Source organism: Notolabrus celidotus, chromosome 22 (assembly GCF_009762535.1).
Source record: "Notolabrus celidotus isolate fNotCel1 chromosome 22, fNotCel1.pri, whole genome shotgun sequence".
Taxonomy (NCBI): domain Eukaryota; kingdom Metazoa; phylum Chordata; class Actinopteri; order Labriformes; family Labridae; genus Notolabrus; species Notolabrus celidotus.
In genome coordinates this window covers 8,716,213-9,004,570 of record NC_048293.1, presented here as the reverse complement: position 1 = coordinate 9,004,570, position 288,358 = coordinate 8,716,213, and the positions used below count along the sequence as shown (strand labels likewise).

General features: G+C 41.8%; 2 protein-coding genes across 8 annotated transcripts; both read right to left on the bottom strand.

Annotated features, from left to right (window-relative positions):
- Window positions 1-29,272: 29,272 nt before the first annotated feature.
- Window positions 29,273-104,730, bottom strand: qkia (QKI, KH domain containing, RNA binding a). Of its 7 annotated transcripts, none has more exons than XM_034674530.1 (8): window positions 104,255-104,729; window positions 78,380-78,522; window positions 66,744-66,860; window positions 59,257-59,400; window positions 41,245-41,332; window positions 39,385-39,801; window positions 37,334-37,408; window positions 29,273-36,067 (listed from the first exon to the last, which is right to left on the bottom strand). In XM_034674530.1, the coding sequence occupies exons 1-8, from the start codon at window positions 104,397-104,399 to the stop codon at window positions 36,051-36,053; spliced, it is 1,146 nt and encodes a 381-aa protein (XP_034530421.1). In that variant the 5' UTR covers window positions 104,400-104,729; the 3' UTR covers window positions 29,273-36,050. The 7 variants fall into 7 exon arrangements, with proteins under 7 accessions (XP_034530421.1, XP_034530419.1, XP_034530423.1 ...); XM_034674528.1 differs by having other exon boundaries at window positions 39,385-39,825; window positions 104,255-104,728; XM_034674532.1 differs by having other exon boundaries at window positions 39,526-39,825; window positions 104,255-104,727.
- A 12,159-nt stretch (window positions 104,731-116,889) lies between these two features.
- Window positions 116,890-273,471, bottom strand: pacrg (PARK2 co-regulated). Its single transcript, XM_034674309.1, has 5 exons — window positions 273,265-273,471; window positions 249,133-249,267; window positions 198,377-198,548; window positions 186,748-186,897; window positions 116,890-117,292 (listed from the first exon to the last, which is right to left on the bottom strand). The coding sequence occupies exons 1-5, from the start codon at window positions 273,331-273,333 to the stop codon at window positions 117,132-117,134; spliced, it is 687 nt and encodes a 228-aa protein (XP_034530200.1). The 5' UTR covers window positions 273,334-273,471; the 3' UTR covers window positions 116,890-117,131.
- Between the last annotated feature and the right edge of the window lie 14,887 nt (window positions 273,472-288,358).

The following is a 288,358-nucleotide window of genomic DNA, read 5'->3' as shown; positions in this document are numbered from 1 at the left end:
CAAAATCACAGAGAGAAAATTGGCCTCTTGAATAAAGGATACTTAATAGCTAGTTAGTTCAGCCTTGTAAAGGCTATTTATTCTTACCCCAGGAATCTGTGAGTGTCTTTAAACAAAGCGGCAACCTCCAGTCTTAAACGATGAAGCCCATGCGGAAGTGTTATAAACTGCAATACATCGAGAATCCGCTTGAGGCTGACTGCAGAAACACCGGAAACCACATAGACATGAATGGGAAAAAGACGATATTTGCAGCATTAAAAAACATGTTTACAGCCTGGTTCAAAAAAGGCTTGGCCCTACATAGCTAATCTCTCTATCAGCACACACTGTAGGGGGGATGAATTTTTTTCTAACGTAATAGTTCAGAAGATATTAAGAATACAAGTTTTTGCCCAAATAAGGACATGACTGACGTGACTCTGAATCAGGAACACATAGCTGTTGGCTAGGAGGCTCACACTACGTCACACTCTGCACTCACACTCAGTTCCGCATTTCCAATATGGCTGCCGCCGGCAATTGGCTTCTTAACAGCTCTCAGGAACAGATGGGTGACGTCACGGATACTACTTCCATATTTCATACAGTCTATGCTTTAAACATCATCTAAAATCATACCAAGCTTTATTTAATCAACCTACATATTACAATGAATGGAGATTGAAGCGTATTATCCATACACAGCATAACCAGACAATGGTGTGTACTATTTCTTAAAATTTTGCAATTTTTCACTGCAGCCATTCTACCATTTATGTTTATTTTTCTGTACCTTTTGTCCATGTAAAGCAGACGTAGAATGAAAAGAGACAAAGTATGTAGTGCTTTCAAATGACTCTCAAGGATAGTGGAATGTGTCTATCTATGAATGTGCCCTTTGAGATTGTATATGTCGTGCTAAAAAAAGGAATAAATCAGACTCTCTAAACCCGTACTCCAAACAAAGCAACTGTATAAGAAGTTTGACCTCTTCTACCTGAACAACACATGGGTGCACTTACTGATGTAATACCACTATTGACGGGATAGAAATGCACACAGAAGTATTCTTGTAGAAGACCTTTCATTGTGATGTTTAAATTTCCATGAAGGGCATAGAGGAAGTATCAAAGCGACATAATTCACTTTTTTTTTTTAATCCTTGCTTCATGGTTATTTTCACTCGTATACAAAGAAGATGTAGAACAGTATGTTTGAAGTACGTCAAAGAATAAGGTATGAAATCATACCTTGGTTGATTTCTGCTTCTGTTGGTCTGATTATAATCACTGATTGAAAGTTATACTTTGTGTGAATGGTACGCTGCTCATCTCTAATTTGAAACACAGTTGTTCATGTTTGTTTCTAGAGAGTGGATACAGCCAATCAGCTGAATGATTTTCCAAATTATGGAGGTGAAAAAAGAAGGAGATATTTGTTCAGTTACCCGTGGGCAGAGATATGAAAAAGAAGCACTAATCAACGGGTGAAGAGGGCAACTGAGTGTAGCCGCAGTTAATCCTGGCCTTACCAAACACTCTGATTAACACTTTGCTCAGGTCTCTGTGTTTGGAGCTAAGAAATAGTGTTATAGTTTGTTACGGCAGTGTGGATAAAGTAAGTAGCGTTTGATTAACATTTGACAATTTAAATCTTGGGCTGCACCTTCATTTTGGTTCCATATGAATTCATGACCAAGTTTTAGCTGCTTCTCAGCATGCATTTCCATAACTGATTCCTGAGAAGTGGAGAGGGAGTTGTCCGGCTCGTATTCCTAAACGGGAGGCGTACAGTCCTGTAATTTCACAGCTGTAATGTGGCATCAAATTAGCCTTTCAGATCAATGCCTAATCTAACCTCAGCCCAGAAAAAGATCTGAGCGATCCACTCTGGAAGAGCTGCCAAATCCCCCAGCATCCTTAGCGGTGGTGCCGTGACGACACTTTAATAAGCTGTAAGCTCCTCTTCTGATTTAAGACAACCTGAAATATAACACTAATTCCCTTGATGAAAGGAGTGTTATTTCTATAAATGTGACACGTGTAACACAAGCTGAGGGAAGAGTTGGAGAGAAGGAGAGCGAATGGGGGGGATGAGGATGAGGATTTGCTTTCTGTCTAATGCACATATTTGCTGAAGAGACTTCAGCCAATGTCTTTGGAGCTGACCTCCTCTCACTAGGAAAAAAAAAGAGTGATATTCCTTCCCACTTTTCCACAAGATGTTTGATCTCAGAGCTTAGAAGAGGGTATTAGACTTCACAAAGGCGAGCTGTTGATACCCCAGGGATCAATACACCCCGGCTGGTCAATTCATTAGAGCTGTACAGTGATTAATTAAGTTGTCCTAACCATCGGAAGTCAGGAACGACAGCGGATGTTAAAAGGGGGCGAGAAGAGAGGAAAACGAGCCGGCTTGGCTCGACGCGGGTGGTGTGAAGCCCCGAAATGTGATGTGCGCTTTCGAATTTTTCATCCGTCTTCACCCCTGTCTGCTCTGTCCTTGGAGCTGAGGCTGTTCATTAGAGGAGGAGGAGGAGGAGGAGGAGGAAGCTGGATACCACAGTGTGAAATAGGGAGAGATGCTAATCCTGACAGGTTAGTCATTAAGAAGCCCTTAGAGAGTAAGAAGAGAAAGAGAAGAAGGGAAGGGGTGAGAGGAAGGGCGAGCGAAAGAGCAGAGTGTAAGAGAGGAGACATATTAGCTTTTTTATTAACCTCGGTATGACATAGTGTGAAGCAATGTGACCTTTGACCCCATCAGCCTGTTTCTTTCTCTTTTACATTTGGCTGTTTTCTTTCAGGTTTGTATAGTATTCATTAAATAGCTTTTAGATGTCACTGACTGGTCAATACTGACCTTTGACCTCTAGAAACCTTAACCAAAAGGTTCATAACTTTTGCTACCTTGAAAACCTGCTAATAGAGCATGTTGAATGAAAGGCATGAGCACGCTGCAGAGGAGCAGAGGTTATATAGAATTGACATCCTGTATGTACTAGTACAATGAAAGCTATCAAAGCTACCTCCATCTCTTTTTGTTCATGCCTTATCTTTCTATTCTTGGTAAAGTAAACCTCTATTTGGCCTGTTGGGGAAGCTGTCAGTCAAACTCTGTTGTGGGTGAAACAAGTGGACCAAGACCTTTAAAAAAGGATCTTTTTTTACCTCAAAGTGAGCTCTGGTGAGGTCTGCTTGAATGTTCAAGACTGAACCATCCTGTACAGTACATGAATGTTGAACATTAGTGTAGAAGCTTAGCATCTTAATACATTTATCTGGTGACTGTGAAATGTTAGAAAATCAATCTTTCAATACGTCTAAAACATGTAGAGCCTTTATTATTAAAAAAAATCTTTGTATTTTGTAACCAAGTTGTAACATCTGTGCTTCAGGATATGTGCTGGATATTTCCTCATTAATCAGACAGGGAGCTCAAGGGACTTTTTGCTGTGTTTTATGCCACACTCAGCTCTGAATGTAAATGTAATTTATAAGAGCAAATCATTTCTTAGTACGGGCTTCACTTGCTGAAAAAAAAAAAACAGTTCTCCTGCTGAAGGAGCCATACCTGCAGAGGACTTAAAAGACTTTTCCTCGAGGGAAAATTTGCACCATATATTTTGAAAGTTGCAATTGTGTTACCCTCCTCAGAAACAGTGAAAAATGTTCACACTGGTGACGTAAATTTTACTCTCTTATCAGCTTGTTGCAGCTGCTCTTCGTCTTCTCTACGTGTAATTGCGGCTCACATTGCCACCTACTGTGACAGGATTCGTAGGCTTGTTAATAAGTGAAAGAAAGCCGCTGTTTTTATCAGATAGAATTGTATTGTCTAAATAATAATACATTATTTTTATTGACCAATAATTAATTTAACTGATTAGTATTGAATATCCCTATTAGATATCCTCTTGTTCTGTTCTTGTTACATCAGAGGTGTGTGTTTTGTGGTTTCTTAATAAAAGGAGTGATAGTAATTGCAGCAATCTCACAGTCCCCTGACTTTCCTCACATACTGAGGGAAATCTTTGACTTTTTTGTCCTGTTCCTGTCTGTCAGTATATATGATTTATGTGGTCCATTTACAGTCTTGATTAATATTGCTCACAAACATTTTTCTTTCTAAGCTTGTGAAAGTGCAGCCTGACCTGCTGTCAGTCACCAGAATTCGATTCCTCCCCATGGGTCCATGTTCTGCCGACAGTCACCAAAAACTGTTTAATTAATGAGTTACTTGTCAGTCAGTATGGCTGCGTGTTTACAGCTCAGCGTCCATTTAGAAAATTTCACTGTAAACATGAACCGCACCAAAGCTGAGAGCCAACAATGTGTCTGCTTTCTCTCACTTTGGACAGACTTTACTAAACTCCAGGTGTGCAAAAGCTGTCAATCTCTACGTATTTGCAGGCTCTTCCCTAAAATCAAAACAAAACAAGAAAAAAACCTTCCTGCTCATCTTTCAATGCATTTGGTGGTGTGCACAAAGTTGGGACAGTCAGAGCTAACACATTAGCATAAAGCTGAAGGGATTCAAATTATAGGCCCTTTTGAAGCCTTCGAACGTAAATTGGGTGAAATTATAAGTAGCGTGGGTGGCTGTCGTAGAGGCTGATGCCGACATAATTACAGTGTGCTGGGTGTCTTGGCAGGAAGAGTAGGCTCTGATGAATCTGCCCTGATTGCCAGTATTTAGCACCACCGTCCTGATTGCACTCATACAGTACATGTGACAGGTATCTGTTAATCCTTGGCTTCTTTTTCTTTACAGTATATTTCTGTCTTTGTCTATATCTAAGTGCTAATTTCATGTTCATCTCTTTTTCCAGGGAACCCAGAGACCTTGACGTCTTTTTAAATATCCTCATCCTCATGCAGCAAGCTGATCCTGTGTGACGATGAGGCCGTCAGCTCCAGGGCTGAGTAATTCATGAAGTTCTGATTGAATCATATCTTCTAAAAGAAGTCATGGAGAAGAAGAAGGATTCTTAAAACATCAGGTAATGGCTGCATAGTGGTGCCTCACAGTGAGAAGTTTCCTTGTGTACTTCTGAGTGGAGCGTCAATGTATTCCCAGTGCACCTCAGTACACAGGAGGTTTTCCTCCCACAGTCCACAGACATGCTTGTTAGGTTCAGTGGTGACTCTTAATTACCAGTGGGTGTGTGCGTGTTTTTGAATGGTTGTTTGTCTCTGTATCTCAGCCCTCAGATCTATCCAGGGTGCTGCTTATCCCATTATGAAACAGATTATGGATGGATTAGAAACCGTAAGATGGATCAAACCTCCAGTCTGAAGATTTTTTCGCCTTATAGAATAATACACAAAAATTAAAAATGTCAACAGAGATTATGACTAACTTTTTTTGATGCAAAATTTAACAAACCAAAAATCCCAGACTACAACCATTAGCTAGCAGCTAGCTAAGCGTAACAGTACAAGTAGCTTTGGCAGCTTTCTTACTTTTCAAGGTGCATCCAAAACAGATATATTAAAGTTTGAGGTTGTCCCCCTCTTCTCCTCAGTGGTTATTTTACATATTGAACATGCTGCACTGCTGTAGCTTGTATTTGTTGTAAAATCCCAATTCATGGTGCCTCTTTGGACATCTTGGAAGACAGCACGTGAATGTGCTGCGTGTGAATACACATGCCAGCCTTTGCTCAAAACTGAATTATCAGGGCCTTAAACAGTAAGAGTCTTTATCAATAAATTAGGTGAATTAATTAAGTGATGAAGTCTGAGTCCTCCTTTCCATCTTCTGAATCTGAATGTAGTAAATCCTGGAGTTCAAGTTCAGTCAGGTGTAATGAAAATCAGGACTTGAGTTGACTTTGGTCCGAGTACTAGACTCAAGTACTACAACACTGACTACAGTTATATGTAATCATATAAAGAAGACTGTTCACTTTGATTTTGTAATCTCCAATGGTCTGTATCTGAAACGAGGTGATCCCCACATGATACTCTGAAAAAATGGCACAGAAGTAAAATGGGTTAACTGATCCTGTATGCAAAATAAGATGGATATCTGAATCCACATAATTTAGATCCTGATCACATTTTTTCTTTTGCAGATGGGTCCATGGTTGCCAAAGTGGAAAGTCAAACTATCACATCTCCATAATGGCTGTTCAATTAGTCTGGGATTTTACATGATTTGATTGCTGCAACAATAAGCCTGCGTGTCACAGTACATGAGACGAGGGGCCCATTTAACAAACAAACAGACAGGTAAGACAATGTGATGTGTTACAAATGAGCAGGAAAAACACGCGCACACATGCACACACACAGAGTAATACACATCTGCATCATCTACAAGTCCTCCCACACAAAGCTAATTACTGGCATCCTTTTTGCGTTTTCCCCCTCTAGCTGTCAACACAGCACATTTCCTGCATGGTGACAAATAAGCAAATGTAGCAATTTTTTTCTTCAATTACACTGATGCATTGCAAGATTATTGTTTTTCGCACCAGAGATATTACCTCCATTTGGCCTTGAAAAACTTGTTAGATGAGCATAATTATGTATTTTCACACTGACAAGTGATGCATTACAGTCTGCGTTTTCTGACGGTTGGTATCCAAGGCTTGTGTAATGATATCAAGCAGAGTTAAGATGAGGAGAAGGAGAGCAAGGGAGAAAAAAACAGAGAAGCATAATCCACCAGTGGGACATGGAAGCCTGTGGAATCCCGTCTTCCTTCCAGGCCCTGTGGTCCCATTTGAGATAATCAGTCTTTCACAAATAGGACTATTTTTGCTTCTGTGGAAATAGCTCCTCAGATGATGGCTTCACAATGAGACAGGATGGAGCTCTCTGTGCAGGGAGAATGCTTTAAATAATAAAAGCACATGGGGCTTCATGAATAGAGTATTATGAAGCTGTGAATGGAAGCTTTTTCCCCTCTCTCTGCTTTTTGCCTTTTGCTTCCCATGCTGGCTCCAAAAAACACTCTGCCTACTGTCCGTTTTTTCCCTCAGGAAACGCACGGACTGACATAGAGAGATAGAGAGAAGGAGGGAGGGAGAGATGGGCACCCATTAAGAGCTTAAATTCAGAATCTGAACTCCATTACATGATTTGTGGAGTAAATATTGACTTTAATGACAAACAAGAGGATTTGTAATCTGAATATGCAGCAAATCCTGCAAATGTTCATTTAAATTTAAAGTATTTTTTTAAAGGTGCAGTGTGTCATTTATTAGTAGCATTTAGCAGCAAAGACTGAGTAGAAATGGAATATAATATTTGCAAGTATGTATAAGTTAGTTTTTTGTCAACTGAGTTGTTTTGTTAACTTTGAATGAGACGTTTATATTCACTATGTTTCTACCGTAGCACAGAACAGACTCTCTGAGTGGCTTCACAATTTGCACCAGTCTGAAGATGAAGAAGTAGAGGAAGAGAGTGATGATTGCAAATAATTTGTATTGATACATTTTTTTCTTAGTAAAAAAAAATGACAAATGGAGAATTGTACTTATCATGCATCACAGGAGCTTCTTGTCCTTGAAGGTAGTAGTAAGCACAAGAGAGTTTAAATATAGATACAAATCAATATTCCCATTTCTACACACTGTACGTTCTAGCAAAAGTGCTTTGTGTCTTTTTTTTGTGTCCTCTTATTAACAAAAACCTTTCACACACTACAGGCATCTATATGCTTCACAGTATGTGCATGTTTCATTGCAGATGTTTGAAACCAAAAGTTGTGGTTTGTCTACTGCAATCGTAAGCCTGCTGTGGCTTTTTGATTGTCAACATGTTGTTATGCTAGGGCCAGAAGTGACCATATTTGGACAAGAGAATGATGCTGGAAAGGAGGTTGGCAAAAATAAGTAATAAAAGCTATTATTGCTGTGCCTGTGGCTAACTCATTAGCTTGAACATGAGTCAGATAACCAGTGTTTCCAAGAAGTCTGACTTCCATTTACCACGGATGAATCAATGACTGACAAACATTGTATGAGCTAACCAGCCAGCTATGATAAGGTCAGATTTTTCTGTTTGTGTGTGTGTGTGTGTGTGTGTGTGTGTGTGTGTGTGTGTGTGTGTGTGTGTGTGTGTGTGTGTGTGTGTGTGTTTGTACTGATATATGTAACATGGCTAAAGGTTTTTGTCAGCAAGATGTGTCGTTTGTCCAATATTTGCATGAAGAATTCCACACAGGAACCAACAAATACAGCTGAGATGGTCAGTTTAGTGACTAATTTAGCATTGTTGATGTCTAGCACACAGCTAGTAGCACCCACCCCTCACTCAAAGTAAGCATACCCACAACTATACACACATTTAAGGCTTGTTATAACTGAAATGGCTGTTTTATAATATAAAAATAAAACATCTTAATTTGTCATGTGAAGAGAAATAAGCTGCTGGAACCTGGCTGTTTAACTAGGCTGCAAGTCTGTTTAACTTTTCTGTAAAGTCTGGCATTTTGACGTAGGGCTATTGTGAACCAACTCACTTTAAACTCAGCCTTGAGTGGCCACCAAAGGAGCATTTTTTTTGATCTTCATTGACTTAATTTCTCACCTCTGGACTTGGTCTGAATTTCTCTCAGAGTATGTCCACATTAAAGCCTCAGTGAGGCGTTTTTGTGGTGGTTTTGTAGCAGACTGAAATGAATACTGATGACTCTATATGGCCTACAGCCAAAGCAAACAGGACCATCAGAGGTGAGGCTGATTATTTTTATATTTACATTTTGATGCTTGTAACTGCTGCTGCAGGGGAGGTATCAGACAAGGTGATTTACAGTATGCTGAAGAAACAACCTTTTTAATATTTGTCACACAAAGAATTATGAAAGATACATTTCACTCTTCTAAGAAAGCAGGATCAGATTCTTGTCAGAAAACAGTACTCTCACATCTACAGGACAGCAAAGAGATAAGACCTACAGCTTTGTCCAAAGGAGGCGCCAAAATCCAGTCTAATGGAGAGTTCCTCACAGGAGCTGTAAGTCAAATTTGTTTGAAAAACCTTTTTTTAATCTCTTGGTTTCAGAGCTCCATCCTAACTGATACAGAAGTTTTCCCAGTTAAGTTATAGTTGCCTTTTTAAAATGATTAACTGGAGTGGATAATTCCTGAAAAGCTAGCTTTGTATTTATGCGCTGCCATTTTCATTTGGAAAGCCTTATCAGTGGTGATTATCACTAAATATGTGTCCTTATTATTCTCGTGACCTTCTAAATAGCCTGAAGTTGACTTTTCTGAATTACCCATAGTTTTCCCTCTGCTGCCTAACATCCTGCCTAATCACTTTTTACACCCACATCGAGGCTATCTTGTGTGTCTGCAATCATGCATGTGAATGTTTGTGAAAGGGGCCAAGACTCTGACAGGTGGACGGTGTGTTCAGGGTCCCCTCCCACCACCTCCACTCCTCTCCAGCAACCAGCAGAGGAATCCACCACGTCACATCTCCTCCCCTCCTTCCCCATCCAGATTCTCGCATCACCACCTGGCGCTCTGACAGCGGCTGCTGCCCGTCGTGGCCTCCTTGTCAAACCCTGTTGCCTTACCCCCTGACACCTTCCCCCATATCTCCGCTCAAAGTGCCAAAACCGCTGCCGCTGAATGTTTGATTTCTATTTATTCATGTGGTGTTTCTGCCCCCCCCCCCAACCCCCGAGCTCTTGAATAACTTTGAAAATATACAGTATATCTAAGACACAGAGCGGGCTGCCTGTGTACGGGAGCTGTCAGGAGGCTGTCATGTTAGTCTGCTCTGCTCTGCAAACACACTGTCTTATGAATTCATGAGCTTGAAGATGAAAAATCTCTGTAAATGTGTGTGTGTCTGTGTGAGTGAACATATGTTTGCCTTTGATTCAACATTTGCATGGAGGTGGCACAGCTTTATGACATGTTGCACAAAAGTAACAGCAAAAAATAATGAATACCAGCAATAATTAGAAGTCATATTCACAAGTTTGTTTAATTATGTGCAGGCCTCAGGCACATTAATAAGTGCATGTTATGACCTTCCCATTTGAAAAGAAGGCATTTTTCATGAAAAGACCTGCCTGATAGAATATTTTTCAGCCCCTTCGGTTTTTTTATGTAAAAGTTCTCGTCTAATCAACCTTCAGTCTGCGCTGACTTAACATTGGAGCCCATGTCTCCCTGTCCTTAATCAAGCGCTCATGATTTTTGCCGCGCTCCATGAATGATTCACTGTCAGTCAGAGCCGAGCACGTGGACAGCCTCTCAAGGTCTTGTTTTCTGTCTGCAACTTCTGAAACATCTTCCGGCCTTCTTAGATAAAACAGAATTATTCTGGCAGCTGGAGCGATGATGGAGGGGCATAATAGGGCCACAGAATACTTTTCTGTGATGAACCTTTAGCACTGTGCTGCTCTGCGGGTCAATGAAGCGCCAATATGAAGTCAAGGCTCTGCTGTAAACACTTTTACAGTTTAGGTTAGACTTCTTGTTTACCACTGATAAAGACATAGAAGTTGCTTTGTGTTAAAAACCTGCTTCACTCAGAAACATCCAGAGAAAACTGTTTTGCAACCATCAAAACGATGAAGAAAACATCTCTCAACTACAATGTTTCTTCTATCTTATCTTTGGTGCTTGATGCCTTTTACTTTTATGTAGATCAAATTGCACCTAGATCATGTGACAGTCTGTTTTTTGACTCTCATCTTGCCCTTATTTCTCTGTTTACTCAAAAATGCATGCTTTTGCAGCTCCCAGAGATGTTTGGTGGAACTCATACCATTCAGACATTTACAAAAATGCTCCCAGGTAACAGGGTGTTTAGAAATGGGGGGAAATGTAGAAAGCTTCCATAAAATGCATGGTTATAGTTCAATTTGCAACAGAGTGGTGGAAGATATTTGAAAGAGTCCTTCTGTAAAGTTGAAAACATTCATCTTTAAAGGCCTATATGCAGACATTTTGATGTAAGTGCAGCTCTAACAGCTGTAAATTTCCTTCCTCAGTTTGCCATCTCTGAAAGTGTTTTCCACTTTTACGTTACAATGTTATTAGAGTAAATGATGTCCACTTTAACCACTTCCACTGCAAGCTAACAAAAATTAAGGTGAGAAGTCAAACTGAACTTCCATCATCTCTGCTTTAGTTAGTTCAAGCTCGGTTTGTCTCAGAGTATTACTGATGCAGTCTTTCCATGAGGACAGAAGCACCTCCATTAGGTCCTCTTCTGTCTTCCCCTCTATGATGTCCTTCCACTTTAATCCCGTCCTTCCTCATACAGTACCCTGCCCCCCTCCCACTCCAACATTTGCTCAGATAATAAGCAGAGCATTTCAGCTGAAACCATTTTTTTCTCTTGATTCACTGCGCACCATGGCAGCTCTCCAAATGAGAATGTTTATTTATGGCCATCAATATTTAATTGAGTTTACTCTAATCTTGCGTTAGCGGGTTCAGAAGTCTCCGCATGGCTGTTTAAATATTAAAATTAATTGGAGCGGAGATACTGTAAAGAGGCTCGGCTTAATTGTTCTGGGAGAACAGGTAGTTTCTGGAGCCACAGGCACACACACACACATACATATATACACACATATACACTTTATGTGCTGTTACAAGATGAGCTCCTTCAGATTTCCTGCTGAACGCACAGACGAGTGTTCTCTGTCCGCAGCTGAGTCGTTGTGAGAAGTGTTTATGAAGCGTGTCCATTCAGCTGTAGCATAAGCTAACAAGGTTAGCATTAATAGAGCTGATAGTTGAAGTAAATACAGTTATCAATCCCCATGTGATACGTCTCAAGTCAAGCATGGATGAAGTTATCACTTATTGGGTGAAAGGCTAATCTTAAATGCATTAGTGCACAAAATACAACAAGTTAGAGATGTGTGAGCTTAGTCAACAACATTTTTAAAGGTTCAATAAATAGTTGGAAGGTGTTCTTTTTCCAACATTGTGTAATTTTTAGAGATAAACAACAGTTTGGAGTTGATTTTTGTTTCTTTTTGTTTTTCTGATAGTTTTCACCTCTTCTTGAGCGAGAGGATTACTTAACCTGGTTTTAAATCTGGAAAGGAGGCTGAAGGAAGTAGCATCCCACATTTTATATAGTTGAAGTTAAGTTAAGCTGTCTTGGATATATGTGCTGTATTGTAGCTTCTCTTAATTTGCATACATATCAATCTATACTCTCACCTCTTTAGGTTAACCTTCACACACAACCATTTTAAAATCTCTGGACACTTTCATGCCCTGAACGATTCAGGAAATTCATGTTTTGAACAACTCTTTCTTCATGAATGTATCTGATGATTCAGTACACTGGAAAAAAAAACACCATGCCGACCAAAAACAACAACATCATTAGAGTTTAACAAAATCTGTATAAAGGTGTCTTAAATATCTTTGACATAAATGGCTGCTGAAAAACTAGTTTCACTATCGGTAGAGTTCTGGTATCTGTTTGTCGTCTGTGTCCACTATCTTTTCATCAAGCAGTACGCAGAAAAACTTCTTGTAGAGCAAGGGGAATGAATGCAAAAACCCACCTGACAATGATCTAGCTTCTATGAGTCTCTACAAACAGATATCTGCATGCAAATTCAGCTAACAAACACAATATTGTCCCTATATGAAAACTCCATACTTGCTTCTTAAGTTGAACTGACAGGGAAAAGAATGTCATGGCCGGAAGTTCTTTATCTCTAGTGCTTACTATACATGAAGCACCAAAAAGTTGTCCGTTGCTACTGCAGGCATATTTGATCATCAAATGATAGCTGATTGGTTCTGAAATTGGCTTATGCAAAGAATTATGTGGCTCATGGTCACTGGGTTGGATCATTTTGTACTTATGTCTGGGTTGCTGCAACAACTGAATTTCCCCCCGGGATCAATAAAGTAATATCTTATCTTATCTTATCTTATCTTATCTTATCTTATCTTATCTTATCTTATCTTATCTTATCTTATCTTATCTTATCTTATGATGTTGCCAGGAAACCAGCAGCAACTCAAGGAAGTGAATGTTCCAGCCAACAGATAATCAGGCAAATACATAAGCTGTGTCACAATTTAAATGCTGTCCTCTGAAGGCCACACTTGAGGACCAAATGCGTCACAGCAGCTTATCCAAGGCTGTCCCATTTTGAAAGCCCCTCCAAATGCAGCACACATATGTGTCCTATTTTTTCCCAGGCCATGGAGGACATATTGAATGCATCCTTTGTAGGCTAAGGTATCCTATGATTTGTTGCGTACTTTTCGTACAAGATGTCAGACTCTCCAGTGGTCGAGTAATACACTGTTGAATAACAGTATTTGGTTTCAGGTCATTAGCTAGCTGAACAAATGTTCAAAAAGACGGATGCATTGAAACTTCAAATTATCTTTGTAATGTTGGTGATGGTGCTTCATTTACATGACGCTAGCTATGCTAGCTAGTTAGCCAGATAGCCAACCATTGATAGGCAACACAAAATCCTCCTTAGATCACACCATCTCGATCCAGTTCAGCCAGAGCGGTCTGCGCAGGCTTTAAAGGCTGGGTCCTTCAAAGGTTGGACCCTTTGACTGCGGTATAGATCAAAAGAATCATTGAACTCTCCGTGACCATGAGGGTCCGCTTCAAACCAACATGAGGATCTGTTGTGATGTTGACCCCACTGACCTGAGGAATACTGACGTTTTGTAGTTAAATCTTTTTATCGCATGTTTCAGTTAATGGAAAATGTGTGATGTCAGTCCTGTGTCTCCCGTTTCATCACTGTTTCACTCTGGGAGGAGATGGAGGCATACTGTCCACTTTATATTCAGTCAATGGACATACAACACCCTGAAAGCTGCATAACTTTTGTTGAAATTAAAGAGGCAACATGTATCTTTTTATCTATGAGCCTTAGCGTTTCTTTATCAAGTCGGTTTGTTACATTTTTCAGAAGCTCTGCTACTTATTTTCCCCTTTTTCCAGCTGTGCTACACTAAGCTAGCCATAGTTAGCATACAGATATATCAGTGGTGTTAAACGCCGCTTCTGTCTCTCTGTAAGAAGAACAGAGAGTAAGAGTTATTCTGCTAATGTCCTCTTTGTAAGGTAAATTTCATTAGTCTTTATTGGATTTGGTTCATTGTGGCACAGTATTTTACAGTTTAAATTGTGGTTTATCTACTCTAAATTGAATCGTTTAGATTTGATTTGATTGGCAGACTCAGAGTACGCTGATTCAATTCAGTGTGGTTGAGTTAGTCTCAGTGTGTTTCACTCTGGTTTCCCCTAGCTGAGAATACCTGGGTATGATTGTTTGGTTTGGTTGGCTGAGGTATGAAAACAGGTCTGAGAAACAGCAGCGAGCCCGTGTTAGGCCTCAGGTTACGCTGTTGAGGTGATTTAAATAACACTGTCTGTCTCTCATTTCATTAATACACTCTCCTTCTCTCACAGAGCCTCGGGGCACACAGCGCGAGCAGTGGCTGAATGAAATTCTGTTTTTCAAAATGAGCAGCATACTCGAAAGCGATGGTAATCTCAGATGTAGAAATTGGAAAAGTCAGCACAGCAAATGCATCAGCAGCTTTCCTCCAGACAAACATGCAATATTGATTCTCTTTCGGAACAGGTCATATTTTATGTATTTGTTTTAAAGATTTTGATATTGTGCACCAGTGCTCCTCAGGTTTGCGAGAGGGGACTCTAGCCTGTAAATTAACATTAATGATGACTGAAGCAGACGTGCACTCCCTGCCTGGTCACCTCAGGAACCAGCACACTTAATCAATCTTAACTGAATCAGTCTTTGTGTGTGCGTATGTGCTGTTCTGTTTCCCCAGATCCTGTTTGACCCTGCAATGTGTGTCTGTCTGTGTGCATTAACCTCCCATTGCACTGGCCATAAAACCCACTCTGCAACCGTCTATGCAAATAATACCTTTTGTTTACTCACATCTGCATCTTCCTCCTGTAGTTAAAATTGAAATCCAAACACATGCATCAATTTTACTGCGCCCAGACACTATGAAGCAGATTATTTACCATAATGATGTACGAGTAAATAACCAATAAACAAAGACAGAAGGAGAGTGAGTCAGACAAAGAATATCCTCTGATATTATTTCTGCAGAGCGCCGAGACCAGCAGTCACTCTTCCAACCAATTCAGCTGACAATGAATTGTCAAACGGCAGCGACATCAAGAAGACAGATATGTTCATAAAAGCTGCCTTCAGTGACACATAAACAACAGCAGGAAATGAACTAGGGTTTGAATTGCAGAGGGGTGCGATGCAGGGAGGTCTATGATCATTAAACCAGAAGGAAAAGGAGGAAGAGGAGGATGGATGGATGGATGGATGGATGCATCTCCCCAGACCCATTCCTACATTTATTTTCTGTGACTGTGAAAACATTTGCAGAGCTGCCAGTTTGGTGACTCTCTCTCCTGCTCTGTAGGTTAATCCACGCTGACTCTCATGACTTAATCTGCCACATCTAAATGCAGAGCAATTATCCTCCAGGGCTCCGCTTCCAACAAGCTCCAGATCATCAAAAATTGTTCAGTTTTGTTCTCGTGAAAAATTGTGATGGCTAACCTTAAAACATGACTGATTGCAAGACCTTTAAATTATAGCACTTTTTAAGCTTGAGTCATTTCTTGACAGAGTGAAAGAAAGTGTTCATATATGCAGGAGACTATATTTTTCAAGTGTTGAATACTTGAGTGTTGAATGAAGAAGTTCAGGTGCAGACGGATACGATTCCTCTTGGAAATTAACACTCCATTTGAATTCAGTGCACTTTTCTCCAGTGAATAGAAACCAATAAAAAGACTCTCCAGCTGCTCCTGAACCATAGAAATGATACATGGAAGAAATTATACTTTTATTTAAAATCTTATTTTGCTTTTCTGCTGCATGAATAGAATTTAACTGCTTAGCTTTGCTGTTAACCTCCATAAAAACATTAGTGTAAGACTTTGCATTGATTTCAGGAGCAAAGGGCAAACAAAAGTCATAAGGGAGGAGGTTGTCATATGCAGATCGTCAGTATGATAATAAATATGGCCCTGACTTACATTTCAATGTAGGTTTCAGTGAAAAAAGACGCAGAGATAGGAAGCGATGGAAGTGGAGATGAGAGTATATGTGCAGATTTTAGCAAGACGGAGAGGTGTGTTTGTGTGTGTGAGTGTTTAGAGGCCTGACTGCTTTAAATTAGACAACACATTGCTGAAACGGCTGAAGAATTTTATTAAGAGTCTTTATATCTTGTGCCTTAAGCTGGCCCGATCAGCATAATCCCTGTCCAAACAAGAGATAATGAATCTTCTCTTTTAGCGTCGGGTTAGACGGAGGGAAGCATGATGCCAGCAGAGAGAGAGGGAGCGAGTGAGAGAGGGAGGGAGAGAGGGAGGGAGAAGTGCACAAATTATTGGATTTAGATTAGGAGGGGCCTATTTTAATGGGTTTGAAGTAATACCACAACGTTAATGAAAAGTTGCCCTAGGCCTTCACGATTGTGTGTTTGTGTGTGTGCGTGTGTGTGTGTGTGTGAGATAGAGAAAGCAGATTGGGCGATAAGCTGTTCTTAACACAGCTCATTGAAGACGCCATTGTTCCAGCGGATGTTTTCCTCTTTTGTTTTCTTGTCTTGGTATGCAATCTTGTTCATATGTTGTGGTTTATTTTTAGCATTTAATTGTGATTTATACATGACTGCTGTGTGTGTTTGTGCGTGTGCATGTGTGTGCATGATTTCAAGGACTGCTCATATGCATGCTGATAACCCAACTGTTGTTTATGCCTGCTTATCTGTGAATGAATTTAATCTTTCATTTACATTTCCTCCTCCACTTTATTGAAAGAAACTTAAAGCAGGAGTGTAACATAAAAGTATTAATTAAATCCTTTTATGTTTATCTGCGCTGGCAGGGCTGCATCTCGTAAAGTTTCTAATGACCCTGGAAACACTTTTGATCTTGTTCAGCTCAGAAAAATGCAAATATGTCTCAAACTTGCCTCTCAGAAACGTGCATTGTTGGGTTGTTTGTGCGGCGGCTCTTTCTCTGCTTATAAAACTCTACATCGGCAGGCTTTTATTATTAAAAGTCGCCTTATTGCAGTGTCAGATAAAGCTAGAGAAGGAATCCCTGCAGGGTGCAGCTAATTTACTCATCTAAATATAGGATGGAGTGGGGGACATGGTGCAGAGCAACAAAAATGCATCAGGTTCATGTTGTTTTCTGTGTTTTTGCAGCACAATATTGGCTCTTTCCTCGGCTCTATTTTCAGGAGGTCAATGAACAAAATCATGGAGCTGTGCGCGTGCTTTAAAGGGTAACATAAAGTGTGAACAAGGTTGACTCATCCTTTCAACTCCTCAAGCCCTCCCCCGTCTTCATAGCATAAAAATCAGCCAACCTTGGTTTCTCTGAAGAGCGTTTTACTTGCACATGCACTCGCAGCCACTCTCTCAGGCAGAGCCGTGCTGATTAATCAACACAAAAAACACCTCAACCTCGGAACTATAAAGAATAGCCACAGAGAGCAGTGACACACTTAAAGAAGTTCATGTGGCTGTCCTTTTTTAACCTCTCTGTCCATCAGACTGAGAGATGTACAGAAGAGGAGAGGGAGAGAGGAGTGTCTGTACAGGAGTGCTGAAAAGAGCTGGATGGATAGGTATTGGCAAAATGTGAGACAGACACACAGAGAGGAGATGCAGACTGTGATAAGAGCAGACATGTACAAGGTCCTCTGCGGCTTCTGTTTCCACGAGCACAAAACGCAGGCTCACCTCCAACAATCATGATTCTTTGAGAGGAAACAGGTGCGTGAGTCTGCAGTTCTGTGCATCAGCTGGAGAACTTTCTCTTTTCTATCCAAAAACGGTAAAAGAGGGACACTTTCATCACCTTGAAGTTTCATACAATTATCAGTTTATCAACTAGTTGCAGCCTAAGGCATTTATGATAGCAATGAGATCTCTTTTCAAAGGAAACACCTCACATGAGGCCTTTTTCCCAGCAGACATCTGGACCTGTTAAAAGTACATTTAACTAATCCATCATTTATATCGTTACTTTAAACATCACTGTCAGAAGGGATTTGAAAATATCTTGCTCTTTCTTCTAGTTTTTCTGCCTTGCTGGAATTTTACTCTTGTATAACTTAATTGCACTTGTGCTTTTTTCAAACACAAACCAGACTGTCAGCTGGAAAACAACTGCACCTGCGAGGAGAGAGACAAGAGCAACAACTTAACCGAAAATAAATTCAAGAAACAAGATTGAATATTTAAAAATTCAACCAAAAATAGGGAACACAAGGCAAAAAGAGAACAAAATGGCTTAAAAGAAATTGCTGAATAAATCAGCAGGGATAACCTTTTTTTTACACTGATTTTAACAAAAATAGATTTAAATCTTTGAAAGCAATTTGCATGACTTGTAGTGCCTCTTTAGTCATCCTGTTGAGAAACAAAACATTGGGGCTGTATCTAAAAAACAGACTATTCACAGGACACCAGCTTAGTTGGGAGTGAAAGCAGACCAAAGTCTGACTCCTTTAGAGTGATGCAAAAAAATACTACAGCACTTTTGTGACATGGAAAAAAAAAACTGTATTGATTAAGGAGGAAACTGTTAAGTGTCTTTGGGGAATATTAACCGAATCAACAAAGTTTTCAAACACAGCCCAAAGCGTTCTCCTCCTCTTTCTCTTCTTTGCTTTCCTCAGCACTCAGTCCTTCACCTCTACATTTACATAATTTCTCACTTCCCCTTCTACCCCCATGCTTTCCAACTGATTCACTTTATCTGTACATCTGAACATCTTTATCTCCTTTATCTGAGACTATCCCAGATGTCACAGATGTAAAACAGTTGCTTGTGTTGAGGCATCATTAGTTAACAAAACATCAAATCTGAATCACACAGTACCTTCCTACACTGACACAGTGAGAGGCCAGGAGCTTCTCGTTCCCTCATTGAGCTAATTACTGAAAATTATCTCTGCCTCCTGTGCCAATTACAGCTGTATTGATGAGGACCCCAGATGTGCCATCCTAATTAATAATTGGGTAATATTATAGCTTTGCACGCACTCACTGGGTCGCTGTTCACCTGTAGAGCTGTGTGTCACAGCAACAGTCTGGAGCTGCATTACAAAAGGCGGTTAAATTGATATGGCTGTCAGCTTCAATTAGATATGTGATGTCTGGGATCAGAGGAGTGGGAGTGGACCAGACGAGGGAGCAAAGGAAGGATGGAGGTCAGAGGGAGGAGAGTGACCAAGGGTGAAAGGCAGCAGCTGAAGGGGGAGAGGAAATCAGACAGTTGTTGAGGCCCTTCAATCCTTCTTTCTTGCAGTTGAAATATCAAATCCTACAACTAAAAAGCAAAGTTATAAGTTTTAGAATACATTTTTATTAAAAAAAATGTTCTTTTTTTTGTTTTGTTTTTTACATGCTGCTTTTGCTTTTGACACCATCAGGCCAGATCTACTGGGTGAGTGGCTGACAACGATGCAGGTGGAGGCTCCTCTTGTGTCCTGGATTGTCGACTACCTGACGGGCAGACCTCAGTATGTATGCCTACAACATTGTGTCAGAAAGAGTCGTCAGCAACACCGGGGCTCCACAGGGGACAGTCCTGTCTCCTTTCACCTTCACCCTCTACACCACGGACTTCAACTACAACACAGAGTCCTGCCACCTTCAGAAGTTCTCTGATGACTCTGCTGTAGTTGGATGCATCAGGAAGGGGGAAGAGGCTGAGTACAGGGCTGTGGTGGGCAACTTTGTCACATGGTGCAAGCAGAACCACCTCCAGCTCAGTGTGACAAAGACCAAGGAGCTGATTGTGGATCTGAGGAGGAACAAGGCACCAGTGACCCCTGTTTCCATCCAAGGGGCCAGTGTGGACATTGTGGAGGACTACAAGTACCTGGGGGTGTACTTGGACAATAAACTGGACTGGAGCAGGAACATCGAAGCCGTCTACAAAAAGGGCCTGAGCCTACTCTACTTCCTGAGGAGGCTGAGGTCCTTCAACATCTGCAGGACGATGCTGAGGATGTTTTATGAGTCTGTGGTGGCCAGTGCTATCCTTTTTGCTGTTGTGTGCTGAGAGGAGGACTCTGTCAAAGCTCCATGCCATCATGGACAACATTCACCACCCCCTCTACAACGTTCCAGTTGAAACACAGGAGCACATTCAGTGCGAGACTGTTGTGGAAGTTTTTCCCGTTACTGGTTAATAATGAAATATAGACTTCTGCCGGCCAACAAGGTTTTATTTTCTTTGCAAAGAAAAGGTCAATCAACACCCGAGAGGTTAGACTGAAAAAAGACCCCGACCAAAGGCAAAGCCTAAACATTTATACCTGAGGAACGCCCCCTAAGGTATGTTTCAAACCCATTGTCTGCTGCAGGTACCTGCACCAGGGCAGGGTTGTGTATTCAGAAACAAGGTTTAGGAGGTCTAGACATCATAATTTAAAACACAAAAGGACCTGGTATCTTGGTGAGAAAACAGGAGATGGGATACTTCAAGCACTGCAGGTATCTCCACCAGGACAGGGTTGTGTATTCGGGGGGAGGTTTAGGAGGTCTAGACATTGCATTGTAAAATACAAAACCGAAATTTGCCATTACAAGACTCATTCCCCCTAAATGCACCACATAACGCCACAGTCATTCCTGCCTGTGGCCATCAGACTGTACAACTCCTCCCTCTGATGACTGAACTATATCCTGTACTCTGTGCAAAAACGTGCAATACACTGTGCAATATCCCTGACAATTCAACATCCTGTATGTAATACCTTCATTCCCAGTGCTTTTGTACATAGCAAACTCTAACTATTCTGCGCTTCTGTATATACAATTATTAATCCAATTTATATATATTATATATTTCTTCTTTCTATTAATATTTTGACTTTTTTCATACTATGTATAAGAGCATTCTGTAACAACTGAACCCCCCCCAGATAAATAAAGTATTTCTGATTCTGATTCCGATTCTCATTCTGAAAGCACCAAACAATTACATGAATGCTTTGATGTGATGCTTTAAAGCTAAGATTCAGGAGCAGGATCTCCCCATGCCTCTTCCAGCAGTCTCATTAATTCAAATCTCTCCCTCTCCTCCTCTTCATTGTTACATTGTTCCTATTTCTTCCTCCCCCCCGTCCTTCTATCTGTGGGGACCCTAAGGGGGTTTGTCATGCCTGGGAGCTAAAGCAGAGCACCTAATAAGCTTCCCCAAATCAATGGCAGCAGGAAGTTTAGTGTCAAATTCAGAATCATTATTCCAATATAATAATACAAAATATCATATTGCTTCCTGTTGATGGTGCGGTCCTTGCTAGTGAAGCAACAGATGTAACAAAACCCATGTATCCATACACTTTTTTTGAAATTTTGAAAACTTGACTGCGTGGAAAAGAAAAATGACCAATGCCCTGGCAGAGTGAAGACCAAGTTGACTGTTTCTTCCTTTGCTTTTCTTCTCTGTAAACAACATGTCTTTCATCCTGCCCTCATTGTTAAATACCTCCACCCAGAGGAGTATTCTACAAAGGAATGAGAAAAGCCCAGAATATGCCATGTTACATTTCACACTCTCTAACTACAGTCCCTTTTAATAAACCTGAATAAAAATGCATCTTTGATCAACCAATTTTAGGTGAAAAGCAACTTGCATGGTGCCATACTGGTACTTCATTAATTCTGTTATTTTCTCACATTCTTCCAAAGTATTTCCATAAAAGCAAATTGATAGGGAATCATACATTTATTTAAATTTACAGTGTGTTAACAGACTCAAGACTACTGATAAACAGAGGGAGAAAATGGAGATACACGTGTTAAAGCATGACAGCATCACAGTATATCTGTGTTTTATTGTCTCTGTGTGTGTGTGAAGGTACATTCATGAGTCCCCTGCCAGGCCAGCATGTGGAGATTTAGCAGGGATGCAGATCTGACAAGACAGATTAATGTGAGGAAAAAGAGAGGAGAGCAAAAAAAACTGTCCTTCCTAATGTTTACACCCGCCGTGTGCCGGGATTAATTACAGACACACACACAGGAAGAGCACACCCAGAGACAATGCAGTCATTTGTCTCTCTGAAAACACACACACACACACACACACACACACACACACACACACACACACACACACACACACACACACACACACACACATACACACACACACACACACATACAACAGAAGATAGCACCATGCTAATGTGAGATCTCTGTGTGTCTCGGGATGTGGATGAGATTATGTCAGTGTGTGTATGTGTGGAAGTCGAATGGCAGGAAGTTCATTACTGCCTCTCCGCTCAGTGTGAGGCCACCAGGCACAGGGGTTCTCACTGGGACCTGAACGGCATGCTGGGAGCTCAGCCTGAGGGGGAAACATGCCCATTTTGGAGGCACGTTCTTAACGGCATACATATATCACAAACATGAAAATGAAAATCTGAAAACAAATAATACAGGAATAATTCACACCTGCTGTTTGTGCTGTATTTTTATATGCATTATTGATTCTCTCTTAAATATTACATATCCTCTGTCTGCTCGGGCACACCTGCAGACAAATGGTTTTGTTTCAACAGTTGACTGCAAACAGCTTTATTTTATAATTATTAAAGCTGTAAATCTACCTGAGAATACGCACAAGCATCGGCACACTGACTCAACGGTAAAGGAAGAAAGGTGTAAGTCATAACAATCTCTTGACAGAGTTGTAACTCCATCTTCCTGTTGGAGTTAGAGTTATTTTCACACACACAGAAGCTGACACACACTAACAGAATTGTGCTATTTCATAGTGAAAGCTTACAAACACACCTGCACATGCCATGCTTCAGCATACACAAACATACACACGTACAGTATGTGCGAATGAACACATCTCTGCAGATATCTACTCTTCTGCATCTACAGGAAGATTTTCAGCTTGGAAGCAAAGATAAGTTTTTTTATGGCTCCTTTTGTGACTGTGTTTGTGTTTGTGTAGCTTTTGTGCTTGTTGAAATAATGTTTACATGGCTGCCGTGTCCGGGTTTAAACTGTAGGGGAGTCCAGTCAGAGGAAGGTAAACTCTCTTCAAAGAGTAGTGAGCTTCTGTAGAAAGAAAGCAAAGTTTGAAGTTTGTGTATTTGTGTGTGTGTCTGCTTTGGGGTGACCACCTTTCCTGATGTTTACAGTCTGCTCTGAAGTCTATTTTCTCATGAAACACACACTGTTACAACAATAGTAAAAAGCAGCATGAGTGTACAGTATGGGGAAGCTCAACAAAAGGACCAGAGGAAACAAAAAGTGACATAATGCACAAGAACAGCAGTAAAGTTAGCTTGTGTGGTTACAATGACAGGAAACTAACCTGTTTGCTAACTTTCATGCTAATGCTACTCATAGCAAACTAGCCTTGAGTTTGATGATTTATGACATAAAAATTGTAATGAAGAGTATTAGAAATAATGCTAAAACTACCACAAATGTAGCTAATTTAAGTTTCTTTCCCCTTTCCTCATCATGCAACATCCACATCAAACTATTGTAAACATTGTGCTAAAGTGTAATTAAGCTAGCAAACGGTTTGGTTTTGCTAGTTAGCTTAACATTAGTCAATCAATCAACAAACATAGCAGGTCTAGACCCTACCCTATGTTAAATTATTAACAAAGACCCAACATCAAGACAGGATAAGATCCAGTCCCCTCTTACTGACAGGACTTGATCTTTTCTCATCTTAATCCAAGAGCACTGCACCTCGCAGTATGTAGCTTGTTACAGCTACAAGGAAACATGTCCTTTAACAGGCAGACACCTCAAGCAGAACCAGACCCATGTTAAAGAGAGAGAGAGAGAGAGAGAGAGAGAGAGAGAGAGAGAGGGAGAGAGGGAGAGAGGGGGGGGGGGGGGGGGTGGGGGGGGGGGGAGGATAAATCCACAGATGATGCTAAATAATGATATTGTTATTATTTGTGCTGTATTCTTACCACTTGAGCTCATTTGAAAGGCTGTTTGGGAAGAGAAAAAAAAATCAGTGATCGTTAGCGTATTATTAGCCACACCTGTGCTCTTTTAAAGCTGCAACAGCTGTCACAATGTCTGCAGTGTATTTTAATTGAAAGCAGGTTATCTTGATAGGGGAATAAAAACAGTAATGGCCAAATGTTGAGGAACCTAAAAAATAAGTCCAACTTAAAGACTTGGGAGAAATTAGCACCAGGACACATTTTTCATTTACAAGACAGGGGAAGATAACTTATGCTGTAATGAATGCACTTGACTGGCATGAACTGATAACATAAAGAAGTGACTGTAAATATGATCAAATAATTCGGTAAAATACATTTGTATAATTTTTTATCAATGTAGATCAAGTGTCTTTCCCTAAATCTCCCCATCCAGCAGGGGCGATTCCAGGGATGGCCAGGGGTAGTCATGGCCCACCTTAATATCTGATTGGCCACCCAAATAGTCACCCCAAAATCGTAAACAATGATTGGGTATTTGCTTTGTCAGAGGCAGTATGATGAAAGAGAAGTGTTCTGAAGACATTTCACCTGCTGAAACTTAGATTGACCCTGAGGTTTATCTCCTCCGACTGTTGGTGTCAGTTGAATCACTATGTTGACACTTTCTACTCTTAGCACTTAAATTTGACTCCCACTAAAAATCCTTTCCATGTATTTCACCCAGTCAGGTATCTCCTGGTGCAAAACTACAACTAACATTTACTTTGAATGTAACCTAAGCTGACTGGAGCATGCAGTACTTAAACTTTTATAGTTTTTGCACAACTGCTGTGAGTAGGGGAATGTGCAGGCAAGTGGGTGCAGACAGACAGAGAGGCCTGACAGAGGACACTGCACACACACACCTGTTAGAAAGTCTCTTGTCAGCATTAGGTGACAAAGCAGGCCTGCAGTATTCACACCTGTCTAGATCACTCAACTGAACAACAGCAGAAAAACATCAGGACAGCCTGCTAGACTGGCGGGAAAGATTCCATGTTTTCTGCGAGCCAGTGTGATGACGCTTATCTGAGGACAATTTCACTTCTTATGGTGACAGTCAGGGACTCAGGGAGGACATGAAGGACAGTGGGAATTTCAGCCTACCTGATTGATCACACATGTATGTAGCCAAAGTACAATTAAGATGTTTTTAAAATAGAAAAAATATTTATGAGTCAGGAACCCTGACAGATTATTTCCAGCTGAAAAAGAGAAGCAGGGTGTGTTCTTAAGAGCCTTACTTGGAAAGAAAGATTTTTTTTAGAGGACACAATCACCTGTGCTTTACAATACAGAGTGATGGATTTCACAGAGAGACGCAAAATGACTGTTACTCATTCCTGAAGGAGAAATTCCCCTCTGTGGAAACAAAATAAATAAAACTGCTGTTCTTCTCTGTGCTGTCTGTCTCTCTGTCTAACTACTCACTGTCTCACTATTTCTAACACACACACACACACACACACACACACACACACACACACACACACACACACACACACACACACACACACACACAAAATCCAGCTGCTAGACTGTGTCACTCGGCACAGGTGCCCAAAGAACTACAGAGTTTCATTCATCAATCCAAGCCTAAAACGTGCAACAACTGTGCACGCTGAAACAACTCACTCACTCACACACACACACCACACACACACACACACACACACACACACACACACACAAACACACACACACACACACACACACACACACACACACACACACACACACACACACACACACACACACACACACACAGTAAGACAGAGAGAGAGAGAAACAGCTGCACTCTGATGAATGCCTTACATTCATTCCACAGGAAGCTGGTTCATCTGTCACTGCTGATGCAACCCTTCCACTCTTCCCCCGTCAAACACACATACACACTCGCTCACACACACACACATGCAAACCCAAGTTCTCTTTCTCTGATTAGACTCCCAGCTGCTCTCTGCGACAAATGCTCCTTTGATGCATCTTCCCGGGGGCCAAAGCTACCATCAGCAGCACCCTCCACCTCCTCCCTTCCACTTCTGCACTCTTCCTCACTCTCTTCGCTTCCTGCGCAGCTTTCAAGTCACTTCCAGCAGCCCCCCTGCCATGAACCGTTACTCCCCACTGCCCCATTCAGCAGCAGCTCGAGCTCTGTCCTCGAGCTAGAGGATGAGAGAACAAAGTAAAAAGATTTGCCCGTTTCGTTTGTTTCTTTTTTTTCCTGCTGGATTGTGGCGTAATGAGAAGTCCTCTTCAGAGTATTTTTGTTGTGATTAACACATGAGAAAAAAAATGGGACTCTGACTGCAAAAATATGCAACTGTGCATCTTCTCAATTTTGTGGCAACAGCTGGCTCAGTTCACCTCACAGAGTCATCAGGAACCCCACAGGAGTTGTTAGCTGATGTAAATGGGACTAAACTGCAGCCCTGACTCATCAGTTTGATGAGGAAGAAAGTGAAAACTACTCACTAAGGCAGGACTTTCACATGACTTTCAATACAGGTTGAAAAGTTTGATCAATTCCGTTTGTACTTTCACACGCATCTAACTCCTCCTGTGATCAGCCAATGAAATTACATGTTTAATAATCAGTCTAAGAGCATGCATGGTATCGCTTACATTCAACACTCAAGCAGACACACTAAAAAAAGAGGAAAAATAGAGTTTCTAAATGTGTCTGTCATGAGCTGAGTGTGCAGACTGCTTCCAGTTGGCTCATGTGCAGAATCAAAATGCAGAACAGAAACCAGATTAAGGTATAAGTATACCTTTAGTCATTCTGTTAATGGGATTACACTGCTGTTTTTATCCTTGATATAATGAGGGTGGTGTTAAAGTGTCAGCAGCAGCAGTGATGATTGTCTCCATGCATTAGATTCAGCATTTCTTGTTAGGTTATCACCAATGATGCTGAATATGTATCCTTTAACCCTTGTTTGCTGCACTGCTGTATGTCTGATTTAATAACAACTGCATTAGTATCCTTTATAGACATACTAAATGTATTATATAATTTTATTTGAGGTACTGAGTCTCGCTCTTACACTCTTATCAGTGACAAGATTGGTTATTTCTTTAAAGTGAACCTTAATGACCATGTTTGGGTCTGATTTTCCACGAAGAAAGCCGAGTCAGGAGTTTTTTCCCACCGTTTTTACATAAAGTTTTGTACCTGCGTGGATACTTGAGAGAGATTAACAAAAATATGTACATTTTCAGTTGAAGTATTCCTTCAGAGAGATAAACTATACGTTCAGGGCTATGCTAGGTAAAAGAGCAAATGGCTATGACCAGGATTCAATGTTTATGCTGGTATATGACTGCTTCAATGCTCTTTGAGGACTAAAGACTGAAATTATTGGCATATTGGTGTTATTCTGACATTAAGTGCGATACTGGAGCACATATATTTATGACATTGGGCTGCGATGGGTCATGCTAAGCTGGTACAACTGGTCACCTTTTGTAAGCTAACAGTGGTATATCAGAACTTACTAAGTTAGTCGTTTTCTCATTGAGGTCAATAATTTACGTAGCTACAAATTGGTACATTATCTCATCACTCTGTATCCTGTAAAAAGTCGCCTTGAACAAAGAGAAGTACTGTTAAAAACAAGATCTGTATTACATTAATTAGCTTCCACAACAAATGCATGCTTTTGCAGGAGCAACATCATTGTGACAGTGGGTGATGGGGCTCATGGGAAATGCAGTCTTCATCCAAGATAAACACTTCTAAATTCATCTTAAGGAGTCACCAGAATCAACAAAAGGAAAACTCCTTACAGTGCCTTTAAAACACAACATCTAAAAACAGTGTCAGACATTCACGTTTCATGAAGGTGAAAAGACTTGAGTGTCTCCTGGGATGAAACCGAATGTTTTTGTTGTTGTTTTTTTGACAGCACTCAATAGTACAAATGTGAATGATCAAAGGTTCCATAGATAATCATGTCTATGTCAAACATCTGATTAACAAACCTATATTTAAAGTCCAGCCATGAAACCCAGATTTTTCTATTTGTGTCTTAGTGTGTGTGCATGGAGGGCATTTCTGCCTTTCTTCAATCTACTGGGGAGAGAGAAAATGTGGGTAGAGTGGGTCAAACTGGGGACTACGGCCTCTGGTTTGGCTTGGCAGTTTAAGTGCACCCCATCTGCAGTGTCTCAGTAATGCTGCTCTTGAAGTAGATACCAATTACACAGAGGACACAAAATAACTTGTAATTTAATTCTAAGTGTAACTTATGTGTCATTTTCTATCTTTTTCTTAGTTAGTAGTGTTTATGACTAACTTCTGCACTTTATTTTATCAAATTGCTTGTATTTATATTTTAATGTTTGTTGTCGTTATCTGTCTGTTTTGTTTACTATGACGTATGTTGCTGCCTCTCTTGGCCAGGTCACACTTGTGAAAGAGGTCTCGATCTCAATGGGTCTTTTATCTGGTTAAATAAAGGTTAAATTAAAAAAATAATAAATGACCTGTTCTCATTAAAAACTGGGAAACGTCAGAACCCCAAACCGACTATCAGGCTTATATAGAGAACATCATTTTCTAAGATGAATCAATCATCTTAATTATGCTGGTAGAGGCCTGACACACCACAATTTAAGAAGCTCTTGGGAGCACATTTTGGAACTCTTTCTATAATAAAACTTCACTGCTTTGTAATTTAAAGATGACATCTTTCTTGTGAGCGTGTAAACACTGCAGCTCATTCGGTGGGATGTGCAGATTTTAGCGAGTGCTTGACCTCTGTGCTGAGTTCACCAAGCAGCACTGCCACTCTGACACATAACTGTGCATCGCCTCTATTAAAAGAGATCTGTCTCCTAATGGTGTCAGTGTTCTGTTGGCAGGAGAAGTGTGAACTTTTAACCAAATGCCACAGTACTTCATATCATCTGTTGTGTGCTAGGAATGCAGAGCGATTGACCTGATTGAAAAAGGGGGATTTGTGTGCCAGTTCAACTTGACTCCAGCCAGGAATAGATTTTAACAGTTTAATACCATCTCCAGAGAGAAAGCTTTGACTGTAACCCTCTCAGAGGGTTTACATTTCCAACATTCTGACACCACACTAAAATCCAAAAGAGAGGCCTCGATCACACTTTGAAGGTTTACGCAGATTTATTTAGCCAGTGTTGAACTTTCACGTTTTTATTTCCTGCAAATGTGCGACACACCTACCTTTTAACGGCCCACAGTCACAGCAAATCCACAGAAATGATGTCAGCCATAAAGAAGCAAAAGGACGAGTCCAGGTAGAGCAGTCAGAGGGAAGCTTGTAAATATGGTTCTTTATTGCACACATGACATTTGTTTTCCTTTCTTTTCTTTTCTTTTTTTTGGTGTGAGCAACAAAAACTGGCATTACATGTTTTACACCCTAATCAAAAATTCTCAGTCTAACCCTCTATAAAAACAAGGTAACACAAACAAAATAAAGGCTACTTCACATAAAATCTTACAACTCCACAACAAAAAAGAAAAATCTCACATATTTTAGTGCACCACTATACGGATGAGGAACTGACAGTTTATATCATACTAGTATGACTTTAGGAAAAAAAAGAGACTTCTGATGCACATTTATCACAGTCAAAAATAAAGAAAAATTCCAGTGGGGCTTTAATTTTTCTCGTTCTGTATTTTGGTAGCATTTGCCCTTTAACCACCTGAGTGCTACATCGCTGAGAGCAATACTGATTGGTTAACCTGCCGTTTAACTCATTGGAGGAATGTTTGTTAAACAGAACAGAAGAAAAAGAAACGACTGACAGGTGAAAAGGTAGTTAGTAGATAAATACACTGAATGCCCTGTGTTTGGAAAAGGCACTGAGAACATGGCAGCAGTATGCACACAGGCGTTAACAGCATACTGTGGTCCGATCAGGAAGAGTTCTCAGTCAATCAGATTCAGAACAGGAGCCATTAAACCGGAAGTTTAATGGTGGGAACAGTTGTGACCAAAATTCCAAAGATTTTCAGTCAAACATTCCCAGTTTGAGTATGTACAGAAAATAAAAAACGTGGGCATTTAGTTTTTTTTGTGCTTAACAAAAAAGCTTTCCGGCGAGATAAAGGGAGGCAGAAAATTGGCACTTGAATGATAAAGTACAAAAATATATTATTCCTCAATCTCGAGGGAAAAGGCACTTTTTTTTTTCATTCCCAGATGCATTGTTGTTAGGCAGTGTTTGTTGTGCTCTGGAAAATAACGTCCACGATTAATGTCTTTTTCATCTGCCTGCACTGACAAACAGAAAAACAAATCGCCTGCTAAATGGGCGGAAACTGGCTCAAACTGCTCATTATGGCGAAAAATAAGCCAATCAAAAAAAATGGAAATAGAAAAAGCTTTTACTCAATGTGGATAAAAAAATGTTTGCTGCTGTAATCCAATCTCTGCCTTGTCTTGCTGGTGTACAAGCAGGTGTGGGCGAAGAACGCCCGATTTTCAGATCAAAGACATGAGATGTTAATTCCAGAGAGGAAGAGAAGTGTTAAGTTTGATGTTAGACACTTTTAATCCTTGTTCTTCGCTTGCCGAGACATGAAGGAAATTGCAACAGTTAAGGCCGAGTTGTTTTGTTGTGCAGATTTAAAAAGAAAAGAGAGAAAAAAAATGTTGAGGCATCACTCAGTGGGTTAAAGTAATAATCAGGATTAATGAAGTTAATCTTTTTGCTTGTGTGTCAGTGTCAATACCTTAAATTAGAGGAGGAGGAAGGAAGCTGAATAGAAGAGAGGAGAAACCCGGGACGAGCACACTGACACAGCAGAAACAAAGAGAAAAAACTAACTCCCAAAAACAATAAATACTGGCTAGCTGAAAGCCATATCAGCGTTTTACACTGGAAGGAATAGGGAGGGTTGTTTTGATCCCAGAGTACTTCATATTGGCATGGTGTACTGGTGTGTGTCTAAGCATTATGGACGCTCCCAAATGGCCCAGTATTAGCGCTTATATCAATAAGCCAAATGGGGAGAAGTGTTCACCAAACAGACAACAGCTGGTGATAACTGTAATGCTGCTATCCAGGCATGACAAGCCATGGATGCAGTGGAGGAAAAAAAACTCACAATGAAAGACCGGGGACAGATTTAGACTATCACACAACTGTCATCTGTAAATTTAGCCCCGAGTTGTAATGTCCTGCTCTACATGATTCACAGTAAAATTAATCCTTTTGAGATGACTAATATGCAGTGTCTATGCACAGATTATCACTAGTCCTGCACGAACGAGGAGAAAGAGGACTTTTATCTTTAGGGATTATTTTTCCACTCTATGAGAGTAACCATTGTGTACAAAAAACCCTCCACTCTTTTAACCAGAGTGTGCAGCTCACCCAAAGGATACCCAGTGACCTCAAGTAACATGCAGCTTATTATATGACCACCCTTTCCCTCCCATTCAATCCCATCCACCCTTCGACACTTCCTGCTGTCTCTCGGGGTCAGACACAGAAGGACAGGACGACTAATAAAGAGCGTAGTGTCAGAAACGACGAGACACAGCAGCAGTATTGGAACTGAGCGAGGAGGGAGGGAGCGAGTATGAGAGTGTGAGCAGGTTTCTCCAGCATAGAGGTGAGAGTGCGTGAGCGGCAGTGAGGGGAGGAGGGGGGCACTTATCAACTCGTGCAGCTTCCAGTTAGGTTGTGTTGTGTGTGCCTGCAGGTGACTGGTCTGTGTGTGTTTCTGTAGTGTGCGTGTGAATCAGTCAGTGTAAGTGATGGCCAGACACCAGTTTTTAATCGTGTTAGTCCGTGAACCAGACCAAGGTAATACATTCATGAAACTGGTTAAAACACAAGACAAAATATCAGCAAAGTTAGTAAAATTCTTACTAAGAATGTTTTATTAAAATAAATGCCAAGAGGTTAATAAGAAAAATAACAGCATACACCATGAAAACTAAATGCAAGCATGTAAAAATACTTATGACAAGGAAACTAATAAAGTAGCTAATGAGTTAAACAAGCTGGGAATTGGCAAGAAAAAAACAGAACAAAATATAACAGGGAAAAAGGCAACACTCCCCACAAGAGACAGTTTCAAGATGTAAAAGAGAAAGAGGGGAGGAGGAGAGGGGAGGGAAAAAAGTAGCAGTGGGTTTCTTTAAAAAAAAAAAAAGAAAAAAGAAAAGCACTCAGAAACATGATTAATATACATATAAATGAGATTAGAAAAATACATTATAAACCTGTAACAATGGCTGTTAATTACATTATCATACATGTAGTAGGCAGGCCAGAGAGAATACGGTAGGTTTAGATTTCACCTTCACCTGATGGACTTATCCAGCCTTTCACAATGACACAGCAAGTTGTAACATTGCAGAGGGAATTTTCTTAATACTGTCAAATGCTGAATAGCCATCTCTTGATCTGCTTTAATATTGCATTTCAATTTTAAAATAATAACACTGAGAAGAAAAATTCATTGACCTTTCGGTGTAACAGCACGATGAAAGAGCTATGAGTAGAAAAACAAACTGCCAGGGTGATATTGGGATCCATTCCTCAATTTATCATGAGTTTATTTCACCTTCCAGCAATAAACTGAGCTTGTTTCAATAGCTGCAAACTGTTCGGCTGTGAAAAGAGTTGTTTGCTTTATTAATCAGTGTTTCATCCGTCCCATTATAAATCTCCTGACTGTATTGAAAGTCTGTTTGTCAGATGGAGACATGGACTGGATGCTTTCAGTTTGCAGCTGTTGAAACAAATGGGGGTGACCAGTCCCCCCTTTTTATATCCGTTCCCTTGACTGTTGTGTTATTCGTTTAGGTTTGTGATCCAAACATGCTCTGGCAGACTGCTGCATTGCTATTGGCAGTTCAATTTGTTCTAGGAAGTTTGTCACAGTTCACCAAAAAAAAAAAAGAAATAAATCAAGACAATATTTCATATGATCATTAAAATCCAAACGAAAAGAGAACAAAAAACCTGCACATACAGCAGAGTAAAGGGCCATCAAGTCAAGGAACAGAAAAACAAAAACTCAGTTTCAGGAAGACAAAACCATGGCACATATTTTAGCTGGTCAAAACGACTGCTATTCTTTTTGCATAGAATAACTCGAGTAACACCACGATAAAGGTGGGAGCTACCCTGCTCAACTATTCAGAGCGTGTAACACTAGCCATTCCTCTCTGCGCCGTTGCGGTGGGGTGCTGGATATTATTGAACACAACTGGAATACTCAGAAAACAGAAACCACTGTTGATAAGGCACTTTGATTTGATCATCCTTTTTTTTAAACTCTCCAGGCGTCTGTCTTGCTCTAACCTTTTCCAGGGTTATGACTGTTTTGGTCTTCGTCTTCCTTTTCAAATCATATCCAGGGTAACAGCACTTTTTTTTTCTCCTCACCCACTCAGCTTTTGTTTTCCCCCTATACTGTTTAAAACTTTTTTTTGTCTTTTTTTCTGATTTTGTAACTGCAAGTAAAGTATCAAAAGCTAAAATTGCCAAAAATAGAGTTCTCAATTTTTTTCACTTCTCCAGCACCCTGTAAAATTATCTATTTTTTGTTCTCTTCTGTATTTGTATATGCCAATGACAGATATCTACATTTTTATATATTTATATATATATATATATATTTATATATATATAATAACGTATGTATAAAGCCAATTTGAACAGGCAGGCATGGCTTTCACATCTATTTTTCTTGAGAGAGTTTCAACAAAGGTTCGTGGGCTCAGGATCTAGTCTACGATACAGGAGGTGTGACACATTGTGGATGCGCTTTTGGATGGTTTGTTATGTTTTAGAATAGAATGAATGTTTCATCAATTAAAAAAAAAAAAACGGGTTTATCTGCAGGAAGGCTCAGATTATGCCGACCTTTTATCCCAACTAGGGTTCATAAAGAAAAAAAAACGAGGAGGAAAAAAAAAGTCCAAATGTTAGATGCAAAAATAAAAACGAACAAATAAACACTGTTTGGCAATGTGGCTGATGAAACAACTCAAACTAGAAGCCAGGTATCATGACAAAAGCATTTATGTACAGAACTTCAAAGTGCCCTTCCCCCTAACAACAATAGCTTGTTGATTTAGTGTTAACTGCCTGCCTTCACCTCCTCAGAAAACAGAGCGTTTATTGTGTCAAAAGCTTATGACTCCAAATCAAATCAGAGAGAGGGTTTTGGTTTTATTTAGGCTTGGTTCAAACCTGATGAATACGCTACTTGAGACAAAATACCAAAAGTTCTGTAAAACACTGAGTGAATCTTTAGTTGCCCCATTTTTTTCCCCTGTTTGAATTATGTCACTCTTTGGTGAACTTCTGTATTGACTGCTACACAGTTAGAACCCCCAAATTATCATCCAGGAACTAGTATACTTGGTATGAGCCTCAGATCTTATTGGAATCACTGTCGTCAGATTAGCTTGTAGTGATTGTAATTAGCCACATGGACCCTTCTTTAATATGTTCATGGTCCTAGAATGCGCCTAGAAACATTCTCATATGGAGTTCTGAAGATGTTGGACCCTGACAAGCCTCTCTTTCCAAGACAACCAGCAGTGAAACAATGGCTAAAAATATCATGTGGGGAATCTATGCGCTTCTGAAAATTCAGCCAAGATATTTAACAGAAGTGACTTTATTTGTGTCAACAGCATAAAGGAGGGGTGTGTCAAAAAGCTTAGAGGTGAAATAAAAAACCCTGCATCTGATTTGACTTGTAGTGACTCAGCAGTCTGTGTCAGCTGAAGGCAGGCACCACGAATTCACACCTTTCCAACTCTAAATCACAAAGAGCCCTCTGTGAGACAGATGGCATAATCGCAGATATTAATTCATTGGAAAACCCTTTGGCTAAATATGCACACTTAATACTTTTTTTGTCTTTTCAATCACAGCTCAGCTAACTCATTGAGATATTTTTTCTAAATACATCAGGCACTGTATAATGGATGTAGTGTGGATGGGGGTGTAACAATGGTCAGTAGTCTAATAAGCACTGTTCCAATGTCCCCAAAGCCTCAGCACACCCTACTTTCATTGTAGTATTAATTAAAAAACACGCACACACACAGACCCCTCATCCCAAATAATGACCTTCCCATCGTGCCCTTCATCTTTCCTTATTTTTTGCAGCCTGCATCAAACTCAGATTGCGGTTTTTAGTTTTCCAGAGATAAACACCTGCCATATTTCAGCTAGTCCAATTTAAGCAAAGCTAATTAGTCAACATGAACAACAGAGAAAACCAAAAATCAGGTGTAGAAAATGACTCAAAGTAAAGCAAACAAAAGACAGGAGAAAAAAAAACACACACACATAATCATAAAAGCTCCATTGCAATCATTTCAGCCATGCTTTTTAAAAAAACAGACAGAAAGCTGTTGAGAGATGCACCACCCAGAATGTGTCAGCTTGTAATTACATCTTAGAGCTCAACAATTGCACTACATGTGAAAAATGACTAGAAATTAAACAAGTTAATGTGAGTGTATGTTCTCTTTCCTTCTGTTTCTTTTTCTCTCTCCCAAAAAGTTGGGTGTTGGAAGCGGGGAGGGGGAAGGAGGAGGGCTTTTGCATTTGAGGGGGGGTGGCGTCATTTCTCTGAAACCAAAGGGTTTGCGTCAAATGGGTATTATTGAACTTTGACTCATACAAGTGAGGTCACCAAATTAGAGTACTGAAAGGAGGGTGGGTGGGCAGGTTGGGTGGGGTTCTTTATTGCTATATATTCAGTGCAGATTTATGAGTAAAATAACACATCCACCCGGTGTGTGATTCATGAAGAAAAAGAAAGAGAAAGAATGGGAATTAAAACTCAATGAACAGAGGGAAAAAATGAATATTACACAACTTTGTTGGTTGCGTTGTGTTTCTGTGAAGATTCTGCGTTGGTTTCTATTTTTTATTTTTTTGTCAGAACGTGTTAGGGTAACTGTACGGGCAGGCGCCTCTCTCTCTCACTTGCGTCCGAGAGGCTAGCAAAAGGCAATTACCAGTTAACTGATCAGCAGGCAGGCTTGGGGCGGCTCGTCATTGGGTGAAGAGTTCAGAGGTCAGAAGGTCATGTGTTAGTTGCCGGTGGCGGCTAGGTGGTTAGAAACAAAAACAAAACAACAGAAAAAAAAGATAGAAAGGATATTAGTGTCAGCAAGAAGAGACTGGAATGACATCATTTTAACAATAAAATGAATGCAATCTCTTATGTCGCCACCCTGCTCCTAATTCCCATAATGCCAATGTGAGATGGACCCAGCTAACTTATTATTATCATCATGACGTTTCTGCATCATGATCCCAACTACTCAGCCCCCACCCTGAACCAGGTAGCTGTGTGGTTTAATTTAAGCGCACATTGCCCCATAACCAAAAAAAACTGAAGCAGACAGGTCGGACAGACAAACAAAATCAGAAAAACAAAAATCTAGTGTTTTAGTGTCTGTCAAGTTGGAGTGCAAGTTACAGACAGTGTGATTAGTCATACGGAGGACTTACGATATCTAATGTTATGTGAGGGGGGCTGTGACTAGTGGCAAATGTGCAATGAATAGATGAATCGATGTTTTCCGATTCTTTCTCTTTATTTAGCAGTATATTTTTTATAATATAAATATACACAAGAACCATAAATACATTTGATATAAAATGATCAAATATAAAATGACAGTACCTCATGTACAACTGAAATATTAAAAAATGTATTTTAGCTTTGTTTCAATTTCTTTGCAAAAAACACTGGAGAGAATGCAAGCTACTTCAGCTTCTGTCTGTGCGTGTCTATCGTCCATAGAAAAATAAAATGCGAAATAAATTTAAATTTCAAGGTGAAATGGTGCCTGGTAGCAGCGTGGCTACGTGTCTTCTGCTTACTAGGTCTCTCAGTTACAGTATAGAAATGCTTCTCCTTTTTTTCTTCGCTCCTTATGAGCGGAGGAGATAAATCATGTATGGGAACAAGCCTGCCCCATTTTACGCTCTAATCTCACATCAGAGGAATGTCATTATACACCTTCAACACTGCCTGCTAAGTACTACCTGTCCTGGCTTCACAGCTGCATGAACCAAAAGCTGTTCAGATCACTTTTGCCTGAGCTTTGACATATACACAGTCTACATACACTGCATATGTACTAAGTACTAATGTAAACAAAATGTGCATACCACAAGCAACCATTTAGGCTGGTGTGTGGATGTATGGGGTAGGAGAGGTGGTGGCGGGGAAAAGGAGAACAAAAAAATAATACAATACAGACAATATAGAATTCCCAACTAAGGCATCGAGGCATAATAGGCATAATAATCATTGAAATTCATCAGTCAATAGCAGAGTGTAGCTATAGGAGACTAAACTGACCTCTGTCAGCGGTCACAATCCTTTGGTAAGGATGGACCCGCGTGTCATGCCGTCTCACTTTAGTAGCCATTGCACCTAGATTGTAACAGGTCCACAAGGTTAGAAACCATTCACTTTGAGCAGGGGAAAAACAGTCATCTTTACAGTAATACATTCACATTTTAACCGTTATCATTATAATGCTTGGATAATACATAATACACAGAATAGCAACATAATACACATTATAATACATATACACACATCACACATATCTTTTTTACGTGTAGAAAATATAGTAGAAAACAATAATTCGCCTTTTTGGAGTTTAACTTGGTATTTAAAAAATGCATAACTTAAGTAATAAATTCCACAGTGCTCAGAGTTATACGGAGGACTCTTTTAAAGGGGGGGCAGGTAAAGGTAAAGGCTCCTGGGCTGTCTGGAAAAATAATGTGATTTCTTCCTCTGGGATCCAGGGGGGGATTGAGAGAAATTTGTCTCTTTATTTTGAAAGGAGGGGAAATCCAATACAGCTCTGATGGTAATTGAATAGTGCAAGACACCACCTGCCTCTTCCTCTCCCTCGCTCTTTCATTTTCCTCTCTCCCTCTTTCACAATTTCTCTCCAGGTCAATCTGTTCTCCAGCGGCAGAGGCTGTCATTTTGCTCCTATATTTGTCACAACTGATTTCTTCCTACCGTGGCGCTCGACTCTGCCTTGAATACATGACACAAACTGTTGGTGTGTCGCTGTATCTTCAAGTGCTTCCAAAGTGAAGCGTTGAAGAATTAATAACAATGAATCAAGCTTCCCAGAGGAAGAGGGTAAAAGTGAAACAAGTCATAAAAGTCTACGAGGATTTGATTTTGGCGTTGTCAAATTAAGAGAAAGTTTTGGCTTGTGTCGACACAGCCACCTACACCACTCTGAAGGAGCAGATGGCCTGACATCTCCTTATTCTCAGCGGCTAGATTCAGCGACGCAGGCAGCTGAGCTGAGTGCAGTGTGTGTTTGTGAGTATGCGAGAGAGTGGTGTTCCACAGGGCCCAGTGTTGCTGAAGGCACCAATCGATAGTGTGAGTAAATAAAATGCACTAAGCTGGTGTAACCCTGCAAGTTAAAGAGAGAAAAGCCAGTCAGCTGCCCCTGTCTGTTCTACACATGACTCCCAGAGGCACCTAAAAAACACAGGTCAGCTAAAATCACACTGTGTCTGCTACTGCCAGATGATGCTGCAGACAGAAATAAAGAAGCACCGGGGCAAATGAAGCCGGTTGTATCTTAACGTGGGACAAAGCATTGCTTTTGTTAACCATGGCTTCCATTCAACATAAGAAGATAACGTAAGTCACTATTTCATCACAAGATGTTGAGTTGTCTCTTTGGTAGCAGAAGTGTTGAATGTAAAGCACCATTGAGAATGAGTAGAATATAAAGACCCTCATACTGAACTGTACTCCTGACACATACACCAAGAGGAACGTCAGGTATTAGCGCCGAGCTCCAGTTCAAGAGGGGTGAGGCTGAGACAATGGAGAGAGGGGAAGGAGGAGAAAAAAGGGAAGACTGGAGGAATTTAATGAACATCCCCAGTGGGAGTGAGAGAGGGACTATCTACAGGCATCAAGGCCTGCCTGCAGAGAACAGTGCAGAGAAATGATTTCAAAAGCTGCAGAAATCCGAGGGGATCTGCCGCCAGACTGAATATGCCTCCAGGCCAGTGCATGAAAGGGTTAGAGAGCAGGCTGCGTGAATGCGAGTGCCTTTCTGCCAGCGTGCCTCGTTTCACACTGAGCCAAGTCCTCCTATATGAATCTTGCAGAAAAGAGGCAATGTAAACCTGAGAGCAGAACTGTTTGACGAGAGCGGGACTAAAACAGTGAAGTCTAAATCATAAAGGGAACCAAGAGCCTAGCCCTCACAAGGTAACCCCTGTCCCCCTTTGCCATCTTAAAACAGTGTCCATATGAGCCACATAGCTGGTCATCCCATTACCAAGAGCTTCCCCAGCACATCCACTCTTTGAGTTTGTCTGTTTTTGATCCTCAGGTGGACACGACATATTTACCTTTCAACAAGTCCTGACTGTGGCTCATGGAAGCCGCGTCCAGCACCCCAGCTCCAGGGTAAAACAAGGCCCCCTCCTGTCCAGGCTGGCCAAAGTTGGCCATTGTACCTGCCGCACCCATGCTCCCCCAGGCTCTCTTACCTAGAACCCCACTGTGCTCGATGGGGTACTCCAGCAGGGAGGTGGGTGCCAGGGCGTATGGGTAATCGTAAGGGGTGGTGTAGATGAGCCCGCCATCCGGTGTGGGAGGCACCAGGGTGGGGGTGCCATTGGGCAGCATGGCAGCCATCTGAGTGGGACGGATGAGGTTCATGATGGGAGTCCCGGCTGGTGTCTGAGGCCGGAGTGCCTGGGGAGGCAACACCTGACCATTGGGGGCCGCTATTAGGCGGGGGCCCTGAGCGGCTGCTGCCGCTGCTGCAAGAGAGAATGCAAGGGTAGCTGCCATAAGCAAGAGAGCAAAGGACAGGAGAAGAAAGAAAGAAAGAGGACAAAAGACAAAGTGTGGTATGGATGATCAAAATCACAGATGAACAGTGAGGAAAGAAAATACAAAGCAGGACAAGAGGAGGGAAGAGGAAGTGGCAGGTAGAGAGGAAGAGAGAAGGGGGGCAAAAGGGAAAATTAGTCCATGCAATGATCATGGTGTTGAACCACAAAAGCCACAATCTGTTGCAAAGGAAAAGTCAACATAGCCAAACAAAATAAAAACCCCTGACACCCAAACACAGGAAGCACAAAATGCTGCTGTCATCCCAATGCATTCAAAGCATACAAATCACCATGGCAGCTACACATTCATCTACTGGAGATGGCACAGGTGAGGTAAACAACACACATGCCAACAGAAATGGAGCTGATGACTACGTGTAGAGAAGAGACACTCGATGAAGGGCAGATCTCACACACACTGATCTACACCACGATGGTGCAATGCTACAAAAGTTTTTAGCAAGTGTTGATCCCACACACAGTCAGCACTCAATTTCAGTTGGAAAATGTACAATTTAACAGACAAAAATCATTGTTCAAGTGGTTCTGCATTAGCATGTGCTGCGAGCCGTGCCACACAAGCTTCCCCCCCAAAGGCAGGTCAATTACATCAAGCGCTATTGAAACTTCAGTTAGATGGTGGGCCGGTTAATCATGGCTCCCATTTTGAACAGATGTTATACAGGGAAAGTTAATTACTTTGATTAATTTATTCGTCATTCATTTCATAAATCTGAGCCCAAGTATATGAACACGTTTAAATTCAATTCTGAATCATAATAAAGTGTAGAACCAAGGGTCAAGAAAGTAAAGATCTAGGCTGTACAGGAAAAAATGGGCTTTATATGATTCAATGTATCCAATTTTGATTATGATGCATTTATAATTTACATTAAAGCATTTGCTTGAGTATGGATCAAACACTGGAGATGTTTGCGCTTGTGACTAACATGCAGAGTTGAGCAGGTGGAGTATTGCGATGTGCTGAAAGTTTGCAAAGAGCAGGTGATACGGAGAGATTGCGTCTGTACTGCAGGGAGGAGGATGAATGGAGGTATGGATGAAGGACAGAAATACATGACAGGACAGAATGGAAGTCGTCCTACTCATGGTTGGGTAGGTGAACATAAATTGTCTGGAGAGATCCAGAAATAAGAGGAATCTGAAAGTGGTCAGGTATAAAACAATGGTATGACTATGCATTAATTCAATGACAGTTCACAGTATTAGTTCATGAGATAATACAGTCATGAGGTGTCTTTTAATAACATATGGTGTATGGAGTTAAAGTTAGTTGTGTGTGGCTCCTGATAAGTGGACTGCATACGTTCTAAGTGTGTGTGTGTGGGATCATAGCAGCTCACTTACGGGTTTTGATGTTGTTGTCTCTGTACGTCCCATTGAGTATCGCTAGCTCCATCAGCTGCATCTTCTTCAAATTGTCTTCACCCTCCGCCTGCATTTGGAAAACAAGAACTTTAATGTTCATTCACAATAACACATTCATTTCACACAAGCTGAGGCCCCTTTATAGACCAATTCAAACAACCCACATAGCGACCGTTTCACCTAACAACATGCCTGGGTGTTGTAAAAAAAAAAAAAAAAAAAAAAAAGCTACACTGGGGCAGCTTAATCATTTGGACACTACATGTCATCTGTTCTCCACAAGCAGCACTTGGATGGGGTTTAGAGGAACAGAGATGGTGATAAGCTAAAGTGCTGTTGTCATGGCAGAGTGCCTTGTTGCTCCTAAAATGCTGACAGAGACATTAAGTGTGGGAATGCATATTCATAATCCATATCAGAATGATAATTACTGTAATTTTCTTTGCTCCCTTGTGCACAATCAAATGCGCAATAACCGCCCTGGCTAATGTCAGTCCTGTCAATTAATGTTTGGATAAATAAATACAAAAGCCGCAGCCACTGTCATTATCGCCAAATTAGGGGACTGAAATTATTCACGGAAAGCAATTAAGATAGCACCCCCTCCTCCCACACACACCCATCCATTCTCTCCCCCCTTTTCCATTCCTCCCCCAAACTCCATTTCCCCTGAAGCTAAGGAACACTCAATAACCATAACAACACAAAAGCCCCTGTGATTTTCCTGGTTGTACATCATCATTTAAGCAGGGCCTTGTGTGAATTCCTCTCCACACTGAAAGGTGTACAGACATGCATGTGAAGCCTGCTGACCTCTGAACCTCTCTAAGTGAACTATTGGTTTTATGCCATGTGTTGCTAAAACAGTAGAACAGATGAGTGTTTGCTCTGCACTGACACACGAAATAAGGCAAAGGTGGCTTGTGTACCTTCACTCTGCATGTAAACACATCATGTGCACACAGAGAAGGGCAGGCCAGACGCTTTGTGGTTGCAGTAATAAAAGCAAGAAGGCAGAAACTGAACCTTCTCCATTTCTCTTTTCTATCTGTGCACAGACTGTGTCTCCTGGACTAAGTCTAACAACAGTCTGCTGCTCTATTCAGAGGACGATAAGGAAAGAAAGACGTGGTGAGGGAGAGAGAAAGAAAGGGAAGAAAAAAGAAAGAACGAGGGCTCAGAGTTAAGCCCTCCCTTGAGACTCCTCTTCAACACAGCCACAGAGAGAAGAAGAGAAAGAGCGAGGTTAAGCAAGAGAAAAAGTGACAGAGGCTGGTCTCCCTTGACTAAATATAAGGCAGTGGCTTCAGAGCAGTCACAGTATTCACTTGTGTGTGTGTGTGTGTGTGTGTGTGTGTGTGTGTGTGTGTGTGTGTGTGTGTGTGTGTGTGTGTGCGTGTGTGTGTGCAAGCGTGCGTGCGCAATGTTTATTGTACCACAGAGCTGCCAATTAACGAAGCAAAGGAAATTTTCTCTAGTGCTTTTTCTCCTCCACTACCTCCACCGCGCTCAGTCTCTCTTTTCTTCTAATGGGGAAGGCAGGAAGCACCAAAAATGACACCATTTTTTTTTCTTGTCGAGACAGACAACAGGCCACAAGAGAGCAGTGCAACATGCATGATTTAAATATTTCTTTCACACTGTTTTAGATATCTTGATGATGAGTGTCAAAGAACTTGAGAAAAGATAAAACTTTATGATTAGCTTCACGGTATAAACAACAGAGATGTTCATTCAAGATCCATTCTGTTCAAAAGTGCATGATACTTTGAAGCTTAATGTCTAAAATAGAGACAAATTAGTACATTATACAGAAAAAAAGTGCATCCTCAATAATAAGAAGTCAATTGCGCTATAACACACAGTCTCTTCTCTCTTTTGTTCCCTCTCTAACAGCTTTGGATGTGAGGAAAGGGCCACTTGACATACAGTGTCAACAATAATAACCAGACTAGGCTAATTGAACATGGCCCAGGTCAAAAGGCAGCATTACTAATATGGGCAAGTTAACCCTCCTCAATGGAGAGACAAAATCACAACTAATTAGATGCTGCAAGGACTGTGTAAACAATGGTACACACGAATGAGCAAAACATGAAACAGCTGCCTATCACACCTTAAAAGGTGCAAAGTAAACATTATGATTTCTCATTGTGTTTTATCTTAGTCATTTACAGCCGTAATGCAGTTAGACCCTGACCTCTACAAGCCTAATGAAGAAAAAAAAAAGAGCAAAAACAAGTCTACCACTATTTTTTTTTTTCAATGACTCCCACAAATCATAACAGCTGTTTCTGTTCCCTCTTTGTGCGGTAGAGTATGTGTGTGTGTGTTCGTCTCCTCTGAAACTCTGTCAGCGGTTCTTCGAAAGTGGGCCAAGCAGACTTGCGAAACAAAGAAAAACGAGAAATGAGGGAAGGAAAAGACTAGACTAAACTTCACCAGAGTCAAATCACGGATGGGGCTCGATGTGTTTTGCTTTCAGAGCTGCACATTTGTGACAACAATAAATCAAACATTTGTCTTTGCCTTTGTCAGTTTATGGAGAGCTGTTTAAACACTGCTCACCCTGCTGAAATCACACTTGTCACAAGCTTTTCTCTTCCACACGAGGCTGCTGCTGCTGCCTCCTATCCTAATTTAAGCAGCTCCTTATTTTTCTAAAATCAATCGTCCCTGTGAGGAAGGTACATCCCTGCAGAATGAGAGCAAACTGGAGACACATATTTCTTTGTGTCTTATTGGTTATGCTAAAAATACACAAAGACAAGACTAACCTTTAAAATCAGACAAAATAATGAGTACGTTTAGAGGTGGGTTGGTCTCTATGTATAAGAGAGAGAGAGCACAAGTGGGGTTGCTTCACAGCAGGCTACATTGCAGGACAACTGCATGCTGGGAAATAATGTTCAGGCTGCTTATGTGTGTTTGTGTGAGTTGTATGATGATGGATCTGCTGGGTTGCGGGGGTTAAATGTGTGCAGGGCAAGAGGGGTGCCACCATCCATCCAACTCTGCATAGGTGGCACGCTGCCTGCTGAGAGGAGGGAGACAGAAATAGAGGGCAGTGAGAGGGGAAGAGCACAGATGCTGCTGCTAGGATGAGGTGTGCGCCGCTGCGTGTGAAATGTGTGTATCCCCAGTGGAGGGGTGCTGATATAGCTCCATCTTCTCTCTAACACAGTTTGTTAGCTAAAGCACTCAAACCCCGGCAGATTATTTCTGTTTTACATCTGAAATAAGCCAATTTTCCTGCATCAAGATACAAACTCTCTGCCGCAGCACTCCACTACATTTTCTGTAGACGTTTGGGAAATGTTGGCAGTGTTTCAGCTACACAAAAAGCAAGATGGCAGATCCAAAATGGCTGCAGACAGGAGCTGTGAGATCAGAAGAAAACAAAACATACTGCTTGGGACACCGCTGGAGTGGAGTTGTGTGCACTGGGCCAGCTTTCTGCCACAGCCCAGATGAATCTTTGATGAACAGTGCCGGTGAGAGCAGTTAACACTTTAATGTTGCCTTGCTTAAGGTGTTGCTGCATTAACAGACTCCTCTGTCAGCATGCAGCGCCCATAACAGAACATTTACTCAGATGCAGCTGCTGCTAGGCTCCTGTGTGTAAGCAAGCTGCATGTGTGTGTCTGTAATGATCCAGCTGAGGGGGGAATTCCCAGGAGAGGAATAGCTGCTGGATTATAGAACGAGAGAGGGATGAGGAAAGGAAGTTTTTCGTTATCATCGCTAACATGCAAGCATTGCGTGCGCGCAACAAACACACAACCCCCTCGTGCACTCCTGTCCATCAGCGGAAAAGCCACTCAATAAAGCTGCTCTATCCAGAAGAATCAGATTCAATCAATGAGGCCTATTTGTGAAATCAGCAGAGCGGGAAAAGCTATCAGGGAGGAGCAAGACGGAGGGGATGAGGGAAGGAAGGGAGGAGGGAGGGGTGCAGTGAGCTAAAATAGGTGAGCCGTGTCCCACTGCCTCTACCTGACAACCCTGCGATGAGGTCACCAGATGCATACTAAATCACTGTCATGCTTCACTCTCATCTGCCTCTCTCTCCTGATTGAAGCTTCTGTTCTTAAGTTGATAAATACAAACTGTAGCTAATGCCGATTGCTACACACAATAGCGCCAATGCTAAATGCTACTTACAGTCCGTGCATGTGTGCAACAGATGAGGGGCTGTTGGAGAGTGTTTACTTTTACTCACTCCCCACCCTGACACCTCAGCTCCAGACCCTTTCATATGCATCTCACCCAGAGATAAACACAACAGGCGCCTGGATTAGCTTGGATGAATTCGCTCATGTCTTTGGCTGCAACTGAGGGGGAGTTTTTGCTCATATCTGGCAGGAGTTACCGTCTATGCTGCTCATATCTGCTGGGAGAGATGAAATGATGAGCAGTGAGAGATAGATGGAAAGAGAGGTGGAACAAAAGGAAGGGGAAAAGAGCGCTGCAGAGCAACAACAAGAGAAAGCGTGAATGATTGTCTTTGAGTTGGTGGAGAGATGGAGAGATATGCAGGAAGAAGAAAGGGATAGCCGGAGAATATGAGACAAGAAAAGACAGACAGCGTAGTGAAAACCAATTTGTCTGTTCCCCAGTGGGCTGACACCGGCTACGGCCTGCTTTCCTTCCCTGGCCTCACTGCCAGTCATCACAAACAGACGTATGCACCGAGACTGTACACACAAACACACACGCACACACACACGCACACATATATCCGAGGCCGTAGCAGGGCCGGGGTCAGGATCTCTCTAAACTGCTCCAATTACCTCAGCAGTAAACACAGCCTGCCCCGGCTGCCTCCTGGGATACAGAAAGAGGTAGAATGTGTAGAACTGAGATGGAGGGAGGAGGGGGAATTTAGCAGAGTTTATAGGAGGCGTTGGTTCGGGGAGCCTCGGGGAGGGAGGAGTAGATGACTTCATGTAGAGGGGTGGATCTGGCAGTGGCGGCAGCTGGTTTCTCTCTCGTTCCCCTCCTTCTCCCACCTCCCTTTTGGTTCCTTCCCAAACTCTAACATCTGGAGGAAAATGATTACTCTCGCCACGCTGCCAAGACGACTTATCAACAATTCCACACTCTCCAGAAGCGGACGGTTAGAGGAGAGGAAGGAATGAGTACTTGTAGCGAGCTTGAAAACATCTCCACACTAAATAAATAAGTGACAAGAAAGTTTAATCAATTCAAGGCAACTAAAGCAAACTTGGAAGTTGGATTGGGCTGAGAAATGAAAACATGCTGTACTCTCAGCAAACCTGATTCCCATGTTTTCAGAGACCAGACTGCAAATCAAACAACGACTCCAGCTAAAGTTAAAGACACAAAAACCAAACACACCTCTTTCCAATGGAAAAACATGCTTTTATATCAAGCAATGAAAAGGAAATGCATATACAGTTCAATGCATAAAAACACACGGAACCATTTCAATGGTAGCAGCAAGTATCCATTAACTACAGAGGAGAAATAATAACAGGTTTCACAAACGCATAACCTTTCCCCTTCTCTTTCACATAAAGCTCCTTTAAAGAGCGAGCAGGAGTAAGTGCTTCATGTCCTTTCTCAAATTCACTAGTGCATTTTCAAAGGCAATTTTCTTTCCTCTGCCTTGCTCCTCAGCTTTTGTAAACATATCTGCCAAGGGAATCAGGCCTCAACTGTATTTTCCTTTTCCCCCAAAGACTAACAACGCAATCTCCGGCAACTCTCCTCTCTGACTGTCTTATACCTTCACAACACTCCAAGTAAAGCCTCTTTATTTCTCCTTTACTCTTTTGCTCCCCTTCAGAGCTCCCAGACAGCTCTGTTAGCGATGTGCGCCATTAGTCATGCTAAACCACCAACACACTAGCTCATTAGCATAGAAGTGAACCTGACTCCAGTCAGATTATTACAAACACATCACGGGTGCTCCGCCCCATTACTGTCAATCACGCAGCTTACCGGGGTACAGTTGAAAATGGCACATTACAAAGTCAGGAACTAACTCTTCTGTTAATTCTTTACTTTCTGCATCACGCCAGAGCTCATAAGTGCCAAGGCCTCTAAGGAAAAGTTCTGCCTCTCATCCCTGGTGTTATCCACAACATGCTACGTTAATATGGGTGGTCGACACAGTCTGTGCGCTGGCATTGGAACTGACTCCAGGATCTATGGGGATTAAAAGAGCCTTTCATTGTCCTGAAGAAGAAGGAAGTGGGCAGCCTTGGTTCTCTGTGTTTGTGTCAGCTGATTTTGATGCAAGCATGGAGTCAGCGCCAACGACAGGAGAAAGAAGATGAAAAGAAAATGGGGAAGAGACTGTTTTCCTACAAGCTCACTGCACTTTCTAAAATTGAAAGAGAAGAAAAACTCTTGATCTCCCATTAAAATCATTTCCAATAGCACAGGGGGGAAAAAGCTGTGCGGAAATTCTGAGCGATCTTGTTTATCCTCAGAAACTGGGCTGGTATTCAACGTAACATAACAGCATTAAGAGCGGATTAAACTTCATATAAATAACCTAGAAAAATATATATACAGGTTTAACAACAAGATTTAGATATGTTATTAAAGCTGGCTGGGCCGCAACAGCTTTGACAAACAGATGATGTTGGAGGCTAAGAGCAGAAGGGATCATGCGGTGCCACAATGTTCTACAACCAGAAAAACAGCTGTCCATTCTCTCCTGCCTCTCATCATCATCTCCTCCCTGACCACCAATAAAATTCCCTCTCTTTTCCCTGTGTCCTCCAAGCCTGTACTCCCAATCTGCGCTATCAACCCCCACCTTACACATCCACTTTTATTCTATTTCTCCTTCTTTCGCCCTCACCACCCGTCTCTTTATCCCTCATTCCACCGGGCTGCCAGACGCGGTATTGTTCTGTCCCTGCGATCCTTTAATGCCATCCAATCGAGCAGGGAATATCTTGAAGGGATTTGGCCGGGGATGATTTGGGAGCTTTAAATACTGCTGGGGGATTTGCATCATTCAGAGATCCTGACTCAAGGCTGATCGCTGGAACCTTCTCATAAAACAGGGATCTAAGAACCTCCTGTGAGATTCAAATGTGGAAAACTTTGGATGGAACTACCTGGACATATGTGGGCCGCTTAGGGACATGAGTTTTAACTAGCTCCTATTGTTTCTATCTCCAGAAATTCAAGCCTTGATTTAGTTGACAAGCCTTCAAACAACCTTCATGTTCACATTATTCATAAACATGCAAAGGGTGGTTATAGGAAAGATCTGAGAGTGTAGTTCATGGAACTGACTCTTCTCTACACAGCGAAAATGTTACCAGATCACTAAAAGACAACTTTTACTAAGATACTTTGAATGATCTGGATCACTGAGTAGCTTACAGAGCCAAATCAGGTCTGTGTTAAGCCCACACAATGCATTTCTACAAATGATATTCAGTTTTCTTTGTATTATACTGACGTGCGTGCCTTCTCTGCCAAGAAAAAAAGAAAAACATTAGGATTTTAACAAAGCTTTTGCAACTGAAAAAAAGAAACGTTTGGGTTTTAGTCTTGCCGTGCCCTACTAAACACAACCAAAGTTCCACCGTGGGAAGAACCAGTCAGTGGGGAAGACAGAAAGCAATGTGTTGCAAACAACAGTGTGAAAGAGAGGAGAAGCGGACTGATAAGCAAAGCAAAAGAACCCAAGTGAGATAAATTCAACACTCAATACACATTGAGGAGAGACAAAGAAAGCTATCAGTCGAGGGTTGGCTGGTGGGACTGAGAGAATGGAGTCTGAAATGACTTGAGCGACGGCTGGCAAAGCGAGTCATCACAGGCTGTAGGAGCTGAATTTGATGGGCGGGCCTTTGGGCTCTCTAAACGCTGAGCTCCACACAATCCTATTTTCCCTTCCTAAACACAGGGACGCGCGGTCACTGGGGAGGCAGAGATGAAAGCAGTGTGTATTCTTGTGTGAATGTGTGTTCCCACTTTGCAGATGTTAAAGCTTGGCCCTGGTAAGACCCCTGAGGAAGTTCAGCAACCACTGGAAATGGACAGTATATACAGTGGAGTGTATATGAGAGTGAGGCAGCGGGCTCAAGTCTCAATCAGCATCAGACCTATGGATATACAGGGTCCAACAAATGTCCCCTCAGGCATATGCACCCATGAAAGCATCCACACACGTGTACATGTCTGCATTTCCCCGCCCCTATGTGAGGGGATTAAGGGGACCTTCAAAGAGAGGCAGAGAGATTGGCTTGGGGCTCGCATGGTCCCTCTCCTCTCCCACTGGAGGGACCCGGGCAGATTAAAACTGCCCGGGCCTCTCAGCCCGCCTTGTTACCGCCCCCTCTTTCTGCGCTCTGTGTTACAACGGCCCTCCCCGAGAGGAGCCAAGTGCAACCAGGTGGATTAGGAAGGAGGTTATTCTACAATGATGTGAGAGACCTGGGTGGTTTGGGACCCGGGTGCATGTGGATGTGTGTGAAGTGAAATTAAAAGGACAGTACAAGTGGGTAAGGCAATTTCGTAAGTGGTGCAGAGGGCTTGTGTACATAGAATGCACCTTCACTGGGGATCTCAGCTGATTTAAAAATCTAAATGAAGGAGACAAGAGAAGAAACAGGAACATGTCATCCTCAGAGGGAAGAAGTAAAAGAGATGGATTAGCAACAGGGTGTTGTTTCAAGGAGAAACAAGGAAAGGAAAAACTCGAGAGAGGGTGCAAAGGAGAAAGTGCTAATGGTTGCATGATGAAGCTGAGGTTTGGTTCAGGAAACTCGTGTAAAATTTAGGCCTTGTTAAACTACTTAGCGCTGTATTGCTTGTACACATTTTTAACCTTCTCGACTAACACTTCCAGTTAATGTTTTTCTCTCTTTCTTCTACAGTTGTCTACACCTGTGATTGGGTGAAAGACTGGGCCACAAAACAATCAGAGAGGTGAGGAAGGAGATGTTTGAAGCCATAAAGCACAAATGTTATTGCGATCTGAATATTTCCCCCCGCTTTGGAGTTGATATCATTTCCGGTAGCTCGCTCTGCGACCAGACTGGAATGATAATGGGAACAGGGAGCAGAATGGAAGAATTCAAAGTCATACGGTCTCTTTCTTTGTCTATATATGTATGTGGAATAACATATTTCTGAAACATACACTTCACAACAACTAATGAGCTTAGTATAGATCTACCCCAGGGGGGGGTGCACAAACAAAGCTCCTCTCTTCATATAAACTAAACATCACATTCATGATTGAAGAGGCGCTTCAGGTTCTTTGTGAGGGCAGTCTTAATTGTTAGAAGCTATTTGATTATAATGAACATGTATTTAAACAGCTTTTCCTTTACTGATTTCAGTAACATATATAAAGCACAGGGATGATTTTTTCCCACCAGACTGAGATTGGCTGAAGAAGTCTGCCTGCTTCTCTGTAAGAGGACCAGGAAATTAAAAACAGGAGGAGGACAAGACCAGGGAATGTGGCCAGGCTCGGGCAGGTTGTTCCCTGCAGGGGTACCGTTTCTTCAGGGCTACAACCACCTGTCTGCCCCTCAGGAGAGCTGTAGAGCTGGAGATGAGGAGGGATGGGCAGATGGAGATTCAGGTGGGAGTGATGGCAGGGGAGGAACCTTTGGGCCAAGACCAGAGCAAGTCCTTCCTGTTGGCTTTAAGCTGACAGGATGGACTTGGCACACATGGGGAGAGGCTCGATAGTTACCTTATGTAGTACGGCAATAAAAAAGCTTACACAAAGAATGCGAGTGACTTTGGAAGCAGCAAAACTGAGTCAAGACAAATGACCATCATAGTATTGTTCTAGCTTACACTCTACAAAATATATAGAAGAATTTAGTGTATGAAAGAACCAAGGACTGTGTTGTGATTTTTGTGTTTGTGACTGGCACAGTGGAGACGGACAGCTCGAGTGTATTGCGTTGTTTGTAATCTGTGTGGTGTTAACAGGATGTGGTGGCCTTCGGGTAACTGCAGACAAAATAATGGAGGAGAGTGGTGAATGGCTTGTGTCCTCAATCACCCAGAGAGGGAGGGAGAGAGAGAGAGAGAGGGAAAAAAAGAGAGAGAGAGAAATCAGGGAAAAATAAGGGACATTGAGGAAAAACAGAGGCAGGGGAACAGCAATCTAAAGAATAAGAGATGTCTCTAACTATGTATAATGAAGTGATGTTTAAGTGATGTTAAGCTACTGCAACTATACACATAATAGCAGACCTTCAACATGTTTTTTCATTGTGATATCAGTACTATCTCTTCAAAGCTATTCAAGACATGACCAGAAAAACCCTAGTTTGGTGGTTTCCCTTCCTTCCCATCTCTGACCTGGTAAATACAAAAATAGCCTCCTTTTCCTCTCTTCCTCTCTCAGAGGTACAGAGGGAGGGCCCAGGTAAAAAATAGCTCCCAGCTTCCCCTGCCAATAATCGTTTATTTCCATGTGTGGATCTTCAGTGTGATGAGACTGCATGCATGTGTGTTTATTTTCAACTCAGGTCGCGCAGGAATGGCAGTCTGTGTCTTGTCTGAGCTTGTTTTCAGGTGTTTGAAGTGAATGCCAGCATTTTGGCTAGAGGGCTTAAGCTTGTCATTGTTGTTTTGGTGTCTGGAGTGCAGTATATGGGCGGCTACTGGGAGTGAAATTGGCAATTGTTTGCGTCATTGAGATGATCAGAGAAAAGGAAAAAGAAGGGGATGGATGAATGTCTGTGTGCCTGCATGGATAACTCATGGTCACTTCTCTTATGCAAACCAATCAAATGACACGCAGTGGTAATTATTATTGGCACAAGTGTCAGAACAGCCATGTCTGTTTGCTGTGGTAAAACGGTTTAAGGGGTCAATTCCAATTACCCACTTATCACCTCCAGATCATTAATCAGAGGTGATTTATACATCACACAGATTCAGTGTTTGCTCTCCCGGTTACAAGGTTTCAATAGGCGTCTCTGAAGTACCCGTCTCAGGCGTATTGGGGGGGCATATGAAGAGCAAAAGGTTGCATGAACGAGTACAAAGAGTGTGAGGATGAGAAGATGGATAATGATGAAAGTGGTGGACGAGAGGATGGCGGGGAGTCAAAGGTCACGCTATTTCCAGGACAATCTCTACCGTGTGAGAGTGAATGGACGTTAAGAAGACTCAAAGAGATTAACACACTAACACACGGCAAAGTACGGAAACAGCTTAACAGCAATGAGGAAGGAGCACAGTGAAGCAGTCTCATGCAGAGGTCACCAGGTCAAGGAAGCCAATTAAAAAGATGATTAACATTCATGTGGGAGATGCAGTGTCTACGTGCAGGTGGGATGGTCTCACATACACATATATAATGAGAGCAGTGAACAGTGCAGTCCAGCCTGTTGTAGCTGGAGTGTCCTGGGAGGTGGAGATCAGGAGGTTAATATGATCCAATCCAGCTCCTTCATTAGCCTGATGAAGGTAATAACAGCCTACAGGGACAAAGAGGCTGCCAGGTTGACTAAAAGTGTCTACCTACTGCCAGCCTCAAACTCCTCCAGCCTACTTGAGCCTGCTGGCAGAGTGAGATAATCTCCACTTCAGACGTTCATTGCATCTACATGGGCACATATGTATGGAATGTGGGACGAGGACCAAGACTGAAGCCTTATTTGCAGTTCGCCAGGATTGAAAAACAGGAAGTGAAAAGGAAAGGCTGATAGCTGGGAATATATTTTCTTGTTATTGAATTTGGTTGACTTTTGGTATATAAAATAACGCTGATTGTCCATTAAGTAGGGCTGGGCAATAATTCGATAACAATAACGGTTGTGATATATTTTTACTCAATATAAATATAACAAATGTTCGATAAAAATTCAATATATTTAAACCTGTCATTACACCCCCCAACCACGGTAAAGGAAGGGGGCCCTAAGGTGTCTTAAACGCACCCAACATTAGACAGAAGAAGAAGACTAAGTTGAACAGCCAATCATGTCCCAGGGTAAGAGGTAGGCGGGCTTAAAGACGTTTGGAGCAGAATGTAAACACAGCTGAAATGAGTGAGCAGAGTCATGACTCTAACACTGTGCTGACTCTGCGTTAACTATTAACTTATTACATTTAATTAAATATACTTTCAGGATGTGGGTAAATAAATGAGATTATGCAAATTATCTCAACCGTAGCAAAATAAGAATCTACAAACTAAAGCTTCACAAAATTCTCATCGTACACAAAAGACCTGCTTCCTGTTAGCACTGTCAAAATGAGGGATTCAAGAAGCTTATCAGAGAACCTCATCCAGATACAAGCTAATCAACCATCATGTTTCTTCAACTTTCACTCAGGAGCACTCAGAAATCTATCTTTAAATTTATAACGATGATTTTTATTGTGATAATTATTGATATGGACTGATTTTTTTTTAATATCACCCATTAAGTGTACATACAGAATAGTTGAAGAACAGGGTAGGACTACACTTATATAATTTAGATCTGCTTATATTAGTTTACATGTTAAGAGGTGAGATATAAATCAACATTGGTAATGTAATCTGCATTTAGCATAGTCAAAAGTCATCATCCAAGCTAATCGATGAGGCTAAATGAGAAATATGAATATCTGATCTGATGGATATGGCTGGAAATCATGCATGACGTGATTTTGGTGGTGATGGTGGTGCAGATTAAGAGTAAATAAGGGGAGAATAGTAGTGATAGGTAGAACTAACAGAGAATAAACATCATTAATTGGAGAGGCACACATGGATGGATGCGGCCAGATGGTGTTTTGTACTCATTTGTCAGACGCTAGTGACAGAGAGGGAAAGAGGGAGAGAGGGAGGGAGAGAGGGAGAGAGGGAGAGAGGGAGAGAGGGAGAGAGAGAGAGAGAGAGAGAGAGAGAGAGAGAGAGAGAGAGAGAGAGAGAGAGAGAGAGAGAGAAACGAAAAGAGGTGTTTAATGATTGCATAGTCAGTACACTGCAGCCTAGAAAGACTTGCACTGTTTAAATGTAGCTCTGCTTGTTCTGCATCATCTACTCTGTGTGCCTTTCCTGTCTGAGTGGCTCTGATGGTGCTGCCATTGTAGCACTCTGCCAAGCCGGATGCATACTGGTGAGTACAGACAAAACACCCCGCCGATCGCCTAACTTGGCGTCCATTAGGGTCCATCTGTCTGGCTTTTACAAAAACACCATTTACTGTATGTTCTTCCTAAAAGGAGGCTCGAAGCAGAGGGAGAAAGAGGAGAGAAAATGAGAGAGATGAGGAGAAACAGAAGGCTCAAGAGAGCAAAAGACAGGAATGCGAACAAAGGGGTTGGCTTGCAGGTTTGCCCAAAAGAGAAACTTACTGTTAGCCCAGGAGAACTACAATGAGTCTGGTGTGCCAAACAGAATAACTGATGGAGAGCTTTCACTGCACTATCCACTGCCAAGGTAGTTTATTAAAATGAAAAAGTGGAGCAATTAAATCATCTCATACTTTCCATAACAAGGAGTAAAGCTACAGAAGTGTAAAAGATACCAAAAATAGAACTTTGTGAAAGGGGCATGAAAGGATGAAGGGGGGGATGGAGCACAAGAGGGAGCAGTAAGCCAGAGCGAGAGAGCAGGACTGGGTTCTCAGAGTGTGCAAATGGAGAGAAGTGCTTGAGGCCGCTGGTCTGCTCCGGCTGCTACCATCCTCACTTTGTTCTCGGCAATGACGGTTTCATTCGAGGAGACGTGCACTCGGTTCTCCAGGGCCAAAGTGCCACTGTGCCAGCCAGCTCTTTCTTTCTCTGTGTCTAGTGTGCTCCATTCTTACCTAACCTTTTCTGCTTCTGGAGTTTCTTTATCAGTGTGTGTGTGTGTGTGTGTGTGTGTGTGTGTGTGTGTGTGTGTGTGTGTGTGCGTGTGTGTGTGTGTGTGTGTGTGTGTGTGTGTGTGTGTGCACGCTACACGATTCAAGGCTAGCCTGCCACCTGCCTTAATGTACTGTAGGTACCTCGAGGCGAGTGTCTGCCGTCAGCACACTGAATCAAATATAGAGCAGTTAAGATAACATTGTTGAAAGTCCCTTTTGTCAGACAATCGCACAGCGCAAATAGCATGGTGCTACTTCAGATCCTGCAATAACATGTGGAGGATTGTGCTAGATAATAAGTCAATGATTTGCTTTATACTGCATCAGTCCCTGCAGGTCAAATAATATTCACATGAGACAGGAAACAGCAGACTCTGCACAGTGGCCTACAAATCCTGTACAAGGCTGACTCATAACTACAGAGCATATATTTTGATTTGTAAGAGAACGTGAGGTGCTGCACTGGGGTTTGTTTCCAGGGTAACATGTTAACATTTAAAGCTGCAGTCTGCCTATGTACTGCTCTTACAATAGAATTTGCAGATGAATGCCACAAGCTGGGAACTGTTAAAGGTATCCAACCAGAAAAATGTCAGAGTGGCTCTCCCAAAGAAGAGTAGCACTGCATGTAAAACTCTAATAAAAACATGATCAATATTGCACCCTGGCTGTAATAAAGAGCTTCATACAAATCAAACAGATAAGCACATGTCAGTAATAGCATGTGAAGGTATTTCTGATTGATTGAAATAAAAGGAAAGACGTATGTCTTTCATTTGAAGCAAGAGACTGGACAGTATCAGCCTGCTGAGTCAATCACCATTACTCTCTTCCAGGGGCAGGAGAGGTGAGGCAGAACTGACCAGTCAGGGTTTATGCATACAGCTCTGTGAGTATCTGTGTGGAGGTTACCTCAAGTGCAGTGGGGCTCTGCTGCAGGCTCTGTTTGAGGGCCTTAACCCAGGACTCAAGGGATGAGCGGAGCATTTTTTCGTCAGTGTGTGTATGTGTGTGGATGCATGTGGAAGTATTTTTCTGGGCATGCGTATCCATGCGTGTGTGCTAGTGTAAGTGTGTACCAGGGCAGGATCAGTGGAGTAAATCCACACTTGAAAGAGTAGCTCAATCAAGCTCTCCCACCCATCTCTCCCTCTGTCTCTCTCATCTCGCCGATGTTTCCCTTGCTCCCAGTTCATGGAGAGTTGAAGGGTTCACAGAAATAGGGAGCAAAAGAGCGCTACGGAGGGCAGAGAGGAACAAATGTGAACCTTTGGCACAACCCACGAGTACCCCCTTACAACTGTCAATCAGTTTTTGGGTAAGTAGCAGCTGTTGACAGGAGTGTTACAAAAACAGTCAAAACTTGCTTTGCTGACTGACGTGTTGACGGATTTAGACGTGGAAAAATCTACAACTTGTGTACAGAGTGCAGGATAAAACACACTGTTGACTTTACAGTGTTTTAAAAATGTCTGGTGTTTGAGTGCTTGTTAAATGCAGATGTTTAGAGCAGATGACATTGAAAACATATGTCAAACAACATCCTGCAAATGTCACAATACCCTCGTCACATAATAAACACTATGATCATTACGTCACTGTGTGTTCGGCTTAGCTGGTTAAGTAAAGGTGTTTTCAACACCAGACATCCTGGCTCCTAATCCACAGTGAGGCAGTTATGAGATTATTCAAAAGCAAAACTATCATTATCCTGCCTTAATCTTCAATTTAACACCAGGTTTGCAGACAAAACAACCCTTTGGTTACCGCTCTATCCTGTCTTTTTGTCTCAGTGCTGCAGCAGGGTCTCCACAATGACGGGTAAAGCCTGTTCCTTGAAAGGGAATAAAAAGCATGACCTCATTTTGTTTCCAGTGTGATTTAATAAAGGAGATTTTACGCTGCCAAATGTGGAGAAGATGCCCTTCATTAGAACATTGCATAACCACCGTGTCCACACTTTAATCCAATCTAGTTTAGCATGATAAAGGCCATAACTGCCAGCCAACGCCACTGCCCACCCACTTGTGGCATGTGCATATCCACATTCACTCAATGACAAGAGAGATAATACAGCGCCTAAAGGAGCTCATGGGTAGATAATGCACCGACCCAACATTCAAGATGAGACATCGGCTACTTGTGCCTTACTTAAGCTACGTCACTTCTATTGACATTTAAATTTGTCATCCTCCAGGCCGGTGTCAGGCCGCTGAGGTGAAGTGCATTAAGAGTTCGTCATCTAATGGAGGCAGAATGAAAGGGTAGAATGACTTAATGAGTTATTGATGAAAGACGCAAAATATGTCTTAAAATAAACGATGATGGAAAATACTTTGGTGAAATAAGATTTATACGGAGAAACAAGACAGGGAGATTTTGCTTCAATAATTTAAGCATTCAAACACAGCAAATACACGTCTATCTGATGGAGGGATCTTTTCATTACGTTTAAATGAACAAAGATGCCTTGCTTGAAGGAAAAATGGCCTCTGGTGTGCAGCAATGGGTCATTAATTAGCTCTATAAAACTCCTATTTGAATTAAGGGAAGAGAGAAACTTTTTATGAGCAAGATTTCATTAGTGTCTCAAAAGAGCTCATAAGTGCTTTCTTCTGTTTGAGTAATAAAGGAGCTTCTCCTTAACCCCATAAATGGTTCAGGTACTGATTCACCAGACAGACCATCTTTAATGCACTTGTCAGGCTGAAAAGCATTGAGATTTCTCGCAAAGTAATGAAGCTATTTTTGTGTTACTCCATTCAGATGAGAGCTGGACGCCGAGAGCTGTCATTGACTTAAAAGCATGCCAGAAAGGGGTTTATAGCTGTGTGTGTCTGCACGTGTGTGTTAACAGTGACTCACTCTGCAGCGCTCTTCAAAACACTGGTGTTTTCAGAGACAGCTTTTTTCCTCATGTTTGTGTGTATGTGTGTGTGTGTCAGTGTGTATGCATGTATAAGTGTGTCAACATCCTCTGTGTGTACATACAGGCTGTGGAGATCCGAAACACTCGGAAACAAAACAAGTGCCTGAAGAAGTGACAGGCGGGCTGAATTAAGGAGAGCCATTTTCAAGAGGAGGACATGAATTGAAGTGTTTCCACATTGGTCCGCTGAGCTGAGGCCAGTCGGAGACAGACAAGGGAGGACAGATCGTACTAGACGGTAGGCCCTGACATGGAATCACCTCTTGTGTGTGATCTTCCATCAACAATTGGTAAAGCTCAGATAAGCTTGACAAAATAGCGCAGTTCAAAAGACAGCTGTACAGAGTTAGAATGTCCAAGGTGTCAAATACAGCCTCTACTTTTTAGATTAAGAGATGGTCTTGACATACACTTTGTCATTCCAGATTTTTCTGTGGAGTCTTCCGGCTCTCCTCTAGTTTTAGTTTATGAGCATTGGGCGTTGTCTTCCTGGTGTTACTTGCCCTTAGCATGCAGAAACCCTGCTACTGAAAGAGGAAACTAGCCATTAGGACCAACATATTCCTGAGTGCGTTTGTTTTTCCTGATGTAAAGGACAAATATATAAACTTAACTCTGCAATGACAGAATAAAGTGCATTATGGAGAGCAGATTAACAACATAACTATTCAAGCGACCCTGCATCCCTTGTTTTGCCTGCATGTCCGACATTAGCTGGCCCCATTTCCGCAAACCACCATGCCCTGTGTGCTCCCACCTGATGGCAAACCAGGACCCTCAGCTGCCGTGTCCACCTGGTTACCACCGTAAACAGTGAAAAATGAACAAGGCATGCCAAACTACCAGCCAGACATCACCAGAGGCTCAGCGTGTGAGGAAGTTTAGGCAGAGGGGAGGCGGAGATGAAATGTGGCAGTCACAGGAGGTGTTGAGCTGCTGGCTATGTTTTTTCCACTCTGCTGGGGGCATGGCCAACCTGTTCCCCTGGTCTATATATGGAAGTAAACAGGATGCTAACAGTAGGGAAGAGGTGATGTGCCATATGTAGCCCCATCATCCTGTTGTTTGGACTGAGGTTGGAAAGGCTTCTCTCAGCATTAAATCAGAGCAAAATGCACCATGTCCTTTGTGTCAACTTCCTTGAAAGCTCAAAGTACTGTAGAGAGCATTAAATATCGGGCCACAGGCACTCCCCACTGTGTGTGTGCGTGATGAGTGTATATGAGCTCATGTCATGTTTGTACTCACAGCAGGTACGAGGAGCTTCTTCACCTCCTCCACCGCTCTGCTCATCTTGATCTCCGCTCTGGCCTGCGAGTCCTCCACTGTGATCAGGACATGAAGGTCTTCGTTTAGGTGTTCCCAGTTTGGCTTCCCTCTGTTCTGCTCCTCCTGGACACGGGAAAAGAAGAGAGAGAGAGGGAGAGGGAGAGAGAGAGAGACGGTGAGTGAATTTGACAGTGTGGGTGTGTTGGAGTACTGGTGAAGCAGCGCAGCGTATCAGAGGAAGCGGAGGCGAGAAGCAGGCATACACAGAGGACGAAGGAGGCCCTGTGAAGAGAAGCGGGATGACAGGAGCGGCCCTTTAGTCAGCTATTTAGCTTTAACTTTGAAAGGACACCTTCTTTAATAGATCCCTAGCTTCAGAGAGACAAAGACGACAGCTAGCCCTGCAGCAATTAATATCACTGAAAGATGGATGGGTGGAGGGATCAGAGAGATGGATGGGGATTTTTAGCGAGTAGGAGCGCAATGATGATACATGGATAAAGTTCCAGTGTGTGAAGGTGTACATGTGCCTGTATCTCTGACTTGTGTTTGTATGGACAATACAGTTAGCGCAACAATAGCTCTTAGAGAGAGTCCCTGAAAAGGCAGTGCAAAAACTCTCAGAGGGCGCTAAATTGTAGCACTAGCTGTACCTGAAAAGCAAAATGGTCTGTATTCAAAACCAACATCACTGCTTGATATCTTTTCAAAAAGCTCAAATAGGAGGCAGTTTCAGTTTTTGAATTGGGAAGGCAGAGGTTTGGATATTTTGCACATTTTACATTTTTCAGGTGCTTCTGTGAAAAGCCCAGCAACACTTGAGTCTTTTGTTAAAAGGGAAAATGGGATATGTAGGGACAATGAGAAAGTAGCCTCATATTTGCAGATCTTTTTAAATATGCTTTTCAGTCTGGCATAGCTACTTCTCTCCCTCTTCTGCTCGCCCTGCTGACAGTAAACGCAGCGAGCAGACACTGAGAGCGCTCTAAAAGGCTTTTGAGGTTGTATCACATGTCACTGTACGACCATGAAAGCCAGCGGTTTGAAAGCTGACTACTTCCCCCTGAGGTGAGGAGCTGAGGTCTAGGTTGTCGGAAAAAGACAACCTCGGTTTTTGTGAGTGACACCACAAAAAAGGGATTATAAAGTTACGGCGGTAACATCTGACTGGGTTGATAAAGACAAAACGGAAAAATCAAAAGGAATGAGAGTGAAAAATATTACAAAACAGATTTTTTATTTAGTTTCAAATAGAGGTCTCTCAGTTCTCTGCCCTCCTGCTGCTGGCTTGTTCAGCTTGTTGATGATCAATGTGCCATTTAACCCCGCCCACACCAACCACCTCAACTTCAGACCCCTGCTCATTTGGGAGTAGTGATCCACTGTGATTGTGTCTTGATTACAAACAATGCATTGCTGTGCTCTGCAGGGGGGTCACCTGACATGATTTCAATAGGATCAACAAGCACGCACACACACACAGCTTGAGCGGAGTGCCACCCACCTCCTTTATACTCCATAGAGACCTGTTGCCATGGCACTGCTCTTTACAACACACACATACACACACACACGCACAGAGAGGAAAAAGTTCAATATTCCACTCTCGTTTTCCCCTTTTCTACACAGGGGGGAGGGCCTAGTTTCAGCAGTCAGGCCATTATATCACCATGGCTGTTTGCTCATGGCCTATTAGGGGGCATGGGGACTGGAAGATGACTCAGCATTTTTCGAGAGGGGGCACCGACTGACGGGCCATGAGGGCTGCTGCATTCAGTGCACTGCATGAAAGCACATGGTGGACATAAATGCACATTTATTGACAGAATGTAGCAGCTTGTCAATAAATGTCAGTGGATCAGTGCTTGGCGTGAGCGTGCCAGCGACTCTGCATATTCAGATTTGGTATGGACAGTGTTCAAAGTGCAACAGAGGAGTGCACATACACACTTGTGTCCGCGCAGAGACATGTACACGCCTCACACCGGCATGACTGCCTGTGAACAAGGTCACTGTGCCCCCTCTGAGGGAAAGTGACAGCATGACAAACATGAAGACGGGTGGAGTGGGGAGGCATGGTGGGAGGGTGAGAAAAAGAGAAGGGAGGTGAGCTCAAGGGAAGGGGAATACTGGGAAGGCCTCTGTCAAGAATGTCCGCTCTCGCCGACATCAAATGCCACGGCAGTAACCACATCGCAGAGGGTAATCGCTTTTGGCTAAATATGTGGCATGAATAAATAGCACGGACTGTGCATGTAGAAATAACATCTAAGAATAGGATGAGAAGGAAAGACTGCTTGTCAGTTATGTAGCCTGACGTCCATCGTCTGTCTGTGCAGCACCTGTTTGCCTGCCGGCTTTCACACCCCTCAGCTTGAGCCCGGGCGACTTCAAGGCTTCAAATCTCCACATGGGTGACACCACATGCAAAAAGGTTATGAAAATAAAAGCCTGTCTTTTTCTCCTCTACCTTTTGGAGGTTGTGTTCACAATAAAATAGACAGTTGCAGTTCGAGCTGGTTGTTCACATTTTACTTTATTGATCCTCAATAGCAACACTTTTCCTGAACCCCTGAAGCTGGAAGCAATTTATTGCAATACTCAAGAACACAGAATAGGTCCCATATTTGCCGACACAAAGCTTTCAATCCTTAGAGCGGTCGCTGAAGGTCGGTCTGAATTTACGAACCACACTGCTGCCTCAACAAGAATTTGGACTATGAGGTGCCAGCATTTTGTCCTTGCAACTTTGCACTTAACTCTCATAAAGAGAAATCTTGACCCTGTTTTAACTCTGCCTCTCTTGCTATGAACAGTTCACTCTCCTTTGATTCTAAAGGATGTACCCTGCTGGGGTCGAGGCTAAATGCCAGCAGGCCAAACAGGTGCAGAGGGGAGCGTCAGGGGCAAGAAAGGATGAGAGAGGGCTGTATGTAGTGATACTGATACAAATATATGTATTGAATGTTCAATATCAAATCCAATCCATGTTTTAATTCTCATGATTAAATGCAAATACGTCAGATTGTCTATAAACATCAAAAGATTGACAATAAATGCTCCAGGATTTAAATAAAGCAAGACTTAATCTTTCCTAATTTTGGTCTACTGCACTTTGAATTACTTTTGTTTTACACAAAGTGTCTAAATCTCACCAACTTAAGGCTGTATTAATAATTCTGCGTCGCCGCTATGCAGCGGAGGCTGACGTGAACATAACCGCGACATACTTCTGCGTCAATGTGTCTGGGACGCGCAGCAATTCTACACTGAAACACTTGAGGGCAGTGTAGTCTCTGCGATAGCGGGTCGCCTGTTTACGGCCCTGCTATGATCTCCTTTTTCACAGCGATGCTGAGCGTGTTATGTTAATTCACAGCTGATATATGTTGCTGTTTATCATACAGTAAAGATTACAGGGAAGAATTGAGAGGACACAGAGAAGACGAAACACACAGCCAATGTGTGGCCGACGAGCAGGGATCCCGGAAGTGCTGTAAATGCGCGAAATACAATGCCATAAAGCGGACCAATCACAGGGCTTGGTCCACATTGATTGAAAGTGTAGTTACATTTTGGAGGAGGTGCACATCGACTACATGCGTAGGCCTCTGCATAGATATGGGAGCTATGCAGGCCTACATCGTAGGCTACACTGTCGACTCAATGCAGAAGTATAAATCAGGCTTTATGCTCAGGATAATAATAATAATAATAATAATAATAATAATAATAATAATAATAATAATAATAATAATAATAACACCACAGTGCACCTCAACAGACGAAACTGTAAAAACTGCGGCTTCAGTAAACTGACGCAGGGACTATGCTTTCTCATTCAATTCGTCCTCCTTGTGTCTTCAAATTTATTTCCACCTGTAAAAGAAACACTCTGCTTTTCTAAATGTAACTGAAACTAAAAATGTAAACTCTAAAGAAAGAAGAGGAAGCTTTGAGCTGAATCGGGTCAAGGCTTCAGAGACCAGGAGATGAAAACACAAAAAGAGCAAATCAGCAAGGACTTGCACTAAAACAAATACACTTTCAGTATCAGCGACAGGATGTCAGTGTTTCTTTCACTGATTGCAAATGAGACCAGTTAGTTCTTAGCTTAATAACATGGGAGTTTAACTGTGGCACTATCATTTGGCTGTCTGAAGTTAAAGGTGCAAGGCGGAGGCCTACTCTCACTACATTTTAACTGCTACTGACAAAGAGCAAAACAAATCATCAAATAAATAAGACCCAAAAGAACAAAACAGGGCATTCTTTCAACACAGAGTGTTTCTCTAAGTCGAGTTCTCCAAGGACACTCAATGTGGCTCAAATAAAGCAGCTGTGCAGGTGTCGTTTGTAATCTCTCTCTGTGCAGAAGAAAAACTGAATTAGGGAATTGTTTGTGATAAGGGAGAGAAAGTGTACCTGTAATTTAATTTCTGTTGTTCCAGATGTTATTTAGGAGGAGCCCTTTTCACTTAAATCTATTACAACAAAATCATCAAATAAGCTTCATCCCTCTGGCCATAAGAGAACAAAGAAATACAAGAAGCTGAGAGAGTGTAGCGGTGTGAAACTCTTAAATATAGTGCTCTCAGTGGTGTTAATGTGAGATCCATCTAAACTGATGTGTCCAAAAAAGGTGACCACGGTGTGAAATGAAGTGTTTAAACAGGTTATTATTGTGCTTCATATCTCCCGTCTCATTTAAACAAAACAAGTCTGGCCCAAACAAATACACAGGTGACCACATCATTTTAAACACTGACATTATGACTATGTCAATTTATCTCTAGAGATTGTATGACTGAGACACAGGACTACAGCTCACAAAATAAATGAATAAAGCAACTTCCATGGTAAGAAGTTACGCATTAGTCTAAATAAAGTCTATCAAATAAATCCTCCATGAGATAATGTTTGTCTGGCTGTGGCTGAAGAAGCAAAGGCTAGCTTAAAAGGGATCAGGGTATGCATAATCAGAGAATTTAAAAGGGATTAAGAGAGAAAAAAAAGTGATCAGGATATACCCAATTATCAGAATTATATTTGGTCTGTGTTGTAAAGAGTAAAGCACCACATTTATCTCTTCATCTCAGTCTTATTTTCTACTTGATCTGCTTTTCTTCCCTTTCCATTGTTCTTTATTTTACTCTGCTTTCCTCTTTCTCTCTCTCCCTCCCCTTCCCAACTCTCTCCCACCGCATAGCTCCAGTGAGCCGACTCCCCGCCAGGCAGTGCAGCCCAGGAGGGAGCAACCAGCTGAATTATTGAGAGCATAAAAACGCTGCCGCTAATGGATCCTGAATAAACACACTGGCAAAGCTGCTCCCGCGGCTTCCTCTGCTGCCACAGGGCATCAAGCTGAAAATACTGAGGTTGAGGATGCAGCGACTGGAGGCCACAGCTGAGGCTTTTGTCTGGGGCTGAGCCACAGCTATGACACAACCAGGGCAATGCATGGGATTCCTGAGTGCAGGGATTGAAGCTGATTAACTCAGACTGGAGGCAGCGAAGGATGGAAAGCAGCAGATCAATGAGGGGTGTTTTTCCTCTTTTTGATTAATAGTCTTTCCCTATTTGACCTTATATTATTGTAAACATCCAACCCAGACAGTACACTGAAACAAGCTAGCAAGCAGGTCTTTTTTGAGAGTTGGCATGATATAATATAATATAAGAGTTACAGCTTTCTTTAAAGCATCCATTATGAACCAATAGAGTGGATCCAGGACTATAAAAGATACTTGGTTATTCACTTCACCTCATACCAGAACACTGGGTGAAAAAGTGGTCCTGCTCATCTGTCTCTATGTATAAATGTTTAACTCTATGGGGCTTTGTCAGAGTGGTAATTGCACAGGGCCTTTGACGGGTGCTGTCCAAACAAAGTGGCACAGGTCATTAAGTTTTAAGATGGCGCTGAGATGATGAGGGTTATCATGGATTCATGTAATGAGCTAAGACCAAGTTCGCAGGTGTGTGTGTGAGAGAGCGTTTGTACATGCTTGAGCGTGTATGCTTCTGTTTAACGACTTTGGGATCTAATTCCAAAGAAAGAACTGGAGCAGAGTGTCTTCATCTTGTTCTATGATAATGAACACACTCCGAGGGAAATGGGAAGAAGAGACAGGAATTAAGATACGAAACAGAGACGACATAAAAAAAAGAAAAGAGGGAAGAAAACGTTTGGCCCTGCAGCAAACTGGAGCTTCTTAGATTATGACTCAGCTGAAAAATCTGTGTACATCTCAGTGTGTGAAGCCTGCTTCTGTTAGTATGCGTAGTGGACTTTGCGTGTGAGTGTGCTTGCGTAGAGAAGGTGATTCCCATGAAATACCCTTCTCCTGACTTATGTTAATGCATTAGAATGTGGCACTACTGCCTCGCAATTCAGAGCAACATGAGGGTTTCAACTGCAAGGAAAAGGGGAGAGATTTACAGACATGCAACTCCAAAAAGGTGTCACTCAAAGCTAGAGACATCAACAATGAAAAAAAAAACTGAAATAAAAAACCAAAAGCAGCTATTATGGCACAGCACAGGCCCATGGGCAAAACATGCACAGATGCTTGAAATATCACAATTTTCAAAACTGTCATTTTATCCTCACAGTAACTTCAAAGTACATCAGTAAATCTGATCTGACACACATTGCAATCCCTTAAGGGATGAATGTAAGTTATTATAGCATTTAAAGCTTTGATTTTCATTGTTTAATCATCTGCTGGGGCTCAATGGTGAGATGTATCTGGATTCAATATGTAGGCAGCTGAAATATGCTATGAGTCAGCTTTGGAGGCTCAAAAGACATACTATTACAAGGCTGACCTGACAGTGGTGCAATACAGGAGGACTAAACATAGCCTGGATTTCATCAACGTTCTCTTTCAATTGTCTTTCTCTTAGGATTTTCAAATGTGTGATGTGGTTGTTTAAGAAATTAAAAAGAGAAAACAGAATTGAAGGTGAAATAACAGAGAGGTTTTCTGGAGTCTCTGGATTCATAAACACACAACATACGCCTTTTATGTCTCCAACCTCAGCTCTGTGGGTCCAGAAATAGAGGCTGCCACTGGCCTCGTCTGCCTTCTTTACTACTGCCTCCTGTACTTTCCACTGCACAGCATTTCGCAAACAGCCCTATCAGATGTCAGAATGCAGCCACCAGCTATCCAGTGTGTGTGTGTGTTAGTGGGCTGTGTGTTTATGCAAGGCTGCTGGGATGTTTTCGTGTGACAGTGGTCCCAGCATCTCCCTTCTTTGTGTGTAATATCTGGAACGGAGGATAAATTCTTATGGAGGAATAAAGAGGTTTGTTTGTTTGCTCTAAATGGTTCGATAAAATAAACGTGGGATTGCTTTCTTTATTTGTGTGAGTTGAATCTAATCTAATGAGTTACATTGTTATCAGGAGATAAAACTCATTAAACACACTGGGCACATTGCCACGCTGATTAGCTTACCTTCTTCTTGTCTCTCATGGAGCTCTTGCCTCGCACCATGATTTTGCATCCTGTCTCTGCTTCCAACTGTTTGGCTGTGAGTCCCCGAGGGCCAAGGATTCTCCCCACAAAGTTATACTGCAGGTAGAGAGGGAGAGAGAGAGAGAGAGAAAAAAAAACCAGTTAATCTATGGGTGAATAGATATTTAAATCTGCTTTACGTTAGAACGCCAGAATATGAAATCAGAGCACAATGTAGGAGAGAGGTTTGAGAGGCTTACCCCTACTTTATCACCCCCACTAGATGTCAAAATAGTCCTGAATAGAAAATAAAAATTAACCAAGGGGAATAAGACTCGGTGTCGATGTTGGGAAGCAAACAAGAGGAAAATTGGGTTGAGAGGATGTCGAGGGGGAGGTGAGCTGTGAGGAAAGGTAGTGCACTTGACACAATTTTCTTATCAAGGTCCCCTTTCACTGGTGTGTGGCTTTGGAGCTTTGTACCAAAAGGAAACGTATTTAGCGACGTAATCCTCTCCACTTGAAACTGGCTTCCAACGGGATAAAGGGAAAATGTGTTGAAATAATCCAACACAATTTTCTGCCAAAATAAAAACAGAAGGGAAGGAGGAGAGAAGAGGGGAGGGGAGGGGAGGGTGGAGGGGAGGGGGAGCACGGTGATGCATAAAGAAGTAAACAAACCATCCATGTTTAAACACTGGTGGAGAGCATGATGGGTAAAAAAAGATCTTTGACACTATTAGAAGTGGATTTTTTTTTTACTGAAGCTAAAATATTCAAACGCTCGCTGACTCGGCTTTTCTTGATGATAAGAACACAACTCTTCCATCTCCTGAACTGTTACAACGAGCGCCGACACCGCTGCATTAAAATCTTAAACGCAGTCACATCTGCTTATGCACTCAACGACACCTATGACTCTGTGAAATCTAAAAGGCCATCAGAGAAGTCACATCTAATTACTGGGGGAATTACAAATATAACACGATCTTGGTGAGTTTCCCGTTTCAAGAAACATGAGCCAGAACAGACGAAACCTGAAGGCTGTTTCTTTTTGACTCTTTCCTCATCGCTGGGCTTGCTTGCAACTGTAGCCTGTCCGTCTGTGGCCGGAAAGACACACCCTGAGATGCTTAAGGTCCCTGCGGATGATCGTAGCATGCAGCTCTGCGCAGGCTTTATGCGTGTGTAGCTCTGTCACAAGGCAACTGTCTGTTTGGTTAACTCGAATCAAGGAAACTGGTGCAGGGGCTATTTGTGATAGTGTGTGCGCCTGCTGAGGGAGGCAGAGGCACCTGTCGTCCGAGGTCAGCCACCAACCACGCACGGTCGCCTGCTTCTGACTCGCATGTAAACACACACACACACACACACACACACACACACACACACACACACACACACACACACACACACACACACACACACACACACACACACACACACACACACACACACACACAGATATACGCACAAACACACGGCCTGAAGGAGCACAGGAGAGAGCTGTCTGTCTGCATCACAGCACTCGCTGCAGACAAGGGTGAACCCCGAGCTCTGGGCGTTATGCTGGTGCTCCCACACACACATAAACAGACCTCTAGCTTATTAAACAGAAACTTCAGTGTCCTACAATGTCCTCAGTGATGCTTTAAAGCTTACCCTGATAGCAAATACACATCTGAAAAAGGCTCAGTGTCAAGTGGCGGATACAAAGTGTACACAAACAAAGTTTTAAAGTTCTTCTTTGCCAGTTTTTGTGCTAAAACAGTTCCCTACAGCCTCAAAGGCTACATGAGGGGCTAATGCCTTGTTAGCTACACACCGTGTGTATATAAAATACAAAGAGGAGATGAATTATGGAGGAGAGAAGGTGTCAAATACACAAGGAGAAGGAGGAGAAATACACCTGATTGCTATAATAACACGGTCGCTAATTTTAAAAAAGTGCATTTAAAATTTTGTCGTCAATTGTCCTTTAATATTTTTTTAAATACCACCCTGGGCATAGAGAGGAGAGCGGTTGATGACGATTAGACTTGACAGTGACTACGGCCTGACTGAGGACAGCTGAGAGGAGTAAAGAGAGAAAAGGTTAGAGAAGATGTCAGAGGGGAAAAAGTTTGCGGGTGTCTCGTCTTTCAAGTACCAGAGGAGAGCAAGAAGGGCCAACGCCGCCGTCACATTCCTTCCACACTCTTTCCACACTCAACCCCATGTGATGGGGCACTCAGGGATAAAGGGTGAAGGCAGGCCAATGCATGCGAAGGGCTCAGGTTTAATGTGTCCTCCCCCGTTATGGAGTGAGGACTGCTGGGTGAAGGGCTGGTCAGATGACAGACTGGAGTCAGATGTGTTTTTATGGTGAGAGACAAACTCACAACAAGTGGTTTTGGGGGCGCGGCGCTGAGCAGGCGTCGTGTCTGGCTGAGCGGTAACCACAAGTTTCACACACACAGACTCACACACACATCGCACAAGGAAAAACCCAGTGAAAACACACATCAAACGGCTGTGCTTCTGATTAAGCATCTCACCACAGTCTGGCAAAGTTACAAGAAATAAATCCACACTCTTCAAAGTGGAACTCTACGTTAGATTCAAATAACGCCAAAATCATCATGTGATGGAACAGAGCACAGAGTAAAATGTAGCGGACGGCTCTCGCTGTTCGCTGGTTTCCTGCTCTCATGAAGGGTTTGACATTCTCCTCGTGGATGGCGATATGCTGTTAGAAAAGGCGACCTCCATTTTAAGCCACTGGAATGTAGAGACAATGGAGAGCCAAGCGGGTGAGTTATCAGAAGGGTGCAGGGCCATTTGAGCCTGCCAGGAACTCCACTCAGCACAGCCAGAGGAGTGGGATGGATACAGTGCCCTCACTGCCAGATACACTATTCGCTCTTCACCTCCTCTTGCTAAACTATCTCGCCTCCTCCGCAGCGACTAAAAAAGCAAGTTTTCATCTTCTTCTATTTTCTATTCCGGCTGGTACATCGACTTTACTAAAGTCAGGTCTGGGAAACACCACTACTTTCTGGCTGGATTTCAAAGCTCGGGGCCCTGCAGAAGCCCTTGAAGTCGTCACTAGTGGCAGGGATTTGTTTTAACACAAGTAAAAAAAGTTTGTAAGTGAAAGAGTGGTGACTGTAACATTTCCCAGAATCGCCTGTTCTCCAGATGACCAAAAAAAAAAAAGGATAGCAACGAGCCCATCTAGGGTTTAACAAAACAATGGCAACAAAAGTATTTATATATTTACTAGAAATGCAGTCTTAGCAGTTTTTTTTTCTCCTCATATTTCCATCATTAGAAGATTAAAGAACTGGGACCCTTAGTGGACTAACTCTTTTCCTCTCCTCTTTTTTTCCCTCACTTTATCTCAGTTCTGCCAAGTTTTGAAAACAAACACAGAAACTCGTACAGTATGCAGAAACTTAGCTCATGTACAAACAGAAAGACAGACAGACACAAACACACGTACACACACACGTACACGCACACGTACACGCACACACACACGCACGCACACACACACACACACAAACACACACAAAGCCCCCTTCAGGACAAGGGCTTACACTGACATTAAAGGGCCTTTGTTTAGCCCCAGTTATCTCTACTCCACAGGCGGGTTATGTTGTGAGCATATCTACGTCTTTGCCAGTGTGTGTTTATGAGCGCGAGTGTGTTTGCAGAACCACAATATATGGAGTGAACTCTTGTAGACACCCTCGATACCTTATGCTGATGGTCACGTGGGTCTATATATATGTGTGTGTGTGTGTGTGTGCGTGTGTGTGTGTGTGTGTGTGTGTGTGCATGTGTGTGTGTGTGCGTGTGCGTGTGCGCGCATTGGGATTTGTTTTTGTGGGAACAACTAAGAAGCAACAGCAGTTCCACCGACAATGCTCGGAGAATCGGAACAATTGAGCCATTGACGGCTGGTTTGTTTGTAGTGGTGCAGAGACAGGAAATGAGATCATGCTGAGGGCTCTGGGTGTGCGTGCGCAGGGCTTATGGAAGAGCAGGGCCAGGCCAGGAGGAGAATACCAATCTCTTATTAGGCGGCCTCGCCGGGCTTATGGAAATGAACAGTTCAGTCAGTGTAATGTATGAAAGCAAGGTGGGAATCTGCGGTTACACCAGGCACGGATGTCTCTTACTCTGTTTTTCTATCCCTCCCTGTGTTTTCACTCCTTTCTCTCCGGCCCACTCCCTTCATGTTACAACATCTTGTGAAACAGCCAATTCCAATGTAATGGCTAACTATTTATCTCAAAGTTCCCCTTCTCCTCATACTGAAAAAAATATCTCATTCCATCTAGAGCTGGGCGATATTGAAAATTATGTTATCACGATAAAATATTTCATATCAGTTGATATCAATACTTATCAGGATAAATAACAAATCATTACTTCATTTAAATTTAAAGGCAGATTTTTGGTCTTGAGTGAAAGTTAAAGAAACCAGACGGTTTGTTAGCTTGAATCTGGATTTAGTTCAATGATAAGTTTCTTGAATCCCTCATTTCTGATGGTGCTAACAGGATGCAGGTATTTTGTGGAAAATTAGATTCTTGTGAAGTTCTGCTTTGTAGATTCTTATTTTTCTCAGGATGAGGTTATTTACATAATTTGATTTAAATGTAGTTGGGTGGCAGCTAGCGTTTAAGGCTCATTAGCACCCCTCCCTTTCCAGTGGTTGGGGGATGTAATTACAGGTTTATTTATATCAAATTTTTATCGAATATTTGTTATATTTACAGATAAAAATAATATCACAATAATTGTTGTTATCGAATTATTGCCCAGCCCTACTTCCATCTGAAGCTACAGCATGTGGAGGCTTCACAGAAGAGCACAGGGTGGAAGACTCCATTTCCACATTTCCTCCTTTTTGTGTCCATTCTTAGCATCTGGAAACTACACAGGCACTCCTTTCATTCTTTGTCTTTACACACAGGATATCACCTTCTTCCTCAGCATATGTGTCACGGACCTTTCACTGCATGAAGCGATGTTTCTCTTCGACTACACGCAGCCTCTCTTGCCACCAGCTGCCTGCCTGCATTTCATCACTAACTCATCTTTCAGCTACATTGTTCCATCATTCCATTAATCCATCTTTCTGACCCTCAACTTTGTGGCCTGGTGCCCACACCTCTCATAAATAGAAATGCACACATGGCAGTAAAAGGAGAGGAAGGGTGGGTTGTGGTGATGTGGAGGAGACAGCGGTTTGCATGCTTGATCTACAGGAGGGACCGAAAAGGTGAGGCTGGGACGATGAAGGAGTAATATTTAAAGTTTGATACCGATGGTGACATTTTCGCCTCAAAGCCCTGTAGACTTCAAAGCTCCCTATTCAGCACATCCAGCATTTAGCGCTTAATCCATGACTCCTTTGATAATTCTGTTTGGGTTTATTTTGGGGTTGCAGGCAGAGTGGAAATACAGAGTAGAGATGGAAGGCGTGAAGATTGATGTCGGTTGGAAGTTTGGAAGATGTGAGTGAAGGAAGCGCGGAGCAAAGTTTTTTTGAACTTTCACAAGCAAGCAACAGAACAGAAAGATAAAATTAGTCAGGATGCTAAGTAGCATTCAGTCTCTCTCCGGTCCTGCATTTATCACAACAAGTGAGTAGAGATTTGACAGAAGAACTATGGACGAGTTCTTGCTATGATGTGCTGTTTTATTGAGCGTTCTACCTCAGATTGGTCGAGTAAACACTTTCAAAACAGGACGGTGTCAGTTAAGGTCAGGAACTGGAGTCACACTGCGCCTCAGCTGATCAGAAATCAGCTGGATCACTCATGCCTCAACTCTGACTTCTCTATCAGCTGACAGATGAAACTATACAGATTTGGGGCTTTCCTACATCTAAGGGATAATAAGCTCCTTACTCTTGTCCAGCTATTTACCCAATAGGACAGATCCATACCAACATTAAAAAAAACATCATCAAACAACTTACTATCATAATGAGATTATTCTAAAGTTGGAAATTGATATTTGTACTGGTTTGAAAATTCCTTTACAGCCTTTGATCCCTTTGTAGTCAATCTTTCTCCTCCCCCCTGCCTCTCAGTTGAGAGACAACAAGCCAAGGAAGCACCAAAAACCATCCACTTACACGACACAAGATTGTATTATGCAAGCAATCAGGGGCGTCAGTGCACTTACAAACACACATTTAACAGCTTACACTGTTGCCCTTTGTCATGTTAACTGACTTCAACAAATAGAGTCCTCTCTGTTTAAATTATCATTGTAATTACCCTCCTCATCAAATAGCTAACTAGAAAACCATCCGTTCATCAAATTATCATCATCCTGCATGGCTGGCTAGCTGCAGATATCAAAATCCGCCACTCTGCTGCTCTGTCGGTGAGGTGAGGCGAGGTGTGGGGAAGTACATATCCAGGGCTGGTAATGACTTAAGGGGGTCAGAAGGATATCAGGAGCTGGCATGATAAGTGATGACACCCTCATGGGAACAAGCTTAATGACTTTCAGTGTGCAGGGAGCTGGCCGGTTCGGTCCGGGCGATTTTACTGCAGTGAAACAGAGAGGTCTGGGACATGCCGTCTCCTTAAATCACCTGAGCTGCTTTCTTTTGCATCTTTGTGCTCTGCCGTCAGAGTGAAGAATCATCAAGGAGTGAAGCTAATTCATACAACTTAGTCATAATCTAAGAAACCTAAATTAATTTAGTATACTTAAAGAGCAGTTGCAAAGGCTAAGTTGATGAGGACCTTTCCTCCAGTTTTAATAAACTGATGAACAACAACAGCTAAATTGCAATCCCCTGTCTGACAACTGAGCCAATAGCAACTGTATTGATCTTTTCCAAGCAGACAATTTGTTTGCACCGTTCGATTGGCTTCATTAGCCTTCAAAACACAAACCAATAACCAAAAAATACAGACTTGACGAGGGATCGCACATCTGTTCCTTTGAGGATTGATAGTTTGGAGACGACAGGTGGAGCGAAGGAGAGGAAATTGGTGTAAGGGGTTTCATTTCTGAAGTAAACAACTGTAGTACCATGACACAGATGAAACTCCAGACAGAGAACACACATATCAGCGCTGTGCTGCACAGCTGTTTTCACAGACCCATGAATAAAAGTGATCACTCGCTCCTCTTCAGACAGTTGTGTCGGGCAGTTGCTTTAAAGCTTACGTCCAATAGAGGGTCCTATTTCATAGAGTCAGCACAGCAGAGGTGGTGTCTGTGTGTGTTTCACTCCCAAACACTGACCTAGCCACAAGCAACCTAACAGTTTGCAAATACAGACGCACTGGGAATAAAGAGGAGACGGAGACACACTTAAAAGACATGTCACATATCCTATCAGATGCCTGAAGGTCAACGGAAATGACATGCTGAGCTGTCAGTCAGCTGCCTATCAATGTGTGTGTGAGCGTGTGCTCGGGAGAGAAGTGGAGCCACAGATAGCGTTTAATTGAAGGTTGAAGTTATCAGATAGCCTGCGACTCAGCTGTCACTCAAGATGCAGTCACCACGGTGACGCTTCACAGCGCTCTGCACCACTGACGGCATCAGGAAATGGCTGACTTTGAAGAACCGCAAGGGAGCAGGTACAGAGGCACACCGGCAGACAGGATGATAGAGACACAGGGCAACGAGCAAACACACACTTACAGACAGATGTGGGGCACACAGGCGAGCGCACACAGGCCAGAGGAGGGACACACTTAAGGGAATTAGAGTGGAAGCATGCTGGCAAGGCAAGTTATTTTGGTAGAATTGACATGCTGCACTGCATCCTGGCACCAGGACAATCTAATCATCTACCGGTGAGATGAAGGCAGGCGACACTTTGGTGGGACAGAGACAGCCCCTCTGAGGGAGGGTGACCTCGCCTTTAAGATGTGGCAGGTAAAGGTAAATGGGAGTTGTGTTTTGCAATGAAAGTAGAAGCTGAAAAGAAGGTGAGTAAATTCTAGGTGTTTCAAAATGAAAAGAAAAGTGTGTGAGGACGGAAAAGATGGGGGGGGGGGGGGGGGGGGTATGAATGATGATAAATCTTCCATGGCAGGTGAGCCGATGCCAAGAACACAAAACATAGACTTGGGCTATCAGCGGCTGCTTTCTTGGGAAAACGTAGAATTGCATCAGCAACACACACAAGTGCACACGCATATGCCTTTTTTTATTGAAGGGATCTGGGAAATCAGATGGCAATGTGAGAGGGGGAAAATATTCCCGAGTCTAATAATCATCATTACAGTTTCCTCTGCTTTTAGCAAGCAGCAGATGGGAATAGGATGTGGCATTTTTCTTCTCTTCCTTCTTTTCTTTACTTTCTTCCTCTTCAATATGATCCCACATCATCCCCCTTCTTGCTCCACTACTAAATGATTCCACTCACTATCCTCAAAGGAAACGGTAACTGTATAGAGACACTGCTGTGTTTAGGCCAGATCTCTCAAAGCATAGAGGACAAAGAGGAGCTACATTTATGTTAAAGTATGTTGAAAACAAGGTTATATTTTATCTCTGCGGCATTGCAACCTCTCTTGACCATGTAAACAAACATGTTTAGATGTATTCGCTCTAATCTTTTGCTTGTAAACACTGCTCACAGGTTTATTTTGTGAAAGCAGGAATAAAATGGACTCCATTAAGAGCTGTTGCTGATTTCCCCTGGTTCCAATCATCACATCTATATATAACAAAGCTATCTGGCATTTTCCTGTTTTTCTGCCCACCTAATGACCCCACACAGAGGAAGGTCTGTGTGTGTGTGTCTGTGTGTCTGTGTGTGTGTGTGTGTGCGTGCGTGCGTGCGTGCGCGTGCGTGCGTGTGTGAATGAAGTGTCCAAGTGAAATATAAGCCATTTGTGCCCCATGAATGTGTATTTGTCTCTTCATGTACATGCGTACGTGCATGTTAAGTGTGTATATAAATTTGTGTCTGCTAAGGTCATCAGTGAGTCATCTCGGCCACCAGGGGGAAGCCTAATTAATTTAGTGTCTTTCACGGCAGCTCGTAAACACAGTACTGAGTTACAGCCCCGCTCTGCTCTGCACAGAGCAGCATGGCAAACAGAGCAAAGGGAACACGCGGGTCATCCAAGGATGCAACACTTTTAATAGCCTGTTTGTGTCCATGTGTGTGTGTCTGTGTGTGAGTGTGAGAGTCAGTCCATTAGTGTCTTTACAACCACCAGTGGCAGCCTCGTTTTCTCAGACCTCCCTCACTCTTCTATAAAACATATACAGCCATCTTCAGGGTTAGTACAAAGCCCACCCACCCACACACCCACAAACACACAATGCAGGGATTTCAGCAGCAGCAGAAAGCATGGGATCCCACAGCAGAGAAGGTAACAGATTTAGCCTTCTATCTTTAAATAGCATAATCGACAGTCACTGCATTATTTCAGCAGAATAACGGCCCTTTAAATTAAATTCACTTATTTACAAGAAGAACAAGAAAAGGTGAATCAAGAAGCACACATCCTTTAACCCAGGGGTTCCCAAACTCGACCCCCAAAATATAGGTGCCAAAGACTGGCGACCCCCCTGCCCCTTGAAGCAATTTAATGTGGCTTCATTTAACTGGTCTGCAGAAATTTTGCTTTCCTATATGAGCATTTGGCTCTGGTTCCTGTGCTGTTATGAATTCACCTACTGCTACTGATGCTTTTGATAATTAACTGTTCACTAACCCTAAACTTAGGAGTCATCTGGCAAAAAGAAAGGCAGAAATGTCATTGCGTTTTCTATTTTCAAGGTACTACTTTTGTCGATATCTTTTACTATAATGGGTAGAATTTACTATTTTTAGATAACTTAGACTTTTTTTTTGCATTTTTTCAGTATTTCTTTGTTCACCACAAGTTAACAAATTAAATATAAGTAATACAAAACCAACAATGAGTAGAAAAAATAAATAAATACAAACATAATAATGATAATAAAGGAATAATCATAACTAAAAGTAAAAACAAAAAGGAAAATAAACAAGGTAAAAAATAAACTAAAATAAATAATTATAATACATATTTTTAGATAACTTAAAAAAATAAACATTCTATAAGACATCTCAGGACCCCCCATTTGTGTCTCACGACCCTCCCAGGGGGGTCCCGACCCACACTTTGGGAACCCCTGCTTTAACCAATCTAGAAACATCAAGGATACAGACAGAAAGAATAAACAAATATGACGATCGGGACAGATGAGGACAGTCCGAGTATCTGAAGTCCCGCACTAGAGATGAAAGGTCAAAGACTGTGTTGTCGTTGGTTGATTTAGCTTGAGCTTAGAGGCTGAGTCTGCTCTGAGGGTCAGCTGAAGCTAAGCTAATCCGAGCTAGTCCCCGGTGCCCTTTATCAATTCTGTCAGGGGGAAAATGCAGTCCACGCCTGGCCGGGCCGTGCCCTGCTCTACAGTGTCTCTTATCCTCCGTCACCTCCCTCTATTCATTTCCTCACTGCAAGCTGCTGGGATTACGAGGAGAGACGCTGCTCCCCGAGACGGGACACGAGCATTCATGTGTGTGCCAAAGATTACCATGCGGACGGGAAGGTGACCGACCAACTGTGGTGGCAAACTTACGCACGGAGCTCTGCATAAAATACACACACACATACAGTACATGAAGGCATACTTGGAGATGCTCAGAACAGTCTTTACTGTCTTGCATTATAACACATAGAAAGAAAAGGAACACAAGGGGTGTGTTGGTGGTATTAAAACAGCCAATTAGAAACAACCTACATGTCTGTTAATGCATTTATTAAACAAAAACAACCCCTGCAGTCTGTGTTTTTTCTATAGTGAAAGCTTTGTCATGTGTTATTCTTTACCAGCTGTGTGTGAATGTGTGCGTGTAAATATATATTTTCATCTAAAACACTGTTCTCACTAATTAGGGTTAACGTCAAAACATTTCCTTCCCCTGTAATTGAATATTTATGAAATTAAAACTAACTTTTTTTGGCACTCCTCCTCTCTCCTCTCCTTCTCAGCCCTAATCTACTGCTGAGCTGGCCCATAAACACCCCAGCATGCCATGTTTTCCAGAGAGCAGAGTCTATTTAGACCACCACCTGATACAGCTGTAACGGCAGTCCATTAACAACTTTGTAAAGACGCTACGAGTGCGGCAGCTATTGTTTAGCAGGTATAACTTTGATAGAAAAAAGGAGGGTAAGGACGGAATGATAATCTGAGAGTAGAGTGTGTGTGAGAAGCACATAAGTGTGGGGGTGTGTAGGAATGTGCAACAAAAAAAAAAGAAGGAGGGAAAAACAAGCATGTATGTCCTCAGCGCTGACAGATTGTTGAACTATCGACAGCTGCCATTCCAGTGATGACACACCGTAAAGACACATGGCCTCAGGCAAAGGGGCGACCACATGCGCGTGTGTGTTCAATTTGATGTGCATGTCCACAGTTACAGATGCTGATTTAGCTGTTAATACAAACATATGGGAGCAAAAAAACAACTCCCTTTGCTTACCACACTCAAAATGAAGGAGAGAAGAAAAGTATGATCTCATCCTAAGTGGTGTTTTTGCTCTTTCTGTGTACTCGTTCCAGTGTGAATGTCTGTTTTGCTGTTACAGTGTGGAATGCATGAAGGAGCTACTTACATCGGGGTACTCTTTGACAGGCACGAACAGTTTTTCCTGCAGGTGGACGATGGGTCCCGTAGGCTCGGGCAGCTCTAGAGGGTGTCTGTCCACAAGGCCATTCACTGTGTCGCTGTACATGTCTTTGCGCACTCTGTTGATCTCTGGAAAACACAAACATGTACACTGTGGTGAGCAACGACGACAAAAAAAATCAACATTTCTTTAATATATCACTGTTCAATTGATTTTCACTTCTAGGCAACGGCTTAATGTAGCATATAAATCTTGGCGGTAAAGAAGAAAAGAATGGCAACAGAAATTTGTCAAGTTGCCTTGAGTAATGTTTGTCATTTATCGACAAACAAATGTGCACGTTTGTTTTTGGAGAGTACACAAAGAGCTGTCGCAGCCTGTGAGAGGGGAAATATGTGACAGTTGAGCATGGGTGCTTCCTATTACCAGCAGGAAAAAGTACTTTTTTAGAGGAAACTGCACAAGCAAAAGAAATGTGTGTTTTGGGACGTAAGGGCCAAAGTTGAGTCCTGCATTACTTAGAGGTTAAGACCACTGTCCCTACTTTCTGCTCCCCAGTGACTTTTCTGTAGCTGGGCAGGTGGAGAGAAGAGCTGCTGAGAATCACTCAGGTACATGCCTTCAGATCTGATCCCTCTGTCAGATAAACTAATGGACCTCACTCTTACTCTCTCTCTCACTCTCTCTCTCACACACACACAGGCTTTTCCCTTCAAACACACGCATACCTCTAATTCATACACTCTGACTGATTCAGAGGCTCACCCAAATTCCCACAGCAGAGGAATGCTGTGTCATGCAGCTTGAAAAGCATCCATTCACTCCCTGTGTGTGTGCGGTTGTAACACTCATTGATAGGGGACACAAAGTGCTCGTCCTTTCTAACTCCCCACGGTACAGATACAGTCATGCCTCGGCTGAAACTAAAGTACATCAGGAGTAAGAGTAGGGAGAAGAGTGAAGAAGAAGAGACACAAACATTAAGTTTTCCAGAGTAACAGCTGGAACAAAATGGTCGCGCTCGTGACACCTCGAGGCTTGATGTGCGTAGGAGGGAGAGGAGGTGGGGTGTTGGGCACTATCACCATGTCTCATGAGACCTCGGGCCAGTTGGGAGTTTTATTTTAAACTCTAGCAGGGGAACCTGATACTCAACTATGGATGCCCTTAGTGAAGCATGCCTGACCTCAAAGCTTTAACCTCTCACAGAGGCAAAAATAGAAGGTGGATTAAACTTACATAATTAGGATTTTGTGTAGCTGTAGGAACAGTTGCACACTTTAACAAATTAAAATAAAGGGTAAAAGTTGATTTGACGCTGGAATACATTTTTGGGGGGTTTCCTGTGCTGCTGAAAAAGTTGGTCTCTGGTTACCGTCGATGACAGACTGACAAATGTGTGATTGATGGGGTTATGGACGCTAACAAGCGAGCACACAAACATCTGGCCTGCAGCTGTGTGGAAAAACACCTTGCAAGGCGAGTTACAGGCGAGGCAGCGGGAGACTAGGCCCAGCTTCCCGAACAACATGATGTCAGCGCTCTGTGGTCCACTCGGACACTCCCTGTCCTCCTGCAACATGGACTCAACCTTGTGGTGTCTAACCCACAGGACAGATTACATCAGTCCTAACTAACACAAGCAGCTTCGGGCTACATGCAGGCTTTGTGTGTAAACAGAGGGGTTTGCAGTGACACATCGTGTATAGAATAGCGCAGGGAGTGGTGGGAATAAGTCATCTAGGAGAGTACAGTGCATATGATTGTGTGTCAAAAGGGCCTCACTGTATGTTTGAACTGCTTAAAGAAAATTCACCCACTGCCTGATCACTCACAGAGTTAGTATTCCTGAAAAAAAAGATCACTATTAAAAGCCGTTCTATAAAAATGAAATGCCCCTACTTACTATAAATCTTCCAACCTTACTTGCTGCGTCTGTCACTTCAAGCTAACATTATTAAACACAGAAGAGCTATTTAACAGACCACTGGTGGGCTAAGCATGTGTGTAGAAGCCATCAATGACAGAGGGAAGAGGAGCCAATGTTCTGTAGGTTAGAAAATCACTTCCCTGCACGTACTTTACCACAAAAGCAAATATACTAGATGCTGTTTGCTCCAGAGAAACACTCATTCTTCGGATTAGCAGAGAAAATAAAAAGAGGAAGTGTGTGCATGTGACAAAGCTTCCCGACAACCACCAGCAACAGCGGCGGCAGCCCCCACCTCCTTCTTCTAATTCTGTTTCCTCTCGCTGAAATGCCACATTAACATAAGGGGGCCGTGCTGGGCCATCAGTGGAGACGTGCGGCATTTGACAACCTCTAATTTCAGTGCGGCAAGTCTGTGCTGAAGCGCTGCTCTCACCTAAAAATTACCCCCTGCCTTGCTCGACCGATGAAATCATTTGTCTAGCTGTCCACCCTGGCAGAAAAGGCAGATTTTCAAAGAAAGACACAACAGGAGGAGGCTGAGGATTACTATCTTGGGAGAGAGAAAAAAAAAGGGACAAAGAGGACAATTAGCTGGAGTAAGAGGGGGGGGGTCATCAAATGAGAACTTTTCTTAAACATATGCTTTGAAGGGCAAACAACTGGATTATGTTCATGGTTCTGGCCGTATAAGGTATAGTTAAAGATCCCTGATAACAGATCCCCTGTTACTCCCCCTCAGCTATCTCTCAGCTCACTGTGTGTCATTCACAACCTGACTCAGCAACCCGCACTCGCATAAACAGCACTTTTTGTCAGAGCTGTCTATTTACCTGTGGGGGGTGCCTGTGTACAGACAGGAACAAAAACACAGGCACACTCAGGAAAAGATCATAATATCTGGGTTTAGTGTTTTACCCAGACATCTGTCAGGAAGACAAAAATCAACCTTGAGAATGGTTGGAGGGCAAAGAGGAGGCAGGTTTGATGAGACAAAGACAGAAGAGAGAGCGAGAATGATAACCATAGTGCTGAGCAAGCACACTGCTGCTGTATTCTGCTCTTTTCTGCCTCTGTGTAAATTAAAACCCATTTCATTCCATCCATCTCTCTTTTTGTTTCTCTCAATTTCTTGCCCTTTCTTCTCACAATCTGCGGTGACAAAAAAAGAAAATGTCAGTCTGTGGCTGCGGATCTATCTGGCCTTTGAAAGCTCAAGTAGAGAGACGTTTTTCGCCTCATCTTCTCAGTGATCTCTGAAATAGCGGGTGATGAATATCTAAAAAGGGGAAGGACATGGGAGACGAAAGTGGTAGATGGAGAGGCTGTGGACGGAGGAATATAAGGGAGGAAGTGGCTGAGCGGTTAGAGCCAGGTAGATGGATTTAAGAGTGAAAGACCTTTCTTGACCCTGTTATTCATTTGTAGTAACTTTGTAGTCCAAGCAGTATTGACCAAACGTGTATCAGCATGCTTTGGTAAAAGAAGACATCGCAGCTCCCATCAGCAATAATCAGAAGACAAAAGTTAACTCTATAAACAGACAATCTGTATTTAGCTTGATGCTATGTCGCATCGTTTTAGATTTCCAACTTCCTGAAAAGCATCAGCAATGATGCTGAAAGATCTACAAAAGAAACATTAGCCAGTGCCAACTGGACAGTTTCATATATAGTTGTCTGGTGGATTAAGATATTATCAGCCAAAATGTCTGGTGGGAAAAGTGCCACATAATAAATAATAACATCTGAATATAGGATGTTTTCTCCCCTTGAAATACATTTAGAAAAGTGGGATCATCTTGTATATTTTGGATCTACACCTTTTCTTGCCAACATACATTCACAGTGGCAAAGTGAAGCACCTGAAGAGGATTGACGGTCAGCAGGAGTACAAAATGCATGAGTGAGTCCGCATTGGTGAGCACGAAATCGAGCAGTATTACAGGCTCACAGATGTTGATCAGGAAAAGATCTGAAGAAATTGACACCACACTAAGTGACAGGAGGGACAGGGAAGACTTTGCTATTTTCGCTTGCTTTTAAAATGGAAACAAACATTAGAACAACTAAGATAACAAAAAACTTACCCAATAACACACAGGATATTATATGCTGTAACTTATGCATTATTAAAAACATATAAAAGATAGAGTGAAATGTTTAGACGGCTTAATAGCTCCATGTCTGAAAACCCTGGCTAATGATCATATTAAGAGCGGTGTCTCTTTCTCTCTTAGTTGGCTCTCACATGTAAGGCTATTAAGAGCATATGTCTGAGGGTTCAGCTATATGGCCGGTCTTTTGAAATGTTAACAACCAAAATTGTTGACTAAAAAAGGTCAGTTAATATTGCTGCCATGAAAATAAGCTGAAAGACATGCATTCATTCCTCATATATTAGCCTAGATTTTAAGTAGTTAAAATGATTTGATTCACAATGCAACAAGAGTAAACATACCTGTTTTCTCTCCACTACAACAAAAGTCCAATAGTGTTCAACTCTTGTTACAATGTTAAAAAGCAGCATGACCAGCAAAAATAACATTTTTGCCTGGCTCCTATCAGCAAACACTATCCCTGCCGTACTTAAGTAAGTAGTGGAAAAGGCACTGACTGACATTAAGTCAGATTTCTACCAACACAGAGACCATTACGCATTGATCACGCACAGCAGAATTAGCCCTGTGCTGGAGAGTCATGTGCACCAGGAAGGAAATGATAGAAGGGGCAGAAAAAAAATCCATTAAGCGAATCTAGTCATCTGAGTGAGTGATATTTGACAAAGTCAGCCACCATGAACTCAGCACCACGGGGTAGGAAAGCTTTTCATTTAAATAAAAAAATAACATGATCATGCTGAAGCAAAACGGGCAGATCAAGGATGGGAGAATAGCCAATAAAGGGAATAATGTTTTCTTCTGTTGCATCTCTTCCTTCCTAACATGATCTGATAAAGGTAAACACAGAATATGGAAAAAAACAAGGAGGATGTATCTTACAAAAAGAGAGATCAAAGAGAAAGAGAGAGAGAGAGAGAGAGAGAGAGAGAGGAAAAATGAATATAAAGAACAATGGAGCAGTCCAGGAGGAATACAGTAATCAGGTTTAAGACCGGTGGAGATCATTCTGCTAGACCTGCTCCGTTAGAGAACAAGAACAAGTCCATTAAGAGCCCAAAAATAGACCCTGCTCTATAGCTGCTTTATCCTCACCCTGTAGCTCTGAGATAAAGGCCCTCTGACCCTGCAGAACACATCTGTCCACAAAAGTGTAAGAGAGAGGGAAAGAAATCTAACGGCTGAGGAATCGGTGTGATCAGCTTTGCCCGAGGAAAGCAGCTTTAGACACCTTGTGCTGCCTGGTATTAGGCTGATAATATCTGGCACCTGAAACAGATTGAGTGTAACGCCAATTAATGTTAAAGCAAGAATGATCAAATGTTACTCTGTGCTGAAAGACTGATCGGGTCCTCCCTGTTTAGGTCAGTTCAAGATCAAAAAGTGTTCAAAATCCTTCCTTATTTCCTGCTAGCTCATGCACAAGTGCTCCATCAGGATTTTGAACCAGTGAAAAAAGGAAGCCATGTAAATATAGAAAGAAAAATGTCTTTAAAAAAAACCATAGCAATCACAGATGCAGCTAAATGTGAGCGTGCAGAGTGAAACAACACTCAGGCGAGGAACAAGCCTTTTCACTTTAAAGCTGTGCACTTTAGCAATCACAAAGCCCGGGTACCCGTTGCAAGTGAAAGGATTTGGGCGTTAAATGCATTCCTGCCCTTTATTCACGGCACAGACGACTTTATCCAAGACGACACTCCACTTCAACAGTTTAGGGGTTTGGCAGGCCAAGCATATGAAAGACGGAGGTTTCTTTTAAAGCAGAGAGCAGAAGTATAGTGCGCATTGGTGGGGGTGACTGAGCCATGAAAACGTATGCATTTCTGGGTCTTATCGTCTTCTCACAGCTGCCTCTCTCTCCCCCTCCCTCTTTGTAGAGGAATAAAAAAAACTTTTTATGCTTGTGTCTTATTTTAACTTCCTAATCTTTGATTTAAGAGAAGGCCCACACAGCTTGTATCTTTGATGTTCATGCACACTGTTCCCACACTGTTAATGAGTAAGATGTACTATCAGTATTGTATAAGAAGAGCAGATGGATTTCAGCTCTTGGAAGAAAAACAGCAGGTTTGAGTGCAACAAATTCTACCTGTGACATAATGTACAGGGCACCGGATGTGAATCTTTAGAGAGGGTTTTACTGGAGTAAGGGAGACTTTAGTGATAAATAACAGAAAACTAGACACGTAGGTAGATTAGATGAGATCTCTAGATCAATATTATTCCTCCCAATTAGAGTATTATGTCTCTAAAAATGGTAACATCAAACACTCCAACCATTTGTGACAATATTACCCAAGTGTGTCTGTTACTTGGAGTACTTTTCAACACACGGGGATGCAAGTTGTTCTCCCTGTGGCATGCAGGCAGCCACTGCACAGATTCAGAGAGAGAGAGAGAAAAGGCAATGACTAACAGCTTAGGAGTGTTTATGTCTGAGGATGTGTGACGACACTCAGTCATGCAAAACAAAAGAGCCTGGGCTCCCTAATAGAATGTCCATTCAGAAATGAATAATTCAGAATTATGGAAGAAAAATGAGGCACAGGGTCTTTTATTTTCTTTAGATAACTTTTAGGGCAACTGGCACAAACATCATCAGTAGAAAAGTTATGGATATATGTTAGCATTGTGATTGGCTAGCCACCTGTAGGCCAACTGATAGGCTAGCGGCCCAGAGAGAGGCCCATTGGATCCATCATCTACAGACTGAGTCGTCTGGAGGTTTAAATGAGGACTTTTCTTTCTCCTGTTTTCTGTAATAGTAGTGATTTTGTATTTTGGTAATCAATTTTCTGATCGCGCAGTGTATTGTATTTTTTGTGTAGTTTTATTTTTATTCTAATTGTTGTTTTTGTGTATTTTGTATGTATTTATTATTTATTATCATTATCTAAAATAATTTACGTTACTTGGTATCATTTTGTAACAAGCAGTTTTTTTGTGGCACCTGGCGACAAATCTGATAAATTGGACACACCCACCCAGTTAGTGAGACGCTTAAGAAAGCTTGGGTTAAAACACATTATTTTCTTTTCTTATTGCTGCTGTCAGATTATTGAGATTAAAAGTTTGTCAACTTAATGGCGGGAGCTGACAATTTTCATTATATTATCCAACTTGGGTCAGCACTGAGTAGTTTTTTTGAGTAGTTTTGAGTGAGCATGCCAATTCTCTTTCAGGATGTACCTTTCCAATGATGGGCTCCAGCCCTCCGGTGACCCCAAATGGGATAAGTGGTATAGCTAATGGATAGATGGAAAATAATAGTATTAAAAATATATATTTCAATAAAAGACAATTATTCTCACTATTGATTGAGCCATACAGAGCTAACAGTTTGTGTATTGACATGTATTATTTTTATTGGAATATCATCATTTTATTAGCAGGGTATTAGCACATTCATTATTTATGTCCGCACATTAATGTTAACCAAGCAATGTTTAAGAAGAGAAAGATTAAACTAAAAAATGAAGGATGTTCAAAACAAGATCATGTATTAAAATCACGGCTTATCTTTGAGCTGCCGTGTATACACTTTAATATTTCAAGCTTTACATGTTTAGAATTTAAAGTTTAGATGTGCTGCCCCTTGGTTTTAAAAGCTCTTTTTTTTAAAAAGGTGCTTTATATAACGTTATTGAACAGGCCTGCCTCGACGTGATTCTGAGAGGAAAGTAACAAAAGGAAGAGAGTCCATACTAACATTGTGAGCAGGAAGAATATATTAATGTATGCATAAATGCGAGCATTGTGAGAAACCGGCTTTGAAAAGTGTTAACCTTAGCATTAATTCATTGAACTGTGTGAATGTTCTCACATTGTATCACAACTATGAAATTCAAACAGCACTGAAACACACATCTCTGCTTTGCTTTCCAGTGACTCATCTCTGATCCCTGACATGACGTGAATATCAGCGCTGGCCCTCACAGACTGAGGGGGTCTAAATGGCTCGAGACAGAAGTGACGGCGGTGTTTGCCGGCAGCCAGAGGGAGAGATTTATATTGTGTGTCAGGGATTCTCCTGAAGCAGACTGGGTAAAAAGCTCTAGCGTCAGGTCTTTAAGCAGACAGACCACTAAATAAACGTCTGGAGTAACAAGGTTTCTTGATGTGCCAGGGTGAAAAAAACATTAGACTAGATAAAAACACACCCAAACACATAGAAACATGATTAGTCATCTCAGGTGGAAAGGGCAAGCCAAGACACAGAGGAGAAGTGCTTTCACCCCAAAGTGGAATGAAGAAAAAAAAAAAAAGGTGCAAAAAGTACACAAACACTCGGTTTGCAAATGTACGCCAATGCACATTTATATCCCAGCCAGCTCCCTTGCTGAAAGCAGCACGTTCTACCCTCTGATCGCCAATAATGAGCTGAAGCTGCCTGAAATCGCACAAGTAGCTAATGACGCACAGAACATTCAACTGTGGTCCAGGAACCTGTGAGCCCAGACACATGTTTCATTCTATACACACATAACTCAAGCACCCAACTACACATTAAAAACACCTACACACATATGAGCTAATGAGCTTTTGTGTTTGTAGGCAGGGCTCTCCTGAGAGAGTGAACCCACAGAAATAGCACTCCACATGGAAGGAGGAGGGAAAGTGCCTTAGAGAAAAATCTGCTGAACAAATGCAACAGGAAATGGTGCTTCATCTCGCCTCCATGTGCTGGGTACTTTGGTTGAAGGTTAAATATTAACATTAAAAGGGAATACGGTCCTTTTCAATCTTCACTAAGAAGTAACTGAACTCACATCTGGATGAGTTCAACCACAAGTTTAACTTTGATTCTGGCTGTACATAGGGGAGTAGCAGACGATGAAGGTGTGAAGTAGCCAAAAAAAACAGCAATCAGCGCAACCATTAATCATTACCAGTGGCAAATGTAATGTTCTTTTGTTGCTGTCACAGTGACTGCATGCTGGAAGGGGAAGAAGTGCCAAGCTGAATGTGGCTTACTGTGTCTGCTGGCAGCGATGGTGACGGTGTGCTATAGGAACGTGTCATAGCACGTTAGTTTGGTGATTAAACAAAGCAAACAGACAAGCAGACAAGGAGAGTGGGAGGCAAGAAAGAGGCAGAAATAGCAATGGTGTGGGACAAAAGGGACAGAATACACTAGGAAGTAAACATCCCGCCAAAAATACCACATTGGCCTTTATTAAAAATGATATTTGAAGAAATGTCTTTGCCTACATACAGCAGAAAATAGAAATCACAGAATAAAGGATGTCGTTAGACTGGACCGAGACAGATGAGCAGGTGCAGAGATTGTCCTGGAAAAACCTGGCTGCAAAGTAGGCCAAGTTAACTGAGGCTTGAGAATGCGTTATGATGCTAATGAAGAGATGATGATAATCCAGAAAGCCATTAAAGGACTGAGAAGTTTCCAAGAAATACAGCGTGACTGAAAACTTTAAGATAACACAACTACTAAGAAAAATGATACAACTGCAAAGACTCAGAAGAGCTTGTGGTAGTCTTAGAACTGGCGGTTAGTTGTCATATGTTGGAGAAATGAAACAACAGAATGTCTATTTAGCAAAAGCTAAATAGTTCATTGGTCCATTGGTTGATAGGAGGTGTAAAAACATTATCACATCAAAATATCCCTTTTTTTTTTTTAAATGTATCATTTCAGATTTTTATTCAAAAACTGGTAGTCTGTTGATGTGTTTGCGCCAAGACTGCTTAGTCAAAGTCACATTTCACTCAAGCCAACTGGCATATCTGGTTCTATTAGAATGGAACCAAATCAGAAAAACAAACTCATCCTAGCAGAATGAAAGTGTGTGATTATTGTCAACTCATTAGATAAGTTACCTATTGGGATATCTCCAATTACATTTTGAACTAGTGAACCTGCGTGAGTTATTTACGACCATTAACCGGGGAAACAAAACAGTCAACCTTCGCTATTAAAAACGCAGAAGCATCACTTTCTCATACTTCTTTTACAAAGTGGTGTTTTCACAGCCAGTCAGTCACATTTGGCTCAACTGCTGCGATAAATAATTTACATGATTCCTAAAAAGTTATAGCAAAATCCCTTCATGTTCTCCCATCCTGGGTCTAACAGTGAAATGAGTGATTCAGACAGTATCTGCTGAGCTATTAAGACTAAAATTAGAACAGGAGATCATCACATTTGATGATGTGGAACTGCTTTATGGGCCTGTGTGCTGGTTGGGGGCATGCTGGCAGCTCAATGAGCCATAGGAGTGCCAGTTTTGTGCTCTCAGTGGGGTCTGCCATGGAGTGAGGTGAAACTGGCAGGGAGGGTTGGTTCAATACTGAACCATAATGGCTTACTCTTAATGGTTGCCGCAAGGGGCCAACGTTCATTACACTCTGCGTGGGGGGACTTTCAACAGGCTCATGGGGTGAAACTTAGGAGTGCACGCACACACCCACACATTTAAACTTGAGGGAGGCACCCAGAGGCGAGTGAGAAAGGTGAAAAGCTACAGAAACAGTTTTCTTTCCTTCTCACACACACAAGCGCGCACACATTCACAAAACTGTACAGTAGGTAAAGGGGAGTGATAGTGTAGTGGTTTACAGAATGCTAAACCTCCTTCTCAAGTAAGTTTCACAAAACTGCTAATTATTCAGCAGAAAATATTCTAATCCAGCACAGCAGAAGCCAGAGTTCTGTGCTAATGCTTCCTCTTGCCTGGGTTCACCCTCTAAAGCAGTCCAATACCCTAGCTCAGCTGAAACAGCCAACATAATGCACACAAATGCAGACTCAGGCTCCCTCGAAAAATACCAGGCAAAGGCAGGCTATTTGACTGCTGCTTTTGCCATCTAAAAGGGGGAGCCATATGTAGCGTTAAATTGGAAGCCACAGCAATAGTCATTTAACAGGCTGGCTTCAAGAGAGAAGCCTCATGAGCTGAAAATGGTTTCACAAATTTTAGAGAGGAAGAAAAGAAATAGCCGGCCTCAACCAAGCTACAAAACAAGGGGGGAACCCACTTTCAAGAAATATAACCCACACCTTTCTCTGAATACTAAAAATGATGCACAGTTATGACAGGAGCAGTCAGAGCTGGTGGATTAATTAGTGCGAACACAAACAGACACTCGAAGCATGAACAAAGCATGCGGGTAAACAGCCAAACAGATTGTTGGTTCTTCTGCATCTCGGGGGAACTCATTTCACAGACTCTACCTGCCAGTGAAATCAGGTGAACTAACAAAAGCGAGACCTGAGCCGTGCTCACACACTGCTGCTCAAGAATCCCTCTCTCACTGTGCTTTAACCTATTTAACTCTACTGTCAGTGCATCACTGGATCTCAACACACAGCCAAGACATCTAGAAACACATCCTTTTTATCTATGGATGCCCCAGGCATGCTTTTACACACATGCATCTGCACTCACATTGACACACACACACACACACACACACACGCACACACCACACACACGCATACAAATACATGGCATGGGATGTAAAATGAAGCACAGGATGCCTGCTGTGAGCTGAACAAGATGTGAGAATACAAGATAAGGACGGAGAAGAATAACAGGATGAAGACTCAGGATGCATGCTGATGGGATGTATGTCTTTTGATTGGACAAGCAGCCCTTGGCCCCATTTTGTGTTGCCCTGTAACCATTTCCTCTGGAAAAGGGGTATCATTCTCCATTTGGGAGGGCCAGGATGACTTACATTCTCTGTCAGTAGCCAGACCGGCTCCTGTTCAGCTTCAAGGGAAAATCGGAGCCTCAAAGGGTGACCACAGAGTAAAACTAACAGGCCATAGACCACAGATTAGAGGATCAAAAAGCACAAAGCAGTATTAATCTATCAAACACATCTTAACTGTGTCTCTCTCACACTCAGCAGCTCCCCCCTCCATCACGTAACAATAGGAGGAAAGGTCCAGCTGTCAGATGAGGAAACAAGAGAGGAAGAGAGAGGAAGGAAAGGTTCTGACAGTCAATGTGACTGGAGCCGATAACATGCACTGCACTTCCTGTCCCCACCCCTGTCACTAAGGAGACCACAGTGCTCACGACCAATGGGATAGATCGGAGGGAGAGGGGGGAAATTTGTCATACTCCCCAGCACAAATTCAAACAGAGATTTTTGACTTTGTTGTCTGGTTCAAAGAGATCATTCACCCTTGCTTCAAAATGATGAAAAAACATTTAATCTATAGATAATAAAGTTGCTTTTGATGAGACTATGAAGTGTTGTGACAGAAAACCAAAGAGCTCATTTAAAAGGAAATTACTTTGATACACGCAGGTGGTCATTTGCTTTATATTTTACACTGTGAAAAGGCAACACAGACAGAAGTTACACTATCAGGGAATCCTTACATTAAATGCTCCTCGGTTTGTGAGGACCAGATGGGAGCAGCAGGAACCTGCCAGAAGTGCCTTGTTGAGCCCGTTGTAATAATAAATGTCTTCATCTAATAGGTGCCGCATAGACAGGGGAGTGACATAATGAGGGAAAACCACACTCCCTTCCATCCCTCATTATCAGGGAATGAGGTCACTTCATAACATCAAGAAAGTACGTAAAACAAAGTGACAATTGAAATTCACAGTTTCATCATCCCTCCAGAGAGCAAAGTTAAAACTGAACTCAGTGTTAAAGTAAGGAGGTGTTCTGGGGTCAAAATGAGGCCAAAACTGAACCGCATACATGTGACAAGACAGTTACAAGGTCTGCTTTTCCTGCCCCATGTGGACGGTTATGATTCAATAATGTGAAACACTAACATTGGGAAGAACATTGAGACATGCCCACTGTTTCAAAATAAACTACACAGAAAATATTGTTTAAACTGATGCAATCAAACACAACAGCCCTGCACTAAAACCCACCTTTATGACTCTTATCTTAAAGCTGTTAAGGCTGTCACTGTGCCACAGAGCCATTGATTCTACAGTGGGTGATTACCATGCTGCTGTTTGTGTTCTTGTTGTATTGGATTGAATGTTAATGAAAACAACAACAAAGCATTAATGAAAAGAGCTCATCTTCCCTTTTCAATACACCAGCTAATCAGCTGCTCAAACTGACGGGGTCTACACGCAGTGACATAAATGAGGAAGACCTGAAAACAAGCCTTCAAAGTAGCCACAACTCTGAAACTGTCCAAAACCCCTTTAATCAGCCAGGTTGTCCAGGACTCATCAGTTTAGCAGTCATAATAAAGTGAAACACTTATGGTTAAGTCACTAATGCCTGCTTGTTCAGCCTGATGTATTCATTTCTGTCTATTATTATGCAAGAACATCACTATGCGGAGCTACTCAGGCAGCTGTTTCCTTAAACAAATAACTTCACTTAAGAATATGTAACATTTTTATACATTGTCAGACAATTTGAGGGAGAAACACCATCTGCTTAGCTGTGCTTCTCTCCAACATGAGACTGCAGACAGGGCTGAGAAGATCAGACATCATTGAGACAAACCACCTGATGACACTTCATCTGAGTCACCTTATACTCAGGTGAGAAAGGTTTTCATTTCCTCGCATGTCAGACAGTGCTATTTTGGATACAGACAAATAAGTGTTGGCTGGATAATATCGGCCTTGGATGTATCGGTTTGTCTCGACAGCATCCTCCTGTTAACCTCTCTCTCCTTTTAGATGGTTTTCAGTTTCAATTACAGCTGATGGCAACACCTTCAAGAAGGTTGTTTAAATCCCTATGCAGAAAAACCCAAGGAAGTGTCTTGGCTACAAACAAAGGAGTAGAATAACCGGTTAGATCCCAAAGGGTGCACATAGCACGTGTGTTTCAGCTGTTCTTTCATCCCCGAGTAAAGGGCCTGCTGAGGCTTGTAGCTGCTACTTTTAGTTCAGCTCCAGCAGGCACTAATACCGCCGTCTCAAGCTGTGACAACACATCAGCGATGTTATGTCTCTGTGCTGGTCTCTCATTGTCCTCGCAGCCTAACACAGCATTTATCCTGGATCTCAATGTTACCACTTCAAACGCCTTCTTGTAAAATGAAAAATTAGACATACAAGCTATGTGTTAAATGTCTGGATGGATATGCAGGATTCTCTGCCAGATATTCAATTGTTCTAGGCTGCATATCTTTGGATGGATTGCGTGGTAATAGTAAGTCAAAGAGGTACGTAATGATTCACTCTGAAGAACAAACAGGCCTGGCACTGTTTAGAAATGCTGAAAACTCCCTCTGTGTATGATGCACTTCCAGATATCAAGATTGACAATGAAAGGAAGATGAAAAGACTCGTCCTGACCTACTCCCTCCTGTCTGCACATCATCAGAGGAGCTGCTCTTTGGATGTGTGTTTGGTTGTCTTTTCCTGGAGATCATCTGGTTGATCTGTTTTGTCTGCCAAGTCGTGTTGGATGAGCCATTAAAAAGCATTGAAAAAACAAAAGATGTTGATGGGGCTCTAACAACTGGGTCAGAGTGTCATAAAAAGGAGGAGAGGAAGAGTCGCTGACTCGTCTGTCATTAACTAAGCTTCCACTCTGTTTAAGCCTTTAAACATTGATCTGCCTGGAAGCGCTTCAGTGTGAGGGCTTACAGAATCTACATATACATGTGCACAATTACAGCCAGGCACATGCAGGCGTGCTGCTCTCTGGAACCAGCGTTTGAGCCTGTGAGTGACTGTGCAGAGAGGGATGGGCATATTCCGGTCCTAAGCAGACAGCGAGAGCTGGGGCTGATGCAAACCGACAGACCACGTAACAGGCCTTTAATGTCACCACTGGTCCTCACATGAAAGAGGGAATGTAGCCCCAAGGCTCGATTTTTGCCACACATACTTAGCAGAGAGGGGGGAAGCTGCGAAAGAGGAAACAAATGGGAGAGGAGGAAGGGTGAAGTAGAGAGGAAGGGTGAAATCTGGAGAAGCAGGAGATGAGAGAGGAGAACACAAAGACAGGGAGGGAAAAGAGGGAGCTGGGAGTCACGTTTATAAAGTAAATAGGTAAAAAGAAAAAGGAAAGGAAAATGTGTCTTTCCTTTGGGAGAAACGGTACAGATTCTCTCCTTTAGCGAACACTATGATAACGACAGGAGGCAATACAACATAAACCGATGAGAGGGATCCATGTGTGTGTTTTAGACAGAAAGATGAGATAAGTAGGAGAAGGCAAACTGCAAACAGCTTGTGTGAAGGCAGGGAAGAACGATGTTACACATGGTGATGAGGGAGGAGGAGCGGAGGATAACAGAGGTCTGGTTCATCGAAAGTGTCAGACGCTCAATAAAAATAATGCTGCAGGAAGAGCTCCCATCAGAAACACCCCAAACTCATGTCAGACACACTCTCCAAGAAAGCAGAGGAGAGGAGAGGAGGGGTAGAATAGGTGGAACAGGAAAAAGGAGAGGAGGATTAAATGGGACAGAGGGAGGCAAGTCCATCTCCTGGAAGACTATTCCTCACCTTAAGGTGTCCACAGCAGCTGTCACCTCAGCACCCTAGACTTGCACACACCTGTCTCCCCTGCTGCGTCTACACACTGTCCATCCACAGCTGTCTTAAACCTTCCCTAAAGAATGTCTGCAGTACATTATTTGATGCCCCTACATCTTCAAGGGGTGGGGGGGGGGGGGAAGTAAGAGAAATCAAATCACTGCATCTCTAAAAATCAGTGTGCTCCGCGTCTGTGAGCTCATCCCAGCAGGTCCTGCAGGGATATTAATACAGCAGACAGACAGGAGCAGCTGCAATCTTATCCAACAGGACAATAAAGCAACACCTTGTAAGTCTTTTATGAGCAGCATTCCTACGTAATAACACGGGGCCGAAGAGGGCAGAAGTAGAGACCGAAGTGAACTGAGGATGCATCACAAGGTGGAGAGACATGCTGGTTGATGTTTGAAAAACAGTGCAAACTGCTGTTAAGTCACCTTTTTGACTCTGTTAGGAGTCGCCTCTCTCGTCACTGTAGATGTCTCCAGCATGTAGGCACATTAAAAGGTTAGTTATCCAATATTTGGTGGATTAAGATGAGATAAGACCAAATCGTGTCCTCTGTTTCTGAATTCCACACTACCACACGTGAAACACCGACATAAAGATCGATGCAGTACAAGCAGCACCTCGTACTGCTGCTGGTTAACGCAACTATTTGAATAATTGTCTAAAAGATGCCAATGATTATCTAATCAAATTTTGTCTTGAAATGCCCATCTCTACAATCATGTTAGCGTCACAAAGTTAACACTTTTCAGGACGACTAAAAATTAGAAGGAAGGGAATGTCTTCTAGAGCTGGACCAATACAGCTGTTGGCCTGTATTATACAGATGTTTCAGATCAGCATCACGCTTGATTTGAGTTGCTGAGCTTTTTGTAAACAGTTTTTTATAAACAAATATCTTAATTGAAGAGTTTTTAGTATCTTTGTGCAGTCTTATAGATGCAAAATTGTTGCACACGCTCTGTATTCATTCCACTCTAAGAAAAATTACCATATCACAAGTCATGTCGCTTTCAGTCCTCAGTCACATTAATCATACACAGGCCCGGCTCTACTGCATGCTTCAAGTTGTTCCCACAACAACCATTGGATTGTGAGGGTAACAGCGCATTGTACTGATTTTACAGACAGCACTTGTGTGTATCCCTCTATGTGAACTGGTAGGAATGACCCGGTGTGTGCGTCTGGCCCATTAAAGCACAAAAAGCTATTGTGTATCATTAGCTGAGGGGGAGGAAGGGAGAGACAGAGTGGTTGAGTGTGGAGCTGAGGGAGGGGTCGTTGACCTTCCTCATAACCGAGCGGATGACCTCATTCACAGCACACATGAAATCCTCTGTCTCCCCCCTCTGTTCTTCATCGCATCCACCATCCACCCATGTCTCTCTCTCTCTCTCTCCGCAGCCTCGCTCGTTTTTTTCTTTTGAGTGAGCTGGGACGAGGGTCGCTCTCGCTAACCCTTTCACACACACGGCGCATTCTTTCCTGCCAGCTACATGTGGATTTTTATGTCAGTTGTTCCTGTTACACATGGTGCTAAACAGGCTCTTTGTTTCAACAATTAAAGCCTAATCATACAAAACCAGCCATTGTTTCTGCTCTGTAATCTCCTCGCAACCACTGAACTGATAAGGACAGGACAGACTTAAGCCTCACCACAAACAGACAACAGGCAGCAACAAATGCTAACAAACGTAACAAGTCACAAAACTGTTCCACTTGTACGACTCTGACTTCATTCACTGCTGCTACTTCCGGGCTGAGTGTGCTGCACATGATCATAAATTACCCTAAGCAAATCATGTTGTACATTAAAGCATGAGCGTGTGGGGCAGACAGGCACTGTAAGGACAAACGTGCAACACATGTGAGCCAAGTCAGTGACACAGGAGTGAGCATGATGAGCGTCTGAACATAACTAATAGATGGATCCGGCAGTAGATTTAAAAAGTAAGACAGCTCTGTGACATCTAAAAACTTTGGAGAAATCAAAACAAATTCCATCACTGCGAGAAGGGAACACTTGAAGGAGTCGAGCAGCGCTTTGGAACACGCAAGCCCCCTCTGATCTGAAGACTGAAGGAACGACATCCAATCACAGCCCGGCACAAAGTGAATGTGAGATCCAGGGTAGGGTTGGCTGGCACAGGTGGTTCGAACATGATGAACTCGAATAACTTCAGTGTGGAATGAGCTCCTTTACCACTACCTCAAGCATGCACACTAACACAGAGCTCTCTGTACTGACAGAAAGCATTGCAGCTTGATTGCTTTGAGGCTGCTCTCCTTCACCCTTACAGGCGCACTTAACACTTTTAACACTTGACATGTGATCCAACCAGTCTTTCAAATAGACTTTGCTGTGAATAAAGCTGCAAGCGCCGAAGGCAATTCAAGTGAAAACAACAACAGAGCTTATTTGCCATACTAGTATCAAGTAGGGTTCAAATGTCAGCTTTAAAATGTTTATGCAATTGATTTATATTCAGAAATGCATTAAGTAGGAGCAGAGTGTGAAAGAAGGCTGTGTGAAAGACAAATATAGTAGGACAGAAACCACTTCTGCTTCTATCTTCACATTAAACACAGACTGCAGAAAATATTTACAGCTGTTTGAAACAATGGTTGACAATGTTTTATTTGTTCTACTCAGAGCTGGAAAACTATCCCAAGGTGGTCCGACGCACGCCAGAAACATTCTCATACAATATGTCAATTTCATTCAAAGGCAGAGCGGGGGAACCTAAAGGGGCAGCACCGTCTAAGAGTTAGCGTTTGGGACTCTGTGTTCAAAACCCTCTTAAACGTGAAAACATGTAAACGTAAAGGACCAAGCAAGGAACATCAAACGACTTGAGAGTGGAAAGTTGTTTACAGACTGATAAATGGGAACATAAAATGTTTTTCTTACGGCTTAAATGACATAATTGAGGCATCTCTCGCCAAAAATCAAAAAGGTAGAAAAGAGAAAATTGAGATCAGGAAAAATAAACCTGATGTAGACATGTTTGGATTTCCAAATGTGTATTGAAGCTGCAGAAATCCAGAGAGGCAGCTGAGATTGGTTGTGGACAGAGTTGCCAGAGCTTCATATTTGATGGCAGAACCCCACAGAGGAATCTCTTTACCTCTTGCCACCACACTTTTCTTTGGCCCTCAGGGAAGGTTATGGCAGCACCGCCTGCTCTTGCCAAGCCTCACAGAAACAACACGGGCTGCTGAGGGACAGGTAAATTATTCATCTATGATTTATGGGCCGTCCTACAACTGGTGAGAAGCCGAGGCAGAGGCTGCAAACCGCAGGCAGAGGGATCCACTGGGGGTGTCTGAGGATTGGACAACGAGGGGGGGAATGTTGCAAAGATGAACAGTCAACTTAGATGGGGTCGAGTGTAGGGCTGGGCGATAATTAGATAACGATAATTATTGTGAGATAATTTTTCTCAATATAAATGTAACAAATGTTCAATCAAATTTGATATATTTAAACCTGTACAAACCATAACTTCACAAAAATCTCATCTTACACAGGAGACATGCATCCTGTTAGCACCGTCAGAATTAATGGATTCCAGAAGCTTATCAGAAAACTAAATCCAGGTACAGCGAACAAACTGTCTGGTTTATTCAACTTTCACTCAGGACCAAAAATCTGCCTTTAAATTTAAATGAAATAATAATTTGATATTTTATCTTGATAACATTGTTTTCAATATCGCTCAGTTTTAGTTGAGTGTCACAAAATTTGAAGATTTAGCACGACACTGTTGGTTTTGATGGAAAAAAGCTTACTGGTGCAAAGCCAAATGCAAGAACTCTCTAAAACTTCCACATATTAGGATTTCATAATCTCCAGCAGAGCAGAAGTTCCTCTTCCTCACTGTGGATAGCGTTCACATTAAGCACAGCTAAAACACACTATGAGAGAGTGTGTGGGGAAAACAAACACCAGGCTGGAGGTTAAGTGCTCTCACTGTGCTCCCGGTAAAATTCCTGAGCTGGCTGCCAACGCTCGGTTGCCATTCCTCCTCTGAAGGAGAGAAAAAAAATGAATGCGAAGGAGGGTGGGAGGGTGAGAGAAGAACAGAGTGAGCATTCAGCTCATTTTTTTCACCTCCTGTCATGATAAAAAAAAAGGGAAACAGTAGGAAATAGTGACAAATGCTACTGGTATGATACCTGGAAAAATACGTAATTGTTGGCATGGTATCTGTTGTGACAGTTCAGAGGTTTAAAAATGAGGCGGAGGAAGAAAAAGAGAGGAAACACGGGGGACTACTTTGAGCGAGGGGGTAGGAGAGCTATTCTAAGCATGCAAAGAATGTAATAGGGTGGGACCCGTATGTGCGCCACAAACTGAAGAAAATACTTTGCATTATTGTGCGTCTTGGATGTGCACATGAAAGTGTGGGTGAAAGATTCATGATGTCATCTAAATTAGTCAAAAGAAATCTGGTGACAGACTCAGACGGAGGGGGGAAGGTAAAAATAAGAAAAAAGAAAGAAAGGGCTTCTCTTGTCACCAAAGCACAAAAACAGCTTCCACCCTCCTTCTCCCCCGTCTGTCTGAAAGAAAACAAACCACCAACTCTCCTTCTTCACGGTCCTTTCCTTGTCTGAAACGGGCGTTACTTCCCGCAGATGTTTTTGCATTACAAAAATACAGGAAAAATACAGCAAAAGCTGAAATAACTGAGGTCAAGGGCGAGGGGAGGCGCCATGGTTTCAGTAAAAAAGGAATAAACAATCTCGTGTAATGAACGAGTCTGTGCCAGGGAGCTGTTGTGACATAATTATTACAACATCCCCTAATTCATGTTCCTCTTTTAGCACAGCTTGTCTTCATCTGGTACACACACAGAGCTATGACTCCTGCTTTAACCGAGACACTTCCTTTTAATTTGAAAGTTAACCTGATAACTCTGCATTACAGCTTGAGCTATAAGGAAGGTAATCAGTCTGAAGGCATGTGTTGTGTAACAGCCAGAAGTAAGAGAAGGAAAGACACTTAGTTTTGGCGACAGCGGACCAGATAGTCAGGGTAGGGCGCAGAGACGGGAGGCCAGGCAGCAGCGGTGATAAGCAGGCCCCGGCACTCTCGGGATTGAGGCCTGAGATAAGAGCCCAGAGCTGTCGCTGGATGACTTTATCATACAGAAACCACAGGGTGTATATGGGGGGAGGAGGGGGGGATCTGCATTGCTGGGACTGGAGCAGGGCCAAAGGGAGCAAGATGGGTCCAGGGCTGGAGTTAGAACAGGGACAAAAAAGCCCACACAGGCAGCGTGGTGGGGCTACCGGATAGGAAGGCAGAGACATGTCAGATAGAAGAAAAGGAAGGCGACTCTGGGTCCTTTCACAACCTCTACACCTCACCCTGTCAGACTGATGCCACCACCTAATTTATTACCAGGGAGGAGAGAGAGAGAGGGACCGCACGAGGGCAAGAGAGAGAGGCAGACAGAGAACGACAGCACAAGCCTCCTATTCTGCTTTCTCACACTGGTGGCAACGGCTCAGTAAACCAGCTCACAGAATGGCTCTCGGTTAATTAAATTCCAGCTTATAAGTGGTGCTCTGGGAGGAAATGTGGGGAGAAGAGAGAGGGGTTGTGGAGGGGGATATAACAGGTTTCTGCTTTGCAACAACAGTCCTGGCCTAACACCCTCAATTCTCTCCTCGTGTCAGTCTCTGTCATTGCTTTCTTGGGGCTCTGCGCTGTATCTTACTTTGCTAGCACTGCTAAATCTTATTAGCTGCTAAATTGATTGCATGTCAAAGGTTAGTGAAGGTCTCAGCCTGTCGCTGAAAAAAACCCCAGGGTCAACCTACAGCAGGGGAGTCCAGTGCTTCCACTAACTGACAGGGAATTTAACCTGACAGATTGACAGAAATATGGAACATTAGTTTGAAAATCAAACACGCCCCATTTATCAGATTCTGTTCTCTATACAGCTTCTCCCAGAGGACCTGTTTCCTACTCAGGCTCCACCGTGGACAGGAGACAGTTTGTCCTCCGCTGCTGACGGCTCTCCAGGGAGGGTCCTGCTAATCACGACACACAAAGACAAACAAGCAGACACAAACCTGTATATTCAAAGGGGGGATGTTGACGCCAGGAACAAATGGAACGGTGCCCCATGCAGCGCAGTGAGCAACGAAACAACGGCCCGTTTAATCTAGCATACAAACAGAACTAGATAATGAGCATGTTAGGAAAGCTAAGGGGATTTGTTTAAATATTTTCCATCAGTCTGACTGTTCTGATGCCCTAAAAACACTCGGCACACTCCATGAAAACAAATACAGCCCTCCATTTCTCCCTCGCGCCGCTACCCTACAACTGAGCCCGCACTTCACTTCCAGGCTACATCTCTAGATGTTATATGGGCTGTCTCCTCCTGCCAAGAGAAAATATAGCAATTTGAAGCCGCTTGTTGGCTGGCAGATCGTAAAGAGGAATAAAAAAACCTCCATAGCAGGTGTCACCTCAGGGAGATGAACAACTGCAACGCAAGGGGATTTCAAAGAGGGGCCTGTCAATCGGCCGGAGTGACCTTGAGGGAGTACAAACATATTGGGAAAGTAATGGGGACGCCCAGGGCGGGAGCCGGCGTCACACACAAGGGTGGTGTCGCCTTTCTTCAACCATGGAAACAGCTGTGTCGACATGCACAAGACTTTGGGAGGGTGAGGGAGACAAGTGCAGCTGTCGGGAGGGCGTTCTCTAGAGGAATGGATGATTCTGGAGAGCTCAGAGAGATAACTGGTTAGATTTTTGCTCTTGTTGGGTGTGCTTGAATCTTATAAAAGACGTTTCATCACATTTAAGCCTCGGTAACAACAGTTTTCCAGAAGTCAAATGCTGTCAATGTTATTTATAAACAATACAGAAAAAACTTCAGTCCCTCAGGAGAGAAGTAGTTGATGTGTTGTTGTCAGATGAGGATAGTCCTTTCTCTCTGTTTTGGTACACTTTTTAAAGCTACTGGTTTTGTTTCTTCCTCTGCTTGCTGATCAATAGCTTTTCATGTAGCACCTGCTTTCTCCTGACGCCTTGACAAGACGATCGCTTTCTCTGAGACAGAACTGACAGAAGTCTCCCGTACCGGCAAGACACCAAGACAGGGAGGGGGAAACTACCTACATGCACAAAAAAACACACCATAATAGCATTTGGGGTAATTCCAGTACAATAGTAACACGAGTTCAGGATTCACTTGAATGAAGCGGCAGTTGAATGTGGTGTTATCTGTACTGCTGTTAAAGAGGAGGGATAATAAAATATGATTTGTAGTCACCGGAAAAATCCTGATCATTCTTAATCTACCTAAAACTACCAGCTAAAAAAGAATGAGCAAGCTGTCTACTGCAACTGAAACCAAAAGAGTAGTGGACACAACTTGCAATCTAGACTAGATGTCTGAGTTTTTACTGGGTGGGGTCGTATAAACCGGCACAGCGCAGGGAGTAGAAGGGGGGCTGGGATTCGAATACTGCATCCCAGCTTCAGCCACGTCCAAAGACAGAAAGCAAACCAAACCGCCCCTAACAGGAACCAGACGGTCAAACAGGTCTCCTCTGAACTGGGTGGCTTTCATCACACACGCATGCGATTTCTAGCAGTGGGGTAAAGTTTAGACTGGTGCTGTGGAAACCCTTGTAACCCTCAGACTTGAGGTCATGATTTTTTTAAAAGCAACAGAAAATGTCTGTTTTTTTATTTGTAACATGCTACATGGAGTCTGCAGACTATCACAGCATTAGAGGAGTCGTTTCTGAAACTCTGACTGTATCTTACCGGCACCATGAAACACCATATGGTGCAGGTCGTCAAACAAAGTGTTAAAGAGATTTGACGGACTGTTAAGTCAAATCAGTTTGATGTTTTATTTCTCGTGACAGCTGTATGTTCTTGTTTTTTGTTTTTGTATTTAAATATACTTCTCCTTTTTAAGTATCTTAGTTACCAAGACTGCACATGTCAGCACACAACATCTCCACAGACTACAGGGTCTGTTCTTTCTACAGCCCTAGACCAGAGTGAACTGTCACAGCTATGGGCGTTTAAATGAACAGTTAATGCAATCAACACAGAAATGTGACTCTGGACCAAAAAATCTCTGATCTTTATTATCAATTCAGGAATTTACAGAAAAACCGACTTGTCACACCTTCAGAAAAACAAACACACTCAGGGATTTTCTATGGTTTCAAAAAATCCTTCTCAACTTTCTGAGTTGCAGTTGCATTTTTGTCATTATTGCACTCCACAAAGTGTAAGTCAAACACTGTAAAATCTCTACTTCAGATTTGTTGTAGTAAACTGCTGATGAGATGGAGGCCGGAAACAACACATATATTTAGATCTACAGCAGCACGGCTGAGCTGTTCAGTGAAGTGTGTATGAGAGGAACTCAAACTGCATGATTCCTGCCCTGAAAACTGATAAAGTCTATGACTCTGCGGGCTTGGAGAGGGCAAAGGGGAGCAGGAGTTGAAAAAGAAAACTAGTCTGCTTGTTGATTCTTTGCCTAAATGAAAACATCCAACACACCCATCGTTCTACTCTGAGTCCAATAACCAGCCAGAAACCAGCCCTCCTAGAATCGAAGGAACTCCCTAACGTCCTTCTTTTTTCACATAAGGAATTATAAAATGTGTGAATTATTCAATTCTAATGCAAATTTTATTGAAATTTGAGGAGGAAAATTTCAAACAGTTGAGTGCTTTTGTCTTTTTTTTCGCGTCCTTCAATCCAGACTTGGTGCGAATATTTCTACATGAAAACACCATGAAGTAGTCACTTATAAAGTGTAGGCATCATTAAAGGTTCTTCTAAAGTCAGACATAAGTGTTTTTACGCTGTATTACAATTTCATGCTTGTACTCTTGTAGTTTCTTGCTGATCGAGGAGGGAAAATAGTCCACTTTACGCCTAAAGTGACTTGTTTATCACTCAGCAAGGGAACAAGAAAATCTTTGCAGACCGGTTTAGCGACTACATACTACAGCACCTCCTCATTCAGATATGCAGCCGAAACCATGAAGTATGCACTGCTCTAGACGTCGTGTATTGCCGGAGAAGAAAGAAGTCATTCATGCCGTAAAGTGGTCAGAATGCGTGTTATTTTGAATCCTCGGTGTCATGGTCTCCAGTCCGACACTACTCGCAGCGTGGGGACAGTCTGCTAGGGGGGCTGTGGCGCTCTCTAGTGTCCCCAGCTCAGTTACATAAACCACGGGTCCTACCTTCCGCTTAGACCAGCTTATGTTATTGATACTGTCAACATAAAGGGAGAATAAAGCGTGTTTATCAGTGCCGCTCCTCGTGCCAAAAGAAGTAACAGAGGCGGAGGAATACAGGTAGACAGCCGAACCCCGTCTGCACGGCGCCGCCGACAAAAGGCGACGTAATTTTTTGGTAGGGGCAAAAAAACACGACGACTGCTGCAGCAAGGGGAGGAAATATAACCGAGAGAAACAGCTCCTTGCTTGAGGACAAATATTGCAGCAGCACGGTAGAGGAGACAAAAAGTACGGTGCTCCTTTTAATGAAAAAGTTGGGAGAATAATCTTCGTGCACTCCCCCTCCCAGTAGCAAATCACTGGCCATTGTTTGGGCAACAAGCAGACACATTCCACCGTGCTTTGAGCTCGGCCGCTGGGCAACTACTAACCCAGCCTCTGGAAGCACAAATAACACAAGTCAACTTTTGAAACACTTCTTGTCGTTTGTCTTGAACGCTTCACTGGCTGCTTGAGTCTTTAGGAAGAGCCCTTGCTGTGTAAACGCCACCGTGTTGGTTCCTCAAGAGTTCAACGGAACGCAGACTCACAGAGCTCGCTAGCTTAAAATGTGGCTAACTCGAGCTAAATTGACTCTGGAACATGTGGAATCAGGCCCGTGCTAATTAAAGGGAGATTTCACTATGATATACCTAAAGTGTGCTTAAAAACTTTAAGTGGAACTATTCTGGTGTCTGGGTTGACAGAAATGGGTTAGATAGATGTTTCTAAGTGAGTGGGAGAAAGTTTTTGACTCGTCGCCATAAAGTCAGGAGAACAGTAACAAACTCCATGGAGCCTAACATTAGCAGCACAACTCTTGAATCCACATTCCACAGTGGTTTATGGGAGGAAAACTTCACATGAATACTACAGTACATAATGTTTAGGTTGTTAGGAATGTCTCGAGGTGAATTTAGAGTGTTGTTGTGACTGCCACGGTCACCAGTATCAGTGTATCCGATCCGAGAGCGTTCTGCAGCAGGGACGCCCAGCCGGACTGCGCCGTGTTCACGCTTCCCCCACCTCCCCAACGTTTCCAGACTCCCCCTTACCTTCATCGAGAAGCCTCTCCAGGTGTGTGAAGATGCCGCAGAGATTTGGCAAACTGGTCATGAGCTTCTTCTCGTTTAATAATTGCATCAAATAGTCGGGACTCGGCCTCGGTCGCTCCTTCACTTCGACCTCTCCGACCATCATCTTTGCGGCGAGAACGGAGAGCAAACCACCGCGAAACACAGAATCCTCTTTTAGGAAAAGGAGAAAAAAAAACGAAAAAAAGAAAAAAAAAAAACTTGCGGCTCCGATCCCTCGCTTCCCTCCTCCTGAATATGTGAAGACTCTGCAAACCCCCCTGAAAATTCAGGTTTGGTTTGTTCTCGTTGTTAGAGTGGAGAGGGGGCAAAAAAGAAACCGTTATCTTCCTTCCAGAGACTCGTGCGCTGTACTCTCCTCTACGCCGTGTGCGCTCGGGGACGTTCGATTCCACCACTGTAGGCGCGAGAGACTGCTCCACCGGAAAGGCTCCGTCCTCCTCAACGGTCATTGGCCAGCGGGGCTTTCAGAGACTAATGGGAGAACCAATTAGCGCTCACATACCAACCAGAAGGGCGGGGCGGGGCTGTTTGTTAAATGATGGACAGAAATTCGAGCCAATGGTGTGCAGTGCGCAGGAATGCACATAATACTAGTGAAGTGGGAAAGCTCACATTTAATTCTGTCTCTCTTTCTTCACTAATGGCATTATTTTGGCTTTCAAAAATCCTCAACCCCAAAAATTTGAAAAGATCCTTCATAATAGGAATCACCATATGTTATTATTTACCTTAATTGTATTGGAGGGATCTGTGTTAATGCTTTTAGTGAAAAGAGAAGTCACCTAATTTTTTATCATCAACCATTCTTTATTGGAGACCGATGCATAAACTCTTAAAAATACAGCATCAGGAGTTCCATTCCTGTGTCATTATATATTTTGACTTCCTCTTTATAGTGCATCACTGTTGTGTATATGTTTGTTAACCTGGGTTTTAATGGATACTAACAGGGTTAAAAATAAATGCTGCAGAGGGATTACAAATCCTACAATTGCAGTATTTACAAAGTCTCTGGGATGTTGAGCTCTTTCACCCACAATGTTTCAGATGTTGCACAAGACCATCAGCACACCCCTTCATGTTGAAGAGCCAGTGAAAAAACAACATTCCAGTGAATGGTTCTATTTTCTTTTAGATTTCATAAGCTCTGGTGTAATTTTAAGTCAGGCATTGTTGTGTATGGATTTGCTAATCTGGTAAGGACAAGTTATCTTATCTCTTATTGGTCGTCTGTGGGTCCAATGTGTGTTCAATATTCTCCTTTATACACTGGATTTGTGCTCAGTAGAGGTAATATACTTGCCCAGAGCAGCATACATATCAGGCTGGGAAAGCTTCACCTTGGGGTGCTGAAATATGAAGAAAAAAAAAATTGGTTAACCTGTGCTGTCCATATATACAAGACGCCTTCTGTTCCTCAAGACTTGTACATCTTGTTATCTGCCATGGGACCGATTGATCAACAATCCACTGATCAATAGAGCCTTTTCATTGTCCTGTCCTTGGAAGGACCTTTCAACATATCCTCGGAAGATTAACATCCCTGATCAATGGAACACACACAAACCAGCTACCTCCACTTTCTCACATCCTGCATAGTGTGAAAATAAACCACAACTAGTGCGTTTGATTTTAACAGCTGTTGGCTGAGAGGGGCTCGGGCTAAATCTGAGCTCTGACCTTGACCCTCATTTAATTTGTCCACAGTCATGTCTTTGTAAAAGAAAAGTCCCCACACTGGCTGCATGAATGCTAAAACAACTGCACTTTGCCCTTCTGGCTGCAGTGTGCAGACAATGTGTAGTAAACAAAGCTCTAACTCTTAGTTTAAGTGAAGCAGGATCAATACATTGATTGCACAAAACTAACTGGATCAATTGTGTCATCGGGCAAGTTATATTAAACCAAAATTTGGTTCATTTTATTTACTGATAAGATGTATTCACAGTAAATCTGCTATCCAAAACACACAAAAACACATGTATCCCCTATTAAATATTCTAAATCTGTCCCTCATTCACTGATAACAGTATTTGGGAGTGCAGCAGGCGACAGCAGCCTCGACATCAAAGCAGGGAGACAGATACAGTTGCCTTAACAACCAGTGCAACACATTTACTGGATCCTGCTTCTCTGCCCTTTGTCAGCATATATATACAGCTACACTATGTTATTGCTATATTTGTTGTAGAGCTTCGGTGTAGTTTCAGACATACTAAGCCTTATGAGTTAAGTTATCTTGAACACAAACATTTAAAATCATATATATGATGCTAGGAAAGGCTTCACAAACATTAATTTAAAGGCAAGAATGTGGCTTATTATTCATTCACGTCATTATATATATTTTGGAATAATTCAACATTTTCAAACTATGTAAGAAGTGATTTAAAGATTGAGCAATAGTTATACATTTGTTTGAAACACGATGATACCAAACTGTTTTCCTTGGTTTGACTTGATACTTCAACTATCCCACTACCATATCCATTCTCTGATAGAGCATATAATGTCAATTATGTGATCATCATCATTTTAAGAGAGCAGGAAAACACTCGTTTCTGCATGATGTCTTGTCATTTGCATCTCCGCCAATTAGACACATCATGTGATATTAGTCCTGTCACCCAAATGGTCAGCAGTAAAAGTGCCTTATCTTGAAGCCATGAATGATAGAAGATGCCTTAAAGTCAAACACTGATAAGTGATTTTAGAGGATAAGAGTGCACAGATAGGCAGAGGGAAAGAGAAACCCCATTTTTCATATGGCTTGGAGATAGCTAAATTGTTCATGGTGTTGACTTTATGCTTCTCTTTTATTTCCTCCCTTAATCTTTGAATATAAGCGATGGAAAAAGTCACAGACTTCTTGCATCAAAAAGAATCTGGCATTTATTCTGAGCTTTGAAAATGGGTTTAGTTCTTATCTCAGCGGTGCGCATGGTAATTTGCACCTTGCCTAGCGCTGATTCTTCCGAGTTGGGTCACAAACGGCTCCTCAGAGTGTGTGTGTGTGTGCTGATATGTGTGCGAAATAGAGACACAGAGTTAGAGGGAGAGAGAGACGCTGCAATAGACAGGGAGAGCAGATACCTGACTGTGTGTGTGTGTGTGTGTGTGTGTGTGTGTGTGTGTGTGTGTGTATATGTCTGTGCTTATGCCTTCTGACAGCCTGAGAGTAAACAGAAGCGATATTAATCCCCGTCTTTTGCTCCCCTGCCCTTGTGTTTTCGTCATTTTTAATAACACGGTTTCCATTCAACAATTAATCCAATTAACAAGGATCCAGATAATTAATGAACATGCGTTTAGCCCCTTTTGAAGAGAAGCTGTTAACTCACTGACAATGAGCTTGGAGAGTGCCCTGGGTTTTCAGCTGAAAGTACTCTGACAGAGACAATGGGGCCCTCAGTAGGGGCCCTGTAGATTGTCGCTGCCTGCCTCGGGGGCCAAAGCCGCAGGAAAGTGAGTGGGAGACTGCATCGCTGTCGAGGCAAGGCTGTCTGTGATAACGGCGACTCTGGAGGAGGCAAGCAGAGGCCCACAGGCTCTGATAACACACACATATATAAGTACAAGCAAGAACAACATCTTTCCCTGTTTCTTTTGACTTACTACTTTGGGGTCTGTGGGGAGAAAAGTGCCGGCGGAAACTGGGTCATTTACATTTTGAGGAAGGTGTGCACACAGCGCAACAGAAATAAATGTCCTTCTAGCAACCAAAGCACATACAAAGCATATACAGAGAAACACATAATGTACCTATTATTCATTTTAACTCGTATCATAAGCATGACGTGACAAATGACCTCCAGCGCTGGTGTCTTCATGCGCTGTTGCACTCTACTTGTTTTAAGCATGCATGTATTGAATACCGTGTGCGCATTTGTTATTGTCAAAAACTGAATGTTATTTATTTGTTTTAAAAATCACATAAAGTTATAATTTAATACAATAAGGATGGGAGGAGGGGTGTGTTATAAAAGTGATGCAGGAATGTTACATTGACCGCAAATCCTGCTCTAGTGTTGTAGATTAAATCTGTCAGAGTCATGAAGTTTAAGAGCCTTTTACCATTTTTGTAGGCACAAATTTGAAATGCCAGTATAGTAGTCTGCCTGACAGTTGTTGCCATTAAACAGAGCCTAAGTTTATTCCATTGATTGTTTATTAAGATGAATGATGCTTCCACCTCTTGTAGTTGTAAAAAAATAATCTATAACACCCTTTGCAACAGACACTGATGTCATGAGCTGGTGGAGCAGCAGTATTGGCGTTCTGCCCCTTCTGCTAACCCAACGAACACATTTAACTTACCAATAAAACAGTAAAGATCCCTCAGGCGGTACAGTCAGACAGCTTCTTGGGTTGGTCTGGAGCGGATACTCATGGCTATCAAAAGCTCACTGACTCCTGTGTTTGTTTTCTCTAGCAGTTTCTCCTCTTCTCTGCTGATCTGGTTCACACAACATCGTCAACAGTGCTGCCAAACCCATACCCCATTTTAGTATCATAAAGCACTACTAAAACTAAACTTCTGATGAAACGATGAACACTTTGACATGAATCAGCATGATAAGCACCAACTTTAAAGACAGAGACTATTTTTGGGAAAAATGTATTTGACATGTATCTTGATTTTATAGTTCAACCCATGTCCCGTCTGTTAAAATGGAGGAGGTGGGCCTCATGGACTGTGATGCAGCCGGGCGTTACAGTAGGGAGCCTCATATGTTATGTTATGTTACGTTACGATACATTGCGTTACGTTGCGTTACGTTATGTTATGTTACATTACGTTACGTTGCGTTACGTTGCGTTACATTGCGTTACACGACGTTACACATACTGTGTGTAAGAGCATACAGTAATAACTGAATTTCCCCCCCGGGATAAGTAAACCTTTTCTGATTCTGATTCTGGTTATGGCTTCACCTTTTGGGAGCTGTCATGTCATCCCTCTTATAATACATTCTGGTTTCTGTTGACACTTTTGGGCTCGTAAAATTTAATGGATAACAGTTGCATTCCTGACGCTGGAACATCTGTTCATGGTGGTATAGTATTTAGCATTAGCATGCTAAGTTTATCTATCTTTCTCTATGGAAGGCTGGTGTTGATGAAGAATGACCTTTTTTCAGTATTTGTGTGGGTATAAATGGTTCTCTATCATCCACAGTGTTCTATCTGCCATTTCAGCTGTGAATGAGGGTCAGACTGGTGTCTTGGGTGGGGAGACATCTATTCATCATGCTATATTTGACACCTACTCATGACTGGGATAGTGGGTTGCAGAAAAACTAGAACTAGGAGGAAGAGTTGGGCTTTCAGATTTATATGGCATAGACTTGATCTAGCTTGTACTTGATAACATGTATAGAAATGAGGTGACTGTGACTGAGCATGTATGTTTTTTTACTTTTTCTATACCTCTAAAGTGAGACTTGGCACAATAGAGTGTGTGTGTTACTATAACACAGTTAAAAGAAGAAATGTCAGCTGGAGGAGTGGAGCAGCATGAGGAAAAATCTATCACAATCCAATCCAACATTCCTGAGTTTACAATAACCCTTTCTATTCTCTGCCACCACAATTCACCACTCACCATTTTGTTAAAGGTCACCTTGGGTGTTGTAGTCTGGATGCTCTAGTGGTTTGCCAATCTGCTGATGTGAAAGCCTGCTGGCCCGCCTGTTGTCGCCCAGACAAGGGGGGGAGACAAAGATGGCGGTGGGTGAGTGGGGGGACAGCTGGAGCCAGTTGTGATGGAAGGCTTTGATGGGAAAACAGCACCTCAATAATCACACCTCGAACCTGCTTAACATCAATCAACAGGAGGGAACATCAAAATCACGCTAACATTTTTACAGCACATCAGGCTGTAGGATAAACCCAGGATAAACACCCGCACCTCCTTTTCTCGCTCTCTCCCTTGTAGAAAGCGCATGGGTGTCGATACGGCTTAAAGAAGCCTGGCCAATGCTACATCTGTCCCGCCGATTGTTAACAGTGTGGATCCATTCCTGCTCTACTGAAGAAGCCTGTATTTGTTTACTTGCCTGTTTGCTTGTTTGTGTGTGCCTGCCAGCCCAAAAGAAATGACAGAAATGAGTGTTTGTGAGTGATAAGACCTGTAGGAGAGGAAAAAGAGGAAGAGAGAAATCAGGAGAAAGAAAGTGACGGAAAGAGAGTAGAGGATCCTCATTGATCAAATCTGTTCAGAGACGGATTGATCCTGCAGTGTGGTCTGCTATAGGATCTGATCACACACACAATTAGTCTGACAATCACATAAGAGCAGATAAGAGATTTAAGCTCAAAAACCTAAACAGTACACCAGGATGTGAGATTTGAGCAGACTTTCGTGGTGTTTAAAGGTAAGCTTCACAGCGGAGAATAGAGTATCATCTCCTCTTTCAAGGTGTTTACATTATTCCTGCACTCCTGTATTAAGCCTGCGAATCAGACACCTGGCATATGGAGAGGCAGATAGATAAATCTCCATTGTGCCGTCCTGTCTTGCACATGCTCAGTGGCTCCCTGGATGAGCACGGAGTCCGCCAGGCAGACGTGAACAAGACGAATCATTCCCCTGGGGGGCATTTATTTCTGTTGCACAGCACAATCTCCTCATTGCTGGTCCTAACAATCTGCTTTTTGAGACTATAATGCCGGAAAAAGAGAGACAGCTCAGCAGAAGAGGGGACAATGGGAAAAAGAAAGAAAGGATGCGATAAAGAGGAAGACTGATGAAGACTTCTTGAATGTGTAATAAATCTCCCAAAGTACACAGGGTTATGACATGCAACAAACAACACAACTTTGATCACATTAAGCATGGACCACAGGGATGAATTATTCGATTTTAGCTTGTTTGTTCAGATAAAGAAGCGTGGCGATGTTGCCAGTTGTCGCCTGGATTCTCTTCTGTTTTTCACTTGTGAGGGAAAACAGATTACCAAGTGTTTGAGTATGAAGCCCCACTCCCTTTCCCCCACCATCTCTTCTTCTTCTTTGGTCTCTTATTCCTCTCTCTCTCTTTCTGCAGCTGACTGCTCCTAAATCTCAGGTCTGGCCAGAGCTAGACAGCTCTCTCTAGCAGGTGACACAACATCCCACTTCCTTCCATCCATCCATTTTGACGCAGCCCACACAGTCTCTCCTTCCTTTCATTTCTCTCCGTCCTGGATCCACGATGTACCACCTCTTGTCTTCCTCTTTATTCAACATGCCCCCTCTCTTAAACTCCAGACATTTCCACACTGCCTTCCCCTTTTCCATAATTGTCTTCCACCGCCTCAGCCTTTTCTCTGCTTTTCTCAATCTCTTTTTTCCCCTCTGTCAACAGAACGCTATCGGCGTGCTAGTGTAGCTTTTGTTGCTCAGCTCGCTGCAATACAAAAGCCTTTGTTGGCCTGCCACCGCTGTGATGTGGTGAGACGGAGATGCACAAGGACAAACTTGAGCTCCGTGGAGCCAGCTTTCAGAAAGTCACTGTTCATTTTGAGATAACGGCTCAACCTGAAGGCTGGAGTAGCTGGTGGGGTTCGAGCCAGACACGCATGTAAACACTTGTCTGCGTCATGGCCTGTGTTGATCTTTGAGGGCTGTTCAAAATTCAGTGTATAAATCTTCCCATGTGGGCGCAATGCTTTGTGTTTCCATCAGTGAAATGGCTCGCATGTGTTCCTCAGTGGGAGTTATTGCTGGCTGCTGGGCAGTGGCAGCTGTTGTGAGAGGCTGAGCTAGCTAGGCTAATAATAACCCTCGAGCTGAGTGAGTGCCCATCGGGCCCCACATCGTCTTGGGTTGACCCTGGGAGTCCAGTTGCAGTGGAGAGTGAGGATAAGGCCAGGTCATGGATTAGAGAATGCTCTCTCACCCTTGTAAGGACAAAGGCAGGTGTGCAGGAATGCTACACACTCAATGGTAAACACTGATGTTGTAGCACCCTGAATGCACCACATTGGAAACTTTTGGAAAACATTTACATCACCAAGTGGTGTTGTAAGTGATTTCCCCAAATTCAGTTAGCACAGAGTGTTAAAGTCATTTTCTTTCACTTTGTTAAGGAGTGACGTGGCTGTGCTTGAATGTTACACACTCATGGTGTAAGTTGACTGGATGCATTTCATTGAAGTCTATGGAATACGTTTGTATTGATCAAGTGGCACATGCAGTGCCTTTACCAAGATCCAGTTAGCATTAAGGTTTATACTGAAAGAAATTATTTCACTCTTGTTAAGACTAAAGCAGGTGTGCAGTGAAGCCACAACACTTGGTGGTTAAAGTTAGTTTTGTAACACCCAAGGGTCAAGTGCATCCACAGGGTGTAACAAAGTAGGTCCTTTCTCTTGTGCTGAACTCAGCAAAAACTCAAGAGGTTCACTCAGATGTAATCAGAGAGTGCCAAGCTTAACTGAGATGTTTGTTGCTGTGCCCAGTCTCATCATGCAGGTCCACATTGACATTCATGGATAGGGCGGTGGTTGCCAAAAGCAACATACAAGTCCCATCAATAAATCCTACAGTGTTAGACAACCTTGATTTTAAACAGAAGTCCTTCTTGTTCTTTGTTGCCATCGTGAAAGACAAACAACGCTTCGGTTAAACTGTTGACCAGGGCATAACTTCAAGTTACCAATCCAGCACTAAATGTTAAACTAGAGAATATTATTTTGAACATTGTAAGGAAAAATGCAGGAATGTCTGAATACCACATGCTCAATGGTGAACCTCAATATCTTTCTCTAACACCCACAGTATGACACTTAAAAAAACCTGTTGAATCTTTCACCTTGAATTCTGAGCTCAGGCATGTTGAGCAGATTTATCCTAATCTCCTCAGTCTGTATCTGCCCTCAGGAGAAATTAACAAAAGGAAGCACAAAGAAGTTCAAGATGACTGAAAAACATGCTAGATCAATACCGTCACCCTCACACGGAATCATCCAGATCTTTCACGATAGACAAGGAATCAAAAAAGGAGGAAAAACAACGCCTTGGAAATCCTCTCAGCTGAAAATAATACTGTGGCTTTATCTGTGACAGATACTATCAGCTGTAGGGAAGTAGAGCATGATGTTATAACCTGAGCTCTTATATCTGGAGGAAATACTCTGAATGAGAAGCTATTTATTTCCATGTGTTTGGGCAGTCATAAAATGATCAATTGCTCATTATGACTAAGGGAAAAGGCTTAGAATGTGATGATCAGGACGATTTGTGCTTTATGCTGAATTTGTTTGTTTGGCTTTTTTTCATGTTCGAGCTCAGAGTGAGATAAAGGAGAAATTCAAGCAATGTCATGCTTGTTTTTTTCCAGCCTGTAGGTCTGGGCCAGTCATGCATTGATGCCTTTGATAGACCAAATAACCTCATTGGCTGCCTCCATTCCTGTTCATTTCACACTTCACTCTATTACTTGCATGAGCAATTACAATGGCGTTTGTTGTTTGGTATTGTTTGCCATTTTCATGCGAGTGTGTGCGTCTTTGAGTCTGTGCGCTTCAGACAGTGTGTCATGGTTGGAGACGATATTCTCCAGTGCTCCTTTCCAGACTGTCACCTTTCTTAATGAGCTTCAGTGAGTTCCCCAAAGAGGTTGAAACAGACACCATTTAGCATTTAATGCTCATTAGTGCCTGTGATGTGACCTAATTGAGCCAAAGCAATCAGATTGCTTGGCCTTTTAAGTGCATAGAAGTGAAATGAACTCTGGGCAGTTTCTGCATATTATAGCTTGTTTGACATTGTGTGCTAGCTTGAAGCAGAAGGATATGATTATGATTTGGAGAAGAAAATCCAGATTTGTTCCGTTCTGGCATTTATTTATTTATTTAAAGAAAAGGTAAATAAAAATGTTCACCATATTTCACTTAGTCCTTTTTCTCTCCTCCATGTGCAAGCTCTGTTTTCTGTGCTGGCCAGCTGCTTGCCTGTGGCTCAGTAAAATTGGACAGCTGATTCAGGACAGCAGGGCGTCACTGATACAGTTTGACTAAACCACAGGCTGCTCAGAGTTCGATCAGCTCATCCAACAAAAAAGAGGCAAAATTGTACCCTCTGCCCACTTAAAAGTAGAACACATACATGCACTCTTTTTGAATGATCTCATTACGCAGCCTTTTCACCTACGTTGGTACAAGTATTTTGTGTTGTAAAGGCACCGGGCTGCACTCCTTTTCGTCTTCAGCTGCACAGATCCAGCAGCAAAGAGAGTGCAGCACAGCCGGGTTCAGCAGTGTGGAACACCTATTCAGTTTCATTCTTTCCAGGATGTGCTGAGGCTGAAATATGAGCATTATGAACCTGTCTTCCTGTTGAGAATAGATTCCTCTGCAGGCCTGTAAAGTTGCTTCTGCTGGAGACATGACTTACAATAAGAGACGGTGCAAGTGTCCTTGTGAGTGTCAGAAATCAATTACGCTATGTTTCCCTGGTGGGTCGCTGGGTTGTATATGTATATGTGCAAGTGTGTGAGTGTGTGTCTGTGTGTGTAAAGGAGAAATAGGGTTGGTTAAATCCTATTGTGATTTGGAAGAAGTTTCCGCTGTGACTGTAATGCTGTAGAGAGGATAGTGAGGGAGAGCAGCTTCAATCCGGATACTGCAAGAACACAGAGTTGGTAAAAGATGCCTGCTGATGACTTACTGTCTGGTCTAGATAAATAATAACAAACATGTGTTTTCATGCACAAAGAGTCACAAACAAACCCACACTCACATGAAATGCACTGTGGGGTTTTCGAGTTCAAAGCATGTTCACCAATGTGCGTGCATGTGTGTGTGTATGAGTGTCTGTTTGTCTGGAGGAATGCTGTCGGCCATCATTCCTGTGCATCTCTCTCTGCATGTTTAGACAGGCTCTGTCTCCAGCTGGGTTTTGTGACAGAATGGGTACACTGGTGCTGATACAATACAACACAGCACAGAAGCTGTTGTGAAAAGAAGGGGTTGTAAAACAGGACAAAACACAGTCCAAATGTACAAGAGGACTTAATGGGCTGAGACGAGGAAAACAGGCCTGCATCTTTGAAATCTCAAGTAACTGCTCTTTGTACCTCTCAGGCTGAAGTAGCTACTGTTTGAATAATTAAAAGCTTTGTGAAGCTGTTTTGTTAAAGCAGAGGAGGAAAAAACTTCATCTAGTTTAATAAAAACATCTGTTAGTGACACTTAAGAGTGTGTCTTTTGAGATGAGCTCACTGGTTTAGGATGGCTAAAAAATCAGAAAAATGTTGCAGGGGTACTTTCAAAGGATCTGTTGACACTTGAAGATCTGATATGATGCAGGTAGAGGGACTTTTCTAAAACTGTGCTTGTGTGAAGTGCTTGTCAATGATAACTATTAGTCCACAGTGGATGCTGGTCAGCTGGGACACTTTGTTGAGACACCAGCCTGAGAACCAGCACGAAAGCAAGGCTATCATCCGCTGCAGATGGAGTCAACTCACCAGTTAGCTAATTGTGAGAAAGACAGACCCACACATTAATCCAGCAGCAAGTGCACGCTACATGTAGATCATCTACAGCGCTTGACTTTGCTGTCAGAAAGCCTGATTGTTTGATTGCACTATTTGTAGAAACGACACACATTTTCCTTCACCTGTAGTAGACTCACATATATTGAGACTTTTTGCAAATCAGTTTGAAAGAATTTCAAGCAACACACGCTGAACATTATCCAACTGACAATACAATTTTAGACTTTGTTATTTCAGCTCAATTTTCAACACAGAGTACTTTGATAATGTAAACATATCATGCAGAGTAAGGGTTGGGTCATAATGCAATACAAACAAATTAGAGCTGAATACTTACTTTCATCCTGTTGAGCCTCTCTATACTCCGATTCACAAAGGGGTTTGCTTGGGCGGCTTTGGCTCAGTCGGTCGTCTATCAATCGGAAGGTTGGCGGTTCTATCCCAGCTCCTGCAGTCACATGCCGAAGTGTCCTTAGGCAAGACTGAACCTCAAATTTCTCCCGCTGTTGTTCAGCGGTGTGTGAATGTGAATGAATGAGATGATCTACTACTGATGCTACTATAACAGAGTCTTCCATCAGTGAGTGAATGTGTGTGAATGGGTAGTGTAAAAGCACTTTGGGTGGTCAGAAAGACTAGAAAAGCGCTATATAAGTACAAGTCCATTTACCAGTTGTATCCAAAGAAACTGCACGTCATCCTAAGAGTCAAAACCACTCTTATTCTAGTCATGGTAAAATTGACCCCATCTGTAGCAGCTGGTGCTGGTTGTCCTCTTGGTTTCTCAATAAAGGGGCAAAGTACCTCATGCAACCATCCTCTTTAGTTCAACAGATGTTCTTCTTTTCATGTTTTCATACATTTTAAGAGAGTACTTGTCACATTCTTCATCTGAAGAGTATGTTGTGTTTAAAATAAAAGTCACAATGCATCAAGACTTCCTCACAAGCTAGCTACAGAAATCACTTAAGTTGTAAAAAATGAACAACACATGTATAAAACATTAAACACACTGCTACATTTTAATGAGGCCAATTTGTCCTCCGCAAGTTATAGTGATAAATACGCAGACTCAGACAGACAGAAAATACCTCATGACTCACAGTAATGAATTTAATAATGCTTTTTAAACAGGTTATGCGACAGAGCAGAGGAAGGGGTGTTGAATCTTAGTGGAATAAGAGATCCGTTCAGAAACAAAAGGAGAACCCATGGAGTGAAGGTGAGATTAGGATTAGGAGGAGCGCTTGGAGAAAGTAAGGCATGAGATAAGAGGTTCATTTAGAGGTGAGGGCCAGATAAAGGACTGACAAAGATGTAAAGTCAAGAGTCTGTGCAGCATCAGGATGATCAGTTCATTAGGCAGGAAGTGTAGGTGGGCACCATATATTTGATGTTTATGAAGGCTTTCTCTCCCCCGTGGCGCTCAAACATCTCCAGAGTCTCCTTGATCAGGTCGCCGATGTTCTCTCGCTTCCGCTGGCTGTAGTCGATGCCGTCTCCACAGTTGACTAGAGACAGAGAGACAGAGAGAGTTAAAAGATCATCCAAAGGTAGGACTTCATATGGAGGCTCACCAAGCAACACCTGCAGCCACAAAATGCCACCCTTATATCTGACTTCAAACCCACCGGACAGACTGGATTTAAGAGTGAGAGAGAGAGAGAGAGGGGGGGGGGGGCAGAACGAGAGAGAGAGAGAGAGTGAGAGAGAGAGAGAGAGAGGGTGGGAGGGAGGGAGGAAGCAGCACAAACTGCATCCGAGTTAGCACTGCTGCTGTTGCACAATGTTGCGTTGATGCACACGAGGTATGAGCGGTGACCCGGAGTCACGCTCCACAGGTAGGAATGCGAACATGTGTGAGAGTGGGCGTTTGCAGAGTGAATTTACACTTAAGACAAAATCTGAGACAGAGAGTAAATTTAAAAACATTAAAAAAGTGTGGAATAAAAATAAATCTGAGTCATGTGTGTGTGTGTGAGAAAGATAGTGTGTGTGCATGTGTGTGTTAGTGTGTGTTTTTGCAGGTGGAGTACAAGTGCAGTAAAAGATAACTAGACTCAGAGAGCATAGGACACGCATGGCCAATCACCCTCCCTTCCCCCAGGACACACACACAAACACACACACACACACACACACAAACACACACACACACATACACATACACATACACACACACACACACACACACACACACACACACACGCACACACACACACACACAAACAAGAGTACAGTGCAGTAAAACACACACAATCGTACAACAGAGCTCTAGTGAGCTGGGGGAACTTGTTATCAGAAAAGCATTCCTGAGGTGTCCAGCCTGCACTCGTTCCTTCTTCTGCGTTTCCACCAGCAGGCACACTTAACACACTCACACACACACATGCTTCAAAACACACACGAACACACACATACACACAGATCGTGACTTTCTATCAGCACACAGCAAACTGCCAATCTCATGCCATTGCTCTTGGGGCTAAAAACACTTTTCAGAGTGAGGTAAATATAGAGAGGAATGGAGCAGACACACATAAACAAGCGAATTACACACACACACACACACACACACACACACACACACACACACACACACGCGCGCAAACACACACACACACACACACACACACATACGATCTGTCCAAGTTTGTTGCAACAAAATGCTCTGTTCTGTTCTTCTATCCTGGAGAGAAACTTTGGATTTATTTCTTGAGGCTATAAAACGAACCAAAGAAAGGATCGGTCATTTGACCCAAGGCGTTTGTGGTTGGAGTCGGAGAGGGGGAGGGTTAGATGAGGAGAAGAACAGACACAAGTGTTCCACGAAGTGTACCTGTGGTGTGAAAAATTAACGACAGCACTTAAGACGGACCCTTCAGCCATTTCATTCACTCTTAATTAGACGTGAAGAGAGACAGAGACATAAAACCTCTCTTTTACGTCTTTCCAACGCTCCATCTTTTATTCTTTCTCAATCTTTTCTAATCTCTCATTTTCTCAGACAGACCCCAACCTTCCTTCCTTCTCTCTCTTTCTCTCCGTTTCTCCTCACTCTTTCAAACCATCCATGGCCTCCTCATTAAAACACAAAGAGCGCCAGTCCCATAAAGCGGGCTGTTAAGCAGTAACACGTCTATGATCTCAGCCTGCTGCACTGGCTCGCTGCTCGGGGATTCGCTCTCCTGTTTTACATGAAAGCGACGGGGGAGACTACTCCAGCCGCGTTTTGACCGCTGCTTAGCCAAGAAGAAAACTTTTACGGCTTTATTTAGCAGCTTTTTGTAACTCTTTTCCTTTTTAAAGATACAACAAAAACAGCACATGCTCAGGAATGCAGTCTTCAAGAAAAGTCCTTTATCTATATCTGCACTCAGGCTGTGTTCTTTTCTTGAGCAACCCGCAACACAGGCGTCTGCACCCTACTAGTTAGCCATATCTTAAATAGCATCTTAAATGCAGCCATGTGAGCAATAAAAACAAAACAGGAACTGGGGGACAAGAGTATGCTGTGATGTGTGCAGTCGAGACGCGGGAGAGTGGTGGAAAATAAAGAAGAGAGTGACAGAAGTTGGTTTCAGCTGTGTTGTGTGTGTGTGCATGCATGCTGTTGTGGGTTAAAAAGCCAGGCCTGTGGAGAGCCACCCCCTGTTAGGAGCAGAAATGAACAGCCAAAGCCAGCCCAGAGGGAGAGTTTGGCCTTCAAGTGAACGTGGGGAGCTTGGGGTATAGGTTTGGGAACCAGCAGAGCTCAGACCCGTTCACTTTGGGGGAGGTTTGTGGGGGTGAGGAGGTTTTTGCAAGGTGGGAATAGTTGCTGTTGCTATACTAAGAATTTCAGCCCCTCCTGAGTGCATTTTTTTTTGCTGCTGAGCTGTTGGGAGGCCAGGAGCATCAAAAGGAAGAGGCAAGAGGAATTTGCAACGATTTTCAATATTTAAAGAGCAGAAAAAGGCAGAAGTGTGTTAAAGGAGGGATGAGGGGAGAGTAAAGGAGGAAGTGGGGGAAGGGAAGAGGGGTGTTAAAAGCAGCCTCTGCAAATGTCCTTCAGCAAAATAACTTCTCTTTCTCACTCCTCTTCTTTCCCTCTTCCCCTTTCCCTGTCTTTTTTTTTCTTGCTCTGCAATATCCGATACCCCGAGCAGACAGAACAAAAAAAAGAAATCTTTAAAAACAATCATAATAAAAACTCCCTCCCCAGAACAGACGAGAAAGGAAAGGGCCTAGACAGAGTTTGTCTGTTCCTCTGAGGAAGGGGAAGGGTTGATACAGATGCAGACATGGAGCGTTCTCGTGTGGTGACTTTTCCTACACAGAAGGGGGAGGAAGGAAAAGAGGAAGGTGGCACAGAAAAAAAGGCACTTTGTTTCTGCCTTTCATGCTAAATCCCCGGGATTGAAGGGGTCTTTAGCACAAAGAACACAGAGGTAAAGAGGATGTAAGGAAGGGAGAGATAAGGGAGCTCTATCTAACTTTATCTTTTCATTAAGGCAACAGGGGTTGTGCCTCACTCGGGCTCTGCTGTGATTTCTACCGAGCCCTACCATACCAACACTGAACTACACACAACAGCTGCAGCCTTCCTCCTACTCCTCCTCCACCCTGCTATTTCCCCATCTCTCGCTCCCCACGGTCCTAAACAACCTGTCTTCCCACATCAAGCTGAAGACAAGCAGTCACAGATGCAGACAAGTATTTCCTCCACACTAATTTCAAACATATAGACTGTAAATTGTATTGGGATGTAAACTTTTTTGGAACTTGACTTTAATGGCTGATTTCAGACCTACTTAAGACCTCTGACTGAGGTTGGCATGTATTGTATGTTATGTTGTGTGTTTATAATCCCCTCCTCTGCCGGGAACCGGGTGACACACACACTGCAGCAGCTTTAGGGCAGCTCGAAATTCCAAAGCTGATTCAACATAATATCCACCCACTTACCGTTGTTTCTAATCAACTTAGCTCTGATTTTGGAAGTACCGTATGAAAGCAGCTTAGACAAGAGGCCACCGCAACACAATAGCTCTTTGATTATAACCAGCAGATGAAAAAAAAAGAAGAAGGGGGAATGGATGGATGTGAGGGAGCAGTTTTTTTCACATGTGGGTTGGTCTTGCTTTTAAAAAAGGAAATGGAGGAATGCAGGTTATGGATGCCATGGAACAGTTTGAGTTCCAGGAATACTTTGTGCAGAAGTTGTCAGCAACTGCACATCCAAGGTTGTTATGTAAGGAAATCATTCTTTTGAATCCTCAACCAATCATAATCATTATGCTGCTTAATTTAACAATGAGAATTTGATGAAAACTTTATTTTTAAAGCTACTGTTGTAAAAAAAAAAAAAAAAAAGCTGCATGTAAGCAGAGTTTTGAAATGTAGTCCTTCATCCACACTTTGTTTTTATGCTCATGCTATAAAAAACTGTATTGAATTCATATAATTTCTATTGTTTGCCTGGAATTGGTAGATAAATACACAAAGCTTCGCAAAGAAACACAGCTCGATATACAAAGCTTGATCTTCATCCTTAATCTTCCTCATTCCAGCCTTTGTGTGGATTTTTCTAGTGAGCAGACAACTGCTGCAGTATGCTGGACTCAAATATGCATATTTCCCTTTTTATCTGGCTTCTCATGAATGAAATCAAACTGAAGCTTGGCAGCTAAGTTGGATCTGGAGTGTTCCTTTAAAAATACTGAATATTTGACTTGGGTTCTGCTGGTGTGATGTGCATAACTTTCAAATGTGATCTAGCAAATCAAGCAATTTAGATTGATGTTGATACTAGGTGTGAATCAGGCCATGAGGACAGGGAGAGGAGCAGAGAGAGAGAGAGAGCGTGTGTGTGTGTGTGTGTGTGTGTGTGTGTGTGTGTGTGTGTGTGTGTGTGTGTGTGTGTGTGTGTGTTCGTGACAGAGGGTGTGTAGGTGTGAGGAGGTGGTGGGGAAAGGATGGGACCACTGGAGGAGGTCTGTGCTTAACAGCAGGACTCTAATTAAAAAGGGCCTCACAGTTGGGTGTCAGGCAGGCCTCTCATAAAGAGAGACACTCTGGCAGAGAGGTGGGAGAGACCAGGTGTGCGCGTAAGGGAGAGGGAGGGTGATAACTTAGTGTGTGTGTGTGTGTGTGTGTGTGTGTGTGTGTGTGTGTGTGTGTGTGTGTGTGTGTGTGTGTGTGTGTGTGTGTGTGTCAAACCACAGGTGTCTGCAAAGGAAAAGCAGCGAACAGGGTGTGAGAGATTATCCTAGCAGTGTGTGAGTGCACCAGCGTGGTGAGGTAATAATGTGTTTTGTTGGGATTGTACAGTCACAGGAAACGGGCACACATTGTGCTCAAAATGTGCTTGAATGAGAGCAAGAGATACTCCACTACCATATTTTATTTATTGTTACTGATTGTGGACACCTAAATCAGACAACATGCTGATACCAACAGCTCATCTGAGCTGGTGTGATGGCCATTCAGAGTGTTTATTGGTTCTAATTACCAGGCCATTTGCTTTAAATGGTAGGAGATCTCTATTTGACAAAATGTGAGCCTTTGTGAATGATGAGCACGGAGGGAATAAACTACAAACAAGCAGTCTCTACATACAAGCTAGGCTAATGTTAGCTCCAGCCATTGATTATATAAAAGATGGAGGACAGGGCAGCTCCCCCAAAATGATGCCAATATTTGAAGATAGGTAGTATAGGTGAAAAAAGCCACCTTCTTCATATGAACAGATGGGACAAGGGTCAAACTTTAAAATCAAAATACAGGCCTTAGAAAGTTTTCTAATACATGATTTTGTCATTTTAAGTAGTTTACATCATGATAACTCATGTAGCAATATTGATTTATTCTGAGTAGTTCAGTTTTAATTTCTTTTTTAATGCTTTTTAATGGGATTGAATGTAATGATTGGTAGCTCTGTTGACAAACACAGCTCCTGCTCTGATGTGTTCACTGGAGAAGTAGAGAAGAGAAGAAAGGCAAGAGAAAACATAACCGTCAGTAGCACATGAGTCTCTATCAGAGGGGGAAATGAAGGGACAAGACATCAGTTCCGTATAGCTTCATCAGCTGCACAGACTTTGGCTCCAAATGGGCCAGACTTCCACACCCATTGCAGGAAATGTTTTGGCTTCATTTTTGTACAACTGGAGAAGGTGAAAAGTAATTGTCCATCTTTCAAGACAATTAATGGCTGCAGCTCAGCTCGCAGCCCCTCTGGACATAAACTGTTTTTTAGTATAACTCTGACCAACATTACCCTTTTTGTGAGGACCACAAAGATTTTGTTTGTTGGTGTCACATTTAACATTATGAGTCAGAAAAAAATGTTAAGGGTTGTTGGTGGTGGCACAATTAATGAGAAGGTGGTCAGTTTTTGGTAATCCCTACCATGTAAGCATTTCCAGTACTTGTATTGACACGGAAACATCTGAATATTTTAAAAACAAAAAAGCAGAAATGAGCAAATGGCATAGAGAGACAGGGAGTGATGCAAAGTAAAAGTGAAAAATATGTTCTTCCTACTTAAAAGTGAGAAACAGCAAGCTGCCCTCCTTCAGAAAAAAGTCCTCTTCAGAGTGGTCGATTATTGATGATGAGTGTTTTGCTGGTTAACCCAGGTGTTGCTTTAACTTATTATTCCATACACTATTAAGTAGTTTAAAATACACCAATGCAAAGTGTTTCCAAGCTTATACTATGTTTTATATAAAAATATGCACCCTTCCCCTTTTCTCCTTTTCTCCTTTTCTCCATATAAGTGTTTGCCACTGCAAAAGTCCCCAGCCCCCTTTCCCCTCGTGGATAACCCAGAGGCTGACGGACAGCACAGCTGTGGCTCACATACACAGATACGCTTACACACACACAGGCACGCACACAAACACGTGTATATACATACACCTACACCTGGAGCGAAGCCCATTCCCCCTCCGTTGCTTTTCCATCTCAACCTTTGTTTGTAATCAATAACAGCATTTCAGCTTACCACAGCTAGCCACAATGAGGCCCATAGCCTCAGCCACTTCACAACACACCCACAAACATGCACTAATGTGCACGTTCACCCACATGAGGTTGAGTGCAAGGGAGTAAGACAATAGGCTTATGGGCAGCAGTAGTTTATTAAACCCCCTACTCCTTCACCAGCCATCATCTGACTGCTCATGCTTACTGAAGTCTAACCTTTGCTGTAGGTCACTGATCTCATTTTCCATGTGTTCATCCAGCGCAGCAGTGCACCATCTATAGGCTAGCTGTAGCTCACTGCCATTTCAACTCCGTGAAAGTTGGAAATCAGCAAAGCTACATGCCAGGTAGAGAAAAATGTGTCAAGGTTGGATTGCACAAACTGGTGAAATGTGTAGACAAGATTGAGACAAAGATGTAACCGGCTGACGATGCTCCTGAGCTGCGTAGGAGCTAAAGCTGTTAGATTCATATCGATCTTGCTCCCTCTGGCTTACTAGTCTACATCTGTACGTAGGAATACAAGAATTGAATTCCAATTCCACACTTCCGCTGAAATCGTGCCGTGTCTTTTGTTAATCTTTCCCTAGAAAACTAGGCTGATGGAGGAATTCAAAGCCCTGCTGAGGCAAAGTGGGAGAATCACTCCTCTACATTTCACAGAACCCTCATCTTGCTCATTTCTTTTTCAATTAGCCAACTAGACCTAGCCATGACCAAGAGCAATATCAGTTTGCACCATTTAGTCATGGTATTAATGTACAAAGAGGGCTCATCTTAGATGATGGATCAATGCTATTTTCCAAGCTGTTACCATGTCCATTATTGTTTCAATTACCACCACTCAGATAATGGTTCTCCCAGTCCCATCTCATCCAGATGCAGCCTGATACATGCATCTGTGAATCAGCTTCAGCATGCATGTCACAGTTCGAAAGGAAAGAGTCATTTCATGTTATGTCCACAGGTATATCACGCTGATGGCTTGGATGGGCAGCTCCGTTTTAATTAATTTCAAATTAGATTCCACATTCTTCAGGGTGCAGGAGTGCATGGGCTGTTGGTTAAAAAAGAAAGATCTTTGCAGCAGAGGGTTTCATCTGGGCCAGGAAACAGAAAGCAAATGCATAAGCTGAATTCTAGTGCACTGCACACCACACAAGTGTGCCTGCTAAGGTGTCACTAAAACTGAGGTTTACCCTTTAATCTTTGCATTCTCATGGAGCAAACATTCCAAACATACCATTTATTCTCCCATGGGAAGTTTGAGATAAGTTGGGGATTGTGCGCAAATCGTTGAAGTGTGTACTAAACACAGAGGTGTTTATAACAAACATATCTAGAAGGTAGAACTATACAGAGCCATGAAATTCAGCAAAAATGTTTTCAACATACAACCTAGCACAAAGGACCCAGGCTTTGTCTGCGTCTCTCCCTGGCTACAAGGGAGAGTGTCAGTGCTGTCAGGTGTGAGTCAATGCCGTCAGATGCGATCTCATTACAGCAGCTTACCTCAAGGTTAGCAGTGGGCTGCTGGCTAGGCACAAAATCGATCTGCACCAGGGACAGGCGTTAAAGGCCACGCAAGTCAAATAAGCACTGCACTTTGAGATGCAAAGGCCCGCTAATATGGCTGTTAACACATTACATAGAAGCACAAAGATCTGAAAGCACACTAAAATGGAGACCATGGTCATGTGAAATAGATGTAGATCTACGGACATTTTAATACGACACAGGGAGATGCCACAAGATCTACCTTTGAACTTTTTAATACAAAATATATTTAAACAGTTACAAGATCTCACTGTTTTTTAAAACTGTTCTTCAAAATTTTAAATTTTTTCGCTGCCAATATTTTCAAAAGGCCCAAACTTCTTCAAACAAATCACTTCATACATGTGACCAGCGTGTTACATCAGATAATTATGTCCTTCAGTAATATTATCTCTTGTTGCATCAAGCAGACAATTATTTACCCAGAGCTGACAGCATAAGCACCTCACATCTAATTTCTTATGTTTGACAAGAATCCAACAAGAATAGACATGTTTTGTCTGCCTTCAATCCATCAGACCATCAAAGTTTACCTCAGAGTTCAAAAGAAATGCCCGGCTGACATGTTTGTCTGAAATCTCACAACAGCAGCCTTTCCTCAGATCTGAGTGTATTGAGACATCAAATTAATGTCTGTCACAAATAATGAATAAAAGGCAGTGGATATTTTATTTCTACTACCGGGAGGCTGGCGACCTTCAGCAGCAGAAGATAATAGTGAGATATTTAATATTCATAGGAAACAGCTTGGCTGGCGTACCTCTGCTCTGGTAGCAGGTGTCTACACATGGGGGATACCGGCCCCTCGCTTAGGATACTCCTCATCTCGTCCTCTCATTTACACATCCTAATGGCTTACAGATAACATATGTTTAAGTTTATACATGAGAAGTCTAGTGCCCCCCCCCTTTCTAGAGGCCTTTGTGAGTGACACTATGACACTTCATTAACACCTCAGCAGCGCAATTGTTGATGCAAATACTGTTAGTATGAGTAAACACATTGTTGTCATACACAGTTTAATCTTTCTGCAAAGCTTTAATCAAGTTGGAAATACAACCCCTATTGCTAAAAAGTTGAGATGTTGCATAGAGTGTTAATAAAAAAATGTATGGTTATGAAATAATCCAAATATAAAGCATATAACATTTAAATGTGTTAAATAGTGTTTGCTGTATGTTATTGTTGATTGTTACTGTTCTGGTTTTTGTTTTTCACTCTGTAAAGCACTTTGGATTGCTCTTTGTATGAATGGTGCTTTATAAATAAACTTGCTTGCCTTGCCTAAATCTTACAGAAGACAACATATCAAATGTAGAATAACCGATACATTTTACTGTTTTGTGAACAATTTATGTTAATGTTTGGGAAGCCAGGAGAGACCGTAAGACCACAGGACAGTTTTCCACTTTGCCAGCTTGGGGTGGCGTTTCTGAATTATGTTTATATATGGTTACCTCTTTGCATAGTACAGTTTCAACTGGCATTTTTGAATGCAGTGTCAAACTGAGTTCAAAGACAGCGTTTTCTTAGAAGCGACTTTGAGCTCTCTCTCTCTCTCTCTCTCTCTCTCTCGCTCTCTCTCTCTCTCTCTCTGTGTGTGTGTGTGTGTGTATGTGTGTATTCACATATTTCACATATTATATTACGCCTCCTCACTCACTCCCGCTCCAGAGACCACATCACCCCTGTCCTCCAGAACCTCCATTGGCTTCCCATCCCCTCAAGAATACAGTACAAGATCCTACTCATCACCTACAAAGCCCTCCATAATCTAGCTCCCTCCTACCTCACCGACCTTCTGCAGCCATACAATCCCTCCCGCAACCTCCGCTCCACCAACGCCAACCTCCTCACCCCTCTCACCAAACCCAAGCACCGAACCTGGGGGGACAGGGCCTTCTCTGTCACTGCCCCCACCCTCTGGAACTCTCTCCCCCAACACCTCAGATTCTCTCCCTCACTCACCAAATTCAAATCTGGACTCAAAACACACCTATTTACAAAGGCTTTTAAACTATAATTGATTGATTTTTTTCTTGTTTTGTTTTATTTTGCTGCCTTGCTTTTCTCTGCTTTTTTTGCACTGTTTTCCTCTGCTTTTATTGTATAATTTTATTTTCCTGTAAAGCGCTTGGAGAATCTTTTAAAGCGCTTTTATAAATAAAATGTATTATTATTATTATTATTATTATTATTATTATTATTATTATTATTATTTCAAGGGTTGATTGCATGCATTTATACTTGTGTGATATACTGATATGTTGGTCCATGCCTCTTTTTTTGGTCCAACTCCGGACATGTCTTCCAATTTTGCTGAATGGCACTTTTTTTTGCGTTCATTTGCACTTTTGTATAACTTATTTTCACTCTTGTGATGTATTGTTGTTTTAATTGTCATGCTATCATGATGTGTTGTTTCCATCTGTTACTGATCTTTATCGTTTCTTATGAACTCTGTTTTGACCTGCCGGGGACTACGGATGAAAATTAGCCTTATGGCTATCTCTGACTTATTTACATTGATGCTACATTGAATGTTCATTAATATGCACTGTCCCTTTAAGTACATAAATTAATAAATATAACCAATTCATCTGACAGCTACCCACCACCAACGGTTTTAGACATAGACATATTAATGCCAGTCTTTTTCATAACCAGACAAAAACTCCTTTAAAATGAGCACACATTTATAATAAAAAAAAACATTTTTCAGTTTTAACATTTGATATGTTGTCTTTGCACTATTATCAGTTAAATATAGGATTTTACTGGTTTGGAAGCCACCAAAATCTGTCTACATTTTACAGTGTCCCAACTTTTTGGGGGGATTGAGGTTGTAAAATAAAAGATTAACACAAATGAAAACAGGGAGAAATCAATGGAGTAAGCAAATAGAGGGACTTCCTGGTTTCACAATTAGATTTAATTGCTATCTCAGTGGAATTACTTCATCCAATGATCCTTTTTTTTCTTGGAGAGTGAAGTTATTCAAAAAAGAAATGTGTGCATTATATAATAGTTACATTTTCTTTCAGTCATGCCTTTTTTTCTTTTTCCTGTTTTTATCTATTCCTTGATCATACATGTTTTGTCTTGTTTTGTTATTTTTGTATGGACCCAGAGGGAAATAGTTATTCAAGTAGTACTACCTAATGGTACCTAACTGTAACTGTTAATAGAGAAAAGATTGAACAACGGCACTGTAACCTGCCAGCGGAGAGGTTCACAGATAAAAAAGAGTTCAGATGATCAGAACAGGCTTCAAGCTGTCAGGGGAAGGCCTCGTATGACATCTGAAAAATATTTAAAGAAGAGGATAAAATGGGCTGCTGAACGTGGAACGATCTGGATAATAAAGGAAGGAATGGGATCAGAGGAAAAAAATCTTGTAAAGACAGCTGCACATGTGCCGTCCGAAAACTCATGTGTGCTTCAGGAGGAAAAACTGACAAAGATGGAGAAAGACAGAAGGGGACAGAGGAGAGCGGGCTCCACCGCTCAAAGAGTGATTCCATTTGTCCTCTTCACTCGTCACAAGAGGGACATTTGAAGTGACATACTAATTTAAGTCAGTGACAAATCAAAGTCTATCACTGATATTCCCTTAAAGCGCCGTGAGTATCCTCTCTGCTCTTCACTTTTTTTGCAAGTCATTGAAGGGGATTGTAGTTTAAACATCAAAGGACTGAGGTGTGCCTTAGCTCCTCAGACACACTGCATTATCTCCTCTCACCAAAAACAGTGTCATTACTGCACGGTGTGAAAATACTGACACACACACACACACACACACACACACACACACACACACACACACACACACACACACACAAACACACACACACACACACACACACACACACAGACGACACACTTGTATAGATACACAGTAACCCTCTCACACACACAAAGTTATGTCCATACGCAGTGATGGGATATGTGCCTGGCTAATAAAATCACTTCAGTCTTCATAACCACTTTAGCCTTGGAAGCTGCCATCAATAGAAGGACAGACGCTCACACACACGCACACACACACATACAGGAACAAACGGTGAGCGGTCCAGCCCTTCCATTAGCCTAATGAAGTGGCTCCCTAAGATGGATGACATGACATCACCTCCACCACCAATCACAATATCACCCCTAAAAATCCTTCCACTAAAAGCCCCTTCTCCCCCCTCTCCTGCCCGCCCCCCACTGCTTACTGCACCAAATGGACGATGAGCGTCCGCGGACCCATTCGGCCTCCTCACAACACTTTTATTGGTCTGGTTATTCATCTCTTTAATGCAATTGGCTGGAGTGGATGCCTATGGATGCAGAGAGATTGTAAATCACAGGGGGCCGGGGTGGTGCTGTGATTAAAAGAACTTTGATTCAACGATGGCACCAGGCGAATGGCGCAGAGTCCGTCTGCATTCAGAGCAGGGAGAAGAAGGGAGCGGCCACGGAAAGTTTGAGGGTGGCAGCTCTTAGGGGACAGGGAGGACAAGAAGAGGTCAAGAAAAAAGCTCAAAAATAAATATGAAATTGCTTTGTTTTATCAACCGATGTGAAAGGAATTTTTGAGCACTCTTTCCTACAAGGATTAATGACCGGACAGAGAGCTTTTTAGGTGTCTGATAAGTGATCTTATGATATTTTACATAACAGGTATGTCACTGTCATGCAGTAAAGGTCTGAGAACCTTGACCTGCTGCTGTATTCCATTTTGTTTTGCTCCTAATGGAAAGAAAGATAGAAAAAGATCTTGGCCTGAAACGGTAGGAATGATGGCTTACACCTCCAGTGCTTATTTCACTGCTAGTTTTCAAATAATAATAGTTTCCTTAAGCCCCTATGCTCAGTGTTTACTTAACAGAAGTTTTAGTCCAACTCTTGTCGCCAAAATTGTCACACATTCAGACAAACAGTTGTTTTTTAAGATACGGGCTCTGCCGAGTCAGCATAGTTTTGGGTTCAGTTCTTAAATACACAATCTAATTCGCCACAGTATATGAGAAACAGTTTGTGAATTACCTAAAATTAGTTTGTGGGTGTTTTAGGAACTGAGTGACGAAGGCACAAAGAACTTTATTCAGATATAACACTATGACATTTTCTATTTTCAGGTGATTAGCATGGACCTGACCTAAAACCCTTCCTTGCTGAGAGGACATTATCTCCTACTCCTCCTCTTCACCTACTCCATCCCAGAAGGACAAAGACAAGTGTTTATTGCTGGAAGGATGCAGGTACAGGCATCCATAAACAGTCAGTGTTTTACAGGCCGCCGCACGGCCCAAGGGTCTGTCAAGGTTTACGAGTGCCCGGGCCCTTTAAAGCAGGAGTGTTTAAGTATGGTATTTACATAAAACAGGACAGGGCGTCTGTCTTTAGCAGACCTCACATTGGTACAGAAGCGTGGACTGCTTCTGACAGGTTGAGCTCAAACTAACATGTCACCACAGAGAGTTTTAGAATGTAAGTGGATCATAGTTGTGGAGACATCTGGTTTCTAATAATTAAAAGGAAGAGTTGTGGCATTTGTTGTACATAAAAAAACCTACAGCAATATCATTTGTGACCTCTGTTCCTATGTTGGTATAGTCTCCTTCATGGTTGAATTTTCCAAACCTAAGTGTCTTCTGCCAGCTCTCTCCTTCTTCTCTCCAGTGTTTACATTTGTTTTTTCCACAGAAAAGAACAAAAATATTTCATCCATGAAAACACAATAAACTCTGAGGGGAAAAAGGCTCAAGGTGCAAAACTGTCCGACTGGACTTTGCATGTGTGTGTCATTTTTTGTGTTTGTTTCTCTCAGCTTTAAAGAATGTTTTCTTATTATTAACAGATGTCCCAACTCACTGGGGGAAAGTACAGTAAACAGAGGCAGAGTGAGGGAAAGGATGGGAGGACAAAGAGGGGATGGGGTGGAGGGGGTAGTATTGAGATATGCTGGGACAGCAGTACCACCCTGATGTGAGTCATAGGACACACTGTCAGCAGCCATCCAACATCACACACTGACTCATTATGCTGGAGGAGAAGAGATGACAACAGTAGCCATGATCAAGGAGTATGGAGGAAGCACATCAGTAAGAGGCAGATGGAGGAGACGCAGTCAGCAGTTATGGTGGTGCCACTTCTTCTCAGCTCCTGTGCTGATGATGGTTAAAAACCTTATACATTCATACAGAGCAAAATAAATGTTTTATATGCAGAGCTCTTCATTTGTGTCAACGATGGAAGGGAGAAAGGTGACAGGCTTTGAAGTGGTGTCTACTGTTTGTTACCCAATTTCATACCAGTGTTGAACCGTGGTTCTTAACCAAATTCAAAATGTAGCTTTGATTTGGAAGGTTGCATAAGCTGCGAATCTGTTGCAATTTTTTGTCTGTATAAATAGGGATGGGCGATAATTTTGCTAACGATATATCGTGAAATAATTTTTCATATATATATTATAAACATAATAAATGTTTGATAAAAATGTGATATATTTAAAACTGTAATTACACCCCCCAACCACTGGAAAGGATGGGGCGCTGGTGTGTCTTAAACGTTAGTTGCCACCCAACATTAGACAGAAGAAGAAGATGACATTTAGCAGCCAATCATGTCCCAGGGGAAGAGGAAGGCAGGCTTAAAGATATTCGGAGTGTAATGTTAATACAGCTGAAATGAGTGACGGTGACACTGAAGAAAACGCAAAACCTACCAGCTCAAGGCAGAGTTGTTTCTCTAACACTGGTGACTCGACATTAACTATTAACTTAATACCCTAAATTAAATATACTTTCCGGATGTGGGTAAATAAATCTGATTATGCAAATGATCTCAACCTGAGAAAAATAATAATCTACAAACTAAAACTTCACAATCATCTCATCATACACAAAAGACCTGCATCATGTTAGCACTGCGAAAAAATGATGGATTCAAGAAGCTTATCAGATAACTAATCCAGAAACAAGCTAACAGACCATCTCGTTTATTTAAATTAAATAATACAAATTATTTTCATCGTGATAATTATCGATATCGACTGATATGAAAAAATGTATCATGATAACATCTTTTTTAATATCAACCAGCTCTATGTATAAATAAATAAATATTATTTCCATAAAATCATCTTGAAATCAATATTTTATGTCAATTTGATCTTCGGTGTCCCTCACAATTCCCTCCATAAACTTCAACTGGTCCAAAACTCTGCAGCCCGCATCATCACTAGAACCCCCTCCTTTCACCACATCACCCCCATCCTCCAGCAGCTCCACTGGCTACCGGTCAAACTCAGAATCAATTTCAAAATCCTCCTTTACACATTCAAGGCCATCCACAACCTCTCCCCCCCTGTATCTCTCTGATCTCCTCCACATCGTCACCCCCTCTCGCTCCCTCAGGTCTTCCTCCTCCCTCCACCTCTCTGTGCCCCCCGCCCGTCTCAGCACCATGGGGAGCAGAGCTTTCAGTCGCTCTGCTCCCCAACTCTGGAACTCACTCCCACCGGACATCCGAAACTCTGACTCACTACCCCTCTTCAAATCAAAACTCAAAACCCATCTGTTTCAAACTGCATTCCCTGCTTAATTTCCACTGCTTCATTTTTAACTTGGTGTTACTTTGCTTGTTGTTTTTATTTATCTTATCGTGTTCTTTTATTTATTGTGTTTTTATCTGTCTGTAAAGCGACCTTGAGTGCTTTGAAAGGCGCTTCTAAATAAAATGTATTATTATTATTATTATTATTTGTTTATGTCTTTAGTTGCTAGGATGGGTAATACGCAGGGTTATGTATAGTGAATGTGGTTTGCATTGGAGTCTTGCTCACCCTGTCTGGATTGTATTTGCATACTCACCAATTTACCATACATAATCCTTTACCTTAACCAAACTGTCTTTTAAAAGTTAACATCTATGTTTTTTATAGGGGTAAGCTTTTGGAATAAGATTCAAACAAAATACAACTTGAATGCATCATTGTTTCACAGATGCAGAAATCTCCTATTGAAATGCTTGTTGGAACCAATATATGCTGTAAACACGGAAATCTGAGCTCAACTTCAAAGGCAATAAGAGACACACCTATATGGAAACATCCACTACCATTTGAACTCTTACTTGCTGCTGTTTTCAAAATGAACGTCAGTGTGCAATGTGCATTTATCTTTGACATCCATTTAAATTCATTTCTACCTAACATGAAAAGCACAAATTATCTATCAACTTTTTTTATGTGCCTCCTAAATTTGTGCAAGAGACAGAATAAAGGCCTGCAATTAAAACAAACAAAAATGACTAATGGACCAATACCATCTACTGTAGTTTAAGACCCACTCTGATACAGTATGTTTTAACCAGAAAGCTCAAATAATCACGACTGCTAAAAAAGAACACCTGGTATGTTGAAAGCGGAGATAAATTCACAACATATGTCACAAGAAATGTCATCTCAGGAGGGAAGTAAAAAACTAAATGCCACGGTGTTCGAGTTATAGAAGAGATACTTGCTTTCATTTAATTGAGTCATTTTCCCATACAACCTTCACATGCTTTAGCACTAAATGATGGAACACACTGTGATTAGTATTTCAGTTTAACAGGTTTTTTGAAAGTTGCTTAATATTTGTGGAAGAGAAAAATAATTTTTACTGTATTATCGCAAATTTCTTCCCCGTTATGTTCTCCTGCATCGTTTCATGTCTCATTCCTGTATCCCTATGCAATTTCTACACAATAAGCATCTCCAAAGAGAAACCCCGTACAGAATTGTCTGAGGAGATGTCAACAGACGACAGGTTGTATCCATAAAGTGTGTGTATGTGTGACTCCTTCTTGTCATGGCTAGTTGAAGCTTATAGGTTTTCCTCATTAGAAGCTGATGTTTGTGTCCGTGTAGTCCCTGGGCTGAACGCTGTCCCCTGGCCAAGTGGAAAGCAGGACCATTAGGTCTGCGGAGAAGGGACCATTTATTTGGCTCTTTTTTCTGGCTGTGGCTGTATTATCTACCGTGATGCTATTTGTCTGAGACCAGCCAAGCTGCTGCTGTGACAGGAAGGGGGAGAGTAGATGAATGATGGGCTCCGGGACATGGCCAGTTTTGCTTCGCTGACAAACTGGGGCAAGGGCTGGAGGGATGTGGTGAGGAGGAGAAGGGGAAAGAGAAAGAGCAAGGGTGTAGGCAGGGGCAGGGGATGAACGCAGGCAGGAGACACTGCAGAAGCCGTTCGCCAGAGGATACAATTTGCAGCACCTGTTGGCTGTGATTGATCAAAGAGTAAGAAGAGAGGGTAATGGTGTGTGGTCAGACACTGGATGAAGTGATGGGATAGAGGAGAGGGTTAAAACTAGAGACACAGAGAAAAATGAAGGGTAATATAGATGGAGTGGAAAGAAGATTTGAGGTGTTGAAAAAGACAAAGAAAAAGGAAGAAATAAAAAGATAGTGGGAGAGGAATAAAGAGAAAAGGTGCAGGAATGAGAGAGGGAGAGAGACGGAGGGAATATATATTTGTCCCCTGATGGGAGTGTGTTACGAGTCCATCTGTGGAGAAATGAGATCAGTGGCTGACTTAGTGGTAGAGGAAGACTTTGCTGCCCTGCGGCTTACACACTGACTCAACACCCTCCACCCCGTCTCTCTCTTCCGCTCTCAGGTCTCTTACAACCTGCAGCGCATTTAATCTGCCGGACCCGTCTGTGTGTATGTTCACGTTGATGCGTGCGTGTGTGTGTGCACACATGTGCGCAAGCAAAGCCTTATTACATGCACTCCTGTCCCCCTCCGCCTCTCCATCAAATGACTCGGGCAGCCTCCTCTCCCCACTATCTCTTTTACTCCATCCCAGCTGAGACCACGGTGGAATCTCCTCATAGAATCACCCACTAAATCATCCTTCCACCCAACAGACACCTTGGCAAACATTCTTACCTGGAGCTTTCATTTCCAATCCAAGCACACACACACCACAGGGGTTGAGCGTGAGCACAAACATGTGTTTGTGAGGCAACTTGAACAGCAACATTCCTGTGTTGTTTGTTCATATGAGGCCGGCATGCAGACCTGGTTATTTGAAATTCCAAGTAAGTATGTGGAGTCCATGTTAAGTTCTCTGTAACTACCAGCTGGTTACAAAGTAGTGGTTTAAAACAGCCATTTACAGCCAGTTACATCATCCAAACTTTTAGCCGGTGAAGAATTTATTAATGTGCAAATATAGAGTCTAACTCTGTGTTGTTGTTTAAAAGGTGCCAACACACATTTCAAGATTTTCTCTGTGACGAACAGAAACAGCATCTGTGATTGTGGGGAAACAAAATATTCATAAGGTTCTTCTTCAGCCTGCGGAGTGCCAGAGGGTTGAGTTAAGTCACTAAAGGCCATGTGCAAGCAAACAAAGTCTCAAGAGAACACTATAAAACAGAAAGCTAGCAGGCAGTTCAGCAAAACAAAGTCTTCAACATACGTCTCCTTAATTTGTTAGATTCAAGCATGGAAATAAACTAATTATAACTTGAAAATATATGTCTGACAACACACTGACTTTACACCAGCTTTAGGTAACTTTAACTCCTACTAACAGCAGAAAAACAATGTGAGTGCAGAAAGCTAGAGTACGTTCCATACACTGTACAGAGATTTGTCTCAGTGATGTCACCCTTTGGTTACCGAAGAGGTGGTCACCAAATTGGAAATACTAAAACTTATTATCGGCTATGCAAGAAATGGAAAAAAAGGTGGAGATGAAGTTATAGCTTTGCTGCTCGGCAAACAGCTACACCGTGCCCACCTTTGAGTCAAATAAACCACGCCCCCTCTCTCTAATAAAGCATAACATAATCCTACAGTCAGAAATAAAGATATTTGAGGCACTGGTGGCCTGGCGGTCTAAGTGTCCCACGTATAGAGGCTATAGTCCTCGTCGCAGAGGTCGCCTGTTCGACTCCAGGCCAGTCGACCATTTCTTGCCTGTCATCCCCCACTCTCTGCTCCCCATGTGTCCTGTCTCTCTTCTGCTGTCCTATCCAATAAAAGCAAAAAAGAGGTTACTGCCTGTTAAAAGGAGTTTTTCTTGCCGCTGTAACTAACTAAATACTGCGAGGTGCAATGCTCATGGTGGATTAAGATGAGATAAGACTGAGTCTTATCCTGTCTTGATGTTGGGTCTCTGTTAATAATTTAACAGAGTTTGGTCTAGACCTCCTGTGTTTGCAGAAGCGTCCTGAGATAACGTTTGTTGTGATTTGGTGCAATGCAAATAAAGATTGATTGATTGATTACTAACAGACTCTGTGATCATGTTATTAGCCGCGTCAAATAAATTGAGCTCAGTTTAGTTTACTGGGAAATTAGTTGCATCACAACACTCCTTGTTGGGTGCACATGTTAGTGCAACTGGCTCCTTCACTGTTAGCAAATGTACTGTTGTGTATCTGTCAGGTCACCACATAAACCACAGGGTGAGCTCATGTTGCACCCAAATCCAATAAACATGCTATTCCCTCAACGCACAAAGTCAAGCACAGTACATACAGCACAACGCAGATCTTCTCCTCTCAGGAAAAGCAGATGATGAGGGAAACAGGCCCAGGCCTGGTGCCGCTGATGCGGTGACAGAGTGTGCCAGAGGGGAGCTAGAGGAGGGAGGCAAGGAAGGTGAGCCAGAGGGGGGGAGGCAGATTAGAGTGCCTGGAGGCTGCTGAGGAGGAGAAGGAGGAAGAAAAGGAGGAAGAGAGATGAAAGACGAAAGGAGTGCAGCAGAGGAGTTAGCTCGTTGCTCATAGCATCTGACTGAGACTGCTCTGCCGCCGGGCTTACCTGATTACAGCACTGTGCTGGAGGACAGTAAAACATACACACACACACATACTGTATGAGCACGTACACATTCTACACACTAAGCCTGATGGGAAGCAGCAGCTGCAACTTTCAGTTCTGGATGGATTTGGACATCAGGGTGGATTGTTTATGTGTACAAGTACTTTTGACACATACACTTTGTATTACATAAGGTGTGTGTGTGTGTGCTGAAGTGGAAGAAACACATCAAATGTATTAGGGAGTTCACAAAAGGTATTCCTCCCCCTCACTCTTCTCCGGTTTCAGAGCAATCAGCCGTACTGTCATATAATACAGCCTCTCTCCTTGCTCAAACTTTCCTCTTGATCTATGTTTCATGCTTTGACTGGAGTGTGCAAGAGAGAGCCGCAGCACACAGCACCGCAGCCCTCATACAGTCACAAAATTATCCCGGCCTTATGAGGACGAGGAGCAGAGAGCAGTTAATTAATCACTGGTGTCTCATTTTCTCTTTATAACACTCTCATTTACTCTGTGGCTCATTTCTGCATGTCAATCTCCTCTCACTGTTATTTCTCATTGTTCATTTATCTGGCTGTATGTAATGTGATGACAGTAGCAGTCATTGCTTGTGGGAATGCACAATATTTACATTGGTCAAAAAATAATGATCAGCTGATTAAAGGACTATTATATTACTCGTTCCAATAACAACATTTTATGTGGTAAAACACCTAAAAGGGGCTTTCATCTACTTGTTTCCGGACAGACATTCCGACACAGTATGTGGCAGTTTGACATACACGCTTAAATACAAAGAAGAAGAACAAGTGCAGCTGCAAAAAGCTGACAATACAGTAAAACAATCTGAAGGAAAATGTGTAAAAAAGTATTCTGTAAGAAGGAAAAAAATCTCAATTCAATGGCTGTTTGAGAACTGCACCAAGTTTATCAGAAACCAAAGCTAAAGCTAAAGCAAAGAAAAGTTCTGATTTTACTGCACTTGATGACCAAGACCAAATATTTATCCAGCTAGTATCGTATTTAGAACAGTATTCTAAGTTGCTTCTATTCAGCAGATGTATCCCTATCTGCTCTATTTGATCTGTTCTCTACACACATTCACAAACATTGACAACAACATAAATGACTACGTTAATATCCTCTGACTTTGGGAATGGGTTATATATGTTCCTCACTATTTATGTAAGCAATAGTAGTTAGTCAGTGGTTATGCCAAATAGAATCACAACAGGGTGAGAACAAAAAAGCGTTTTTGCCATGATGTTTATTAGGGATGTAACAATACACTCAATCCACAATTCAATTCAAATCCAGATTTTTGGTTCACTATACGATTCACTCACAATTCTCTAACGATTTTCAAGAAAACTGGACTGAACTCAAAATTTTAATAACTATTATTTTATTTCAATTCTCAGATATGGCCAGTTGCAATCATAGACTGTAAAAAATATGGACGTAGTATCCTAGACGTCACCCATCTGTTTCTGAACGCTGTTTTGAAGCCAATTCGGGAGCGGCAGCCATATTGCTTCTGTCGAGCCAGTATGGCGTAAAGAGGCGGGCTTTGAGCCTCTTAGCCAACAGCTGCAGTGTTCCCACAGGCAGCTGTGCCTCTCATTGGAAGACTAGTAATCTCAATAACTTCGAAATTGCCGAATTAGAAAAAAATTCACCCCCCTCACAGTGAGAGGACATCGAGAAATGAGCTATTCAGACTACACTCATCTTTTGTACCAGGCTGTAAACATGTTAATTTATGCTGCAAAGATCGTCGTTTTCCCATTCATGTTTATGTGACTTCTGGTACTTCCGGAGCCAGCCTCAAGCGGATCCTCGATGAACTGCAGCTTTTAACACTTCCGCATTGACTCATATTTTTAGACCGGAGGTTGCCGCTTGGTTGCAATATATATTTTTTCTCTTATATTTATTTGTAAACAAAGTAATCCTTTTTCTCTTTTTAAGGCGTGTTGTAACTCAAATAAAACCACAGCACTCTAAAATCAGCCATTCAAAAATACCTTGTTGGAAAATTTCAGAACAATTATTGAAAAATAGAAAGTGAACGGTTCCCGAATGAAAGTATTTAATATTAAAACAAATAAGGTAAATCTCTTTGAATTAGGGATGTAAATTTTAAGTATTTTCCGTGATCAATCTTTGGAAATGTTAACGATCAATTATTGTTTAATCATTAAAAAAACGTGGATATTTTCCTTGTCAAAAATAACGCCAAATTCGTTTTTTCCCCCTAAATAATTTTTTTCTTCACGACAGTGTATATTACTGATGGTATTAAACAGCTATGGATCATATTGAGGTGTTCAAAATGTTAACACGCTGAATATCAACGTGAGAAGCAAGCTTATAAATAATCTCTGTGGATGCATGGTCATAGAGTGAAGACTCAGACTAAAACATGTGGATTTACTGCAACAAGACAACTGAACAGAATCATATTTTGGACTCACAGTGCCCAGTTTTCCGTCTACTCGTTCTTATTGAGAAAAATAAGCATTTAAACGTGGTAAGGTGTCAGCCGGGAGCGCAACTGGGTCAGAATTAGTCCAGCGGTGGAGAAAAAAAGCGCTCATGGAGACCTGTCACTCAGCTGCAGCCCCCCCAGCTGAGCGTCTCCACTGTGCACAACACCTTCAGTCAGCTGATTCTGAAACATGCTTCAAAGTTAAAACACCTCCACTCCACGAGTGAGGAGAGAGCAGCGCAAGAGACTTAATGATGTTGAACAAGCGGAGTTTAATGCAGATAGCGCCTTCTACTGTTTAAAACAATATTCCAATACAAATTTTGTTGAATCGATTTGAATCCGTCCTTATTTGTATCGATTTTTTTACTGCCTTGCGATATATCCTTACATCCCTAATGTTTACCAATATGACACCCAGGGAAACTAATGATTTGCCACAGTGTCAACAAGCAGAAGTGAAATGTGCCAGAACGCTTTTCTGTACATTGATCACGTGTGCAAGGTTGTCTCTGGTGTTGCTCTTCTTAAAGTTAACAACCGTCGTCAAGGGGTTCTCGATTGGTTTTGACCAATCAAGTATTTAACACATCTGGGTGATTAGAAAGGAAGCCAGGTAGTAAAACATTTTCCAGACTAAATTAATGGATCAATCCACCTAGAATCTGTAATCAATAATTCCATCCCTCATTCCAACTGGCCCTGTTCATCTACAAGCCTCACAAAGACACATATCGAATGAGAATTGTAAATCCATTCCTTGTTAGGATTTGGTCCCTTGTTAGAAAAAAACATAAATTTCAAAGTACACCGATCTTTAGGGAAAAAATATTGACTTTCTTTACCCACAAAGGAGGGATGGAGTAGAGTCGATTATTCATTTGTGTTGAGGATCATTTATATTAATAACAAGCAGGACTGTGCCTGCAGCCATGCCTCAGCTCGTGTCCCTGTGATGAATGCTTTATCGGTTTGAGTCCAATCTTTCTTGAATATTCATTATTGGTATACATTTATAGACTTTGTGCAGTCATGGGTTTCCTTCCATGTAGAAAGTCCTTTGTTCATACTAAAGTGGTAATATTTAATGCCCAGAGAAGAACATATTTCTTAGAAGTAACACTTCACAGTAACACTTTTTACAGCACCGATTTGCTCCTAACTGTCATAACATGAAGTACTTAGAATAATGAAGTACAACTGTATTTCAAACTTCCTCCTTTGCTCTCTAAGAAATGAACAGCTTCACATGAATGTTTGTCTCTATTCCAATCAAACAGAGTGATTGTGTTACTGATGGATCCTCTCTGTCTCCGTATCGCGGACTCTCAGCCGAGCCCAGGCACTTTGTGTGGCTCCCTGAGGAGAAAGGTTACACCACTGATGTGCTACGGCACCATCAGCCTGGAGACAGAGCCTTGGACTACAAGACCCACGGGCCCGCTTTAGCTGTGTCGTGCAGAGCAGCAGCTGGATAGGGGTGCGAGTTAGAAGGAGGCAGAGGCACAAAGAAAAATAAGAGTGAGGGGTGGACAGAAGCCAGTCAAAAGTTATGAAATATGCCCCTTGAATAATCAACGCCCAAATCGATTTGTGCATCGTCCAAGAGTAGCAGGCGGACTACAGAGGAATGTGTTGAGGGGGCGGTTGCTCAGCATGCATCCAAGTCCATATCTCACACAAACACACAACAAACTGAGAGTGTGCTGGAGACCAGAGAGGAGATTGCCTGAAGGGATAGGAGCGAGGAGAGGGACAGAAACATTTCCATTTTTCTTCTTTCCTTTCTTTGATTCAGTCTTATTTTCTGATAGATGTTGCAATGCACATACATTTCCATATTATTTGAATGAATGAGCACTTCTAACTTCATTCAGACTTCTTCTGTCTTCATCAATAAATACTTAGTGCACTCTGTCTATTAAGGATGGCCTACATATGCTGTCTGTCATTTGTGCTTGTTTACATCAAGGTGGTTGAGCATTATAGCGTTACGGCAGTAGCCTTTAACAGACGCTATAGCTGTTGCTAGTGGCAGGTGGCTGTGCAGCAGCTTGGACACAACATTTGACTGGCTTTTCAGGCCGACAATAATAAAATGTCAATAATTTGTTTAGCAAATTTGGTTATTCTGTTGCCAACAAAGAGGGGGATGACATTTGATAATTTAGCCGGCTCCATGCTTGCGTAAATGTTCATTACGCAAAGTTAAGTTTTAGTTGCTTATTTGATGGTAAAATATGGGTGATCGAGCCATGATTGACAGCTCTGTAGACAAATACAGCACTGTAGGCACCAGATTGACGATGTAGGAGGAACAGCAGGAGAAGACGTAACAAACAATTACAAAGGAGTCATTGAACTTGCTATAACTGTAGGTGCCTCTTCTTCAGTTTAGCTCAAGAAGCTGTTACACTGTAGAGTGTGGATCTTGGCTGTTTTATAAGTCAATTAAGAGCTCATCCCTTCTGCACAGACTGTTTTCAAGTAGTCAACAACCACCACTTGGTGTATTTCAGCATCACTTCTGTACAAGATGAGAAGATGAAGACTTCTTGCCCATCTTTAAATACAGTCAATGATTTGATGCAACACCAGCCTTCACTCTTCTGGGGAAACTTTCCGAGAGGTTTTGTGTGCTGGCCACAGGGATTTGCTACCAATTAACCAAAAGAAAACAAGGGTCAGACACTGATGCTAGGTCGTACAGCCTGACTCACCGTCAGCGATATAATTCATTTCAGAGGTCTCTCTAAGGGGCTGAGGTCAAGACTCTGCTGGACCGTCAAATTCACCCAGAACAAACGTAACTGTGCTTTGGACCTGGAATTTTGAATTGGGGATCATGATTTAGAAGCAGGCATTTCATTGCCAGAGCTTTCACAAAACTCGAAATACAACGTCATACCAACATAAGTTAGGACGTGATGTAAAATGTTGATAAAATGAAATATGATGGTTTGCAAATTATGTATTTAATTGAAAATAGAGCAAAGACGACAAATCAAAAGTTGAAACTGAAAAAAAATATATGCTTGTTTAAATTTGATGCTGGCAACATGTTTCAAAATAGTCTGGTTGTACAATAGAATAACCAAACAAACAATCAATCAAACAAATGAATCAACAAACAAACGGATTAATGAATAGAAACACAAATCATGAATACATAAGTAACTAAATATTCACTTAATTTCAGACTTGGTCCAACTACCACTATCCATCTCATCACTGTCATCTTGCACTCTCTTCATGTCCTCTATCCATCTTTACAACCCCAACACGGTTGAGGCAGATGGCTGTCTAACATGAGTCTGGTTCTGCTCGAGGTTTCTGCCTGTTAAAAGGATGTTTGTCCTTGCCACTGTAACTTGCTAAATACTGCAAAGTGCTCTACTCATGGTGGATTAAGATGAGACGAGACTGAGTCCTTCCTGTAAGTAGGGACTGGATCTTATCCTGTCTTGATGTTGAGTCTTGATGTACGGCCTAGACCTGCTATGTTTGTAAAAGCGTCTTGAGATAATGTTTGCTGTGATTTGGCGCTATTTATATGAAGATTGATTGACTGATATAAGTACATCATGAAAAAAACTACGTAAATAAATACTTTCTTTAAATACTCTCTTCTTTCTTGTTCTATCATTCTTTTGTGGGGAAGTTTGCCAAAAATGTTGGTGATGTGAGCGAAGACAGAGAGATGCAGTGCAGTACAACTAGATAGACTAGATAAAGCCTGCAGGCGGCAACTGGCCCACTGTGCCCTGCTCAATAAACTCTTCCATTTTATGACCCCACCTCTCGGCATTTTGATTTTAATACTATTCCTCCCTCTGCAATTCCCCCTTCTGTGTTTCTTTTGTCACAAATCTGTGTATTTCCTTTTCATTCATCTTTAAATTCCTGCTCTGCTTGTCTTCCTTCTTCACTTACATACCCCTGAATACCAAGAGGCGGCTAAGGAGTAGGCCTAACGTGGGGGGAAGGACAGGCTGGCCTAACCAGATTAGCAAGTATCATATTTCTCTGACTGACAAATTCATTTCCCCACAAATTAAATGAAGGAACCCTCCCTTGATAATTCCAGAGGAAATTGAAGATGGTTTTGAAGAATGAAATGAAACAACAACTCATTCGACAAGAGTAGAAAATCTAATTACCAGTCAAATCAAGGTAGGCTTATAAATTACGAAGAAACAAAGCTGTGTAGCTGGAATCATATGCCGTCCATGGATCTGAGTAATGTGAGACAGATGGATCAAGAGGTTCAGGGGTCCACCAGTGATTCAAAGAACGGGAGAGAGAAAGAGGCAGTGACACAGGAACAAAAACAGCCATGTCTATTACAGGATGTGCTATTTTCCTGCAGGCGATGGCGAGGCAGAGGTAAAAGACAATAATAAAAGTGTGGGAGAGGGCAGGAGATGGTTGGAGGAGAGAGAGAGAGTAGAAAATAAACAGCAGCTAGACAGAGACAAAGTGAGTGGCAGGCGACGGCGTGAGGCTGTCTGGGTTTGGGCTGTTCAGATCCACTGACATTTACAGAGTGGCCGATCGCTCCTCGCCATCCTCCCCTTGAAAAGTTCAAACGCACACAGATCCACAGAGGAAATGCTACGCTGTGTGGATTAACGCGCTCTCTCATCCCTCCACAGGCCTCCTCCGCTTCCTCCTCCTCTTCCTTCACCTCTGTGTGTTACAGCTGTCACTCTGTCTGTGTGTGCGTCAGTCTGTTTTCAGGCCTGTCTCCTCTCTGTGTGTACGTTTTTATCAACAAAGGAGAGATTCACAGTCAGATTTTAGAACAGAGTCAACTTTTCTCTGTGTCTGTGTTTGTGTCTGAATGTGTATGTGTGTGCAGGCTGGCAGACAGACAGGTAGGAAGTGAGGTGTGGGAACCCATGGGTGGGGAAAGGCTGCTGAGACAGGCCTAATTAGAGTTGAGCAGTCGCCCAGCTTTGGCCCAGCAGAGAACTTCCTGCCACCGACACCACCACCTCTGTGCCATCTACCCCCAACTGTTTTATACTCTACACACACACACACACACACACACACACACACACACACACAAATACACTAGCTTGATGATACCTTGGCTGGCTCATTGGTTGGATGGAGACACTGACTGCACTTCCTCTGACCCCGTCGTCTCAGCTTCTTTCTCTCTAACCATTAACTTTCACTCTCTCCCTCTGTCTCTGCTTTCTTTATATTCTTTCGCTTTATTTTAGTCCATTTTAGTTCTGCATGTCATCCAGATTTGAAGAGAGAGGGGGATAACAAGCAGTAAGGTTGTCATGCTATCATTTTCATTGAAGGTAAAAGGTTGCGTCTTAAGGGATTACTCTTTGTATTATACACAAGCTGTAATTAAAAGGTAATGGCAAAATGAATCCCCCTTTCCCACTTTCTTAAAAACACCATCAAATCAGGGCCTAACAAATGAAAACAGAGGTAGGGAATGCACTGATGTCACTTTCCCACCAGGACACACCCCTTCAGTCTCACGGAGTGGCAAAACATCTTACATCATGGCTTCCTGTAGCAGGGGGAACGATAAAACGGGTACAGCAGACAAATACCTGCCTAAATAAAGGACAGTTGGAGATGCCACAAAAGAAACAGTGGTCCTTGGACATCGAAATGTAGCCAGAAATTGTGATTCTTGTTATTTATATAACATGTATGTGTATATACACACACACATATATATATATATATATATATATATATATATATATATATATATATATATATATATGTAAAGCAAAGTCTGCAGTAAATCATCATTATATATTATTAAGTTATGTCACTGTTATATATTTTACCAACTGAGAAATGTTGTTTCCTCCTGTTTATTTTTAATTTGACAACTCAGTCAACACAGTAAAGTTCTTCAACTTTAAAATAGATACACATCATTTTCATCAGCAGGGACTGGGATTAAGTCTGATTATATTACTTCATAAAAAGGACACAGACATAACTGTAATATTTGGTGAAATGGAAGTTGCTCTAAAATGATTGATTTGATTACATCTGTACTAAACATATTTTTTAAGAATTATTAAAAATATTATTCATTTAACCAAAGCAAAAAGAGTTAAAAAGAGAGTTTCAGAAGTTTCTTTTTACATGTTATTTTAGCTGAGGATCTAAACTGCCCACAGAGAACATTATCATGATAGAATAAGGTAAAGTTTCCAGCACTTTTAAAGCTGAAACTCTGAACATAAGCTGTTCTGGACAAAATTAGTTTAGCTAAGTAAATTAGCATGATTCAGCCAGCTTAATGACACTTAAAACTCTGACTTTGAAATCAACAGACTTGATTTTACCGTATCTAATCTTGCTTCATGATAACCCCTCATTTCTTTATAGAAGACTTTTTTTTTTTCATTCAGGCAGAACACTGATGCTGTTACTTTAGCTGAAATACTGTAGCTATATAACAGATAAGCTACAGGATCAAAGGAAATAAGTAAAATAACTGGAACCAGGGTGCTACAGCATTGATTCAAGGTTGCAGGACTGTTGGATTTGGGAGGGAAAATCATATCTTAAAGGTGACATATCATGCAAAATTGACTTTTTAATGGTTCTTTACCTGAAATGTGTGTCCCTGGCATGTCTACAAACCCCCCGAGAATGAAAAAAATCCATGCTGCCCCTGTTCTGATTTCTCCACCTTTCTGTAAATGTGTGTGAAACGAGCCGTTTCAGACTTCCGTGTTTTTGTTACGTAACAACAATATCCGGTCTGTCACGGAGTCAGAGCTCGGAGCTTGTTCAGCCCATAAACTGTATAAAATAATACTGAATCCCTCCCCCGTTTTTCATTACCTGCACAAATGTGTGGTAACAAGGAGCTTAGGAGGGAGGCATGCTAGTTGTAGGCTGTCTTAATAAACACAAAGGTCGGTTTTACTCCCCACGTCTGCAGATTTGAAGATCTAGTGGATGATTTTTATTTATCATGGATAAGTGCTAGCGCTAGTTAGCATAGCTACATAGCTACATGTCGTAGCTGTAGCTGTGTACCAAGACACACGTCGACATGCTGACAAATAAAACAACAAGAAACACAGAATCTGTGACCAATCCTTCAGAAAAGGTCCCGCTGCCTTTCTGGCAGAGGTTGGTTTTACTCCCCACGTCTGCAGATTTGAAGATCTAGTGGATGATTTTTATTTGTCATGGATAAGTGCTAGCGCTAATTAGCATAGCCACATAGCTACATGTTCATAGCTGTAGCTGTAGCTGCGTACCAAGACACACGTCAACATACTGACAAATAAAACAACAAGAAACACTAAATCTGTGACCAATCCTTCATAAAAGGTCCTGCTGCCGTTCTGACAGAGGTCGGTTTTACTCCCCACGTCTGCAGATTTGAAGATCTAGTGGATGATTTTTATTTATCATGGATAAGTGCTAGCGCTAATTAGCATAGCCACATAGCTACATGTTCGTAGCTGTGTACCAAGACACACGTCTACATACTGATAAATAAAACAACAAGAAACACTAAATCTATGACCAATCGTTCAGAACGGTCCTGCTGCAGGCGCCTCTCCGTCAGGATCAGATTCTGGATCAGATTCAGAGGGTTGAAGTAACGCGATCTCTGAGCAGCCGTGTATATTCAGCCAACATGTAAACATTAGATCAACGTACTGGAGAGCCGAGGCACATCCACTTCCGGAGGGGGCGTGGTCAAAGGGAAAACAGACTGTTCTGATGAGGACTGAAGAAGAGGGATTTTCAGGTATGCCAAAATCTGATTTCAAAGTGTTTTTTTGAGCATAAACTTTAAAGACATGTTTTGGGGACCTCTTAGACCAATATATATTGATGAAAAAAGCGTGATATGTCACCTTTAAGTATTAATGTACTGATTAGAAATCTTAAATATCCAGGATATTTCATACAAAATCAGTTTAACTGTAGAATTTTTGTTAGAATGGTTTAAAAAGAAGAAGAATAGCCGTGCGTTCCCCGACTAAAGGAGGGGTGTTTGGATCAAAGGCTTTGTATGCCTCCAGGCCTTGCTTTAGGATACCTTTCGTGATTAGAGATCAGGTCATTGAAATGTCGAGAAACCTGATTCCTGGCCACACATCAATGTCCATGGACCAGTTTCTTTGGTGAAATGTCAGATTCGACTGCCCCTGATTCAAACTGATATTCTGCTCTGAGGGGGCGTGTCCTTGTGTAAGGAACATCAATGCACACCCCCTCAGTAAGACCACAAGGAGGATACAAGAAACTATTTTGCAATGTGTGGTTTTCTTCATGTTCATGTTGTGATAAAGTTACCACAGAGGTTTGCTTGTAAATTTTTAATAGACTGTAAAAGCTCCACAGAATTAAATTGTCATTAAGAGGCATGCTGAGTAGTAATCTCAGAATCAAATAATATTGAAAGCTGTAGTTATGGCCTCTTAATATGTTGTTTCTAAACTTCTTTCAAAGTCTGTTTGGCATTTCTTTGATCAAGTTTCAAAAATTATGTTTTTTTGACGGGATGGAAACATAAAGTTTCAAAAAGATAAAAAGTATCTTGCACTGTTACTTACCAACAACTTCACAGTAATTTTGCGTCTTTACTGATAAGGTTTCCATCTAGGTGCTTGAACTTTCCCGCTCCCTCGTGTCTCCCTGCCCACACACAGCCCAGAGTGAATCCTCCTGCAGAGATGATGGTCGGCCTGCCCTCTTCATCACCTCTTAATCAGAGTGTTGGCTCGGACTGCCCAGAATTGGATCAACCTCGCTGACCCCTGCTGCTGCTTTCCTTCCAGAGGTCAGCCTCACATCACTGCACCGTCTGTGAGGCAGCAGCAGGCGCTCTTAAATGAAATCTTATTTCTCCCTCTTCCTCTTCCTATCTCTCTCTTTGTCTTTATCTCCCTCTGGCTTGGTGTATTAACCCGGGCGTGATCTTTCGTAGCTCAGACCTGAGGTACTGGAGTTCTCTTTCTTCATTCTGAGCTATGCTTGAGTTTTTTGTAGACATCAGTCTAGACTTAAGCTTTTGTGCGTCAGTCGATTAACTAAGGCCAATATTTATGACAAATGATTAACAAAAGAGAAGCTGCTTTTTGACCACAGGTAAAATGGGCAAGGGGGAATAGTTCCCTTGATTGGATTCGATTGCAGGGGAGCTGTAGTGTAAACAACACTGATTGCATATTGTCTGCAGGAACTGTTACTTAGTGGTTAAGATCAGGGTTTTTTTCACAGTCAACGGGCTGGTGAACAAGAGAAATCATATAATGAAAGACAAAATCACTGGCTTGCTGAAAATAACTTTTTTCAAGAGGTGCTTTTCACATAACAGTATGATTTGGCCACTTTTAAATCAGTTTATTGCTCTGAATCAAATAACTCATAATAATGTTGTAAGTCAAATTAACTGCCCCAGGTTTAGAGCTAAAGTTAGAAAAAAATACAAGACAGCTTCTACTGGAGCCTCAAAACATTTCCATCCAGTGTGGCAGTACTCAACTAAACGATTAAACATCTGAAGAGTGTATTTGCAAAAACAGATAACTCCGTTTTGTACATTTTTCAAAAAACATATTTCTTTGTGATATAGATTCCTAATAGTTACATTTTCAAGATACCTCTGATTAGTAAAGTCATTTTGACTTTGTCAAAGCCACCCAACCTAAGTTGATTGATAATACTAAAAGCTAATGATAGAAAAAATTTGTTTTTTGAAATATTTTTTTAGTTTTTCAAAAGTGAGTTAACTGTTTTTGCAAATGAACTCTACATATTCACTTTTGCTAATAAGCACCAGCAGTTCAACTGATAATCAAACTTTTATTATAGTAGGCACAAAATGTTGGACTAATGTTGAGTCTAAGCTGTAGCACAGCCACTCACCACTAGCTTGGGTTGTAGCACCAGTGAACGGCTACAGCCATAAAGTTATAAAGCTCTACTACCAGGATGTAAACAAGCACAGGTAACTGGTGACATCTCATAGTGCGGCACTGGGAGCACTATGAACAAGGAAACTGAGATTGAATTGAATGTAGGCTGTGTAAGGTTAAACTATAATGTAACCTCTTGACTGGAGCAATCCATAACTAGCACCGGCATGTGGACATTAACCTGCAATAAGGACCGACGGACTGTGTGATCTTGTGTTTGCCGTATTAAATAAATGTTGCAATTTTGTCTGTTTCCTGAGTGTTTTCTTACCTTAAAACTAGTTATGGTTGTTCTGAACTTTAATCTTGATTAAAATAATCACTTTTGAACATCCATAACTTATACTTGTGATAACTTATTATATAATTTAATAACTCTGATTTATCCTGATAAATGCAAGCTCTACCATACTGCAAAATGGAGTGTTATTCTCAGGCACTGTTCATTGAGGTATGGACAACTTTGGAGTAAAATTTCCAGGGCTTAAGCTAAAGTTGTTGATATAAATGGTCAAAACCAGAGTTTGGCTCACTCCACAACAGCATTTAAAAAAAAGAAGAAAAAAAAAGAATGAATTCTTCTTTCATTGTCTCAGGCCTCAAGAGTTTGACTGTCAAGTTTGCGCAGTGACAGGATGACATTGAGAACGTCAACACTCTGACAAGTGTGTGTTTATATTGTGTGTCCTAGGTTCCACTTGGATGGCTACATATACTTATACACATACACACATGTATGCACACTCACACACAAGGTGTCAAGACGTAAAAAGCATCCGTGCATGACTGTACTGTAAGTTTTCACGTTCCTGTGTTCCATCACATGTTTTGGATCGGCTTGCATGTGTAGTGTGTTTCTATATGTGCATGTGTGTTTCAGTGCCTTGAGTTAAGATCAAGAAAGTGTCATGGTGTTACAACGCACTGTGTGTGGAGAAACACCAACACACACACACATAGACAGACACACACATGTAATCCAAAGACCTTCTTTCCTGACTTCAATTTTGGAGCCGGGTCCAATATGCTGCCTGATGCTTTTGCTCCTGAATCACTCCCCTCAGGTGTGTAAGCTCTTCATTAAAGCTGTGGCAATCAGAGGGGGAAAAAGTAGTGCTCCTCGTAAAGAGAATAGATTACTTCCCCATCTTTCACGGAAAGCTGTTTGCTAGAGTAGACACTCTCCTCCATTTTCATTACCAGCTTGACTACTATATATTCTCCAAATAATTGAGGTTGAAACCTTCTGCACTGTAATGGGGCTTCCCATAACCGTCTTTTAAAAGTGAAAGCCTGCCATCCTTGGGCACAGTGTGATATGGGCCTGTGTTGCATGCTGAGTATGTGTGTGTATTGCTATCAAATGAATTCACGTCTTGTCAGCTATTCTAATGCTACTTTTCAAAGGTAGCTTTGAAAAACAAAGGCAGGTCTTCACTATAGAACAAATATCTGAAAAATTAAAGACAGATAACTCAAATATCTTCCTTTTTTCTTACAGATGTAGATTTGCTATTCATTAGCAAGACACAACTAAAGTAGTATAAAACAAAAGGTTGTTGGGGTCTTTTTTCACACACCTTCATGCATTTTAATCTCGGGAATTTGGCAAAATAATAATAATCTTTAGAAATCCCTTTTAACACGCTTGTTTATGCATGAGTTTTAAAATTCTGCTAATCATGTTTTTTTATTTCACTCCTTTAATGTCGCTTTTATGTTCCGTCCTTTAATGAGGTTCTGAGTTTGCTGTGGTTTCATGATAAGATGTTTGTGCAGGAAGAAGATAATAATTCTTATGACTGTTTCATAATCAACAAACCAAAGCACAGGCCCAGCAGCAGGAGTAACTCTGTTGCCTTAAAAATAGGGAGCTTCAGAAAGATCAGTGCTGATACCTCCACTTACTGCAGGCACTAATCTCTCCTCTTTGTTCTGTAACCACAACATTTAGTTGAACATATAAGTCCTAGTTCTGCTCAAACATGTCTCTTTAAGTTGAAAAGAGTCACGTAGTATGGCACTGTTTTGTCCTACATTTGTCAAGTTGCAGGGTTCAAACACAAAACAAGGGCAGCACACATTCCCTATCATTTTAAATTCACCTCAGTTCCTCAATCAGAGCCAACATCTGAAGAGGCGACATCTGAGAGAGACTTAAGCTGATGAAAGGTAGCTATCAGGATCTAGACTTAAAGGAGAGTCAAGGCGGCCAATGTTAAATGTAAGAGAAATGACTTGGCTGGAGCAATTTGAATAGCTAATGAAACATTTTGAGCAGCTATTTTAAGACTCTATTTTTCTCCCATGGCAAGGCCCTGTTCTGGTTATTACAATTTGGCTGTTTTCCACCACAGATGGACAAAAATCAGAGGAAACACAGTGGCATTATACGACAAAGAGGAGTCCATTGTCTGCAATCTATCTGGGAGATCAAAATCAAATAAATGGATCCTCCTACCTCAATGTGGTGTTAACATTCAGTATCATTAGCCAGCCTTTGAAAACAAGCCCCTAATACTATGTATCAAGCACATCTTCCTGGACTCTCACACCATCAAACCGTCATACGGCAAAGACGGCTCAGCTTCCTAAAGATAGTGCAGGTGATTTGTGGTGGTGTGTAAATTGGAAGTTGCGGGTCTGAGTTAAAGCAGAGTCATAAATAGGAGGGAGGAGAGTACGACAGCGCAATGCCAGATTCTAAGGGGAGGGGTGGGGTGGAGTGGGGGGGATTGATGGTGGCTAGCAGCCTCACGGAGATGAAAAACACATTCTTCATAACTATGTCGTCATACACATCACTCTGCTCTCCTCGAAAGCCAAAGTATAAAATAACAAAGTGAGGAGTCCATATGGATGACTTAGACTGTTTCTTTCCATATCTATGAAGCTTCTTTTGCTGACCCTTTAAAAACGTTATTCCTTTATCTATTTCTTTTCTGAGATAAACTGCAGTAAGTGCATCAGTCAAACAACCTTAACTTACCATGTTACCTTAATACATATATAAAAAAAGGGGCCGGGCTCGGCTTTTCATATGCAAATATTGCAAATTAAATATTTAAATATCTGATTGTTTTTGCTCTTACCATTTTTTCATTCAAGCTTCTTCTCAGCCCTGAATTTTGTCTGCAGGTATTCCTTTCATGGCTCAGTCCAACCCCAGCAGCCCTCACCAATAAGTTAAAGCATCTTGTTTGTGGCCTCAGAGGTAAAACCCAGGGCAAACTAAGTTCACTGCTTTGATCACACTGTGGTAACTTCACCAACTTTACTTCAAAGTAACAGAAATCTTACAGAAACTCAACATTGAACCTGTTTTTAGCAGGACAGTAAAAATAAATTTTTAGAAGAGCTTTGGTTTGGAAATGAGCCTGAAAACTAGGGCTGGAATTTCAATAGTTAATCGTATTTTAATCACATGTTTGCAATTTCATTATTTTGCATTTCAAAGCATTTTTTTCAGATCTTTCCAGTATCTTGGTTTGATTTCATCCATAGGCCTGCAGTGAGTCACACACTCCAAAATACAGCACCTGTGATTCAGTCGCCTGCAGACATCAGTCTGTTCAGCTGCACCTGTATGCTTAGCTCATAGGTGTCAGCTCAACGATGATGATATTGACTTGTCTATTGAGTCATCTGGAAGTTTTCATGAAGTGAAAAGTGCTATTCAAGAGTGCAGTGGCGTCATTACGTTCCATCAAAGCAGCAGCAGGAAGCAGAACAAAGCTGCGGTAGCCTAACTACGGTGTGCCGAAAGGGACAAAATAGCACATAATCAAAAAGAGAAAAACATGTGAAATTTGGACCTTAAAGGAACATAAGAGTAAGAGTGACGAGAAAGTAAGATCTAGGAAAAATAAGCTGACATGTCTTCTTATCTGAAGTGAATATTACAGCCTTGCTTCAGATTATTCTTGCATTGATGCACCTTTTGTTTGAATTCTGACACCAAGTTCTTACAATCATCCAATCCTATCTCAACAATTATCCTGAAAGCAATCAAATTTCCCCTCATTATATCATCATCCCAATCTCATAAAGTAATCTAACTCTACATTGCCACAAAGGCTCTGGGCTTAAACAACAGCACGGCTGCTGCTCATGATGAAGCAGAAATGATACCAGGACATGTGAATTGCTGACTCAGACCAAGGTCCCCCAGCTCATTCTGGTTCCTGTGTCAGAGAGTGTCTGTGTTTGCTTAAATTAATGTGCATGTGTGAATACATCTCACTCTGCTGTGTGCAGATCCATAATGTATGAGTTAACGCTGTGCATGTTACTGTGTCTGTGTCCTAGTTTGTGTGTTCTCTTGTACCGTTATGTGATAACGCATCAGCATGTGACATCTTTGTAACATATATATATGTGTGTGTGTGTGTGTGTGTGTGTGTGTGTGTGTGTGTGTGTGTGTGTGTGTGTGTGTGTGTGTGTGTGTGTGTGTGTGTGTGTGTGTGTGTGTGTGTGTTGGTATGGGCTGCAAGCTGCACAACCCAACACTCCAGGGGACCATCAGCATGTGTGAGTGTGAGTGTGTGTCTGTGTGTGAGTAAGAGAGTGTTTGAGGGAATAATAAATTCAGAGAGGGTGGGAAGATGAGAGGCTGCAACCACCAATCGATTCCTCTGCTGAATTTTCAAATTAGAAGGGAGGGATGAGTGTAAGGGACGGATGGGGAAGGAGAGAGAGAGAGAGAGAGAGAGAGAGAGAGAGAGAGAGAGAGAGGGAGAGGTTTGAAGTGGGAGGGGCAAGAGAGTATTTTATTTTGGAGGGCGTGGAGGGTGAGGAGGAACTCATACACATAAGCATAGGAAGTGACAGAGAGAGAGAGAGAGTAGCAAAATAGTGTTTGAGAGAGACAGAGGTAGAGTAGCAGAGTGTGAGGGGAGGGAGTAGAGTGAAAGACAGCCAAACGCTGACAGGAGTCCAATTAAGAGTCATCCCAGTGGAGGCAACCATCCCCGTCCTCTCCTGCCAGGGCAACGCGGCCTCAGCTTCCAAGGACACACTGCTCATCATGTGGCAAAACACACAAACATAAGCCTCATCACACATTCACTCTGCGCACTAACACATATGTGGTTACACACTTTCACCTGAGAATAAAAACACACAAGTGGTATCTCGACAGTTTTGCCACACAAGCAGACATTTGCAATCGTGCGTATCTCCTAAGGGGCTCAGCCTTTTGGAGGACCCCAGGATGAAATGGTGCCAGAGATGGCTGGCGCCAACAGCTATTGGTCCCAAGGTGCAGATCTCTGCCAGGGGCTAACCCACTCATCTCAGCTCTGCTCTTCTCTGCTCTGCCCACCCACCAGCTGCTGCCCAGGGGCGGCACACACAGAGCCCTGGAGTAAGCTAGACATCAAATACAAACACATGCATCATGCAAGAGAAGATACATCCAACCACGTAAACATGAGCAGATAAAAACACACATATAAACAGTCCAGTCTCACATGCACAGGCTGCGGCCTCAGGGGAGGCTCACTGTCTGCTGGAGAAGCTTGGTTAATGAGTGGGGCTGCTGGCTCTAGTGGCTTTGGACTACAGTGGAGTAGAGAGAGTGAATGACAGAATATGGCACAACAGTGAGATTAGAGGGATGCTTCATATTGACATACAGAACAAATCGACATACTCTCATAATTCCCTCTCACAAGCTGCAGCAGAGTGAGAGGAAAAAGCAAATGGAAGGGAATAATAGAGGTCGAGGCAGACAGGTCCCCTGTGAGTGCTTTTGCCCCCCAGACAGCACACTCACACACATTCCCACATACAAACACACTAATACACACATTTGTACTCATGCTAGTGAACACTAACAAACAGACAGTCGAAACGCACATGTGCTCAATGGAAACAAGTTATCATGACGACTGCTGGCCTGCAGCCTGATTTACAAGAGAAATATACAAAGGGGAAGTAGATGGTATGAAAGGCGGAAGAGGGGGATGGAGGATGAAAGAGGGAGAAGAAAGAAAGTAAGAGTGTGAGAGAGAGCTGGTCTGGTTCGTGTTTTAAAAAAAGGCAGAGAGACCCTGTTATACATTTTCCAGGGCTGCCTTAGATTTAATCTGGGCCGGGTTGCAAACAACACAGCGGCCCGGTCTCGACAGGGTGCTGCTTGTGGAGTGTGTGTGTGTGTGTGTGTGTGTGTGTGTGTGTGTGTGTGTGTGTGTGTGTGTGTGTGTCTGTGTGTGTGTGTGTGGGAGGCTGAAGGATTGGTTGCCAGGGAGATTCTGACACATCGGGCCCCACTCCCTGCTGCCCTCAGTTTAGCCTCGACAAGTCAGAGAAAACGCTCTGCAGCGGCCCGGCTAATTTACAATCTCTCCCTCTCGTTCTGTCCCACCTCTGTCTCACCCTTTTCCTTTTGCTATTGTCTCTCTTTTTTTTCTGCAAAAAAGTTGTAAAATTTATTTTTCCTTTCTGCGTCTCTTTGTACATATCACAATAATCGCCTGTTATCAAGTTATTTTTCTGTTCCCAAACAGCTGAACAACTTTTTTTATTCTTCCTTTAACTTAACTCTCTTTTCCTTTCTTCACCTCCTCTTGTTCTGTCTTCCTCCTTCTCCCATCCTCTTTCCGTTTCACTTCCTTTCCTCTCCCTCTTAAGTAGGCTGATGTTGCTGGGACCTGTTGTTTTCATCTGGTGACAGCCAAACAGGGCCTGTTGTAATTAGCATGGAATTCTAATGAGCTTATCAGGTCAAAAGCAGCTTAGTCCTCCAGGACCCTAGCAGGGTGGAAATTAGCTGTGCTCCCTCCCAAACAAAACACACACACAGCACGCACATTACACAATAACGCATTGTGCATACCGATGATACAAGCTCGATTCATTAACAAACACTTGCTGACAAATTCAGCCTCACCCTCTCCTCTCATAAAGGGATTAGCCCACTTTACATCAGTCAGTTAACAAAAAAGGGAATTATTAATGTGAGTGGCAACAACTACATAAAAAGGCAACAGCAGTAATATGTGAGGCTGTCATTGAGCTAGTATAAAGTAGCTTGAGTGGAGGATGTGTCATGTGCAGAAACAAATGACAGACTGACATGCATGGTGACCACAAACACACAGAAAACTGTTGTGGTTTGCCAGGGAGAAAGAGCTGAAAACATCACTTGCTCCTGTCATCTCCTCCCCTTGGTCAGTGGATGGGCTGAGGCAGCCAGACAGCACCTATCTCCATTAAATATCTCCACAATTAGTTCTGGGAAAGTTGCAGCGATACGCAGAAACCAGGGAGGAAAAGGCGAGGTACATTGATTTAGTCCTGCAACAGCTGTACCAACAGGATTACACTCAAGAATTTTAATCGTACTTGTCAGCCATCTGTAAATATGATAAAATGCCTGCCTCCTTTTTAAAAATGCAAAAAGATGAATGCTCTCTGTAGACAGATGGAAACTTATGGTTAAAGTCTAGATTAAATTAAACAGCCTTTTTTTAGTACAGCATACATATCTGCTCTGTATATCACTTTCACTGAATTCTCATGTGAAACTAAAGGAGGAAAATTAGTTTTGATTATTGATGATTTCAACCAAATGCCCCTGAATATCGGTATTTTAGATAGGGACCTAATTTCTCTACGTCCAATCACATCCTACTGCAAATACGGAGTGTTCTGTCATAGGCTGTCTCACTGAACTATACCAAGCGGCAAACTCTGGATGGGAGAATTGAAGCCAATGCGGAAGTGTTAAAACTGCAGTTTCTCGAGTGTCCGCTTGAGGCTGGCTCCGGAAGTACTGTAAACCACATACACACAAATCCAAAAAAGCCGATCTTTACTGCAGAAATAAACATGTTTACAGCCTAGTACAAAAAACAAGTGTAGTCTAGATGGCTCATTACTCAATCGGCACACACTGTACGGGGGGATTTTTTCATAACGCAAAGATTTTGAAGGTATTAAGATTACGATTTTCCACTATGAGTGGCACAGCTGACTTGATTGACAGGCAGGAACACTGTAGCTGTTGGCTAGGAGGTTCAAAACCCGCCTCTTTACCCCACACAAGCTATACATAAGTTATGTTGACTTCAGCAGTTCCAACATGGCTCCCGCTGACAATTGGCTTCAAGACAGCGCTTCAGAAACAGACGGGTGACGTCAAGTATACTACGTCCATTATTTATACAGTCTATGAGCCATACAAGAGCTACACAATCTGACCAACCAACCACATTAGTCCATCTGTTTAGTTTTTTTCAACAACAAAAACAACAAATCCTGTCCTGGTGATAAAGCAAACAAACACATGCAGTCAGTTATGTAATTATTTCTGCAAGTGTTAGTATGACTTCAGTGTAGTCAGGTGCTGCTTTGGTCCTGATGTATTTCCTGTGTATAGCAAAGCTTTCTGTATGTTTTATCTAGACCAGTAAGGTCTGATGGAATGTTTAGATCTTACAAAAGAGAAGTGGAATCAAGTGACAATCTTCAGTGTTTAAAAATAACACCAATGCGTTATAAGCGGCATGACTGAGTTGACTGACAAGCGGACGTGTGATAGCTGCTTGCCAGTAGTAGGTCAAACACCCGCTTCAGCTCTACCTCTTTGCTTGTGTTTATGATGACCCAAAGTTAGGTTGAGTCAGCATTTCCAACAATGTGACCACCATCAATTAGCTTCATTCAGACTATGTCCATGTTTTATACACTCATGATGTCACCCTGTTCATATAATACAGATGTGAGATGTTTTTTAAACCAGCTGGTACATCATAGACACATGAAAGGTAAATCTGCCCTGACAGTGGATCACCTATTATTCATATGAACTGCTCTAATATAATATATATTATATAAATCCTCTATATGATGTGATTGCTTTGCATTTAAACATTCTATATATTACATTTTGAAAACCGTTACAGGGTGTTATTCCAACATTGTCTGGTCATAATTTCATACTTATTCAATAATTTCTTGACTCTATATTGCCTTAAATTACATTTCACTGGATTGCATCATCCAGCTTTTATCTCAACATCTTGGCCAACAAGTTCACGACTCTAATTGTACGGTAGCTGGTAATCAAACTGGGATATCTATTCCAAAATCAGTTAAAGGACGTAGGCAACTAACGTAAGAATCTATCATTCGGGATAAAACTACATCACATGACTGGAAATATAAAGCTAGAAATGCCAAGTATAGCAGCTGGTGTGTTAAAATAAGGGTCGATGGATGGCCAGAGCTGCTGTCTGAGCACTTATATTGACCCAGTTTGGGGAAAAAAGGGAGTATTTTGAGAAATCTCAGGTTAGACAAAACTTCGTTACTGTAGGACCTGGGAAATAGATTGGATTAGAACTGTTAGACAATGTGTTTCGAGGCAGCAGCTAATAATGCATTTTGCCTTTTGTTCTGTCTGAAAATATATTATGCAACCTGCTGAAACAAGTGTAACACCAGACACACGGCACAGGAAATCTTCAAAATAGAATCATGTAGCCAAGGGAAATATAATATTCTGTGAGGTGGAAACCTGAACTTAGCTCTGTTAAAAGAATAACACCACGTCATTGTTACTAAGGAGAACATGTCAATAAAATACACACCAGTCTAAGTGGTGGATTTTCATTCAAATCCCATAAGACGAGACTGAATGGACCCCTTTGATGTTCCTTAATCCTAGATGTATCCACGCTATATTTACAGGTTTCTTCTAGAGGCCATCATGGTTGCAGGCCATCATGGTTGCAGGCCATTTGCCCATCAATAGTATGTGATGAAATTTAAACATCAATCAAGTGCATTTCCTCCATCTTCTCTTTGTACAATTACAAATTGTGGCCTTAGCAGTCAAACAGTGAGTAGAAAAGACCTGACATAATATGAGAGCATGAGGAAGAGAAAAAAGAGCAAGAGCAGCACTCCTTCAAGGTGAGCACCACACACAGACCCTGGCCATAGACCCTGGAGGTTAATGAAGCAGCTCCTTTGTAATATCTCAGCCTGCATCCACATCCAAGGCAACAGACAACCACACAATTCTCATCTCTGTTCTTCTTCTCTAAGTCCTCCCCTTGCCCTGAAAACTTATTCCACCCACAACTCATCCCTCTCAATGCACTCTGTAAACCACGCCTGCCTCTGTTCTGGACAAAGGCATAAATCTGCCCTTGTTTCCAGGTAATAAAGAACTTTTGATATAGCAAGAGAGCCGTGGAAGGAGAGAGAGAGAGAGAGAGAGAGAGAGAGAGAGAGAGAGAGAGAGAGAGAGAGAGAGAGAGAGAGAGAGAGAGAGGGAGAGGGAGAGAGAGAGAGAGAGAAAACGGTCTGTGGTGGAGGGTCACTAAGTATGGGCTGCAGAGCTGAGGAAACAGATTTATTATGGGTTGGAAAAAACTCCTGACTAATGAAGTGAATAAAAGATTCATGATGCTGATGTTGCATGGTATAATGGTCATGATGAGTGAATTACAGACTCAAGTCCAAATCTGATTGCAGAATAACATGACAAATTGGAAGCCAGACAAAAATTATGGGGTCATCTGGGGTGCACTTTGGCCAAACCAAAAGAATAAAAGAATAACTACATGCCTGGGTGACTTTAAGAAACATGTAGGGGCTGTTGGATTACAGGAGGTTAGGTCTTTGATACAACAAAATCAACGTCTACATTATGCCAGCATCAAATTAGCTAACACGAACATAATGTGAAGAAGAATGAACGATGTGGAACAGATGCAATCAGTGTAGTTCACAAAGTAATTTTGTGTAGGAATTTAGCTCTTTTGAAGGAACTCCAACCTCAACATTAACGTTGGTGTGAGTGTACGCTCTGCTTTAAAACTATTCACCAGCATACCGCCAGAAAGTCACTTGGTTTAAACACTGTTTCAGAGACTCAACACATACTGTACATGTTCAACAGCTTGTTGATTCTAGTTTGCTTGGGCTGTTGTTATTGTGACTGTTGTTATTGACAATGTTGTTGTTGTTTTATGTTGTCCTCATTGTTACTGTTGTTATTCTTACTGTTGTTGCAGTAACTGTCATTGCAGTTGAAGTTACTGATTTGACCATCTTGTTGTTGTTTTTGTTGTTACTGTATCACTGTTGTTGTTTTAAAGTTACTATTGTTGTTGTTGCTTTGATTACTGTTTGATTGTTGTTTTAGTTGATGTTCAATGATGTTGATGTTCCAGTGACCGTTATACTGTTGTTGTTACTGTTACCATCACTGTTGTTACATTAGTGACTGTTTTATTATTGTTGTTGTTGTTGTTGTTATTATTACCTTTGCCATCTCTGTTGTTAGATTAGTTACTGTTTTATTATTGTTGTCATTGTTGCTGTTGTCACTGTTACCATTACTGATGTTATATTAGTTATTGTTTTATTATTGTTGTCATTGTTGCTGTTGTCACTGTTACCATTACTGTTTTTATATTAGTTACTGTTTTATTATTATTGTTGTTGTTGTTATTATTACCGTTACCATCTCTGTTAGATAAGTTACTGTTTTATTATTGTTGTCATTGTTGCTGTTGTTACTGTTACCATTACTGATGTTATATTAGTTATTGTTTTATATTGTCATTGTTGTTATTGTTGTTAATGCTGTTACTATTGTTGTAGTTTTAGTAACTGTTTTACAACTGTAATTGTTGTTATCATTGTTGTTTCTGTTGAAGTTACTCTTATTGTTGATATTTTAGTTATTCTTTTACCGGTTGTATTGTTTTAGTGACTGTTTTACTGTTATTGTTGTTGTTGTTGTTGTTGTTACTGTTGTTCTTTTGTCACTGTTTTACTTTTATTGTTGTTGGTATTGTTGTTAATTTTGTCACTATGTTGTAGTTTAGTAACTGTTTTACTATTGTTATTGTTGTTGTAATTATTGTTGTTTCTTTTATTGATGACATTCCTGTTTTTGTTCTTATTTTATTTTAAGTCTAGTTTGATATCTGGTTTGGGACAGTAATCATTTTATCTAGGTTGTATTATTTCTTTATTGCAGTTTTTGTTTAAAAATGTAGTTTTGTATATATTTAAGAGGTTGATGTATCACTTAAGCATTCATTTCTAATCCCTCTGTGGACTCCCCACAGCTTTACAGATGGTGTTCAAAATAGGAGTGTGTCTAAGTGTGGAATCTGACCTACTACTGGTCCTCCCCTGGGACGGCTGGGTTTCTGCCTCACACAATGTATCTGATAACATTTCCTAATATCAATATTGAATAACTCGAACAGTTGTCACGACTCATTTTTCTCAGTTTCATCAGAAAAATAAGCCTGATGAATAGCACTCCTCATGACATGACAGAACTCTTCCAGGACTTATCAGATCTAGTTTGTTCATCTCTCACACCTCTGCATCCATCAGAGAGGGAGACTTTGTTGTGCTGTGTTTGATTTATGCCACCAAAGATATTTTTATGTGTCCATCTGTTCGCACGGGGATTTATTTAAGAATAGCTTTGATTTCCTCCCTGAACCTCTCATTTCACTGATTCTGATACAGGCATGTCTAATATTGTACAAATCTGTCTTCATCATGATAAAGTAGGTGTGAGACTGAAGACAATACTGTGCCTCACATTGTGCCTGGTTGTCTCTCCTGATGCTAGCTATGATTTTCAATCATACAACATCAGCATGATAGCATTTTCTATTTGCATCAGTACTCAAATAACAAAAAAAAACACAGGATAGAACTTGTTGATATGCTAGCTAAAAACACGCCTTACTGACAGAACAGATACTTCTCCATCTTTTCTCGCTGCAGTCTATTTGATCAGCTCGCCTGCAACACGTTTAATAAGCTTAATTTCCATTCCACCCCGGCAAAATCACGTCTCACGTTCTGACGCCTGTCCGTCATTTCCCAGCCAACACACAGGGGATCAATCTTTAATGTGGCTAATGTCAGAGGGAGAAGGAAGGAGAGAAAGAGAGAGAATAGATGGAGAGAGAGGGAGAAAGACACTGAGACGAAAACAAATGACAGAAGAAGAAAGACAAAGGCGAAAGAGGAATCGACAATGATATTCTTGGACTGGATGTGAGGCGTTAAGTATGAGAGGCTGGAGGGGAGGAGGGAAATGTCACGGCCAATCTCTAATGAAGGGCCTTCCGGGAACTATAGTTAGATAAATTATTTAAAGGCTTTCATTTAAAAATGTCTAAAAAAGTGTGCTGCAATGATTTGCGCAGGGGCTGGGGAAAGGTCAGCAGTGTGTTGGGAGTGCTTCATTAACCTCCCACCACCTCCCTACCTCAATTATTTCTGTCAAAGAGCACCTGCGGGGTAGAGGGAGGGTGAGATAGGCAGAAAGCGTGTCTGCTGTGGTCGAGCTGATACCACTCTGCAACTGCTACTGTGGCAGGAGAGCTGAGGGGCTCCAACCAAGCTCAGCTTATCTCAGAAGCTGGTGGCGGTCCATTCCAGGTGGAATGTTTGGGTGACTTCAGTGTTGTAAAATCCCCCAAGATGTGCAGGGTAAAGGCTGGATGAACTACAGTGTGTGCTTGTATAGCTGTGTGTAAGTGTGTGTGTAAGTGTGTGTGTGAAGAAACGGGTAGGGAGGAAGCTGGCTGGTTCCCAGGCCTCGGGAGTGTTAAATGCTTTGATCTTGTAAAATGTTTTCTACAAGCGTGGAACTAACAGAGCTGAGAGGAAGTCTGATTGCTAAGACACGAGCGTGCACACACACACGCAGACACACACTCATACTAAGTTACTTTTTCTGCTGATACCCTAAACCATGTAGCAGCAGGTTGAAAGTTTTACATCTTTTTCCACTTCTTTGCTTATCTCAACCCAACCTTTACTTCACGTCATACAAATCATCAGTCATAGTGAGGAGCATCTTTTCCATCTTCTTGTTAGAAAAAAACCTAATACTTGTGTCGTTGCATAGAAGTTGATCAAATTCATTGGCCCTCATCTCTTTTTTCATTTCAAAAGTCATACCCAGCTGTGTTACATACTTGATTCTGATTGGTCAAAAGTCCATAACAGTGGTTAACTCTCAAAAGCAAAAGCAGCACCAGGGGCAAACCTGATCATACATGTTGTATCACTCAATCTGGTGACAGGAGTCCAGCACATTTACCTCGGCCTGTTGACACTGTGGCAAAAATGTCGGTTTCCGTTTCCTCGCCTGAGGAGCTACAGAGCCCCAACCATCTTTAATAGGGAAAAGAGGAGCACTGCCCTGTCCTGCATCCAGGCAATGCAGAAGAGCTGCTAAGTGAATTCCTAAATTGCAGATTGCTTCATAATGTATTCCCTAATAGCAACAATGTTGAAAGTTGTGACATACGCCTAATTTATGTTCAAATGGGTGCAAACTGTAAAGCTCAGAGAAGAAGAGCTGAAGGAGGACAGAAATGTCAACAGAAATATTTCTGAATTAGTCTTGTTCACATTGTCTTACATTATCTTTACTGGAAATGCTTTGATATATACAATTTCTTAAATCATGATTTAGTGTCAACTCTTTATGTCTTAAGAAACTGGGTTTTATGTGATGATGTAAAACCACCCGTGGTTATGTAAATTAGAATCCTAACAGGGTGAGCAAGACCCTGACATGAAGCATAAAGGGTCATGCTCACCCTGAGGAGGTCTAAATTGCACAACCACCTCATCTCTATACATTACCCTTGCATATATATCTCTTTTTTTAGACATTTCAGGAATACAGAAAATGTATTATGATGAACCTTATAATTGGGAAAGGTTCTTTAAACTTGGCTCCATGAACGTGTTGGATTGGATTTGGTGCTGAGTGAAAGGCCACCAGGCCATGTTAATCAAACCGATTTATCCCCCTGACAGTTGGAGCAAAATGAAGAAGTTGTTCAAACGTAAACACGTCTTGACATTTGGAAAATTACATTTTGGCCCAATGTTGTAAACTGGATGAAAGAGGACCACAGCCTCATTCATGGGGTGTGAAGGGATTGCTTTGGCTGATAATGAGAGAGAGTTTGCAGTGTAGAAGCTATCTTTGGGTCAGTGTTGTGTATCTTGTATTCTGCAGCAGGTTTTGCCTCATAATTCATGACAAGCCTGACACGCAAGATGTTACACAACAAACTGCCATGATGGATTTAGTCTAGTGTTGGGTCAAGATATTTGGCTACTGAGAAAACGACTGGTTTGAAATTTTAGAAGGAGGGACAGACCGTCAAACTGACCAGTAGCAAAGGACAACCCTGAAACTCTGCAGTGAAATGAAGGCAACACATAAAGATTTAATACTTCTAAATGGAATTATATAAATGGTTGCAGAATAAAAGTGAGTCTTTTTTAACTAAATGTAATTTATGAAAAGTATTCTGCAGAGTTTTCTTCAGAAGTATGACTTGCAGCAGAGTTTTTAATTGGATCTTAGAAACACCAAGAATTATGACATCAAAATGTTGACACAAAATCAACTCTACTTAGTGAAAGTATAGAAATCCAGCACTTACCCCCCACTGGAGAATTGTTTCAAAGTTTAAGAGCAGACAGTATAAAATTGGGGAAGCTACCACATGAAAATATGTACAACCAGTTGCATACAGCATGACTGAAATGCGTGACTTCTAACAAGAGACAGGAATTGGACAGGAGAAAAGATACCATCATTCCCCCCTGATACTCATGGTGTTGTCCTGCCGTCATTTACTCATACAACAATTTTACTACGTCAGCCAAAAGCATGGCACATTTGGGAATGTGAAAGAACACCTCTGAGAGAAATGTGAGACCTTAAAATATGTTCTCTTAAATATTCCTGGGGCAGGCAAATTTCTTAAACCTCTGTTCGCCTTCTCTGTCTTTTTCACTCTTATTACTCTATTCCCATCCCACTGAGGCAATAGCAGACTAATTGTCAGGCAGTTCTTTCTAATGCTTGATTTCTAGGTTAGGGGGCAGCTGCAGACTCCTCTGAGCTTGTAAAGAAGGAGAACGTACAAGAGAAAAAGAAAGAGAAACAGAGACATTAAAAAAATAAGTGGACAGGTTGGAAATCTGATCTTGCTAACATTTACTAAAATGTCTAATGTGCCAAGTGCCAAGTGTGTAATGCTTACACGTACAAAGAACACATCTGCACCACATCTGAGAGGTGTAGAATGTGAAATAAAACGCTGCAATTTGACCCGCTGATGGGAGACAGCATTTCAGTATTATGTTGTTCCTAGGACTCAAGATATCGTATTTGTCTCAATCGGGAGTATTCAGTCGGCAAGTGTCAGGCTGCCGTGCACATAAGAGCCTTAATACAGGCTGCTACATCAAAGAGGTGACTAATCAGGCTGGCGGAGAGAGGTGTCACAGGGTGTCAATCCTTCAGGGCCGCTGTCTGTTCCTCAGGGAGCCCACTTCATCAGCTTTGACCTCAAATAACACCCTATACTCCCTAGACTGTACACGCACATGCAGCAGTGCACGCACACATATGAGCATTTGAAGGTAGGTGCACATGCACAGTCTTACTTACCCGAACACGTGGATGCATCCATGTGTATGAACAGAAATACTTTCTTCATTAGAAACATACTGTATGCATATATGCTAACCCAGCACTACTCGTCTCACAGGGAATCAATGTTAAAGATGACTCGGTTCAATGATAGGCCTCTGTTGATGAGGGCTGTAAAAAAGGGCTAAAAAATGGAAATTCATCTTGATGTATTTGGGTCAATTTCACATCCACGGCTGTTGCTTGGTCAGGCCTATTTGTAGTGCTGAGGAGTGGTGGCGGTAATTAATGGGTGATAACGGACGCATTTAATTGGCTGTAATCTAGCCGATGAAGTGAGGAGCCTCCATTCTTTTGAGGACAAAGGCCCACTGGGAGGGCTGGAGAATCTCGCCTCATCTGTAAAGCTGCGGGCATACAGTATAGAGTAAACCATATATCAGCATAACAATACAGATACTCTATGATGCTAATACAATTAAAAAGCACACAGAGTATTTAAGACAATATAAATACACATCGTTCACGATGAGCATGGCGGCGTCTTCCTGCAAGAGTAAAGTGCAGAGCAACAAGCCGGGATAAAAACTGTCTGGTGCTTAACATAAAACTCAATAAATCAGTTCAAGCAAGCAGTGTGCTCTATGTACTCATGGCTGCTTGGTTCTACCCGAGAGCTCACTATACAATCTAGATCCTCCATATGATAGAGAAGAGAAAATGCAGTCTGCCAAAGTCTCCTCCCAGAAGAGAGGCGAATACTTATTTGCATTGAAATGAACTGTCTGAGATGTGTGTGTGTGTGTGTGTGTGTGTGTGTGTGTGTGTGTGTGTGTGTGTGTGCTGCAGCGACACCATGCACTTGTGTGTTTTGTCAAGGGGGCATTGTGTGTCGACCTGCATGGATCACTGGTGATGGGGTGACTCCTCAATCTAACCAGCCGCTCTGCAGCCTCAGGGGTGGGGGGTGGAGGGTGGAGGGTGGAGGGTGGAGGGTGGGCTATGTGTATCTGGCTGTACTTACTTACACAAAGTGTGTGTTTTCTGTCCCTTCTCAGGGCTGCAGCATGGCGTTGTCATCCCCTAACCTGATCTTCACAGCTGGTAACACTATGATAAATCAAGTTGACCTTAGAAAACGTGTTGTAGATTATGATACAGGATTGTCTTTGTTAGAGGTCATGTAGTGTGCAAAATTCACTTAAGCCATGTTATGTATATCAGGCACACATGGGCTCTATTTGGTGAATGTCTTACCTTTGTGTTGGTGGCATGTCAGTAACACACAAACAACAAATTACATGGCCTTCACTTTTGTGTACCTTTAAGCTTTGATAGAAACTCCCATTTACAGACAAGCTGACTGTAAATATAAGAAAGCAGCCAAATGTAACCCTGCACAAACCAGCCTGAGTATCATAAGCTTCAGTTTTGCAACATTAGTCTGAAAGACATCCCAAAACAAAAAGTCTGAAAACCAAATCAACTAATCCCAAGAGAAGAATGACCGTTATTATCTGGAGGAAATCTCTTGCCAGATTACACTTGGAGGAACAATACCACTCTCGTGTTTACTCCTTCACAACACTCTACACAATAAATGATTCATATGTTAATAAAGTGGATAGTAAATTAAGGTTAGGGACACATATTAGTTAGAAAAAGAAGCTGTTACCATGACATTTAGGTGGTTTTGCATAAAAGATGACAATTGCCAAAGCTGTTGCCATTTTGCTTCCTGTCATTTATGAATGAAATAGTCCTTTGGGCCAATCGTTAAGTAGATTTATATGTAACAAAAAAGTGTATTTTATAACCACCTCTAAATCTTTACAACTACAGAGAGTACTTTAACAGACACAGACAACAATACACACAAATAAGACTCCTCTTTCATAGGTAATGGTGAAGTTCCTCACTTAAATGTCCTGTATGGTATGTATGGTGTCCAATGAATGAACAGCCTGGTGGAAGATGCCCTGAGCTCGTGCCATGGCCCTGTTATTGAGCACACATTTTGTGTTTGGATTCCCTTATACTCATCCTCCAGCTGATGCTGCCCGTCTTTGCTTGGTTACAGTTCCAATTACTTTTCCACAAATACATAATCATTAAATGTTGTTGAAGAGGAGAGCTCACAGCGATCTGATGAATGGAGCAGTCCTCTGCCCTGGGCTTACAAACTAATGAGCTATTTGTTTGTAGGAGGAAGGCCTTATTACAGCAGTATTCAAATATTAGCTAACCTTTCACTTAAACAAATATATAAGTTATGGATATGTGTTGTTTTTGGACTTGTGACTGAGTGCGTTCATATGGTGTACTCAGAATTCTGTGTGTGGCGTTGTTGTTGCCCTGAAGAAGTATACACGCACCCTTGGAGCAGCAATTTGAAGGTCTTATTGTTTTGGTAGCTGTTCAGAGTAAAGGCCATTTTTGTAACCACTCCATTATTCTGTCTGATTGGCTGCTTGTTAGCTATTTTCTGAGAGAGGATTTCATTTTGCTCCAAACAGACACAATAGCAACACACATCCAGCTGTTTTAATGCCATCCTCAGTCTGTATTTAGGTGGCATACGCATAGGTTCTTTTAATATTGCTATCCTGCAAAAAGTGCTGTGACAAAGTACCGCCATCATCACAACTTTGTACTCTTACATTGATCCTGCAATGGCGTAATATTGGTTTCCCAGTGTGTGATTTTAGATTGTCTTGCAATTGCAGAAGCACAAGAGGAACATTGTGTAAATACGTAAAGCCGTACAAACACCCTCTCAGACATGCACAAACACACAGCCCTGTACTGTTGTGTTGTTCCACAGTTTTGCAAGGACACTGCTGTAAATACCTTTGATTCCAGCAAAGCAGTGGGACAACTTGGTCCCACCATAATGCCTCTGTGACAATTACATTGAAAATGAGATGTTACAGAGACGTTAATATCTCACCTTGAACTGGTCATATGAATGGAGCTGTAGTAGGGCTGGGCGTTAATTCGATAACAATAATTATCATGATTTAATTGTTCTCAATATAAATATAACAAATGTTCGATAAAAATTTGTTTTACTTAAAGCAGCAATTACACACCCCAACCACTGGAAAGAGAGGGGGAGCTAATGTGCCTTAAACGCTAGTTATCACCCAACATTAGACAGAAGAAGAAGAGGGCATTGAACAGCCAATCATGTCGCAGGGTAAGAGGTAGGCGGGCTTAAAGACATTTGGAGCGGAATGTAAACACAACTGAAACGAGAGACAGCGAGACGGAAGAAAACGCAAAACCTACCAGCTCAAAGCAGAGTCGTTAGTCTGATAGTGTGTTAACTCGTCTCTAACTTTGAAGTTAACACACTTTATCAAATATACTTCCAGGATGTGGGAAAAGGAAAAGCAAAGAGAAATTCTGCTGTGGGAGTGCAAAATTCAAAACAATACTCTATAAACTGATATGGAAATTATCTGAAAAAAATGAGAATCTACAAACTAAAACGTCACAAAAACCTCATCTTACACGAAAGACCTGCTTCCTGTTAGCACTGTCAAAAATGATTCAAGAAGTTTATTAGAGAACTAAATCCAGACACAAGCTAACAAACCATCTTCAACTCTCACTCAGGAGCAAAAATCTACCTTTAAATTTAAATGAAAAAATGAATTGATATTTGTTGTGATAAAATCATCATCGACTGATATGAAAAATGTTATCCTGATAACATATTTTTCAATATCGCCCAGCTCTAGGCTGTAGACAGGTTTGTTTATGCACAGCAAGTGGATCAAGATTCATTTGTATCACTTTTAAAGTTATAAACTAACTTTTTCAGTTCTTAAGCCTGTGATTGGCTTAACTCACTCTCCACTCTGAAAATCAGCCATTTTCCAGAGTGACACCAAATCTATTTGAAATGCTTGACAAAATTTGAGATGTGAGCCACGATTCAGAGGTTTGGAGCCGGGCTAAGTTGAGCCTCCCTGTGCAAAGCATTATCTATGGATCACAGCACGTCTCCACTGAGTGCTCTTTATAGGTAATCAATAAGCGAGCTGGCTCATGATGGCTCTCACTCATTACAACTCTTTAATAAAAGCCCACCCTGCGGTGACTGCTGCTCTGGGTAGCATAATCACACGCACAGCCATATGGGAAACCAAATCTCTGTTTACACACACGGGAGAAACACAAACTGACAAACATGGAGTGAGCACAGCTTCATTTGTTATAGCAGGCAGCTCAATTCCAATCCTTTATGGCTGTTGCAACATTTATACCCCCACTCTGAGATGTCCTGTTGATGAGGACTTTTGAAGTATCTCCAGCATAATCATCATGCGTATCAACTTTTTCAAGGGGTGCTTGATTAAAAATTTTAGGAGACTCTTCAGTAAAGGTGACACACACTTTTAAATGCAGCAACTTATGCTAGGCAGTTTAGATTCATCACCATATAAACTAGTATTTGCAAGTTGAAAACTTCTTAACTGGAGTCAAGAGAGCTGAACTTTATAACTGTGTAACCTTTACCAACTTGTGGTTTCCTCTCTAGTTTGCTCTCCTAGCTAAAGGTGTGAATCCTTCTGTGTCCCAAACACCCCCAAAAAGCAGCAGTTAGCTTCATCTCTCAGCACATATGGAGTCAGGTGATGAAAGCCTTCGTTTCTGTGTTTTCCAGTGGGGGTGGAGAGGCCTCAAGCAAGCATACGAGGTCATTTCATCATATGTGCAGGGTGAGGGGTACAGATGTTGTGATGCACGGGTCAGCTCTTGACAAACCACACACACCAGCTTGCAGTCATATGTCAGGGGAAAACTGAGACACAAATAGAGAAGGGAGCAAGGAGCTCTACTTAAACTGTCACATTCCTCACCACTCAACGAGCGCCCAAGTTTTAAACCCAGCTTAAATTACACTATAGCACCTGCTTCAATGTGGACGGTGTCCAAATCAACAGGCCCACACTCACACACACACACATTAGATCCCACATATATACACTACAAACAACTATGATTAGAGCATAAGCCTTACAAGTATTGAAGCTGATGATTCATAGCTTTAGGTACGTGACAAAATCAACCCCCCACGCTGTCTTTAAAAAGTGTAATCATAGCAAAGATTACAGACTGTTAGCCATAAAAAAAACAGCTTTCTTCCTTTCAAACAAAGAAACAACCAGAGACAGTGTGTGGTTATGATTTAGCCTCCTTAAGATACCACTATCTGAGGGGAGGGTGACCTTTCTGCCCAGAATAGCAGGGCTGCGGGAAACAAAAGCTGTGATGACAAACACACAGGGAACACTGTGACCCTGCAGGGGCCACCATACATGCTCAAAACAAGAGAGCCGATACTGAGCTTGGATACTTGCTCTTGCTCATAAGGGACTCATGGTAGAGTAGGTACTTATCTGAAACAAGTACATTTCAATAATATGTGACTAAATATGTGAGCAACCAACAGCTTATGTCTTGGTTGGGTGCAGTGACTTCCTGTAGTCTTTGACATCATCATTAAGTCCCCAGGCAACTGTAGAGACTACAGAACTTCACCATTTTTAAATGGAGGTAAAAAATTAGTTGAAGACATTTTTTTTGTCTTAAAACCCTCAAAAAAACCCAAAAACTTTGGTGCGCCATTGATCTAGTGGTCTATGCCTGTGCCTCATATGCAGAGGCTATTGTCGCAGCGGTCGCCGGTTCGACTCCTAGCCTCAACCATTTGCTGCATGTCCTCCCCCACTCTCAGCTCCCTGCATTTCCTGTCTCCCTTCAGCTGTCCTATCCATTAAAGGTAAAAATGCCCAAGAATATAACTTAAACTTGTCCATCTCTGAACCATTGAAGATATAAACATGGATAACACGCCAGTCCTACTGTAATACCAATGTAAACATCCTCACACTCACCACTAACCTACATACAGTATCAGCTTGATTGATGAGCAAATCGACCGCAATGGAACTTTGATTCACAAAAACATCCCAAGAGAGAGAGAGTGTCAGCGATTGCTGAAAAATATGTGGCGGTGTTGGTCTGCATCCTGAGGGGGTCTACAGGCCACTGAGAAGTGTTTCTATTGTTTCAAACAGTAAAGTCAAAAGGTAAGGTTGTATTGTGATCCACAAAGCATCTATCTTGGACTGGTTTACACCGGACAGCTGCTGATTATCACTGCAGCCCTCTGTAAAGCACAACGCTGAGTTTTCGGGATGTTCGACAAGGCCTCTAAGGGGAGACACAAACATAAATGTTTCAGATGGCCATCGCTTCAGTGCAAAAAGAGAGTTGAGAGGAAAGGCATGAGATGAGGTGAGACATTGAGCGGAAGCATTAGGGGGAGCCAGGGTTGTGCTCCTCTCCAATAGCGCTGACTAAATATTTGATGGGAGGAGGTGATGGAGAGGAGCCGAGGTGAAAGGAGGAGGGTCCTAGGTGCATCTCCATTGGGAGTGTGCAAAGCGTCCCAGGCGCGCAGGGGGGCTGTGGGGGTCAGGGTGATACAAGGGATGCCACTGCCTACCAGGTAAATTATTCATCTTTCTAAGGTCAACACTGGAACAGCATGATGGGTGGCTCGCTGTAGAGAACAAAGAGGTAGACGCTTTCAGCACAGAGGCTGAACGAAATTTGAAAACCATGCTTGGTTTAGTTGTTTGAGAAGAAGGGGATTCAAGGTGGAAAAAATGGAGGATTGGAGGTAGAGGAAGAAGAAAAAGAAAAATAGGAGCAGGCAAGGATGATGAGAGATAATGTAAAACATTCTTGATTGGTATCTGGGGTTAGAGTAGAGGTAATAATGTGGCTTCTGTTGCAGGATGGAGCATGAAAGGTTAGCCTTGAGCTGTTATCAACAAAAGATAACAAGGAAGAACTGGCAACAGAGGAAGTGTATAAACCACATGCTTAAACTTACAATGTTTTGTTTATGTCAAACATTTGTACCCTTGTAATTATGACTCATGATATGGGAGTTTTAGTCTTGCTAAGAGCATGCAAAGAAAAAGAAAACATCTGCAGCTTAATGAAAAAAATGCCTGTTATATGTTTTACTATCAGCACTGACAGTGTTTTTTATACAGTTAGCGATCTGAACTGATTTATGGAAAAATGACTGTTGGTACTCACACTGTGATTGTTTGTGGTGACTCTGAATGAACTGTGACTTCTGACTGTGTGCTGCTTTTCACTTTTCCATAAACAATAGCAAATACTGTAGAAACATTTGTCACGCCGGGATCTTGCTCTCGTAGCAGTTTGGCTGCAGTGTCTCAGGTCAAGTGTTTCGTAGCATGTTCTGCAGTCAACAGCAAAATCCAAGCCTTTGAGAGATGCCGAGCAACAGCCTAAAGAATATGATCTCAAGTAGATCATAGAGGCCACACTCTACATTCTGCACGCTGGTGTGAAGCGGACATATTGATGTTTATATCCCCTCTATTTACTCTGAAGGCCATGGTGTGTGTGTGTGTGTGTGTGTGTGTGTGTGTGTGTACCCCTGAATGCATGCCTGTGTGGCAGAACAGATCCTGAGAGTAAATAAAACAGTACTGTGGGAATTTTCTCAATGTTTGCTCAGCAATGACTGTGCACCCTGCCACACACACACACACACACACACACACACACACACACACACACATTCACACACACACACACACACACACACACACACACACACACACACACACACACACACACACACACACACACACACACACATAAACAAACAGACCTGACAGTTGTCTTCTATGCCTGGGTGGCTGCTGTGCTACCATTATTATTTACAGATGAAGCTGCAATGAATTAATTATGCAAACTATGTACAATGTGCATTCTAAATTATTATACTGGGCATTGCCAGAAGCTTATTTAAATATTAATCTTTTCTTTATTAAATGAATTTAATGCTTTGCAATGTTGCAGCACTAAAAAAAGCGGAAGTGCTTGAAGCGCATTCTATGCTGATAAAAATTGCGAGTGACTTCATTAATTTTCAAACGCAGTCAGCTGGCGCTTTGCATTCAAAAACATCCAAAAACATTATTGAGCTGACTTGTTACTGTTTTGGTGTTGAATAAAATAGTATCAAGGTGTGCACTGTCACATTTAAGAGAGTTTTCAGGCAGTTCAGTTAGCATTTAATTCAGCAGCTTTCAGATAAACAGAGTTTTGTTTTGTTTTCTTTTCTTTATGTCCATATAACTGAGAATTATTTTAGGAAACATACAGTCGCTTAGAAAAGATTTGAATAAAAAAAAGCGTGTTTTGTTTTCCAGACCACCAGAAACTCATGAACAAAAAGCTTTGCTACCTTGAGCTGGTCAAATTACTTAATCCATGGTAATGAAAAAAAAACACTGTTGTTATGCCGAGATATCAAGAACACTACTGGCATTAACTTAATGCCAGAGGTAGATTAATGGGTGAAGATATCAAGAAAACAACTATAAGTAGATAGATAGATAGATAGATAGATAGATAGATAGATAGATAGATAGATAGATAGATAGATAGATAGATAGATAGATAGATAGATAGATAGATAGATAGGAAGGAAATTTGTTTTCACGGTCTGAAGAATACATACATAAAACATAATGATGAGCGATAAGCACCCACCCAACCTCACAACAATGCTGCACATCATTCCACATACACACAGGACAACATATGTACACAGGACACATATAAACACACAGGACACATTACTGGCATTTTGTTCAGTAGTGCTATCCAAAATAGCACTACTGCAAAAGAACAACAAAACCATGGATGCATGTCCACTTATAGTGTCTGTAGAATTATGTGCCCAAATGAGAGAGCTTTAGTTGTTCTTTAAGGGCCTGTGTCCACTAATAACGTTTTTTGCATTGGTAGTGCTCATTTTCATTACAGAACCAACACAGTTCAACATTTGTAGCCCTCAGTGTCCTAAGATCAAGACTGCCCTCTGTATCAGCTGTTTTTTGATGAATTTTACAACTTTTGGAACACTGATACATCCGTCAATGAAGCTCTTTTATTACCTACCAAACACAGCAAGGGGTGTTTGGTGGAGGTCTTAACCACACTTGTGTTTCCAGGGTAAAACTTCCTTCTCTAGAGCTACTGCACAAGCTACAACACCATTTCTATCAATTGTTTTTATTATTTCTTTGTCAAGCTCCATTGAAATAATTTTGCTTCATCAAAGCAAAATGAAGCATACAGAATATTTTATTAGACACAGATGTCCCTACTAAGGGAACTTTCAGAACTTAGTGGAGACAGGCCCTAAATCTTACAATATCTTCCTGAATTCATGAAAATGCAGCAGGGCTGTACAGATACTAAACTTCATCAGATATCATGCAAATAATGTAATTGGTAGCAATGGTGTGTGCCCAGTTCATAAACCACATGTTGGCAACCCAACCTTGTGAGGATAAGAAAAGAGAGAAGACATGACAAAAAAAAAAACAGGATGTTCAGTGGAGTTGTTGTTGTGTTTGCCTGGAGGCCTGTGATGATGTCTGTCTGACTGTTCAGTAAAACATGCAAGCGTTTGTTCTAAATGAACCTGATCGTTCTCCTGCCAGTGGGTGGTCCAACTTAATAAAGTAACATCTGGTTCAATGGATTGACTTTCATTAGCTGTGTACATGCCGGCCAAAAACAGCCACACACATGCTCAAAGAGCCTGATACTCTGAGTTAAGATGCAGTGGATGTTGTGCTCTTCAGGTAAGATACTGGCTTAAAACAGCTGAGTTAATTGTTGAGCAAAATCAGGAAAGTCAGGCGATGCAGTAATATTTTACTTGTTCATTAGGTTTTAAATTAAAGACTATTAATAGCAACAAAAAAAGAAAGAAAATAAGGAAAAAAGAAAGAGTTATCTCTGTCATATTTCTGCAACTGATGATGCTTACACATTTGGAACTGATATTACATGGTCAACATTTCCTATTAGGAAATTCCTTTTTGGAAACTAAACACTTCTCGGTGTTGCTGATCAGGGCCTGTATGCACATCCAGCCATTAGCCATGAAAACGGGCCGTTTGTACTAATGGTGAAAAATAAATGGATTAGCGGTATGCATGAACCAGTTTAACGCCCCAACAAAGCATTACATTTAATGGCTGTAGACCCCACCATTACAGGTGCTAACGGCAGGATTACCGCACCTATTAGGCTGATTAAAGGATGGAGGACATCGTGCTTATGAGTTACCATTTAAGATGAAATATGCGAAGACAACGGATATTTAGGGATCGAACGAATCCTTTGGAAAAGTATGACGATGTTGAAATGTACAGCAAATTTAGATTTAGGAGACGCCACATAATTCTTAGATATCCTACCAGCAATACTGTGAAGTGAATCTTTTCCAAACAACTCCGTTAACAAGTCCTCATCCTTCAATGGGGGGACAGGTGGTCCTCCACCTGGACCACTTTGGTGGCGGTGCTTGCAAAGCCGCTTTCATGTTGCCTATTTTATTTTTTAGGTGTTCGACTGTGCGCTCAGAAACACCACACACATTTACGCAGTTCAAGATCTTAAGCCAAACTTTCCATTTCTCCTTGTTTGTTATCTTTGATGATTGACTTGCTGATAACAGCTGTTTGTTCATTCTATATTCTTGTAATAAAATGTCCATTTCTTCCGCTGAAACATAATTTTTTCTTGATCTTCTCACAGTCATACCGGTACCGCTCGCCATGTTTATTGTTGTTTATGCATAGTAGGCGCAATTTGAATTTGTTGGATCAGGGTTTTCCAGGAGGTTCCCTGGACATATGACGTTTTGCACCAGCCTCGCTTTCATGGCGCAATTAGTTAATTGGCCAATTATTTGCAGTCGTGCATGCGGCTAACGCTACGGCCAAATGGGCCGTTTCATAACGGTACGTTAAGACTAATGGTCCCGTTTGGGTAATGACTGGACGTGCACACGACCCTGGATATTAAATGAAGGATTAGCCTTAACGTATAACACAACTTCTACGATTGCTAACGCATGTTAAACTTCAAAGAAAGGAACAGATATAAATGAGTTGAATACATTTCTACCAACAAAAAGAATTCAGTTTTTGTTTGCACAGTGAAATCTGTTTTTTGTTGTGACTTTTTTTAATTACAAAAATACTGCTTTCTTAATTGAAAACTGTGATGATTTGGGGTTTGGACTAATAAATAAATATGAAAATTTGACTGTCAAAAGCACCAATTAATTGTAGAGTAATTGCAGCAATCATTTTGTGAGTGTTCATCAGGCTTTTCTGTCACATAATAGATGTCACATTTGTGTGAAACTTTGTACAGAAGGTATTATGCACTCATTTTTTGTGATGGCTACAGAAATCTGAGCTGTGGAGCCAGATGGAAACATTAAGGACGCAAGCCAGCAAATAATTGTTGTCTGGACGTTGGACATGAGTTGGCTGAAGACCACCATATGGAGATTTGTGTGAGTTTTGGGGAATGTTGTAAAGGGGTTTGGGGAGGGGGATCTTGAGGAATAGCGTGAGTTCAAATGTAAGAATGGGGATCTATTACATCCATTAGAGATAGTGAGGGCTGTGACTGCTGCATGCTGACATGCCTGTGTGAGAGTGGAGGAGATAAGGTTACTCTGGGGGTGGGGGTGGTAATGGGCTTGGGACAGAGAGGAGACAGACCCCAAAAATGACAGGTGTAGAGGAATTACGAGCCGGAGACTCATTTGAAGATTCCAAAACAGTGATCTAAAAATGTATTTGTATTCCATGTCCATGATTATGTCTCAAGAATTGCATTCTCTTTAGATCTATGTATTTTCCTTGTATATGAAAACGTAGTTCTGTAGTCTGTAAAAGAGTCCAAGATCTTATCTAAATGCTCAAAATTCAGGTCCCACAGTGTCAAAACTACAATAGTTTTCTGTTATCTTTAGTGTACTTGTATATATCCCCACATCTGACAAGCAGAGGGAGGTGATTGTATCCTCCTGTCAGTGGTAATAAAAATCTGTTTTATTTCTATCGTTCATTATGTGTGTCCTTGCCTGGGACAACAAGTTAGGATAGACTGTAGAAATGCTATTAGTTATTTGTTTTGCGAAATTGTGCCTGTTTTCACTTTCAATCAGCGAGCCTGTTCGTGAAGGTGTGGCAATTTATAAAAGCTGACAGGCAACCTGGCGCAGGGTGCAAACACTGATCCAAAGCGGCCTGGACACACACTGCACACACACCAGCTTTCTGTCGCTGGGCGCCTGCGGAGATGTCAAACACAATGATGTGGTGAGGGGGCTGCAGGAGAGCTCCCTGTTCGTTACGAGGAAGTCATGACACACAAAGGCACACACAAGGACATAGATTCATGCACGAGAAGAGGGACTAAATCGCATCAAAAGGCGGCACACTCATTGGCTATCGAAAGGCTGACCTCGACACAAAGTCTGAAAGGAATATCAATGAAGCAACCTCAACAACCTGAGCCAAGTTCACACCTGAACCATCACCTGTCTTTAGCATACACAGCTAATGTTCACACTATTCATCTCACTCTATTGTCTAATTTCGACAACTCGATAATTGTGTTACACATGTCAGGCCCCCGGAGTCCGGACAATCCTGCGAATCGTTTCAAAGTGCCCCAAATTCATTAATTACAGAGTGTGTTAATCTCATTGAGATGGGTAAGGAATGGAGAGAGGAAAAGGATACTCATAACTCATCCAATTAGGTAATTGACTGCTGCTTGGATTAGACGGGAAGAAAGAAGAAGCCCTCTGAGGTTGAGGAGCTCTGCTTCCGTAGTCGGAATACAAACACAGTCATCTACAGATTACAAATAAGTATGTGTTAAATCTCATCCTATCATTTGAGAGCTCATCATTCACTCAGAGCATTAACGTCTTATCGCTAGTCTACCTATGAATTCTCCAGGTTTAGGCTTTAGTATTAAGTACACTACATGGAGACAGGTTGACTGGTCCCGTAAGGTGATCAAGTATGTGTAGGTGTGTTAAATACTGCTGTGTTTCTGCTCTCTTAAGGAGGGATCTACTTAAGACTTTCACACTAGAGCCATTTTTAGCATTTTAAAAGAACCCTGTTTTAATTGATTTTCATGTCGCATACAGCTAATGTGTTCATTCCAAATTCAGCTAAAGGAACTTATGTCACAGGATCTCATGTTCAGAAAGTATACTACTCTAATTTTTATGTCCATGATGACATAAGGAAGAAGAAAACAGGACAATTAACTTTACTTCGGAGGCACCTTGTTTGATTTTCTGCGCAATATTTAAGTATAAATCATCCAATGAGAATGAGGTTGTTGAAGGTTTACAAGAAGGCTGTAAAAGTGCTTTTAAGGACAGTATTGAGAGCCAATTAAGTTATGTAAGTGTAATGAAATCAATGCCAGAGAAAGGGACACGGAAAATGACAATTACACAATAAGGATATATTATAAGCAGAAATGACACACTGTTGATCGGTCGCGCTGACCTGGACTGAGGTTAGCAAGGACATGCAGGTGCTGCTGGCCAGCCTCTGAACACTGCAGCAATCAAATTGCTACTCTGTTTAAGATGCAAACTGCCTGAGCAAAGAAGCCAAATTCTATTTAATTGTAAGTATACTGCCAGCCGCAGGGCTCTGTGCCATTTAAAGAGTGGATCCCCTAATTCCCCTAAGTGCTGCACATTGCAAAAAGCACTATGTACAAATTAATGAACAAATCAACACACACAAAGCCAAGTTTAAACTGAGGCACTCCTCTCAAGCAATTAAGGAAAGTATATTATCTAACCAGATGGAACAATGGAGGCACAAATATGTTCCAGCTGGAAAAAGGAAGAGAGAAACATGACCATTTCAGTCTGCTAAGTAAAAAGTTTGAGAGGGTCAGTCATAGACCAAGAGTATGATGTGTATGTGTGTGTGTGTGTGTGTGTGTGTGTGTGTGTGTGTGTGTGTGTGTGTGTGTGTGTGTGTGTGTGTGTGTTTGTGTGTGTGTGTGTTTTGGTAAAGCGGTCTGCCTGTCTGCCTGCAAAGCAGCCCAGATTATGCATGAAACAGGCTGCTTATCAGCTGACCTTTAAATTGGAGCCGCCGAGCGACTGCAGGCCCAAGGGCTGACGCTCATACGTGATTGGCTGCTCCGCCTCAGACCTGCTGACAATAGAAATTAACAGAGCCAGGTGGGCATATCCGCAGGCGGCAGAGGTATAAGAGTGGAGAGTGGAGGGAGATAGGGGGAGATGGGGACTGCATTAATATAGAAATATGTTTCCACTATTTTCCTCAACTGTCTTTTCTTAAGCTTCAGAAGAGGAGGAAAAAGTCATTATGTGCTGTGAAGCATGCTAACGGTGGAGCAGGTAAGAACAGAGGAGCTCGGTATTACCGGGATTTCATCTCTCACTCAATCATGCTATCTTTCCTTCCATCTCTCCCTTGTTTCACTTGCTCTTTCTGTATTTTAATGGCAGAGGGGTCCTGGCAGCCTGTGATTGCTTGATAGATAGATATCTCCTGTTGAAGCAGGGTGCATGGAGGAGGAGACAGGGGGGCTAGGGATGAGGTGTGTGTTCTGTTGTCCGCGGGGACAAGGAGCTCTCTGTGTCAGTGGAGGATGATGGATTACAAGGGGTCCCCAGGTTTATGTGTGTGTATGTGTGTCCATGTTTATGTGTGTGGCCGCCTTTGAGTAGCTATGTACACAGTGAAAGCATGACAGTGAATTAATTTCTCTGGAAGGCAGCTGGAAAAGGTCATTAAATAAAACAAATGTTTGTGGATGGGAATCCCCAGGAATTAACTTCAGACATATACATAACTGTGCTGTGCTTTGGCAGTAAATAGAAGCATTATGCTCTATTGTGGTCTAGAGGACAGGTGGTTAAGGACAGGGGCATACGCTTGGCCTTCTGTCAGATTAGAATGAGTTGAAAAAATGTGTGTATTTGTGTGTTGAGGGGCAGTTCATACATGACAGAAACATGTAACGTTGATGGAGTGCCCCTGCCTCCTTTTTCTGATCAGGGAGCAAAAGGGATTATGAGGTCAGCCAACTTCCTGTTGACTCCCATTCCAACAATCAGCGTGGGCTGAAACTGATCTGTTGTATTTACAAAGACATCCAACATGAGGTGCAAGAGTGTGTGTATGCATGTGTGTCATGTGATACATAGAAAAAGCAGGACCGCAGGGGGAAGACAGAGTGGCCAGAAACAGCACTGCATCCGTCACCAACACAAAAACCTCACCAAGCACACAAGACAGAGTGCCACTATCACAACCTGTGTGTGTGAGTGCTCGACTGTGTGTGTGTAGGCTCAGAAACATGTGGGTGACACCTTATCATAGCTGGCCACATTCCTAGCAGGATGATAAAAGAGGCCAAATGAACCAGATCACTGCAGTGTGTGCGAGCAATATAGTGTTTGTGTGTGTTAGAGAGAGAGCTTGTCAGTGATGAATGGGAGTTTAAGGACCTACACCTTACAGATAAGCAGAGAAAATCAGCAGGACCACAATCAACAACATCAACAACAGCAACGGTTCAATTCTAGCTAAAATAAAAAGCCAGAAGAGCTCTCCGGGCAAAATTCAGCTACATCCAGACACAATGAAAAGCCTTTCAGTTGCTGAAGATGTCAGGAAAAACATCCCCTAATAGAGCCTGAAGCAATGTTTGATTTACTAGTGTAATAAAAACAGTGAGCATAAATGAGAGAAATCACATTTGCTACCAATTAGTTCACCAGTGAGCCGTGATTTCAGCTGTTTTCAGCTGTTTTCAGCCTGTCCTGGTAACTGGATGTGTATCTTTGCATTTTAATCATCATATATGCAGGAGATGGTAAACATGTTGCCACATCTGAGTGACGTGCAAAAGGCAGAAACTATTGGAAAACACCAGGTAAAAACAGATATACTGTATGACTGTGTTTGTTGGCAGACACGCAAAAATAATTTGTAGAATAAATAAGAGCACCTTACTATAGCACTAGACTGGGGTTGCACAAATTCAGCTTTTTTACCCTCTGTTATGATGACATCTCAACTTAAAATTTAAGACACAGGCTGCAATCCAACACCAATGCCCTCTTTAATATCTAGCTAAAACTTTAAATACAAAAATGGGCAGATAGGTAAACATGAGGGGGGGGGGGGGGGGGGGGGGGGGGAAATCAGGGATTCAGTAGCTAAAATAAGGCCTTTCAGACAGAAGCTGAATTGAGGGTTTTTACAGAGGTCAGCCTGAGATAAACGTAAAGTTTATTGAGCTGTAAATCATGCAAAGCTCTGACACAGCTATCAGAGAGGCTATATATAGCCTGCAAATGTGCATTATACCCCCTCTTTAAATTAATATACTTATGGATAGCACATTAAAAGGTCGTTGTATATAAATTATGATCTTAGGGGGTTAGAGAGAGTGTTGGGGTTCTACAACATAACAAGGTGAAAAGTGAACCAAAGTGAGATCCTTAATCATCAACAAAAACTTTCTTATTTTCATTTACTTTTTTGAAGCACTTTGAATTGCCTTAATGCCAAAATGTGCATTACACATAAACTTCACTTGCTTTTTTTTATTAGCAATAAAAAATAGAAAGTAGTGAGGGGGATAGTCTGAGTTCATAATGTTCAACTAACCAAATATAAACAAGCACAGATGAGATGGTATCTCATAGTGCTGCACAGTTTGGTAGTACTTTAAACCCATAGGCTGTATAAATAATGGACGTAGTATCCGTGACGTCCCTTATCTGTTCCTAAGCGCTGTTTTGAAGCCAATTGTCGGCGGGAGCCATATTGGTAAGGCTGAACTCAACCAAACTTAGTGTGAGGTAAAGAGGCGAGCTTTGAGCCTCCTAGCCAACCGCTATGGGTTCCCACTTGTCAGTCAAGTCAGTCAGGCTGTAAACATGTTTATTTATGCTGCAAATATCGTCTTTTTTTAATTGGTGTGTATGTGGTTTCTGATGTTTCTGCAACCAGCCTCAAGCAGATGCTCAATGAATTGCAGTTTATAACACTTCCACATGAGCTTCATATTTTGAGACTGGAGGTTGCCACTTGGTTAAACCAGAAAATGGAGAAATATTATTTGTTGGCTGTGTCAGCTGTGTCAACTAACCACTGGATGGGAGCAATGCACAACCAGCATAAATTTGTTAACCTGCAAGGACGATGAATGCTAGTGGTGCTAGCTCTGCTAATGTTAGGCACACTCTGCAAAAGGTGAATCATTTAACTTGCGAACTCTGTGGTCCTGTGTTAAGCCATGTAAAGTAAATAGTGCTTCCTTACTCTCAGATTAGGTGCTAATATGCATGCTTATAAGCTAATGAGGAAAAATGTAAAAATTTAAAAATATGAAGTGCATAGTGTTAGGCAATATGACAACATGCTTAACTAAATGCAACTGGTAGAGAAAACACAACATTTTATAATGAGAGTTAAAAAAAAGTGAATTAGATGTGGCTCAACTATGTTTGTCCTTCTTCAGGTATTGAAATTTGGAACTCATTCCGTCCCATGTTAAGACGAGAGATCATTTTGAGCGTTTTGTTTTCCCTGCTGCTTCATAAAAACTTAAAAAACAAAACCTCATTGTCTCCTTCTCTGATGACGTACAGTAGATGAGTTTCCTTCCTTCGAGCCCAGAAGAGGAATTTGCTGGATGAGGGAGCACATCTCTCCTTCATAAGGAACGTTGTTGCATTTCATTAGGGATAAGATTCATCACAGCAAGCAAACAAGAGAGCCGTGCAAATCGCATTGGAGGAATTCCTACACTGTCCTCAATATTCTCTCTCTCTCTCTCTCTCTCTCTCTCTCTCTCTCTCTCTCTCTCTCTCTCTCTCTCTCTCTCTCTCTCTCACATACACACATATTCACACACAAAGAGGTGATTCGCAAACGCCACAAAGCAAACAAAAGCTGAGAGAGCTGATTCAGGAGACAAAGGGGTACATCAAGGACGGTGATACTATGTGATTGCTCATTATTGTGCACTTCAAAATGACGTATTACTGTGGCAGTGCTGAGAAATGCATCCGTTTGCCTGGAGTTAAACAGGCACAATTTTTTTCATTGAACAATAGAGCCATTCCTTTCAACAGAAGCCGGGATCCCAGAGAAGCTGAGCATGTGAGCTCTGAGTGAGCTCTCCTGGTCAGAGGTCCAGTGCTCTGTCAGAGTGAGAGAACACCCAAGGGTCCATTTTGGAGATGGCTGTTAAGTTCAAGCCCTGACCCCGGAAAAATGGCTCAGATAAGGCCTGTATACAGACCAATTTAACAGGTCACAACCCTGTCTGAGCATGGGAGCGACACAGTGGGAGTGTGTGAACACAGCCTAGGGGATCTGTCCCATGATGAGATGTTGGTGATATCTCAGTGTAGCCCCGAATCCCCGGCTGTCAGCCTATTGATTCACAGCTCCGACAACCGGGGAGACAGAGTCAGGGTGTGTAGCCTCAGCTGGGACAACGTGTGATTATATGGATGCTGTGAATGTGCGTGGTTGTGAGCATGTAGTAGCAGTCTAGTGGAGCATTGTGTGCCAGAGGCCTTGAAAAAAAAGAGAGGCAGAGGCAGAGGCAGAAAAACTGGAGCCTTCATCAACAGCTGCCTATGGGACACAACAGATCTATTCATGACGGATGTACATAAACGTAGACACACATACACACACACTTGGCACATGCTGGACAGTGGCCTGCTTGTGACTCAGGAGATAAGAGGGATGCCATGCGAGCTCTGAGAGTTACAGTGTGGGAGAGCCAAAGGGAGATGTTACCACACACTACGAGGCAGTCCTCTGTGTCTTCTACTGTATTAAACACAATGATCGTGCCTGTCTGCTAGAGGCTGCACGCTGGCTCTGGATGAGACAGCCGACTGAGCGTGGGATGGAGCTGGAGGTGAATGTAAGAGATATTAGATAATAGATGGACTTCAATACAAGCTTTGATATTGATATAAACAAGGGACATAAAACAGGGGAGAGACAGAGGAAAAGTGGGAGAGGGAGAGAGAGAGAGAGAGAGAGAGAGAGAGAGAGAGAGAGAGAGAGAGAGAGAGAGAGAGAGAGAGAGAGAGAGAGAGAGAGTGGGAAAGAGTAAGAGAGAACAAAAAAAACTGAAATATATGCGTATTAGAGAGGAAGAACAGAGAGTTCTGGTTCACATAATGTTTTGTCCCCAGAAGAGAAGCGTTTATTCTCCGTATTTGAAGTAGTATCTTTATGTGTTAGCAGGGAGTGGGTGGTGCAGGACTTGGATTGACAGCTTATCCAACACCAAAGCTCCAGATGGAAATTGGAAGAAAATAATAACACTAAAAAATACTATCTTTGTGACTTGATGGCTCTTCACTGGAGTTAAACTTTTTGTTTCATTCAACCTCAGCTCGAAACCAAAGTTTTGAAAGAGAGAAACTCTCCCGAATGCCCACAAAGTGCTGAGCAGGAAGTCCTGTCCTTGTTTAGCAGAGTGGCTCCTGTGCCTTGGCAGCTGTATGGACCCCTCTCTGGCCCAGACTGGTCTCTCTGGGAGAGGTCAATAGCAGGAACGTCTGCCAGGTGAGAGGTTGGCTCAGGTTTAATCGATGCTCGCCAGAGGAGGACAGAGAAGCGAGCGGGCCGGTAGACAGGCCGGCACAGTAACTACCAGGCGGAGATAAAACTATTCCTGGTGGGGTTCACCGGCCAACTGCTGAGCCTGTGCCGTGGCGGAAGAACTCAGGCTTCAAAACGGTTTAGGGAATTGATTTGACAGCTAATTTACAGAGGAGATTTGCATACGGCCATGTGCTAATAAGGCAGGCTTTTCTTTGCCATCTTTTGTCTTTCCCTGCTATCTCTTTTTCGGCAGTCTCCTTCCTTTTTTTAGGACCTCAGCAAATAGTAACAGATAATGTAAGCGAATTAAGAAGACAAGAGATTCAAATTGGATATTGATTAAGAGGCTAAAGCCTTGTGTTTTGTCCTGTTAAAGCCTGTGTTTAAATGATTGATTCGCAATGTCACTCTCCGCATCCTACCGGCTGTGTGGGGACGCTGTGTTTGGGATTGCTTGTGCCTCTAAGCCTTCAATGGACCCACATCATGTCACACCACACTAAGTGCTTTGACACCGCCACACAAAGAGCCCTGCCTATCTGATGCCAATCTCCCTAGGTCCTGGTGTCACCCAGGTAGAGGCTTTCAGAGAGAGCAAGGACAAAGTCTCCTCAGCAGCCACGTACAATGCAACCTGACTGACAGCAGAAAGGACAAAATGGAGCTCCTCTGTCAAGAGGATGTTTAAGTGGTGGGAGGAGGAGAGAGAAGGGATTCAGGTACAGGCTCATTCAGTGGGTCCACAGTGAGAAAGAAAAGGTAGAAAAGAGAATGCTTTCTGCTTGGAAGACTTGCAGTCGCACAAGAAGAGACACTTGACATCTGCATAGTGTTTTCCAGAATGGAACACCTCAGTGGAATCAAAGTATCACAGCTTTAACACGGTGTGCATACTTCCCATGAATACCCATCACTTCCTTTCAAAAGCCCAAAAAGTGTCTTCAGATTGATGCATTAGCAGTACTAGCACCCAAAATGTTTGATAACACAAAGGGACATGCTCACACAATGACCACTCCAAAAAAGCACAGCGGCACGTCACGCCAACACACCATCTGTCCATGAATTAACACGTTCTGCACGGCCAGGACTCACTGTTCATGTTCTTGAAGAGGTTGAAAATAGGGAGGATCTGTCTGTAGTACTGCAGGAGAGCCTCTCCCACCATGTCCCCGGACATCACCAGGTGCTGCAAGACTTTCAGGGTGGTGCAGATCACCTGACGGTTCCTTGTGTTCAGGGCATCTGAGGGGAAGGACAGAGAGCAAAGGACAGAAATCAAGGCTAAGTTAAGTGTGGAGATTCAAAGAAAGGCTGCATGAAAAATGATTAGTAAGATTTCAAAACCAGCAAACTAGATTTACAGGTTGTTTGTTCAGGCAGGTAGCTGTACCATAAATAAGTGCTTCTTGACAACCGCAGCTATATGGTACATAAGAGTGTATTACGTCGACTCATACAAACACCAAATTACATATAAATCCTCAGCTCCACACACTTCCTTTCCCTTGAAAGCCTTTCCTTTATAGCTGTGTTTTGATTTAGACCTGTTTTTCCTGCAATCAGTGATTTCAAATGCACTGGGGAGGCTGGAGTAAGTGAGAGCCAATCACTGCGCTATTTGGCCTACAGCTGCACTTAACTCCATTTCCCACTGATAGAGAGAACAAAAGGGAATGATGGCGGGAGAGATGGAGGGCTGCAGAGATCAAGAGAGACAAATTCAGAGAGAGAAGGAAGGAAATGAAAGAACAAAATGTCAAAAAGAGACATAAAGCGGTGTGACAGGCAGAGGGCAAAGGGTTAGAAAATTACTGCGATTAGCAACTAAGACTGACATATTTTTCTTGTTCTTTGAGCGTGATTTATTTGTGCTCTTTTAGTTTGATTTTTACTGTGAGTTTTTGCACAAGTGCCCGTAATTCCCTTTTGTGCATACTGTCAATTCCCAACAAGCAAAAGCTGAGCTAAGAAAACAGATCTTTGCTATCTCTCTTAAAAAATACTTTAAACAGTTATCTGTCGCTCACTTTCACTTAAAGAGGATGGTAATAGCATCCCAATGCCTATTTTGCCAGTAAGCACCCACGACAAAGAAAATGAAAGGCGTAAAAAAAAACTATTCAAAAGAAAATAGAGCGTGAGCAGTGACAGAGAGAGGTGGTGGTTGAAGGAGAAGAGGAGAAATGTTTGTCAGGTGAGGAGGGACAGGAAGAATGAGAGACAAGAAAGAATTACGTGCTAATTATTAAAAGAAACCCTGACTAATGACAACGACTGTTACCTCAAGAGCAATTAAGTGTTTGTCAAGTGTTACACACACCACAGCAGAGTGAAGCCCTTGATTCTGATTGCTCATTGCATGGAAAGAGTTCATACTGACAGTCTGTTATTTATTGATAAGTGACCAGGCTGTCACTAGGAACACAGCTCTGATCACAGACTCTGGAGGACTGACTGTTACCATATACAGTACATGTGCAGAATGAAGTCTGCTACATTTGATGTTGGTTTGTTTTTTTGTTTTTGACTTCCTGATGAAGGCTGGATGCCAAAACGCGTAGTAGTGTGCTTTTGAGGTCAACATGACCATGCCATGAGCATAAAAGCAGGGGCGCCATTGGCCTAATAGTCTAAGCACATGCCCCATATACAGAGGTTTCAATCCTCATCTCAGTGGTCTCCGGTTTGACTCCTGGCCTCAACCATTTTGCTGTATGTCTTCCCCAGCTCTCTACTTCCCACATTTCCTGTCTTTCTTCAGCTGTCCGATGAAATAAAGGCAAAAATGCACCAAAAGTATATTTAAAAAAGTGGAAAGAAAGGCATTTTAAATGGAGCGCCGCCTGCAAGCTAGTTCAGGCAGACAACTCAAGCCGCACTCATCATACTGACACGTCACCACCTCTCCATCAGCTGATCTCAACATCCTCATTCGGCGGTCTATTTAAACGGCAAGCCTCCCTGTCTCTGCCTCTGCTTGCAGTGCTCCTGCTGTTCTGCTCAGTGCTGTGTGAAGTTTGTCCCCACCTCCTCCCCGGCTTCCACCTGCGGGCTCCGGGGGGGTTAGTCCTATCTCATTGCTCCTAATGTCTGCATTTAAATAATCTACGAGGAGTAATGAAATTCGGAGCCCACACGCCAAACACAATACTGTATGCAGCAATAAACTTATTAAGTAAACGTGAGTTGTCTGACTGAACTGTATTAAGGGAGAGCCTTGGAACTTGTTCTTGGTGTTCTAATACCTCTTTTCCACCGAGGCAGTTTCAGGGCCGGTTCGGAGTCGATGCTCAATTGAGATCCATTTTTTTGTGTTTCGACTGCGAGGGAACCAGCTCCCAGGTCGGGAAAACAGGTTCCGGAGCTTGAACCAAATCTCTGCTGGTCTACAGCCGCAGACCGCTTACGTCAGGGGCGGAGGTAGGGGTTCAGGGGGCTGAGTTGCCATGACAAAAAAGAGAAACCAAACGAGTTTCCACCATTTTCCTGAAGCGAAACAATGACAAATGGATTCCAAGGCTAAGCAGTGGTCAGCCAGGGAAGTTCTCATCAGGACCTTGTGATTCCGAAAAGCCAGGAGCAACACCAGCAAACATGCTACGTTGTCCGCCATTGTTGTTATTGTGAGGGAAAGTTCACATTAGCGCTGCAGGGAAAAGTGGTCACGTAGAAGTGACGTCATGACGTTGCAGTTCCACAGGCTCGATCACGTGGAAAAACAAGCTGGTTCTTAAGTTAAACAAGCTCTGAAACCAGCGCGAGCACCAGCACGGATCTACAACCAGGTTTGCGTTGGTTGAAAAGGGGTATTGGACTGCATTTATCCCGATCCAAAGAGCCCCTCAAACTTGCACCTTTTTGAGTCCATCAAGCGCCCCTCCCTCTGTTTGTTTTCAATTGGGAAAATTAGGAAAAGAGATGAAACAGTTCAGAAAGGAGAGAAGTTAAAGAAACAAAAACTGTGGTCTATGAGAAATCTACAAGACTGTGGATGGCACATGAAGTACACAGTTTAAGGAACACTTTATAGCAGGGTTTCCCAAAATATTCAGCCCACGACACCCAAAATATAGCTTGCTAAAGACTTGCGACTCCCAAAGTCTACCTACATGGCCATGTGGCTGTGTTTCCTGTTCTGTTATGAATTAACCTGTTAATGATGCTTTGATAATTTACTGTTAACTAACCCTAACTCTAACCCTAACCTTAGGAGTCAACTGGCAACAAAAAAAGGCAGAATACTAATAAGATAAGATAAGATACTCATTTATTCGTCACACAACGGGGAAATTCATGGAGTTACAGCAGCAAACAAGAAAGTGTACAGTACAAGAATTTCAACAAGAATATATATTTAAAAAAAATGTTCATCAACGACGACAGATTGGCCATAATTCTCCTGTCAGCCACCACCTCCACAGGGTCCATGAAAAACTATGCATTTGCAAGGTTTTATTGCAAATGCAAATACTATTTCTATCTATATTTTGACAACAGTGAGTAAAATATGCAATTTTAGATTACATGAAGGGTTTGGTAATCAGTTTTAGATACCCTTTCTGTTATACTGGTTAAAATGATCTTATGTCCCGATGGCAATCAATACATAATATGTTCTTAAAAAAGAGCGAAAAAAAGCCGTTATCTACAGCCGGAGTAAGTTTCCAAGTTCCACCATTTTCCAAAGTTTCTGCGTTGTGCTTTGCTAGTCTGGCCTGAACTGTTGGCTACAATGTGACACTGCCCCAACAATTTCCAATGGTACTGCAATATTTGGTCGGTATCTGTACGCTTCCAGAAAACACAAAGAAATATGGCCAAGTACAGGCGAAAGACTGTGTTCTTAAAAAAGAGCGAAAAAGAGCTGCTATCTACAGCCGGAGTAAACCTGGGAAAACACCAACCAATCCCTGCCATCAGGAGCCAAATTATGAAACCAATCAAATCCCGTCCTACTGTTCTGCCCGCCTGCTGTACTTACATTTCATGTTTGTTTGTGTTTTTAACTTTCACTATGATAATGTTTTGGTGTTTCCTACCACTGAGTGAGACACGAGTTCACGTAGTGCAAAACACAAATGATGTGCTGAGGACCGGTTTTGAATCAGTCACGATCATATGGTCGCGAATCAGTGGTGCTCGTGCATGTGAGCGGGGGCGTCGTTTTGGAGGAGCTCCGAGGGGAGGGGGGGAGGGGTTAGACGGAGTCCTGAGGAAATGCTACATTCAAATTCATGCTAGAAAGAAAACCTGGAAGACATCTTGTGATCCCTTACCAGTGTCTCATGACCTGCAAGGGGGTCCCGACCCCACTTTGGGAACCCCTGCTTTATGGGATAAATGGAACAGAAAATATCACAGAATCTGACAGGGACGAGGAAGAAATACTCAATCAGGTGCGATGCTGATTCACGCGCCTCATACTTCCTTATCAGAGGACATGTTTGGTATAATGTGCTTGATATCAGCTAAGGTAGCTTCTTTTCAGGAAGCTGCAGAGTGAACAATTAGTGTGAGCGCAAGACTATTCTCAATGGAAGATATATAGTCATTTTTAAACCAATGAAATAATTCCCATATCAACATTTGGTGTAAAATGACTGACTTATCAAGTAAGTGGCATGTAATAAGCAAGATGATGTTTGGTGAGTGGGATGGTGTAGCAGAGAAACCACTTCAGGGGGAGAAAAGAACCCCTCTTATCTGTTTGTGTCGAGCAAATAAAGTATTAGAAGTTGTTAAAAAACACGGGTGACGTAACAAAGCATAAGCAGTGTCAGTGTGACGGAGAATTTCAGTGACATCCTAACAATACCTCTCCTCCCCGGCACTATATTTAAACAGACAGAGAAGACTGAGTGAAAGAAAAAGACAGCAACAGCCTGAAAATATTGTGTATGACAGTAAGAGCACTCAGAGACTAACATAATGCATCATCCATTGCCTGTGTTAAAACAGCTCATATGCAAATACAAAGCTGTCACAGTCACACACACACACACACACACACACACACACACACACACACATTAAAAGCAATGAGAGGAAATGTCAGCCTCAGTCACGAGCACAGGCAGTGCTAAACATGGCAGCATTAAAATAAGAATGGAGTCATACAATGGAGAGGAGTCACACAAACAAGAAGAGGCTGATAGGTAAAAGAAGAAGGGTTCATCAAAGCGCATTCATGCAGAAAACATGAGACTGAGAAAATGACCGTTTGAACAAGGTCTATTGTTTTGTACCCATTTGAGTGTCTGACAATTTTTCCAAATACTGTCTTCGTCAGTGACAGAGAGTGTTTTGTGTGTGAGGCCTACATAGAAGACCAGCAGTGGAGACGATGCTGAATGAGCAAAAGCATTGTGCTCCGTGCCATCTCTCCATCTCTGCCATGGTGTGTGTCCCCGGACAGACGAGCACTGAGATATCTGCCATCGCTGAGATAAGGTGGAATGTGGAATGACAGGAATTTCAAACCTACATAACAAACAATGAAATTCTAATTACCAGCCACCGCAAACAATTTTCCCTGCTGTGACATTTGGACCGCGGGACTGTTCAATTATTCATCGGCACTCTCGCCTTGCTGAGAAAAAAAAATGAGAGAAAAGGAAAAATTAAAAGAGAGAGAGAGAGGGGACAGCAGCCGAGGGTCTGATGTATTAATGCTCGTATAAAACCTGTGTTGGGACAAATCTGAATAAAGTAATAATCTATTCATGCAAGGAGCTGTTTTATATTCAATGTGAATACAAAACAATGGTGACCTTATATTCCGTTTCCTGTGAAATGTGGCAGGCAGGGTGGCACGTTGGAGAGTTTAGCTGTGAATTGTATAAATATACCGTTCAGATCAGAAGAAGATGTTCCCGGGCTGAGGCGTAACTGAGGATCTTCTTATAATGAAAGTCTCATTTTGATTCAAAGCTGAACAAATGTTATGCCAATCAGCTGAGGCTCAATGGAGGCATGGCTCTGAATCCTCCTCCCTATTTAAGGAGCCAGAAAACCCCAAACCACAGCGCTTTATATTTACATTTTAACCTTTCTTCCTAAGTCACCGTGGTACCCTTTAGCTGAACAAGACTTTTTTTTCTGTCCTTACTTACAGAAATACTGCTTTTTTAAATTAAACAATTTGCTATATTTATGCCCAGCCAGCTTTAAACATATTTTACAGATAGTTTCTTACAAAAAAACGCAGTTTGAGTAAATAAAACAGCTTCTAAAAGTTACTAAAATGACTTAAGGCTAGGGTTGGCAGTCACGGAACTCTAGCATGAATTTGAATGTAGCATTTCCTCAGAACTCCGTCTAGAAGAAGAAGAAGAATGTACTTTATTAATCCCCAGGGGGAAATTCAATTTTTTCCACTCGTGTTATTTTTCGGTCATGCTACACGCACAGTTTTTGGTATATACATACAATGCACACACGTGCAGTGGACATGCACTTAGGGAGAGATGTCACAGTGAGGATGCTGCCATCAACCAGCGCACCCCAAGCAGTTGGGGGGTTTGGTGCCTTGCTCAAGGGCACCTTGGCAGTGCCCAGGCAAGTGAACCTCTCCAGCCACTAGTCCACTTGCCAAACTTCATCCATACTGGGACTCGAACCGACAACCCTTCGGTTCCCAAGTCAAGTCCTTATGGACTGAGCTACTGCTGCTCCAATCCGTTGGTTTCATATTTTGGACCCCAAAAACGGGGATTGGTTGGTGTTCTCCCAGGTTTACTCCGGCTGTCAATAGAAGCTTTTTTTCGCTCTTTTTAAAGAACATATTATGTATTGATTGCCATCGGGACATAGAGATCATTTTAACCAGTATAAAAAATAGTGTATCTAAATCTGACTACCAACCCCAGCTTTAAATGTTTAGTATCCTTAGCTATAGTTGAGTGTTTCCTGTTTTTCTCCCACATATACGGCAGTTTCTAACATGGGATGAAGGGCACAGGGTGTGTATTAGGAAAAAGTTAAGTCTTTAAGTCACTGAGGACAGGGCCTTCGAGTAAAATGTCAGCCAGAGCCTTCTTCATTGTGTATTCTCATTGGGTGACCTGCAGTCATCATCAAAATTCACCAGGGTCTGACGTGACTCAGTCGCTCTGCAGATAAGAGCCTGCCAGCCACATTGAAGATGTATTAACGTCAGAGGAGAAAAATATATATCTTGCCATTTTAGACTGCAGACGGCTTTTTACTTTCTTCCTCTTCCCGCCATCCCTTCTTCTTCCCTGCTCCATGGAAAAGTAATTAATCTGCAACAGAGACACGGACTGGCGGCTTTGCCTTGTGGATGGAGAAACAGACCTGATTTTTAATAAACCAAGAAGTTAATAAGGAGCAGGCCATTTAAAATTCCATTATCAGTGCAAAGAGTGTGTTTTCATGAGGAGCATAACCATCACCTTTGCTCTGGCCTCCCACAAGCAAATGACAAAAAGTGCTGAGAGGTTTGAATTCATAAACTACTGCCTAAGTTAGCAAGTGGCCTGGTCACTCTGTGTATTAACATATCGTATGTAAAGTCAGGGCTCGTGAAAAAGGGACCGGACTTTTAATATTTAAATGAACGCTTGGCATGCAGGAGATGAGGAAAAAGTGCAAATGCAACATCGCTGTTTAATACTGTGAAGACAGAATAGCGGTAAATACACCAAAACATGTGCATGTATACCAAAAACCTAGTCTCTGTTTGTCTCAAGTTGATCAACTTTTAGAGTACTTGTGTTTACAATGTGTTTATAAAGCGCTTTCTCTAGTCTTCTAACCACTCCATGGTCATTTACATTACATGTCACGTTCACCCATTCACACCACATTCACACACTGATGACAAAGGCTGCTATGTAGAGCCCTTCAGTATTAACTATTTCCATTCATGGCACAGCACCAGGAGCAGTTTGGGATTAAATGTCTTGGCTAAAGACACTTCGGCATGTGGACAGAAAGACCTCGGATCAAACCCCAAAACCTTCCGATTGAGACATGACCAACCCAATCACAGAGCCACAGCCGCATTTGCAACATAGCCCTCCTGAAAGGTAAACTTGATCTGATAACTACATTTTATAAATGCCCAGAAAGAAAGCGTTTCTCCTTTTGCAATATTTTTTTCCTTTGTCTTTACAAATGAGGCAGTTATCTGCACTGAGCTTATTGCAAATGCTCATATTGTGAAAACAATTACATGTCCATTAATCATGCAGCCTTATAGACTTAAACTATTCAAACTATCCAATCATGCAAACATATTGCATTAAGTATCAACACAGTGTTTATTTATTAACTCCAACCCAGAGTCAAAAGCTACACCACATAGGAAGAATCAAAAGCTTCTACAAACAAACCAAGCAGCCAATGGGGAAGTGTCAAAAACTGCAGTACCTGCAGTGTCCACTTGATCATGGCTACGGAAGAACCGGAAACCACATACACATTAACACATGCAGCCAAAATTTGTCTGAATAGCTCATTTCTCTATCACACACAATGTACGGGGGTGAATTTTCTAATTACGCAGCAGTTTAGAAGATATTAAGATTCCGAATTTTCCTTAATGAGAGGCACAGCTGACTTGACTGACAGGCGGGAACACTGTCGCTGACGAGGAGACTCAAAGCCCGCCTCTTTGTCTCTTTACCTCACACACGCTCGACAGCAGTTGGGTTGAGTTCAGCATTTACAGTATGGCACCCGCCGCCTATTGGCTTCAAAACAGTGCTTCAGAAACAGATGGATGACATCACACCAGGGTTTACGTTAGCCGTTATTTACCAGCTGTTAGCCGGTTTCGCGCACAGTTGTCCGGCATATAAAGATATCATCGGCCAAAATGTCCGGCGGTAAAAATACAAAATATAAATAACCATATTGCTCATAATTTAAGTTGAGGTTTCCCTTTCAACTGCTTGAGAAAAAAGTTATATTCAGAGTCTACACTCTTACATACCAACATTTGTTCATGACCGTGCCGTGAAGTAGCACCCAAACGCCACACATCACGTTTACTGATTGACAGCGGCACGGAGAAAACAGTCGGATCCAGAATGCTCAAAAACATCGGGAGAACGCTTCAACACTGATGACGGACGAGTGTAACCCAGCTCCTACTTTGACAGGTTTTCAGAAGGTTATGATGCTTTATGAATAGTTTAATCAAGTTTAGCCTCCCAGCATGATGAGATATGAATTTCAAAACATAATCAGTGATGGCCACCTTCCAAAATGCTTAAAATGGGGACAGATAGCGTGCACGTGGATTACTCCCTTCAGCGCTGTGTGCAGAGGACATCACTAAACATTCACCCGTTACTTGCACCTGGAATTCAGAGCGGAGTCGGGTTCAGAGGGGCACGGAGGACACCAGGCAGACATGGCAGGTCACGCCTGTTGGCCCCAGACCAGAGGAGGTTCAGGTTAGAGTCAAAGTGCGGGGCTCACAGGATGATGGACAAAGGATGCTCTGCTGCCTTTAATTTTTAATACAGAAATTAGACTCAAATAAATAAATCCACCATGCAGCTCTCATACGGCTCTGACAGCTGTCAGACGTTTTAAGGTGGAGCGTTTTCTTCTCACTCAATGCATTATTTCATGAATCGTGAATCAAACCATGGATAACAATGGAAGAGGCTTAGAAAAGGTATCAGAGAATTCTGTCCCCGTGCCAGGTAAAGAAAAATGATGTATGGTAATAGTTTCTAACCAACTTGCACGATCTTTTCTCAAAAAGTTCCACCATTTTCCAAAGTTTCTGCGTTGTGCTTTGGCAGTCTGGCCTGAACTGTTGGCTACAATGTGACACTGCCCCAACAATTTCCAATGGTACTGCAACATTTGGTCGGTATCCGTAGGCTTCCAGAAAACATGAAGAAATATGGCAAAATACAGGCTGAAGACTTTGTCTGTATCCGTTTACTTATTGGACAAAGCACATAAATGAGTCTCAAGATATTGCAGTGTATGCTCGGTGCAGTGTTGGGTATGTGTGTTGGCAGCCTTTGTGCCAGGGTGAGTCTGTCACGGTGTCTCAGGGTCCCCAACAGCCCTGCCTATTGTTGGCTGTTCCGCCTCTCTGCCTCCACAGACGTCCAACAGCTACACATAAACACAGGACACACTTCACATACACGCACACACACCCAGCCAACTGTCCATGACATGAACACTATCCCAGGCTCACCAGGCGCCACTTAAAGGCTCCCACTTTGAAACTGACACTCCACTTGGCAGCGGCGCCAAACAAAAGACAGTGTGTGTCAGAGTGTGTGTGTGTGTGTCTGTGTGTCTGTGTTTGTGTGTGTCTATGTTGGGGGGGGGGGGGTAATTTTCCAACAAAAGCCGCACTCTGCATTCTTCTAACTCCTCTGTACCTTGATGCTTCTTGTGTTTGTCACAAAGGAAACCTCTCCTGTCCCCTTCACTGTAAATTCTGATGTCTATTTCCGAAGCCGGAGACCACTCCACCCTGGGACACGACCTATCCGCCCACCTCCATCTGCCAGCTCTAGAGTGTGTGTGCGCATTTAAACGTGTCAGGCTGTAAAGGTAGGGGCAGGCCCAACACGATGACACAGTTAAATACGGTATGTCACCACATCGCACATGGCAGATTATCAGGCATGCTTTTAGAACCAACTTCTTCCGGCAAATGCAAAAACAAGGACGCTTCGCCCTGAGGGTTGATGTAATAATAGGAACAGTGTGACTGCGAAACCAAATTAGGACTTGTCACAGGGATGGTTGAATGGTAATGTTAGAATCTGTTATAGTGCAAAGTGTAAGACAGGTGAGTCTATTCCTGCTGAAGTATGTTGTTCTATTTTGGTTTCATTGGAGTGCCAATGTTAAAATACTTCAAAATGTGTTATTAAGTGTAAGATATTGATTTGATTTTCATTAAAGTTCAGCTGCTTTTAACTAACATTGATTATACTGAGCTGTTTACACGCAAGGTCAAGTTTTAGAAAACACAAAGTAGGATATTTTTCATGATACCTTGTGTTAAGTTATCCGACATTCCATGTATTTTCAACTTCACAACACCTTTTGTTCATTTAAACAACTTGTGTGTGCATTGAGCGCATGCTGTATCACAGGCTGCAGCTAATAAAACTTTAAGCTGCTGGCAATCTTTGAAAAATAGGCTTTAGATATGTCTGAGATCAGTAAATAGCAATCAATATATAATGGTGCTGTCAACAAAATAGTAAATAATGAAAGAGTGATATGCAAATACACTTTTCTGGGCTGCGCTTCCTCTAACTGAGGAGATTACTTGGTTGTCAATTAATCACAGAAAATATGTGATTTATAGAAAACATTGACAAGATCATGCCAATAAATAAGAGGGTAGGGGAGTTTAATTAATTGACTAGTTGCTGTACTTCAACCTCTGAAAACTGCTGTGATAAATTTAGAACTAAAAATGTTATCTCAAGACAGATCTTGAGTGATCTCACTTTATCTCTGGGCGCTCTGCCTTCCTCATTTCAGAACATGACAACGATGAGCTTCACATCTTTAAAACCTTGTGGGAAAATTCTATCAGCATCATTAGCGTCGTATTTCTTCAGATGTAGCCCCATCCTATTAGTGTCAAGAGGTCACAGTGAAGGTAAAACGTCAACGCACAGGGTCACCAGGGGAAAAGGAGCTGTGTGTTCCTTGTGATTTGTAACCCCTGAGAGTATAGACACCCTCACAGACTCACTTTTGATTGGGAGGATGAGCTGAGGGATCACAGGCTCGATCTGGGCGCCTCCGTGCTCGAGCATGTCATGGACTCCTTGACTGGCGAGTAACTTGTACGGATGAACGGTCTCGCTTAAGCCGTCGAAGAACAGAGGCAGGAGGTGGTGGTAGTCCAGTTTCTCAATCTCCACCTAGGGACAGAAATATATTATTAATACAGGCATTATTAGCTGTTATTACCTGTGTTAAATACTTGATTCTGATTGGTCAACCCCCAAAAGAGAGGCAGGAGAGAACACCATAAAAGAGAGACGAGGGATAGAATTTGTTTCCCCTTCCCTCGGCTGTTTATGGAGACATTAACTCTTAGGGAGGAACTTTTTGCTTAAAGAGAGGATTCTCCTTCAGTCCACTAAATCACCTTCAAGCTCACTTAAGTTCACTCCCATACATGTGCATAAAAATATAAAAAGAACACACACACGCACAGAAACACACACACACACAGAGTGAGATAGACGGCAGATGAGAATTCAGTAGGAAATCACTCATTGCCGTAAAGCTCCCTTTTGTTTTTTGCCCTCTGTCTCTGTTTGTCCTTGGCTTTGCTCAATATGTAAGTCTAAGGCTCCTCTTGCAGCCATTTATAACCTCCCCACTAAACACATACATCCACATATTCACACTCACTCACACCCACGCACAATGGCAACGGGACAGCTGTTCAGGAGATCATGACACAGTGGCATGTGGCATCTTGTGGGCTGACATGTTAACACCTGTTTACACCATTTACAGGACAGACAGAAAGGCACACAAACACACAAACACAATCCGGCAGTTAGATGAAGACATTTGTCCAGCTCCAGGCCACGGGCAGGCTTTGATGTTGTTTGGCTGAGTTTGTGGGTACCGTGCAACAAATTAAAGTGAAGCCTTTCATGTGTGTGAAGCCATCATAGTGAAACCACTCAAGAACACTGGGCTGGAACGAACAGCTGACCCAAAGGAGGGCGTCCTTGAGCCTTTGTGTGTTCTGAAAATCCTATAAAATGTTGCATATAGCCAGGGCTCATGCAGTTTCTGTGTGTACTAGATCTAGTTACCAAGTGTGTATTTATAACAGGGGTATCAGCTGTAGCACTGCATCCCAATGGCACTATTGTTGAGCGAGGGGTTAGAGGTTGAATGGGTGATTCTGTTTTTCATGTAATGAAAGGTAATCCCTTTGGTGCAGAGGCAAACACCCCCCAGCAGCTGGCAGTCCTTGAGGACAGCTGAAGCCACAAGGAGACACTCGCTCATTCTCTACACACACATATTGCTACGTTTATACACACACACACACAGAACACAAAAGCACCCTGCTAGGTCACGCTGGTCTGTACTGAAATGTCACCCAGTGAGCGACGCTCCCTTCTTTCAAGTCCCTGGCCCTCACTCAGCCGCCGGTCAGAGCCCAGACTTCAAAGCAGGGCAGAAACCCCCACACCCCCGCCTCTCCTGCTGCCAATCCTCCCTGACACACATTCCCCCCCTGGGTAAACACAGAGGAGGAAAGAAAAAAAGATGGAGAGATGGAGAGATGGAGAGATGGCAAGATGGCGACAGAGACAGAGGGCTCACACTGTTAGCGCAGAGAGACAAGGCTGATTGCTTTGAGGCAATTTGCGGGCCAACCTTGACCTTTCCCTGCGCTTGGTCAAGATCATCATTGTGAGTCAGGCGGGCCAGAGACGGGAACAAAAGCAAACATGAGCTCAGAGAGACGCTGAGGAGAGCAAGTGGATGGAGGAAGCGGAGAGACGACACTGAGGAACAGCAGCACTTGCTAACCAGTGGCACAATTAATGGCATTAATAGATAGGGTTGCAAAATTCCGGGAATTTTCAAAGTTGGAAACTTTCCACGGGAATTAACTTATAACCCCAAATGTATTAAATTGAAGGTTGGCTCTTAATAGGGAACTTAAATATCGTTGGGGAAAATACATTTTAGTATAATCCTCACTAAAACAACCAGATTTCATGCAAGTACAGTTGAATATCTATGCTATTCCTCAATCACATGCACATAGCACACTGCTTACTGCAGGGCTATTGAGACCATGCCCTCTACATGCACTGTTTATTTGCATGTTAAATCAGACTTTTTTGGAGGGAGAGGGGCTCTTTTCATTTAACATTTTGAATGGGACTTTGTTGGGATTGCATTTTTGTTAATTTTCGAATGGGTTGGGTCAGAGGGATCAGTTATATTTAACTCAATATTCATGTTATTTTTCTTCAATTAAAGAATTGACTGTTCAATAAAATAATTAACACTTGATTAAGTTCTACCCACAAATCAATCTGTTTTAATTGTATTATTTTGGAGGGATGTCTGCTTATAACAAAACAAATACTTATGCTTGGATATGATACCTTTCCATTAAATTACCCTCAATTAACAGTCAATTCCCATAACTTCCAATTTGGAATATTTCCAAAATTCTTCAGCTTAATTTCCCATGGAAATTTACCGGAAACTTTCTGGAAATTTACTGGAAATTTTCCATCCCTTTGCAACCCTATAGACAGACACTTCATGTAACAAACTGCCTCTACCCTGGCCAAAAACATAAAACAATACACAGCAGTTTAGGAAGACCAACCGGAATAGACTTTTGAGTACTAATAGCAACTTAATATCCTTATTTTTTGTGACTACATAAATATTTCAGGACTCATGATTTAAACAGTTCTAAATGCATGGACCCACCTTCACTAAATGTTGTGTTGATTATAAAGTGGAATAAACTGCTGTATTAAAACTAACAACTAATCTATTTCTATCTCATTCTGTGTCCATTCTGTGCTCCACTGTCTCATAGGTTCCTCTGAGTTGCTGCCATATACGTCCTGCTGCTGTGGACATTCCAGACTCCGGCTGATACGGACGTGCCGGACTCTAGCAGCAACATCTACTACTACTACTACTACTACTATTACTACTATCCGTCACTATCATCGCTCTCTCTCTCTTATTCTCCTCTATCCCTCTTTCCAACACCAACTGAGTCGAGGCAAATGGGTCTGGTTCTGCTCGAGGTTTCTGCCTTATAAAAGGAAGCTGCTGCGAATTTGCCAGACTCCAGCGGCAACAACTACTACTACTACTACAACTACAATCCGTCACTAACATCGCTCGCTCTCTCTCTCTCTCTCTCTCTCTCTCTCTCTCTCTCTCTCTCTCTCTTATTCTCCTTTATCCCTCTTTCCTCTTTCCAGCCCCAACTTGGCGGAGGCAGATCTAACTGTCTAACATGAGTCTGGTTCTGCTCGAGGTTTCTGCCTGTTAGAAGGAAGTTTTTCCATGCCGCTTTTACTAGCTAAACATTGCGAGGTGCAATGCTCATGATGGATTGAGATGAGATAAGACTGAGTCCTGTCAGTAAGAGGGGATTGGATCTTATCCTGTCTTGGTGTTGGGTCTTTGTTAATAATTTAACATAGAGTATGGTCTAGACCTGCTATGTTTGTAAAAGCGTCTTGAGATAACGTTTGTTGTAATGTGGTGCTATACAAATAAAGATTGATTGATTGATTGATAAAGTCTGTTACTGTTACTCTTACATAACCGTTTTCATGAAAATCAGGGGTTAAATCAGGCTTGTGCTTTACATCTACCCTGCACATACAGGCTGTGCCAGTACGCCTTTATTCACTTGTAAGGGGCTTGATACCTGCCGTAATATGGGGCCAGCCACAAACTTTAAAAAAAGGTCTTTATTTGATGATTTATGGTCATTTGATTTAATGTAAAAATGTTCTAGTATGCTGTAATGTAGGGCAATGGGTGAAATTGTGTTCAAGTAAAGTGTGTGTTATATTAATAAATTGTTAGATTAATTAGGCAGATGTATGGGAATTTAAGAAGCTGTATTGTGTTTGTTGCAAAGATGTGAGAAATTTCCCTCCGAAGAATCCAAAATAAAGCCAATTTACAGAAGCTGTATATTATGTCTATGTCTACAGTATCAGTGCATCATCAGTTCTCACATTAAGGCACAGGCACGGCTTCACCCTGCTGTGAACCTGAGATCTTGGGAATAATTACCTAGGAGCATTAATGTGCTGTTTTTGTGAGGAGTCCTCTGAACTCTACCATGCTCTTAATCAAAAACACATAAACAAGCACTCAGGGACAGGCTGAAGATTCCAGTTAGCACTGACGGAGTGGGGACCATCAGCAAACACCTTAATACACACTCACGCTCACATACACGCACACACACATTCCCAGGGAATCTTAATCAGCGGCTGTGCTGAGCGGTAACTCTTGCATCCGTTATCGATTGTCCGCCCAGGTTTGTTTGTCTTTGGGTGCCTGTGGGAATCCCCCTAGAGTCCAGGGAGTCAATGAGAGTGGAGCACAGAAAGACTATCAGCCAAGTTGCAGCAATTAGCCCTGGGACACAGACCTGCGTGTCTACTCTGGTCAGCGCTGCAACAGCAGACACATAGGAGCAGAGCAGACTAGGAGCCAGCCTGAGGAGAGCCGGTGCTCATTAAACAACAGAATCAGAGGCCCCTGACAGGCACAGGGGACCAGGAGGAAGGAAAACAGCAGGTTGCCACTTTAAATACACAATAGCTGGACATGACTGTGTGAGGAGGTGAGTGTAAATACATGTGTATGGGAGGATAGATGTTTGCTTCTATATGCTTACATGCAGTGCTGTATATTGTGTACTCTCAGAAGTTACATACTACGGTCTACTCATGTTGAGAAAGCTTTACAGCAGGATACTTAGCAGAGTAAGAAATAATGAAAAAAAATGAACAAATAGGAATCTTATCTCTAGGTTGCTCCTAAGCCCAATATTGGAAATCTGCAGAGCCACAGTCTGCAGTTTCAGGACCGTGATTCTGGCATCTCGAAGACCCTTGTGTTGTTGCAACAGTTACACACTGGTTACACACTAAAACTGGTTACATTACACTCTAAAAATGCAGTCCTTGGCAGTGATATGTACTAAGTAGTGCCATCACAAATAGTGGCCGACCGATATTGGATTTTCAGTGGTCGATGCAGACAATTAGAGAGCAAGTCAACTGATGGCTGATATAATATGCAGATGTCCTGTTGTTGTTTTACTGCATTTGATAAAAAACAACAATTAAATGATGACATCTATTATTCATTGCTAATTACAATCAAATTTATATGGTTATCTTAGTAAGCAACAAGTTTAAAATGGGTCTTTAATTAATCAATGGAATATAAAAATACATTGGGTTATACTATAGATTTCAGAACATGACTCATATTAATTCAAGAAGAAATACTACACTGCACATCAGAAGTGATTTAGATAAAAAAAAAACAGCTGCCAGTAACTGTTTTAGATTTGATATGCTGTCATTTAGGGTGGAAAAAAATGTGTCATTTAGAAAAGACAATGATGAAGGAGGAAACTTAAAGCAGCAGGCAGAATGTGGAAATCTAATGATATTAGTGCTCAACAGTAGTCACACTAACAAGACCGCCTGCATTGTCTGCAGATATTGATTGTTTATGCTTTCAATCAGCCTTGTGAGCTTAGGCATTGGCCAATGCCAATTACTTAAAATTACCAATAATCAGCCTGGTTAATTGGCCAATCAATTAACTAGCCCCTAGTCCATCGCTGATCATCTAACAGTGTAACAGCATGGATAAGTAGTTTTCTACCTTCTGGGCTCCATTTTTCCCCTTGTCTTTCTGTCTCTAAATCTGAAAATTGCACAATGCTTTGGGTTTAACCTTTCTGTCTTACTGAAATCACGTTTCATAGATCATGTAAGAAACAGGGGGAATGCCATTTGTTTGACATGGATGCTATTTTAATCAATGATGCCATAATCACTTGACCTGGATTCAGCCTTCTGTGAGCACAAGTACAGGTTTCTGTATTTAGAAGAGCTGGCAGATGATTTGCTGTCAATTATTTCAGCTTTGAGAAGAGAACATGCTTCCTACTGCTGCCACTCACACAATATGAGTCATTCATAACAGAGTCACTACAGCCAAAGATCCATTAGTTCTGCTGAGAATGTACGAGAAAAGACAAAACAGAATGCAGTAGTCACATGTGATTGTATGTTGACAGTGTTGAATACATCTAAAAGATATTCTTACTCAGAAAAAAAGATATGCATTCAAAGGCTGTGGAGGAAACAGGCATGAACCATCATGAACTAAAAATAACAAAACATACCACAACAGAATTCCCATCTGTTACCAGTGTGATCCTGATTTCATGGTGAAACCAGGCATGTTGTCACTCTGAGAAACCATTTCACTTTCTAAAGCTCCATCTGTGGAGTGGAATAAGAACTACGAAGCACTGATGCTACACTGTTGTTTTGTTTGTTACATGTAGAGCGAGACGTCTTCCTTTTCCTGACAATCATGTTGTTGTTTTTGACACTAAAGGCTGATTTATACGTCTGCGTCGCCCATAGGGGCTGACGCAGACATGAGCCCCACATACTTGTGCGTCGATGTCTCCGTGTCACGCAGCAATTCTCCACCGAAAAACTTGAGGGCAGTGCGATTCAGAGCGTGTTATGTTAATCTACAGCTGATACATGTTGCTGTTTTATCATGCAGACAGGATAACAGGGAAGAATAGAGAGGGGGAGATTAAATACACAACCTCCTGGGAAAGAAAGAATACAGAAAGTGCTGCAATTCAAAATTAAAGGTACAACTTGATATATTACAACAATGTAGGGCTGGGCGATAATTCAATAACCATAATTATCATGATATAATTTTTCTCAATATAAGTATAACAAATGTTCAATACAAATTCAATATAAATAAACCTGTAATTACACCCCCCAACCACTGGAGAGGGAGCGGGGCTCTTATGTGTCTTAAACGCTAGTTGCCACCCAACATTAGACATAAGAAGAAGAAAACAGTATTGAACAGCCAATCATGTCACAGGATAAGAGGTAGGCAGGCTTAAAGACGTTCGGAGCGGAATGTAAACACAGCTGAAACAAGCGACAGCGACAATGAAGAAAACTTAAAACCTACCAGCTTAAAGCAGAGTCGTTAGTCTGACACTGTGTTAACTCTGCCTTAACTATTAACTTAATACATTTAATATACTTTCAGGATGTGGGTAAAGGAAGAGCACAGAGAACATTTCTGCTGTGCATCTCCAACACATTAATGTCCACCGCAACCGTATCACAACTGAACACCGAATAACCATGATGCATTCACTGCACTGCGGGAAACAATATCACTCCACCAGTAACCCTTAGTAACCTTAAAGGGGAGTGCTCTACTCAAAACAATACTCTATAAACTGACACACAGTAAACAATTTAATATATCTTTGTGATAAATTTGAGTCAAATTATGGAAAGTATCTCAACATGAGAAAAATAAGAATCTACAAACCAAAACTTCACAAAAATCACATCTTTCACAAAAGACCTGCTTCTTGTTAGCAGCGTCAGAAATGAGGGAATCAAGAAGTTTATCAAAGAACTATATCCAGATACAAGCTATCAAACCGACTTGTTTCTTTAACTTTCACTCAGGGGCAAAAATCTGCCTTTAAATTGAAATTAAAAGTAATGATTTGATATTTATCGTGATAATAATCGATACCGACTGATATGAACTATTTTATTGTGATAACATATTTTTCTATATTGCCCAGCTCTACAACAATGCATTATAATAATTATTTAAGGAGGAGTTGTTTTAAACCTATGTCTTTGAATAAATGCTCCTTATGTTGGGGCTGAGGGTGCAAGAGCATCCATACACCAATTCAAAAAAGATATCGTCATGAACTTTGTGGATTTATTAAACTCTTTATGGATCTGTGAATTGTTTTTCCCACTATAAAATTGGTCTTTTGGATGCAAAAGCTGTCCATAAGGGCAGCCTTATGGCTAACTCCATTCTGTGCTGTGCAGCAGCAGACACTGCAGTCTGGACTCAGTTACAATTTGGCTGCAGATTTGACTATGACTGAGATACTCAGCTCCAAATTCAAGCCATTTAGTCAGGAAAAATCATAAGGATTTAGCCTGCAAGGTTTAGTTTGCTAGCAACAATAATGCACGTTGGAAGTGTCTCTGGGATACTGCAAAGATCGAGTGCACGGATGAAAGAACATTATGAGAGACTTAAATTTCCCTATAAATGAGAATCTGCAGGTGAACCTTTGAAAAATGCACCAACTCTCACTAGCAAACTACACACAAGACACCGTAATAATTTATTCATCCTAATCCAGCCCTGATTCCAACTGTGCCACAGGTGCACTGAACACCTCTGGCCACAACATCTCCAAAAATCAGTCACCGTGTGTGTGTGCGCGCCCACTGTGAAGACGAGAAAGAGAAAATAAGTAAAAAAGAGCAGAATACTTTGACTTTCTTGGAGGTCAAAATAAGAGGAGCGGGACTGGAATAGGCAAACGATAAGTGGGGGAAAGCGGACTGAGTCACTCTCGCTATCTCCCCTGACAGCTGTTTCCATCTAACAAGCATGCAAGTATGCTCAATTCACAGCACAAGTAGTGGAGTGCATGGTGTCAATTGAATTGATACCTGACACAAGCTGGATGAGACAATTTTGGAGCTTCAAAGATAGTTCAAAACCAGGACAGAGACGGTTATGAATTCCATGTGAACCTACTCACACACACACGCATGAATCCAAACATGCACACCGACAGATGAAACAAAATGTATTTAGGCACACAGTCATGCCAGCAATCCCAAATGGTGTGTTGAGGATTAAAAGCAGGAGGGTCTTATTAGAGGAACAAACATCAGCCAGAGTAAATCAAACAGTGGCTCTGAGCTCAGTGTTCCTGGTGAGATCATGTTTCTGTTTATGCTTCTGTTTAAAATAATGTTCACTGAAAAAAATAATAATGAGGGTTAAAAAAGTCAATATTTAGCAACACATTTTAAAGTGTCCTCGCTTTGCTGCAGGCTTCTTGTGCGGACATGCGCTGTATTTACCCAGAGTGTCATCATACACAATTATTAACATTGTGTTTTAATAGTGTCCTTGTTTGCACACAGAACAAGAAACACATTCAGCCTGTTCTTGTGCTCCAAGTGGGAACCCATCACAATTATTTTTTCTATTAACAAGAAAGCAAGCAAAACCAATTAATTTCGCTCACACATTTTTACTTTCCAGAAGAATGTTGTTAATATTTGGCGATTAATTTGTTTGTTTACCTTCTTCAATTTGCAGTTTTTGTGGCGCACAACCCGAGCAGTGGCCTCTGTTTGCTTTTTCACAGTGCTCTCAAAGTGACAATTTGAGACTTGGGCAGGCCTCTCCGGCTGCAGTGATTGAAAAAAAAAAAAAGGTGGACTGGGAGTGAAGGAGGGCTGAGCAGATTGGTAAAGGCGTAAAGGGATAGAGGAACTTAAAGTGGAGAAGAAGAGACTGTCTAGAAGCTGCTCCAGTTTTAAAGGTGAAGCAGCTAAATAAAGCTAAGATAAGGACTCTGCTCACTGTGCTCACTTTGCGCACTCCAGCACGGGACCTTCTGCCACTGTGATGGAAGTAGGCCAGAAGCAGGAAGGAGGAGGAAGACAGGAGGGGGTGTACATAAAAAGGTTTGAGAAAAACAAATGAGAAAAAAGGTTTCATAGCTGGGTTTTTCCTGATCTCGATTTGATGTGTCCATGTCTGCACAGATGTGCAGCTAGCATGCCCAGATGCTACAACAGTGTGAGATTTAGACCTTTCCAGTGACCTAGCAATGGTCACAGCTCACAAGCCAGTGCGGTGATTGCGCCTGTGTCTTGTCTATTCAGGAGCCACGGCCTCTGCTCTTAGCTCCCAGTGATTACAGCTCAGCAGCCGAGCTTGACAACACACAGGCAGAGTGTAATCAAGTCAGAGAGAGGGAGGTGTAATCAGCATTTCCCCTCCAATCAGCCCCAAAATCACTGTCTCTAATCTGCAGCCAGCCATTGATGGGTTTGATTGATAGGATGGATTTGTTATCTGGCTGTGGGGGTCTGCAGGGAGCAGAACAACAAGCAGGAGCAAGAGACACAGTCAGCTTATCAGCTATCGCTACATTTGTTACCGCTCCCCTCGACGAGCGAGCCGAGCTTTTCCTCACAGGCTACAACTGCGGCTCCCCTCTCATTTATCATACAGAAGAATTAAATGTGGACACTTCAAAGTACTTCCACACACAAGGGTCCCCGGGGGCATGTGTTTTCTCCCTGTTTAAAATGGAAGGGGCCAATCCATCACTGGTTGTTTGTGACGGAAACAGAAACCACAGAGTATTTGTGTAGTGTGTGTGCATGTGTGTGTGCTCGTGCATGTGTGTGTGTCAAAACGTGCTGAAGTGCCTGTGCTTATACACTCATTAATTACTCATATCTATCTGTGCGTGTGTTTGTGTATGTCTGCATGTGTGTGTGTGATTTGTACATGTCAGATGTACAGAGACGATACGAGGAGGAAATAATGCTTTTTCAGCAAGCAAATAGCATGAGCGTAACATGCCTGCACAGTTTTTGATAAATCTTGCCTTACAGCCTCACTCTGGAGTGAAAAATCCTCACAAGTGTTCAAACAAATCTGCTCATTTTAAATGAGCATGTGATGAACGAGCTCCATTGATTGTGTGCATGAAACCAAAACAATAGAGACCAAGACGAATGCTCGGTCTGTTTAAGATAACAAGGCAGCCCTATGAGACTGTGTGACTTTCTTTATGTGCATTTAAAATAATGGCATGAACAACTCTTAAAGTAAAGACTAGACTTAATTTGGAAAGAGATGCCATTAGATTGCACAGCTTTGGCCACTGTCACGTACTTCAAACCAGAAAGAGGCGTTGTATGGATTTTTGTTGTTTTCAAAAATGACGTCATTGATCCTCTACGACATGCGGCTAACTGGCCGTGAAAACTGATTCAAGAAAAACTCAACTTACTTCATAACGCATAAAAAATTCTGCTGATGAGAAGGGAGAGAGACAAACTGAAGGGCGCAACTAACGCAAAAAAAATGCTGTCAGTGGACACAGGCCCTAAGTAGACCATTCATGCTCTTAAGGCGGGTACACACTACAGGATAATCAGGGTGATTTCTGTTCCGATCTCCCCCTTATGATCAAAGCCAGCAAAGGCCTGATTGTCTGATGTTTGCAAACAACATAGTGTCTGATTTTCCTGTGGTGTGGGATGTATTAAGAGTGATTTTGTCCGGTCGGAGACGCTCGGAAGGCCTCAAAAGGAGAGATCGTAAATAATGAACATGTTTAATATTTTTGACTAGAAATCCGGTCATGTGTGGGATGTTCCAAGAGGAGCCAAGCACGCACAGTGTGTAATGTCACGTGTACCGGAGCAAAAGCCAATCAAGATGCGAGCTGACTCACACAGCCCTGCTCTGCAAACTATCTGTAATTCTTTTGACTCAGCTCCAATTCGCGCTGTAATGCATACAGCCCACATTCCCGCCGTCTCCATGACTTTTTCCATTATCGTTTTTCTTTTTTGTGTGTGTTTTCGGAAAGTAAGAGGCAGAAACAATCATCATTGCTTCTTCATGTCCGTCCGCCATGTTTGTTTACACCGAAGACACGTTTTACTACGCGAGATTTGGAATATTGAGCGTGAAGAACCTGATACTCTACTGAAGAATCGGTTAGTGTGTGGTGTGCTCCGTAGTGCACACCACACACTATAAGATCAGAAGAGAGAGATCTTGTGTGATCTGTCTTCTGTTATCATTAAGGGTGTGGCCTCTAAATGTGTGAAGGTTTGAAGAATCCTGTAGTGTGTGCCAGCTTTTACACGCTTTGATTAAGCTCTCATTGGTTTGCATCGTTTTCTGTTGTATTTTTCAATGACCGAAGTTTTAAATGATGAAAGTTGTCATGAAACTTTATTGGATTCACCTCAATCAAGGTTCAAAAGCAAGCTGAGCTGATTTCAAAATGTAGTGGAAAAAATAACGCAGACGAATGCACAACCCCTCCAACTACTAAGTGCTTTGTTTTTTTAAGATTGATTCTCAGTGACTTCTGAAATACAGGCTTACAATTTTAATAATAATTTCTGCACGCTATTCATTATAAGTTAAATGAGAAAGCAAAGTTCCTGCCTGAGCCTGTTCAGACCCCCATACTAGTCAGCAGATTCTTAGAGAGGTCTATGGTGACAGCTTGGCAGTGGGTAGGATCTGAGACACATTGTCAGTATAATAACCTAAAATGTAAACTAATGTGTATAGCTAAAGTTCATTAAGTATAGTAGGCCAGGTAAATGTTTAGCATGTTTTATTTAATTGGAAAACCTACACAAAGGCAACACGTTGCTGTTTCACACTGTTTCACTTAGATGCCAAACCAGGAACCCTTGACAAACAAAGTATGAACAGTGAGCGTTCCAACAAGAGAGGTCCAGTGGAGTCAGTGCTGTTCTGTGGGAAAAGTAAAGAATAAAATCTGCTGAGGTACTTTTGTCAACCACGTCCAGCAGCCAGGATTTCAGCACCAGCGGGTGACAGCTCAGTGACTTTCTAAAAATAAACCAGAGACAGCGTTGTAACATTTTTATATTTGATTCAACTAGTGAACCCAGCTCGTGCTTGTGTGTCAAGTGTGCCTGAGCCTGTAATGCCCACCCTGAGCTTGGGAGAGGCACAGAGAATCAGCTGCATCAGTGGCAATAGGCAGTGTGCTCTCAGGGCCAGGCAGCAGCAGCAGTGGCGGCAGCAGCAGTAGCAGAGAGTGTCTGTCAAGGCTCTGTCCAGCTCCTAATGGGATGTTCTTGTTGTTGCCAGCGGATAACGCTCATCCTGTGTTCTGGACTACAGATCAAAGAAGGCCTGGACTCCACAGAGCTACCAGGGTTGCACGGATGGAAGGGATGTAGAGAGTGGAGTAGAGAGGGTAAGTAAAGGGCAAAAAAGAAAGCAGAAAGCAAACAGGTAAGAAAGAAGCAGGAAAGAGGGGAAAATGGAAGAAAGACAGCATGAAAAAGCAACCTATCCTTTGCTTTGAACATGCATTGTGTCCCTTTGATCACCCTTTCAGGCAGATTAAAGCCCAATCTTCTATTTTCAGCTTCTATTTAGGTGAGGGTAAAGCGAAGTGAAAAGCAACGAGCAGAAAGATGAAAGCCAACCATAGAAGTCAAGTGGGACAGGTTTTTTTTTTTTCTTTTCAAAACTAATCTGGAAAAGCAGAGACGCAAAGTTGGTTTTGAGCAGCAACACAATGTGAAGACAAAGCAAGACGGTGTGTCTTAGAAGATGTTCCTCCATGAGGATGAAAAGTCGCTCTCTGTCGAAGACCAGAAACACGAGGGGTGTGACTTCACAATGTTTCGGATCCTTTTGGTTCAAGGAATGGTAAAGAGGTTGAGCCAGTCCTATCTGTGAAGGGTCAGTAGCGGTGACAGGGCAGAGCTCTTTGTCAGGTGATGTGGAATCATCTTCTGAGTCGTGAGTTGCTGCAAGCTGTGTGGCTGATGCCCCGCAGATAAGAAAACGTTTTGATATGATGACTATGTAGAGCCAAAAAGTAAGGTGAAGCAAGAGCAGCCAAAAAGAATAATGCGTTAAGCACAATGGCCGCATACACAAAGCTCCATCATCCACCTGCAGGGAGAAAAAATGTGGTTCCTTAGCGTCGTGTCCCATGGTTCAGTACGTTCACAAGGGGCCTTTGACGAAAGGACGGAATCTTATGAGGAGGATTGTTTCACGGAAACTGACTAATGTGCTTGACATGAAGAGAACTTAGAAGTGGGATGAAAGGGAGCTTTGAAATGTCACAGAAAATGTAGTGCTGCATTGTGAGCACACTCACACAGAACAGGCACTAAAAATACAACTAATATTACTACTACTGTAAGAGGCACATTTTGCTTTAGGCTGACCATAGTGACCAGTGGTCCAGACTTCTATACTGTGTTGAAAAATTCAATTTATCATCTGACAGTTTGAGTTACGGTCAATGGAAAGAAAACTTAAATGACACAGAGTGAAGAGTACGCTGCATCCAAAATGCAAGCCATGGTGGACAACTGATGGATACCAGAGGTAACAGGTCAGCATCAACTATCAAAATTCATCACCAGCTGAAAGTGTGTTTTGTTGACCTGTAAAACGTGACACGTGTCACTGTGATGGAGCGGCTTAGAAGTGTTTTAAACTAAATTTCCATGCTTTTCATGTCTGGCTCTCCAAGCCAGTGCAACTCCTTGAAAAAAACTAGCCGTGCTAATTACTAGCAGCTCTCTGTCAAGGACTAGCTTGTTGGTCAGTCTCTAATTGGTTTGCACAGACCTAAGAACTTCCTCTTTTGTCTCCTTTTAAAACATGACAGTTAACACTATTGTTAATTTTGACCGAGCAGTTCAGGATGCACCTTTGTGTTTACAGTCTGAGGTATGGCAGCATTTTGGCCCTCCCTGATATATTACTCAAGAAAAACATGTAAATTCCAAGCCAGGAGCACAAGCTGCATGTTTGTTTATTCAAAGAGATTTAACTTATTTGTTTTAATATTTAATCATTTAATTTGGGAATCGTTCACTTTCCTTTTTTTTACAATTGTTCTGAAATTTTCCAACAAGGAATTTTGTAGGGTAATGTTTTGTTTTTTTTGCAAGGTGCTGAAAAAAAGTATGTAGTGGTTTTATTTGAGTTACAAAACATCTTAAAAATGAAAAAGGATTACTTTGTTTACAAAGAAATGTAAGAGAAAAAATGTATGTATTGCAAGTGTCCATATCTGAGAATTGAAATAAAATAATAGTTATTTAAACTCTGAGTGCAATCCAGTTTTCTTGAAAAATGTTAAAGAATCATGAGTGAATCGTATTGTGAACCAAAAATCGGGATTTGAATCGAATTGTTGGTTGAGTGTATCATTACATCCCTGGTTGGACCTAAACCTAGTATAACTAAAGTGTTCCATCTGAAGATAGCCTGTGATCTTTTAAGGCAAGAAATTCTAGTGAATCAAAGGTGACGAAGCTGTACTTCGTAGAGGCAACGTAACTTAGATTTGCAAAACAAAGATCATTTGGATTGTGTCACTAATCTTCCCTCCTGTAAGTGGCATTTAAAAAAAAAAAAGATTTTCCATCGCTAAAATTGTATCCAAAGGTTTGCACTACAGCACGTTTTTTTCCAGAGTTGCATAACCAGACAAAGCAGACACGACAGTAGAGTGTGCAGATCATTTTATATTCCCACCTCTATAGAAAGTGAAAAAATTGCATAAATAAGTTCTGCACTCTGAATCCACCAGCCTGAAGAGTGTGGAGTCACGGTAGGAGATCCATTACAGCAGGTGGTGGGTGGCATTACAATGGATGGAGAGAATATACAGATACATGTACCAGAGAGGACAAAAGTCTTTCTTTCTTTTAACATTGTTTGCACAGATGTGAGAGAAATCGCTGGTGCCCAAAGATGGTGTATAGGGATTATGTTTGTTCAAGCTTGTGTATATGCACTCAACCACACTCACAAACACATGCATGCATGCACTTCCATAAATCTACCTCTGTCCTGTGTGAGGGGAGACTGAGGGGAGCAGAAACAGTGCAGTGAGGCAAATGTAATTACAAAAGGCAATACAAGCCGTGTGTCTCCAAGTCTCTCTGACCCACATGGAGGAAGTAAGTCAGAGCTTATCAGGGGGGCACAGAATGGGGAAATCTCCCAGCAGAGGTGACAAGCACACCCTGCTCTTTGCAGATGTGACACACTGAGAAGATGATGGTGTTGTAGAGGTGATGTTTGGGATCTAAGTGAAAAGCACAGCAATGTTACTAACAGTCTCTTCTTCATTAAAAAACTCACCAGGAAGAAGAGGCAGATTCACAGCACTTGTGTTGACAGAATTTTGTGCATTAATTGTGGTTTGTTTTGTCCAGTCATACAGCAAAAGAATAAAAACTGGTAGTTTTCTACCACTATTTTTGGTCACCAGGCTTTTGTTTGCTGCTGCAGCTGCTGTTTTGTTGCTGTCGTAGGAATGAAAGATGTGAGGAAATGTTTTTTAGGAAATCCTGTGGGGAGATTTGACAGACAAGTCAGATGACAAAGTGAACAGCGAGGAGATGGAGATGGGTATGCTTGTGACAGCTTTTTGGAAACACTGTAGGTGCAAAATGCTTGGCCATGGTGCTGCCTGCTGCTTCAAACACAAACACACACACAAACACACACACGTATGAATACACTGCATATGATGTCTCCAATAGACAAGTGATGGGAGAGAACAACAGTTGCTTTCCTGTAGGATCAAAAGGGGAGAGTGCAGCATGGGCAATTGTATGCAGTGTTATGGGTTTGTGTTATGGATGTGAACCAAATCCAGCTCATATTTTGGTCGACTCTGTGATATCAACAAAAAAAGTACTGTTTTCCAAGAAATGAATGATGAATGTAATCATGGTTAGACTTGTCATCGACACCCCTAGCTGCAAGCCATAGGCATTTGCGTCAAATAGAATTTGAAATAGAATATTGTTCATGATCTTCAAATCGTGGGTTGGATTGTGTCTCATTTTGTTTCACCAAAAAAAACCTTAATCAAAATGACTGGAGATAAATAAGCCTTCTATGTGGCCAGGTGAACCTCCGGCTGCAAGAATTGAAGCCAAAGAAGAAGTGTTAAAAACTGCAGTTTCTCGAGTGTCCGCTTGAGGCTGGCTCCGGAAGTACCGGAAACCACATACACACCAATTCAAAACAGCCGATCTTTACAGCAGAAATAAACACGTTTACAGCCTGGTACAAAGAACAAGTGTAGTCTGGATACCTCATTTGTCAATTGGCACTCACTGTACAGGGGCTGAATGTTTTCATAACGCGGCAATTTCGAAGATATTAAGATTACGATTTTTCCATTTCCATTATGAGAGGCACAGCTGACTTGATTGACAGGAGGGAACACTGTAGCTGTTGGTTAGGAGACTCAAAGCCCGCCTCTTTACCTCACACTAGCTCAACAGCAATTAGGTTGAGTTTAGCATTTCCAATATGGCATTTTCAACAGTATTCTTTTTCCTTGTGTTTTACTGGTCTGGCTTAAACTGTTGGCTATATGCTCATGACTGCTCCCACGATTTCAAGTGGGACTGCAACATTTGGTCCATATCATCAGTAAGTTCAAGAAGTATGTATGAGTATGAGCAGAAAGCTCTGTATGCATATCAGATGCATAGCATAATAAGCCTTTAGTGGGAACATGCCCTTAAAAATGTTTGCTCATCACTCCTTGTTCTTATTATTTTGCATGTTATTTCCATCAGTTTCAATGTTCTACTGTTTTCATTTTTACTTGAGTTATTAGTGCAAACATTGTCTAAATGTGTTACATCATAGAGGATGAAATTTTGAGCTATATTCATACACTATATAGTACCAAGGTGCAGTAAAAAATTAGTCCCCTGCTTGCATTTCTTGCTACTGTGCTTTGACAAGACTGGCTAAACATGCAGTGGCGCATGAGTTACAGGCATTGTTAAACAAAGCTCAACAGGTCCCAACTTCCCTTTCAGCTGATTCAAAACCCTGGTAAAAAAAAAAACTGAGCTGAGCAGGGAGAAAACAAGCTAACAACATCTTCACAGAGCATTTTGCCTCCAGGATGTAGTCCCCATTACCTCTGCTGATTCACTGGAGGTAATCACCAATACTGCTCTGGAGAAAATCGGGAGGATAAGGAGAGGGGGAGAAGTCAGTTAAAGAGAAAGAATGAGGATACATGGAGGGGCCTTTGAATGAAATATGGTTTGTATTATTCCTTTCTGCTCTCCAGACAGGGCCGTCTGTCATACCCAGGAAGGGGCCAGAGAAAGTGGGCTAAGTGGTCAGACCATTTTTTGTGCCTTTCCAAGTGACTGAATAGATATTAGGATTTTACAGGCTATTACACATGATAATTGCACAGCATATTGAATTTCGAGCAATTTTCTCGCTCAACTCCCTCTTTGGTTCTCTCGCCTCTCTATAAATAAACATTTACAGTATGCAAAGTATCCATCACATATGGGCTGTGATCTAAAGGGTGTTGGTGACACACAATCAGTATCCAAGGCATCCATGTAAATTCAATAACAGCACTCTACTAATTGCATGGCTTAAACCCAGCTTTAGCTCTTTAGATATTCATCTAAGCCAATTAAGTGCGAGGCGGGTTGGGGATGGGGCATAATCCTTGCTTGAATGTTAGAGTGCACACTCAAGTGCAATGTCAGAGGAGGACCCAGTCCACTCTAAAATAGCTGCATGGCTGGTCTGCAATTTGTTCAGGCTAAAAATAACATACAGGAAAAGCATCATCTGAATCAAAGACGAAAGACTGATGCTGCTTTTTGGGTTCACTCTAAGATGTAGCTGTTAGCTATTAGCAATTAGCATGCCATTAGAATGTATCTAATAGAGATGGGACATGATTTTACAGCATTCGAATATTCGTTCACTAAGAAAAAATCGAAGCGATTCGAACTCCAACCTGTTTTCGTGTGTGCAGCTGGTTAGAAGAGCTTGTAGACCTTATCCGGATGGAACGAGCTGCTGCCACATTAAAACATCTCGATCAGGGATTAACTGGATTGTGGGATAGTTAGATCCTTCTTGAACTCCTTACCAGAGTAAATATGATATTAGTGCCATGATTGTTATGGTTAATTTTATAATCAGCCATATCAACATGAATTTACACTTTACATGAACTTCAAGCATGCTTTAAGTATTTATTGATGCCCCGAACCTCTGTCGAAGAGTTACTGCGAATATTTGATTGTGATACGGTAATCCTGCCAGACGTTGGCGATAGAGCGTATTAATGCTGTTTGCTAACTGCATTAAGTAACAGGAGAAGAAAAATGCTAAATTCATTACAGAGCAAGAGAAGAAGAAAACATTAGCGACAGTCACAGTGATTTTCTCGGTTTCTAAATCTAGCACTACTACACATGTATTTCCAGAGACTGAGCATGGCTGTAAAATGTAAACAGAAACACCGACATAAAGATCGACACAGATGCTGTCAGTGCCCGCTAGCAGCACCTCGTCCTGCTGCTGGTTAACGCGACTGCCACATGAACAGGCCGTTACAGGGACAGGTGTGTGTGTGGGGGGGTATTTGAATAATTGCCAGATAGATGCCAATGATTATTAAATAGTATTATGGCTTGAAAAGCCCGTCCCTAGTATCTGAGAATGTAAACTCTGTGTGTTCAGCAAAGAAACTTCAGCTGTGAGAGCGTTCGAGTCAGAGTTCAAGTATCACACGTATGAGCGTTTAAGCAGCATCTCCACATGGCACGTGCGCCATCCTGCACATTGTCTCAGCTCAGTCGTGATAAAGAGCAGAGTGAGAAGACAGATTATAAAATGCTGATGGAGTACCCTCAGCACTACCATTCATCAACATAATTAACCATAATCAGCACCATCCGCAGAGAGGGAGGTGGATGATGGAGGAAAAAAAGGACCGTCAGAGAAATGTACTTGAGGTGGCAGAGCTGCAAAAAAAGTAAGGGCATATAGAAGAAGAAATACCTTGAAGAATTAAAGTTGAATATGAGTTTGAATCTGCAGAATATTGTTGTGAAAATGTTGTGGATAGATAGTTAAACACGCAGAATAAAGTTGTCAAATTATGCTTGTGCTGTATTTGTTAACAACGAGTCTAGAGCTGAAAAACCTGTCCAACATGGTAAAATAACTCCTCAACACAAACACACTGAAGGCTTGACAAGCCTCACCTCCATCAAGTGTCTCTATCTCATCTTGCATAATCTTAATAACTGTTCATCAGGGTCAGCAGACATTCTGACAGATCATCTGAAATATCCAGTCAGCTCACGCCATGTCTCCAGCCAAGTTCCCATTACACATGCTGATCTGTTCGTCTTCATTCATTATTGAGAGCCAAAAGCAGCCGGGGCCATGTAGGCCACTTTATGGAAGTTTAAAATTTTAATACTCCTAAAATTCCAGGGTAATTTGAACAATGACCTGACAGAGGAGAGGTTCCACACTGCACACAATCTCAGGGAGATTTACAGCTCGAATCTCAGTGATAGCATTAAGACTTTTTCTCGTGGTTCAGACTCTGCATGTGTACATCCGATCCTATTCAACAAAAATATGGTTACTAAGAAACTAAAGGAACAGCAGCTGCAAATAGAAATGATAGCTCTTCAAATGGAAGTATAATTATTGAAAACTGCTTCTGAAAGTGCCAGGCACTCCGTTATGCAATGGTGTTTATTAATCCTTAATTCAAATATGTTACTGTTTGACAGAGAAATCATGAATAAAGATTAACTCAGATTTCCTGTTCTGTGTAGAAATCAGAAAATAATATTTATATTCCAGCTACATTTTTTCACAATTGATTAAAATCCAGAGCTGCTGTTAGTACTGCTGAGTTTTTGCTATTTTTAATTGTCTTCCTGAAAGGTCGTGAAGTAAGTTCCACCGTGGCCCTTTTTAATTATCTCTCTGTATGTATGGAGCGGTTTGAGTGTTACGTGTTTCACAAGTGAGTCTGCCAGAAGCCAATCCCCTATGACCCTGACCTTTTCAGGAACTAATAGAATTACAGCACACTGAATGCCAATTAAATAAACACATAAATGGAAAACAAAACAGGCAGAGAGAGCGCAGGAGTGTAATTGCTTTAAAACCCCTTAAGGTAAACACATGTTCCCGCAGTAGGCAGCCTCACTGAGATGTAGGGTGAAAGAAAGAGGGAGGACTGTGTCTGTGTATGTGTGTAGTTGTGTGTTCAGTGAGGTACAAAGATAGAAAAGCCAGGAGGAGGGAGTCAAACAGGCGAGGCAGGCTAGCCTGTGAATGTGTTGTTAATTTAGCCCTGTTTTAATTAGCTCTTCTGCCAGAGCGCAGTGAAGCACAGGGGGCTAGCGGGGAGCCCTAAAGATCTGGGCAGACTGGCAGGCTGAAAGAGGCCACCAGATTGGCGTGCCTAACTACTGCCTGTCTCAGACCAGCAGCTGGGCACACGCATCACCCACCGTGGATCAAACCGCCCAAAGGTGAAAAATTAATTCTGCAACTGGCCCGACAATAACAACACACACCCTCACTTGTGGTGCTTTACTAACTTCTGTTCATTCTTTCATGTTTTTGTATTTCTCTATTCCTCCTGTGCCTTCAGTCGAGCTTTAATTAAATCATGGCTTGCTTTTTTTTTCTTTCTATTTAACAATGCAAAGACGGTTTTTGACAGTTGCCTCTGATAACTCAGACTCCCACTCTCTAAAGCACAGCCTGCTTACAGAGTTCACTTTTGAGCAACATTGGAAGAGGGGTGGGTGTTCAGTGTTTATGAGGTCAGATGACATTTAAAGAGTTCAAGTATTTATGAAAAAAATGAGGAAGGAAGGAAGACAATTCTGTGTTATCAAAAAGTAGTGTGTGAAAAGGCAACAAATATGAGCCTAACTTCCTTAGTTTCTGAGAGGATTTATGTCATAGGAACTTATAATCTGCAGGTCAGATTACCCTCTGAAATAAGGAGGTCCCCCCCACATAAAGCCTGAAGTGTTTTCAGACTTGCACCAAATTCCTTTTTTAAGCTAGCACTACACTATTGCCCGTCTTTGCTTAATATTGATGAGTTACTCACCCTAAGCCTGAGAGACGCACTCTCTTGTTTGCCTTAGCACTTGAGACATCAGAACAATCAAAAGGTCAAACAGATGTGGGCATTTCTCCTTTGTGACACCAACTTGATGAGTCCTAGTCATCCACTTGAAATGGATAGTAATTGGTTGGTGAGCACCTCCGTAATGTGGCGAAGCTCTCCAGTGAAGATAGATTAAGCTACCTGCGGGTGGAGATAGGGCAGGGCCTGGGGACGGGAGGCGAGAGGGTCCCCTACTTGACTTTGAAGGAACAGACAGAGAAGATGGAAAGCTTGAGATGAAGGAGGCTGATTAACATATTGTGCAGTAGAGAGAGCCCGTATCTTCTAGTCAAGACTCTGTCTGGGGAAATATGCAGCGGCCGCCACAGTTAATGGGAGCCAGCATGTTTATTGTCCTGTTAATTAGCAGGGATGTGGTTAGGGCTGTAAAGATACCAAGTGGGTGAATTCAGGGAGGATGCAGGAACAAGTCAACAAAGAGCTGTAAGAGCACACAAGCCTCTCTATGCAAACAATAATGACAAATGCTTTTGGTCAGCCCCTTTAACAACTCTCTGGTGAGTGGTTAGAGATTTTCCCCACATCGCAGATGAGTAATTGCATGGTTTGAGACACATTTCCTGAAGCCTTGGGAAAGGTAACTCACTTGTGTGCCAGTTGAGTTGTTTGATCTGTTGACTTTGATCATACAGAACGCAGAGTTGGGCAGTCGCATTTTACTGCATACCACGGTGTGCGAAAAGGCCCACAGTATGGTTTTCAAAAGCCTTCCCTGTCTTTCTTCTCCCTCGCATTTTAATACCACCATGACTTTGTCGAAATGATAAAACCTGCTACCGGAGCATGTGGAAGAGAAATACATTGCTAGTCGCACCAGACAATACCCACTCAGTATCGTTGAAAGTATTAGCATAAAAAACCTCATTAGACAATGGAGGACTACTACGCTCACGGATGATTTTCAGCCTCCTTTTTTCTGAAAGACAAGGAGACGGACCCCCAGAATTATTATTTTTTTGGTTCTTTTTCTGATCACTTGAGGAAAAGGCGGTTTTAAAGCAAAGGCTCGGGGCTAGAAACCCCCAACAGTCATTTCCATAATTCATATTTCAGCCAGCTTCCAGTAATGTTGGGCACCAAAATAGAAATAATGGATTTCCTAGTCTCTCTTTTTCACTCAACACCTCCCGTACGCAACCTGCAGACAATCCACCTACACATATACACACACAACACACTCACGCTGATAGTGCTCTGGCCCAGACCAGCAGTATCAGAAGACAGAGCTAGCTCCAGGCCTCTAATTGGCCCCATTTCTCCTCCTCTTGTCTCTCTCTTTGTGCACATGAAAGCACCGGCTAGTCTGTCTAATATGTGTTTCTGAATAGGGTGGACATACTACAGCCTGCACTTACCCAAATACAATATAACTCTTCAAATGAAACCAAAGAGCAAAGACAAGGCCAGTGCCTTAAAGAGTGAGTGTGAGTGTGTGCGTTTGTGTGTGTGTGCGTGTCTGTAAGAGAAAGAGATTGACAGAATGGGGATGAGATGGAGAGCAGACGCAGACAGTGAGTGTGTGTTGGCTGCAAACTCCGAGGCATGAAGGACACCCACTGAAAGATCCACGGCGAGCATCTCACGGACACACGGATAGGGCTGTGAGTGTGACAGGGCCACAGAAAGAACAGAGGCTCTTCAAAAGATGATTGTGGCATGCATCACTTAGAGCCAGCGCCTTCCATGCACTGTCCAGGCCAGCCAATCAATGGGCCTATTGTTGTGATGTATGAGACCAGAGGTTTATGGGTGTCCGTGTGCCGCAGTGTCTGGCTACTGAAGCTCTGAAACTGTTACTGTTGATTATAAAAGACTGCTGCCGCACAGACTCTCCCTCTGCCTCTCTCTCCCTTTATTCTCCCGTCTACCGCAGAAAGCAATTTGCTAATGGATGCAGCAACCTTGTGATTTATTGTTGTCAAAGATACGCTTCAAGTAAAACGCACTAAATGATTTAAGTTTGTAGGCAAAATTTACATTTGAAAGCCGGCCCACTCTGGAGAGCGCCGCACATCAAATATGCAAAGTTGATTATGTGGAGCATCTATTTAGTGGTTCTAAATCATTGTTCTAGCCCTCTCAGTGATATTAAACTCAGTATGGATTGTCTGTGGTGTGTGTCTATTCTTGGACTCAGTTGCTCAAATGGAAATTAAAAGAGCTATGAGAAAGACAGCACTGCAACAAAACCCAAAGTCTCCTCTGTCTGGCAACTTTTGTATTAAATCTGCTTAAAGGTTAAGGTGATTTCACTGAATAGTACTGGAAATTTCCACTTGAGTTAAAGTACTGTGGGCTGTATGCTGACAGAGGAACAGCCAGTGTTCAATTTTACAGCCTGTACTCGATTTTATTTCCTGTCTTTTTTTCTCCTCAGTATTCAGTGTGCGCAGCAGACAGACGGTCAGTTCTATCTCCACTCACTTGTACAGACATGCCAGATGTATAACTCCCTCTATCTTTGTGGCCCTTTTTAACCCATGTCAGTATAGAGTTATTACAGAGACGGACCTGTAGGAATGTCTGAGATGTCCCCAGGGTGTCTGGCTGCTGCTGAAACCAGCTGTGGCTCCGAGTGCTAAGTGACCCTCTCCAAAAACCAACAGACAGTCTGTTATTGAAGATGCATTTATTTGTCTTACTGATGTGACAACTGTTGCACACTCTCCACTTCGTCTCAACTCTAGCTTACCTATCTTACTCCCCTCCACCCCACTTTCCTTTCAGTGCCAACAACTCATGACTCATGACACTTTTCTACAGCCAAGAGATGCTTCAGAAGAGTACATGCTTTGACACCGGGTTAAACATTAAGTACAACAGACTTGAAAAACAAACTTTTTCAGCTACAAATTTTGCAAACGTGCCAAGAACCCGGGTGTGCCAGACTGGATTAAAAATAGGAAAATGATCTCAGTGATAAATACAACAGTGAGCAACAGATAACATCTGATAAGCCCTCAGGCGGTGCCTTAGGGGCCTCCTACCAGCTTGCTCGGTGACACAAATGGACACACACATACTCCCTACATGATTCCAGGCTTCAGACCTGCTGTTTTCCCCACGGGGAGAACCCCTTTCTCCCAGCACAGACTTTTTAAATGTCACAAGTCATTAAAAACGATCTAACAGTGATCATGTCTGCAGCACTGGATGAATCAGAGCACGTCTGACACTGGGAGAGCATTTCCATGCAGCACTGATGGATGTCAATGGTGCCATGTAGGCAACTTGAGGTGCAGCTTCACACTTGAATGAATCGGCTCATCTGCTTTCACGCATTTCAAAACCAAAAATAGCTTACAAGCATGACGTGGAATGATAAATAATGGGCGTAGGAGGAGGAACCTGAGCAGAGGGGAATGCATTTCAGGGCCTACAGTTGGGTTGCAGTTTTGATGTGGATATATGAATCGGAGCAGAGGCCAATCAGTCCATATGTGAAGGCGGTGTTCTCAGGCCTGCTGGTTTAAGGAGAAAAACTAACGCTGACCTTTTCAGTTGGTGACGCACAGTAGCTGTATGGTTCATTCCCCCTCTTTCACAGTGGTGGCTTTCATCATCAAGTGACTCATAAGAATATAACATTCACTTTCCCCCACTTCTGAAAACTGCTGTTATGCTGGCATAGAGTCACACATATCAGAAAAGCAAAGGGACAAAAAAGCCTCGGCAAACATTTTTATATCTGATACTTTTTTGACATTTAAATCCTTCCCTGCTCTGCTCTCTTGAGCTATACTGAGCCTCCGTCTGCATATGTGATCAAACAGTGATTAAACAACGGGCTCCCTCCCTTCCCCTTCACACCGCACCATGTTGAAAGGCTTCATTAAAGCAAAGGGCTGCAGATACAGTATCTGAGGCAATTTTCCATGCCTATCCACAGGAAAAGAGAACCCCATTGTTAAAAACAGAGGGAGAAAAGTCTGACAGGGCCTTTAGATGAGATGTAATACAGTGCTCTACCACCTCTGTGCTGTAATCTATAGTGATGGGATCGGGCTAATGGGAGTCTGACCTGCAATAGAGCTCACTGGGAGGCATGCAAAGTGGCAGAGAAGAGAAAGGGAGAAAAAATAGGAGGGGATGGCAGGAGGGCAAGAAAGAAAGACAGAGGGAGAGAGCAGGAGGACGAAGATAAAGAGAGAGAGATGGGGGAAAGAATTGGCTTGAAATTTTCTGACAATGAAATGTCTCCAGTAATTGTTCCTGCGGTGATAAATGGTGTCCCATTGTACGGTGGGTCTCCTTGTCCTTGGGAGTCAAAGAGATGAGGGGAGCAGGGGGGGGGGGGGGGGGGGGGGGGGGGTGGACTGGCAAAGCAGCATTTAAACTTGGCTCCGACTGCAAGCAGTCAACTTTCTGAAGGTGATGTTGTGTGCGTGTGTGTACTGTATTGCGTCTGTGTGTATCAGTGTGTCTGTGTCTTTGCTTGTTTGTGTCTGTGAGTCTATGTGCTGTATGTGTCGAAGCATTTCTGCCGAAGTGAAGCAGCAGGCGGCACAGTAGTGAGTGAGGCTCCTGCCCCTGGGGATGAGGCTGACAGAATAAAAACACATCATAACACTGCAGTACATTCCCCTGACAACACGCTCCGAGCACTTTGTGCCCCTGAGACACTTTTTGCAGCCATCCACAGGGAAGATCATTTACCATCCTGACTTTTTTAGCAGAAAATCTGTTGGAGCCTTAATCACTTAGAGAATAATTCCAGCCTGAGTTCAGTTTTTGCTCATTTCTTTTGTAGTTTACATGCTTTGTATCATTGTTCTTGATACGAATGCGAAGATGCTCTTAGGTTAAAGAATAATAACCTTGTCTTCCATACATCCATATAATTCCTAAGGGATTAAAAATGAACTCATTAGCCAACTGAGTCAGTCACTTTGTATAATTCACTGAGTTTGCTTTGCCAACGACGTTGTCATTACGATAGCACCACAACACAGCAATTCTGCGATAATCAATATTGCAACACAATTATACATTGCGATATCTGATTACCTTAAGAATACAAATGCATCTTCAGATAAAGCGCAGGTTTAACGTCAAAAGCGTTGGAAGAGAAATTTGTTTAGAGCGCCATATAAATGGTTGAGTTAAATATCTGTATTTGGCATAAGATACTATAACTGTTGTGTACAAATCAGGAGAAAGATGTATTCACATTTTTCCAACTGTTGGTGTTTAGTTTATGTCTGTTTGTCTATTTTTTTCCCCTCAAAAAAAAGTTAAAGGTTCCATGTCCACTCACACCTTTTTTTGCGCTGGCAGCGCCTATTTTCTATTCAAATCCAATGTGATTCAGTATTTCCTGCACTCAGCATTTGCTGAGTTTTGTCACAGCACTCTCAGTTGAAAACAGTTCAACTTTTGGAACACCTGCGCACTCATCAGTGTCACTTCTTGATCACCAACCAATCAAAATCAAGAAGGGGCGGGACTTCTGATATCAGCTTTGTCGACAACAATAGCCGAGGTCCATATGGAGGAGAAAAGTTATAACACTCATGACATTATTATATCAATAGTTTTTTCAGTTATTTTTTGAAACGCTATTGAATGAATGCAAATATTGAGCATACAGAGCATTTTAAAACAGACCCAACGGTCACTACTTATGGAAGCGGAAGTTTTTGCAGGAGTACTTTTGCAACCTAGCAACAGTAAACGCTGGAGGAGGCACTCTGAAATGTATGTTGTGGTCAACTCTGAGCGCAACAAATGGCGGCAGTGGCTACAGCACCTTAACCTCAACAGCGCCACCATGAGGAGTCACAAAGTTAGCGCTTTGTTGAGTCAAGTTGGAAGAGAAACTTGTTTAGAGCGCCATGTTATTGTTTGAAAAGAACATCTGTATTTGGCACAAGAGATTGATTATGACTGTATTGTAAAAGTCAGGACAGAGATGTATTGATATTCTTTCCACCCAAGTGTTTTGTTTTGGGTCTGTTTCTCTACAGGTAGCTGATGATCCATACTTTTATCACCCAAAATGAAATCCTGAGGGAAATTGGAGGATAGAAATAACAACAAATCAAAGCCTGAAGACAAAAGAAGCTTTGATTTATAATCAGTTTAGCCAGAAAAACTGACTTATCAATGGTACAATCTTAAATCCAGGGGGAAAGTCACATTATTAATCACATGACAATAAAATCCTCATGTTAAGTAATGCACAAAATTAAGATTCTTTAGTAGATTTCTCTCCATAATTGTGAGGATGAAGCCAGCCAAAGAGAATTGTTGGTTGCATGTTGAAACTCCATGACTCTTGCGTTTCTGTGTTTCACTAATAAGCATGTAAGTTAAATGGCATTTCTGTCATTTGCGTTGATTGGCGTTGAGTTACGCTGCACACGAGGAAGAAAAGAAATAATGATGTAAGATTGAAGTGATTGAGTGAAATGATAAGTGAAAGAGTGATTGTTTTAGTGATTTTATGAGCAGTAAAGAAACACGTTGGGAAACCTTGTTAACAGGAGTGACATGGCAGAGAGGGGAATCTGTTGCTGCTACAACAGGACATAAAGAAAAAGGGCAGAAGAAGCTGTTAACGCTTGGGAAGGATTGTGAAGGCAAGAGGAGGAAGACCCACTGTAAATGCTAAAGAGACTGCAGAGCCTGGAGTTACCCATGACACACATTAATCATTGGTGGCCTCTCTTCACAGCATACGAATGTGTGATGATGATCCTCCCCCTGCACCACTTTCTTACCTGCAGCTGTGACACAAACACAGACCCATGTGTCACATAAACCGCTCTCTTCTTTTCTCTCCACTCCCTGCGAGGTCTCTTTCTTCCTATGTTCTTTTGAATAATTTCATATCCCCTCACTTCCAACCATCACTCTTGCCTTCAACAGACCCCACCCCCAAACACAGTAACATTCATCTTATCGTGCTCCCACCTTTCTCTGGCCCCCGCTGGCCTTGAACAGTTTCGTGCCAGACAGAACGCAGGTGGCTGAAAGAAAAAGGTTACGCTCATTATACAGATTAAACCTGTAAATGCCCTGTCATTGGTGTAATCGATGTGCCACTTCATTGCAGTGACTTATTGATCAATCTTGTCTGGGGGTCGTACACAGTGCATCGTTATAGCTTTGGTAGTAGCAGGGACTACCTTTCCTTTAAGACCCTGAACCTTCCACAGATGCACTCTCGGACAGTCCTTCACCTGTACTGGCTTTGAACTGTTGTGGACTGTACCTCTATCATTTAAGCCACAATTTAAACAAGACTTGAACATTTCCATTAAAATGTGATTTAAAGCTGCTGTTAATAGTCTTGATATAAACATCAGTTTGGAGAGAGATTTCGAATGTCAACACTAACCCTCCCCTCTCTGCTCCTGTAACCCCGCCCACAAAAGATTGTTGTGCGCCTTCTATGAGGAAGTAGTGGCTTCCCTGCTAATCAGGGCAACGTAGTGGGGCCGCCACTCGACCAATCATGACGGAGGATTGGAGATTAGCTATGATTGGTCCGTCATAACGGGAACGAGGGGAATAATAACATTGCTTTATACATATGCATTGGAAAACACAGAGATTTCGCAACAGTCTCAAATTACTTCACTTACAGATGAGTACCGATGTGTATTATGACCTTTTCTCCACACCCAGCAGAAAAACGTTTTTGAAACCATTCCTACCAACAGCAGCTTTAATGCTTGACGAAATCTTGTGACAGAATCAGATTTCACAGTTAATCTGGTCCAAACATTAATGTTTATTCAACTTATTTAAACGGACATTCAAAATAATTCACTTTTTAACCAGTTTTCAACGTTTTTTCAACGGTGTCTAAAGACATTTTATCTGTCGCAGCAGCGATGTGCATCTATGCGAGCAGCTATCACTGAAGATTTTTGACATTGGTGATTGGTTAGGAGGAGGCTAAAGATTCCTCTCTAACAGGGGTTTGAGGAGGTCTTGTGACATGAGATCTTGCTACACTGTGGTATGATATTTCTTGTCGAGGTGATAAACTCAACAGTTTCGGCCCCCATCCTCGTCTGAAAGTGTTTTTACGAAGAGGACAGCAGTTGCGAGTCTGTCAGTTTTAACAATTATAACCCCAGCACTGGGCTGTTGAATGGTTTGTTTGGTTTAACAAACTCCCATACAGCTCGATTGGCAGGTCAAAAGTAAAAAAGTACTTCATGTTTCAGCTAAGAGCTAAGCATACAGTAGCTAACCAGACTGAAACCACAGGCATCCCTGTCACAAACATAGACTGAAAAAAAAAAGGGACGTCAGCTTGCTCGGCTCGAAGTGAGGCCGCCGCAAAGAGCTGCTCCCCCTACCCCATTCATTTGAATGGGGCTGCGGTCAAACTATACACGTCGTACAAACGTTTCTCACATCCGTATGCTGTGGTGATATGTAGTTATCATTTGACCGTTTTGTGTTCAAGGCCTCTTTTTCTGAAAAGTTTCTTTTTCGTTAGTTATTAGAGTTTAAAAAACAGGGTTTTACTTCCGGATTTACTTTGATTGACAGCTGCCATAGAGAGAAACTCCATAGGACCTTGTGACGGTACGCTATAGGGCGGAGCTCATTACTGTTGAAACACACAAGTTCCCTACTGCGCAGACTCTGGCTGCAGAAAATGTCCAAGATGTCTGCGTTCTGGAATGGGATATTTTGGCTTCAAAACCGTTCAATAGGAAAAGGCAGAGCGACGCTGTCCATTATATATACAGTCTATGGTCACAAAGGCCAGTAGAGCAAGATTTTGGAGTATGCAAATAGCCACAGACCTGTGGACGATACTACATCCAAGAAGCTAACTACAGTTCTTGCTAAATGGTAGGCAACTGGCTGAAGGCCAGTCAAAACTATTGAAGACACTGCTCCAAGAGTCCATGCTAACCTCAGGTTAGCATGTTTTGAAGAGTTCTCTAAAGTTGCAGAGCTATAGGATATTGCAAGAAAACTTGGCAATTGGCACAGACAGTGAATGGAATTTGAAAGCAATAGAACATGTGATTAAGAATGTGATTGATCGTGTTAACTATTGGAATTCTGTTATTAATCACAATTTTGAGAACTGTATTCCAGATCTGGCAATGGTATGGAAAAAAGTCATAAATCTATGGTGGAGAAACTCATGAAATATATTTCCAACAGCAGTAGATGGTGAATTCCTCTATTACCTGTAAATCTAAGATATAGAATTCTGTAAGACTAGAGTACTGCTTGTGTCTGTCTTTGTGCAAACATATTGTTTCTGTCTTTAACTGCATTTAGTAATTCATACTCAGTCAGAAAGTATACTCATTCCAAAATGATGACTGGTTCAAACTTTTCTTGCAATGTTATCATTTTGCAACTTGTGTATGAAAGAAAGACTTTTCCCAGTTATATATCTCATCATTATAGTTTTCAAAGTGTTGAGATGTCCTCTGGTCTCGCTCTTGTTAACCTAATATTGTGTATCGTCTCACCTAAGGAGCTGAGTGTATTGTCCCACCTCTACTTTCTAACCCCAGTGAAATATTAGCATCCGAGCTAACTGCAATTTATTTAGTGGCTAAGTGCTGCTGTTAGCTTTTGTATGCTTGTAGATAACTGGTAATCAAATATGTTGTTTCAATTCAAATGATGGTCAAATTAACTCAAGATTTTCACTGTTCATTGTCGTTTCAGCTGCTTATCAACAGAGAAGTGGGAAATTGATAAAGATGAGTCAGATATCCTGCATGTACATCCTGGAACGCAACAGTTTGACATAACAGCGTTTGATTGTCCCACCCTGAGCATGACATCAGAAGAAAATGGTCCTTTTGTGAATATTATCAGTGATGCTGAACACACCAATAAAATGGAATGGTTTCCATGCCCTATTGCCACGTTAAATGACATGAATAACTGCTTTTCTAACCACCATTGAAACACCAGAGAGACATTAAGCACTATTTTTAAGTGGTCATTCAGTAGTCGTTGCTTGTCCAGGATTGCAGCATTAATCTGAAAAACATGCAGCTGTGTTTGGTGATAGGCACACAGTCTGACCAGTAATTGTCAAATAATTAGTAGCTCCTTCTCTCTTTGACAACTTTTCTTTAAAGTTTTGTGAAAATCCATTTCATAATATTTTCAGATATCCAGGGAACAGACAAACAGACAACGGCAAACGGGAAAAAAACTAACCAGTGTTCTTGATGGTGGTAATTAAAATTGATAAGCATCTGAGGTAACGTTCTTTTTTAATCTGTAATTATTTTCAGCGAGGCAGCTTTGCTCAGTCCTATAAATCTAGCCCTCAATTAGAATGAAAAAGAATGAAGAGTTTCAAGAAATGCCTCAAGACAAACCCAAACAGACTACTTACTCAGAGAAATGAGTGCTAAAGTGAAAAAACAAAGAAATAATAAAAAGATGAGAAGCTCAAAAATGGAGTTGGCGGAAAAAACCCACAAAAACGTCAATTTATGTTTCTTTGGATACCAGACAGAGGAAAAAATTTGCTTTTTTTGTCTTATGGCGCAACTAACGTCCTTACACCTGTCTAATCTTGTCTCAAGGCTCAAATGAGCTACAGAGCCTCCTTTTTGCCTCCTCTGAAAGGAGATACATTTGGCTCCTTTGAAAGGAAACCCCTTTACTGCTTGGAGAGAAGAAAGGCATAGCAGCTGCATCCCCTCGCATGACGCCCGTCTCTCCCAACCTTCAGATCACACCAACCCCATGCCTACAAAGGACATCAATTTGTGATTACAAATAACCCAGCTCAATGTTCCTGCAGAGGAGCCATGCCCATACCACCCACTGCTGCTTTTTGGATCTCCTCTGTCCCTGCTGCATCCGTCCAATAGGGAGGTATCAGGTGCACCTTTGGATTGAAATAATAATTGCTTTATGGTAAACTGATAGAGGCAAGTGTGTGATCAGCCAAGTTTGGAAGGCAATGTTTAAATGCTTATCACGCCTTACAGCTGCACACTGCAGGGTGTCTTTGTTTTTCTTTTCTTGGTCGGTCACATGAAGATGTGGAAATAGAAGCTTTAGCATACATGTTGCCTCAGGGAGCTATAGTAACAAGAGGTTAAGGCATAAGGCAGAAAAATGACTGGAATCTCTCGCCTGTTGCTAAGGGGCAAATCTTTCGTGCTAGACAGGTTCCATTTCAACATGACAGGCCCTCCCAGAGGCGCAGAATCCTCCATCCATCTGTACACCGCAGGTTTGCTGACAAAAAAAACAGCAGAGCTCCACATTACTGGGAAATGCGTCACTTGTAAATACTGAGCATTTGAAGACTATCAGCGCTGTGCTGTGGTATTTGCCACAAGGGTGAGAGCGTACTAGTCTGGCTAGTTGCTCTAACAATATGAGGAGTCACATTAAGGTCTCCATCATTCACCATTTTCATCCTCAACTTCAGTTATGGATGGAAACAGATGACCGGGAAATTGCACCCTGTCTGACAAATGGTACGATGGCATGGCTCCATGGGCTGCCCACCGGCAAACTGCTGCTTCTGAAGGAACGGACGGGAACAAATCACCTCCCACTGCTCCAATTACTGCTCACGCTCATCTCACTGAGGGACTGCAGTCAACTCCATGGGAGGGGGATGGAAAACACTAGCTTGTGTGAGGGTGCATGATGATGGGGTCAAGGGTAAGATGACATCTCATTCCAATCATCTATCAGCCTTAATTTGTTATTTCACTAAAGTGGGTCAGGTGACCAGTGCTGTTAGGACATTGCTGCATAATTCAAACAGTTTGCGGGTAATACAGTTTGAACTGTTTTACATTAAAAAACGCTACAGTGAAAGAGCTAAATATGCCATTCTAGTGATGGAGGAAGAAGAGAGGCAAGGATTTTCTGTCCAGTTAGGACATGATATACTTGAGCTCTGCAATGAGGCTTGGCTTTTCACTATTAGCTTTAAGTGCTCCTTGAGGGAACGAGGGACTTACTAATTTTTAAGAATAAAACGGGGGGATATGAGGAAGGGGAAATGGGGGCTCTTTGTTGGATTTAAATGCTGCTCTATGTTCTCTCTGACAGGCTGCTGGTAATTTATTGCCACAACCATTACGGTTATTAGAAAACTCACTCAGGAAGACAAATGGCAGCCTGGCCGGTCGTTGCTCTTCCGTCAGGGCTGACAAGGGAGACGCAGCACTCTTGGCTATTGACATTTTCCCACCTAAAGCCAAGCTCTGCCAGCTGTATTGCAGATCAGCTCTAACTTAATGGCAATGAGCTAAATCATCTCTGGCCTTGGCGTACAACTTTTCTTTATTTCCTTTATAAGAGGAGGAGCATGCCGGTCATAAGCAACAGGGTACAGCCTTTTAAAATGGTCATTTCATGGGCAGATCTTTTTTCCCCAGACTGACAGATTAAAATTAATCCTGCCATAAATAACTTCTATCACAAAGAACCATTAAGACAGGCCGTTAGGGGTGTCTAAATGGAAGCCATTTCTTCTGTATGACTGAGAGTGTGGAGGAAGAGGGAGGAGATTTCAGACAAAAGGCGCTGTGTGCCAATATGCTTTTTCAATTTCAACATTTCTGAGGCCTATGAGTCATATTTCACTCAGTGGCCCAGAAAGAATGACAAATGATTCTAGTTGTCTGCAGCAATTGAAAGTGAAAGGTGACATGGCTATCAGTGAGGGCTTCGGCCCCACAATAACACTTTGTCTACAAGCTAGAAATAGGGGGATACAACAAAGGTTGAGGGGGAAATGACTAGAAGTTCTAGGTCTGGTAGAGTGAACATTTTACTTAAGTGCAGATTTGCTATTCTTATTGCCAAGGTGGATAGTAAAAGTTGACTGGCTGGTCTGATTTTCACATAAGCTATGTTGTGTGCAAGTGGAAATGCACCAGAAGGGTGGACAGTGACGACAATACTTTAACTACTAAGATCAATCCTCTAAGGACCATGACGGAGTAAAGCACATTTCAAGGAAATAAAGGTACTTGGTCAAGGACCAAGGTCTGAAAATGAGGAAATTAGGACCCGTAACTGATGCTAGACGAAGGCTAATTTGTGCATGAAAAACAAATAACATAAAAACCAAGGTTCAGGACTGCAAGAGGTAGAAGACTAACACACACACCGATGGAAAAAGACAGGGGCTGAACATCTTCCAGAAACAAAGAGACAGAAGCATAGTTATGTGATTTTAGCAGGACTTGTGGATCTGGATGAGGAGAAATAAAATCAGTTGGGGCAAAAACAGAAATAAAGAAATATTCAGTAGCAGGAGGTAGAGCACACTGCGTAGACAATCTCTATTCCTTAATGTGAGGATAGAATCATGTTTTCGCAACTTCAGGCTTTTCTGACTTTGTAAACCAAACTAAAATAAACATTTTTAAACTGACAGTGTTATTATTCAAGAGATTATAAACATGTACCAGCAGTTTGGTGAGTTAATCTTCATAACCAACAGATATTACAATTCAACTTTAAACCTCAGCAGTGGATAAGAGGAATTAAATATTCTGTATAAAAAAAACTGCTTCAAATGAAAAATAAATATGTCAACGGCACTATATATCGGCCGATATCTGATCTAGCTTAATGAGTACGATCTAGCCGATATCCGATACCAGGATCGGTGTATCCCTAGTAGGTAGTATCGGTGTTGTCACTACCTGGATCTTGCATGTACAGAACCTTGGTCTGTTGAACGTGGCAGTACTGTTTGGGTTGGGTGATTAAATTGGGGTGTTCTGCTGGCTGCTGCATGTTGAGCCGGCATGGAGGGGGGGCTTGTCGTTCACAAAAAAAAAACTCATAGAGAGACAGAAAACAACAGTAATAGGTAAAAGCGGAAAGGAAAAAGATCTAAAATATTCAAAAATAAAACCAGGATGATCAAATCGATAAAATAAAATCAGCAGAAAAATAAAATAAAATAATTATAATAAAATCAATAAAATCAGATAAATACCAGAAAAATTAAAATAAAGTATAACATAATAAGACAGAATAGAATAGAATAAAATGAAATAAATAAGAATTATGTTAAAACCATGGCCATAATGGTAATAATGCAGTCCAGGGCTAAAAGGAAATTACTCCAAATTAAAAGCCAGATAGCCTCTTCGAGGTGTCGTGGGCATTACTAAATGAAACATCAGTGAAGGGAGGTGCCCACTTGATAACTCCAGTGATATGCTGTCTCTCGCTGCCCATCTGTCCTTTCTATCTCAGGCTTTGGTGGACATGAGGTGTCATGGGGTAGGATACTAAACTTATCAGTAGAGGGCATAGCGGGGTGGGTTTCTTCACTGAGCACTCATCCTTTCTTTTAGCACAAGTACCTGACTCCTCAGTCCTGTATGCTTACAGGGTCAAGACCGCTGCGTATAAGAAAACAATGCAATTTCATTTGAAATATTGACTACATTTTCTTGAGTAAAAAACTGTATTTGTCTTTAAAACAGGCCCTACAGGAGATTGGACAAACCACCACATTGCTGTGTTCACAAGATGTATATGGAGACCTAATGTGTGATATTAAATATGAACAGAGTTGTATGAATAGCACAGTAACTGTTCAGCCTCTTGCTCTTAGACTGACATGTATTCCTAAGAGGCCACAGGGTGTTGAGTGGCTGCGTGTTGAATTGCTAATGGAATGTCATGTGAAGGGGAATGCTGGATGCATGAGGGTAATGGTGATGATGACACCGTGCTGATAGCTTCCACAACAGTGTTGTTTGCGGAGTGTTTGTTTTCGTTGTCGAGGGAGAGGTTAATATACTGCGCAGGTTCTCTAACCTTGTGTCAGGAAGTAAAAAACAAAGTATTGTAATGAGAAAAAAACTGATGATTTGAAACAGCCTCACTCACACTCTTTTGGACAAGTAGCTCATAACAGCACTGAGACTTTCCTGGTCACAAAATTATTTAGTTCTGTCTTTAAAAGGCAGGATAAGAATAGAGGAAAAAGCTGACATATTTAGTCATAAGCATTCTCCATGCGAGGTCTTTATTGAAGATATGTATTGGTTTATTGAAGGCCAAGGCTCAGGGCACAGTGGGGTTAACTGCCATTCCCTGACAGCGTGGATGAGAAAGTGATGTGCACACTGGGAGGTCACTGTGTGTCAGACCACCAGCTAACATTGGCTCATTGGGAACCCGGCATGCATCATTTAACTTCACAGGGCATCCATGTCTCTCTTGCACACACGCTCACACTTAGAGACCCTTGATCCCCCAGCCTCTCCTGTAAGGCCTTGCAGGACTCTCTGCCTCCCATAGCCTTCCTAGGAAGTCTAAGTCTCATTAGGGTAATTGAGACAGGTCCTCCCGAGACTAAAGAGCTGCTGAATTGCTACCCACTCGCGCATTTAAAAGACCACTTAATCAAGCCCTTGTGTGTGTGTGTGTATGTTTAATTCTCTCTTTTTCTCACCATTCCCCCTTCTCTTCTTTGTCATACTTTCCCTTTTTTTTGCATCAGTTCCCCCGTCTCAGGTCATTGAGAGGGATACAGAGAGGTGTGTGTGTGCTGCTAATGATCTGGGGGGTTTTCCGTCTCTAGACTACAGTCCCATGGTGCTGAGGAAGCCTCTGTTACATGGAAGTGTGAATGGGCAACGGCAAAGAAAAAAATGCTGATCTGTGGATGTTAGCAGGGAAGAAGGGAGGAGGAGGGCCGAGATTGAGTGAGGGAGGAGAGGAAAATACACCACCTCAGCAATTCCGAGGGCCGGGCTGCTCCAAGCTGACAAAGACACCCAGATTGCGGCCAGAGGTTGTCTCAGTGAGGCGAGGTGAGCCAGCGCACCCTGTCATGTAACAAGTCAGATTTAGCAATAATGCTGGGTCAGGTCACACTCAGATTGAAGTTGGGAGTCACAGCTGGCACCTCACTGCTTGCTTTCTGTATTGCTCATCCATCTGAGCACAAATTACTGATGCTTCCTCCTCACGATAAGAAATATAGGCTAGTGTCTGGTGCAAATATATGTGCATGCACTTTATTTATACACACAAATCAAAATAAAAATGACTACCCTGGACATGCTGGAGAATGGATGGATGCTACTAATGTACTGTGTTTTCTCTCTAGACCATATATCCTTCCATATATCCTTCCCTCCAAAATTCACTTTATTTTCAAAACAATTCTCTTTTTCTTTCCTTCTTCTTTCCCTGCTCCACACATACACCTCCCTCCCTTCCTTCCTTCCTTCCTTCTCTCTTATCAGTGACAGGCTGGAAACAGAAGCGAGATAAGGAAGCGCCAAAGCCAATACAAGGTGCGATGGTCGAACACCCGGGCAGATTAGTCATTGACACGTTTGTCAGTTAACAATGGCGTATGTGCAGCTCAAAGAGGTAAATGGGAGAATAAAGGATGGGATGAATTTGTCCTCACGAAACATTATGGACCCTGTGGCATTACAGACTTAGGTCCAGTGCATGCTGAATGGCAGCACTGGTCACTAATAAGAAGCTCCTATTCATACCTTAATCAGTTCTGGCCAATCACTCAGATACAAAACTTACAATTCACTTAAAGTGGGGTCTGCTTCATCATATACCTGCCCCCCTAATCTGGCAAAGTGGAGGTCTGTGATCTTAACTTAAGTGCACACACTTCTACTCAGAGTTGCTCTTTTAGTGTCACCATGTTTCAACGAACAGTCCGGTAATAATTGCAGCTATTTTTTCATCTATAGGTGAAACTGAAGCACTCTGTCGCCCTTAAAGTGGCAGTAATGACTCTGCAATTTGTGGACTGTTGGAAGGTCAAGCTATATTTATTTGACCTATGCCACAGTTCCTATTATCGGTGAAACAGTGTGTTCTTAGCATTGATCAACCGGCAAGATTCTATTTTTGATTTCTATTTTTTTTAAAAGCCTTACCATGGAACGCCAATTCAAATTTGTTATTTTGTTTTTGCCTGTTCATGCAAGAGCAGATTTTAAAGTGCTGCTGTTGACTTTTAAAGTTGTAAATGGCACTGCACCCTCCTATCTAGTTGACCTGGTGGACCCATATGTGCCTGGTCGGGCACTTTGCTCTCAGGGGACTGGCCTCCTATGGTCCGAAAGAAGACTATTGGTGAGCGGGCCTTTTCATTCCATGCACCCAATCTATGGAACAGTCTTCCTGTTGACATTAGATTAGCATGTTTGGTTGATGTATTCAAGCGAAGATCCGCCTGTTTACTCTTGTTTACAGCTGATGTTTCTTATGGTGTGTTGTGTCTTCGTTTGTTATATGATGTCTCACTGTTCTTGAAATCTGCAGCTGTTGTTAAGCTTTGTAAAGCACTTTGATTGAAAGCGCTCTATAAATAAAATGATAATGATTATTATTACTATTAACCTGTCAGGACGACTAATAGTTTGTAAATTGCGCAAAAAGAGCCTTTCTTCATTCCCTGACCAATGTTGTGGTGCCATATTGTTTCAAAGTGTTCTTGCTTGGTCTAAAGTCACGATAAATGAGCATGCGCAAAACATCTGCCAACAGAATACAATCAGAATGAGTATATACATGGCTGTTTAATCGGAAAAGAAAAGGGACACCCCACCCCTGTTATTAAAATCCCAGTTGTATTGGCAGTTTTATTCTGAATAAAATGTTTGTATGAGTCGCTTTTATTGTCATTTTTATAATTCTATTCTCATCAGACGTGGCCATGTAAACCTATCTACAAACTTGGCTTGCACTCATGCATATTTCTTAATGTGTTAAAGTGTCTTTTAAAAAATATAGTAATAATAATAATAATAATAAACACTATATTTCACAGAATAAGCTCTTTAAAGCTGTTCCCTACCTCTAAGTGATTGGTTATTTCACACTGGTGTAAGAGTGCATCATTTATTTATTTCACAATCTGAAGTACATTTCATTGCATTCATTTAACTCTTGCATCAAGACGCTGGTAAAAATTGCATTACATTGTTAATATGGACAACTGCTTTGAAATGCAGATTATTTTAACTTTTAGCAAGGGATATAAAAAAATTGTAATTTGACAGCTCAAACAATTAAGTCGCTTTAAATTTTAGTTGTACATTCTCAGTTTTCAGTGCAAAGAAATAGCAAAACATTTTCTAATAGTATATTAGACATATTGATATGTTGATATGTGTTTTTACAGCTGAGGTGGAAAGTGCTTTAAATAAAATAAGCACTCACTTTAAGAGAATGTAAGAGAATGTTGCTACTTAGAAGCATTACTGTTGATGATTGCTCTGTTCCTTCATTGCTCTCTACATTTGTCTTAGATAAACCAAGAAACTTTTTATAATATCAAAGTGGATGGGGGGGGGGGGGGGGGGGGGGGATAAAAACCAGCCTCACTGAGGATATTGTCCCTTAGTTCCACAATTTTTTGTCTTTTTCTCAGACAGCTCCTGCTGGCTCAATTAACTATTGATCAGATGTGTGGAACCCAATGTAAATAATTAACAAAAGTGCAGATAGCATCTGCAGCTCTGCAAACAACTTCAATACAGAGGCCTCTGTGTCTGTGATCAATAGGGCGTGGACAGTACGCACATCAGCCACTGCAAGGACCTCTGCAAGGTGGCCAGAGAAATAGAGAAAATCACATTTTTATCAGGCATCGCAGCTGTGTCAGCAAAAAACATCAAGACCACAGTATTAATCAGACTGTGACTGTTTTACTATAGATACCAAAGAAGGGAAATGCTCTATATTTGACATTTAGAGGTTATCACATCAATTATCTGATTTGGCATGCCATAAGGTAAGTAGATACTGAAGTTGTTGTGGAAGTTATGCAGTGTGATTGCACTTTCTCAAACAGGAATATTCATAAGAACAACTTGCTCTCATGTAAATCCTTCATCCCATAAGCAGCTCTGAGGGAACCCTGGTAGTCTCCAACAAAGGGTGTGTAAGTAAAGATGTAACATACTGAGGAGAGAAAAGCAGAAAGCTCCTTAGGGAAGAAGGAACTATATGGTACTGTTGGGAGGAATTGAGAGAGGCCTCTAGGTAACCCTATTTGAATATGAATGCCTCCCGTGATCCACATCAAGGGCACCGACAGGGGCACCTCTACCCACGACTACCTCCAGCATATGTAGTTGCGTGTGCGTGATACTGTGTGTGTATGAATGTGTAGGGTGGTGCACAACTGATCACTGTGCAGCCATCAGCCGCCGCATTTTTCCAAGGTACTTTGTACAGTGCATTAATCACAGGGACCCTTGAGCGCTTCTACGGATCCAAATATTCCGACCTTGAGGTTACAAGAAAGACATTAGTCCTGATCCATTCAAAGTATTGGAGACAGGGAGGGGAGCAGAGGGAGGGGGCAGAAAAGCTTTCAAGGTAATGAAATTCTACCATAATTTAAAGGAAAAGACTTGTGGGGACAAGCCTGGGCCAGAGTTAGAGAGAAAAAAAAAAGATTAAATTGGATTTTTTTTTCTTTTTCCCCTTTCTTTTAAATTAGGCTTAAGTGCATGTGGGGGGTAGTTTTTCTTTCTCTTTTTTTCCAACAAAAGCATGATAACAGCATTAACGTCCAGAATGAATCGAATCATTTCCAAACCAATTAACCTTTGACAGAATGGATGAGTGGACAGGAATGAGAATGGTGCAGAGAGGAGGGGGGAAGGAGGGTGGGCAGCAGTGTGTAGAAACTCATGTCTAGCTGGCAGGGAACTTGGTGTTTGGGGTGTGACTGCTAACTGGGTGCAGGTAATGATGGTGTCTTATGGGGCACCCAGAGATATCGCCTGCAGATCAACACAGACATGCTATTAAGCCCTGCTGTTCCCTGATCTGAATGAGGGAACGCTGGTTTAAGACACAGCAGGCACCGTGATTCATAAATGTCCCCTGTGTGAAAAGGTTATTGTTGAAAGGAGTAAAAACAGAAGGTACGCTTGGTACGGGATGCAGGGGGCAGAAAATGCTAAGTTACTGAGAGGACACCACCTCACTCAGTCTCACCTTCGTCTTCCTCCTTGAGTCTGTCGTGTCCATCCTGACTGATGTTAGAGGGGGTCTGCAGTTAACCCCACTTATACTTTATGTTGGCTCTTACTCCCTCCCTCCCTCTATCTATCTTTTTCTATTCCTCCCTCACTGGCTCACACGCAGCTGCAGCCGCTCCATTAAGTTAATTAAAGGCTCCATTTTGAGCTGGAGCCCGCCAGCAAATACGAGTGCCAATCAATAGATCTCTGGCTTATTTTGTGGGAGGGAGGGGTGACAGCGCTGGTGCTGCATTCGGGGGACATGATTTGTAGCCTTGGCAGACGAGCCATGTCCCTCTCTGTCTTGTCCTCTGTCTCTGTCTAATTTGGTATCCACCCTGCCCCTTCCACAATCTCCTTAGCTGTGATGTCATCTATCACTTCACTCTCCTTTCTTTACCCCAAGCTATTCACGGCGTTCTCCCATCTGCCTACGAGGAGTTGCAGTCGTGTGTTTCCCTACGAGAGTGTGTGTGCATTTGTTTTAATCACCATCTGCACAGGGGAGCCAGCTGTGAAGGATTGCAGCTGGAGTTGGAGGTTTGGGACAATGTGGTGGGCAGACCTGGGATCAAGAGGATGTCCGGAGGGAGGATGTGAGCCGGGGGGACTAGGAGAGGAAGTAACAGTGGGACAGAATGGAGGGGCATCATGATGAAGAGTGCACAGTGTTCCAAAGATCACAACCCCATTCTCAATGTCTGTGATTTACTGCTATGTCTAAAAGTGTGGATATAAAGTAGAAAGTGTTATGTACGTGTGTCTTCACAGATAAAGATCACAACCGCTCAAAATCAGGATAAAGAGAACAAATCTGATATATTGAAAGTCTGCCTGAGCCCCATATAGGAGCAAGGTTACTTTCTATCACAGTCAAGCAGGATTATTATACATGAATACAAAGCAAAGGATCTGGAGAGAGAGAGAATGTTGAAGTCTGAGGACCAGAATTGTGTGCTACACTCCTGTAGACATTACAAACAACATAACCAGTTTTCTATTGATTCATGTTGTAAGTCTCTTCAGAAATAAAAGCTTCTGTAGTGATCCTCCACTTTGTCAAAAAATCCTTTTTTTTCTCCAGTCGTCTCGTACCGCAGCACGAGTGGAAGGCCCACAGGCTAAACAACCATCATCAGCTTCACGTGGTGATTCGTCTGCTATGAATAATGGCTGAGGGCGGCAGGCGGTGTAGCAGTTCAAGATCCGCAGACAAGCTCTCTCTGCTGGAGGCCTCCATTCCAACAGTCTCTCCATTCCTGCAGTCTCATCGGCAGCATGGCAGTGGCGCAGCTCATCAGGCTTCTTCCCAGCAGTCATTCGGCAATTCTCTCCCTCCAGGGAGGCAGCCCATACAGACCTTGATGGTTAGCCAGTGTTGTTTGTTGGAAGCCGTTTCCCTCCACCTCTACCCTTTCTTCTTCTCATCACTCTTTTTTCAAGTGTGTATGCCTGGTGTTTTTTCCACTTCTCTAATCCAAACTCGCTCCTTCTCTCTTCTCTCTCCTCTCAGAGAAAGCCCAGGGGGGCTTGTTCATATTCTCTCCTCTTATTGTGTTTCATCTTTTTCCTTATGACACAGAACTATCCCCCTAGAGTATCCAGCGTTCAGCCAGGGAGCTGGAGAAAACGCATGGTTAACCCCATTTTATTCTGTCTATTCAAAGGTTCCCTGACAAAGCTCCAGTGCTCACAGCAGATAAGAAATCATTCACATAAAGTAGAAGAGAAGGTATAGTGAGCAATGAACAGGAGAAGAGGACAGGGTCATTCAATCCAAAAGTGTGGCATTGAAAAGAAGCACTGCATTTTTTTTAGCAATGTTGCACAATATTGTGCTACTTCCAAAACAATGGAGGAGCTCACTTATTCTGTGAAACATCTGTTGAGAAATTGCTGTGGTGCTGTACTATTATTGGCTGGCTACACTATCTGTATGTTGCTGAATCTAAGCCTTCTAGTTTTTGTATTTATTCTGAGGACATATTAGACAGTTTTTTAGTACACTGGAAACTATTGGCATTATTAGAACATATTTAGTCAATTTTAAACAATTAAACGTATTTTCAACCTTTAATAATAAATAATAAAGAATAGATCAAATCAGCGTGAGTTTTTATAATATGAAAGTAAATCAATTAAAACACATAAAACCAATGAGATTGGGTTTGATAAAGATTCAGACAGTAGCTGGCAGCATGCACCTGGAGCATTGTGTTTTTGTACGCAGGTAAAACTTATCTAGAAAAAGAGGCTGAGCGCAAGACTTTTCCCTACAAGGCGAATTGACAAGCATGTCCGACATCTTCCACGAGTTTGGTAAGGGTCTTCTTTTATCTATATCACTTGTCAATCTGTTTATCATTCATGGTGTTCAACAATGAATGATTATATTTTAAGTAAGGTTTACTTTCAGTTTTCATTTTAGCTGGGTTGCAATGTCTATCTCGCCATTTCCATGTGTGCACTGAGCCTGAGCTAACATTAGCAAACTACTTTGAGTGTAGAAAGCATAGACTGTATAAATAATGGACGTAGTATCTGTGACGTCACCCATGTGTTCCTGAGCGCTGTTTTGAAGCCAATTGTCAGCAGGAGCCATATTGTAAATGCTGAACATAACCTAACTTCTGGGGAGCTAGTGTAAATTAAATGTAAACAACTGTTTGTGTACATCAGCATATTTGAAACATTCATCATTTATTAACAGTATTACATAAACGTAATGAAAGTATGTTAGTAAATTCTATCAGCTATTGTTACATAAATTATCCATAGTCCATTCATCTCAGTTTTATTTGATTGGATTACATAAATTGTATTTTTTGGTTTATGTGAGAATAACTTCATTCAATTTGATGGAAATCTGTCATGTAATTGAAATATGTAAACCAGTCAAAATAGACCAAATCTTTTTTTTCAGTGTAGTTTTTTGCATTTATCTTGAGGACATATTAGACTTTTTTTTTTGTGAGACATTGTCAATCATACACTCAAGGCTATAATATTAGAACAAATTTCATTTAGGTACGAGACGGGGAAGCCATAATTGTGCTATAGTCCATTGCCATAATGCCCTCCACATTGCTGGTCCGCATGCAACCTGTGCAATAATTCACTATTAAATAAATGACAATTTTGTCCAGAGCAGCCCTCAGATGTGAATTGACTCCCAAGCAAAATGATATACCCATGCCATGTAATATAGCTGTCAAAAGCAGGGGTTATCAACCATAAGGTATGACACATAAAAATGTAAATGGTTAGAGGGGGAGAGGGGGTACGCAGGGAAATAAGGCTCCTCTCCTTTGCTGTTTCTGCAATGACCTCATCTCTCTCCCCACTCTTTTGCTCATTCTTTATTTCATTCTGTGTCTCTCTATCTTTCATTCTCTCGTATAAAGCGCACACTCCCACTGCGTTTCTCAAGCACATGCTCCCTCATCCTCGGTCACCCTAACCACCTCATTTCTCCAGCCCTCCCTCCTCTCCAACTCTCACTCTGTGCGTAATTCAATCATCCCAAGGAGATGGATATCCGTCCCCTAGGAGCGCTTACGCTCTCCATTTCCTAAAGCGCTTGATCAGATTAATTGATTGCCCCCCCTACCATCTCTGCGCCCCCACTGCCGACTGAGGCTGATGGTGGCGGAGGGTGTACAGAAATCAAGTTTGCATTGATATTTTTATAAAATGCCTTTTGCTTCTGCCCCCAGACAGACCCTGTAAAAGGACATAAGGGAATAGATAAAGTACATGAGCCAAGAGAGGTAGGGGTGAGGGGGCAACATGGATGGTTGGCAGCCTGCAGAAACAGTCAGGATTTATAAAGAGGACAAAACAACAACCGGGAGCATGAAGGAGACACGGGGCTGAACAGGAGATCAAGGGACAAGATAAAGCTGATAGACGATCAATGAATATAAATAAACAAGGATGTTTAGGAGGTGAATAGTACATGTGGTGTGTGTGTGTGTATGCATGCATCTGTGTACCATGATGTTTGGCAGCGAGCCTGCAGAGCACAGCAGAGGGTAGAGATGGGAGAGTCAAACCAAGCCCCACAGGGAACGCAGGAAGACCTCAACTCATCCATTATAACTGAGAGCCAAGCGGCTGCCATGTCTCCTGATTGCTGAGTCCCTGTGGAGCTGTCTCCATCTCTCTCTCCATCTCTCTCACACACTTTCTATTTCTCTGTCCCTCTCTTCCTCTTTCTCTCCCTCTCTCTCTCTCTCTCTCTCTCTCTCTCTCTGCATCTCTTTTTCTCTGTCTCTTTCTTTCTACTTTTTTGGCACTGGGGATTGTAGTAGATTATGGTGCTGTTCCAGGCCTTTGGCTTCCACATTATAACAGGGGCCAAATACATGCACAAACATACACACGCTCATGCACACGCAGCAACACACGCAAACACACAGGAGCACAAATACACACAGACAGGGATAGGAACTTGCTCGTCTCTCTCTTATCTATCTGCCGCACATGTTCCCCATACGTGTAAAGCTTTTACCTGAGCGCGCCATTACAGCTGAGGCTTTTACCTCTGGAGAGCCAAATTACCTTTCAGATCCAACCTTCCCTTTTTCAACTTGCCCTTGACATTTAGTTCACTTGCATTTCCCTTGTACATATAGACTCAAACACACACTATAAAACCGCACATACACAGGCACACACACAAAGTTGCAAGGCTCCAAGGCTTATACTTCACTGTCATTTTGCAATATCTTCTTCCTCCTTTACTTTAACTTTTAAGCATAACATGTCACACAGCTTTAGTGAGACTATATACAGAGGTGACTGTGTTCTCTTAAAGTGTGGGTCAATATACATTGTGATAGTAATGACAAACACTAAAGGATCCAAACACACAAAGTTCAAAACTGGAAATATATTGAAGATGATTGGCAGATGGCTATAGACTCGGTCAGATCCACTTTCACATGTAACAAACTGAGGGAGACGCAGAACAAGATCCTTCATAGGCTGCATATTACCCCAGTTATTCTGCACAAAATAAATAGTTCCCTTTCTCTTGTATGCGTTAACTGCCGCTCTGAAAGGGGGACATACTTCTATTGTTTTTGGGAATACAGATTAATCTCCAGATTCTGGTTGTGTATTTCCAAAGTAATTAGTGGGGTATTGATAATAATAATAATTCATAGAATTTATATTGCGCTTTTCTAAGTACTCAAAGTCACTTTACAGAAGGTAAAACTAAAAAATAAAACATATAAATATTAAATATTTAAAATAAGTGTTAAAAAAGAACCAGGGGTTTTTCCCCTGGGCCTTCACTAACAGGAACTACACCTCCCTGCATTAAACTTCAAACTTCTTGAGAAGCTCCTTTAAATTGCTTGAAAATGCATCCTGCACAATCGGATTAAAGAATCTATACCAAGTGTTACCCTCTGGTACTGGGAGATTTTTAACACCCTCCCTTATGAAAGACTACATGCTGTCATAAAAGGAAACAATGAGCAGTTTTTAAAGGTTTGGTCACCATTCATGAACTATTTGCCTTTAGACATAAAGAAACTACTTCTGAGAGGAGGGCACTTTTCTGAGTGGAAGACCCCTCTTCCAACACCAATAGTGGGACACACAACATGACATGGCTTCTGATGACTGGTTACCCTAAACTTACATGTGGACTGGAAACAGCATCTTACCCTATCTTATATTATATATTCTATCTATTTAGATTCAATTCCATGTGTTTGCTTTTTTTTGTTTGTTTTTGCTCATCTATTTTAACGTTTTATTTATATGTACGTATTTACTTTATTTAATTTCTATTAGTATTGTCATTGTAATTTGTATTACTATTATGTTATGCAGTCAATTTTCTATGTTTGTATTGGATGTACTGTATAGCGGTTTTGGTTGGGGGGGGTCACTGTGCACAGTTTTGTGTATTGTAATTTTCTTTGTTTGAACTCAATAAAAAGTTGTTAAAAAAATGGAAATATGGTCAGAGCTGCACATAAGTGTAGATAATTAGAAACTGATGATTTCTGTTCCATCATTAATCATAAAGTTTTTCAAAATATCCCATTATGCTATACTCAGCATTGCTTTCAAGTACTACCTGTTAAATGGAATGGTTGGCGTCTGCAGGTCCCTCTGAGAGTCAACACCATAGTGTGCAATTATATGTAAGTTTTAGGCAAGGCTGCCCGCACATCCCATGCCTATACAGCGTGAAATGCTGGGAGGCTTATTATTGAGTAGCTCTTATAGAATGCATTTAGCAGGCCAGAGAGGCGAAGAAATATATTTCAGCTGTTTGTGGTCTCAGTTAAAAGTCAAGTATTGAATGTCGGCCGTATATTTCACAGGAAGGGATTAAGGGGATCCAAAAACTTGTAACCCGTTTTGATTTGTTTTTGCTTATGTATAAAGTGTATTGTATTAAGGTTTTTGCCAAGACGGTTTCACAAGTATTTGATAAGCTAATGCAGCAATTCAAGTCGAAGACATTTAGGGATCAAGGCCGAGTCAAGACCAAGACCAAGGCAGGGCGAGACCAAGACAAGACCAAGACCATATATATCAATGAAAAATCATTATGAAAGTAAACTAAATAAAGGACTTCTGTTTATTTAATTTAACTTTGCTTTAAATTCAATCAACAGCAACAAACAAGGTTTGGTTTTGCCTTTGTTGCCTTTCTTATGACGTGCTGTGAGAGTTTATTGCTTAATTAAACAATTTAGCAGACATCTCTGGTCACGGGCACACAGTCTCTCCTCCTGACGTCTGTCTCCATCATTAACGCCTGAGTGCAGGGGGCGTCACTCACCGTAGCACCGCGAAAGTCACGGCTGTACCAGGTGGGGAAAAACATTAATGAATTGAGAAAGGGGGGTTCCTCTCTTATCACAGTAATGACAGGGACAGAGTGCATCAGTGGTGGTCTTCACCAGTATTTATATATAATACAGAGTCCGCCCTCTCGAGACCGAGACAAGACAGAGTAAAAATGCTTTCGATTACGAGACGAGACCAAGACCTTAAATAAGCGGTCTTGAGACCAAGACATGTCTCTAGTGCTACAACACTAGTTAGTCTATTACACGGCTGTTAGCTGCTGCACAGAGGCAAACATGTACAGTCTGCATCTCGGCAGGAGGGAAGCTGAACTCCTGACCTGAATACACATACTCATCAATGTAGACAGTCAAAGAGAACACAAATAGATTAAACACACACACACAATCTTGGGTATGCTTGAGTACTCAGTCCACAAACTAAATCAACACAGCATTTATTTTTCCTTTCCGAAAGACTCTCTCTTTCTAACTTGCCTCACACTTTTTATTTGCTAGGGGGCTGAGCTCTCAGACTGGGATTGATCCTGAGCTGCCGTCTTGAACCTGTGCCCTGAGGGCAGCTCAGTGCAAACACGTAGCAGCCCCTCTCCACTTATTCCGATCATGGTTACACTCTCTGTTGCACTACTCACTCATACTGTGTATAAACCCAAAATAGAGATGCACACATAAGGTGAACAGTTTCTCTACCTGGACTGCTTTGACTAAGAGAGTGTTGATGAAGGCTAACTTTAAGGAGAACACATATGGTAAATAGATCCCCTCAAATATGACTGACACTGCTCATAACATCAGGCTACAGTTACTTGCCCAGTCAAAGTGCAAACCAAAAGACCGCATGGGCTTGCATAATAAACTATCCATGTTTTGCGTTAGGGGTTTTTAAAAAGGCTAGCATATAAGTATTGGGGGGAATCAATAAGCATAACAGCTGCATTAGATATGACAGCAACAATTTCATACACCACATCCCATTTCCTCTGTTTTTTCAGGGGCAGAGCACAAAAGAAATCCATTATTTTTTGCAAACGAAAAGATTCATTTGAACATTTTACATAAATAATTCATACACAGAGAGCTTTTACAGTGTTTCCACCTGAAGACAGACAGCTAACTAGTGAGAAAGCTCACTCATCAACCAATCCTTCCTTCCTTCCCTCTTTGAAGTAGGAAAGCAGGGAGGGAAAGGCTATAATTTGTTTGATTCATTTATCATTGCTTACTATGAATAAATGTCATTAAGAGCGCTTGCTATTCTGCGGTTGTGAAGTTAGGGAATAGCTAGCAGCATAGTGGGAGCTGAAATAAAGCAACATGGTGATTAGAAGAATTCATCCATCCCACACACACACACACTGTGCCAGTCAGGAGCCTAATGGCTCTGTGGAGACTTGCGTGTGGGAACGCACACACATACAGAACAAACATAAAAACATATACAATCACTCCCTGTGTTTGGCTGCCACTGGCCTGAGTGGTACAGAGTTTGTGATTGATGGATTGATGGATTGGTGTTGTGAGACAAGCGGAGCCCTCAAGTGAGCTAATCTGCACTGCCTCCTACAGGATAACAGCCCACATTGGACCTTTGAATAAGCTGTCATCACCTTCAGGTTTGTCGATAAAGATGGCGATAAATGGTGTTTGCATTGCACCTATCAGGGCTTCGAATTCCACCGCCACATCGGCTTGACAGCAAAGGATTAAAATAGATTGTTTACAAGGCTTACTGTATTTTGGAGTTGTGTGAAACTGCACATTTGTAAGTGTTCAAAGGCATTTTCATCATGGTCTGATTGATGATCTTTCTTTGCACACTTTAATTAGACCTTTCACTGAAGGTCATAAAGGGTTATTGGTTGTATATTCCCAAATGCCCAACCTGAGATCCAACATCCTCTGATGCCGATTTGGCGCACCCTTGCATTTTAGTTAAAAGCATGTGAAAAATAGGCTGCCAGTTTAATGGTTAAACTCATGCGCCCCATGTACAGAGGCTATAGTCCTTGAAGAGGGCAGCCTGTGTTCAATTCCAACCTGCGGCCTTTAGCCACATGTCGTTCCCTACTCTCTCTCCCTCTCTGCATAAAGGCTTAAATGCCCCAAAATATAAACACATTTAAAAAAACGATGTGAAAAACACACATTAGTCAAATTGTACTGTACCAGAGGGCAGCGTCCCTACCTTCCATACAATTCGGCTTCCCTTGGTGTCATGCTCCACTGCTATGGGGAAATCTCCACGATCATAGAACTTGCGGAAGCTGGTTGGTTTGGAAGGGCGCTCCCGAAAAGCCCCTGCAGTCGGCGGCCCCACCACCTGATCAAACACACAGTGGGGAAAAAGAGAATGAAGAGAAAGCAGCAAAACAGAGGAATAAAGTGAATGAGACATACACGGCAAGTAAGAGTGTTGTTTTATGAAATCAGAATTGACTGTGTTTTCTCCTACAAGAATAGAATCACTCCCACAGCCTATCTTAAGTAATTCAGGGAGACACATGTGCCTGCTCCTCTGCTTCTCTCAGGAAGGCAAAACACAGATAGTGTGCACTGGTGTGTGTGTGTGCGTGTGTGTGTGTGTGTGTGTGTGTGTGTGTGTGTGTGTGTGTGTGTGTGTGTGTGTGTGTGTGTGTGTGTGTGTGTGTGTGTGTGTGTGTGTTGGCCCTGTAGCCAGAGGCACTGCTGGAGGCATTGTTAGGATCATCTTTTCTCTGCCTCCGTATTGGATATGTGCTATTACTGTGCCACTGAAAGTCAACGGGACTCCTATCACATCAGCCACAGTGTGTGCTGCTTTTGTAATGTTGGCCATCGGTTGTGGTAGCAACACAACAGTTGTAAGTAAATGCAGCACATTAAAGTGGAAAGGAGCGAGAGTACAGAATTGAAAAGCACATTTTTTACCGTTTTTATCTTTTAGGAAAATGTGTTGTTCACATGTTGAAAGATAGTGCTGATTAGGGTTGCAAAATTCCAGGAATTTTCAAAGTTGGAAACTTTCCATGGGAATTTATTGGAATAAACCAGGAATTTACTAAATTGAAGTTTGGCTCTTAAAAGGGAACTTAAATGTAGTTGGGGGAAATATATTTTAGCATAATGCTGACTAAAACAACCAGATTTCATGCAAGTACAGTTGAATATCTATGCTATTCCTCAATCACATGCACATGGCACACTGCTTACTGCAGGGCTATAGAGACCACGCACCCTACATGCACTGTGCATTCCTCCATCACATGCACACATGATTTCTAGACAAAGTGAAGTAAGTTTTAATGATATTATGTGGTAATATATAAATTTGATGTATGGTACTAATGCTTAACTTACAATTATCAAATTTTATTGTATTATTTTGGATGAATATAGCTTATAACAAAACAATATTTATGCTTGGATATGATACCTTTTCCATTAAATTACTGTCAAGTCCCAGTTAATTCCCATAAATTCCCATTAATTCCCATGGAAAGTTTACAATTTGGAATATTTCCAAATTTCCCCAGCTTCCCTTCCCATGGAAATTTAACGGAAATGTTCCACCCCTTTGCAACCCTAGTACTGATATGACATTAAAAGTTGTCATATACTTTGGGAGGCATGGGAAAACAATAACCCTCCAATACCTAGAAAGAAACAGTGTCCAAGTGGAAGCTGGTAATGTACAATTTGGATTTCTTTGATTGAAGACATTAGAGCTTTGCAACAGCATGATGTAGAGGACGAATGACAGAATGTTGTAGCCAGTCTTTTCCCTGTCTGTGTCCCTTGTGTGCATCCCCTGCCATCTGTGTCGCGCTGCCACATGACTGGCAGATGTGTTGCTGTCATTAATCCTCAGATTACCACCCATTGAGAAACAGAATTTCCTAAAGCATCCCACAGGCAGAGCTGAATGGGACTGGGATGTGTTATCTTTGGCAGGACTGCCTCAGATTGGTGAGATTTGAAAAAGGTTTTAGTTCATTACTATGATGCTACTTAATAGTAGTATTTGATGTTGCATCATTCTCAAGAGTTGCCTGTTTGTTGCATAAGTCAAAAACAAAATAGAGATTTAAAGAATAAAAATAGGACCACAGATGTAGCTCTTCAAAACACCCACCAAGGAATGATGTAACATGAAACATACTTTATGTTACTTCTGTGACATGGTGTAGCTGGTGCCAGCAAAGCTAGGCTCAAGAGGAACCAGATGATAGTGGGATATTACAGGGAACTCTGAGCAACGGCTGCTTTTAAACAGCTCTAATGCACCGTGGGATTGAAGGGCAGTCATTTCAAATGAATCCGTTTGGAGCACTTGTTTACAATGCAAGGGAATACTGAATAATATTACGCTGAATTAATAGGCAGAGGTTTGTATACCTGCAGGAGAACTACCTTAACAAAATGACTGTGACTAACAGTGCATGTAAATCACACCAAAAGGATGTTTTCAGTGTCCCTTACTCTAGTAGCCTTAAAGAAATACATTACAAAATATGATACAAGTATTCCTGCTATTGGCTTTTACTTCCCAGGATTTGCTTGGGAGTAATTCTACTTGCACTAGTGTGTCTAATCATGTGCAGAAACACACAAAAAAGTTCATTTAGCCATTTGTAAAACCCTGCACAAAGTGGTCTTCTGAAAAAGAGATATTGCTCCTAGTTTTCCTTGAATTAGAATTTAATCAGTTAGTCAATAATTGCTTAAATTGTTTTTACTCAGCATCGTCATGAATACTTTAGTGTCTGCTTGCCTCATTAGAATACTGTTTCTGTCTTGTCACATCAGGCCCAGAATGCAAGTTAATACAAGAAAGGGATGCTGTTTGTTGTTCCATTCCGGCTGTGCAACAATACATCACTGTGTCTGTCTTCCTTCTTCTCTGTCCGTCTCTGTTAGTTTCTTTCCCTGCAGGAGATGATCTGCAGCCCTGGCTGTGGAAATAGGAAGCTGCAGATTTTGTGAGATCAGTGCTGCTGCTCCTGCCCGCAGGAGTGACAAAGCCCTCATATTCAGGTACAGCTACGACGGACGGTGGTTGAGCCTTGCTGCAACAGGGGGAGGCTAAAAATAGCTCAGACTGGGCAGCAAGGAGAGAATGAACCCAGACTGCATTGACTGGCTGAGCAGCTTTTACAAGCAGGAATGATGACTCTGCAGTCACTTCCATGGCCCGCGTTCATGGCTGAGGTGTCACAAGCGTCCCAGCTATTTTCTTGTTTTCGCTTCAATTATCATCACAGGCAGGCATCACACATCAACAGCCAGGAAGCTACACACACCATGGCGTATTTCTTTGTGTGTCTGTACACACAACACCACAGAAGCGCTTTGCTCTGTAGGCTGCCGTTTCCTAGCAGCTTAGAGGTGCAGTATAGGAAGAGCGTTATGGGGAGATTATCACCTTCCGGCTTCCTGATGCCATACCAATGATCTGCCTGCTCCTGTTCTGCCACTCATGACATTTAGGTCTAAAGCTTCTAACACAAGTTGTGGGGGGAGAAAATCAATGAATCTCAAGGTATATGATATAGCCACTAACCTTGTTTGTCTCAGAGCAACACATAAACTGCAGTATGTTTACCTTCTTTTATATCTTTGTGAGAAGCCACATGAAGTTATGGACAGTGCGTCGCAGGCATTTTAGATAAGGAGTGCACAGCATCCATGTTGTGAGCAATAATGTTCCTAAGTTCTAACTTGTATGGATGAGCACACCCAATTTGGGCTACTGCTGGTTCTGTTACTATCAGCCAGCAGTCAGATTATTTTTAGCTCTCCATGTCTCCTGAACCCGTTTGAAATCAATCATGTTATAGTTTTTCTGTCCTCTCATACACTGCCTGCATTTGTTAATGTGAGTAGCCACAGAGCTGGTTGTGTTGTTGTAAGATGTGGCAGCATACCTTTGTGTAATCCAGAATCCATTCCTATTCTAAAACACTGGCATAAATACAAACACAGACGTTGAAAAAAAAGAGCCTATAACGTAGACCTATACAAGCAGATAACATCCCGCCCCTCAGTGGAGGCCATAAAGCGAGCCTGTGAGGCGACAGACTACAGAACAGAGATAGAGGTGGTGTAAGGCAATAAAAGGAGGAAGTGTCTGTTTTGTGTGCCCCTGGTGCACACATCAGGGAGTCATAACAAGGCAGTACTGGTCAGATGAGCTCCAGGCTGTCATTTCTCTCCTTCGCCTTCACTCTGCCTCCAGATCTGTTTCCTCCCTAATGCTGTTGTCCACTCCAACTAGTTCCACCGTAAACCTGGCTGCTGCAGGACCCACAGAGGCAATAACACACACCAAAACATGCACTCGTGCACGCGCATGCACACACTCGCTCAAACCACACATGCTGAGCCCCCCACGGGCCAGCCCCTGCAGAGGTGATTGAGCACCTGCAGGGCCTCATGCTCCTGTCATTTATAAAGGTGTCACCCCGTGAAACAGAGATGCTCCCTCTAACCTTATTAGAATGGCACTTCCATGGCTCCCATGCCTGATATTGACACACAGAGTGGGTGGGGTAGTCAAAGGAAAAAAAGAAAGAAAAAGGAAATAAGACACAGACTGAGGTGGGATAAAGGTGGGGGCTGAGGTAGACCAGATAGAAGGAGATATGAAGACCCTGGAAAAAAAATAAAACCACAAAAACAGAGAGACAGAGTGAGGAATTCAGGAGATATAGATGGAGAATGGTGGAGGGTTATGAAGGAATAATGGATATGGCAGGAAGAGGAAGAAGGGGAGACAAGAGGTGTGGCTCATCAATTCACAGGGTGAGTTCAGTGTGGCAGGGCTGCTGTGGTGTGGAGGTGATCCATCACTACGCCTGGGCCTCCAGCTCTGGCGCCTTCTCTCTCATTTCTCTGCCTCTATACTCGCACCCCAAAACATCTCCAAATACATCTGATAGATGTCTCCTAAAGGGCTGTCAATTTACTGCCAACCCTGCATTCCTATCACTTCTGTATTCTCTCAGATTATGCCCTTGTTAATCTACTTTTTCATTTCTACCCTATTAACCTCCTGTCTCCTCTGTCAGGGTAAAATGTATTTTGTTGCATTGTATTTCTAAGAGGCAACATGGCTGCCACCGCACAAAGGTGCATTGCATCACCTGTTTACTGAGGCAGCAAAAGGGGGGGAGCACCTGCTCCCTTGCTTGCTCTCTCACTATTTCTGCATTTCACTGTTGTTCCCGGTTGAGAGGTTATTGAAATCTAGCTCCGTACAGAAGGCCGCCACTCCTGAGGGAGTGAGCAGGGTTGGTGAGTCACAGAGGATGGAATTGACGGGCCGAGGCCCTCCTGATAAGGTCAGTCTGCACATCGCTGCCACAGGCAACAAAATTAGCTCTCTGTATTTACAGGGCATTTTCAACCATGGCTCAGCTCAGCCTGCTGCCTGCAAGCCAGCCACTGGGGACCTGAGCTGAACTAGAGATGTATGCTTTATTTCCAAACTGCATTCAAATGAACAAAAAGCAGACAAAATAATGGCCGTATTTAAGCTGTGAGGAAATCTCTACTTTATGGTCAAACAATCATTCCACAGGATATTTTTGCTTACTCATTCCCTCTACAGAGCATAACACAGACTGGTAGGAGCTTAATTCCTTTTTAGAAATATAAATCTGCAGTATTTGTGCAGCACTCCATTAATTTCTCATGACCAAACTGCTAGAAGTGCAATCAGTCTGCAAGTGAGTTTCATTATGTGCAGAAATTAGCCCTGTTGTGAGAAACAAGGTCGGGTGAGAACAAATGAGTAAAGAGCTCTCGCAGGACGTGGAAAAAAGCACACACTGATGAAAGGTAGCGGAGCCTTTTATTCAGAGCTCACAGGTCCATAGAGGTGTGCTTTACAATTGTCACTGTGTCTGAGGCTTTTGCACCAACCATACTGTGCACACCCGCACAAGGGCAGGGATGTTTGTAATGAAAGATGATGACACCACTAGGCAAAGACAACACTACACAACTTGTGTCACTACAAAGACACATGGATGAAACAGGTGACAGCCACCAACTATTGAACTGTGCACAAGAGGGATAAGTTTAAAGAGGAACTTCAAAAAGAGGCTTCAAGCATTGGAGAGCGCCCGCTGTTTTCTGTCTCCTCTAGTTTAACCCTATCACTTAAAAGAACAGAACAGACTCAGAGCGATGTTAACGGGATGTGAGAGAAAGAGTTTAAGGTAGGAATGTAAGGGAAGGAATGTGAGCAAGGAGAGCTCTGTGAGGGAGGGAAAGAGGGAGCAAGACAGAGCGAGACAGAGAGAGTATTTTCCATCTTCTCTGTGTGGCCCACTTATCAGCCAGGCAGCAGGGCAGCCTTGTGCCTATCACTAAACCACAGTTGAGATGAAGGCTGTGAGTGAATCAACCTGTATGGCAAACTCAGACTATTGTAGCCCTTACTACTCGTGAAGAGAATAAAAAAAAACACATACACTGAGCCAATGATGCTTAACTTGAGAGAAACATGCACAATGCATTTCTCACAAGTCTGAAATAAAACCAAGATACACTTTCAGTGTGTGTCTACAGTGATTTAACCTTGCAAGCACAGATATATATAACAGTGTGGTGATACAATAAGCAACAAGATACAAAGGTTACCATTGAAAAATATTTGGATATACTGCTTCCAGTTTGTGTCTTTAACCTCTCCTTCCTTTACCCAGCAGTTTTATTTTCTTGTTGTTCCCAACAGAAACAAACCTAAATCAAAAGTAACCTGACATCTTTCTGGTCTGCTATCAACACATAACAGACTGTTGCTATGGAAAGTTGCTATAACCAATCATAATCAAGTACCCAGTACAGCTGTGTAATGTCTGTAAAATAGATAGACTCATTATTATTAGATTAATCAATTTAACACCACTGTGACATTTTGAGATTCAATAATTCATTTCAGTTTTTAAATCAGAGCAATTCATAGACTTCAGTCACGTGACCCCCGCAGCAGCCTGGAGGGCAAAAAAGAGAGTAGTAACATGACGGCTTCCATTCATTCAGACGTGTAAAACCGTCTCTCCCTCCCAAAAGTTCACCGTCAAACCTCAACACTAAATATTAACCTTCTCCTTAACTTACGTAGGAACACTTTATCACCACACTGTCAGGATAAAAGTGAAAACAGACGTTATTACCAAGCGGCAACCTCCGGTCTAAAAAAGACGGTCTTTACAGCAGCAAATAAACATGTTTACAGACTGCTACAAAAGATGAGTGTAGTCTGGATAGCTCATTTCTCAATCAGCTCTCACTGTCAGCAGGGTGAATTTTTTTCTAATGCGGCAATTTCGAAGATATTGAGATTACGAGTCTTCCAAAGAGAGGCACAGCTTGACTGCGGGAACACTGTAGCTGTTGGTTTGGAGGCTCAAACTCCGCCTCTTTACATCAATCACACTGGCTCCACAGCAGCAATATGGCTGCCACCGAGATTGGCCTCAAAACAGCTCTTCAGAAACAGATGGGTGACGTCACAGATACTACGTCCATATTTTATACAGTCTTAGGTTATAACTAAGCTAGCGTTAGCTGGTCAGCTAGCAGTGTCGACAAGTTACTGCTGGAGTTGTTTACATCGGTTTACGCACACCGACCATGTCAGGAGTACTACATCAACGAAACATATAATAATAAAAATACTCTGTTTTCCCAAATTTACCTTTAATGAAATGTTCGCTCAAAGACGTGTGGACTTTTATTGTTGTTTTGTTCCCTCAGCAGATACAGCAGAGCGTCTAATATAATGAATCCCCTCCTCTAAGGGTTTTATTTCTCAGATGGGATTCTTATAGGGATTTTTCTGTGTTTTTGAAGTGGGGTTGTATGACTTTTATGTCACCCGTAATTGTACGGTGAGCTAATGCACACAGTTCACACACAATGATATGAGAAATGCTTTCACAAGCAAGACTTAACAACAGTCCCTCAGACCTTTGGGAATTAAGATATACCAGCAGACCACAGACTAGTGTGGTGTAGTATAATTAGTGACATAAAACTCATACAACCCCATTTCAAAAACAATAATATATCCCTGTAAGAAGCAGAACCGAGGCTTGTCTCCTTGTCATATTACTGAAAAACAACTGTCCTTTTTAAGTGTTTAAACACGTAGCCTGTAGCAGCAAGAAGCCTCTTTTTGCCCTCCAGGGGGGGGGCGTTCCATAAATGTGTGACGTCAGGTGAAAACTATGTATACCATGGATGGCTACCAGGAACATATAAACTGCATGTGCAGCATTGTGTCCATTCACTGCTTTGGTTGTATGTGCTAGTTCTTCATGCATGTTTATGACAGCATTTGTGTTTGTGTCTCACAGAACACATGAGTGTTGGAGAACAGAGCACATGTTCTGGTCCCGGCTGTTAAAGGAGCGGCGAACGCACTGATCCAATGCTTTGTCTTTACGGCCCCAATCAGTGACAACACCTGAAGGTATTAAAGCACTGCGATGGGCCATGAAATTAATGAGACACAGAAGGAAAACTACATCTCTGACCTGCTGCAGTTGCCACTTCTGCTGAGAAAGAAGAATTTAACTGTCCTCCCAATTGTATTCATCAAATCAGTAGCTTCTTGTCAATAAACATCCTCATAACTGCATTTAATTTATGGAGCTCAGAAAACCAACTCATAGAATGTTAATGCTCCTGAAGCAAGTTACAACATCACTCTTTGTTTTAGAGTGGTCACAGAGTGCTGGCCACGGCTCAGAATAGCTGCATGACTCATCCAAGAGTTGAAGATTGTTTTGCAGGTGGTAAGGAGACAGGCAGCTGAGCAGATAAGAAGGTAGTCACAGAAATAAACAGCCAGAAAGGTTGGAGGCTGAAATGGGGAAGCAGGCTGGAAGCAGGGGAGAAGATGAGAAGATAGACGAAGCTTGTGAATACAGCCAGCGTGGCCGTACAATTCAGTGAGGGAGCATCACTGGAAGCTGTGGAAGGTTTGATGTGACGGCAATTGGTCCACAGGGGAAGGAACAGGAGAAGGACACACCCAGGGCAGCAGGAGGCCATCGATTTCACCACGGAGCCACAGTCAGACATCCGCAGCGATGAGAGAGGAGAGAGGTCAGGTGTGTGTGCACACTATACACACACACTATACGCACACACATACATACACACACACACACACACGAGTGTCAAAGGTAGCCCGGCACTGACAGATCCCTGAGGAGTGAAGGGAGGCATGGCGAGATAAGCAGACTGCACGTGGCCAGAGATACAGGTTCTACCTCTGATACAGGAATATTGTTTAACAGTGAAGAACATTATCTAGGTGATTAGTATGTATTGCAAAACGAACCCCAGGCTCTTGGTCTTATCACACACCCAGTGTGACTTTCTATTCCTGGAAATCAGTCTTGCTGCCTGTAAGGCTGTCCTGTGAAAAAATGATGCTGGAGGTTTGCTTACAGAGACTCCATGCAGAGACCAAAGCCCAGCCTGGTCTGGGATTTGACCTTTACATGAATTAAACAGGGGAAAGCACACTGAAGGCTACATCCCTGCTAGTAGATAGACACACGGCATTCCTTACTTAGCTGCACACACACAGGTATACTGTCTGTCTACCCCTTATCTATCTTAGCTTCCTTGAGTTGAACATAAAATGATTCCTACACCAAAGTGTGTCTATTCTACAACGTAACAAGTGAATGTTTCCTACAGGAAAACAGTGAGTAGTATATTTAGACCAGAGGCCTGTTATTGAGACTAGGGTTCGGCGATAATTCAATAATGATAATTATCATGATATCGTTTTTCTCAATATGATTATATCAAATGTTCAGTAAAAATTCGATATATTTAATCCTGTAATTACACCCCCCTACCACTGGAAAGGGAGGGGGTACTAATGTGTCTTAAACACTAGTGGCCACCCAACATTAGACAAAAGAAGAAGGCGACATTGAGCGGCCAATCATGACGCAGGGTGTAGGTAAATAAATCTGATAAATGCAAGTAACCCCAACCTGAGAAAATAAGAATCTACAAACCAAAACTTCACAAAAATCTCATTATACACAAAATACCTGCTTCCTGTTAGCACCGTCAAAAATGAGGGATTCAAGAAGCTTATCAGAGAACTAAATCCAGATACAAGAAAACAAAATTCCACGTTGGACCAAAAATAATGATTAGATTTGTATCGTGATAATTATCGATATCAACTGATATATAAAAAAAAATTATCACGATAACATCTTTTGTAATATTGCCCAGCTCTAATTGAGACCATCTGCGAGGATTATATTCTGAATCTGTCATATTCTGGACAGAGAGGACCCCTTTAGCCAAGCTATGGGAGGTTCTCACACAGAGACACTTTTTTCATAGTTTTCAGGTGACGTCACACACTTATGGAATTAACCTCCTGGAGGGCGAAAAGGTTTCCTACTGTTACTCGGGGAATCCACAGGATGCGTGTGCGCCGCGTTACGGCTGCGACACGGCTCTGCTCCGTCCCGGGGCTTTCGCCCTGGTCCATAGGATGCGTGTTTGGAGCGGCGCGCACTCCGGAGCAGGAAACTCAAGATCCCTCGAGAACTCCAAAACGCGCGAGAACAACACAGTATAAACTTTTCCTCGTCCATGGTGTCGGATATCTTTTGAGACTGACGTCTGGCCCGATGCCACAGGTTATGACGTAATGTTGAAGAAGTGGTGAAATTTACGATCTTGTGTTTGCACATGGTGTTTATTTTGAAAGTGAGCGGATGTTGCATACGATCCTCGTGCCTGACTTCCGGGATAGTTCGATCATTTCTGTGTCGATTGACGCGTGCTGGGCGCGGGGAGCGGCGAAAATAGACTCCCCGCGTATCTCTGGCAGAGCGGCGCGGCGGAACGCTCCAGAGACGGAGCTGAGACGCGCCGCAGCGCGCCCTGTGGACTCTAGAGCATTGACTTGAATGGGAACCTATTTGCTGCGACGTGCGCGGCGCAGCCGTAACGTAACGCAACGCATCCTGTGGATCTTGGGCTTTACAGGCTACAGGGAAATGACCAGACTCTCCCACCAACTACGTGTTTAAAAACGTTTTAAAAATGCCTGAGACAAGCCCAGGTTCTGCATCTTAACAATCCCATCTGAGAAAGGAAAATCCTGAGCGGAGGAGATGTGGATTCATTACATTCATTACATTAGACACCCCGTTGTCCCTTGTGAGGGAACAAAACAAGGATCAAAGTCCACACATCTTAAGCAAACATTTAATTAATGCTAAACTGAGGTAAACACAGAGTACTTTCATTCTGGCTACAACAGCAGCCATGTTGTGTGCCTTTGGTGTCATCATCAAAAAACTATGATAAAGTTTACAGTTAATTAAGTTCCCCAAAAAAGATCACATCTCAGCAATGATTAAAAAGAGGAATACTGTTAACTGATTGGGCAAGAGTTAAAAATGACCCCTAAGTTCAGTCTTGGCGGCGTAGTCCAATTCAATTTTGATCATAAAATTTAAGAGGTGCGCTACGTCATCATCTCCCTCATATCCTCATCATATTCTTTCTTCAATATCTTTCCCCTCTACTCACTCTAATATCCTCTCATAAAACCCCGCCTTCTACGAATCTCCATGGGTTGAATTTTTATGTCTTTTTGTGGCCAATCTCAGAGGAATGTTGTCAAGGTAATGTGATGATGACCCTAACACCCTCATTAAATCACTCAGTATCTCAGCATCATCCGAATGACTCAAATGTTAATGTTAAAAAAAAGACAGACATGACAGACGACCTTAAAGAAAAGAAAGCGGCAGAGAGTTTTCTTTCATCTGTCTTAACTAAAGGTCTCAGTCACTATCTCTTCCATTAGCACTCGCATCAGCATCCATGTCATAACCTCATTCAGGCAGCCAGACAGACAGTCCAAACAAAGTCAGTTAGATTCAACAACACTGAAGAGATGGGTGTCAAAGTGACAGATGGAAAGTTGAGCATCTGTCACTGTGCTGAACTGTTTGGCTGATATCAAAGGGAGATGAGGGCCTTCAAAGGACAGGCAAAGCCGCGTCTGAGGCCAGACATGCTCTGGTGTGCTCTGCAGATAAGGGCCAAGAGGTTATATTGCTTTTCTTCTGTCTGTCCCTTTGTTCTCCTCTGTCTTAAGGGAGTGGGAGGGCGAGGGAGAAAAAAGACAGAGGAAGAAAATAGGAGGGAGAGAGAGAGAGAGAGAGAGAGAGAGAGAGACAGAGACAGAGACAGAGAGAGAGTCACGAACAGGTTGACTTCCTGTCTTGTCTTCCTCCGCAACAGCAAGGCCTGTTGGTCAAACACTCGTTAGCAGATTTGTGCCGTGTTTCAGGACAGCGAGGGTAATGTGCAGAGGTGGATGGAACAAAGGGTTTCCAGGCCATGATGCAGACCATTTCTGACAGAATCAGAGAACCTCACCCTTCCAGCCCTTCCCTTTCTCTGCAACTCCAGCTTGCTGCAACAGCAGAGCCGTTGCCTCCAGCGTACCTTCGACTGGGAGCACTTTGACTCAGCTGGATGCGAGGCATGAGCTAAATAGCAGAGTAATCCTCAGTGGAGTTCTGAAGGAAACGTACACAGTACTTCATATCTCAAAGGGTTTGCAGGTTTACTTTCTTGGCACTGGGTGAAGAACACCACAGCCCTGGAGCACCATCTGTGAAGCTGACTGCTGTGTGTTTTAAACTGAATTCAGAGTGCAAAGCAAGAAGGTGGCACTGCTGCACTTTGGCTCTCTGTTTCCTTTCTCTTTAGAGGAAATAAGTATTCTGGCACAAACACATTTCCCATTCCAATATGCTTGTTTTCTAGTATTTATAACAAGGTAGCAGTTGCTATCACAAATGCATAGGGCATTTTGTCACAGTCCTTAAGGGGTAACAGACATACAGCACATTTGGTCTTGGTGCTGGTCAGCAAAATTCAAAAGGTCAGGCAGCAGGCGGTGTTATTGCGCTGATGGTGACTTTAAAAGATTTTCAAAGTGGGGGGCAGCGAAACAAAGGCCAATGTTTGGCCATTATTGGAATAGAATAACACTGTTTGTCAGATACATTGATTTTCCTGCTACTGGTCCTTATTATGGCGATGTAGGCAGAATGTGAGCTGCCAGGTTAGACCATGAAGCAAAGGGAGTAACTTGTGCATAAAACAGGCTGAATGAAACAGAAAGTGGCTTTCCTCCTCTAACAAGGACAAGTCAATGTAGTGGGTAATAATGATGGAGAATGGGGGAATAGATGACTAATGTCCTGTCAGTTTAATACTCTTTCTCTTTAAGGTTCAAGTTAGGTTGACATCTATGTCTTGGATACGGATATTAGAATAGTATTAATTGTAACAGCTACTTACATTATGATGCAGACACAATAATGGTTCTTTTTGCAGAAAGATGGTTAAACTTGGTTGTAAAAGAGGAGGACAGAAAAAATTGAAAGCTGATTTTAAATGAATTGACAGTCAAAAAACATGTCTCACTATCACATAGGTTAACAATGTTTATTACCCGGCTTTCTTACTAATCTGGTTGTGTAGGATGCTTGATTCTGACTGGTCAATACTCGGGTAGCAAAGGGGTGGAAAATTCCTGGTAAATTTCCGAAAAGTTTACAGTAAATTTCCATGGGAAGTTAAGCTGAGGAATTTTGGAAATATTCCATATTGGAAACGTTCCATGGGAATTGCGAGAATTATGGGAATGAATGTGAATTTATGTGAATTTATGTGAATTAACTGGGAATTGAGGGTAATTTAATGGAAATACATTTGTATGAATACATTTTTATGTGATATTAAGTTAAACATTAGTATCATACATCAAATTTGTTACAACATAATATCATCAAAACTGACTTCACTTTGTGTAGACCACAGGCTCAAATGTGTGGCTTCAGTAGTCTTGTGCTCTGGGCTCAAAAGTGTGGTCCAGGATTCTAGAAATCATGTGTTCATGTGATTGAGAAACGTACAGTGCATGTAGGGGGCTTGGTCTCTATATCCCTGCAGTAAGCAGTGTGCTATGTGCATGTGATTGAGGAATAGCATAGATATTCAACTGTACTTGCATGAAATCTGGTTGTTTTAGTCAGGATTATACAAAAAATATATTTTCCCCAACTATATCTAAGTTCCCTATTAAGAGCCAACCTTCAAATTAGTAAATTCCTGGTTTATTCCTGTTAATTCCCAATGGAAAGTTTCCAACTTTGAAAATTCCCGGGATTTTGCAACCCTAGTCAATACCCCTTGACGATGGTTATTAACTTTCACTAACATGAGCAACGCCAGAGGCAAACTAATCACATGTCATGTCAAGTCAATCTGCCTAAAAGAGCTCCGGTACATTGTGCTTCTGCTTGTTGACACCATAGACCGTATGGTGAGGTAAAGCTGTTAGCTTCCGTTTGCATCAAAGGAATGTGGTTAAAACGCTAGTCTCGGTTAGCATGCTAATACAGCTGGCTAAACAAAATGGATATTTACATCTTGGATCCTATCCAGCATTCCTAGCATCGTACGGAGCAAGCGAGAGCAACTTTGAGGTACCGATCTCTACAAAGAAACTTGAACCATGAGCAGTGGTGATGATAGCAGCTTAGCATTATTTAAGGTGTGTAAACCGCAGAGCTCAGAGAAGAGGGAGAGCTGAATGAGGACAGTTACATGTTAAATCGACCGCAACAGGGAGATAAGAGTCCATCGCCATGGAATGCTACCGTTGCATAACTACCTGCTAACCAGACATTATCTCTTATGTAAACTTCAACAAATAATTAAGAGTAAGTAGTTTAAAAATCAGGACAAAATGCAAACAAATAGCCTCAGCAAAGAACAAACTTTGCAGATTGAAACCAATGGTCACACATTTGGTTTTTCACAAAATGTAACCTTATATAACTAAACTTTAGCTGTGTTTAATGTGTGTAAAGCGCTGATAAATTTCTAAACAGAGGGCGCACTTACACCAGCTTATTTCTTGGGTTGCACTTTTCTTAAGATTTGCTTGATCACTACTACCTTGTACAACCGCCTTTAAAGTTCAGGTAACTACATCACGACTTGTGCTACATCGAGTCACCACTTTACTGTCACACTGTCATCAAGCTAACAGCTGGGCAACACAGTATTAGCTGGCAGCATATTAAGCTAATTGATTTTATGGTAATTCCTAATCACTTACAGGATAGTTGGCATGTATACAAAATAACATGTCAACACATGTGTATCTTTCCATTTAACATGAAATTACTTCCTCATATTCATCCATGCTTTTTAATATGAGTGAGACTAAGTGAAAACAAACCCATACTCCAGCCAACACCCTGCATCATTGCTTTTGATATGAGAAGGACACTGCTCACAGAAGAGGCATAGGTCTAGATGTCCTCTGCGTTGGTTATCACATGACATAGGGCTAATTAACTAGAGAGCACAAAATAGGGACCCTGCAAGGAGCATTAAACATTCTCCATTAAAAGCCATCTAATTAGAATGCTAGCTACAAGGGCTTGAAGGAGAACATAACAAACACAGAGGCCAGTGTAATTGTCAACCAGGCTCAGAGGAAAGCAAACATAATAGACACAATCAGTCGGGCACTTCCTATAAGGTCATGATAGAATGCTGTTAAAGTACTTCTCCCTATCTGACTCAAGTTTGCAGATGGTGCTTTCCTCAACCACAGAAAAGGTCACAGACTTTTCAGCAGTAATGCACCTCAGAGAGCAGGCCATCAATTATAACCAAATATAGCTGATAATAGGTGGTGAGAGGCGCATGGAGCACAGAATCTCCTTATGAAAGCTCTGCCAAACGTCAGTCAATGTAGTTTTTCAATTTAAACAAAATACCAAATTACCCGGGACTTCCACCAGATCCGTGTCCGGTCCATCTCCGATCCGCTCTGTGCTCTCTTTTGTCAACACCAACCTGTTGCATTTTCAGAACGGAGCACAGAGCAGGACAGCCGGACAACTGGAGTCATGTGACCGAGGTTTTTCCAACAGTGATCACTGAATCAAGGATTATCCTCTCCCTCTCCTCATCCATGTTTTCTTTATCATCGTCTGAAAACCTCTGACCTGTTGACTCCAGGCCTGACTCCACTCATCATGACAGTTTGTTGTTGTAGTTGAGTGAAAAACAATCTTGTGATAACACAGAGTATTTCATTCTGAAAATTAACCGGATGTTTTCATTTTGTTTTGGTACCACACTTCCTGTCATGCTCGATCTGCTCTGTTTAGATTGATGCATCGTGCTCCTCTACCTGCCAGAAATAGAAGTCTTGTGTATCTGATCCAGCAGGTTGGAGCCCTCCGGATCAGAGACGCAGCCGGAATGCAACAGAGCGGATCCAGTGAAAGTTAACACATTGACTAGAATAGAAACCTATCAGATCCGGTGCCGTGACGGATAGGAGACGGATCCAGTGGAATTTGGCCGTATGGGTTTCTTACTGATCAAAGAAAAGTCTTAAAATAAATGGCATCAAGAAACCCAATTCTCATCACTTTTGGTCCTTTGAAAGTCACATCTCATCGAGGGAAAACATCTTAAAACAATGTTGAAAATAGATCTTTATGTAGGTCAGTCTTTTCCACGGTTTAAAAGTACAGAGCACGACAGCCAAAGTCAACAAAGTCAAAAAGTTAAAGGGGAAACTGTTAGATTTCCAAGTTGGCCAACTTTCTGTCCATTTAAGGCCTTTAGGCTCCGTGGTTGATCGATAGTAATGGAAACGCCAGCAGGCCTCCAGAGCCCATTGCCAATTTAACCTGTTTTACCATGACTCAATTCTTCCTCAAATAACCCAGCTGCTTACGGGAGGATGCACTACAGGCTTCAGCTGCTGATAAGATGAGCGTGCAGGAGCAGAGGGTTGGAAAGATGGAGGCAGAAAATTGTTTGCTCCGTGGGGTTGTGTCTACAAGCACTGCAGTTTTAGAACTGTGAAGCAGGAAAGCAGACAGGTTAAAGGAGTCTAACAGCAGTGCCTTCACCTGCTTAAGTATGCCTGACAAACAACATTCGCAAAAAAACACCCCAGCCTGATTTATGGCCAATTTATGTACCACGCTGGGCATATTATGAGTTCCTGTGTCAGGTAAATGTGTTTGAAGCGATGGGGAAGAGTGATTTTGACTGTGAGTGAGAACGATAAACAGACAAATTCATCTCCATGAAGTTTTGTAAGGATTCAATCTTGGTCAACAACTGTTTGCTGTTTGTATAACTGACCACAAGCTTGTTTTGGATCTCAAATTTGCAGCCTTTTTTTTTATCCCAGCTGGGTTAATGTTCTGTTTGATATGATGTCTCCACCCTGCAGTGTTTCAGTGGAAAGAGGATAATCATCTTATATCAAACTTAAACTATGACACTAGCGAAAATTAGAACAACTTTTAAATATGTACTAATTGTAATCAAAATAAATAAGACATCATTGAAACTAAGTTTATATATTGACATTTAAAGTGTGATTACATTTAATCAGGTTGTGATGAAACTCTAGACTCATTTAAAGCCTAATCAAGGATCAAATTTAAACAGTCACTCCTTTAATATGTCCTTATGGCTTCAGTCTTCAACATTGCATCCAGCGGTTATAGCATCCAAACTAAATGGCTTAGACAATCTTAACTAATCATGGTCACATGCTGTCCACTCATGGCTACTTTCTTTGAACTTATTACAAGTTAATTTGAACATTTAAAGTAAGTCTTTGTTCTGTTCTTTCCTATATTTGATGTCACTGCCCAGTAATTGATGAACCATTCTTTCTTGGTGTAAAACAATTTCCACAAAGGGAAATTGACAATACGTCAGAAAAAGAAAGAAATAAAGACAGAGACAGAGAAAAGAGGGAGATAAAGACAGAGATAGACTGAAAGAGAGAGGGATATAACGACAGGGTGAAACAGCACAGGAGGGCTGAGACATCTGCTCAGGTATAATGATGATGCTGTGGGGTGGGGGTGCATGGGAATAAGATATGGAGGTCACGTTTGCTAGCATGGAGCCTCCATCTGTCCCCCAGGGTTAGTGGGGTGGGCCAGGAATGGTGGTGGGGCTGGGGGGAAAGGGGGTTGGCAGGTTATGGGGGGTTGTAGCTGACGTGGGGACAGTTGTTTGCCAGCAGAATTTTTATCCCAGAGGCCAAACAAATAGTAAATGAGGTGTGCTAGTTATAAAAGCAGTCCATCGGCTCAGCAATCTGCAGACCCGCTCCACACCAACATTGAAGTTGGGATCAGGTGTAGTTTATATCGATTTGCCCTCTCAGGTGAACTGTGCAATTCAGCGTCTTAAAGAGGATCATGTCCAGTATGCAGGTTGTGTTGTAAATGTTGTGTTGTAAATGTTGTGTAGGACACAGCAGACTGTAGAGACATTTAGAACTGCTGTCCTCTCTTAATACCCCTAGTGTTTCCTGGGAGACAAGGTGCGATGATACTTAGAGTAAAGTGAAGTAAATAAAGCATAACAACAAAAGAGGAAAGTTGACAGGATGTGTTACAGAAAAGACTCAACGAATTAGAAACAACAAAAATCAATAACAGAGCTTGAAGATTATCTTATCCCAAATTTTCACATCTCTAAGTGTCCATAAATCAATTGTACCTTATCTACATGAGCCATTCAAACTGAGCTCAATAGTTATTGACTAAATGTTTTTACTCTTAGAGAGACGGTGAAACAGAGGGATTGAACAAGCTAGCCTGAAACCATATCTCTAATTTCTCCTCTGGCGTCTTGAATGTGTGAAGATTCTACGACTGTTGTTGTGCAATAAAAGGCTGTCTCCAGTGGTCAGAAAAACAGTCTGCACAGCTAGTTCTTTTACAATAATTAATATCATTATAATCTATTATTTTAATATATGGGTGGGAAAAGCACAAGTTTAATCAACTTGAGGTCTGTTTAAAAAATCAAAACAAATCATTGCACAATGTTGGCCAGTACTTTAAGTCAAAACATAATGTAACATAACAATGTACCAATAAGTGCTATAAGTGCTTATAATTTTACATGGTTGCAAGTAAAAGAAATAACTGAATATAAACATAAGTCAATTTCAGCTCTTCGTAAGTGATTGCCTTAGGACAAGTATTCTCATAGTAGGACTAGCTAGTAGAGCTAACTTTTGTAAACTTGCAACAGTAACCGCTGGTGAGAAGCGCTCTGAAAATCAGGTCCTGGGTGCCTCCAGCGCCAGAGTAAATTGTGATGATCACATGCGCAGCATATTTATATACAAACATTAATTTCTCAACAACTTGCAGGTGTCTTTATCCTCTCCCTTAATCTCAGTTATAAACTGGAATAAGCCTCTGACACATACAACAACAGCTCTGTTCTCTGTCTGTCTGCATCACAAAGTGACGACCTTCCACTAGAATGTTAAGACATTATTGGTTTGTTTTTCAAATGCTTGGGCATGAATCATTCGGAAAACAGGTGAAGTTTCAGGGGCCAGTGCTACCGGTTTGATTTCTATGAACACAAATACTTGAAGGCATAATAACCCGATGCTTCAAGTTCCCATACCCTTTCAAGGCTTGAAATGGCCTTGTCGTTACCTACAAATCACAGCTCTCTGCAAAGCTGCCCTCTCTGGGGCGATATGTCAGTGACCACAGGGGAGGAAAAAACAGAAGGCAACAGACACCAACAAGCCTCTGAAAAATGTAATGGTTTTGCTGAGGATTTAGCCGGTGGAATGGTGGTGTGGCAGTATCATTCATGTTCTCAGACGTAGCAGATCGTCTGGGGAGATTGAGAATATTAAAGGGCTTTGCTGGAGCCGCCCGTGAGAAAGCTCTTGACAGGAGATTTGTTTATGACCTTCAAAAAAGGAGAAGGGAGTCAATGATAGCTGCGACTGCCTCTTTTGCATCTCAAGGCAGTGCCTTCCATGGAAAAACACAGCTGCAGTTTTATGTTCAAGTATTTACAGTTGTCATCTGAGCTGTGAAGCTCTTCCACTTCTATTTATCAAATAGCTTCTTTTAAGTGCAATGTGGACGCAATAAGGCAATAGCTGCCTGCAGAAAAACTTCGAGGCTCAGAGTGGAAGGCCTAGTTAAATTGTCTGCATCAAAGTACCGAAAGTCTGGGTTGTCAACATTTTAAGAAGTGGGAAAGATATGGAAGTTAGAGCTGTGGGATTGCTGACAGAAAACAAACTGCATTTTACTTCAATTATTGAGTTAGTGCTGACCATGGAGGCCTCAACTTCTAAAGCAGAGCTCTTACTCTAACAACTTAGTCAAAACTGTCAAAACTGTCATCACAAACAGCACCAAGACAAAACACAGAAGTCTAAATACATGGCTTTCCTGGGACTTCCTGAAGAAGTAGACGGTTAAACATAAAGCCTAACCCGCCAAAAAAGAAACTGTCATCATGCCCTGTTTTAAAGAAAGACGCTCCAATAAAGACCTTTGTCTTTCCTTTAAAACTATTTAGGAATAATTGTCTGAGAAATAAGGCAAGCTAGAGTACTCAATCTGTCATTTTAAGCAGTTCAACTGTCTGTAAAGCCCCTTTGTGATGCTCACTTGCAGTAACTGTCCCTTTGTGAAAGTGCTAAGTGAAAATAACAAGTAGGATATAAGGCATCTTTGAGTTCCTTATTCATGATATTGTACAGCCCAAAAAACACAACAAAATCTCCTAACCCAAACTGAACTTGAAATGAACTTTGTCGAATGAATCAGCATTACGCTGCGCAACACCGACAGTAAAAGGCTATCATTAACACACTTTTAGTGTGATGGTTCATTTTTCATTTACATAACCTGACACAACCACAGATTACTTCTGGTTGATCAGAATCAGAATCAGAAATACTTTATTTATACCGGGCGGAAATTCAGTAAGTAGCATGCATGCCAAAAAAGGGATGCCTGTGCAAAAGTGCTGCTTAGAGGCTTGTTTTCTTCAGCAGCTATCAGTCTTTCACAAGCAGCAACCTCCGGTCTCAAAATATGAAGACCATGTGGAAGTGTTATAAACTGCAGCTCATCGAGCGTCCATTATGGTTCCACAGTACAGGGTGTATACAATTTTTTTTATAATAAATATGTATATAAATTCACTTTTTTCTTGTTAGCTTTGTTTAAATACAGAGTATTTAGGATGAAGTTTTTTTCTAACTTTATTGACTACTCCTTCAATAACAGACTTTTGTTTACATTTAGTGAGGGGGCTGGACAATTACTTTCTCTGCGTATCCAAGCCTGTAATGAACTCTGGGTAGTCCGCAGTAATGTGGCTCAAGCAAAGTGCGTAGTTTGGTGGTTTAAAGTTAGCGTCAGGGACAAGCTGCAGCCTCTGGTCTCAAAATATGAAGCCCATGCGGAAGTGTTATAAACTGCAATTCATCGAGCATCAGCTTGAAGCTGGCTGCAGAAACACCGGAAACCACATACACACCAATTTAAAAAAGACGATCTTTGCAGCAGAAATAAACATGTTTACAGCCTGGTTCAAAAAACAGCTTCGGTCTGAAGAGCTAACAGCAACAGCAATTTTTTTCTGACGTGCCAGTACAGGAGATGTTAAGATTACAAGTTTTGCCCATTTAAGGACATGACTGACTTGACTGCCAGGCGGAAACACTGTAGCTGCTGGCTGGGAGGCTAGTTTGAGTTCACCATTACCTACATGGCTTCCGCCGACAATTAGCTTCAAAACAGCTCTTCAGAAGCAGATGGGTGATGTCACGGATACTTCGTCCATTATTTATACAGTCTATGATCTATCACAATATCTGCTCCCCTGGCTGACCACATCTGCAATAGCCCAGCATGCAGTGACACATCTATCACAGATATCATCAACATCAGCTGAGAGAAAAAAACATCATGAGATCATAATTCAAGTCATACAAGTTAAATCAGTTTTTTCATCATACATACAACTTAACCATAGATCATAGAAACAACAAATCTGTAATCATTTTGATCCAATACTTGGACGATACAGCCCCACCCCGGAACACCAGATTTCTCATAATAATCAATTTTTGGGAAGACTACAGCTGGTTTGACTGGCCAATCAATACACTTCATCAATAAAGACAAATGTCCTCTGCTATACAAACCTATTACACTTCCTTGATTCATCTTCATTTGCAGTAAATGAAAAAAGAGGAAGATACGACAAAATCGTCTAAGGAGAGGAAATAAGTCAACTCTTTCCTTACAGTTTAACTACACTGCAGGTCCATGATGGGGGTTTCACAGTAAAGAATCCTGATCTTGATCTGTGAAGCTATGTTGTTGTTGTCCTAGCTTTAGCCATAAAGAACAAGCAAATGAATGCAGAGGACACAAGCTACAAAAATAAACTGATAACTCTAAGTTTGTAAAAATAAGGGCTGTGTAAGACTTCAGCTACCCTATAATCATGTTGGTCTATATAAAATGACCCATTATGTTAACTTGGCCTCTCCAGGATGTTGCAAAAAACAAAGGTCTATGCATATGGCCTCTGAATTGCATGGTGTTTAATCATAGTTGCAGCCAAGGAAGCATGGGTTCTAAAAGTAGCATTTTAGTCTATAAAAGTTATTGGATGTTATTTTGGGTTTCATAAATGCTCATTTCTGTCTAAAAACCTCTGACCAAAAAAGTTACACACGCATACACATGCACAAAAAGCAAAGAGGTGGTTGGAATAAACAATGCACTTTCATAGTCGGAGTGTTGAGATTTTGCTCTATACAAAACGTAGACAGGTGGTAGCATCTGCAAAAAACGGGGGGAATGTAGGAGTTAAACAGTCAAATTTTAATTGAAGTGCTACACTGCAAAAACTCAAAATCTTACCAAGTGAAATTGTCTCATTTTTAGTCAAAATGTCTTATCCCACTTGATTTAAGATACATCTATTCAACAAGTAATATTTGATCAAGATAGAGGGACTTGTTTTAAGACGATGCATCATAAATAACTTGTTAAGTCAAACATTCGAGAAATGATCTTGTTTAGAGTTGTAATTTAGAAGAAACAAGGTTTATTTTACATTTCATACATTTTTCAAGCTGAGATCGTATTTGTAGAAGACGGATAATCTTGATTTAAGACAAACCCTTTAATTGATTTAAGTAAATGCATTTTATTGGACAATCTATCAGAAAACAGCTCCATTAATAAAAGAAAGAAAGAAAGAAAGAAAGAAAAGTAGTTTTTTTTAAGGGTGGGTTACAGTTTTCAGGCACTGTTTCTTCTAAATCAGATAAAAAAATATACATCCTCAAACTACATGCACACAATGAAACCCCTACTTGTGAGCATAGCTGGCTTATCCTGAAAAGCAACATGACTGAATATTAGTATATCCAGCTCACTATGCGAAGATATTATATCTCAAAATTCTCAAATTAAACTTTGTAATCTTATTTCAAGTACACGATGGTCTTAAACCTAGAGAAGTGCCGCTACACTACAACTCAAATTAAGGTGAATATATCTCAAATGAAGAAGTTGACGTGAAATGTATTAGTGCAGAAATCTTTTTATTGAGTGAAAAAATACTAATTGTTAGCATTCCTGGCTTATTCTGAGACACTAAGCTAAAATATTGGTAAAATATTGCTTAAAATCAGTTTTCTCTGCTAATTTTAAGATCACAGTTTTCTAAATGCTACATCTTATTTTAAGAAAACAAGTTTCACTTGTTCTATTGGCAGATTTTTTTTTTTGCTTCTTTCAAGGTTTTTATGGAATGTCTTGTCGGTATTGAATGATTGAATGTGTGTATTGATCTTGTCCTTGACAATAAAGGCTTCTGATTCTGATTCTGAAAAGTACCTTGAAATAAGTGTTTTGTTTGTTTGTTTTTGGAGGGGCATTTTATCCAGTGTAATAGGCCCTCCATATTTTTCCATCAGTTGTAACTTCACCTGTTGCCCACTGTTTGCAGCATGTGGGACTCCAAAGGTTCAGCTCTCAGTACAAAAGCGCTGTTAGAAAGTATAGTATTCCAAAACGTTGACGTCAGTACGTAAGTCGTTTTGAGCTAACTGACAAAAAAAAGTGCGTCACGCTAATATGCAATTAGTAACACACACACACACACACACACACACACACACAGACACACACACAAACACACACAGATCATTTCATCACAACTTCCACAATTACACATGCTACCGTAAATGGACCGTATTGTCGACTGTCATACAATTATTTCAGGCAGCAGCCGAAGTTAACCGCACATGAACGGAACTTAAATCGAAAGTTGGCTGCTGTAAACCCTAACATTCACGGCGTCGAGTAACTTCACTCACCACAGAGTTCTTCATAGTGGCCTTCACGGTGAAGGCTTGGGCGTGTTGCTTCGTTCCGTTCCTCAACATATTCACAAGCGCCTTGTAGAAATCCGTGGAGGGTAATAAAAACCGAAGCAGAAATGTCTTTCAACAATTAATATTTGTGTGGCACTCAAAGTGGTATCCGTTATGTCTTCCTGTTGTGGTTGCTATGCGACGCAGGAACGCTCTGGTTGCTGCGGTGACACGTGTTACTACGTCAACATAGGAATTCCCTGGCTCTGCTTGGAATATACAAGATAGCGCTGCAGAAGACGCTCAACGTTGTCTGTACTTTTTATTACCTTTGACCATGTTAAACGTTTTCAAAAAGCATATCACTTGGTTTAACAGACGTTTTTACCAAGTTGATTCCACACTGTCCATATACAAACATTGCGGACAAGTGCTCACAGTCTATGTGAATCAAATAAATGAATGATAAATTGAACTTAATTAAATTAAATTAAATTTTAAAAAGCCAAAAATTAAAGAGAATAGGGGTAATAATGTTACATCAAAGTACAGCTGGAAAAGTAGACTACACTACTAAGACCTGGAAAACATATTTTTAATAAGATTGTGAAGGAGGAATACCATGTCCCTACACCATGTGTGTTAGGTATTTATTTTGTATGTACATACCATATGGTATAAGAGTAACTACAGAGACCTGTGCTTTATTTTATTTATTTGCAAATGTATGCATCTAAATAGAAGTTCCAATAGCAGGCTAAAAGATCAATAGAGCACCACCTAATCTTTTGTTTGATTTCAATCATGGGTTATATTGTTGGTGTCCTTACTACTTCTATTGGGCCTGTTTAACTAATTGGCTGCAAACAGTGAAAAGTTGACCAAAGCTTTCACATAATGGCCTTTTCATGTGAGCTACTCCAGCAGCTCTTTGGCCACCATACTTCCATTTTAGGCCCAGAGGATCGATCACACCCATGGCTCATCATTTTACTCATCCTCAAAGCAGATCCTCATCCAGACGTAAATACTTAATGATGCTCTTTGTCTGGCAGAAAGACCAAGGCCTCGATAAGCTGGTTAGAGACCAGCCTGGGCTCTGAATCACTCCAATTTGGGGATGTGGCACTTTTAATCTTCCAATATCGTTTTTGCCTCTGGAGACTTTCTTGGGTGAACTGGTGCAACTGTTATTAATCTTCAGTGCAAAGGCAATTTCTCTAAAAGCCCCTATTTGTTTTTTATGGCTCCATTGAGAGGGGAGGGTATAGCAGAAGGGAGGGAGACTGTAAACAAGGTATGCAGCGAAAGGCAAGTTATGTCCCTGTCAGCATTCAGTGCTAGTCCCTCTCTCTTTCTCTCTCCATCCTTCCCTCTGCTTCCCCTTAGAGGATTAAAAAGAGGAAAAGGGGAGTTTTCAGAAAGCAAACTGAGCAAACTGGAGCGTCAGCATGAATTCAGCTGGACTGAGAAATGATTGTTCAAAAGAGCAGCACTATCTCACTGCTAAGAATGTGTGCTGAGCCAGTCTTTGTGAAACACAGAAACACATATTGCAGGTATAATTTGTGAAATGCATCATCAGCCTGAGTTTTTGTGTACATGTGTTGGAGAAAATGTGTGTGTGTGTGTGTGTGTGTGTGTGTGTGTGTGTGTGTGTGTGTGTGTGTGTGTGTGTGTGTGTGTGTGTGTGTGTGTGTGTATGTGTGTGTGTGTGTGTGTGTGTGTGTGTGTGTGTGTGTGTGCATGTATAACAATGGCTACCTGCATAAATCAACTCACAGGTCATATCTCAGTTTTTTAAAGCTACTCCAAGAACATAACGCACTGTCGAAGTTGTCTTAACAATGATGATTAATTAGCATTTTTCACTGCTAATGATGTATTATGGATAACTAGGAGGTTGAGTAGATAGGGAAGGACTGAGGAGAAAAATATGAGGAACAGTAAAAAAAAAAAAAAAAAAAAAAACCACAATGCATTGTGCTTTGATGGGTATGTGTTTTTTTTATTTTTTTGCATTTATACTGTGCCTTCATCGACATCATGTTTTTTCTGGTTTGATCTCCAGCTCATTTGCTGGACCACCTTCAGGCAGCCATTGTCCACTGTGAGGAAAAACAGCAATTATGATATCATTAGAGTAGGGATCGGTACCTACAAAGAAGAGGACCCAGAGGGGCCAGCAGAGGACTCTCAGCAGGAAAGGATAGCAGAGTCTGGAGTCAGTTGCCCCCCAATTACCATGAAACAAGACAAACAGCCGCTATAGCAGGCCATTAGGCTGTAGGGAGAGCGGCTGGGGGCTTGTTGGGTTTAACAGTTTGGTAGATTGTTAAAGTCACACAAAGTTTAAAAGATAGGCGACTGTGATAAATGGCATCTAATGCAAATGTGAATCAAAATCATTGTATGTGTTATTGCCTATACAGTGCCTTTATATGTTTCATGACTTCATAACCAAAAGAGAAAATATGTTGCTTCAGAGGTGTACTATTGGGATATATCAGAGAAGAACAACTAAAGCATATGAAACCCATAGTTCAATGACACCATGGTTACAGTACCACTGAGTCCAATACATGTACTCCTGAAATACACATAGTAATATATTATAGGGGGTTTCATTAATTGTTTAAGTGTTAAATCCTAAGATGTTGCTTTAATGTTGTAAATCATATCATACATATGGTGAAAATGAACTTTTTACTGTCACACATTCTAATTATATGATTCTTGTTAAAGACCCTGCATACCCTCGACAAGTGGTTTTGTATTGGCCTGATAATTGCTCTATACTCTAGACTGTGTAGGTTAACACAGATCATGCCAGACATCCTTCTGACTCTCTTGTTAGTTGTCCTGCACCTGTTATGCCTTTAACATCTTACACCTTTACATTCTATTATAGGTGCAAGGACTTTGGTGACCACACATGATCTCCAGGATGAAGCACTTCAACCTGGACTTTAAACTTCAACCGCAGCACAGATCTAGTCTCAAGGGGTAACGCTGGGACAGAGATAATTTGATTTTAAGTACTCTGATATATTTTGAAGAAGTAATAAGATCACAGTTCTGAAGAAATCTTAATACAACAAGAAGTAATATGTTTCATTTAAATTGGAGCAACAGCAGCTCTCACACTTGTAAATCTTTGCTCTTTAATAGTCCACTTGTACACCACTTTGAAAATCTGTGCTGATACCACTGCAGACTTAATTGCTATCAATTTGGGAGTATGGCTTGCAACCCAGAACAAAGCAGTATGGCATCAAAGCTACATTAGAGCTTCCCACCCGAAGCCTGACGTCACATGAAAATGGATATGTGGTGCTCCACTGTGTCAAATTTAGCAAAATTTTGCAGATAGGGATGCTTAAAAGCTCAATAGGAGTTGATACAGTTTCACACTGTAGGTGGGGGTCAAGGATTTAAAAAATCTTAGCTGCTGCTCTTGGGTGGTGGCAGCAGTGGCTGCCACTCTCATAATGTAATTCTCCAGAGTGTCCCATTCTAGTTCTCACAATTTTACCATATTGTCGAAATTTCCTGATATTGCATATGAAATTGAGCACATACATATGGATTTTTGCTGTAGGGCCCTTTCATACTGATCGCTGTAAAGTGTTCCTTTGAAAGCTGACATCAAAGCCTGTCATAAAACTGCAAATGTTAGAAATACCCCAAACACAGCACAGCTAGCTTTTTGTTGTTATGTTTTTTTTCTTAAACAAAAGCAGTTTGGAGATCCAGACTTGTTGTCTGTCTTCCCCTGAGCCCTGATAAATCCAAAGGCATAGATTTCTTCAAACGGCAGGGCAGTTGGCGAGAATACTTGATATGGGCACAGAGTTGCAAGACCTCACTCACAAAGCCGCAGCGTATTGATCTTCATGCATTATAGAAGCAGCTTTGAGGCCAGCTGATATTGGGAGGCATAACTTGCTCGCCCGTAGAGCATACACTCTAACATGCCCACTGGACCATAGCAGCAATTATCAGACACAGGCTCAGATGATAAACATATGGATAGTACATCTATTATACTGTATATGTCTTGTTGATAATTGTTAGGATGTGCATGTTTATTTTTGCTAGCACATGTTTATTTTCCCTCCTTATTTCTGTCAAACTGATAGACTTCAATCTTAAATAGATTATAGGCCATAGTGTCACTGTGGGCTGTCCGGCTTTTTAAGTTTGTGCTATCAGAATAAATGCACTGAATGCATCATGACTCACAGTATGACCTCACTGGGGGTGCTTTCAACAGCCTTGGCAACACCTTACTCTCCAAAGAATTGAGCTTCCCCGTCACCAACAGGTCAGTGTTGCTTGAACCTGAATGTGTGAACAGAGACACCAGTGATCCCACTTGGGTGTACAAAAGATTCTTCTGCACACTACTCTATTGTGGACAAGGTGTTGGGGATGAAGAGAGTGAGAAAATGAGAAAGATGGAAAGGGTGAAGGGGTAATTGTGATTTAACATTTATAATATAAGCTTTGGAGTATCCTTCTGAAAAGCTGAGGGGACAGTTGTTTTTAAATGTATACTTTGATTCTAATCTTATACTCATGTGTCATTGCTGTTTGCTTAAAAAACATGCAAACCGATCACACTTTCTAGTTTGCATCAAACAAATGTATTTGAAACAAGTTTAATATAATGTTATCCAGATAGATCGTGGTAGATTCCATTAAACACAGTAACACAGGATCCCCCTCCACCAAACACACAGCTTTCCACCGATAGTACTTATTGATAGGCCAATGATACAACTGTTTTCTATTAGGGGCTAGGTATGACCGAGCAGTGAATGAACAGGAGATGGCAAAAGGAAGTGACGGATCAGGCAGTGAGGTTGGAGGACTGGAATTATGTAGTGGAAGGATGAAGACAGGAGTACAGAGGGGAAGTAAAACAGGAGGAGAAAATGACAGAAAGTTTGTTCAAATGTGAAATAAACAGGCAATGAACTAAATGCTGATAAAGCAAGACATCAAAATGATGAACACAAAGTAAGTCATCAAACTGAAGAAAGGGAGGGGCTTCATTCAATGAGTGGAAGCCGGTTCAACTTACCAAAGCTCTTTAGAAACTGGTTGGAGATATTAAGAGTGCTAGAATTCTTTGTGCATTCAATCATTGTTGGTCATTTGTGGGGACATTTACTAAGAAGGGAGGCTAAATTAAATCAACGGTAAGAGAGTGCAAGAACACCGGAAACCAATGAGAGCTATGTTACTGGTGTAATCTTAGGAGTACCATCAAACTTACCCATGGAACAGATTAAAGAGAGTGTGGTAGTAATGCTTGAGTTTGATGAAGAACAACTGCAAAAGTGTGAAACAAAGGTAATAACCTCCGAAGATGCCTGTCAGGACGAGAAGGGAGCAAGTGGAGTATCATTGCTGAATATTTATAAGGCTGTCATGAGAATCATACTAGGCTATGGATGTATAGCATATTCAGCAGCAGCAGTAAGCCATCTCAAGATGTTAGATGTAGAGTGGGCCCAAGGATTGAGAATATGTTATGGAACATTTAAAACATTAACAGTAGTTGTAAAGAAATGCTAAGTAAGCTGCCAGCCTAACACTTGTTGAATCGTTTAGCTAACCTAAGTACCCAATACTCAATCACTGTGGGGGTGGCCAATTCAATTTTAATGTGGGGCATGGCGTCCCCTGGCCATCCCCTGGAAACACCCCTGCGCAGACTAGAAGATAGCAAAAAAGATGAGAACATTAGACCACCTCTCAGTATATTTAGCCGAGCTTGCAGCTATTTTAACAACCTTACAGTAGGTTGGCGAAACAACAAGAGTAATATGTAGTCAATGCTTCTGATAGCTAAGCAGCTCTCTAGAATAAAACCAGGTAAATCATGTAGACAAGAGCTGCTTTTTGAAAGTTACCATCTTATTTACTTTATAATACAGTAGGAGTCTGATGGTTGGCTTTGTTTGGGTGCCTGCCAATGTTGGAGTAGAAGGGTATGAGGCTGTCGATATACTGGCTCAACAACCACTTAAATCATAAACAGTAAACAAGTTAATTCCTCTGAGTAAAGCTGAAAGTAAATCAATCATTAAAAGACAAATGGGGAAACAAAAGTTTTTGTTTGGCAGCTTCTGGTTGAAGCTGTGGAGTGAATGTCCTGGAACACAAACAGGCAACTAAAAAAATGTTCTTTGACAAAACCATTTTAATAATGTGCTTTAGTAAAGAAATGGTTCTAAAGTCCTGTCCTGTTCTCAAATAAAAAAAGCATATGTTGAGGGAAGACTATCCTGCTGAGTCATACTATGCTCATCAAACAGACCTCAAAGCCAGCTTGTTAGAAAAGTAAAAAAGAGAAGCTGGTTAGCATTTATGCTAGTAACCAGACACTAGTGCATAAACTGAAAGTAAATTGGATAAAAACTCAGCTATCACCTAGTTGCATGTGTTGCACAATACAGTACATGTGACTCACCTCCACCGTTAGAAGGAAGTGGCGTCAGGATTAAGAGAGTGGAGGTCTGCAGCTGGACCCCTCCCGGTTTTTCTGCGTTTTGATTACCTTGGTTAACCTGATTCCTCAATAGTGTTACATTGAAAAAACAAAGTATAAAATGCACGTCATTAATAACACAACATAAATTGGTGGGCACCTCCATTTGGTGTAATGATCTTGACTGTTTTCATTTTCTCAAGAGAGAGACACAATTGTTTCATTTGCGCTACAGTCCTATCACAACCTCTGTGTTTACATTCATTGTTGTTTTAACCATAAAATGGGGATAGAGGTAGGATAAATTCAAGGTTTAAAGATTTGCAGCAACATGATTAACTTAATATTATATTCAAGGTAAATGAAGGTAAAATATGTTCATTTAAGTCCATTTCATGTTAACTATTTTATGGTTATTTAGTTTGTTGTAGTTTGTGTTATATGTAGACCCTCCTGTAGTGATCTTACTCCCGAATGCAGGATGGGTATTTAGTACAAAAACGTATTGATAATAATAAATATATATATATATATATATATATATATATATATATATATATTAAGACACAGAGACAAGACTGCTGGTAGCCGTTGTCCTTTAGTGGTAGTCAAGATTACAACAGACAAACACAATCGAGCACCGAGCGCTCAATCAAAATACATCACATAGTTATTTTTTATATGATGGTGATTAAAGTGATTCCAACAATTCAAAGCTAATTGTCTTATGCTACGATATCTAAATGTTCAAGCGTTGTTTTACGTTAGACAGGCATATTTTATCATGTGCGATTTGTGTTAATATTTTATGTTTTCCCTTATCATAAGTATAGTGCTGTCACCATGTTCAAATGGGAATTACAAAAAGAAGGGTTTCCCACAATGGAGGAGGAGCTGGAGGGGCCTATCAGATGGCTGAGACCGCAAAGGAGGATTAGATTTACGTCACATCCGTCCTATGATGGAGGTGAGCTTCCGCTTCACGTTGGAGGAGCCATTAAGCCAGCTGAGAGTGAAGTCTGCAGCTGGACCCCTCTCAACGTGTTGGAGATGTTTTTTCTCACAGGTGTAGGATAAGGATGAGGAGGAGGAGGAGGAGGAGGAGGATAACAGGGCTAACTGAGAGAGCTGCATGATTACGGTTCCCAATCAGTTCGCAATTAGCTAAGTAAACTACCACTGAAAGATACATCTGCTTCACTTAATGCTACTTAGTTAGCGACTTTGATTTGCAGTGCGGTAAAACATGAAAGTGATTACACTTGGAAGTGGAAAAAAGTTAACTTATATTTCAGTTATATCCCCAGTTGAAACATAATCTTGTTTTTCCTGTAGTATTTTTTTGTTACTGGTAATACAAATATCTAAGGAGAGTGGACAAAATAGATAGAAATACAGTCAAAAGACACAAATACCAAGCAGACTTCAATGGAGACCAAGGTTCATTTGAAAGTAAATGATGACCCAAACCTTGATATCTAATCAGTTAAATAGCAAAGCTTCTTGTCAGCAGATAGATTACCGACTTTCTCCTGACTAGTGACTTTTAATTTGAGCCTGTTCATGGTGCTATGGTCCTAAAGATGGAGACCACAACAGAAAAGCCCATAAATACTACCCCAAGTATGCTAGTGTTACCGAGCACCATCTTTGACTAAATAATGACAATCTGTTAGCTGTAGCAGCTGATAAGTTTTTGATGGATTGCAATAGTCTCTCAAACTTGGATCAAAAGACAACACTTAGTGCACGTTTGTGGAAAAGAACCATGAAGGTAGTATGGTCGCTAAAGCTGGGTACAGTGTTTTGTGGTCAGTTGCTTCCCCTTTTTATTACACATCTGTCCAAATACAGGTGTTGGAGAGATGAAGCAAGCAAGCTGGAACACAAGTAATCAACGCTGATATGGCTTCCTCAGTCATCTGTCATGGACTCCACCCTTCAAAAGTTTGCTATATGACACACGGGGGCAGTGTGAACATTATTAAAAATTTTACAATCCCACACTGGAATTTAGGCTCTGCAGTGTGCCATGTATGGGATACATTGACAGGTCATTTACTGCTTAGCTTTTAATGTGTGAGAGACACAAGACACATACCTAGCAACATCACTGGGTATAGAGAGATTGAGACTATATGTTATCAGAGGAATGGAAGAATCATGTATTTTAGGGCACACAAAGGGACATGCTCTGTGTTCCTTTGACTTGAACTGGAAATATGTGAGAAACAGTCAACAGTAAGCAGATTTGGAGGGTCTGGAGGTGGAATAGATTATAAGATCACAGATATAACCTCATGCCAGACAGAAAGATACACTATTCTCTTTATTATGTAAATGGATGTAATGGAACTCGAACATAATTGCAGAGTAGCTCGGTGATGATAAAACTTATAGTTGTCTTTATCATGACATAAATACACCATTTACTTTCACAAGACTGATGCACAACTAAAAAAAGAGATTGAGATGGATAAGAGATCTTCAAAGTTGACAGAAAACTTTGAGACAAGGATTTAAAATGGAATGATGTGCATGATATATCTTTCCACCCATAAATTACATTTTTAAACTCATGCACATCGGTCTCAGTAAATGTTTTTGTACTGTCTTGTGTATTTGTTTTTATTTATCAAGCTTCAAAAAAGAATTTGCTTTTTTATTCACATATGCAACAACACTTGCAAACACAAACATAACAACCCTGCAGCGATAAACTGCGTATGGCAGGGCAAATGCAATTTGCTTTCAATCCGAAAAATAACAGCATGCCTCTCATGTACCTGGCTGGTGCTTCTCTTCTCTGTGTGTGAAGCACAGAAATACACAGAGACGTGTTTATAAAGCCGATGTATTTCAGAGTAGATTCCCTTCAGCAGAGGAGATACTGAAGATCCGCTCACATATGGGCAGATGAAGGAAAGGGAAAGGGGGGTACAGCAGGAGTTGGGTTTTTTAACCCCAAGAAAAGAAAAGTAATCTCTGCTCACATCACATCTGCCTCTTGTTTCCTGGAGCAGGAAGCTCAAAGTGGGCATCTCTGCTGTTCTTGACATCTTGGCTCCGTTAATTGCAACGTTAGCCGGCTGTATTGGTATTCACGCTAGGCTCTGGGAACAGATGGGGTTTAACTTTTAATATTATTAAAACTTCTAAGCATCCAAAGATCCTGGGTGGAGGGTTATGAGGATGTGCAGGTAAAATTACCTTAATTTCCGCAAGTGCATCAAAGACAAAATACAAATTGGGATGAGTTTACAGGCGTTGTGAATTTGCGTGTGTATGTGTTTTTCCATAACCAACTTGCGTGTTTTATCTTGTCCATATTATTCCCACCATGTTTATTTATCTGTGTATCTATGTATGTAGGTATGTATGTAGACTGTGCTATAGTCCTAAATTATAGTGGAGAATAATTTGAAAAAAATAGTTTATGATAACATATTACATAGCAGACCAAAGTAAAAATGGTCTTGATGGTTTGTCAGTTAACTGTTGTTTCTCCTTTAAGAGACTGAGGTTAACAGTGGTGACTAGAAGACCTGTTACCCAGAATATGTTTGTCACCTGCTGCTCTCTCTTTGTGAGTCAGGCGAATGTGTAGGGAGTCCCAGCTCTCCACCAGCTCTCTTGTCCTCCCTAGTCTGACTAATAAACATCTGTGGTCAGTGACTCCCACAAAAAAGAATCTCACTCTGTGGAAAACTTGAGGGTAATCTAGCTCATTCACCAGATAATTAAGAAGCAATTGGTGGTGACTGTATAGCTTTGATGACTTGATGTTTACCAACCCCTCTCTTCCTCAAAGACAACTCTCCTCTAAAATATCGTAACTTCTGGCTCCAGAAAAACCAATATGGTGACAGTCGAAGAAATTATGGTTGGTTTCATACTGGCCAATCTATTATTTATATATCACACATTACCACTCAAATGAGTATAAGTGCATGACATTTAGAAAATGTCTTATTCAGGAGGGAGGAATGCCTTCAAAAAGCCTCAGCACTAAGTTCACACAAGATAGCCTCTTGATAAATGTGCTTTCATTGCATCCAAATCAGGGGCATGTCAGGGGTGGCCACCCCTTGAAATGCAGTCAGATTACTCTCCCCAAAGTAATCAGATTACATGTAATCAGGTTACTTTTACCAGAGAAATTAGATTGCACATTGTCAGAATGCTTTCTCCAAAGTTAGGAAGTAATTCGATCACTTACAAAAGTATCCTTTATGCAGAGGGTATTGGTATTTTAAGTACTTAATTTCTGTTAACAATTTTTCATTGAACCCTGAATCAGCTTACCGTTAGTCAGCAGCACTAGTCACCACACTAGCATGGCCACTTGCAGTGCTAACCCATGGGGGTTCTCAAACTTTTCATTGCTCATAGACTTCCGTGCAGTGGGAAAAATTCTAACTTTAGGTAAAACAGTTTCTTTACTTTCCAATTCAGTCTTGGTGTTTAAAATACCGATTCAAACTCTAGCTGGAGAAAGCTCTTTCAGTCCAGCTCCATTTGGGAGATTGAAACTTTAAACCCCAACTGTCGAGTGGTGGAAGAACTACCAAATCATCATGCCACCTTTAAGTGCTTACTTGTTTAGGTGCGTTTGGTTTTCATATCAAACACACAAAATATGTGTCAACACTTAAGTTGGAGAAAGACCAAAATAGGAGGGCCCTGGCTTGGATTGGAACCCACATCCCTTCCACTGTGAGGTAGCAGTGCTAACCATTACTCTAACATGCCACCTTGCAGATTGCCACCCAATTCACAAAAGTCTGGCTCCGCACCTGATCCAAATGTACTTTGAAATGTCTTTGAAATATATATGACAGCCTGTCTAAGAGGGTCTGAAAATGCACTTAAGTGTTGGATAGTTGGAGAGGTGCTGGAGAGGTGAGACAACAGGGAATAACTGAAAGGCACCACTGAGGAGTGGAGCAAAAGAGAAGACAGAGACCAGGGAGAATACAAGTAAGCTGGTACTTTAACATAGTGTAGGGCAGAGTGGCTTCGTTTGATTGCATCCACAGGGGGAGCAGAGTGATGTGTGTGTGTGTCTGTGTGTTCATGCAAGAGTGAGTAACTGTGTCTCTGTTTGAGTGTCTTTGTGTTTCTGGCTTTGTGTAGGAAATAGAGAAAAGCTACTGTTTGGGTTTTCTTTTTTGTATTTATACGTCTGTTTTTTTGTGTGCGGATGTGTCTGTGGGTAAAAAAGATAAAGAAGGGAAAATTGTGCTCTAGTTTGAGTGAAAGGGGGCGATGTTCTCGAGCATGCACTGACATGTCACATTGTGTTTGTCACATTCGAAGGGAGAGCACCCGGAGTCCCTGCTGCCCTGACCCTGCAGTCGGTTGGTGCTGTCTTGCTGTGGCCACACAACAGTCACCATCTCTGGGATTATGGGACTGAAGATCACTGACCCTCAGTGACCCTGCTAGCAACCTCTGGAGTGCCCTGCAACTGCCTTTTGCTTATCCCACATGTACTGAACTCTTGCACACACCACAGGGCGACATGGTATTGTATCTGTAGTATGTGTACTTGCTATTCCAGCAATCTTTTTCAGCTGATTGCTCAGCAATACACAATGGTAAAGCAAGATTCTCGACAACACCCACCCACTGTATTTCTGCAGGTCTAGAACTACAGGAGGTCAGTAATCTATGAATAGAAGTGATAACAGTCAGGCTCCAGGTGGATCATCTGCTCTCTCTTTTCAGTACTTAACAGGTGCAAGAATTACTGCTATAGTTACCCTGGAGACAGCGATTTGAAAGGGCAGACAGAAGTGCTTCAAGATTGGTTGGGTTAATGGGAAAAAGCTACACTTAAGTGTAAAGTGCAGTCTGACTCAGAGAAAAATGACATTCTGTGACAGAAGTGAGGTTTCTGTTAAAGATTTATAAACCATATCTTTGTGTTTTTATATTACTGTTTTGGGATAATAACACTGTTGTGTGCATATAACATCTATTCATTGTTGTCTGTTTCATAATTGCTGTGTTTCAGCAGATGAGGAATCTTGTGAATGATGGAAAAGTGCGCTTTTCACTATACCTTGACATTCTGATGCTTCTTTCTTCCAACAGAAACTTGAGAACCCTACATTCAATAGAGGCAACAGTCCTGTGTTTCTTTTGATGCAAACTTTGGCAAAGTTTTTGAATTTTCTATACAAATTTGGAAAGACTTTTGGGAAATATTATTTTTTGGAAAAAATATAACAGTTTGAGGTTTTTTTTTAGGTTTTTAAATGAAATTTTCAGAAATATTTAATTTAAAGGTATTAGACATTTTCTATGCATTTTTCATTCTATAAAAACTTTAAGGAAATTGGAAAACTTTAAAAAAAAAACTCATATGAGGAAAGTTTTCAATTGTCTTTTGAATGTTTAGTATTTTTCAGAATCTTTCTATGGAACATTTCAGAAACTTTTTGGAATTTTGAAAATATTTATATGGATTTTTTGGAAGCTCTCAGTGATGAAAAAAAAAAAAAAAAGTATATATATACGTTTTCTGTATTTGTATGAATACTAAAAACTGGACATTTTGGAAGAATGCAGAAGGGTTAGGGGCTGCATTTTTTAAAGGTGACAATGAAAAAAAATCCATTCTGCCCCTGTTCTGATTTCTCCACCTTTCTGTAAATGTGTGCTGAAACGAGCCGTTTCAGACTTCCGTGTTTTTATTTTTTACAAAAAAGTAAGAAATGGGAAATTTGCACATGCACCAGAAGAGCTGATATTTGTTAAAAAGTGGACCTAATCTGATATCCTGTGATCAATTGCTTCTATTACTGCCATTAAAGCTGGGGTTGGTCGTCAAATTTAGATACACTTTTTGTTATACTAGTTAAAATGATCTTTATGATCCGATGGTAATCAATACATAATGTGTTCTTAAAAGAGTGAAAAAAAAGCCGCTATCTACAGCCCGAGTAAACCTGGGAAAACACCAACCAATCCCCGTCATTAGGTTCCAATTTATGAGACCAATCAAATCCCGTCCTGCTTGCCTCCTGCACGTACATTTCCCCGGCGTTCACTCCCCGTCCCCTGCCCCTACTGACTGCTCTTTAGGCGGAGTCCTGAGGAAATGCTACATTCAATTTCATGCTAGTTTTATGTGACTACCAACCCCAGCTTTAATCTGAAAAATGTCCGTATTCAAATTGTGTTTTTGCCAAGGAAACATCAGCAAATCACGTAAAAGATTCTTCTTCTCTGTTTTCAGGGCATTACATAAGGTGTTAAGGGGGAAAAAACTCCAACAAAAGAATGTTTCATGCAAGGAGGACTTGGTGAACTTAAATCAAACCTGCATCTTCTCTTGGTCTCTTCACCACAATAATGGATCCTGTTTAGTCAGAAAATGCCCTTTCAGCATCATAACGACAAAAAAAGCATGTTTGAACAAGAAAATAATTTTTGCCATGAGTTAAATAAAGGGAATAAAGTTTTATGTGCCATTGCAACGTAAAAATTAAATGTGATCTAAGCACTCAGATTTTTGGACATTTAACAGGAGTAGAATTAAGTATTCAAGTCAAGCCTTTGAGGTTGCGCAGCATGAACACACATACATACATTTATTTGAAAAAGAACCGTTTTTAGCCCTCTATTTTGACTTCAGGCGGTTGAACAGACTGGTCATTCTGGTCTTACCTCGGGGCATCGACGTGAGCCAAAGCAATTACACAAATAAGCCTCTGCAGTTCAGTCCTGTGTGAGACAAGCAGACGTGCCAGATACCTTCGCAGTTCTAATTGAGAGAGAAAAATCTTTCTGCAAACTCGCATCTCTTAACAATGCCTCCGACTCGTGGGCCCCTTGGGCTGTAGCTGTTTCTTGCTGCTGTTGTTTTGTCCTTCATGTTCAGTGTTTACATCAGTTCTTTAATTAATTAGCTTTTTGAAAAGTCTTTTCACAAGCAGGGGGGTTCAGGAAATGTTGATGCATTGTGCTATTATTGTGATAGAAATCTCACATATGCTGTCATCAATTATGGTTTTAATTAATCTGGTGATAACAATAACAGACACCTGGCATGGGAATAATGAGTTTTTCTAGTATCCTTTAAACAACTGTTATTTTAATGAAGAAAATCATGCATGTAACTGCAACATCTGACTATTATATTTGTTTCTTTGAAATTCAGTCATTTCTTTCTATTCTTCAGAGTGTTTAAGCCTCTTACATTGTGTTTTGAGATATTAGGCCACAAATACAACTTTGTCAATACCTATTTTGGCCAAAACAGGCAGCTGCATTCAGTGAGGAACCTGAAACCTGTCTACTACCTTCTCAGCACCAAAAAAAACACTGACAAAAGTAACAACTTACTTACCAGTTCAAATAGTCACTATAAAGGCTGACATTTCATTGCTTTAGGACTATTTATGGCTGACATCATCAAAAACATTCATGTGTAATTTGTAGGTGGTATTGTCCCCCATTCCTCAACATTTTTAATAAGGAAGCTTTTTTTTTTTATCTTGCAGCAAAGTGAATAAACAATCAGTACATGCAGGTTTCGAATATTTACAGAGGGAGTAACCAAAAATGAAAAGGTCGTGTTGACTT

Excerpts from the sequence above, each read along its gene's own strand:
- qkia (XM_034674527.1), bottom strand. The coding sequence starts at position 104,399 with ATGATGGTCGGAGAGGTCGAAGTGAAGGAGCGACCGAGGCCGAGTCCC. Across the intron at positions 39,826-41,244 it reads AGACAACAACATCAAAACCC|CTACCCTTGCATTCTCTCTT; the intron begins GTAAGTGAGCTG and ends TGCTTATGGCAG. Across the intron at positions 37,409-39,384 it reads CAGTCAGGACTTGTTGAAAG|GTGCAATGGCTACTAAAGTG; the intron begins GTAAATATGTCG and ends GTTACAATCTAG.
- pacrg (XM_034674309.1), bottom strand. The coding sequence starts at position 273,333 with ATGTTGAGGAACGGAACGAAGCAACACGCCCAAGCCTTCACCGTGAAG. Across the intron at positions 198,549-249,132 it reads GAAGCCGAATTGTATGGAAG|GTGGAGATTGAGAAACTGGA; the intron begins GTAGGGACGCTG and ends TTCTGTCCCTAG. Across the intron at positions 117,293-186,747 it reads CCTCTTCAAGAACATGAACA|TCAACTGTGGAGACGGCATC; the intron begins GTGAGTCCTGGC and ends CTCTGTCTCTAG.